Source organism: Dysidea avara, chromosome 2 (assembly GCF_963678975.1).
Source record: "Dysidea avara chromosome 2, odDysAvar1.4, whole genome shotgun sequence".
NCBI classification, from domain to species: Eukaryota; Metazoa; Porifera; class Demospongiae; order Dictyoceratida; family Dysideidae; genus Dysidea; species Dysidea avara.
Window position 1 is genome coordinate 48302815 of NC_089273.1, and position 288358 is coordinate 48591172.

General features: G+C 37.4%; 12 protein-coding genes and 1 long non-coding RNA gene across 38 annotated transcripts; 7 read left to right on the plus strand and 6 right to left on the minus strand.

Moving 5' to 3' along the window:
• Positions 1-4277: 4277 nt before the first annotated feature.
• On the minus strand, positions 4278-68595 carry LOC136247517 (uncharacterized). 17 transcript variants are annotated; one of them, XM_066039250.1, is made up of 12 exons: positions 68433-68595; positions 62993-63061; positions 55396-55463; positions 45173-45240; positions 40550-40644; positions 25619-25698; positions 14718-14853; positions 12241-12290; positions 11639-11710; positions 11418-11586; positions 10849-11218; positions 4278-5747 (listed from the first exon to the last, which is right to left on the minus strand). In XM_066039250.1, exon 12 carries the CDS (start codon positions 5725-5727, stop codon positions 5104-5106), a length of 624 nt encoding a protein of 207 aa, XP_065895322.1. In that variant the 5' UTR covers positions 5728-5747; positions 10849-11218; positions 11418-11586; positions 11639-11710; positions 12241-12290; positions 14718-14853; positions 25619-25698; positions 40550-40644; positions 45173-45240; positions 55396-55463; positions 62993-63061; positions 68433-68595; the 3' UTR covers positions 4278-5103. The 17 variants fall into 17 exon arrangements, with proteins under 17 accessions (XP_065895322.1, XP_065895327.1, XP_065895321.1 ...); XM_066039255.1 differs by lacking the exon at positions 14718-14853 and adding exons at positions 36826-36955; positions 44882-44992 and having other exon boundaries at positions 11639-12290; XM_066039249.1 differs by lacking the exon at positions 14718-14853.
• Positions 4472-5093, minus strand: LOC136248175 (D-inositol 3-phosphate glycosyltransferase-like). The gene is made up of 2 exons (XM_066039989.1): positions 4988-5093; positions 4472-4938 (listed from the first exon to the last, which is right to left on the minus strand). The coding sequence occupies exons 1-2, from the start codon at positions 5091-5093 to the stop codon at positions 4472-4474; spliced, it is 573 nt and encodes a 190-aa protein (XP_065896061.1).
• Positions 42363-50769, plus strand: LOC136248176 (uncharacterized). Its single transcript, XM_066039990.1, has 4 exons — positions 42363-42495; positions 48920-49108; positions 49225-49668; positions 49730-50769. Exons 1-4 carry the CDS (start codon positions 42363-42365, stop codon positions 50767-50769), a joined length of 1806 nt encoding a protein of 601 aa, XP_065896062.1.
• A 95-nt stretch (positions 68596-68690) lies between the features above and the next one.
• Positions 68691-88369, minus strand: LOC136247516 (stonin-2-like). The gene is made up of 2 exons (XM_066039244.1): positions 87228-88369; positions 68691-70051 (listed from the first exon to the last, which is right to left on the minus strand). The coding sequence occupies exons 1-2, from the start codon at positions 88242-88244 to the stop codon at positions 68966-68968; spliced, it is 2103 nt and encodes a 700-aa protein (XP_065895316.1). The 5' UTR covers positions 88245-88369; the 3' UTR covers positions 68691-68965.
• Positions 88370-88381: 12 nt separating this feature from the next.
• On the plus strand, positions 88382-111855 carry LOC136247519 (cilia- and flagella-associated protein 90-like). 2 transcript variants are annotated; one of them, XM_066039263.1, is made up of 2 exons: positions 88382-88516; positions 111082-111855. In XM_066039263.1, the coding sequence occupies exon 2, from the start codon at positions 111223-111225 to the stop codon at positions 111691-111693; it is 471 nt and encodes a 156-aa protein (XP_065895335.1). In that variant the 5' UTR covers positions 88382-88516; positions 111082-111222; the 3' UTR covers positions 111694-111855. The 2 variants fall into 2 exon arrangements, with proteins under 2 accessions (XP_065895335.1, XP_065895336.1); XM_066039264.1 differs by lacking the exon at positions 88382-88516 and adding an exon at positions 108544-108678.
• Positions 99661-101905, plus strand: LOC136246152 (uncharacterized). The gene is made up of 2 exons (XM_066037611.1): positions 99661-99949; positions 100430-101905. Exon 2 carries the CDS (start codon positions 100444-100446, stop codon positions 101665-101667), a length of 1224 nt encoding a protein of 407 aa, XP_065893683.1. The 5' UTR covers positions 99661-99949; positions 100430-100443; the 3' UTR covers positions 101668-101905.
• Positions 111856-127478: 15623 nt separating the features above from the next.
• LOC136247521 (uncharacterized) lies at positions 127479-132527 on the minus strand. Its single transcript, XM_066039265.1, has 2 exons — positions 132340-132527; positions 127479-132286 (listed from the first exon to the last, which is right to left on the minus strand). Exons 1-2 carry the CDS (start codon positions 132379-132381, stop codon positions 127649-127651), a joined length of 4680 nt encoding a protein of 1559 aa, XP_065895337.1. The 5' UTR covers positions 132382-132527; the 3' UTR covers positions 127479-127648.
• Positions 132385-133474, minus strand: LOC136248177 (uncharacterized). Its single transcript, XM_066039991.1, has 2 exons — positions 132572-133474; positions 132385-132444 (listed from the first exon to the last, which is right to left on the minus strand). The coding sequence occupies exons 1-2, from the start codon at positions 133472-133474 to the stop codon at positions 132385-132387; spliced, it is 963 nt and encodes a 320-aa protein (XP_065896063.1).
• Positions 133475-145438: 11964 nt separating this feature from the next.
• LOC136247522 (uncharacterized) lies at positions 145439-169619 on the minus strand. The gene is made up of 2 exons (XM_066039266.1): positions 169530-169619; positions 145439-146768 (listed from the first exon to the last, which is right to left on the minus strand). Exon 2 carries the CDS (start codon positions 146734-146736, stop codon positions 145531-145533), a length of 1206 nt encoding a protein of 401 aa, XP_065895338.1. The 5' UTR covers positions 146737-146768; positions 169530-169619; the 3' UTR covers positions 145439-145530.
• Positions 169620-195953: 26334 nt separating this feature from the next.
• On the plus strand, positions 195954-212177 carry LOC136247523 (fibromodulin-like). Of its 5 annotated transcripts, none has more exons than XR_010697620.1 (8): positions 195954-196337; positions 199305-199376; positions 200184-200255; positions 204567-204632; positions 206157-206222; positions 209219-209290; positions 211199-211583; positions 212076-212177. XR_010697620.1 is itself a non-coding variant. In XM_066039271.1 (8 exons), the coding sequence occupies exons 1-8, from the start codon at positions 195997-195999 to the stop codon at positions 211230-211232; spliced, it is 663 nt and encodes a 220-aa protein (XP_065895343.1). In that variant the 5' UTR covers positions 195954-195996; the 3' UTR covers positions 211233-212177. The 5 variants fall into 5 exon arrangements, 4 of the variants coding, with proteins under 4 accessions (XP_065895343.1, XP_065895340.1, XP_065895341.1 ...); XM_066039271.1 differs by having other exon boundaries at positions 195954-196108; positions 196169-196337; positions 211199-212177; XM_066039268.1 differs by having other exon boundaries at positions 211199-212177.
• Positions 212178-232614: 20437 nt separating this feature from the next.
• Positions 232615-234845, plus strand: LOC136246165 (uncharacterized). Its single transcript, XR_010696278.1, has 3 exons — positions 232615-232698; positions 234005-234076; positions 234587-234845. It is a non-coding gene; the product is annotated as an uncharacterized lncRNA (long non-coding RNA).
• Positions 234846-245644: 10799 nt separating this feature from the next.
• On the plus strand, positions 245645-250237 carry LOC136248179 (uncharacterized). The gene is made up of 7 exons (XM_066039992.1): positions 245645-245663; positions 245716-245904; positions 245947-246036; positions 246320-247122; positions 247190-247302; positions 247365-247684; positions 250065-250237. The coding sequence occupies exons 1-7, from the start codon at positions 245645-245647 to the stop codon at positions 250235-250237; spliced, it is 1707 nt and encodes a 568-aa protein (XP_065896064.1).
• Positions 250238-255824: 5587 nt separating this feature from the next.
• Positions 255825-258160, plus strand: LOC136247524 (uncharacterized). Of its 5 annotated transcripts, none has more exons than XM_066039273.1 (10): positions 255825-256172; positions 256227-256407; positions 256456-256618; positions 256745-256871; positions 256922-257077; positions 257124-257188; positions 257249-257277; positions 257329-257461; positions 257883-257947; positions 258007-258160. In XM_066039273.1, the coding sequence occupies exons 5-10, from the start codon at positions 256993-256995 to the stop codon at positions 258080-258082; spliced, it is 453 nt and encodes a 150-aa protein (XP_065895345.1). In that variant the 5' UTR covers positions 255825-256172; positions 256227-256407; positions 256456-256618; positions 256745-256871; positions 256922-256992; the 3' UTR covers positions 258083-258160. The 5 variants fall into 5 exon arrangements, with proteins under 5 accessions (XP_065895345.1, XP_065895346.1, XP_065895344.1 ...); XM_066039274.1 differs by having other exon boundaries at positions 255825-256101; XM_066039272.1 differs by having other exon boundaries at positions 255825-256407; positions 256456-256554.
• Positions 258161-288358: the final 30198 nt, after the last annotated feature.

Consider the following 288358-nt stretch of genomic DNA (forward strand, 5'->3'; position numbering starts at 1 on the left):
CAACTTCAAAATGTCATATCTGATATCTCATGACTTATTTTTAAAACTTGGAGAAGTGACTTAAGACATTGACACCTACAAATAATGGTTGCTAGGGGCAACTGTTGAATTTTTCATTATTATGAAATTTGTCTATTATGTATATTGAATGTAAATACAATTTGGAGAAATCCCAAGAGCAATAAAATAAACTAGTTTAAATAACTTACAAAAAGAACTACATAATTCTTATTGGGACAGCACTTAATCCTGGATATATGTACTAGTCTTGTTATAGTTACAATGACTGATTGCTAAACCATGACAATGGCTTGTTGTAAGCTCGGTTTTTTTCTTATCCGGTATCTGGATTGCAAAATAGTTTGGGACATTTTCCATGTTGGTCCTAGCAAAAATGGCTCTTGAATATTGTTCAATTTTATGTGAGTTAATTTCAAACAGAAGGTCTATTGACAGTGTAGCTGATGTGAGCAGTTAAGTCATGTTTCTATTTTGTTAGTCATCTGTTGATCATGAGCTGTCACAAACTACCCTGGTGTTTATGGCTGCTGTAAAACAGCAAACATTGTTACAATCTATACCACACATACAACATAAAGGATGTAATAAATAGTTCTTCCATTCTTGATCAGGTACTTCAAGAAAAAAAAAATCATTTTTGTAAATTCCAAACAGTAAAAATGAGTAGTGAATAGCTATGTATACCGTGCATGGCAAATAGTAGCAATCTGTAAGGAAGTTCACTATAATCATTATGCCACAGTATTCAACATGCACTCATTTTTTTTGTGCATACATCCCTTTTCAGTTATAGGCTCATCAGGGGCGTAGCCAGCCAATATTTGATGGTTGGGCATAACAACTTAATTACACACAACACGCTCACTTTCATGTGAGACATTATCAAAGGAAAATATGAAAAGTGTATGCACACAAGGCCTACAGCTACCTATGCTATAGTGTAAACAAATGTTGCTTGCATGCATGCAAACATTTACTAGCTATAGCTATACTATTCTTTTAAACTTGTAGGGCATGCATTCATCGACGATCTTCGTAACAGAGCATCACGTGACATCAAACTGCTGAACCTACAAGAACCAATAATGTAAACAGTTCATCACATATTTACTACAATCAACTGGCAGTATAGCTTACAGACCAACCACCACAGTGATATGCGATGCTTTTTCAAGTAAACGCCACGTGGCCCCAAATGAAGGCCGGGGGTGCTAATTTATGAACTATAATGAGTCAGCATGCCAAGAAAGCTTCGTCCCAGACTTATAGCACCCAATGTACATTTTGCATGAATCTGGTGTAAACCACAACTCGATCGGTTAATCAGTACAAATTGTGCACGTGACACTTTATAATGACTTCACCTTTTCTCCATTTCCAGCTCCATTTGCATATGCCATTATTGTTATCTAGAAGAGTACGATTTCCCGTTTTCTTTCATTAGCAGTAAGTTAGGCTATACGGTATTTTCCTTATCAAAAAAATACGCTTGACGTGACAAGTCCACTGAAACGAAATCTTTTGCTGTCAGCAACATCGACACTGAATCCTACTGACGATTATCACTCGGCACTGTGACTTAGAGATACAGTACCACGACTATAGTGTACCACGCTTCGACTCCATTTTAAACTTCGAATTTAAATCGCGCCAATGAGCGTGGCACGTGCGTCTATTAATTATACATGGAGTGTAATTATGGGGACTTCCCAAGAGATTTTCGCTTAATGGATCACGTGATACACCATCTATCTCGATCCCTTCTTCGAAGTCATGGTTCAACAAATGAGGCGCACGTTTACGCTTTACAGTATTAAGGTGGGTTTTTTTGTGTGCTGCTGTGAATTCTCGCATGAATCTTAAGCTACTTGTGATGGTTGGGCAAAAGCTTGTGATGGTTGGGCAAGAAACTGTGATGGTTGGGCAAATGCCCGCCCATGCCCACCCTTGGCTACGCCACTGAGGCTCATAGGTCATTTTTTTCTTTTGTAGCTAAAATATAAGGCACTGGATATAATTATTTATCTATATATATCCAGGCCTGCCAACTCTCACGGTTTCACTACCCTGCTCAAGGGCAGCAGATCGAATCTCACGGTTTTTGAGAAAAGTCGAGACCTTTTTTTTTTTTTTTTTTTTTTTTTTTTTTTTTTTTTTTTTTTGGTCTCAGCATAGCATCTACCAGTTTTTTTTTACTACACACTGCAATACTACAATAAAGGTACAGAAATCTCAAGATTTTTTTACTTTCCAGGTTGGCAGGCCTGATATATCTTGTGTTAAATATTAACTTGATATCCAGAGATATGGCCAATGTATATAGACAATGACACGTGTTAATTTAACTATCAGAAATCTCTTTTATATAATTATTAGATGGTATAGGAATGGAATTCAAAGTCACGGTAGCTACACCAAGCCAAGATACATCATTTTCAGTCATCGGTATTACCATAGATACTAGACTTATTATTAGTCTAGTATCTATGGTATTACAGAGCAAGAATTGTCCACAAAAACTTCTTATATGTAGTCATGTGTTAATAACATAATTGGTAGAATTAATACCATAAAAGCAGCATTGAATAATTCACTTACTTCAGACTCTCTTAATAAACATTTTCAAATTGTAGCAGCCACTTCATCACATCAATCTGCTGACAAGTTTGCAATGCCTGCAACTTCATGTGACACTAATCCATTCACTTTTGCTGAGATTTTTGAATCTTTGGTCCAGTCTCATCTGAACTCTCTGGATCCTATAGGAAGTCCACAGGTCCAGATGGCTTATCTGCTAGGTTCCTGAAAGAGATGGGCTGCTCCATTGCACCTTATACTGTTAACGTTCATTGCAGAGTAGAGTTGTACCTTCAGACAGGAAGTGTTCACATAATTATTATTTTTATACTCCAGCTCATAAAGGTGCATGGTGCTTTGGACAATCCTGGCAACTTCAGACCAATCTCTAGTTGTGTCTCTTCTTGCTGTCTGTTTGTTTTCATATAATTTAATCGATCATCTTTATAATTTTCCCTAAGTTAATTATTGCATTCGTGTATATTTGTTTTGTATCCGTGTGTTAAGTTTTGTACTTGTTAGCTAGCTATGTTCATTAATTTTGTCTGTATTTATATTCTGCTCTGGCAAGGAAGAATGGTAGTTGCCACTGAATTGTCAGAGGGTAAATTTATAAATCAATCAATCAAATCAGTCTGATAATTTAAGAAACTTTTATTGCTAACAGACAAAGAAAATTTCTTGCTGTACAAACTTGCAATATTTATTGAATTTATAAACTGACATGCAATAGCTAACTGTGGAAAATGCACACACTCTGGATCTAGCAACTGTCTACACAACCAGAGCAACAATAACTTGGTGGAATAAAATCAGTGGAAGTGCAGCAGATCAAAGTGTCTGGGTAAACTAACTAAACTTATAGTAATGGTTGTCATAGCTACATGGAATGAAGCATACAATTACAAAAGGAAGACAATACTGATATAGGTGACATCCGATTCTGCATGATTCCCACCCTGCATGATTTTTTTTTTTAATTTGAAAGCTCTAAGGCTATACTTTTAGACTTTTCACTTTGTTATTACAAATAAATAATTATTAACAAGCTACCGGCAGTTAAGAGACAGAATATGAGACTGTTCTATTATGACTGCTCTATTAGAGTATCTCGATCTTTTGTATAAAAGTATAATTCCCGAGCTTATAGTTCGTATAATATCTCATGTTTGGAAGGAGGGAAGACTAGCTACTTGCATGAGTCTTTTTCTGCATCAACAAACCAGTCACCTTTTAATAGTGCAAAAATAACAGTTGCTTGCAGTATTGTGCACGTAATCTCCCAGCTCCCGGTTTTACCAAGAAATCTCCTGCTCCCCTCCCGGTTTCGTATGGTGACCTCAAGTGGTTGGAGGCGTGTAAAATGTCGTCTGTCTATGGTATATAATATATAAACAATTATAACCACGACCCTTTATTTGGGTGGCCTGTGGTCAATATACATAAGCTATCAGAGCACATCTTAGTTTTACTCAACTCACGATTCTGCATGCATTTGGGTACGGTGGGCCCGTATTTGCCATAATTATTTCCCGCGCCACAGAATGACCTTTTCAATTTTACATGCTGCTAGAGCATTGCAGTAGCTATGCTATTCACATGTGGCACTTCACTCTCATGTGTCACTTTGAGAACATTTAGCTACCATGCAAAAAAATTCACCTTGTATGATGATCAAAATTACCAATCACAAATTAATTGCTGGTCACTGTAAAGCATTAATACAATAATACAATACAATTTCTGTCAATAATCAAAGTTTATAGTAGTATGATACTAGAATTATAGAAATCTGAACTAATCTATAAACACACAATTCAATTCTTGTTGAACACAGTTGTGACTCAAATTTTTAGCTGTTTACGTGTTTCGTCTAACAAATCACCGACTTGCTTCTTGATGGAATAAAGACTGTCAACCAGATTATACAAGCTTTAGAATGAGTCACTTTCCAGTTCTCTTTAATGGCCTTCTGTACAGCATCATTAACACTTTTACTAAGAGACTTTATATCATCTGTTTTGGGTACGAGGATACCAACAGTGTCATCAACAAAATCTATTGGTCCTCCCGAGTTAGCCCCAATGACAGGTGTACAACAAGCCATGCACTCAACAAACGCCATACCAAACGCTTCATTGTGAAATGGGAAAGCACCAATGGAAGCAACTGTGTATAGCTTAGCTAGCACAGGTTGTGGCTGGGGACCAAGGAAATAAGCGTATTCCAATTTCAACTCATCGTAAGCAAGGTCTTGTAGCTGTTTTTGAATAGCTAGAGGTCCTGTTCCAACAATTAAAGTAGCAACTTTACCGGAGAGATCTTTCTCGTATGTGCTAGCTGCATATATATAGCAAAGATGGTATCCTTTTGGAGTCAGCAAACCTACAAACTAATACAACAACGTGGTCATACTTTGATCCATCAATCTGGACAAACGCTCGTGGACTTCCTTCATAGTGAACAGACTTGAATTCTTTTAGCACATTAGCCATGGTACATCCTTCAAGTCGGTGAAAAACCTGTTGATTTACACCGATGGGTGATAACACAATGCGGTCTGGAGAAACCAATGACTAATATCCCCAGAAATGTATCAACCTGTTGTTGTGAGACAACGTAGCATATCTCAACTGCCGTCTTGTCTGACGGATCAAATATCTTAGACTCCTTGACCATGGGTAGGAAGCGCATTGGGAATTCCTCTAGTAGCTTTTCATCAATTTCATGCAAGTACATCCTCAAGCCAGTACCATGTGAAAAACAAGCCAAAGCAGCTGGGGGTTTCCCCTCCTTTATGCGATGCTTGATTACATTTCTCATTACCAATGGGTTTAGGAAAGCGTGGTGGGCAATAGCAAGTTTAAAATGAGTACCTTCTTTCTTCTCCGCTTCATCCATTTGCTTGTACACAGCATCTTCCAGATTTTTCCTATATGTTTCAAACTCGTCATCACTGAAGGAGTGCCACCTGTAGGTACTGACTGGAGAGGCTGACTCACATATTGGGACTTGGTGGTTTAGTTTGAACACTTTCACTTGAGGATCAGGATGTAGTGTCTGCTTCTCACTAGGGTAGATAGAGTAACACTTCACTCCTTCAATGAGGTTGTACACATTAAGATGCATCTCATGAAGTATTCCACTACCTGTGGGTGGAAACAGAGTTATGTTACATTATTAAGCATTGTATGTACAGCATTAGTGACAGTAGTGACAGCAGTAACAGTAGTGACAAAATTTTGAGCATAATAGGCTTAATTTTTGAGCAATGCTCAAAAGCATAATAGGTAAAATTTTGGGCATAATAGGCCGGGGCCTACATACACATGTACACACCCTCAAACCAATTATCACCAGCAATGTATTACACTACATACTAGTACCACAATCATGTCACTATTCAGATAAAATTATTCATAGAGATGTGTAGGGAATGTATTGGAACTAATAATGCCACTGGCCAACTATGTACAAGACAGTTCTGAGATGTTTTTATTAGTGTGTTCCTGTTCAATTGTGTTATTGCATTCTGGAACTAAGGACATGTAATCTTCTACACCAGTGAGGAATGAGTGGTCTACAGTTTGCATAACAGTACAGTATGTTAAGCATTCCAGACCCTTTTCAGAGTACGCATTTATTGCTTATTGTGTAAAGTTCCCCCTGGAACTCTGACAACACTGAGGTAATTTGTTAATTGACCTGTTATTTACACCAATAATTGAGACACCAATGACATCACCTATACAATATTATAGGATTGTAACCTCTAAGATGTCAATAGATTAGAGAGAAGGTAGTGGTTACAAATCAACTGATAAACAGCATGTATACATGGAGTAGCTATACATGATGTGGTATGTATACAAAGCTTCAACAATACAGTAAGAGCAACGTAAAACCATTTCCTTAAACCAGTTTGCAGTAAGCAGATGCTTAATGTGGCCCTTATATAGTTACGTGCTGACAGTGTTTCCTGCATATCTGAAATAGGTCAATTCCTTGATCATAAGGTGATAACTAGTTAATTTTGTTCTGGAACTGGTTTGATCACTTTCTTTGCAAACAGGATAATCCTGAATGTGTAAATTTAGTGCTAAACAATCTAATGCGTGATTGGCAAGGCTGGCCGAGGGGTCCGCAACTCCCTTGAAATCTCGTACAGCCCCCTTTGATATTTTGTTGAAACCTCTGATTTTGAAATCTGAAATCTCTGAAAATTGTTGCAAAGTTCCCGTATATTTCTTGTGATGAAAACCTAAACTAGAGGAAAGTGTGGTGGTACATTTCCGTATACTACGTATCTCGTGATGCCACTATTCCGGATATCTAAGGTTTTACTAGTCTTGCACCGTCTGCCCCTATACCAAAAATAGGGTCCGGTGAAACTGTGTACAAAAAATTTGAATGCTAGAATTTTAATTGCATGATGTTAACATTGCTGAGTCACTGCTCATTGTTTAGCATGGATCGATATCAAAGAGCAGCTTGCCGGCTCTAGCTAATAGTCCATTCTCAATAAGCAACCAAGGTATGTAATTAAGTTATGGCTTCTGTGGGGTACCTGCTTTTAACCGCGAAACCATGTTTTCCAATGGCTACAATGTATTTTAGCCTTTTCTTTCTGGGTATGGTACTCAGGCATACTGGAATGTGTTGGGAGGCTGCTATGAAGCTTTTTAAACTTTTACACTGCTCTTTAAAACAGTCCATGTTGGTAGTTCATACCATGAAACATGACAAAAATATGCAGCAGTAGAAATAATTGCTCATATGTGACATCATTTGTGCACATAATCTAGAAAGCACAGAAGATAAAGGCTAGAACAGTAAGGAACCCTACAAGAAACAATAGTACAAAGAAAACGTCAATTATAGCGATTTAACTTTAAGCCTTGCTGGTTAGATTAAGGGAAACACCACTATCAACACTACACACGTGAAAACTAGATAGTTAAGCAATACAGCACTTGCTAATGGCTACAAGGCCTGAAATCATTTTAACATTTCACCACAAAATGCCTACCACACAAAAGAGCTCTCATTTTAGCTGTTTTAACTCCTCAAGACAACTCTGCATAAATGATGTAATAATTAACAGATCATCAATATAGCTGCATATAGAGGTCACAGCGCTATTCAACAAGGATCAATCAATAGAGTGGTTCTAGAAGCTTCTGAAAATTCGTATCACTAATAGCCCATTTTCAATAAGGCTAAAGTATGCACTGCACTTTTTGGCTTCTTGTATGGCTTTACTGGAGTACTTAAAGTTAACCACGAAAGCCTGTTTTCCATAGGCTCCAATGTATTTTAACATCACTTTTGATTAGCTGTTAATCCCGTATACTTTGGTGTGGCAATTAGTGATATGGGTTTTCAGAAGCTTCTAGAGCCACTCTATTAATTGATTCTTGTTGAATAGCGCTGTGACCTCTAATGAAGTTAATATGCAGCGATACTGGTGACCTATTAATTATGACATCATTTGTGTTAGGGATGCGCCGATTTTGCCGGCAAAATTTTTGGAAAATGTTAGTAAAAGCAAAGAGCAAAATGCTGGAAAAATAGGTGGAAAATTGGAAAAATGGGCACCAAGGAATGGCAACTTGGCACATTTTGTATGATAAAGATCGAGATACTCTAATAGAACAGTCACACATAGTATTAGGACAACATATGCTCATAGACAACGGAGGGAAACGGTGACTAAAGATCAAGATACTCTAATAGAGCAGTCACCATGTACGAAATATTCTAATAGAGCAGTCACACATGCTTGTAAACTAGAGATACTGCAATTAATTTTTACTGATGCTCAGCAAATTAAAATAGAAAATTTTTGAGCAAACTATTGAGCAAAATAGGTAAAAAGTTAAAGACTTGCTGGAAAGAAAAATAGGCAGGAAAAAAAGCAAAATAGGCTCATCCCTAATTTGTGCATGAGCTGTCTTTAGCAGCTAAAACAGGTGAGAGAGAGCTCTTTTGTGAGGTAGGCACTTAGGGGTGAAGAGTTTGAATAATTTCTGGTCTTGTAGCCATTAAAGTGATGTATTGCTTTGCCAACTGCGTAAATGTTGTTTTCACATGTGATAGTGTTGATAGTGGTGTTTGCCTTTATCTAACCACAAAGTCTTACAGTTTAGAGATTGTAATTGATGTTTACTTTGTACTATTGTTTCTATAGTAACCTTCCTTACTGGTCTAGCCTTTGTCTTCCCTGTTTTCTAGATTATGGGCGCAAATGAAGTCATATGTGAGCGATAATTTATACTGCTGCATATTAATGTCATGATTCATGGTATGAATCACCAACATGGACTGGCTTAAAGAGTACTCCTTAAAGTTTATAAAGTTTCATAGCAGTCACCAATACTGTGAATTATGCCCAAGTAACATACGTAGAAAGAGAAGGCTAAAATACATTGGAGCCATTGAAAAACATGGTTTTGCGGTTAAAATAAAGTACTCCACTGATCTGAAGCCATAAATTTAATTAGATTCCTTGGTTGCTTATTGAAATGCCGGATTATTGCTACACCAAAGTATATGAGATTAACAGCTAATCAAGTGATGTCAAAATACATGGGAGCCTATTGAAAACAGACTTTTGTAGTTAATTTTAAGGCATCCCAGTAAAGCCAGACAGGAAGCCAAAAAGTGCGCTGCATACTTTTGCCTTGGACTCATGTAGACTGGCTTCAGTTGACACAGTTTAGTGACTTCTGGTCATAGAGAATAATAATGTGTGAAGTAATCCTACAAGTTTACTAATTAGAAATGGAGTGATCTGATTGGTTGCTGCCAAAATTTTTGTACATAGTTTCACCAGACCCATAGTTGTTAACCCATAGTTTCACTATAGGAGCAGGCAGCACGAGACCAAGGTTTAAATGCTCTGAATTATTATATTGCTTGAAATCTTTCCACCAAACCACAAAGATTTGAAAATCACATATAGTTGCGGACCCCCGAGGCTGGCTGGTGAATCCAACTTCTCAATATTCCTTTGGTTCTGGCCATTCAAGGCTTCCCTACTTGATGTGACCTTTTTATCAAGTTTAGTGAGGCACATGGTTGCATATAGCCACTCAGAATATAGCCTACACGGCAGGACCGAGTCAGCTAGTTCAGCGCAAGGCTAATTGAGTCAGGCATCTAGCTTGTCTCGTCTATGTCGATTGTTTTCAGTTTCTCAGAATTAGGACAGAAAAACGTGGTAGAAAGTGTCAACTGTACACTCAGTTCATTCCGGTAACAAGCTATAGCTAGCTAGTACGCGTACAAAACAGACTAACTCAGTCAACTATACTGTACGTACCTGACGCGAACTCTCCCTCTCGTTGCCAATTGTTGGTGCCCAGTTGATAGACCAGAAATGGTTTGTTGCCACTTGAACTAGCCATCGCGCTAATGACAAACAACAGCGACTGTATCTCTAAGCAAGTGCGGTTCGGCTGGCGTAGTAGCAATGTTAGGTTCACGTGACATTCGCTAATATCATGCTCCGCGAAAGTAAAACCAATGTCGTCATAACAAACTGTGTGATTTCCCCATCCCTACTCTCTGGCATGCGAACTAGGAAAGCATTATGCACTGCAGTGTACTAGGTGGCCTTAAAACTAAACTTGCTAAGATCTCATGGTAGCTCAGGATAGTGTATACATCTGTAACACAACAAATAATATGTTGATGATCTAGAAACCTGGAAAGTCTAAAAGCTGGAATAGTTTGTAAGCATTTTTGAGTTAGTTTTACTATAGATAAACGGTACTGTGCCATGCAGGTGAATATAGAGGTACAAGGCAACTCAAGAAGAAAAGATTATGCAGAAATATTATATTATCTCAGCAAACTATAGCATGTTATTCTTCACAGCTTATGATCCTCCATGCAAAGTACTGACCTTTGCATCAAGACCATCTACTCTAAAAGGTGGTGGCTCTTCAGTAATTGATATATCACACAGTAATAATACAGCTGATGTGTATATGATCCCAGTGTAGCATTAACAGTATATTATAATAATTATGAACTGATAGCTCTTGACTTTACTAAATACTGTTAATAGTGAGAAGGCTAGAAGGTGGTGTTATGGCACTTCTACATCTGCTGTTGTACTGGTGCCAGATATTGCATATCATACTGCTAAAATGAATGTTAACTTCACAATTATGTATATTGAATGTAAATACAACTTGGGGAAATCCCAACAACTCAAGAGCAATAGTTTAAATAACAACTTACGAAAAGAAATACGTAATTCTTATTGGGACAGCACTTAATCCCTGGATATATGTAAATCTTGTTACAGTTATGATGACCGATTGTTAGATCATGACAATGCCTTGTTTACATGTTGTAATCTCTGTTTTTTCTTATCCCATATCTGGATTGCAATATAGTTTGTGACATTTTCCATTTTGGTTCTAGCAAAGATGGCTCTTGAGTATTGTTCAGCTTCATGTGAGTTAATTTCAAACAGAAGGTCTATTGAAATGATAGCTGATGTGAGCAGAGGAGCACTTGTTTAAGTCATGTTTCCTTTATGTTGGTGATCGAGTTGCCATGTACTACCAAGGTGATAGCGTTTACTGGGAAGTGATGTATATGGCTGCTGTGAAATAACAAACATTGTTACAATTCTAATCGCCCATACCACACATACAACCACAGACACATTATAAATTTATTCAATAAATAGTTCTTCCTTCTTAAGATCTGGTACTTAAAGAAAAAAAATCATTTTCCTAAATTCCTCCACATATGCAGTTACATTATTTACAAAATACCATGTTTGTATGTTATTCACGTACCTACAATGGTAATGAGACAGCGTTCTTTGTCATGAAGGAGTCATTGTTTATTGATATATGTGCAAATATGAACCACTAAAACAACTTATTTTAGTAGTGGGTTGTCTTTGTAGTGTCTAGTTCATGTCACTTTAGTACGCAATGGAAAAGTGGCTTGCATATTTGTAACCTAGAGGGAAAAAGATACTGAACGCGGCAATCAAGACAATACAATAGCTTACTATCTTCCAGTGACGAAGCATATAAAGCAGTCTTGGTTGGCTCTTTAGCCATCTACAGTCTTTACAACGATGCTAGCAAGTACAGGTAAACATTTGTGATGCACCAATACCACTTTTTCACTACCGATCCGATACCGATACACTTAAGGCTGGAAATGGCCGATACCAATCCGATACCAATACTTTGCCCCACAGGCATTTCTCACAAGAAACAGCTAGTGATTTAGCTTACTAAACTCATTTGCTAATCCCATCAACTACAGTTTGCTGGTTTTGTGGCTATCGATTACATGCAGATAATAGTTTATGACTTCAATGAATCTTATTTCGTGGCTTACTTCAGTTTCTACTGTACTAATAATGCTAGTGGCTGGCTTCTTTTTAAGGAATTCATAGTTTATATCAGCTTTTGCTCAACTCCGTTCGATGCGCTATGTATGCCGCCATCTTGATAAGTAATTAAATGACGACATTTAAAGTATTGGTTGGTATCAGGCATTAATAGCTTTACCAATACAAGTCCGATACCGCCAAAATAGGGCCGATACCGATACTAGCATCGGTATCGGTGCATCACTAGTAAACATGTTACAATGTGGTACCTTAGTTGTCACATCTTCATCAAAAGAGATTTCCACTATTCATTCATTATCTAATGTGAAATATTAATAATAAATTACATGCATGTGAGACACGTAATTAATAGCAATGAAAAGGAGACAATAAACATTATTTTGAAGTACTGATTTGTTCATTCCATTGTAATTTGTAACACAATAAATATTAACACTTTTATCAACACTGTGTCTCCTACATATGTGAACGTCTCTGCCTAGCTTATACAACTTCTAATTTCCTTTTTATTTTATCAGTAGTGTCCAAGAAATGGATCACCAAAGTTTCGATTGGCTATGTTGAGTAGTTTAGGAATTATGGTGCTAGCAATCAATTTGCAAAGCAACTATACTAAAAATAAACAACAGGCACTCTTATATTCGCAGTCATAACTTCTATTTGCGTTAGTCAACAACATTGGGTTTAGCTTAAAATGTTCACCGTGAATCGGCAAATCAATAAAGGTACATACAGTGTATAGTAATAGTCCTGTAGTCACCTGTACGTACGTACCTACACGTATGAAAACAGTTTTATTCAAGAGATGATGGTAATCTTGTCTATGTGTACAGCATTGTAAATATATGCATGTGACATGCATGCAATTGGGACTACAAAACAAAACAAAGACTTTCAAACTCTCCATGAACAGGTGAATAAGATGGTATATAGGTGTTATAGTAATTGATTTTACACTGACTTCCTGGAGTAATAGCTCAATTAAAACTTGTATATTTCTTTGCACTGTAGCATACGTAATTCCACCAATATCATTTACATGAATTATTTTCATTTTCACAAAACGTCACATGCTTGTGTGAACTAATTGTTTATTTAATTTATTTTTTATTTTTTATAATTTTTTTTTTACTGAGGCCGTCTCAAAGTAGTTTCACAAGTTTCTATGAGTGAGCTGCAAGAAACCACAAGTTCTGCAATATTGGATAGGCAAGTGTACGTATGTTAACAAACATGTACATATACCACCAATATATATTCTTTATAAACAATCAAAAGTTATTTGATTTCTACTCATTTACAATCGGTATCAAGGATGCATCCCTTTCAATAGAAACGAAAAATCCCTGTTCAACGCCTTTTCAACTTTTCAATACATAACTATTTATATGAATGTTCTATTAGAGTATTTCACTTCCAAGAGTGCTTATATCCCTTCTCTACATTCTTTGTCAGAAATGAATGTACGTTTCACATTATTATAAGTTGCTGTGCTGTACTGCACGATGTCAATCACTGCTTTTTATGCTGCCAATCTAACTGGTACTTAAGGCCTGCTGTTAACTCAAAATCCAAATTTTAAAGTTAAGTTTCCCAAACTGTGGGAAATTCCCTCCCTATCCAACTTCTGCAAAAGGCTTTAGATAACAGCACTCATTGTTATTAACAGAAGTCACTCCCTTGTTGAGGAAGACTTCTTCCAAAAAATATGATTATTGAAGACAGAAGTTTAGTATTGTATTAGTACTTCTACATTCCCTCATTATATTTATACAACTCCTTATTAGAAGTGATTGTGGGTTTTGGTTTATTAAGTGTACCCAATTTAATGCCTCACACAAAATGTACTAAATCATTACAATATTGTAGAAGATTTCTTGTGACTATTAAAAACTACACAGTACTACTCATATGGAGCATACAAAAAGGTACGTGATATGCACATAAAATTTTTCATGACTTGAAATTCCTATATTTTTACGTTGATTTAGCTCTCATTAATCCTTCAAAATTAACAAAAAATTGGTAAATTTCATCTACCATATGACAACATTTAGGTTTCTGTGCATGCCTCTGAATACAGTTTCACAACTCTACTACCATACAAGATAGAAAGATATCACTACCGATTAGCCATGATATGAAAATTTTAATATCACGATAATCATGATATCATGGGACTTGCATAAAGATACGTAGTCACGATATATTAAATGAAATTGATTACATTAATGTTTTCACTAGACAAGTTTTATTCAGTCAATCCATTATACAAATAACACATAGATTTGATGAAGTTGAAACTTGTTTTTTATGTATCACCACATGTAACCAAAGAAACATCCTTATATTTTGAAAAAACACTTTTCACGACATACTTTGTGTTTTTCTATCATGATATAGCTTTTTTCTCTATCATGTTATCATGAAATGTTTCTATCACGATACGGTACTGCCCAAGCGCAACGTTGCACTCACTCGCACACACAACTTTGCTTGAGATTTAAAAAATTGCTAATTAAGGGGCATGGTAACTGTTTCGCTTGCGAGACAACGTGGCAGCTGTTTCATTCACAAGAATTGCAAGCGAAACAGTTGCCACGCCCCTTAATTAGTGTTTTTAAAATCTCCAGCAAAGTTATGTGTGCGAGCGAGCGCAATGTTGCACTTGGGCGGTACCGTATATGATATATTGTGACATCACTACTACCAGTACATGATTCACCATGAAATTCCTGATAGAAGGTATCAAGCATTATCACATCTGGCAATACTGAGTATCCTCCATAGAATCATAAGATGTTATGCAATCACCTGGTATCGTTTTACACCTTTGTCTAATATCTTCAATTTTGATGGCGCTATAATAATAAAAATAAAACAATGTCTTTCGGTAAAATAATGTCTTCCATATTGACTGTCATTCTGTGATGGTTCACTATACCAAATCAAAAACCATTACAACACACACACACACACACACACACACACACACACACACACACACACACACACACACACACACACACACACACACACACACACACACACACACACACACACACACACACACACATCTGTATGAGACATGGACAGTTGGGCATTTACTTCCCCAGTTAATACCAGGTACCCATTGATGTTACAGCTGGTTGGGCTGCTTCCTCAGTCGACACCAGGCTGTTTAAACAGCTGGGTAGACTGGAGCAATGTGAGCAAAGTTTCTTACTCTTGGAAACAAAAACACTAATTTGACAAAATTGAGCATTGAAACTTTCGACTACCAGGCCAATGCAGCCACTTGGCTATGCTGCTTCACCACACCTCACACGCACGCACACACACGCAGACACACACACCCATGCATGCAGACACATACACACTTCTGCTTGTATGGAGACCACCACAGTGTACAATATAAGGGAAAATTATTGCTTGGACCGAATGGCCAATCAAAAGTAAATTTGATTGGCCATTTCTGAAATTGTATGGCCATAAGATAGAGGTGTACCATCCTGATGTGCAAAGCACACCCCGCAGTGCGAAGCACAAGCCTTCTAGGGGGGTCTGGGGGCATGCCCCCTCCCCAAGGAAATTTTGAAAACGGATCACTCTGAGATTAAATCTGAGACCACTTTCAGCTACTTATCACTGAACTTTATGCACATGCATTTTACAGACAATTAATTGTGTTTAATAGTAATACATGTACAAAATTTGTATTGCTGCATACATATTTTACAAAAACAACTATGAATCAATGTATTGTACAGCCAGTTTGTAGACTTATAGCTGGGCTAAATGGTTTGTTACAAGTGGCATTGAGTCAGCACAGATTGAATTATAACTATCCAACTAGCTATGCTAAAGTTTCTCTTGTGAATAGCAATAGATCAACACTTACTCTCTGACTTGCCATGTGCAGAACACTTTTATCACCTAACTTTCATTCCACTCTCTCCAGCCAGTACATTCTCTACACATTCTAACCACGAAATGGCCATGTTATACTTAATATCGTACCTCCACTTCACAAACATTACTTTCTTTTCTTCTCCTGGAAAGCACCACTCGTGTAGTCAGTGTAGTGATCCATAGGCAGTGGTGATGGAGGGGCCGTGGCCCCCCCACTTTTATGGGACAATGTTTGCAAGCAAAGATTGAGATACTCTAATAGAAGTCAGGATCTAGATACTCTAATAGAGCAGTCACAGTATTCAGAAAAGCAGTGTAGCTAGCTACATATGTGTAGTTATAAATAAGGAGATATAGTTGGTGGAGGGCAGCTATTGTCGTCAGCAGGTAGTTACCTTCTTTTTTTTTCTTATCTTTTTTTTTTTGGTCTTCAGCTTACAGCTAGCCTGGCCCCCTCACTCTTTGGCCTGCTCCACCACCCCTGTAGTGATCGCTTCTTCACAACATCGACTGTAACCCACAATCGATAATTGTGGTAAACACCAGGTGCAGTGCTCTAGCTTACACATGTGTATCGAGTCGATGCTTCAATGGGATCAAGACTTCACGCAGCAATTAAATAGCTTCGGTAAGGAAAGGTAACGATATGACAATAATGATAGCTGTAATAATACATGTTATAAAGACTAATAATAAATAATTACTGTTGTGAAAAATTTGATCGGCACAAATGACCGACCAATGGCTACATTGATCGGTCAACAGCATCACTTGGTCGGAAAATGGCCGATGGCCAACCGTTATATTGTACTCTGCCACCATCTCTTCGAGATCATCATCTCCACCCCTACCCTCCATGGAAGGTACACTCACCCAGCCAGGGAGTGCTAAATAATTCATTTACAAGCCATTGGAATTAGGCTAGAAGAGAGAACTCACCTAACCATAAATTATTTTATATGAGATAATGAATTATGAGGTTTTCCATTTAGTGAAATGCCTGTCTGCCTGTTTGTCCAACAACCATCAGAGAACAACAGAACCCTACTCCATATGTTTCTGTGTTGAACACACACTCCTGCACTTTAATTCATAGTTTCTTTTCCCAGTATTGTTTATTAAAAAAAAAAAAAACTTTTATAGAGACGTGATAAGGAGTGCCATCATGTTTGGAAAAGTATATCAAAGATTGATATACAATGATTGTACGTGTCATTTACAAAGATGAAGCTATATATGTCCATGGTGGGACTATATGGTCTATCAAACTCACCCTGCCTTTAGTACCAAGTTTACAAGTTAATGGCAAAGTAACTTATTACTAAGGTCTTCACTAAACATGTGAAAACCTCTCAAAAATTAACATCATTCTGACCATCTAACAATGTTATTACAATCTATGGATCAAACCTGCATCCTAGATTTATAGTGGCAAGTTGAGTAACTGATTGTGGTATTTAATTTTAGCTACATCATTGTGTGCTTTTTATAAGCCAAATCCCAAATGATATCAAGAAATGCAAATGGACGCTCTATTTGAGGGACTCTAATATTTTCGTAGAATGGTTTGTATGGCGAGTCTAATGTGATTGTCCTTGATAGCTGAATAGAATCGATTCACTGCTAAGGTAAGCAAAAAGATGTTTTGGCACTTGTTTCCGAATATAGCGATGCTACTTTTAGCCGATTCTGATTAATTTTTGCTGGTTCTTCACAGAGACCGTGCAATGGCATCTGGAGACGGCAGAATTGAGGGAGATATCGACGAATTACTTGCGAGTACTTCAGCTATTTCATCGCAAACTGACAAAGGTAGTTCAAGAAAGTCGTGTAGTGATGAATTGTGGCGGGGTCAGTATTGCTGTGTGCTTTTGTGCTGCCATTCATCTGCTCATATGAAGAAATTTGCGGACACTTGCTATAGTTTTGTCAATGGCAAAAATGCCAGCTGGAACAGGCATGTCTAATACATTTCGATTGAAAACCCATTAAAATTTTTAATCAATTACGTATCATGTACCGCTTACCTTGAGTCTGTTTAGTAACTTTCCGAATTTGATACGTGTAGAGCAACTCTCTGCGTGCACAATGATACCAAAAAAGTCCAATTCAAGGAAATTTAGGCGTGTCAAAATGGCCTACACCGACCAGGTGTAGCAAATTTCCCAATACATTTTATATTGGGCGTTTCGGGGGCGTGCAACAAAAGGCGTAATAACCCGCGACATGTGATAGATACCTCAGATTCCGAACCAGATTTGGAAAGAGCAGTGAATAGCAATTAAGATGAGCTATAGCAGAAGGAAATCAGAGGAAATTTATGTGCGTCATTTTTAGGTTGAAAATCACCTACCTTTTCTATGGCGAATTGAATGAAGGATATTTGGAAGGGAACGCTATGAGGTATTTCGATGTCTTGACAGAAAATTAAACTTAACCACATTAGTGTTACAATGAAACAAAAGCACTGTGAATTAGTTCTGCAGGTTAGTTTGTAAAAATCACAGTGTTCTGTGATTATGTCCGTTTCATGTAAAAACTTCTTCATATGTGAAAACACAGAAAGAGCACATTTTGGATTACCTCGTATCTCATTTCATTCCTTCCCAAGTATTGTAACAGAAAAGGCAAGGGCACAGCACTGGATTTCAAATATTCGACGAGATCCTGGTACCAATTTTGTCATCAATGGGAACACAAATGTATGTTGAGAACATTTCATTGCTGATGACTATAACGGTAAAGATCCCCAAGCTGCCAGGCATGTATTGAAGAAAACTGCTGTCCCATCTTTGTTTCCATGGAACAGCGACAAAGTATTCAAACGTACAACACAGAATTCTAACAAAACAGATTCTACTCAACTAATGGAGACTAGCCAACAGTATTGCATGGAACTTGCGTCAACTGAAGATGTGGAAAAAACTCAAGACGCTGGGATAGAAGATGAAGGATTTTCTTGGGGTGATTTAATTGAATTTTTACAGGGAAAAGTAGTGGAAATGTCACTTCAGCTGGCAGAATTACAAACTAAGCACAAAAAAGCTTTGTTCCGCTTGGAAAATATCAAGGATGATAATTATCAAATCAACCTGTATACCAGCTTTCCAGACTACGACACTCTTTTCTACTTCTATAAAAAATATTTTAGAGTCTGATGCAAAGGTTATGAGGAGTGGCGAATCAAAGGATACTTATACTGAAGAAAAGACTGGGAGAAGCCACAAACTTCCCTTGCTAGAGCAGCTCTTTCTAACGCTGGTTAGGCTCTGTTTGGATCTTTTTGAATTCGATATAGCAAACAGATTTGGAATATCTCAATCATCTGTTCTAGAATCACTACTACATGGATTAACCTGCCGTTTCACAGTTTGAAAAGCTTGGAGCATTATCCACCCTAGATTATAGTTAAAAAGTATAAGCCAGAAGCTTTTAAGGAGCAGTATCCGAATACAAAATTTGGTATTGAGCGCCCATCATCACTAGTTTCCCAAGCTGCCACATTTTTGGCATATCAGAATACAGTGAAGGTCCTGATAGGAATCATTCCAAGTGGGGCAATTGTATTCGTATCTCCTACATACGAAGGATCAATATCAGATAAAAAGTTAGTCGAACGCAGCAAGTTATTAGACTTACTTGAAATTGGTGATGAGATCATGGCCGACAAAGGCTTTGATATACAAGACTTACTAGGAGTAAAGTTAAACATTCCTCCATTTTTAAATTCAGGAACTCAATTTTCAAGCGATAATATTTTACGTACAAAGAAGATTGCCCAGTTGAGAATTCATGTTGAGAGAGCCATAGGCCGTATAAAAGAATTCTGGATTTTTCAACCAACCATTCCAGCCTCAATGTGGGACTCTGTAAATGAACTTGTATATGTGTGTGCCACTCCTTGTAACTTCAGTCCACCACTTGTTTGTTAACTATAATGTACATAATAAAATTAATGTGGTATAGATGTTTTAAAATACTATACATGAACAAAGATGAATATATTATTACAAAATACGTTAAGTTGAGTCATGATGGTTACTGCCATTGTACACAATAACTGTGTTGATTGGTCACTGCTACAGAGTTCATCAGATGTTACTGGAATAAAAACTCCTCCCGTCATTTTAGGAACTGGTGGTAGTTGGTGTGGAAATTTACATGCAAACAGATTTCCAAGATTAGAGTCAGTGACCACCATAATGTCTCTCTTAAGGCCAACCACCATTAACCGAAGTTCAATATCACCACCCCACTCACAGGTGGTCAACACTTGCAGTTGTTTTGCCTGCCAGTCTTGGTCAGACAATGAGCACTCTAGCTGGTAATTCAGCATTGCCAAAAGGGTGAGTTGCCTGAGATGGTTACTCATCACCTCATCACCAGTAGAGGAGCTTGCAATTAGTCCTGCCTGGTGTGCAATTGCATGGTAAAGACAACTTCCGTCACCCTTAACTGTATGCCTCTTTATCTGCAAATGCTTTAAAACACTTTGTATAGTTCTATACTTTGATGGCTTGGCATATGCTGTCTCTAACTGCACATCAAAAGTTTCTTGGTCATGGGAAATCTGCGTATGGTCTGTCTTGATGATTGCTTTTGTATCTGAACATTGTTGTTTCTTTGTGGAGATGTTACCAGGCTTTTCTACACCAGCTTGTTGCTTGCTGACATGGTGTGTGTCCAAATTGAGTGCTTGCATATTGCTGTCTTTCCTGACTAAAGACTCTAAACAAAGACTCTCCTCAGCTTGGATTCCTTCACTAGTTTCTTGTTCATTGTTGCTGCCATTAGGGTCAAACTTCTCCAAAGCTTTTACTTTCACACTACAGTCTTGCCTGTCTGAACAAGGTGGATTCTTGTCCTGCGTGCCTCGCTGTCTTACACTGCCTTCTTGCTGATCAATAGGGTCACACTTCTTTACTTTAGTTTCCATTACATTCTTTCGTACTATTACTCTGGATACAGAATCTATAAAAGAGCACTGTTCATTCATGATTAGTCCAGGAAAACTAAGGTACAATCCAATGGAGATATTATCATGTGAGGCACAGCAGTAGGTAAAAACTTATTGAAATAGAAATCGCGTGCTTTAAACAGTACTTGGTCCATAAAGGCTGGTTCACATAGGCGGCGGAATGGGGGGGGCTAGGGGGCTAAAGCCCCCCCCCCCCCTAGGTCTGCTGAGGGGGGGCTTAGCCCCCCCTCAGAATGATATCACACCGAAATTATCTTTCTTGGAGTGGGGCTGAAAACCGTGATAAAGATCGAGATACTCTAATAGAGCAGTCACTCTAATAAAGTAGTCAGTGTGTAGCAAGCTATGTAAGGATTTTTATGTAGTTTATCAGCTAGAAATGGTAGCTGGTGAGGTGGAAAGCTCTTGTGAGTTGGTTGTGACTTTTTTTTTTTTTTTTGGTCTCACCTTACCAAACTATAGAAATAAGTCTGGGTCAGCTCAGCGGAGCCCCCCCTCATATCAACTACTTCCTCCGCCGCTGCTGGTTCATATTCAATTCTCTGAATGAAGGGTTCTCCCATTGGTGAGAAATCTCACCATTTAAGCCCTGTAACATGCATTTGAGTTTGTATATGTAAAAGTAAGCATGCAATTTTGATAACATCATTTGTCCTTTTGATTCCATCAAGCAAAACCCATTCACAGTTTTACAGGCATCATCTATGGTTTGTCTCTCACAAACATAAGGACACTTTATTTCTAAGATTCCCTTTGGGTGGCTTATTTCACTTAAGTCAGTTACAATCCCATCTGGGCTTGCTGCAAGCCAAGGCATAGAATGGTCAACAAAAAGACCACATGATTCTACCTTCACTATTTTTCCTTTAGCTCTTTGATGTTTTACGTAACTAGAAATTGCAACAGTTTCATGTTTTCTTCCATAATCAATTGCCGGTGTATTGATTGACTGCAATGAGAAGAGGTCATCTAATTTTTGTTGGTCTCTGATGACAAATTTCCTTCATTCCAGAAGCAGTCACACGAAGTTTGCATTCATGGTGCCACCTGTCTGATTGACGTTGTCCTCATGTGGACAACTCTAGTTCCCGTATTGCAGTAGCATTGATGCTTACATGATGGGTGTAGAGGTCATCTAATAACTTTCGCTGCACATTTTTTTGTCTCACCAACAAAAATTTGATATAGGGGAATTGATATAATTATGATCATGCTTAACAGATGATTGGTTAGCAGAAAGTTGCTGCATAAACAACTGCTTCTTCTATTCTGCCTGTGCAATTCTTTCCTTCTGCATTTCATCTTTCCTGTTGTCCAGTGGGGCAGAGTCATCATCCAAGATCTGTAAAAAGCATGATGTACCATAGTTAGTCATCATAGATACTTTTGCAAGTGCTTGTTCCCTCTCTCTCTCAGTACTGGCAGTGTTGATAGCAAAATTTGCAGCAATGATCTTATTTTGCTCAATGATACATAAACTTTCCCTCAGAGTACGTGCCTTATCTGGATCAATGATCCTCCTTGAGCTTGGACGACAGTCCCACTTATTAACATGTTGCAGCTTACACCTTTTCTACTTCCCATACACATCCTTATGTACTGTAACATCATCTGTTGGACGCGGCTCAACATTACGTTTTCCGGGCTGATTCCAGGTCTGCAATCTGCTAGTACAACCAAGTTCTTCCTCTTCTCTTAAACCCAACCCTACATAATCTTCAAGACAATAACATGATTACAACATCCTGCCAATCCAGCTGAGCAAGTACAGTAAGCTATAACAACACGGGCATTTGACTCTCGAATAATGACTATGACATTGTATATCTGATCTTTTCTCATAGATGGTAAAACCTTGGTTGATATGCATATAAAATCTGTTTGGCTTATCCAGGGATGATACTTTATATCCTGGATATGACCATCCTTGAAAAAACGATAAGCTTTATCTAAAGCACGGGTGTACTCGATTGCCTCGTACCAGGATTCATCACAACTGCTTTCTTTACTCAATAAGTTGTCCTCTTGGTCATCTACAATGATTTCAATGTCACTGACTCTCTTCAAGAAAACTTTACGACTAACAAGGAAGTCATATATTGTACCAAAAGTGATAGTTGGCAAATGATTCAACTTGGTGGTCCAATCTGGATCCTCCTTAGCAGGCATACACTGAAGGAGCTTATGTGATTGCGAGCCAGGCTATTACTTGATGTCAACTTTTGTAGGCACTGGCAGTTTATTCCTCCATCTGGATCGATAACATATTGATCCCACCCATATTCAATGTAGCATTCTACCCTATATACAGATAAAAGCTTTCAAGAATACACATTAAAGTAGTGCTGCCACCTTTCTAGTAGCTGAGGTTTATTTCCACCGGTTGGTGCTCCGCGGCAAGCAAGCCATCTCTTCAACTGCGTCACGTTTAGTTGGCTGGGCTTTTTGCCATTCAAGGAAGCTTCCGGAACATCGTCTTCACTCAATATATCAAAATCATTACCAATACCTCCCTTAGCTCCACCATCTCCGGATGTCACGAGCGATATCATTGCTAGAGTCGGCCCAGCACGTCAAGCCTCTGTAGAAAACAGCAAAAATTAATCAGAATTGGCAAAAAGTGGTTTCGCTATATTCGGAAACAAGTACCAGAACATCTTTTTGCTTACATTAGCAGTGAATCGATTATATTCAGCTATCAAGGATAATCACATTGGACTTGCCATACAAACCATTCTGCGAAAATATTAGAGTCCCCCAAATAGAGCGTCCATTTACATTTTGTGACGTCATTTGGAATTTGGCTTAATATGTAGTTTGGTGTTTGACAATTCACAAACTTGTGAGAAGTGTTAGAAGTGTTAAGAGGTAGATTAATGGAATTTTATGGGTTGTGCTCATGAAGTGTCAATGTTGAATTACATAGTTCAACATCAACACTTCTTTCAGGTCATGATATAAATGTAATGTCACATGCCAAACCTTTTACATTATACATATACACAAAAAACAACAATAACAAAAAAAAAACAATAACAAAAAAACAACAACAATGCCTTTAGCTACCATGCTCTAGCAAGTATTGGGAGACCTGTGTACTACTCAGGTCAGTGTTGGGCAAATCCTCCTGGAGCAGGAGTAGACGGCTGTACCATGTCTACGTATCGGTTAACACCAGATATCCACTGATGTTACAACTAGGTGGGCTGCTTCCTCACCCAGCACACTCAAATTGATTATTATAGCTGACAATATTCTTACCTTTGATCTGATATATGCTGGTTCACCAGCCATATGTAAATAAGAAAAGCAAAAAAGGATAAAGAAAAATGCATTTGAGTAGGAATCAAAGAAAAAAAAAAGGCAATAAAACAACAGAGGTCATCTATGTATACTTTCAGCTATGGAACTACTCTCAGTTTTGGGGGATACAATTATTTTATGATGGTGATGAGCAGTGTTGGGGATAACACGTTAAATGTTACGTGATAATTTTTACTTTTGTGGTAACGAAGTAATATAACGAAATTGCTATAAAAACATGTAATATAATTCAAGTTATTTACTTTCAAATGTAACGCATTACCTAAGCATTGAAGTTACTGTAACAAGTGTAATATTATGTAATATTATTACTTTAAGTAACCAAGTTACTAATCTTGTCAGTAATCCACTGAGTAATGCCTAGCCACTACAAAGTAACGAAGCCTACTGGATGAAGCTTATTCATCAGTTTCTTACTTATAACCAAGATTTGCACATTGTCCAACAACGCAATCATGTCACGTGATAAAGTGGTAGTTTCACACATGACAGCTTAAGGCTGTGGACACAAAGTAATATAATATGTAATATTATTATAGTTACTTTATTTATGGGTAATATGTAACTGTAACTAAATAGTTCATTACATTTAAAAAGTAACTGTCCCAACACTGGTGATGAGTTGTTGCCTATATTTTCCAAAGTAGTACAAAGACAAGGCACGGTTTCAAACAGACCACGCCCACATTACAGATAACACAAAATAAAAAAAATGCTCATGGTCCTTGGTAAAATTCATTAATAGTTTAGTTGAGGACAAAACATGTTTAAAAACATTCTAGAAAACAGATGGGCACTAAACAGAATATTCTGATACACATATTTCTTGACTTACGTATGTAGCTAATTATCTGTTCAGTGTAACAAGTGTAGCTAAATGTTACGTAGTGTAACCTCCCATAATCAATACACACAGGCTTGTTAATTAGTACATAAGGCCATTCTCACTTTTGAGGTAGACATCTTCCAAAAAAACAACAACAACAAAAAACAAACAATCAATTACGCATGTACACATTATCAAAAAATTTTTTTTTTTTTTGTAATTTTGAACACCATACTAGAAGTGATTGTGGGTTTGGTGTAACTCAAGTGAACATCTGTCTCTGGAGCTTTAAAAAACTACTGTACATCTCTTTAAACACCTGATGATATATGACCAGCTTGTTACTACCAGGAGCGCATTTGATCCTACGGACAAGGGAGCATGTAACTCCTTAAAGAGCGAAATTCAAACATGGCTGTCATAAGTAACTCAACCTACTCCCAATTAGGATATTATGCAGAGGCGCATGTTCAATTATGTCACATTTCTGTTGTGACAAAGTGAAGCTATATAAGATATCAAGGTAAGATAGGTATAAGATAGGTAAAATATAAAGGTAAGATATCACTACCAATACATTACTCACCATGAAATTCTTGATCAAGTTCAAGATGTTACCTGCTATACCACTTCAGATATTGTCTCATATCTTCATCTTTGATGGTGCTACAATGGTAAAATAAAACAATGTCTATTGGTAAATAGTGTCTTTTACAACGCACACATGTTACGTATGTACATACACAAAGCAAGAGTACACACACACTCCTACACTTTAATCCATAGTTTCTTTGCCCAGTATTGTTTATTAAAAAAAGAAGAAATAAAACTTTTATAGAGACGTGATAAGGAGTGCCATCAAGTAACTTATTACTAAGGTCTTCACTAAACATGTGAAAACCTCTCAAAAATTAACATATACTTCTAAAAAAGGATTAGTAACTGAAACCTGTGGATCAAGCCTTCATCCTAAATTTATAGTGGCAAGTTGAGCAACTGATTGTGGTATTTAATTTTAGCTACATTATTGTGTGTTGTTCATTATGCAGATTAGTGTTTGAAAATTCACTAACTTGTGAGAAGTGTTAAGGCTAGATTAATGCAACTTTATGGGTTGTACTCAGAAGCTAATGGAGTGCCAATGTTGAATTACGTAGGTCAACATTTTACACTATACATATACACAAAAAAAACAAAAAACAATGCCTTTAGCTACTGTGCTCTAGCAAATATTGAGAGACCCGTGCACTACTCAGGTGCTAAGAGTCAATGTGGGCAAATCCTCCTGGAGAGGGAGTAGATGGCTGTACCATGTCTACCAAGTAAAGGTATCAGATAACACCAGATATCCACTGATGTTACGACTACGTGGGATGCTTCCTCACCCAGCACACACAAACACATAAATTGATTTTTATAGCTGGCATCATTCTTTCCTGGTGTATAGCATAGTGTATGCATAACCTCCTGATGGCTTTCAAGGTCAATACAAAGGAGTCCTCCAGCACATGGTCACACGGCAGAGCCACGCACACACACACACAAGCACGCACACACACATACACAAAGCTTTTGTCAATAGAGTCAGTATTATATAAATGTATGTACATTACAATTAATAGAAATCTACCCCCAGTTTTGAGGCAGACTTCTTCCCAAAAAAACATTGTTTTGCAACTCTATACATTACAATACCCTACTTTTGTATTCTATTTATACAACACTATGTGAAGTGATTGTGGGTTTTGGTTTATTAAGTGTATACCAATTAGATATCCACTAATCACAAGAAAGTTTTTTACATTACACAATACAAACCACACTATCATCTTTCAAGACCACTATACTGTACACATTATAACACTCTTGTCAGTTAACTGAATACACAAACATTTGTGACCGGATCTGCTACAACCTGACACAATCATGCAAACTTAAATTTACAATATAAAACAATGAATACAATGGGTGAAATACTTGTGTATTATTAAAAAGTACGTAAACTTTTTGAATGCTTTGTTCTTAGAGAAGAAAGGGCTTAACAATGCAAACCAGGATATCATCTTATTCACCTACTCAAGAGTACGAAACTTGAAAATCTGTTTCACTGCAAAGTTATGGATGTTTCACTCTAAAATGATAGTACTCCATCAATCTCTCTTTACTGATTCCACCATTGTATGTAGTGAAGAAAGGTGATACAAGAAAAGCTCACACAACTATCAATTTCCCTATTCATGGTAAACACGATGATGTAAACTTCCACTCTATATGTCATTCTGTTTGTAAGTTACAACTGTTTAAGCACCTGTAATTTATTTTCCCTACACTTGCTGTACAAATCAATCTTTCTGTCGATGCTATTTTGTAGGCTGTATCTCCCAATGTTATTGCCATATCAGGCTGACAGCATACACTTGGCTAAGTAGATTAAATAAATGCGAATTTGAGAAATACGCGATTGTGTCAGGTTTTCATAGATCCAGTTACATTTTAACATTTATACATGTAGCTCAAAACCTTGTTAGCTATACTTTGTTATTGAAGTCAACTGTTTTATTCTTCATGAAAATAAATAATCGTGTGTTATTTTACACATTACAACACATCTTTGATAACTTGGTGATTATCATGATAAAGTTTGGATTATTGTGATATAACTTTTCCATTACCACACAGCATTACAGGTCTTAGGAATTCTGGTTATTTTACAGCACAAGTGTTGTTTGACCTTTACAGTACCTCTTAAAAGCAAGGTTGTCTTGTGAGAATGTGAGCAATTAAAAACTTATTAATAAAAGGCGTGGTACCTGTTTCACTCACAACTATTCATCCTGTTTTGTTTGAGATAATGTTTGCAAGTGAAATGAGTGCTATGCACTTTTAATTAGTGAGCTTTAATTGCTTGCACTCTTACGAGATGATGTCGCATTTAAGTGGTACCGTATATCATTGATACCGACACCTCTGCTTTGCTGAGTTAGTCCTACAGTTTGGGATGATTGAGAAGAAGCATTTTCACCAGAGGGTAGTTGAAGATCATCGAGTGCTCATTAGACTTCTTGTGATGTCAGTCGATGGGGTAATGAATTATGAGGTTTTCCATTTATTGAAATGCCTATCTGTCTGTTTGTCCAAAAATTGTCAGAGAATTACAGAACCCTACTCTATATGTTGCTGTATTGAGCACACACACACTCCTGCACTTTAATCCATAGTTTTTTGACAAGTATTGTTTATTTAAAAAAAGAAGTTTCATAGAGATGTGATAAGGAGTACCATCAAGTTTGCTAAATAAGGAAAATCAATCGAAGTATGTAAGCATTGCAGATGAATAAAAGGCTAATCAAAATTACCTCCAAACTTACTAAGGTTTCCACTAAACATGTGAAAACCACTCAAAAATTATATAATTGGAACCATTGCCTGAATCTATGGATTAAACCTTCATCCTATATTTATAGTGGCAAATTGAGTAACTGATTGTGGTATTCAATTTTAGCTACATCATTGTGTGTTGTTTATTATGTAGTTTGGTGTTTGACAATTCACAAACTTATAAGAAGTGTTAAGGGGTAGATTAATAGAACTTTATGGGTTGTGCTCAGAAGCTAATGAGAAGTTAATGAAGTGTCAAGGTTGAATTACGTAGTTCAACATCAACACTTCTTTCAGGTCATGATATAAATGTAATGTCACATGCCAAACCTTTTACATTATACATATACACAAAAAAAAACAAAAAAAAAAACAATGACTCTAGCTAACGTGCTCTAGCAAGTATTGGGAGACCTGTGTATTAAGTAGGTCAGTGCGGGTAAATCTGCCATGTCTACCAAGTAAAGGTATCAGTTAACACCAGATATCTATTGATGTTACAGCTAGGTGGGCTGCTTCCTCACCCAGCACACTCAAATTGATTATTATAGCTGACATCATTCTTTCCTTTGATCTGATATACGCTGGTTTACTTAAATAAAAAAAAAGTTAACAAATAAGTATAAAGTAAAATAATGTTTGAGTAGGAATCAAAGAAATAAAAGGCAAGGGAGATCATCTGTGTATACTTTCAGCTTTATTACTAGATGAATAATCTCTACTTCAGTCATAGCTACGAAGATTACTATACGTATGTAGCTCAGGTCTAATTTGTGTCATTATACTTACCCCACATAATACAGGTCTGTATATTCAAATGTAAAAATTTCTATAAAGCCTATCTCAGTTTTAGGAGACACAACTGTTTTGTGATGGTGATGAGTTGTTGCTTATGGTTCCAAGGCAGTAAGAAGACCAGGTACGATTTCAAACTGACCATATCCACATAAAGGAATATTATAAACATATTGTATACTCTATACAGATGTATACTACTTGTTGACTGTCACTATTACGTGGACTGGACTGACATATTTTTGATCAATGCACATTCCATGATTGGATTAACTAATTTACCGAATTAATTAAGGTCCCATTCGGAACCTACAGTTCGCTACTAAATGTTATATATAAGCTACTGGTATTTATCCTTCAAGATATCCTTAGAACAAATTCAAGGAGTGATTTAATCTTGTGCGGCCATCTTTTAATACACTAAAACATCTAAAGAGAATATTCAAAAACAAGGTGATTATGTATACAATGGAGAGGTTCCACTCCACTTCATATCAAGAATCATTTTAGTGATCTATCATTGTACACCAATTAGATATCCACACAAATTTACTAATCCCAAGAAAGCTATTTTACATTACACAATACAAACCACACCATCATCTTTCAAGACCACTATACTGTACACATTATAACACTATTGTCAGTTAACTGAATACACAAACATTTGTGACCAGATCTGCTACAACCTGACATAATCATGCAAACTTAAATTTTACAGTATAAAACAATGAATACAATGGGTGAAATACTTGTGAAAAAGTCCGTAAACTTTTTGAATGCTTTGTTCTTAGAGAAGAAAGGGCTTAACAATGCAAACCAGGATATCATCTTATTCACCTACTCAAGAGTACGAAACTTGAAAATCTGTTTCACTGCAAAGTTATGGATGTTTCACTCTAAAATGATAGTACTCAATCAATCTCTCTTTACTGATTCCACCATTGTATGTAGTGAAGAAAGGTGATACAAGAAAAATTTACACAGTTACCAATTTCCCTATTCATGGCAAACACGATGATGTAAACTTCCACTCTATATGTCATTCTGTTTGTAAGTTACAACTGTTTAAGCACCTGTAATTTATTTTCCCTACACTTGCTGTACAAATCAATCTTTCTGTTGATGCTATTTTGTAGGCTGTATCTTCCAAAGTTATTGCCATACCAGGCTGAGAGCATACACTTGGCTAAGTAGATTTCAAATGCGAATTTGAGAAATACGTGATTGTGTCAGGTTTTCACAGATCCAGTTACATTTTAACATTTCTACATGCAGCTCAAAACCTTGTTAGCTATACTTTGTTATTGAGGTCAACTGTTTTATTCTTCATGACAATAATAATCGTGTGTCATTTTACACATCACAACACATCTTTGGTAACTTTGTGATTATCATGATAAAGTTTGGATTATTGTGATATAACCTTTCCATTATCACACAGCATTACAGGTCTTAGGGATTCTGGTTATTTTACAGCACAAGTGTTGTTTGACCTTTACAGTACCTCTTAAATGCAAGGTTGTCTTGTGAGAGTGTGACCAATTAAAATCTTACCAACTGAAAGGCGTGATGCCTGTATCTCTCACAAGTATTCATACTGTTTTGTTTGAGATAATGTTTGAAAGTGAAATGAGTGTCATGTACTTTAATTAGTGAGTTTTAATTGCTCACACTCTCATGAGATCATGTCGTATTTGAGCAGTACCATATATCATTGATACCGACACTTCTGCTTTGCTGAGTTAGTCCTACAGTTTGGGATGATTGAGAAGAAACATTTTCACCAGAGGGTAGTTGAAGATCATCGAGTGCTCATTAGACTTCTTGTGATGTCAGTCGATGAGGTAATGAATTATGAGGTTTTCCATTTAGTGAAATGCCTATCTGCTTGTTTGTCCAACAATTGTCAGAGAATTACAGAACCCTACTCTATATGTTGCTGTATTGAGCACACACACACTCCTGCACTTTAATCCATAGTTTTTTGACAAGTATTGTTTATTTAAAAAAAGAAGTTTCATAGAGATGTGATAAGGAGTACCATCAAGTTTGCTAAATAAGGAAAATCAATCGAAGTATGTAAGCATTGCAGATGAATAAAAGGCTAATCAAAATTACCTCCAAACTTACTAAGGTTTCCACTAAACATGTGAAAACCACTCAAAAATTATATAATTGGAATCCTGGCTGGAATCATGGCTGGAATCTATGGATTAAACCTTCATCCTTTATTTATAGTGGCAAATTGAGTAACTGATTGTGGTATTTAATTTTAGCTACATCATTGTGTGCTGTTTATTATGTAGTTTGGTGTTTGACAATTCACAAACTTATGAGAAGTATTAAGGGGTAGATTAATGGAACTTTATGGGTTGTACTCAGAAGCTAATGAGAAGCTAATGAAGTGTCAATGTAGTTCAACATCAACACTTCTTTCAGGCCATGAGATAAATGTGATGTCATGTGACCAAACCATTACATTATACATATACACAAAAAAACAAAAAGCAATGACTTTAGCTACCGTGCTCTAGCAAGTATTGGGAGACCTGTGTATACTCAAGTCAATACAGGCAAATCCTCCTGGAGCAGGAGTAGACAGCTGTACCATGTCTACCAAGTAAAGGTATCGGTTAACACCAGATATCCACTGATGTCATGGCTATGTGGGCTGCTTCCTCACCCAGCATACTCAAATTGATTATTATAGCTGACATCATTCTTTCCTTTGATCTGATATACGCTGGTTTACTTAAATTAAAAAAAAAAGTTAACAAATAAGTACAAAGAAAAATAATGTTTGAGTAGGAATCAAAGAAATAAAATGCAAGGGAGATCATCTGTGTATACTTTCAGCTTTATTACTAGATGGATAATCTCTACTTCAGTCATAGCTATGAAGATTATTATACGTATGTAGCTCAGGTCTAATTTGTCTCATTATACTTACCCCATGTACTTGTTGACTGTCACTATTACGTGGACTGGACTGACATATTTTTGATCAATGCACATTCCATGATCAGATTAACTAATTTACTGAACTAGTTAAGGTCCCATTCGGAACCTATAGCTCGCTACTAAATACTAAATATAAGCTATTGGTATTTATCCTTCAATGTGCGGCCATCTTTTAATACACTAAAAATATCTAAAGAGAATATTTTAAAAAACAAGGTGACTTATGTATACAATGGAAAGGTTCCACTACACTTCATATCAACAATCATTTTAATGATCTATCATTGTACACCAATTGGATATCCACACAAATTTACTGATCGTAAGAAAGCTTTTACATTACACAATACAAACCACACTATCATCTTTCAAGACCACTATACTGTACACATTGTAACACTATTGTCAGTTAACTGAATACACAAACATTTGTGACCAGATCTGCTGCTACAACCTGACACAATCATGCAAACTTAAATTTAAACAATGAATACAATGGGTGAAATACTTGTGTATTATTAAAAAGTCTGTAAAGTTTCTGAATGCTTTGTTCTTTGAGAAGAAAGAGCCAAAAACCTGGATATCATCTTATTCATCTACTCAATTAAGAGTATGAAGTTTGAAAATCTGTTTCATAGACAAGTTATGAATGTTTCACTCTAAAATGATAGTACTTGCTCAATCTCTCTTTACTGATTTCACCATTGTATGTAGTGAAGAAAGGTGATACAAGAACAAGTTGATGCTGTGCTACTTCTAAAAACCAGGTGCCATGTAGCTAGCTAACTCATCTGGAATTATCTATAGACAGTATATGCTACTATGAATTAACCAACTATGTATTACTAATTTACAATAGGGTAGTTTTGGGTTGTGCAATAATATTATTAGCTAATTCTCGTATTTCGTAATTCATGAAATTTCCATAATTCGTTCAATTACATTACTATGCATTGTTAAGGAAGCGTTTGTTAAACAAACTGCTTTTACCAACATATTACGCACAGAACTATCTTCTAAACTGTTTTATAGTGTGACTAATGTGTTTTTCCAACAAATTCTCTCGACAAAGCCTCAAAGCTGTTCTTCATTTTCGTTCACGTACGTACGGGATACGCCCCCTTTCAACTTGAAGCGATAGACTATTCCTGGTAGTGTACGAGGCCTGCACCGTTGTATTTCAGTTGTTAAACACCCGAAAACCTCAAAGGAAAGGTAGTCTGAGGAAAGTCGCCACACCCGTATTTCAGTCCGCTGAAAAGAAACCACCTCAGAGAAACGTTCACCTGTGCAGAAGTTTAATACAGACTTCATTTCACTTTTACTTCTTACGTAAAAGCTGCTTTTACCATTATTAAACGATTTTGCTCACGTGGGTGCGTACGGACAAACATAGATAGGTAGATAGGTACACACACACACACACTTTTACGAAAATAATTTCAGTAAACCAGGCGCGCACTCACAGCCGGCCTTTGGCCGGCTGTGGGCATGCGCCTGGTTTAAAAACTTATAGTGCGTTTACATTAGCAGTTGGGCACGGTGCGGCACGGCACGGTACGCTTAATTTTGCTAGTGCAAACGGGTATCGATCCGAGCCAAACCGTTCCGTGCCGGGCTCGCCTGGCCCTGCTACTTCAACCATGCTGGCTCGGTACGGCACGGCACAGTAGACAAATTGAAACAAACTTTGCTATATCCTTGGCTGCCGTACGTAAATACAATGGCTTCTACCATGGCCAAACGTGAAACAAAGTCCAGTTACCACGTTCGACTTGAAATGAGCTGTCCATCGAGCGGTAACCGCTGATATTGTGCCTCAAACGGATTGCTGGTAACTTGTACAACAGCAACAGCTTGAAACAAGCTTGAAAACAGTGAGGGCATCTCGTAGGACGATACTTTAGCTGCCATGTACTTATGTATAAACTTGCTCAGCACAGTTATTTCCTTACCAATGTAAATGAGCACTTAAAACGTAGCATACCGTACCGAGCTGGAGCTACTAGTGTAAACGCACTATTACACAACTATCAATTTCCCTATTCATGGTAAACATGATGATGTAAACTTCCACTTTATACGTCATTCTGTTTGTAAGTTACAACTGTTTAAGCACCTGTAATTTAGTTTCCCTACACATGCTGCACAAATCAATCTTTCTGTTGACGCTATTTTGTAGGCTGTATCTCCCAATGTTATTGCCATACCAGGCTGACAGCATACACTTGGCCAAGTAGATTAAATAAATGCGAATTTGAGAAATACGTGATTGTGTCAGGTTTTCACAGATCCAGTTACATTTTAACATTTCTACATGTAGCTCAAAACCTTGTTAGCTATACTTTGTTATTGAGGTCAACTGTTTTATTCTTCATGAAAATAATAATTGTGTGCCAATTTGCACATCCCAACACATCTTTGGTAACTTTGTGATTATCATGATAAAGTTTGGATTATTGTGATAATAACTTATCCATTATCACACAAAATTACAAGCCTTAGGAATTCTGGTTATTTTACAGCACAAGTGTTGTTCGTTCTTTATAGTACTTCTTGATTGCAAGGTTGTCTCATGAGAGTGTGAGCAATTTAAAATCTTACTAATTGAAAGGTGTGGTACCTGTATCACTCACAACTATTCATACTGTTTTGTTTGAGATAATGTTTGAAAGTGAAATGAGTACCATGCACTTTAATTAGTGAGCTTTGATTGCTCGCACTCTTGCGAGTCATGTTGCATTTGAGCAATACCGTATATCATATGACACTGACACTTCTGCTTTACTGAGTCATTCCTACAGTCTGGGATGATTGAAAAGTACCAGAAGGCAGTTGATGATTGAGCTAATCAAAACTACTTTCGTATATGTTAAAGTATAGCCGCGAGTGCTATATGAAAAATAAAGTACGAGGCGCGCGGCCGAGTACTTTATTTTTCATATAGCACGAGCAAGGCTATGCTTTAAATGATTTATGGAACTTTCTAGTCGTGTAGCTTCACCATACACTAGGACTCGTAATTAACAAGCGTTGCACGAACTATTAGCAGCCTGAACGCACACAAACTAGTTTAACAAAGTAACTCACGCGTATTTCACCATAGTTTGGCATAGTAGACGTTCATCGCGTCTTTTGGCAGGTTTTGCTCACAACCCACAATCGATTTTATTGCGAGTCACATGGTGAAGTATTTCCGTGATATCTCCAGGACTTGTCCGTTTACATTAACAAACGTAACAGCAACGTTATCTTCTCTCACCCATCATCGAAGCATTTAGGTATGTCTATAAAAGCAATCCAGTGGTGGAACTCGTATCAGCTGGGGTGATTGATCACTCAGCGCGGCGAGGCTATCAGCCTTCACCGGCTTGGGTGATTAGTCGTACTGGCGCGAGCCCCTTAGGCTATTAGCCTACACTAAGGCACGTGGGCAACTGTGCTTTATTGCCCAGAAAGAGTGCTTTATTGCACCGCAAAAAGTGCTTTATTGAACGAATAAAGTACTCTTTGTGGTCGATGAAGCAGTTGGCCGGCTGAGAGTGTACTTTATGAAACTTAAAGTACACTTTTTCCTTTGATCTCGCCCACGCAAAGTTCTATAACATAAGTTAATGACATAGTAACTTATTAAGGTTTCCACTGAATATGTGAAAACCTTTCAAAAATTAATGAGATAATTGATGGTATTCCGATTAAAGCATTGAAGTCTACAGATCAAACCTTCATCCTACATTTATAGTGGCAAGTTGAGTAACTGATTGTGGTATTTAATTTTAGCTACATCATTGTGTGTTGTATATTATGTAGTTTGGTGTTTGAACTTGTGAGAAGTGTTAAGTGGTAGATTAATGGAACTTTATGGCTTGTACTCAGAAGCTAACAACTGCATGTTAACGTTGAACATCAACACTTCTTTTAGATCATGAGATAAATGTGATGTCATGTGACCAAACCTTTTACACGTACGCACAAAAAAAAGAAAGAAAAAAGCAAAAGAAGAAGGAAAGAAAAAAAAGCCAATTGATGCTTTTAGTTACCATGCCCTAGCAAGTATTGGGAGACCTGTTAACTACGTAATCAGGTCAGGTTGGGAAAATTCTCCTGGAGCAGGAGTACATGGCTCTGAACCATGTCTACCAAGTAAACATATGGCATTATTCTTTCCTTTGATGTGATATGCACTGGTTCACAAGTCATATGTACGTAAATCAAAAAAAATGTGTCTGAATTTTGGAAAACTGTCGATATACGCACAACAGTACTTTTGTAATAAAATACACTTAAAAACTATGGGTAAAAAACGCAAGCTCCAGAAAAAAAATTATGCAAGCTTTTATCGCCTCACTGGTGGGTGAATTAAGCCTCCAATGGATAAATCCTGGACATCATCGTGTTTGCCTGTTCATAGTGAGTACAAAATCTTTGTTTCATCTCCCTACACGAATGGATTTCAAAGTTACAGACGTTTGTTTACATTGCGGTGACGAAAACATTTACCGACAATCATTTTCAGTGAATTTTCCTTCCTTCTCGAACACAGAAACATGCCTAGGGCAAAAACTATACCTTGGTGGATGCACACATTCATGGCAAACACAACATTCAATTCCATATGCCGTTTTATCAGTAAGTTATGATGGTTTATGTAAGCACCTGTAGATTCTTTTCTCGATAGCTTCTGTACATACTTATCAATTTATTTGCTCGTCCGGCTGTCTAGTGCTGTATTTCCAACGTTGCTTAACTTATGAAGCTGAAACTTAGCTAGTCCATTCCTCTGTCACTGTAGAAAACAAAGAACAAACAAAATGCATTTTGAAAATTGCGCAGATATCAACGGTTTTCTAAAATTAGGTCACAAATAATAATAAACAAATGTAAAGAAAATGAGGTTACAGGGATCATAGAAATAACAAATTGTGTTATGCTACTTCTGAAAACCTGGCGGCCATGCAGTTACTAGGGAGTCCATCGTACACTACTGTGAATTGACACCTTGAGCTGTCAGCTTACTTCAGCAAGATAATTGAATTTGTAAACACTATACGTTAGTGTTTTCGTTATTCATGAATTATTTTGTAATTCTGTAATTATGTTGCTACGTATGTGCTGCTAACAAAGCGTAACTATAACAAACCACTTTAAACAGAAAATTATGCACAAAAGTATCTTCTCATTTGTGTTATAATGTGTCCATCGTGTTTTTTTCATGCAAATTGTTTAGATAAAGCCTTGGGGCTGCCCTTCATTTTTGTTCACATAATGTCCCCCTTTTAACTTGAAGTATACGCTATCTCTGGTAACCTAATAGGCCTTCAAAGTTGTTAGATGTCTAAAAAACCGAAAGGGAAGACCATTCACAAAGAGTCACCATACCCATATCTCAGACCACTGAGAAGAAACCACCACAGAGCAAAGTTTAAGTGTGGAATTTTAATAAATTATTCTAGCTTTCAGTTCTTATGTACAGTACATACATTCTGGGTACTTTTTACCATTTAGCAAATTTGCTCACGTGGGTGTGTATGGAGGAACACACAGATACAGCAGGTACACACACACACACACACACACACACACTTTTACAAAAACAATCTCAGTAAACTGCGTGTGCCTGGTTTTAAAAGCTCTGAAACAAGGGAGGTCATCTGTGTACAGTGTATACCTGTAGTTATCATACAGTACGATAGTAACTGTATAGTAGGGACCACAAAGGAGTAGGCGTGGCCCACGAAATAATATCACCCAAAAACCAGCCTCGATTTTCCCTTACGATGATGAGGCAGTATTGGTAAGGTAAAACTAAGCCCAAACAAGCTTTCAGATCGACCCGAAACGCTTTCAACAAGTTGCTACAGAATTTTAAAATTATTTTATTCAACAAAATTTTCTACTGACTGACTGACTGACTGACTGAAGCCTTCAGACAAGCGTACCTCGATAACGGCTAAGGCTACGGGCTTGATTTTTTCACTGTTCGACATCGCTTCAGCCCGACAGGTGCCTTTTGGCATACCGCAGTACGTGCAATGCATTCTTCATGGACTTATAGTGTCCTCCTTTGTGTCCCATTCATCTTTGCTGACAGGGAAAGGTGTCGATTTGGCGAGAGCATGTGATGGCTTCCCTTCGAAATGGAAATCGTCCGTATTTTTCATCGTGGCTATTTCAATTGCAGAGGTACTTTTCGAACAGTTCTTGATTCGAAATGCTGTGTAACGGGTTGAACATAACTGACAACAAAGCGTAATGAATACTTCACCTTCAGACGATAATTGATATAGCTGGGGCACGCGGTGCCTTTTCAGATGCGGTATGCGTGGGTTTACCAATCATAATAAAATTATTTACAAAAAAAAGTTAACAAACAAGTACATGAAAAAATTAGGAATTTTCAACTAGAGTAGGGACCATAGCACATTGATAAAAAGTACTGAAACAAGTTGGAGTAGTCCATGATATTAAATCAATAAGAAGTGTTATATCCCTACTGTGCATTTCCGCTATGATATCTTGAGCACAGTAGGGATATAACTTCTTATTGTTTTACTGTGATTTAATATCATGGACTACTCCAACTTGTTTCAGTACTTTTTATCGATGTGCTATGGTCCCTACTGTAGTTGAAATTCCTAATTTTTTTGTGTACTTGTATTATTAGACACTTACATCATTGTATATCATACGTAGCTACTGTACAGGTATAGATGAACTAACTTGTTTCATTACTTACCCTACAGTATGTACTGTACATGTATATGTAGATTCAAATGTAAAAAATTAAAAATTCTAGAAGCCTATCTCAGTTTTAGGGGGCACAACTATGTATTTTATGATGGTGAAGAGTTGTTACTTATGGTATCAAAGTAGTACAAAGACAAGGCACGATTTCAAACAGACTACACCCATATTGCAGATAACATAAAATAACTACTCTATAAGGATGCTCATGTATTTACAGTAAGTACGTAGGTCCTTGGTAAAGTTCATCTAAAGTTTAGCCAAGGACAAAACATGCTTGAAACATTCTGGAAAACAGATGGACGATAAACAGAATTATTTAACAAGTGTAGTTAAATGTTAGGGCAACCCCAATAATCAATAATTACACACAGACTTGCAATTAGTACATAAGGGTAGAGCTGTACAGATATCTGATATGGATATCACCAAAGAAGCCGATAACCGATAGTCAATCCGATATTTGTATTACAACCAAAAGTCACAGATACTCTATGCAAAAGTGTGTACATTTACACTGTACCTACTCTACAACAACATGTGTATATATTCATTACTCACTCTATACCTGTGGTGACAGTGGCTTGCATTTCTATTGTGCAATCCAGACAATTAGGCACCCACAAACATTTTTATGCATACTCCCATGAAGCCTTAAAGGGATATTTCTGCATTACTCCGTATTTTATTGGCTTGTATGAAGACTGGTACAGTATGTAGGTTTCCTTGGATATCCTGTGACTGTCTTTATATTACAAAGGTACAGTACTATATATATAAGATAAGGTTTCCAGCAGAATCTTGTGTGTTTGTATGGCTTCACGTAGTGTAGTGCTTGCTGTTGAGTGAACAATAAGCCACTACCACTAAACAACCACATGGATAACACAGAAAACCAATATTATGATCTATTATGTACAAACTATTGCTATAGAAATATCAGTAGCGATATCAGTCCTCCCTGCTGTTCTGTACCGATACCGATATTGGTAAAACATGCCATATTGGTGGCCGATATTTTGGCTGATCCAATTATCGGTACAGCACTACATAAGGTCATCCCCACTTTTGAGGTAGACTTCTTCCAAAAAAAAACAAGGGTTGGATATATCCCACAAATGAACTGACCATCTTAAAAGAATATTATAAATGTACACTCTACACATTGTATACTACTTGTTGACCATCACTATTCCGTGGACTGGACTGACATATTTTTGGTTGTTGCACATTCCATGATCAGATTAACTAATTTACTGAACTAGTTAAGGTCCCATTCGGAACCTACAGCTCACTACTAATGCTAAATATAAGCTACTAGCATTTATCCTTTAGAACAAGTTCAAGGAGTGATTTAGTCTTGTGTGGCCATCTTTAATACACTAAAAACATCTAGAGAACAGTAAAATACACAAGGTGACTTATATACATACACAATGGAGAGGTTCCACTTTACTTCATATCAAGAATCATTTAGTGAACTATTATTACATCATACAGAGGATTATTATGCCAAGAGTATTAGGTATAACAGAAGGTTCAGAAGTCTCCAGTTTGAGGGAGACGACTGCCAAAAAATAACAAAATACAGTTATTATATAACAATGTATTTTTGTAATTTTGCTACATTACTCACCATGAAAGTCCTGATAATAAGTATCAAGTTCGAGATGTTACACAATCACCTGCTATCACTTCAGACCTTGTCTCATATCTTCATCTTTGAAGGTGCTACAATAATAAAATATAAAACAATGCCTTTTGGTAAAATAATGCCTTTTTCTTCCTAGGATATTTTATGTGGGTTCACTATACCATATCAAGAATTATCACATATCATTACAACACACACATGTACATGCACAAAGCAAGAGCAGAGCCTTCAGATACACAGTCACGCCTACCCAGTGAACAAGCACTGGCGATGAGTTATGGATGATTTTCTAAAGGTGTGTAGGGATTTGCGTGCTTATAAACTGAAATGTATTTTCACAATGTGTTTTGGTTTTCATACTTTCATTGTAGGGTAAATCCCTAGGTATCCTTATTACATCACGAGTAAAGTGATGCTAATTGCGTAGTCATGGGACCAACACTATGAAAATTACAGCGCTTTGTTTATATCCATGCATAGCGGTCAACCAGATTATATAACGCATTACGTTTTTGGAAAGTTATGATGTCTTGCACTATACATATAGGTGACCAGATCTGCGAAAACCCGACAGAGTTGCACAAGCCTAAATTTACAGTAGAAAGTATTGAATACATTGGGTGAAATATTTGCATATTATTGAAAAAATTCTGTAAAATTTTGGAACGCCTCTTTCATTGTGAAGAAAAGGACAATAAAACCCTGGATATCATCTTATTCTCCTGCCCAAGAGGAGTTGGAAAATCTTTGTTTTGCTGCAGTAGACCCAAAGATACCGAGGATATGAGCGTTTGTTTACGTCACGTCGAAGAGGTCGTACATGATCAATTTTTCTCCACGAATTTCACCTTTGTATGCAGTGAGGAAGGATTAGTAAAGGAAAAACTTGCCCAGTAATTTATTCCCATGTTCATGGCGAACACGATGGTGAAAATTGTAGCTCTGTACCTCAATCCATTGGTAAATTACAGCCACTTTTGTAAGTGCCAGTAATTTATTTTCTCAATACTTTCTGTACAAATCAATGTTTTGTTGTCACGGTTACTACTTTGTAGGGCTGTAACTCATAAAATTATTGGTATATGAGGCTGAAACTCAGCCAGAGGGTACACTTGGCTAAGTAGATTATAAATATCTAATAAACAGGAATTTGAAAAATGCATGATTGTGTCGGGTTTTTGCAGATCCGGTCACATATAATGGAGAGGTTCCATATCAAGAATTATTTAGTGAACTATGTACGTATCATTACAACACACAGAGAATTAATATACTGATAATGTTAGTTACAATAATAGAATGGTTCAGAAGTTCCCAGATTTTAAGGGAGACGACTGCCAAAAAATAACGAAATACAGTTATGTATATAGCATTGTTTATTGTAATTTGTCATTTAAATTATACAACACCAAGTGATTGTGGGTTTTGGTTTATTAAGTGTACCACAGTTGGAAACTAACACAAAATGTACTAAATTGCCACAAAAAATTTCAAGATGAAATGCTTAAATATTGATTGGCTGCTTACTGGTGCTTACATAAATAGAACCATTCAATAGACCCCTATCTGTGAAACTTTACAAAACATGGTAGTTCTATACCAGATAGTAAAAGCCTGATAGTAAAAGCCACCAAGGGAGGTATAATCAGTTTGTTTTTACTATATTCAGACTGTATTACAAGCAGCTGTGGAAATATTATGAGCTGTGCTGTATTACACTTTCAAACAGAGGGTTCTAAAGAGCTTGCAAACCCTAAGGCCCTGCAGCTATATTTTAAACACTATACCTGTTAAGATGAGTCAACTGACGTTAAATGACCTTGATATAAATATATCAAATGATGAGAAGGACATATCCAATGTCTTAGCATTTAAAGGATCAAAGGAACACCACATACGTAAGGAAACATCAAGAGACAACCACTCAGGTGAGAAAAGGGATCACGTAGGTGAGCTACGAATCAACTACAGTTTAATACTTGCAAAATTTAAAAAAGAATGTCTCAAGGATAATGTATGGACAATACAGTACTCATCAGCATTTTGATCCTCCCACACAAAGTACAATATATAGATGTGACATTTTCTCTAATGTTAAACCATGGTGAAGGTGATATCACACTTTATACTAACAGAATCAGTTGCGTAGGAAGTGAAGATCAAAGTAAAATATTATCCAGAGTAAAGTCAATTGTTTCACCGAAGGCTTGCTTGATGAGTCTCAAATAGCTTCGTGCATGTTTTACTAGAACTCCAGCTCGAAAGTTGAAAGTTCTTCAAATCATGTTAAAGCATTGCTGTGAGTGTTTTACAAAAATTATAGCACTCAAAGAGTGGGGGAGAGACAAATATAGCATGAGGCAGACAAAAGTCCATCCCAATTTTGAGGTAGACTTCTTCCAAATATTATACTATGATATGCATAGTATGCTTTGAAATTTAGTCATTAATGAGGTATTTAAGTAATAGTTAGACTTCAGACCACAGGGGTCTAAGTAATTTAGTAACCTGATGGCCCTGTGTCGTGGCGCCTGAGCGAAGCAAAGGTGCTACTACAGGGCCTGAGGGTTACTAAATTACTTAGACCCCTGTGGTCTGAAGTCTAAGTTATTTAGACCCTTTATGTAGTTCTTGTACCTTAACATTGTTGACAGCTGCTTGTAACAGAGAAATGTAGCGTTCATTAGTAGAAACAAGCCATTACTCCACCTGTAACAACAGTTACTGGTTTAAAATTAATTTTCAGGTGGTGATGCGTTGCCAACGCTACCAGTGCAGGTGCATGTAATAAACATGAATAGGGTCTAAGTAAACATGAAAGGGTCTAAGTAAACATGAAAAGGGTCTAAGTAACTTAGACACCTCCAAAATCCACCAAGTCCACAACAAAGAGGGTCTAAAATCCATTAGACCCTTTTTGTGGTGAATTTTGGAGGTGTCTAAGTTACTTAGACCCTTTTCATGTTTACTTAGACCCTTTCATGTTTAGTTAGACCCTTTTCATGTTTATTACGCGCACCCGGACTGGTAGCGTTGGCAACGCATCGCCACCTGAAAATTAATTTTAAACCCGTAACTGTTGTTACGGGTGGAGTAATGGCTTGTTTCTACTAATGAACGCTACATTTCTCTGTCACAAGCAGCTGTCAACAATGTTAAGGTACAACAACTACATAAAGGGTCTAAATAACTTAGACTTCAGACCACAGGGGTCTAAGTAATTTAGTAACCCTCAGGCCCTGTAGTAGCGCCTTCGCTTCGCTCAGGCGCCACGACACAGGGCCATCGGTTACTAAATTACTTAGACCCCTGTGGTCTGAAGTCTAACTATTACATAGATACTCAGGGTAGGTATCTAAACTGGTTAGATACCTGTGACAATTTTTTTGTCACGTACTTTGCTTGATTCCAGTCATAATAGCCATCAGAAATCATCGCTAGAGTGTAAAAAAAGCATCACTGGATCATAAAGATGATCATAATCATCTAGGAAGCCTATCAGTGAGTTATTTTAGTACTACGTAATTCGATCAGGAAGCAGCTATTGTAGCAGTGACCAGAGCCAGAGTCGTATGAGCCATAGTCTAAATCGGTTATTGCCAAATCCACGGTATCTTCGCTATTTTAGAGACCTTTGGAATGGCACATAATCACCTCGGGCTTCGCTTTTGGTTACTATTGTGCCATTCCTCAGGTTTTTAATATAGTGAAGACTCCTGGATTTGTGCAATAACCAATACTTATAACAGTGATATAGTTTTGTATTTTGTTTATACAACATCGCATTAGAAGTGATTGCGGGTCTAAGTGTACCACAATTGGATACTCACACAAAATGTACCAAATGTCACCATTTTCACACATTTTCATTCTATTTTTATTATTTCTCTGTTATCTATAGCAACAATGGACTGGCTGTCAGTCAGAACAGCAATAAATTCCACTTAATATAGCAACTACGTACACCAAAGAAATTAATAAATCAACTATAATTCACAACTAAAACAAGCTACAGTACGTAGACAGGACTTGGTTTAATTAGCAAATGTATAGTGCTTATTCTGTACTCCATATGAAAGTGGGAGGACATTTTATTAAAGATAACAGTACCATAAAGGAGAAAAATTTCTTAGGGCAAAAGTTTCTTATTTCGTTGTTTCAAAACAAACCGCTAAAGTTTCCCCGCTAAATTAAAATAATTTACTACCTACACCCTAAATTTAGCTTTACTGTGAATCTTACTGATAAGCCTTAACTACAAAACTTTTGCCCAGCAAATTTTGTATGTACTTCTACTCCATCATAAATACTCACCCATTACTCATGTTCTCCTTATTTTCTTACTCTCCATGAACAGGGGAATCCGATGGTATGTATATTTTATTGATTCAAGCTTTGTATCACTGTGTACATACTGTGTACATACTGAAACAATTAAAATGTGTGTAAAATTATTGTGCAGCATGCAAGTCTATTTTTGCAAAAATGACAGATTTTCAATCAGTCGTAACAAAAGATTTCATAGTCATTTAACAATACATAGACCATAGCAATTATTAAATAAGAGAAATTATTTAATTTCAATGGCTACTTACAACTACATACCTTAATCCTACAGGTGTCTTGTTTTCATCTCACTGTCTCTCTGAGCTTGGAGTGGTGAAATTATCCACCTGTAACATGCAAACAAGTGCTTAACTGGATAATAAAAGCTGTACTTATTATTAACACTGCAATCAAATATTTCTCACTGTGTGCACATGTTCATATATATAATGTTTAAGCAGCTACAATATGTGACCCACTGAGTGAAAACCAGACTTGTTTGCATAATTCTGTTTGAGATAAATACCATTGAAATTAAGGCTCAAACGATTAGCTGAATATTCGGATTAATATTCGTTTGCTTTGTAGCCGAATAATAAAAGTAACAAACGATTATTCGCACGTGATCATTTACATGGTGACACGTGATTAGTTGTCAGTAGTTAATGAAGTGGAAGATGATGCTAATGAAAGTAACAACAAGGAAAGGACTATGGTGATAATGTGAAGAGTAGTAATAGAATTAGGCAGCCACTAATTGGTGAAGATGTACTAATTCCACAGTGAATCGCCATAAGAGCAAGATTTTGTATGGGATTCGTGGCTTACTCCAGGTACTTCTATTTTGTTACAATCACTTTTTTTCTATCACAGTATCGCTGTGATAATCCTTTCAGAAAGGGCATTATGGCATCTCTTTCATAAAGTTATTCATACAAAGCCATAAAGCTGTTTGTGGTTATTTGTAGGCTTCTTGGTAGTGGCTGCTTTAGTTACTGAATTGCAATGAAACCTTACACAGATTATTTGACTAATTTCGTTAAAGCTGAGCAAATATTCAAATACAGTAAACCGCTATTCATTTCAGCCCTAATTGTGATCATTGCATAAAAATATGTGCTACATAAATAATTTTATGCACGTTTTAACTAGAGTATAAACGAATACTCTGAAATTCGAATGTTCGTTCGCTTGGGAGCATTCGAATACAAATTCATAACATTCGAATCTTTACGTGGGCGCCCACCAATGTATATAATTAGGCCACGTGCAGCTGAAATAGTACAGGACATGACACGCGCCAGGTGTCAAGTTGTTAACATGTACTTCAGGTGCATGTGAAGCCAAAAACGCTACAAGCGACAGCTAGCGCACCAGGTGTGAGATTGATTACAGCGATAAAACTACTACTTCGTTACTGTTTACACTCACTTTACTGTCTATATCAAAGAGCATTTCAACAAGTAAGTGCATAGACTCCTCACAACAATAAGTCTTACTCCTTAGATTCAATAAATTAAAAATATGGATTGTGGGTTTTAAATATTATAAACATTCAAATAATCCGTAGTTTTTCATTCAAACATTCGAATGCTCAATTCTAGCATTCGTTTATGCACTAGTTTTAATTGCTTCAGTAGACAGTAAAGGAAGAGTCGAATCGAAATATTTACTATACCAACGGATTTGCCTCTTCATGGAGAGTAATAAGAATATCTTTGTTTCGTTTCTGTACCAAGAAGCAAACACGAGTTACCCTTGTTTACGTGTATTTATTTATGTTGCAGCAAAACATTACTTTATTGCTGCCATTTTTAAGCTTGAACAGCCTTCTTGCTTGATAGCATTGGTGTGTATTTAGGCCAAAACTATAACTTGATGAATGCCCCAGTTCATGGTGAATAGAATGACACAAGTCACAACTCTGTATTTTTGGAATGACACTGTATTTATATGGCTTCCCCATAGGAAATGTATTGTGAAAATTTTGATTGGCCATAAATGTTATGTCAAACATTTGAACAAAAAGATTTTGAAATATTTTTAGCGGGTCAAGCAGTACTACAAATGAGCCAAATTTCAGGATCGTGTGTAATTGCATCCATGAGTTATTAAATGTTTTTGAGGGTTCAGCTCAACGTGAACATACTATAGACATTTGATATTTCATTCTCATCATTTACCATATCAAGGTTGTTTAACCTCTTTTTATGGGTGAAGGTCATCTTAACAGGGAGTTTTTGAAATAGAGCTGCAGGGCCTTAGGGTTTGCAAGTTCGGTAGAGCTTTCTGTTTCAAAATGTAATACACCACAATTCATTGTATTTCCACAGCTGCTTGTAATATAGAAATAGTGAGAAATGTCTGAATATAGTAAGATCATACCTCCCTTGGTGACTTTTACTATCCAGAACGAAGTTATCATATTTTGTAAAGTTTCACAGATAGGGATCTATTGAACGGTTCTATTTACACACCAGTAAGCAGCCAATCAAATTTAAGTATTTCATCTTGCAGTTTTCAAGCCTTTGCGACAATTTAGACAAATGAGCCATTTATTTGTCTAAATAAATGCCGCAAATGAACCAGTTGCGGCATTTATTAGGATTAAAATCAATGTGCTGACTGTCAAATTTGACCACCGCTCAATGCTCGAAAACGATGTTGAAGTCCTTATTATCAAAAGTAATGATTGAAGCACTTGAGTGTGGCTAATATTGAAGATGCGGCATTTAACCAAGTACAGGGTGTATGTAAACATAAAATGACAGGAAACAACTTGTTTTGTTTGAAAACCACCAAGAAAACAATCTCCTGGCCTGAAAACTACACAACATTAGTTTTGAACACACACACACACACACACGCGCGCGCGCACACGCACACACTGGTTTGTAGCTAACATATGTTCATACTGTAAACCTGTTTTATAATGTTCTAGCCAGATTCCAAACCCACTACAGGATACTGACTGGGTAAATTACCTTTTGACCCAAAATTCCACTATAGTGGCTTTGCATTATTGAAATGAATCAATCTCTGCAATTTCCACATATCAGAGCATTTAACAGAATCCTTGTTAGAGTGATGAATAAGTTTCAGTATTGGAGTGAAAGGCCGTCAATTTCAAGAAGACAAGAATGCATAATTCTTTTTCAAAAAGTAAATGGCCATAACTTCTATATACGTACTTTAATGTACAGACACGTAATAAAAATTAGCCACATCATGCCCCAGTAAAATGACAGCTGGTTTTTGCTGAAAGGAACAACTGTTTCAAAGCTATGAATGCGTAAAGAGAAGTTGTGAAAATTGTGAAGTGCAAATGCTTGGGGTGTCGAGGTTTCTCAATAGACATGGTAGTCTTCAAGGAGATCAATTCTATAGTGGGACTTTGTAACAAAGGTAAGCGAATCAGGCAATACAAGGTTGAAGCAGCTACAAACGTGTTTTGCAAACTGTTTCAGGGACAAAAGGGTTTACTACTTAAATTATTAATTAAAGAACAACTTGGCGACTCTGTATGTAACAAGAACGCGTCCCAGTGTGTAAAGATAAGATATAAGAACAGTCTACTTTAAAAAAAAAAACCAAAAAAAAACCTAAATTACACAATACCAGACCTCATACGTACATATTTTCAATGTGTAAGCAAAATACCAGTACACAAACAAACACATTGGCATTATGATATCCAATTACATAAATTCAATACCACTAAACCAGTGAAGCTACAAACTTATGAATACATACTGTACTTGTTAAGTGTCCATTTGGTGGTGTGAGTTAAGTTCACTATCAATATTATGACAATATAGTACAATTAGAGTGGGTGTCCAATGGGCCTTATCCGAAATTACGTCACAAATAAAAATGGAGCCTTTAGTAGGGGGGACACGTGAACTGATTCAATGGAAGATTCGAGCGATTTGGAGAATATCTCCGTAGTAGTGGAAGATATTAAGAGTTTTTCTACAGGTATAACAGCACCATGGTATAGCGAATTAATTTATTCCTACTTTACAGTGCGAGAGGCACGAGGCTGCTCAGCTGATGTTGGCGATTATGACGGTGCCAAAGACAATGACGGCGAATTCGATTACAATGAAGAAGTGAAGCATAGACCGCCCACCAAGAAGACACCAAATGATTGTAATAAGCCTCCAAGTCCAAATGGCAATAACGTTGGTGAGCGCACTACACTAGTGCCGCAAGGTGAGTAGTTGAAGTTGGATGTACAGTTTCTGTATGGCTTAGCTTGAACGATATGCGGATTAAGCCATTACATCTACTACTGCTGCTGCAATTAATTTTGCCTTGTATTTTTATAGGAGATGTAAATGCCGCACAGAACCATTTGGTACACCTCTCTAGAAGTAAGGAGGAATGGCGTGGAGATTATTGTTGTGTGCCACTTTGCCGAAATTCTAGTGCCCAAAATGCATGCAGAGAGGAGCTAGGATTGCCTAGAGTTTCTTTTCATAGCTTTCCAGATGTGAACACAGAAAAAGGGAAACAATGGATAGCAAAAATACGCCGAGACCCAGGTTTAGCTTTTACTATTAACAAGTACACTAAAATTTGTTCACAACACTTCACTACTGATGACTTTGTAACCTCACCTGTGCCTGGATACTCTCCAGTGAGATCCCGTTTGAAAGCATCTGCTGTTCCAACAGTTTTTTCGTGGAATGCAAAGAAACAATGTGAAACTGTGACATCTAAAATAGCCTCCTTAGCCATTCAGCGTAAAGACTATCAGTTGTTAGATACAGGTGGAAGTTCAGATGTCCTGAGCATCAATGAGGATGTTGATTCCTTTCATACATGTGGAAGATTCTTTTGAACCAGTTAATCTTTTGGATGAAGTTGACCATTTGAGGGAAAAAATTTCTCAGTTACAAGCTGAACTTGAATTGGCAAAGGATGCCGCCACAAGGTCACTTTTTTGCCTACAGAACATCAAAGATAATGATGAAGATGTGAAATACTATACAGGATTTCCAGATTACGCTACTCTCTTAGCTTTCTTTGAAGTGCTTTTAGAATCAGATGCAACTGTTATGCGTCAGTGGGATGGCAAGAACTGTAAGAGTAACTATGATGATGAAAGCAAACGTGGATGGCATTGCAAGTTGCCATTACTTGAACAATTTTTTCTGACTTTAGTGAGACTACGTCTTGGGCTTTTTGAATATGATTTATCTAAAAGATTTGATATATCACAGGCCACAGTCTCAAGAATAACAGCCACATGGATCAATTTGTTGTACCGTACTCTGAAAGGGATTGAAACATTCCCTCTTTGGCACATAGTCAAGAAGTACATGCCAGAGTTGTTCAAGAAACAATATCCAGATACTAGAGTGATTATAGATGCGACTGAGTTTTATGTTGAGCGTCCATCATCACTACTATCACAGTGCAGTACATTTTCTGCTTACAAAAACAATAACACAGTTAAAGTTCTTATAGGGATCACTCCAAGTGGTGTCATTTCTTTCGTCTCCAAATGCTATGAAGGATCTATTTCTGATAGAAAGTTGGTTGAAGTTAGTGGTCTTTTGGAAAAACTGGAACCAGGGGACCAAATTATGGCTGATAAGGGTTTTCAGATCCAAGACCTGCTTGCACCACTTGGAGTACAATTAACTATACCTCCTTTTCTGGCAAGTAAAGCACAAATGGCAGCTAGTGATGTGATTGTAACTAAGAAAATTGCCAATCTACGAGTACACGTGGAAAGGGCAATTGGACGTGTAAAAGAGTTTCGAATTTTAAAGAACACAATTCCAGCCACCATGTGGGATTCAATCAATGAAGTTGTTTATGTTTGCTGCATGATAACCAACTTCAGCCCTCCCTTAGTTAGTTAACATTGCTTTTACTTGTTACGTTTTAAAAGAAATTGTACACAATATGTCCAGTGAATCATAAATTATTACATTGTAACTTTAACACAGAAATATTTACATTATTATTAATCAGACACTGTAGAATTGTAATGATTCTGTCCATTGTATATAATTAAAAGTGGTCGTGGGTTCACAGTGCTCCATTGGTTACACAATTCATCTGTTGTCAGTGGAATGAAAATTCCTCCCCTCATTTTGGGCATTACTGGTGGAGGTGTACAGACAAACTTCCGTGCAAAGGTACAAGTCTGGTCACTTGTAGCAGTTAAAACAACTATGTCTCTTTGCATGCCAATGGCAAGTAAGCGAAGCTCAATATCACCTCCCCAAGTCGTAGTTAGAGGAATCTCTTGACATTTTTGTAACCACTGAACAACAGTTAGTCCGCTTTCTTTGCAAACACCAGGATACTTCCACATAATAGACTGAGCCACCTTTCTAAGGCGTTGGCAAATACCTCCATCACCATCATTAACTCGGGATATCAGCCCAGCCTGGTGAGCAATTTAATGGTACAGGCAGTTTCCGTCGCCTTTTACCACATGTTGTTTGACATCCATGCACTGCAAAGCAGCCTGTAATGAAAGCGAGTTGGTCTTGGTTGATCCTACAATTTGCACGTACTACACTTTCCAGGGTCCGATGAGGAATTCTGTGATGAAAGTTTACTGGGACAAGGTAAGAGTTTACATGGTGGCAACACAATTTTGCTAGGTGCAGGTTTATCCATATTTATTGCATCTTGTACCACCACTTGACAAGCTTGCTTTACTGAAGGCTTGATGATCATATAAGGTATAGCAGCTGGCAGAAACTTTTCAAAGTAGAATAGTTTAGCAATCTGTAAAGCTTTTATCATAAAAGCAGCATTGTACCAAATCCGCTGAACAAAAACCTGCTTAGGGCACCAGACAACAAAATCACTCAACTTAAAGTTTCCAACATGCATCTGTGTTTGGATTTGGTAAAAATAAGTATGCAATTCAGATAAGCACATCACTCCTTTCTGTTCCACCAAGCAAAATGCTGAAACTTTTCTGCAAGCATCTGTTATTGTCATCTTGCCACAAACATAGGGGCATTTGACTTCTAAACAGCCTGTTTTGTGTTCATTCTGACTGGGATCAGTCACTATGCCATCTGGGCTTGCTGCAAGCCAAGATTCAAACTCATCTACTATCAAGCCACACTTGGTTACCAGGACATTTACTCCTTGACTACGCTGATACTGCACATATGAAGAGATAGCATCTTTTTCATGTTGTTTTCCATAAGAAATTGCTGCAGTGTTAATTTGTGATGGGTAAAGCTTTTTTCGTATAAATGCTTCACATGTGGTGGTGCTTTTTCTATGGCACACTTCTTCCATGATTGAAGCAGTGATTCGTAATTTTCTTGCGTTAAACCAGAGTTCTGAATCTGACTGCAATCTAGTAGCAGCTTCAAGGTCTTTTCTTTGCTCTAAATTTAAAACAACATGGCTTCTGTATAGCACATCGGTGAGATGTGGTGGAACCACTGATTCTTTCTCTTCTATATCATTTGCATCACTCCTTTTATGGGTATAACAGTGATCATGCTTCACATGAACCACTTGAGCTGCTAAATCATCTTGAAACTTCTTCTTCTGTGCAGCAGCAAGTGCAACTCTTTCTTTTTTTTACTTGATCAAAATGACTTTCCAGTGGTGGTGGTTCATCATCAAAAAGTTGTAAGAAACAAGAAGACCCATATTTCATTAGGAGAGACCTTGCTTGAGTTGCCTTTTTTCTTTCAGCTGGTGTCTTTGCCACTTGAACTGCATTATTAACAGATAAAATCTTATTTTGCTCAATGGCAAATAACCGTTCCTTTAGAATCCTTACTTTATTTGGGTCAATAATCCTTCTAAACAGGGGTCGACAATCTCATTTATTTACGTGATGTATCTTGAGTCGCTTTTGTACTCCATATTCTTCTTTTGAAAGACACACATCATCTATTGGCCTGGGTTCAACGTTCCTTTTTCTTGGCTGGTTCCACACTTGTAGCCGCTCTGTACAACCTCTTTGTTCATCCTCTTGGAGACCACAGTGTATATAGTCTTCTAAACAGTACAGAGTGGTTGTCACATGATTGCAACATCCTGAGAGACCAGCTGGGCAAGCACAGCAAGCAGTAACAACACAAGCAGAGGACTCATCGATAACAATAGCCACATGATATATCCGGTCTTTCCTCATTGATGGCAATACTGTTGCTGAAATACAAACATAACCAAAAGCACTTGGCATTGGGTGGTACTTGATGTTCTGTACATGGCCATCTTTGTAAAATCGATAAGCCTTGTCCAGTGTTCTGGTATACTCCACAGGAACGTAAACATAATCAGATTGCACTGCTGGTTGCTCATCAGGACTTGGAATTAATTTTGATTTGTCCTGTTTACAGTTTGTTGATATAATTTCTGCCCGTTTGTCTGCAATTCCCTCTAAACAGCTGACTCATCTAAGCAACACCATACGATCAACTAAGAAATCATAAATTGTGCTAAAGGTAATTTTTGGAATCTTGTATAATCTACTTGTCCACAATGTATCATCTGCAGCTGGTACAGAATGAAGCAACCTTGACGGCAAGGACTGAGGATCATCAACAGCAGCAGCCAGCTTTTTTCGACTGTTTGCCCCTTTGTCAGGATCAACCAGGTGCTGGTCCCATCCATAATTGATATAGCATTGCACCCTTGTAAAATAGAAAAGAGATTTATAATACAATATTTGTAAAGGAAACATTGGATACTTTAGCCATTACTTGTCTGAAATATATTTCGTACAAGAACTGGCCTGAGGTTGCATATACACAGTCTAGACACTGATTCTGGAAAAAGCATGCTATTTACTACTGACCTCTCAATAAGATCTGATTTCTTCCCTGAAATTGCAGCACCACGGCAAACCAGCCACCTTTTCAGCTGCACCACAGTCAGTTGGTTCGGTGACTTTCCATTAAGTGAGGCACCAGTAATATCAGTCTCAGCAAGAGTTCATAATATAAAGAGGGAGGGAGAGTGTCCAACACTGTATTACCTGGTCAAAACACACTGTGTTCAAAGATTGCGCAATGACTATCAGCACCAAAAGTTATTAAATGACTACTGAAAATGTGTTAATTCTATTAAAGCAAAGCACTAAGAATGCTTCCCTTTGATAAATCAACGCCTATCAACGCTCTTCAGTAGGTGAAGCCAGGTGACGAATTTGTATGGAATTATACTGAAGTATACTGAAATATTCAGGATATGATGCAATCTTTGAACACAGTGTGTTTTGACCAGGTAATACAGCGTTGGACACTCTCCCTCCCTCTTTATATTATAAACTCTTGATCTCAGTCAACATCAAAATATCGCCATTCGGAGGCTTGTTACAATCATTTGGTGCCTTCTTGGTGGGCGGTCTATGCTTCACTTCTTCATTGCAACCGAATTCGCTGTCATAGTCTTCGGCACCGTCATAATCGCCAACATCAGCTGAGCAGCCTCGTGCCTCTCGCACTGTACAGTAGGAATAAATTAATTCGCTATACCATGGTGCTGTTTTACCTGTAGAAAGACTCTTAATATCTTCCACTACTACGGAGATATTCTCCAAATCGCTCGAATCTTCCATTGAATCAGTTCACGTGTCCCCCTACTAAAGACGCCATTCTTATTTGTGACGTAATTTCGGATAAGGCCCATTGTGATACACGTACTAAACCAAAACCCACAATCACTTCTAATATGGTGTTGTATAAATACAATGCAGAATTACTACAGTCATATGATTATCTTTCATTATTTTTTGGAAGAAGCCTACCTCTAAACTGAGAATGGGCTTTCTAGTACATATACACTGTACACCTTACTTAGGGATCATCCATAATTTCCCACATTCTCACAGGAGCGCTTTTTCTTTCATTAGCCCCCCCCCCCCCCCCCCCCCCAACTTAAAAAGCATACTGTCAAATAATTATATTGATATCAATTATGATTTTTTTCTATGTACGTACGTCACATATGAAATTGGTTTGATATTATTTCATTATTGTTGATGTTTAAGATACTCTAAGAAATGCAGAGACAGGTGTGAATTTGTGCGACTGTCACATACTCAAGGATTATTTCTTTTTAGGAATTTGACATCAACTTGAGATTTCTTTGACTATGAAGTAGATTTTAAATCCCCTCACACCCTAGTTACTCTGTGTATTTGCCATGTGTGGTGCTCCTTGTCAGCTTCACTTGTGTACTTCTACTCCATCATAAATACTCACCCATTACTCATGTTCTCCTTATTTTCTTACTCTCCATGAACAGGGGAATCCGATGGTATGTATATTTTATTGATTCAAGCTTTGTATCACTGTGTACATACTGTGTACATACTGAAACAATTAAAATGTGTGTAAAATTATTGTGCAGCATGCAAGTCTATTTTTGCAGAAATGACAGATTTTCAATCAGTCGAAACAAAAGATTTCATAGTCATTTAACAATACATAGACCACAGCAATTATTAAATAAGAGAAATTATTTAATTTCAATGGCTACGTACAACTACATACCTTAATCCTACAGGTGTCTTGTTTTCATCTCACTGTCTCTCTGAGCTTGGAGTGGTGAAATTATCCACCTGTAACATACAAACAAATGCTTAACTGGATAATAAAAGCTGTACTTATTATTAACACTGCAATCAAATATTTCTCACTGTGTGCACATGTTCATATATATACTGAGTGAAAACCAGACTTGTTTGCATAATTCTGTTTGAGATAAATGCCACTGAAATACATTGCATAAAACATGTGCTACATAAATAATTTATGTACGTTTTAATTGCTTAAGAAGACAGTGAAGGAAGAGTCGAATCAAAATATTTACTATACCAACGAATTTGCCTTTTGAATGAGAATAAGAATATCTTTGCTTCGTTTCTGTTCCATGAAGCAAACACAAGTTACATGTATTTATTTACAGTACAGTAAAACATTACTTTATTGTTGCCATTTTTAAACTATACCTTGAAGAATGCTCCATTTCATGGTGAATAGAATGACACAAGTCACAACTCTGTAGCCTGTTGTACTCAAGACTTATGATTTATTGAACAAGCACTGTATTTATTCCGCACAGGCATTGTACAAATTGATTGTTTTGCTCTTCTTGTTGTCTATCACTATAACCCCAAAACTACTTACAAGATGAGGCTGAAACTTTAACAGTACATTGGTTTCCCCTCTCAACAACAAAAATTCATAAATGAAGTCCAAGGAAAATGGAAACAAAAATGTGTTTTTGGTCAGTGGGTCATATACATACCTGATACTGTATACGTAGCAGAAAATTTTGGCGGGAGAAAAGTTTGGTGAATTTGGCGAGTATGCATGGATTCGCCAAAATTTTACTTGCCATTTTTCTAAACACTGAAAGTGTAGTAGACGCTGCTCATCAGTGAGTGAATATTGCTACAGCGGTGAGTGGTTAGTCTTCCGCAAGTATATCCCATTGAATACAGTATGGTTTTAGACTAATAGCTCAAGCAGATGGGCAATTCAGCTCACCGGAGCTTGCGCCAGAGTGATTCAGCTCAGTTCCCATGTCCATGCCTTGCCTCGCTTGCCACGTGCGTTCCAGTCTTGATTACTGACTTAGTGAGCTAGTGAATGTTGTTTTTATTATAGCTAGCTCTCAAGCTAGCTATTTGCATAAGAGCACGTCAATTCGAATGAGAGACATTGAACTGTAGTACTTCGTCCGTAGGCATCACAAAGCTTCGTCGCCAATGCTGTCAGAGTAAAATTGCGTGGGCAAAGTAATGTAATGCATTCGCCAAAATATTATTCGCCAATTTCTGCCAATGATCAATTTGCCAAAATTTTCTCCCGCCAATATTTTTTGCTATACGGTATATAATATATCATTCATTGCCAGTTAATCCCATTCACTACAGATGACTATTAACTAATTTACCATTTAATAATTAATGACAAACCAAGTCAAACCTTAAAAGTCAATTCTTTGAGGCATGATTTTGCATAGAACCAGTGGCCAATTCTGTTGTAAAGCTACTTACTTTAGCAGGAAAACTTTACCAAGCAGCAAAAAAAACCAACAACAAAAAAAACCACAATCACTTCTAAACTGTTGTTGTATAAATACAGTACAGCATACTTGATACTGTTACGTGTTACGTACACTTAGAAAAGCTATAGGGACAAATTTTGGAAGAAGTCTACCTCAAAACTGTGGACTTCTGTTATAATGTACTTACGTTGCTGGCATAAAATGTGTTAACATTTTCACCATGGTCTATTACATTATATAGTTATACAATGGGCACGAGTGCTCTGCCTGATATAAACGCACAAGCCTGATGGCCGTCAGACCCGAAAGCAAGTGCGTTTATACAGGCAGAGCACGAGTGCACGTTGTATAACTGTTATGTACCACTCCCTAATAGGTGGGGACAGTCTCACAAGACAGCTGTAACACTTATAAAGGCCAGGTTTCTAACATCGATTGTGTCGAACGTTGCGATGGCGTTCCCTATACAGTACTGCAGCCACCTTAGATATTGAAAGCTAGTACACTACGCTATGGGATAAAACACTAACCTGCATTCGCTGTTCAACTCTCATCATGTAGTGCTCATCATGTAGTGCTCAGCATGTAGTGCTCAGCATGCCAGCGTGATCACTCAATCGCCATATAGACTAAGCACCAGACTAATTGCCATAGCGATTCTCTCGAGTGAAAAAAAGCAGCTAATAGACGGTTTAAGTAAACAAAGTCTAACTACTAAACGATACTAGTCTAATTCTTACTATTCACACTGGCTAAACTCAAATCTGGTGGCATGACAAAAACTGGTTACCACAATCGAACATAAAGGTGAGCATTATTTAGAATATAATAATTTTATTGAGTCATTGTCGAAGTGGACTACAGTTTAATCTGAGCTCAGATGGCACCAGACTAGTAAGGTGTACAAGTACATTTGTATATATGTAGACTAGAGTTGTGTCCACTGTGTTGGCTTTTCGATCGCCATTGGCTGCTTGGTAAACATTATACATATTGGTGACGTTATGGCCCACAATCAACCTTTACATGTCAGGCTATAAAAGAATTCGAGTGATCTGTGAGATGTCTTTCCACCTATTAGGTGAGGTGTCATAGTGGTCGCACTTGTGCATTGCTGCACAAAACCGCAGCCAGTGCAATATCTGTATATTGCACTGCGGTCGGTACATTATAACTTATAGTGCACTTGTTGCGGTCTACAAAACCGCAACCAGTGTGTTATAAGTTATAATGCACTCGCTGCGGTCAGCAAGAGTGCCACATACAAATTATGGCACTGAGTGGTACATAACATTAGAGAAAATTTTACATCTATATATTGTAGGACTGTATTATCCATACTGTATCCTCGAGACATTTCATTTTTTATTTGCATATTTTTTACAAGCAGTAGTTGACTCGTAGCTCACTTATGTGATCCTTCCTCACCTGATTGATGTTTCCATATGTATGTGCCTATGATCCTTTACATATTAGACATTTCATTCTCATCATTTGCCATATCAAGGTTGTTTAAACTGTTTTTATGGGTGGCGGTCATCTTAACAGGGAGTTTTTGAAATAGAGCTGTAGGGCCTTAGGGTTTGTAAGTTCGGTAGAGCTTTCTGTTTCAAGAGTAATATTGTACTTCCACAGCTGTTTGTAATATAGAAATAGTGAGAAATGTCTGAATATAGTAAGATTATACCTCCCTTGATGGTTTTTACCATCAAGCACGAAATTATCATGTTTTGTAAAGTTTCACATATAGGGATCTATTGAATGGTTCTATTTACACCCCAGTAAGCAACCAATCAAATTTAAGCATTTCATCTCGCAGTTTTCAAAACCTTTGCGACAATTTAGACAAATGAGTCTGTATTGTTAAGTGATTATTAGCCTTCTCACAATAGCTAAACTATCTGTAACTACATATACCATAATACACTAGATTCAACACTGCTTCAAAATTGATCGTTGCACCACCTGGGTGCAGCTGTGCGGCATTTAACCAAGTAAATAGAAAATGACAAGAAACAACTTGTTTTGTTTGAAAGCAACAATCTCCTGGCCTGAAAACTACAAACTACAGCAATAGTTTTGAACACACACACACACACACGCACACACACACACACACACACACACACACACACACACACAGAGGTTTGTAGTTAACACATGTTCAGCCGTAAGCCTGTTTTATGATGTTCTAGTCAGATTCCAAACCCATTACTGGGTAAGTTACCTTTTTACCCTAAATGCCACCATAGACATTACGGAAACGAACCAATCTCTGCAATTTCCACATACTAGAACATCAATGTTCAAATAAGTTTTAGTATTGGAGTGAAAGGCCGTCAATTTCAAGAAGACAAGAAAGCGTAATTCTTTTTCAAAAAGTAAATGGCCATAACTTCTACACACGTTAATGTACAGACTCATAATAAAGTTGAATGGATTCGCCACATCATGCCCCAGTAAAATGACAGTTGGTTTTTGTTGAAAAGAACAACTACACCTGTATTTCGAAGCTATGAATGCGTAAAGAGAAGTTGTGAAAATCGTGAAGTGGAAATGCTTGAGGTGTTGAGGTTTCCTGATGGACATGGTAGTCTTCAAGGAGATCAATTCTATAATAGGACCTTGTAACAAAGGTAAGCGAATCAGGCGATACAAGGTTGAAACTAACAATGAACACACATGTTTCACAAAAATATTTCAGGGACCAAAGGGTTTATTAATTAATTATTAATTAAAGAGCGACTCTGTATGTAACAAGGTGTCCCAGTGTGTAAAGAAAAGAACAGTCTGCTTAAAAAACAACCCTAAATTACACAATACCAGACCTCATACATATACGTATGCAGATATATTCATTGTGCAAGCAAAATACCAGTATACAAACAAGCTTATTGGCATTACGCTATCCAATTACATAATTTCAACACACTAAACCAGTGAAGCTACATACATATGAATGCATACTTGTTAAGTGTCCATTTGGTGGTGTGGTTTAAGTTCTCTATCAATATTATGACAATTTAGTAGTGGGTGTCCAATTGTGATACACTTAATAAACCAAAACCCACAATCACTTTTAATGTGGCGTTGTATAAATACAATGCAGAATTACCAAAAGCATGTGATATCATTCAGTATTTTTTTGAAGAAGCCTACCTCTAAACTGAGGATGGGCTTTCTAGTACATACATACATACCTTATTTAGAGGTTATTCATAATTTCCAGCATTTCCACAAGAGTACTTTTTTTCATTAGCCCCCCACTTAAAAGCGTACTATTAAAAATGTTGATATCAATTATGACTTTTTTTGCATGTATGTATGTCACATTATGTAATTGGTTTTATATTATTTCATTACTGGTAATGTTAATATACTGTAAAAAATGCAGAGACAGGTGTGAATTTGTGTAACTGTCATACACTCAAGAAGTGGACTATACTACTGGACTATACTACTGGACTATACTACTGGACTGACATATTTTTGGTTGTTGCATATTCCATGATTGGATTAACTAATGTACTGAACTAGTTAACAACTCTTTGGGAACCTACAGTCCACTACTAAATGCTAAATATGAGTTCTTGGTATTTATCTTCCAAGATATCTTCAGAACAAGTGATTTAGTCTTGTGTGGCCATCTTTTGATACACTAAAAACATCTAAAGAGAATACCGCATTTACCCGCATAAAAGCCAGGACATCTATTTCCTATAACTGATTTTGGACCCAGCATTTAAACAAGCCTGGCATCTATTCAGGCCCAGGTGTTTATTTCTTAGAGCACAAGGCAAAGGGTGATTATAAACAAAGTGTTGCTGAGAGTGATTATATAATCGACTCACAGTTGGAATCTTCACCTGTAAGGTGAAGTGTGTTTATCAGTATATACACTCTTGTACAGCACACAACTCCAGAATTATAGCCTAATTTTTGGCACCCCGGCATCTATACGGACCCAGGCATTTATTCTGTAGTTTGGGAAGAAGCACTCGGTATGTATTTGAGCCCAGCTTTAATAGAGATAAATACAGTATTCAAAAAACGAGGTGACTTACGTATACAATGGAGAGGTTCCACTACACTTCATATCAAGAATCATTTAGTGAGCTACGTACGTATCTTTACAACACACACAGGATTACTATGCCAATAGTTAGGGGACCACGTGAATGCGTAACAATGTTGTGTAAGTACTGAAAGTATTTCACGTGGGTTAATAGACCATGTACAAAAAGTAGATGAAGGGGCTCAATACATATTTTAGTTCTAATTAGTTTGTGTTTGCAATGGTGTGATTCATGATTGGAGGGGCACTGCTGCTGTGGGGCGGTTGGCCTTGGGATGATGACGATGTGTGGCTGTCACGACTTGCCCCCCCCCAATAGTGTTAGTTATAAGGTTCAGAAGTCCCCAGTATTACTTATGGGGGACAACTGCCAAAAAATATAATTAGTTCACAATTACATACACAGCTAGCTTTTTATTGCTGTACATTTGTCATTCTATTTATACAACACCATATTAGAAGTGATTGTGGGTTTTGGTTTATTAGTGTATCACAATTGGACACCCACACTAAATTTACTCCAAAAAGTGTTACAAAAGTTTGGATGAAAATAATTGATTGGGTACATAATAGAACCATCCAATAGATTCCTATATCTAAAGTATTACAAAACATGGTAATTCCATGTCTGGATAGTACAAGCAACTAAGGGAGGTAGCCGAAGTACCATATAAACATCTTGATTTAATAATTAATGTTACACTCCAGACATTTCTCAATGTTTCTATATTATGAAGAGCTGTGGAGTATAGTACACTTTGAAACAGAGAGCTCTACTGAGCTTGCAAACCCCAGGGCCCTGTAGCTGCACAGTATTTCAAAGATTACCCATTAAGATGAGCTAAAATTACTATTTCCTATACAGTAAATATGGGTCTGATCTGATTCAAATGACAAGAAAAAAAAGATCAAATATTTAGTATTTAAAGGATCAAAGGACTACCATATAGATGACACATAGGGAAGCTACGAGCAAATCCTACCATACAGTACATGTTGACACTTTGATTCTCCTATGCAAAGTACAATATAAAGTGTTCTCTAATGTTAATCAGACTATGGTACGCATAGTGTGCTTTGAAATTTAGTCATCAATGAGGTATTTAAAATCCAATAAATACCTGGGGTAGGTATCTAAACTGGTTAGATACCCGTGACAAAATTTTGGTCACATGCTTTGCTGGATTCCAGTCACAACAGCCATCAGAAATCATCACTAGATTCTAAAGAAAGCATCGCTGGATCATAAAGATGATCATATTCATCTAGTAAGTCTACCAGTGAGTTGTTTTAACACTAATTCGATTAGAAAGCCGCCATTACGGCAGTGACTAGAGCTGTACGAACCATAGTCTAAATTGGTTATCACCCAAATCCACGGTTTCGTATTGTGCCATTCCTCAGGTCTCTAAAATAGCGAGGATACCTTGATTTATGCAATAACCAATACATAATTCATAACTGAAACAAACTATGAAGATGGGACTTTGTTTAATTTGTGTAACTGGCAAATGCATAGTGCATACACCTTGACATCTTCATAACCCGTACACCGATCACAATTGGCATTATTGTAATAAGAACAACAGGTGCGGGTGTTGGAATGAAGTTAAACAAACACACAGATTAACTAACTGTATCTAGATGTACTGGCAGGTGAAATAGAGCAGAGATTTGTAGTAGGTTAGTGTGAAGCATCCCGTTATACCCTGTACTCCTAAATATGAAAAGTAGAAGGACATTTTAACGAAGACAAGACGTAAACAATATTTTTACCCCATCACAAACATTCCCCTAAAACTCAAGCTCCCTTTATGCTTACTCTCCATAAATATAGGAATCCGATGGTGTGTAGGTTTTATATACTGAAACAATCAAAACGTATTATGTGGCATGCAAGTTTATTTTAATCTCAAAAATATTTCGCTCAGCTGGTCACAAATTATAACAGGAGATTAAACACAATCAAACAACAAGAAATTATTAAATCCATTGGCTACAAGATCAAAATCCTGCAGATGCTTTGTTTCATCTCGCTCGTTTCCTGGCTCTGAGCTTGGAGTGACCACCTGTAACATGTAGATGAGTGCAGTACCTTTTTGAATGGGTACACTTAATAAACCAAAACCCACAATCACTTCTAATATTATGTTGTATAAATACAATGCAGAATTTACCAAAACACATGATAATCATTTTATTCAGTGATTTTTTGGAAGAAGCCTACCACTAAACTGAGGATAGGTTTTTGGTATGTACAGTATATAATTTACTTGGTGAAATATGCATGTAGCCGGACTTGGAGTGGTACCACAATTGATTTTTAAACTATGGGCTTCAAGATGGTTTTTTACCATCAAATGGCGGTAGAATTTGAACAGCCGTCATGTTGATTTTATGAACCACGTACATAAAATGCTACTTGATAAATGCCATACTATTATACACAAATACCATATGCGTACAACTTTTTGAGGGGTCCACGTAATTTTCACAGAATTTGCAGTTGCTTGGCTGTCTAAGAAACTTTCATTCTCAAAATTTAATTATCATTAGGATTGGGTCGTTGCTATATAATAGATGATCTAAGTGAAAAACAAGTGATCAGTGAAAATAAAAAACCCAAAAATAACGTACCTCAAAAATTGTACATATATGGTAGGGCTGGGTGATACTGCCATTTTAGTGCACGATCAATACTAAAGCCACTATTCACGATGCTGAATAGCTCACAATACTAAGTCTGGTGCTACATAGTGTATTGCTCAGCATTCCTGCAGGAAGTCTTTAAAGGTAGTACTAAACTAGCCACTATCATCCTTGTTTACAGTAACAGTTATTGTAACATATATGCTTTGAGGTTATGTTATGGTGTTTGGGGTAACCAGGTGGATAGGCTTTATCACTTACAAGGATTCTTAGCCAAGTACTGCATAACAGATTGATTTTTAATGACAGTAATGTACAGATATGGTATCACGATAGTTAATAACAAATTATCGCAATATCGATACTCTCAAAATATTGTGATATATCGTTAAAAACGATAATATCGCTCGGCTCTAGTATACAGTAGGTGATACTACACCTAATTGTACAGTATATGAGTGGAGTAAGTGTCAATCCAGTTTGAAGACTGGAGAGGTTGTGTCCACCTTACTTTTTCCACCTTACTTTTTCCATTCAAGATCGAGATACTCTGATAGAGCAGTCACCTAACTACTCTAATAGAACACTCGAAAAGCATAATATGATTCTGTGGAATTTACACAAACATCTCTAGTTTCTACAATAAGGAGACGAGTCTGTACATAATCAAGTACATGCATCTACTTTAAAGAAACAGTCCCAGATAACATTTTGTCAGGAAAGTACTATAGAAGCCACACAACCAACATTGGACCTACGTACATGTATATTTACACATCATGGCTTCTCAAGCAATGTTTATTCATCTTATTATATTCCAGGTGCTTTATCAATAAAACACAGCAAACTACACAAATTATTTGTGGATTTAGAAGTCTTCGCTTAGTACAGTGTAGAAAGTTGTCAAATGCAATTCTTCAAAAATACCTATAGCTTACTAGTACAGGTACGTATCTGCCAATGTACTGGTAGCATTTGTACATTTACTATCCATTGTGTGAAAATTAGTTACTTAGCGTCAACCATTAGTGAATTACAACACTCTGAATAATGGCACTATTCAACACTTGGGAATTAGCAATAATCATACTTTTCTGAGACACTTACATATATGACAACCAGACAAATGACAACAATTAGATTACTGAATTGAGCCTTGAAATGTACCCAGAAACAAGGCAATTATGTACAAGCAAGAAGACTATGTTTACAGTTTTATCAAGGAAGTCACATGAAGGGAAGTCACATGAAGGGAAGTCACATTATGTCACATGGCACAGTTGTTATAAACAAGTTGATACTGTGCTACTTGCCAGGTGCCCAGTAAATATTATCCCTTGCTATAGTTTTGCTTTTCACCTTGTTTTGTAACAATACATGTAGTACATTAAAATTAAACGTATTCACCAATTATTTCATAATTCATCAATTACATTGCTATGCATTGCTAAGGAGGCGTAACTCAAGCAAACCAGTGAAACCACTTCAAACCACAAATTACGCACAGACGTATCTTCTTGACTGTTTTATAGTTTGTCTATCGTGTTATCATACACAAATTCTCTACACAAAGCCTTGTGGCTATTCTTAATTTTTGTTTGTGTACAAAGGAGATATGCCCCCTTTCAACTTAAGAAGATACGCCATTCATGGTAGCTGTTACACTGCTTTTCAGCCTGTTACAGGATGAAGGCTAGCTCCTACTAAACTGTTTCAACTGGTTTCAGTTACTGGCCACACACCATTAAGTAAACACAATGAAAACAGGAAGTTGAGCTTTAAAGCAGTATGTTTTCTGTAGCTCAAGGCCTGTTTGCTCATGTGGGTGTTGGACAAACATGGAGACACACAGCTTATGCCAGTCTCGTCATCATGACAACAGGGTTGAATGTTCATCCCAAACATATATAAACTACAAGAATACACTACTAATTTCATTGTCGAAAACAGTCAGTGTTACATTAGTCAGCCGTTGCTGGCTGCTTTTCTCCCGGCCCAGTGATAAGCTTGACAATCACTCTAAGACATTAATGGAGTGTTGGTCTGACTGGGCCTAGTTGTAGAGCTCTGTAAAACCCACTGATGTAAAAGTCCTTACATGAAATCTTCTGGACACAAAACCAGAATGTTTTGATAGTTGCAACATGAATAACTGATTTCTACCCTGAAGCCTAAACAAACCATTCATGTTTACATACAACATTCCATTTATATTGCTAATAACAAAAGTCACTTCCAGCACTATGGATTAGATTTCTTGCAAAAAAACCTTGAATAATAAATATACTATAAATGACCTTTACATATTCCCTTATAAAATGATTTTGGTTTACTAAGTGGGCCCCAACTGGACACACAGGTTTTGGCAATTAAATTCGCCGCTTTGGCAATTGAAGTCGTCGCTTTGGCGATTGAATTCGTCGCTTTGGCAAATGAATTCGTCACTTTGGCAATTGAATTCATCCCTTTGGCAATTGAATTCGTCCCTTTGGTAATTGAATACATCACTCTGGCATTAGAATTCATCCATAACAAGATTAACAACTGGAGAAACACAAAAACATGATGTAGCAGCTGCTACAAGATCTTGTTCAGGTACAACTGTCCTAAACAACTCTTTACAAGGTGATAATTCTTCCACTACAACTTCTTCAGCAACATTCACAACCAGCATCAATTACCATCTAGTGTCTCAAGCGTAACTCTCCATGGCAAAAATGATTCACTTCGTGATAAGCGGTTGCTTTCTTGAAGACAATTTAATTATGACGAATTCTTGTACCAACGCGACAGATTCAATTGCCAAAACCTGTAACTTTGTAAATTTTAGGATTGCAGACGGTCATTTTGTGTACAGCATGTACTATGAACAAGTGAAAAATTGTTAAGGTTACTCTGGTGAACATGAAAAACATATTATTTTAATCCCCTATATTGATGCAGTATGCACCATATTTCTGATCCATCGGATGATCAGTTAGTTACCCTGAGGCAAAAGTCTCTATGTAGCGACATCATGTCATCAAGCTCTAGCAAAAGCACATTGGCTAATTATTTAATAGACAAATCATTTTTAAAAGAATATGGATCCTGAAAATCTGTCAAATGGCAGATAAAACAAAATCTTCTGTGAAGCAAAGTTGTGGATTTTCCAGCAAAGAATCCTTCACCATTAGCCAACATACTACAGTATTCCAAAAGGCACCAGACTAGTAACCGTGGATTATGATAATAGTAGAGGGACACAAAGGGAACTTCATAATTTGTAAGTAGTTTAGTGTGGTACCTAGGAGGGTAGGACAAGCCCATATGAATTTGTAATACTATTGCACAAACACTGAAAGAATTTCATGTGAGCCAATAGTCTCTGTGCAAAAAGTAGAGGAATACCTTCTATTTTGTTGTTTGCAACAATGTGGTTCTTGAGTGAACTCGGCCGTTATGGTAAAATGGGGCTTATAGTGATGGTGATGCATGGCAGCCATGGTATTCATGCAACAATAATAGTGATTATAATAGGATCACTGAGATGTACGATGTGGTACTTCCAATAGGTACTATCACTGTGTTTAGTAAAATATATTTCAATTGTGCTTGAAGGTGCCATAACCCTCCACCCAGTGTGGCACTCCGAAAACCCACTACGTGGCCTCTTCACTGTACACATACAAGGGATTGACACAATCTGCGACTGTACACAAACGTCAACGAAGGTCACAAAAGTACCGTTAAGTCTGTAAGTCCATAGATTATAGAGGGGCGCGTAAGCTCCCTTTCTCTATAATCTATGGTAATTCAACAAGTCAAGCATACCTCTCAACTGTCACGCCTCCGGTGTGATTCTCACAATTTGAGGTGCAATCTCACGCTCACACGCCTAAGGAATTGAATCTCACGCCTACAAGCAATGTAGCTTAAGTTCCACAAAAAACGTTCAGTATTAGACCAAAAATGTCTGTAAAACTTTGGATAGTTATGTAGTTGTAAATAGTTTGTGTCACGTGATCATTCTCACGTGATCATTCTCACGTGATTCATGGTATTCAAACGAGGAAACGGCACTGGATCAAATGTGTGTGGGATAATAATCTATGGATCAGAGCAGTGGATTAGGGAACAACAGAGTGAGATGTAAAATAAAAGAGTAAAAGAATGTTTCAACTGCCAGGCACCTACAAGTGTTATTTAGTTGTGTTGTACCATGTGTCATAAAAATGATCTCGGGATGCCATGGATACACCGCAAGGCGAAAATAGAGAACAAGCCACTAAGTGTGGCAAACAATAAAAAAGATAGTGACATTCCAGTGCCTTCAAAGGATAAAAGTACACTACCAGAATTCAATGGATACACCAATGTGTTCAACTAATCCTAGTGTGTGGCATAGCAGATGGTGATTACAATTAATAGCAACTAAGCCTGCATAGACAAGTAGCATAGGTGCACATCACACATTTTCAGCCTAAGGGCACATTTTATGTATGTTGTGCTTGTTCTCTCCATCAGGTTGTATGGGATGGATGGCAGTTTGTTGATCTCACTCCTGGCAAAGGCTACAGGTTGAGAGCTCTGGTCAAGGACGGAAGGATTACAAACCCACAATCGGTAAGTACTTGATATAAACAGGTGCAAAACAAGTTAGTGAAATACTTTGACGACAGTAGCAGATGTACCTTACACAGTTTTTGTCTTCGTGATACCTCACTGGTGAATTATACGTAGAATACATTGTGTACGCATAGATAATATTATTATCTATGGTGCACGAAACTCAACAAACCAGCTACCTACCTGGAGACAGATAGTCGCCTATGCCGGGTCGAAACATCCCTCTATAGTTTTCCGGTCGTACTTGGTAGACCAAATTACTTGCCAGCTACCTTGATAGTATCAATATATACGAGAATATAAATTATTTCGGCCACCTCAATTCTCGAAATCTTATAGGCGTGGTGCCTACATCACGTGAGAATCAAAAGTATTCCCTGCGAAATTTTACCCCGCTAAACTATTCCCCCAAGATTTTATACCACGCTAATCACCACATCATTCTTTTTATAATTAAAATTTCTGATCAAAAACTAATACTACAATGAACAATCTGCATGAAAAAATACTTGAGTGCACATTAATTGTTCACTGACACCTTCTGCAATTGATTACAACTAGTTGTTCTACATAAAATGATAATAAGTAACAATAAAATAATTATTAGCTAATACAATGAATTATTATACTGCATGTATGTACAATATGGGATATCCAATAGTTGATCTGCAATAAAATAAACTAGTTGACATTATTAATAGGGGGCAATGTCTTAATCAGTCAATAGAGAGATCTTGGAACATCTGTACTCGGTAGTGATAGAGGATTTCGTATTTCACCCATTTCTCTGGAACTTGGGTTTGTACTTTGAAAGCTCTAACAGCCAAGCCTGTACTGCTGCCTGGAATGGTGTAAGAGACCTCGGCATGTTCTGAGTTAGGGTCTGGTCGATGCATTCCCGATTTGAGGTTGACATCGCATGTGAATGTATGTGGTTGACTTGATCGATTGTAGTGACCAATCCGCCACATTATGGCGTTGTGTTCTGGCTCGTAACGGGCACTGCCAATGTGTACTTCAATTTGACAACTCTGGCTACGAACTTTGTGACGGAAACTACCTCTCAGAGCTGATGTGGAACGAACAGACTGTCTGCGACCAAATCGACCTTCTGCCATAAACAACGAACTCCAGCTAGCCGGAATGGGGAACTTGATCACAAATTCTTTAATCGGCCTCAGTCGTAGGTTGAGCTTCTTCCGTACAATAAAGCTAGCCTTTATGTGAACGTGATTCTGAAACTCATTGTATTCCATTAAGGCACATACATTGACTGGTGGAGACACATAAGGCTCAATGGTTGATCGTAGTAGTTCAAATGGTGAACCATCAACTGGATGAAAACGGATCTCTCTTGTAGTTTTAAAGGCGTTCTCATCAACACAAGGATGAAGCACTGCATTAGTCAGACGAACTTGTCTGGCAGTACTAGCACTCAGTGATCCTTGGCCTTGCCTCAAAATGGCCTCCAAATCATTGACAACAAGTTTACACTCTGGTTGACCAGTAAGAAATGCTTGGACATAAATTTTGTTACATGACGAACGATCAAGAACGGCACCATTACAGTTCATCAAAATATCGGAGGAATCTTTGACATCAATGAAAACCTCGTTCATCCGGTAAGCAACACCTTGTTGACGAGTTATAGGCAGTTGGCGTATGGCTTCATTGAGGCTGTCAGACAGGGACTGCAATATGGCCAGGTCAGTGAAGCCAATCTTGATGATGGAGTTGTGGTGGGTGACATGTTCCACAAACAGAAATCTCTTCAGAGTACGTTTCTCAGTATGAGTGGTCTCCTGTGGAGAACAAGACACAATATATTATTGTTGACTACAATATATAGCATTGCATACAATACAGGGGGAGTACAACTTCAAACTTTGTAGCCAAATTTGGTAAAAGAATGATGAAGGAATGAATGAAACCTGTCCACACCCAGCCCAATATTTCTGGCCAGTTGGCTAACAAGTAGATTAATGTATAAACTTGTCCCTGAAGAAATTTATAAACGGTTGATCTTTTTAGAGAGGTGGCCTTTCTATACACTAAGACAGGCAGGCTCCAATGCGACAATAAAACAAATTAAGCACCACACACAAGTTTTATTACATGAAAGAGATCAGGTATTTCTTTTTTCAACCCATACATGTTTAACAAGCTTTTACAAATTACATTTAATCAACAGAAGCCTGCTTCTGTTTGAGGCAAGCTTCTTCCAAAAAATGATTTTACGGAATGTATGAAATTACACCATACATGAAAGTGGTTCCTTCATTGTATTTATACAGCATCATATTAGAAGTGATTGTGGGTTTTGGTTTATAAACATTAAATGCACAAAAATTATCACGAGATTGTAGTAACACTATTTAATGATGTGCACACTCAAAAATTTCATATTTCAGTGACACAGGGTGGTTGTGACAACCTGTAACTTTTTCATAATTGCACATAAACAAATACATTGGAATTTTGCTTGTTTGTAACACAAAACCTCTATAATAGGAACCTCATGCTTCAGTGAGAGTAGTCTACTTGTAAAGGAACCATCTTAATATATTAGGGGTGTAACAATAGGTTACATGTAAAAACAACACAATAACAATACAGTAATACCACTACATTTAAGATCAGTTACCAAAGTACAACTCTACAGTAGTGACAACAATGCCAAGTGATACTGTTCTATTATACAAGCGCATTAAAAAATAAGAACACTTATTCACCACATTTTTGTATGCATTCAACATAAGAAGAAATGTTCTTTATCAAAGCTTCTTTGCGTTTTTGCTCATTTGCTACAATCTGTTGAAAGCAATGATATAGTACAAAAAAAAAAAAATACAAAAAACAAAAACAAAAAAAAAAAACAGGTTAAGCAAGTCATCAAATAAGTTTTAAAACATTTTCGTTTTGAACATACGCACATACAGACATTGTGTTTGATAACTCATTACAGCACAAATCAGTTCTATTACAAGTTAAGGGTATACTAGTGTTAAAAAAATATTGGAAATGCCTAATACTTTGGTTTCAATATAGAATTGAGAATAGAAATTGTCATGATCACATGATTTTCAGCTTAAATTGCCTACACACAGTATATTGCTACAGTCCCCTTTAAGTGGTAATATTTTGTTAGCTGTCTCACTACCGCAACCTCCACATGGAGGTTTCATAAAACATGCATAACATCATATTCTGAGCACTTTGTAACTTTCAAGTTTATTAGTAGCCCCTGTGCTTATCCTGTAGCAGGCACGCCATTAAGTGAATGGGAACAGGGATGACCGGTCTCTCGTGTACTATCGCACAGTTAGATGATGTCATCACCTACTTTTGGGATGTCAATAACAAACATTATAGACGATTCTTTGAAGTGATAATGGCATTACTAATAGGGGAAACAGTAAGGAGAAGGATTGTATATGTTGGAGTGGTGTGTTGCTACTTTTGTACACCAAGTGACCTTGTGCCTGTACGCGCAAGTGTCCTTGCTCAAATGCCAGACAACCAGACTTGGAGATGATAACTTGTAAAGTTGTGAAATTTCACATTTACTTTAAAGACTTTTACACTTCAAAATTATATAATGGCTTTACAGTTGTTCTTGTGTAAACAGCAACTCAATAATTGAGTTCATTGGGTCTATAGCAAGAAAAAAATTATAATTATATGGTATGGTGTGTAAGTTATAACAGTTCAGAAGATTGCAAGCCTCTACAAATTTGGTAGTGAGGGGATATCAAGCGATTACTTATGGCACATTAAAGCCCATCCTCAATTTGAGGCAGACTTTTTCCAAAAAATGACTATTTGTTAATTATTATTGTAATACTCTAATTTACTGTCTGTTTGCACTGTATTTAAAGGATGCCAAATTAGAATTGATTGTGGGTTTTGGTTTATTACCAACTTTCATGAAATTTTGCAGCTTATGATGAAGTAGTTGAAATTATATTAGATCAGTTCAAAATTTCTACACCTTTAATAATATTATGAAGTCCATTCTCTGCTTGAGGTAGACTTCATCCAAAAAATGTACTATTTTGAAATTAATTTTTGTATTATTGTCTTACTGTCTGAATGCACTGAATTTATATAACACAAACTTAGAATTGATTGTGGGTTTTACTAAGGAGTTTCTTACCTAATCACCATAATACCGTAACATTATACTTGTTTTGAGTATATATAACCAGATCAAACGAAGATAATGGCTAACTTTTAAATTATTATTTGACTTTGCTTCCATAGCTTCGTTTCGGTAACATGACGTACTTGAAAATACATCTCCGTATACTTGTCCTAATAAGGAATTTTATAAGTTACTTATTATAGCACACAGCAGCCATGTTTGAATTTTGCTGTTTATGGTTAAATGCTCCTGCAGATATACTAATAGACATTAAATCTTTCTAAATTTTTGTTGTAAATAAATCGTCTTTACTTCTTTTTCGCTACTCCCTTGTTTCACTACTTTTTAATTCCTTGATCCCAAATCCAGCTTAAAATTTGTAATTTTTCCTTCGACTTGTCCATTAACTTTTTACTAACATAATTATGACTAATGAACCAGCACAAACCACATCAAAAGAAAGAATTATGCCAGGCATGCCATAACATTAATTTTCCAACTGAACGCTCTCCCAAAAATCAATTATTGAAAAGTACAGTGGCTATCAAGCTTCGTCTTCAGCTAGAACAGTACGAGGAGTGTCTTTACAGAAAATATAAGTAATAATGTAATGAAGCCATACCGTGCTACCACAAAATGACACCTTATGTTATCAGCGAATATAACTGGGACAAAAAGACAAGGATGAGTCTGTGAATGTACGTCCTGTGGTTGGTGAAAAGCAATTCTAGGGACAAAGCAACATTGAACAGAGAAAAAAATCAAGCCATATCTTTATACATTATCAAGCCATCAGATAGATACAGTACTATAAATCAGATAATCCAACAACTGAATGTGTTACTGTATAATACTCTCAATAGCAGCTTGACGTATTATATTGAAATACGTCAAGCGATTAGCCAATAGAATTAGTATTACACTTGTTTGTCAAGGTCCTATGACAAAAATCTATAATACTAATTTGATTGGCTAGAATAGTGTGGTGTGTTTCTATTAGAAGTGAATGTTCGATTTGACAACTATTGTTACCATAGTGATAGATGCCCCAAGGTATAACACAATATGGTTGCTTAGCAACGGTTGCTAGGTAACCATTGCTAAGCCAAACTCATTGAGACCATAGCAATGGTTGCCAGGCAACGTTTGCTGAGTGTGCTTGGTCTTTTGCAGTGGTTATTTTTGAATTTCTGTTGCCTAGTAACAGTTGCTATGGTTGTCGGATTAATTTGCAATAGGACAGATGGCTGTGGTATTCGGGATTAATAGTTCTCGTATTGTAAACAGGAAGGAAATAGTGCTCGGCTTCGCCTCACACTATTTTACTCCTTCCTGTTTACAATGCTCGCACTATTAATCCCGAATACCACAGCCATCCAACCTATTACATATATTAATACTCATATTTGTTGTTAAAATTTTCAATGCAAAATATTTTTGTTGTTTTAGTAAATAATGAAAATTATCACGGCAGATTTAAAGCACTGTATGACTAGAAGAAAATACGAAGTGATGTTAAAGGTCATGTACGATCAAAGAGATAACCACTACTGTATGATAAGTGATGCTAAAGGTCATGTACGATCAAAGAGATAACCACTACTGTATGATAAGAACTTGTGGAGTTATTATTACAAAGTAGCAACAACAGAAAAATCAATTTGTACTTCTTTTAACTCTGCTCCCTAGGGAGTAGCTACTCTGCAATTCCTAATGGCAAATTTTAGCCAGCTCTACTAAGTTCAGTAAAGACTGATAACTGAAACTTCCCTGCTTAGACTAAATGTTAATACTTTGTTAAAACTGATCAATACCAGTATTTTGTTAGATTCAAATTACTTCATCGGTATACTTCTTAATAAAACACATCAATATTCTAATACAAGTGCTTGAAATTATTAGGAACCAACAACCATAAGTTATCATTTAGCTCTAACAGAAATCCATCCTCTTTAGAGGCAGACTCCTTCCAAAAAAATGTTTAAATGTTTGTAACTGTGCGTTACAGTGAACAACCAGCTGATGTGAACAATAAGTTACATGTATCATATTTATACAACACTATATTATGATTGATTGTGGGTTTTGGTTTAGTACTAATTTTCATGGAATTTTCTTACCTATACACTACAACACTAACATTGCACTTGTTTTGGTTGTACATAACCACATCAAACATTAAAAAAATGACAAATAAAAATTTTTTTATAGAGTATCTGATCCACTCAAATCTGCTAAAAAGTTTAGTACAGCCCTAACAGTAAGTGCATTATCATCTAATGGTTAATATTACAGCCGGCATTTCGGCATGGCTATAAAAGCAATCCAGTGGTAGAACTCGTATTGGCTGGGGTGATTGATCACTCTGCATGGCGAGGGCTCAGCTTGGTTGATTAGTCATACTGGCGTGAGCGCCACAGGCTATTAGCAAATTTAAAGTACACCTTTCCTTTGATCTCGCCTACGCAAAGACTATTTGTACTTTGCGTGGGAGGATCAAAGCGATGCCGTGTAGTGTATCGTTGTACAGTACTAATTAGCTGCATAACTGTACTGTATGATCATACAGAACAGTTATGCAGCTAATTGGGCAAATACAGTACAGTTATGTGGAGAATTTATTTGTGGAATGTTACAAAAACAACACCACTGTGAATCACTAAAATAAACCAAACTAATCCTACCCCAGTTTGTTCTATGGCTAGAAACAGATTGTATAAACACTACTGATCTTCTGATCACGAAGCTATTTACAAGCACGATTGATCACGTGTGTGACATTGTAAATCGCTACTAGCTAAACTAATCGTATTAGTTCATTCTACAACTAGAAATAGATTATATAAACACTTACTAATGTCCTCATCACTGAAAAAAATCGTAGCGGTTTGAGCACTAGAGAAAATGGTTCCAAGCCAAACGACCAGGAAGTACAATATAACACTTAAAGCACCGCCTATGCTTGAGTGTACGAAAAATACAGCACTCAGGAGGTGGGGGTGAGGCAAATATAGCACTCAGCTTCATCTCGTACTATAATAGCCTCTCGACACGCCCCCTGGTGCTGTATTTCCATACACACGCATGGAAATGTTTTAACCATAACATAAATACCACACACCCCTTCACAAGCCTAAACAGAAGTTAATCCTCAGTTATGGAAAACTTCTTCCAAAAAAATCTCCTTTAGAACAATAATGTAATATACAAAGTCATCTGCGTTACATTTATACTGTACTTTATTAGAAGTGATTGTGGGTTTCGGTAAATAAGGCTTTAATTGTACTTCACATTTTTGTAATAACACAAAATACACATAGTGCTTGGAACGGTTTCCTCTAGTACTATTGCTATAAGGTAAATTCCCTAGGTACCACAGATACAATCTAGATACATAGACAAAGTTAAGAAAAAAATAGTGATTTTAACTTCAATTAGGGATTATAGAGAAAAAAAGTAGGGAAACAAGGGAGGTCGCCTACACCTGCAGATATATTAATGGATATTTGTAATCCCTAGTTCAGTCTACAGACGAAACACTCCCTGTTCACTTATTCATAACATTATTATGACTGGTGAACCCACGAGTACTGTAGATGAAATAGGTACATTTGTATTGTAAGTATGTTTCACCAGGGGTGGGTGACACAAGTAATAAAATATCGATTCCAATACCAGAATGTCTGATATTTTGGTATCAAGTACTTTTTACAAAGAATCGGAAATTTTTATACTTGGTGATCATGTGATTTTTTTTGCTTACATTGTATTGTGCGTGTGTTACAGATGCAAACACTAAAAAATGAAATGTTTAAGCCACTACTGTACTATAATGCACCTATCAATACTACCCCCCCTTTCCCTCAGGCATATATGACGCTACAACAGTGGGGATATGACACACCTGAATGTCAAATGTCCCATAGTAGGACAAACCTATTGTGTCAAATCTCCACTGTTGGCTCCAGTTGCAACCAATTCCCCCCTGTAAAGCCCCACTTACGCCCAAGGAGGGGGAGGGGTATGTGTGGCATAATGCAAACTTTATTCAACCCACCAGTCATCACTGAGAAATGTGAGGTTCACTAATTGGCTACTAAACACAGAAATCACAAGTACTCAGTATCGGTATTGATACTCCTTAATACCATGACAAAAGTACTTGGAATTGTACTGAAGCAAAATTTTCTGGTATTGCCCAGCCCTACTGTTAGAATATATAAATACCACCCCTACACATATCAGGAACAAGGCTTAAGAGAAGTTCATCCTCAGTCAAGGAAAACTTCTTCCAAAAAATCCAATAATGCATTGCTACATATACAATAATGTGCAAGACACTAAACCTGTGTTATATTTATACTGTATTGTGTTAGAAGTGATTGTGGGTTTCGGTAAATGGGGCTTTAAGACACTAAACCCGTGTTATATTTATACTGTATTGTGTTAGAAGTGATTGTGGGTTTCGGTAAATGGGGCTAGAAGTGATTGTGGTTTCGATTTCGGTAAATTGTACTTCGTGCTTCTGTACTAACAAAAAAACACACAGTGCTTGGAAAAGGTACTTTTGCTGTAAGGTAAATTCCCTAGGTACCACAGGAAAATTAGCAATTTTAAGTTCAGTTAGGGAACATAAAAATAACTGCTAAGACACCATTGAGGCATTGTGAAGCTGGTTTTTGAGGTGATAGCTTTGGCCAGAAAAGCCCAAACATTCTAATGTGCAATACTGTAATAATGATTAAAGTGATCTCTCCTATCTTATAGTGTACTAAGTATTAATATTTGTGGTTTGTGTTTCTAACCTATTAACAGAGATACTTACAGTTGGTAAACCATGGTGACGAAATAACAGTGTAACTTTCCCATTTCATGCCATTGAAAACCAGTCTCATAAATGGTAGACTAGCGACATGATATTTTCATAGCTCACACCACAATACTTTACATGTGCAAACCCTGTATACATTGTTTCAAAGGCACCTATTGCATATGAAGATGCTGGGGTAGCAGTTTTGACAGTAAAGAGAGTGAAGATGAGAGTTTTGCTACCACGACTGTTTATAATAAGTATTTCAGGTAAACTGATTTTTGCTTAATGAAAAACTTGTCAGTAGTTCGACAAATAAATATACTTTCAAAACAGGTATTATCCCAACTGGATCTGAATGTCTCCCACTTGGCATATTTCCTGCACTCTTGCAAAATGCTAGATTATCTCTTAACAGAAGTAAACCCTCGGTTTAGAGGCAACTTCTTCCAAAAAAACTACAGAAACAATGATGATGTGTAAACTTCTCCATGTATTGCATTTATACAACACCATAATAGAAGTGATTGTGGGTTATATTTATAAAATTATCTCAAATGGAGATGCCATAGATTGCACTTATAACATGAGAATTCTAGGAGGTCTGCTCCCACCCCCTCCCACTTCTTTCCCAGGAAAAAAATTATGCATAAATATGGTGAAATGTTACCATTAGATTATACGAACATTATCAATTAATCCCCATCCCTGGGATTAGCACTTAAAGTAGCTGTTTTAAAAACACAAGCACTGAAAATGCATTATCCAGTAAACTGAATTTTATACATGCCTCAAAATGCAAAGACTTCTTTCTTCACAGCAAAATTTCAGTATATATGGTCTCACTCTTTGTTGCATTCGATGAAGCCAGAACACCATGTGGAAGCTTGAAACTATAAAAGATCTCTTCACATAACAATGAATAAGCTGTGTGTGTTTATATAAAACAGGTTAACATGGTTACTTGGCCAGATATCAACAGTATAACCACTGTAACAATAGAAGCTTACTTGTTATGAAACAATGAAAAACATTGCCTGATTTTATCACATGTAAAAATTCAAGTTCCAAGAAAATAGCTACACCAAAACCCACAATTAAGTGGTATATAAACAATACAATACAACTACCATATTGCAAAAACTTGGTGGTAAAAAAGTTTGACAAAAACCCACTGCTACGAAATTGACGAAAACCCTCTATTGCAAAATTGATGGGAAAAAATAAACTTAGGTGAATGGGGCTTTACTAGAATTTTTTTAGGCTACCACGTACTATACTGCCCGAATGCAACATCGCTCAGTACACACAAGAGTGAGTGGTTGTCAACTTGCCAATTAAGGGGTGTGGCAGCCGTTTCGATTGTGAGCCCCCGCATTGAGGTATGATGACTCACGATGGGAAAAGCTGCCACACCCCTTAATTAGCAAGTCTTTTACTTGCTTGTGTGTAGCAACATTGCATTCAAGTGGTAGCTACCATACAAGTGTAAGCATCATTCACTGGTTCTGTAATGTCAAGAGCACTGTTTGGATTTTCATGAACTCTTGTGGGACAATGAACTTCGCAACAATCAAAGGGAACACTTGGAGGGAACTGCCTGACAATCGAAGGGAACACGCACGATACCAGTCACGATACTTCGATACCCATCCTTACAAAATGGCTGATCTGTTCATGTGATCACTACAAAAACGAGTCCACAATACAAAGCTTTATGTCGCTCAATATAACAAGTCAAAGTGTATCATTTTTTTGAACTGGCTGCACATCAAAGTCACTAGCAAACCGATTTCCATGATATTGCCCGGGAAATATACAAGTTAAACCCTGAGCTGCACCTTTGAACACCCACGCTAAAGTGGTATATTATCCCCACCCCTGGAATTAACCTTTGATGTGTAGCACTTTTAATAGCTGTTTTAAAACACAAGCACTGAGAACACATTATCCAGTAAACCAAATTTTATATGTGCATTTCAAACAAAACAATAAGACTTCTAAAAACTACAACTACTGTTTTCTTCACTGCAAAATTTCAGTATAAATGGTCTCACCCTTTGTTGCATTTGATGAACCCAGAACTCTTCACGTAGCAATGAATAAGCTGTACGTCTTTATACAAAACAAGTTAATATGATTACTTGGCCAGATATAAATAGGAAGTTTATTCATTGGTAGTCTAAATAACCACTGTAACAATAGAAGCTTACTTGTTGTGAAGCAATAAAAAATTGGCTGATTTTATCATATGCAAAATTTAAGTTCCAAGTACTAAACCAAAATCCACAATTTAGGCCACAAAAATTAAGTTATCCTACCTAATATTGTCATGCACGTCTGTATTGTGTAAACATGCATTTCCTGAAAGTTCTTTGCAGGTTTAAGGGTTAATTAACAGAAGTCATTGCTCTGTTTTGGGGGTGACTTCTTCCAAAACAAACTACAGGAATAAGAATTATGAGGGAGAATGAATTACTTGAACACATCTTTGCATATATACAACACCATATGTGACCGAATTTTGGAAAACCATCGACATACGCACAATAGTACTTTTGTAATAAAACGCATTTAAAAACTATATGGGTAAAAAACGCAAGCTCCAGACCATATGTGACCGAATTTTAGAAAACCATCGACATACGCACAATAGTACTTTTGTAATAAAACACATTTAAAAACTATATGGGTAAAAAACGCAAGCTCCAGAAAAAAAATTATGCAAGTTTTTATCGCCTCATTGGTGGGCGAACTAAGCCTCCCATGGATAAATCCTGGGCATCATCTTGTTTGCCTGTTCATGGAGAGTACAAAAATCTTTGTTTCATCTCCATACATGAAAGGATTTCAAAGTTACTGACGTTTGTTTACGTTGTAGTGACGAAAGAATTTACCGATGATCGTTTTTCAATTAATTTGCCTTCCTTCTCAAACACAGAATCATGCCTGGGACAAAAACTCTACCTTGGTGGATGCATAAATTCATGGTAAACACAATGAGCGAAGAGTCAATTCCGTACGTTGTTGTATCAGTAAGTTATGATGGTTGATGTAAGCGCCTGTAGATTCTTTTCTCGGTAGCTTCTGTACATATCAATTTATTTGCTCATCCGGCTGTCTAGTGCTGTGTTTCCAATGCTGCTTAACTTATGAAGCTGAAACCTAGCTAGTCCATTCCTCTGTCCCGGTAGACAACAAAGAACAAATAAAATGTATTTTGAAAATTGTGCGGATATCGACGGTTTTCTAAAATTAGGTCACATATTATAAGTGATTATGGGTTTGGTTTAGTAAGTGTACCCCAAGCTGATAAAAACTAGTAAATTAACATTATACGTCTTGTCCTTAAGTACCTCCAGTTGCACATATACCTAACAATAGACATTAATGTTTCAATTTTACACTTATACTGTGTTTGCACTTAGCGCCAATTAACCCGGTTTATGAAATTTATGAAACCGCGACATCCCATTTATACGCACATGTTTAGACCACTATAATGAAGAATGCTAGCATGGAAAATAGCATAAGGTAGGGCTCTGTTAATGGGTGGTTGGAAAGAAAGGCAATGGTGAATTAGCATAGTTGTGCTCTAGGGATGGTTAATGGCTTATACCAGCCATTAATATTCTTATTACGATGTGGTCGATACCCGTAAGTGTGTTCTTCCTGCTATGAAGTGTTGAATTGTTCTGTTCGCTGTAGTGTTTCTTTTATTCATTTAAACTTTATTTTGATATAATATCTATAGTGAACAAATTAAATATAGAAAACTGAACCAAGTCATGCAGGCATGGTAGTTTTTATGCGGGCTGGTCCGGTTTGGTTCAGCTCAGTTCAGTGGGCGTTCATACCATAGTGAAAACCGAGACGAGTCGTGCCCAACCAAGCCAGCACACGATATGAGGCAAGTGTAAACGCAGTATTAAAAACAAACCATTGAAATTCAGTACATGAAATATTTATTCCCCGAGTCTAACAACTTTTTTACAAACATTATAATGAAAAATTTACAGATACCGTTACTCAGTTGTACTTTTCCCTATTGACATTTTTTTGCCATCATATTTGTTCATAACAATCTGATAATTTAGCTGGTATAATTCATTAAATGGCCTAACAGGAATGGACTATTTCAAGCATGTTAAGAAATGTTCAGTAGCAGGTAGGCACTTTGCTGTACATTAAAATCATCAGATAACTTGTTTCATGATGATCAATATGTTTCTAAGAGATTGGCTGTGAGTTAAATGACATGTACATTTGTAAAACTTTTATATCCAGTTTTCAGCTATAATGAAATGTAACAGAAGTCATTTCTACTTATGAGGTGACTTCTTCCAAAAAAAAATTGTAGAACAAAAGAAGAAATTATGTGTGAATCCATCAGACTACCAGCATTGTATTTATACAACACCATATTAGAAGTGATTGTGGGTTTTGGTTTAGTAAGTGTATTTCACAAAGAGAAAAATCTTTGATAAGAGCAAGTCAGCCATTACATGTAAGTTTTGTGTGTTTATATTTTCAGGTATAATGAAAGTTAACAGAAGTCATTTCTACTTATGAGGTGACTTCTTCCAAAAAATAGTAGAACAAAATAAGTAATTGTGTGAATCCATCAGACTACCAGCATTCCATTTATACAACACCATATTAGAAGTGATTGTGGGTTTTGGCTTACTAAGTGCATTTCACGAAGAGAAAAATCTTTGATAACAGCAAGTCAGCCATTGCGGCCATATGGTTACATGACATCTTAACTCACCTGTGGAATAAAATTTATCCTCACTATATAACTTGTTTCATAACAAGTTGTGCTAGTACTGAAGCAGACACGCCTGTAGATGTCCTGTTTCTGGGACAACCCGGACTAGTGTGTGTTTGTTGTGTAACAGAATGAAGTGCCAACTTTCATAGTAGGCGAGTTAAATCATTCTTTGAGTTGAAAAGTATTATTAGATAATAAAGAATCAATGGAGAAGTCAACAGTTGGCTGCTTTATCCCGAGACACATGTATGCACAATATACGCATGCACAATATACGCATGCACAATATACGCATGCACAACCATATGTAACTCACGATTCCTAGGAACATTGTGAATAGAAGAGGCTCACTAGGTTATTCAATTGGGATAGCCATGATCAGAACCTTACTATACTATGAAAGGTTGTTCTTCGTGCTATTAAACACCACACACACACAGGAAAGCAAGTATGAATGGGATATATATATTTTGTGAATTTATAATCATGAATATGGTCAAAAATATTTAGAATATTTTAATACACTGCAGACAGTGCCATTTGTGAAAATAAAATTGCAAAAGTGATGGATAGCGAGCACTCGTGAAAGTTACATGCCTCAACATGTACGGTATGTAGAAGTTTTATACATTTTTAATTCAAATCCAGTTTGCAAGCTTAAGAGTCAACAGTAAAGAAATACTGACAGAAGCCATCCCTAGATTTAAGGTGACTTCTTCCAAAAGAAGAAATAAAAATAGACTATTGCTGTGTGAATATTAGAACGTACACAAGTATTGTATATATACAACACCACATTAGAAGTGATTGTGGGTTTTGGTTTATTTGTCACATTACTAAAGACAATGAATAGGAAAATCAAGAGCAAGAAAGAAGTGTAGCTAATAGAGGGGTATCCCATTTCTTAGCACTTTGCAAAGGTATGAAAATTAGAGATGTACCGATAGATACAAGCAATCTAATATTCCGTCTGTTTTCAAAAACAGTCTACCGCAAAACTGAGCTGACACTGAATTGTAATCTTAACAAAGTTGTTTGAGAATGTTTACATTAGGATAGGTTGTACACAACTTAAATAAGGACACGTTTCTCCTAAGATATTTTTATTTTAAAATCTAGCTTAATACTTGCTTTCCTCGTCACCATGTGTTCTCAATTTTGTATACACTTAAGTTATTAAAAGCATGTGAACATATACTGAACGGTAACACGGACTTATATAAACCATTATAAGGTTACATCTGAACATTTAGACCACTGAAATCAGGACACCTCACAAATAAGGACACCTTGATGATAAGGACACTTGTCCCATTAGTATTATTGTACACACATCTACACACATTCCAACACTAGATCACTACCTACCACTAATCACTATGGTATTTGAGAAGCCACCTAACCACAACACCAGATGTTGTCACCAGCTGACAACTGACTGTGATGGAAATATTTCACAGGTTTGCATCAAGTGGAACCTGTTAAAGTTGACACTTCAAAGTGAAGATTCCTTGTGATCTGTAGCACAGCTAAGGTGTTAAATTCTTTTCTGTGCATAAACTAAAACAGCTATACACTATGTCATCCTGATTATAAAAGCATTCTTATTAGTGAGGTGTCCTGATTTCAGGGGTCCAAATACGTGTACACTAGTACAAATGTGACCACGGACAAGTGTCCTGATTATCAAGATGACCTTATTAGTGAGGTGTCAGAGACCTAAGTGATGTGGACACTAATACTCAGGACACTTCTCCATGATTCCCAGTTACTAGCTGCATACTACAAGCACATCAAAACCTTACTTAAACGGACCTTATCTGCATCGACATCACAACATAAAAACAGCAGCAGTGATAGTATGGGGATTTTGTACAGTGGGTTTATACAGCAGTAAGGGACAAGGTGAGGCATACATACTTACTTACAAAACAAATGTGTGTAGTTTTCTGTATCAAAACTTAGGTTGGTTTTGCCTGGTGGGACTACTTCGCACTACCACACGCTATCTAGTCTCACACCTTCATTATCCAATGATTCCACGTTGAGAAAGCCGTAAACAATGCTCATTTTGGTTGCTACGGATGAATACGTGACGAAGTCCCACACTAACATGGCCATTTTATTAATTATGAAATTAGCAGATAAGATTAACATTCAACTCTTTAGCAAGACCACCTCTTTAGAGTGACTAAGTCACACAGGACACAAACATACAAATTTACCAATACAACACTTTGCTGGAGGTATTAGTGGTACAGTGATAAATGGAGACTATTAGACAGTAACAAGTTGTCATTTTACTCATAAATATTGTAGGATAGGCCTTGTTATGTGTGCACGATACTGCAAAATATCCTTTAAAACTGGCAAATAGAAAATAGCGACAGTGTCCTATTCAGCACAGAAGTGGCTACATAGGTAGTGACTGAATGGTATTCTGTACAAAGAAAACCAGGGTGGGCTTTAATTAGAACAAGACAGAATTATCCTGATTTATGGGCCTTCAACATACTTGGGAAGTTGGTCTTTTGTTTGTAATTCAATCACATGTTGCTTAGATGACAAAATTGAAATGCTGACACCATGATAACCACATGCTAGCCTCAAGGGAAACTGTACTATTTGACCCAAAAACCTATTTGAAGCAATTATTAACCAAGTAACATTTGGAGGGAAATGTTTGGCAAGCAATCTAAACTCTGCCAATTTATTTCTTCTGGTTATATTTGCACAATGAAATATTTAGCCTGTTGAGCAGTGTCGAATACCAACCTGGTATTAGAGAAATAATGAACTAGTTATTGTATAGCAAGACACACAGTTCTATTTCCTGAAAGGCCCAGCAGTGATACCACCAAGTCATCAGAAAAGTGGACAGCTAATTATAGCCAGGTGGGGCACTAACAATAACAATTTTATTGCAAATGGCTACTTATTGGGAACTTTCCACTCTCAATGTTCCCTTCATGTGGTACTGAAGAATTCCAGAATCCCTGAAGGTCCACAATTACAATTCATGTATGGAATAGTAAAAGTGGAAAATAATTTTAATGTCTACTTCAGTGTACAATAATTGTGAGTAAGAACTATTCAACAACAGTGATGCTGGGTGCAACATTACCAAATTGGCCAGAAAATTTGGTCCCATGGGCATCGATCCTTATTAGTACAAGGCATTATCATGGTATAGTAACCGTGATACTACAGCAGAACAAGTCAATAAATCAACTCAATATTAGAAGATTATATTCTACAACTTTAGCCAGGAAAGTCTTGCTACAGATGTACGCTCTGATATACAACGCACAACATAGAACATCTAATTATGGTTATACAGTAGACACATGATACAAAACACTTCATCAGAACTAGGGCTGAGCTACCAGAGGGTTAGGCTACCAGAGGGCTTGGCAACTTGGGTTGCCCCAGTGGGAAATTATGGACTACCAGTTAATCCAGGAGACGGTATACATACACCAGTTGTAACACATCAGGATTTACCGAATAACAAGAGTATATAATTTTTTTTAAAATTGCTTAATATTATGTACTCTTGCAAATAGGAATGATACTTAGTTTCAGCATCAGTCAATTCTAAGAGACTACACGCTTTTCTTTGAGCATCTGTATTGAAGGGAGTAAAGCATTAACTAAAACATATCCATGTGTATTAAAGTAATTTGTTCAGCAATTTGTAAAGCTCAATACCACAATCTATTGCTAAAACAAAAACTATAAAACTATCTGGAGATGGATCCTAACTTCCCAAATTGACTAATCACTGTAATGTACTAAACTGGTAACAGAATTCGCTTTAGAAAAATAAAAGTTATAGCATTTTATGGACGGAGTAGCTACATAGCTAAAAAACTTGGAACAGAATGCTTTTTAGGAAATAAACCATAAAGTTCGGATGGACCAACATTGACCACATAACCTAGAAAACTATATATTGTACTTTGCGTGGGAGGATCAAAGCGATGCCGCATAGTGTATTGTCCATACAATACTAATCAACTGCATAACTCTACTGTATGAGTCATACCAAGAGTTCATAATATTATAGGGGGGAGAGTATCCTACTTCAGTATAGCCTGTATAAAGGTATACTGTGAAGTTATGACGCAATACCTTGAAGAATTTCAGTAGAACACTGGTTTCTCTAGGATATCACTTGAACACTTCGAGTGTTGATAATGTACAAAGGTAGCTATTCACTGAGCAAAAGCCTGACCAACTAACACATTTGAAGGTGATTATAGTGTTGCATTCTAACTTCACAGTACGTGTTTATACAGGCTATACTGAAGTAGGATACTCTCCCCCCTATAATATTATGAACTCTTGGTCATACAGTACAGTTATGCAGCTAATTGGGCAAATACAGTACAGAATTTATTTACAGAATGTTACGAAAACAATACACCATAAATTGCTAAAACCAGCCAAACTAACCATACCAGTTCGTTCTACGGCTAGAAAGAGACTGTATTAGAACTTACTGATCGTCTGATCACGAAGCTCTTAAACACGACTCCACTAAAACTGCATGATTGATCACGTGCGTGACATTGCATATCGCTAAAACTAGCCTAACTAATCCTATTAGTTCGCTCTACGACTAGAAATAGATTATATAAGCACTCACTGATATCTTGATCACCAAATATTGCAGCAGTTTGAGTGCAAGAGAAAATCGCTCTGAGTCAGACAACCAGGAAGTACAATATAACACTTAAAGCACTGCCTATGCTTGTGTGTACGAAAGGTACAGCATTCGGGGGGTGTCTCAAGGTAAATACAGCACTCTGCTTCGCCTCGTGCTGTATTAAGTCTCTCAACACACACCCTCATGCTGTATTTTCCGTACACACACGCAGCAGTGCTTTAACTCAGTGCTTTTATTAGTTGAAATATGGAGATTGGATATTTTCAACAACATTGAGGATTCAAGGTCACAATATTAGGGTTTTCCCTCGGCACACATAACATACACTACCAGTATAAACTTGAGCAAAAGATCTTGCTAATGCAAAATTTAATCAGAGCACACTATATCATTTATATTAGTACAATTTCAACAATGCCACTGGCATTATACCTTTATTACAAACTAGCACAGGTTAAACACCAACAGAGACAATAGAATAGCTTTTAACATTAATTAGTTTAGTTATTCAAGCACACAATACAGACAGAGACAATAGTATGTCATCTACAACATACAATACACCCATATTATCTTACCTGTAACTTAATTTGATGGATCTTAGTATTACGATCATAGTGCTTCAACTTTGGCTTAGAGACGGTGTTGTTATGATGCAAGTATACCTCTTTAACTAGTTCGTTATCCTCCAGTTTGCCTGAGGCTATTTCGGGGGCGGTAGACCTCTTAATAATCACGGCAGAATCTTTTACAGAGATACTCACGGGTAGCCATTTCGTTCTTGTTCCAGGGATCCTTCTGTCAAACTTCAAGTAGACATCCCAAGCTCTGCCAGCATTGAGTGGAGCTAATAAACCCTCTGCACCTTGCTGTGATGTGCCCGTAGCATTTGCCGAACGTGACTCTAAATCAAGACTAGTATTGCTTAGACGACGAGTGTTCAGTGTTTCAATGATACGTGCAGCTCTGTGCTTCTCAACACGCTCACTTTTAAACCGACGGAACGGTACATCTCCACTTTCCGATTGCTGCAATTCATCATCATCATCAGGTCGCCCTGAGTCATCCAAGGCTGTCCACTGGCCAGTAGTAGTAGGATCATCAGCACACACAACGCCTGGATCAGAGTCCAAAGACTTCAACCTACTCTTGGCGGGCTTAGCAGACGGTGTAAACTCTTCCCACGTGTTCTTGCTTTTCTCACCACTTCTGCGTAACGTGCCGTCCTTAGTTTTCTTAGTACCGTCAGATAATAGCTTATCTTTCTCCCCATCAACGTCTGGAACATCCACAGCTCTTTCTTTAACCACTGTTATTTCTTCCTCGTCTTGTTTTTCGTCCGCTGCATCTGTCACGTCCAATGGAGGGCTCGTAAAAGAATCAGAAAAGCGGTTTGTTTTGGCGGGATCATCAGCCTTCAACTCCATATTGCTATCAGCTACTTCTTCGCTACTATTCTCCTTTTGTTCGGTGGTTTCTGTTTCAACTTTCACGTCCAATTCAGCTTGAGCGCTTTGATCCGCAGCGTGAGGCTCAACGTCAACTGTTAATTCTACCCCGACACTCGGGGGCTGTTCAGTGTCAATTTCACTCATCGCTATTCCGACAATCTCAGCTTAGTATTACACAGTTCAATAAGGAATGCCAAACAATTTTCAGACTAGAACTCCTGGCACCTTCTCTAACAGTTTGCGGTATAAAATATGAAATTTGTAGCCACTTCCGCTCGCACTTCCGGTCACCTTTGATAAATTATTACGCTCTCGGCTCACCATTTTTTTAGTCCGTTACCTGGTTACAGCCTAGCAACCGGACACTTCGAATCCCTGCCGTGATGAAATCAGCCTAGAGGAAGCTTTATCATAAGGTATGGCGTATCTCAGTAACATTGGGTTAATGTGTATTGTTGGCGTCTAGCTATTGTATGGTTTTGAAATGTAACGCCACCTAATCCGATTGGGCATTTATTAGAATCACATCAATTTACTTTCTACTGTGTTGTTCCTTCAAAAGGAATTCGGTTGCGTTCACTCTGTAGTGTTCCCAGTAGCTCGTAGTAAGGGCGTACACTCCTACATGTAGACTGCACCTTATAACTCTTGGGTAATGTTTACTTTTGTATTGCTTTGAAGTGGTTAAAAGGTTTACAATACATTGATTTATGTGGCCTGTTAAATGTTGATAGTTGACTACCTTACCTGCAATGACATCACTGGTATAGAGTGGAACAATACTTGAACTTGTGTAATTTCATCTTGAGTATTTTGAGCTGACGTGTACATATTATCATAGATAATATAGTACAGGGATTCGCAACAGTGACGTCATTTCCATAGGAACTATTAGTTTTAGGTATGACAATCCTTGTTACGGGTTTGATGGGTCTTGGTTACGGGCTCAGAATCAGCCTAGCTTCGCAAAATATAACCTTTGTACAAATCTTTAGTCATTGGGGACTTAGTTGCTGCTTAAAAAATTCTCGTACCTTGTCACAATCTTTAGTAATAGCGCCACAAAAATGATTGGTGCCACTCCTGAGCAACCATAGCGAAGAAGTTCCGGCTGCTAATTGCTGTGATTTGATAACACTCATAGTGAACAGGAAACTGTCGAGGTAAATTCAAGAAGAAATAAGTATGGTTGGTGAGATATGGACACTCAAAGTCCCTACCCGTAACAAGGAATGTCTGTAGTGACATCACTATTACAAATCCCTACTTGTACTATATTATCTATCATATTATAGTCCTGGGATTAAATATGCGTCCATTTTGTGCTATCCGGTAGTAACACAGGCCCACATGGCAGCATACAAATATTTTATATGGACAACTATTGAAGTAAAATTTTGAAAGGTCACATGTCAACCTAGAAAAGTAACCTACATACGTTACAGTAATAGTATGTCAATATATCAGTCGGCTAGAGCTTGATACCTTGCCAGTTAAAATGCAAGTCCCCGCACTATTATAGCTATATCATCATTACAGGTAAGGTCTGTATTGTTAAGTATGCATCATAAACAAAGGTCATTATTACTATAGACAAAAGTCTTATAAGTTGTGGTGATATCTCTTATGATCACATAGTGATCAGTATAACTAACAAGTTACCATGATAGGATGTGACCTACATATAGTTCTGATTAGCAGCTAACCTGTTAATATCATGGGTAGTTGATAAAACAATATAACACTCCATTAGCCCATTATGAATGCAAAAGAGGCTCCCACACACCACTACTCCACTCTTCTCAGTTCAGTTTTGTAGTTTATTTGTATGCCTCCATGGTCAAATTTACTTGTGGAGCAATGGACATCCAGTTTGAGTCAGAGTATGATAGGATATTATGTAAATATTAGTGTAAAAATGAGTTTTGTTTTGTAGCAAAGTGAACATTTTTTGATAATTCTATTCCATCTCATGTGTAATACATATTTGACCAGATCTGCGAAAACCTGACACAATTGTGCAAGCCTAAATTTACAGCATAAAACATTGAATATAATGGGTGAAATACTTTTTTAAATCCACAATTTTTTTGAATGCTTTGTTCTTAGTGAAGAAAGGGTCTGACAATGAAAACCTGGATATCTTATTTGACTACTGAAGAGGAGTATGAAAATTTTCTCTTTTTTTCGTTGCAGTAGACACAAGGATACAGAAGTTATGGGCATTTATTTACAACGATAGTATGTGATTGATTTTTCTTCACTAATTTTGCCATTGTATATAATGAACAATGGTGATAAAAGGAAAAACTTGCCGCCCAGTAATTAATTCATCTACTCATGACGGACAGGGTGGTGTAAATTTCAGCTCCCAAATTTGCAATTGTGTCAGGTTTTTGCAGATCTGGAGTATATGCATTAAAGCGAATCTTCTAAATTACATAAGTGACTAGGTGGTTTATGCATAGTTTGATAGTGTACATATGTACTAGTTTACTAGTTCTACTTTATGGTTTTTCACTGTTTTTAAATGATTATGCAACTCCTTGAGTCTGACTGGCCAGCCAATATTTTGGCTGGATCGCACTCCAGGCCCAAGAAATCCGAGCATTGCCACCAGACGGTGTTTGTGCATTAGCGCGAACCCGGCTGGGCACAAGACTACGTATATACGTGCATGTACACTGAGTTTTACAAAACTCGCTGCATTAAATATCATCAAGAGTGTCATGTATGTACAGTGCTATGTGTGACTGTTATATATCTTACCATCATACTGAATACTATAGTATGTTCATAACCTTCCATTATTAAGTTCTAGTGAGGTGACACTGAGGTGCTTATGTCGTTGAGGTGAAAATTCCTTGTAAACGGCATAATGCTTCTATACTCATGTATATTTTCAATATTTTACATACATCTGTCTGTTTATTTAATCAAAATGTGGTTACTTATCCTTATTTTCTGTAAAGTAATGAACGTTGTGTTGAAAATAAACTGAAATCTTGAAACTAGTATCAGCTTCACATTGTTTGTTATTTCTTAGTGTTTGTTCTCATAACATGTTTTTATGCTGATTCGCATTTTGAGCTACATAGCTGTTTTCTGCTACTACTGTACAATAATAAGGTTGTGTTCTTATCTTGTTTGTGTTGTACATGTTATGTATGAATGTACTGTCACTAACCGTTGCTATGATACAATGTCTGGATTTTTATTTCTTGCTCATTCAGCCTTTACCTGCTAACATAATTTCATGAACAAATAGTATATGTGCTTCATGATGTCAAAGTGCATAGATCTAAGAGGACATTCATATGTATGTATGTACATATGGGTGCTGCAAGATTCCATGCATGCCTGACAACTGATCAGTCTTTGTCCTTATTGTGGAAGTTGTTAATTGTAAAAATACGTACGGTACCGCCCAAGCGCAACGTCGCACTCATTCACACATGTAACTTTGCTTGAGATTTTAAAAATTGCTAATTAAGGGGCGTGGCAACTGTTTTGCTTGTGAGACAACATGGCAGCTGTTTTGTTCACAAGAATCGCGAGCGAAACAGTTGTCACGCCCCTTAATCAGCGATTTAAAAAATCTCGAACAAAGTTGCGTGTGCGACGTTGTGCTTGGGCGATACCGTATGTAAGCATATACACCTTAATGATCACACCTACATGTATTGTAGTAAACAAGTTCATACTAGCTGGAACAAATATTGAACGTATGTAGAGCACTGAAATCACAGTACCTCTTTAATAAACATACATTAGCAGAAATCAGGGGTCCTGTTGACCTATGCTTGTATGTACACTACCTTCTAACCCAGGCACAGCACATACGTAAACGGCAGTGTGAATTGTTTGAGTGATGCCAAACAAGGCCCAGCCTGACATGACAAAGCAAGATGGGGTGTCATGGTTGGCTCAGGGTAGGATGCAATGTGAACACATTTATACCTCAAGATGGTAGCATACTGGTTAGCTGGGATAGTGTGAATATGTGCAAAAGTATTAGATGAAAATTTATTGTAACATCATTGATATCATGATGATTACATGTTAATGACATGACATATTCCCAGTGATCTACATCATGTTGTTATGTGATCAACACCATCTGGACTATTATTTCATGTGGTGTTGTGTGGTGATGTCATCAGTGGACAGCTTATTATCTTATATATAGACCAGGAAATTGGTAACCATATTAGGAAAACAGTGCATTTTTTATGCAGTCTATAATCCAAATGCTATGCCTTTTAACAACAATTTTTCTGACCAGTTTGTGAGCACCTTTTACTTACCTGATTGGCTCCAGAAATAACATGTCCTATCAAATAAGTTGAAATAGTGCATCTGTACAGATCATATGTAACAACCAAAAATACTGTGTAACAGTCTTTGTTGGCTAATGTGGGTGTCGTACATGTATGAAGATTGCCAATTCAGTAAGTCCTGTAAGAAGTTTTGGTTGATTTGTCATTCAGGAACAAGTCAGGCCATCTAAAGCTTACAGGGTTAAAACATCAAAAGGATGTAGCTTCACTAGCTTGGGCATTATGCGCCATTTCATAAAAGCCAGTCACTGTTCTTCATTAGTATAGTATTTGTGAAAATTTGGTGTGCCAAATTGGGATACACTTAATAAACCTAAGCCCACAGTCCCTTCTAGTTGTATATATACACTTGTGCATGCAATAGATTTGTTAAATTTGACCCACTACAAATGAGATATCTTCACTCTTTTTCATTCCTGTATTTTTTTGGAAGAAATCTCCTTGAACTGAGAAATAGGCTTTAACCCTTAAACCCACATGTAATTTTTAGTAACAATGCACTGAAAATGCATACGCCGATAAATCGGCTTTTACACATGGCCTCAAACAAAACACTGTAGCTGTTGAACTAATAACTCTACGGCTATGCAATTTGTGCTGCTATATTTGTGATGTAAAAAGGAATAATATGATACTAAGGGATTAACCCTTTGACAAACGTATGTGGCCAAAACTCGCCAAGAAACAACATGTACGCAATTAAAACACGCATTCCAATGCATACCTCCAGAAAATGGATCATAACTCCATCCCAGTTCACTGTATCTAGCTGAAACAATTGCTAGTAGATTTGCCACGCATTGGAGAATCACGGCATATAAAGGTCACGTGAGTCAGACATTCATAAAAACGGCTTCCAGACCATGCGTTCACGAGGTAACAGAAACCAGACATCAATCTTCAGCTCGTCATAACAAGTGAGTGAATGTTGTTACAATGGTTATTCATCGCTGTCTAAGTAACCCAATGAATGTACTTTCCAGTGATAGGTGGTTTTTGGACTAATGTAATTAGACAAGCTTGCTATTTAGAAGCCATCATAGATTCATTCATTAGTAATAATAATTGTGCATATTTTGAGCTTTATAAAAAAAACATGGCATATATCAGTGCGTGCGGGTTTAAGGGTTAGTGCTTAAAGGTGTATGATGGATTTACTTTAAGAAACGTGTTTACACGAAATATAGCTACACAATGAATCTAAAACATATAATATTTCATTGGGCTTTAGGCAATACTGAATAACCACTGGAAAATCATAAAATTATGTATGGAATTACTGATACCTAGTGTACTATTGATGTCACAACTTGATGTGCTAGATAACACATTTTTATTTTGTTTCATCGCTTTGTTCCGGGTTTTATAACTTTACTAAACACTGTAATTACAGAATCTGACTTGCTATAAAGTGGTGAAGATACGTATATATAATCCCAAGAAGTCAGCTATAAGACACAATATTGTACTTGTGTGGGAGGATAAAAGTGCTGACGAGTACTGCATGAGTCATACAGTAGGGCTGAGCGATACTGCCTTTTAGTATCACGATCAATACTAAGGCCACTATTCACAATACTGAATAGCTCATGCTACTTACAAATAAGTCAATCATAGCTGGTGCTACATAGTGTATCCTGCAGGAAGTAACATCAAACTAGCCACTGTCATCCTTGTTTACAGTAACAGTTATTGTAACACATGCTTTGAAGTTATGTTATGGTGTTCACACCTCTCTGCAGGGGTATCCAGGTTATGACTTACAAGGATTCTTAGCCTAGTATTGCATAACAATGAATTTTAATGTACAGGCATGGTATCACGATAGTTGTGTAAAATACATTAAAGGACACTAAAATCATGTGTGTGTCAGTCGATTGGAGAACAATCTTAAAAACTATCCACAGATTTTATGCCTATCCGGCACAACTAGGCAGGTTGTAAGAGCAATGTTATCAAAGTGCTTCATCTCCAACAAGATAATCACACCCTCCACCATCGTGTATTGGCTTTGTTACAATGTTACGACAGCCCAGGGGGCATTCTAAGCTACTGTAGCTTACCTGGCTTACAATCGTCATACAAGGACAGGTGTATGAAGTAGGGCTGGGGGGATAGTATGTGCATATCCGAACATCGGGATAGTATCACTATATAGTATCACTATCGGTATCGCCTATATTGCTTGAAAACTTACTATCGGACAGTAATTAGCAAGTAAAATTTGGAGAAATATCTGCAAAATACTTTAAAATGATAACTTTTTGGAACAAGAATCAGCCTAAAAGGCTGTTTAATATCTTATGCAAAATACATGCATGGGTACATCCCCCCTTACAACTCTCTTTGAAGGTAACTAATAGGAAATAGGTGAATTATCACTATCGTTTTACTATCGTCTATCGTGAACGGTGTCTTGATATCGTTTGGACAGTGAAAATTTCACTATCACTCAGCCCTAATATAAAGACTGCCACTTTAATGACACATGTGATCCATAACAATGACTTGATTTGTTTACGCTTACATCATAAACTTGAATGGCTTCACGTATAGACAATTCATGACGCATTGCCCCTTTAACTATTCTGACATTGCTTATTACTCTTGGTGAAGCATAGTCTAGTCCTGCTGCAGCCGGCTTCTTTTGTCTGTAGAGCCACGCCCATTTATTAGTAGTCTGTAGTTGTGCACAAATCTACATATGCTCTGCAGGCTTATGTGGAGCTATACTCACTGTTCAATTGTTTTTGTACAGGTTGCAAATCAACTACAGAGATTTTGCAGGAGGCATTCCCGAGTCACGTATACACATACAAATTCAGGGTTATCTTCCAGAGTTTTTCGTGTAATAAGTGGGTAAAGAGTAAAGTGCTCGACAATGATTTACTAAGCAATGTAGAGATATGTATGTTTAACAGGAAACACGAGGCCTTCTATAGCAATATTAATATTGAGCCTGTAGTGCAAGTTTTCTAATATATTGTGGGTATTGGCATTTTGTTGTATCTTTACTTGATTGTGAACACCCCTTGCATAACCAAATACAGCAACACTGCACAATAGTGCTGGGCGGTATTGAAAAATAGCAAACGGTATACCTTCCATAAAAAGTATCACGGTATTACTAAATATCACAGTATTACTAAATATCACAATATTACTAAATATCACAGTATTACTAAATATCACAGTATTAATGTAAAAGCCATTAGTATTAAAGTAACTGCCATTTACCTCAACAAAACCACCAAATACCCATCAAGCCTCAGGTACAAATTACCACAAACAAACTTGTTTACATAGTTTGGTTAGCTGACTACACCAGCACCTGCATACAAACATTGTCACATGTCTGGTTACCTTCTAAATATGGGATGAAACAAGCCCACAGGGAGGCCATAGTGCCCAGATGGTATGGTGGTATTTAAATAAAAAACAGGCGGTATCAAAACTGGTATGACTTAAATATCACAGATTACTAACAATACTGGTATATCGCCCAGCTCTACTGTACAAGTCAATGATACAGGACCAATGTTATCAGCTCCTGCAGTCACCAGTTACTTTTAATTGAATATGCCTTTTGTACAGCCTAGCTGTTTTTACGTACATAAAACTATTGTATACTGTACCATATGTATCAGATATCACTCTGACTTTCTGGGCATGTTGCACACAATTAGATCAATAAAAATTATCCATTTGACGTCACACTAAATACTTTCCATGTAATTATACTTTCCATGTAATTATAGGTTATCTTTGTGAATGCACAAAGGAAGTTACAAGCCGAAGAATGCTAGTGAAAATAATGTGGTACATTTGTTATTTATTCATTGCTTAGTAACATCGCTTTGCATCTGGAAGAAACAGGGCCATTAAACTCAGCTGCTCACTGGCTTGTACCACTGAATTAACCCAGTCCCCTTTATTCCCATTCTTCAATTGGCTATTAATATAAGTAACTCACTCAGTGTAGCGATTTCCCCCCTGTCTTTCTTCGATTGTGCAAAAAAGCAAAAGGTGTCGCATGGATCCCATTGATTTTTGCCTCAAAAACATGATATCTAGTAACCGTTACTAACTTAAAATGACGTACACGGATATCTCCTATAAGACCATTCTATGGGGATAAGATAGCAGCATTAAAGTTATCATACAAGGCAGCCTTTACAAAGAGGTGATCACTAGGTGAAATTATCAAATCATCATTCCGTTCGACTGAATCCAGATACAGTGCTCAGGGAGTTAACGTAGTAGATCCTCAATTATCCAATCGTCATTTCATCCGTACCCCCTTGTTTATCTAAAATTGGAAATGACTATTCTATTAGAGTATTTTGTGTACAATGGATATGTTCTGTTAGAGCATTTCAACAGAGCTCTGTATATAAATGTATGGGCTTCAGTTATCCAAACAACTCACTTACTTATCTGAACAATTTTACCATTGCTTGAGACACATTGGGCTTCAGATAACTTTGAGTCTACTGTACAACACTTTGCTTTACCTCATGCTGTATTATACCCTCACATGCTGTATCTTCATGACGGTGCTTTGACAATATAATATCCCTGACTTTTAGTATATTCCAATACCTATGAATAGTAGTACAATTGTGGTCATTCGTAAGGCATGATATGTATTTTTGTGAAATGCCATCATACCAATTTTGTGGGAGTTTTCTACCCAAAATTTAACTATTTTACTTCCTATGTTCAAGTTGTGTTGAAAGATACTGTCTAAACTGTAGCACAAAACTTTAAAATTTACCGCTTTTTTGTGACTGGATCTACAAGAGGAGTCTTCAAACCTGAGAGAGCCCCACACTAATGAGAATCTCGTAGGTGCAACCCACTACTTTAAAAAATCTGTGTCAGTATCAGATTCTAAAATATGATATATTGGTAATTTCCACCTCTAACGTTTAGTACAATTAGTGCGGATGTCTACTTGGAGGTACACTTATTAAACCAAAACCCACAACCACTTCTAAAATGTAATTATATAAATGCAAGGCAGTGATTTCTCTCTGTGTTAAAATGTTTGAATATAAATAATCATTTTTTGGGAAGAAGTCTTCCTAACCCGGATGGTCTTCTAGTATAATTTATTGTAAAGATCATTAGCGTACAAGGACAAGTAATGTTGCTACTCGAGTTCCATAACCATTCAAATACTCTTTTACAACATTCATCTATATTACACAATCATTTCATTCAGTATCAGATATGTATACGTAAGTGAGGGTGGTATAACCCTTTCATTAAGTTATAAAATATTCATTTAATAGGTTAGCACTCTAGCCTGTTATACTTTTTATTATGCTGGCATATTTGATGTAGTGAAGCATTTGGTGTAAGAATGATAATAGCACACATTACGGTCTACTGTAACACGGACAGAAGATCGTCATTAAATTTAAGTAGCCATCATAGCATATACATACATACGGTAGACAGCCTTCCAACACTGGCCAGTAGCAAGATGCAAACATGCATCTAACTGGTACGTAGCAAGTGTTAGGTAATACCCTATTGATTAACCAAACCAGCAATAGATACATGTATACGTATGTATGATGCAATCATGGGAATAGGCACTAGTGTAGTCATTCTTGTATACTAATGTATTGGATGGAAATCAGCAATCATGTATGTGTGTAATGTTAGTTTTTATTTTATTTATTTTTTATGCAGTCAGGTTAGTCCAGTAAGTCTAATAGTACTATGTGTTGCTGCACTACTAAGGAAAAAGTAGTCCTCACAGAAGCATAATCTCAACTGCTTTACAGTTTGTCCATCATGTTTCTCTTACACAGATTTTGTAGGGAAGGCTGCTCTTTGTTCATACATGCCACCTTCAACAAAGTAGTTTATGATCCTGATGGCCCTTGTGGCCAGTTATAACAGTTGGTATGGTCATTTGATATCCACAGAATCCACAAAACCACTTCAAATCAAAATGATTTGCCCACAAATACAGCATAGGTATGTGAGTATTAGTGGTGTGCGATATATCGAAAAAATATCAATATCGCGATAATTTGTCAATATCATATCAATTTCTATACCACTTTAGTAGAACCCAATATTATTGAAAAGTTACAATAATTGTTGAAATATCGAAGAGTGTGTCGATAAATCTACAACATTTAGTTTGTGATTGCACAATCGTGCTAGAAATGAAGGTTGGTTCTGTACAATCTAGCCACTTTACAAGTTTGTCTACCAGTTTTCTAGGCTTAATATTAGTTCTATGCAATAGTTTTGCAGTGTAAATTGTATTTGAAGCATATTTATAAATATCGGCCGCCCACGCAATTACTCCACCCACACAATTAAAATTTATCAAAAAAATGAATCAAAATTTGGACATTTACCCTACTATCGTATTGATATCATATCAAAATGAAAATCCTGATATCGCACACCACTAGTAAGGTGGTGGATACCTGACAACTTTCAGTTTGAAATAAAATTCAGCACGTTTGGAGAACTGGACTACAGCAGTCAAAAACATTACTTTGTAGACCAGACCAGCTCTTCCTCTTCATATCTACATACATGTTGATTTGTATAGCCATCAGATATTGAACAATGATGCCATAAAACCAATAGAAACAGGATGCAAAAATGCACTTGGCATCAAAGCTCGTTGCACAGTAAATCATAAATTAGCAGCATAAATGGAGCACAGCAATCGCAACTTTGGGATTTAACTGATTTTGGCCACCATGAAGTTACCTAAGACCTGCTGTACAGCCACAGTACAATAAAGTATTTCTTCTCGGCATGCGGCCCTACTACAAATACCACTCGCTTATAGTACAGAGATCGTCCCCACCAGTATACAAGAAAAACTGATGCAGAAAGTTACAGTAACACTACAACACACCTTACTAAACCACAAATGACGCATGCCACCGAACTTTCATCGTGCGAAGCACCCGAATCCAAAGGATCTACTTACTATAGAGTATATCTTCTTTAACCCTTAAACCCGCATAATCCAAAAAACTGGATTTAATAAAAAAACAAATTGAAAATGCACAATACTTTAGCCAATTTACATAGGTGGATACAAACAGGCATATCTCATGATGCGTCCATCAAAATCGCTTAGAAAAGCAGATTTATTAATTGGCAAAGAGTAAGCTACCTACGTACCTGTGTATAAACTTTCAACATACAAACAAGGAACTCACCCACTATGACGCGCTGAATCCTTTTGCGTCCTTCCGCATTCATATTGTCATTGTGTTCATCCAACATAGACGTTATCACATGATATCTATATATCAACTGAATCGCCATCAGGTGAGGAGTAACATGACACCAAGCAAATGTCAATACGACGAATGAGTAATGGCCTTTTGTACATCATTATGTGAAGAAGGAAGATGGAGGGATAGTTCTTTTATTCATTCAAAGTGGAGCAGGTATCTCTTGAGTTGGATGGATGCGATGAAGTATGGGACCATTCAAACCAAAATTTAACGTTGAGTAAGATGGTGTTTGTCATTTTTAGATAGCTTTAGCAGTTTTTGTGTTATTGAATTTAGTTTTATAAGGCATGTATGCGATCCAGTTTACTGGATTATGTGTTTTCAATGCTTGAGTTTTATAAAACAGCTGCGGGTTTAAGGGTTAATATTATTCACAAAACTGTAACAAATTCTTCTTATTGTAAGGCCATGAGGTAAGCACTCACAACAGCCATATCAATTATACACTAATTACATGATGTAATTAATGAATTTTTGTAATAAGACATATGGCTTGTTTTGCAATGGCTTCAAAAAAAAATCAGCAATATCAAGTGTTAATTAGATAGCATATGCTACACCTTAAACCACTTAATAGGATTTGATCAGGTATGTATGTGCACTTATCCTTGTAAGGAAGTCATACGTACATATATAATAGTAATAGCTAGTGTGCCAGCTGTTCTAATAGCACAACTTGTGAATCCTTCATATTTAGAAAACAGTTAAGGAATGAGTTCTACAAACAGAGGAGTTTCTTCAGACAGCAGCAGTGAATCAGATGAATCAGACAGTTGGAATGACTATCACATCACACAACAGGAGGTACTATATGATTACATCCAGTCTCTACCCAATGATGTTGAGCTAGTCAATGAGTACAAAATGGTTAGGTTTAAGAAGAGCCAACCCCATACTGGCTATCATGAATTACCAGTCAATGACCTGCATGATCTTATAGTTGAAGCGGTAAACTGTAGTGATTATGATGGCGGAATGTTTCACTACCGTGGTGATGCGTATGATTTTCTGAATAGACTTATTAAAGAAAATGTTTGGAAAATGCTACTTGTTAATGGAAAGCAAATCCCAGATCTTTCTGATGGCCTTTCTTTTGTACAAGACAGGGTGGAAGTGATAGTACATCTCTGTGACTCAATAATAAAGCTACTTCAGGTTACAGTGGATGATGATTCACTAATACAATTAATTGAGATTGGGAGTGGTGAACGAAAGAACTTTAGTGGTCATATCAAAATGTCAATAAGTAGCACAGACAAGTACGAGGCTGATGGAGTGTCACAGTTTAATCAGTTAAGCACAGTGCTGCCATTCCATCTTTCTTCTTTCAGTTGTGAGGTCTCTTTGCTTCAGGCAATAATCGCTTTAGTGGTTACTATAAGATGTTACCCAGCAGGATGGAAACGATATTTCTTCTGGGATGCCTGGCTTGCAGTTACCATCCAGTTGGGTTTGCTAAAGAAATCACCTAAGGGTGAAGTGTTTCCTTGTGTATGGATGGCAAAAGTGTTTGATGCCGAACGTTTCATTGGTTTTCCTGAGCAAGTTAACTTCTTAATAATGGGACAAGATCCAATCAGTAAAGACAGCAGATCTCAAGACATCAATTTATCAACTTTGCGATCTGCCACAGGAATTGCTTTTCACAACGTTGACCTTAGATCTGCTGTACGAATGACCACCAAATATGGACTAGACTGTAAGGATGACAAGCCTATACAACATTGCAAAGATGGTACACTTATGGTGAACATGATAAGATGTATTCCCAGGAACAGCCAATCGATGGCTAGCTATCCTTTCTATGATGCCTGGTATGTGTATAGCTTGAAGATGGCAAAATATTTCGGTGAACACCAAAAACCTGTTGCCGTGATGTGCAATAAGAAGTGTGAGTCTGACTTAGTGAAACACATACTCAACGTCAATGACTAAGCAAGAAGAGTTGAACACCCTTCAGCACGTTCCATTAGCCAGAAAGATGAAAGCATGTTTCGCAGTTTGATACACAACAGTTTAAAATGAGAAGGAAAAACCAATTTATAGCTAGTAAATGCAGTATAGCTGTACTTTAGAACACTTAATCAATGTTCATACAATCTACATTTAACATGTATGTACATAAACTGTAGTGCATATACAATGCAGTTTAGAAAACAGTAATTTTCAGAAGTTCAGCTATTTTATATTCCTATTCTTTTTTTTTTGCGATGAATGCATTGGATGCATCTGATAAGTGTTCATTCCACTTGTTTGCATAAATTACAAAAGATACCTAGTCTATGTGTGTACGTATGTAGTGTATAGAAAGTTTCAATTGTTTAGACAGACAATGCTGTAATGGTATTACAGTATCAAACAGTATTATCTTCAATCAGGCTGCTTATCTTCTTCATCCTGGCAATGAAACCATATCGAGGCATTCATTTTTTGTATCAACACTTTCAGCAGCATATTTAGATGCCACAGAATTATTTCACGGCTGGATTTCAGCAGCGCTTCAGTCCCTGCGCTACTATAAGAGGTATACTAGCTAGTTATCTGCAACTTCACAATTGAGATCCCATTCGCGATAGGTTCGCGACCACACCCATCAAATAAGGACTAATGGCAATAGAGTGCAGAGACCACACCTCTTAACAATCTAGCTATTTGACTTTACAGTAAACAAGATGACCTCACCCCTTATTGGTCTACAAAGTGGCTATACACCCCCCCTGTATTTACAGACCCGTAATGTAGGATTTTTTTTGCTATATTTACAGCATTCCTAAGTGCGCATGTGCAAGCATCTTGTGACTTAGTTGGTCGGTAAGTTTTTGGGTGAGTTCAAGGCGAGCTAGGGTTGAATTGGTTTCTTCACTGGTATGGGTCAGTACTTTATATTTGTAACATTAAATAGTACAAATACAAGACAAGTAGCCACCAAGCACTGGTGGTAGAGTGTGAGTACTGCAAACCTGGATGTGTGGGTTCGAACCTCAGTCACATCACACTTTTTTCTTCGTTTCTTATACCTTTTTGTGTCACAATTTTTTCTAAGTTTTTTTTTTAAATAGCAATGATCGGCTAAATATCAACAGCCAAAAAAAATGTAACAAACTAAGTCATGATATGCTTGCACATGCGCACTTGGGAATGCCGTAAATATAGCAAAAAATCCTACGTTACAGGCCCGTAAACATAGCCACTTCGATTGGTCTAACCTAGCTGCACACCCGTTTGCATCATTCATCATTTTTCAATGCCAAAGTAGGAACTTTCCCACCGAGCTATGCCGTACTGTAGGTCCGTAACACCTATACATACTAAAATTTCTGCAGCAGTAGATACGGCATAAATTTTGTGTCACTTTATATTATACAAAAATATACTTCCAATAAGGTACAACTATTTACCATAAAGATTGTGATTCTAGTTAAAGAGCAGTTAGTACTGGTGTTACGGATGTACAGCTTGTTTATATGTCCGCAACATGAATGGGAAACCCACCAGTATACTGCTTCTGAATGTTGTACAACAGCTTTGTGATAAACTTTGTTTCTTCCTGTCAACAATAAAGTACAAAACTGAGTTCAGCTCTCTTTAACACGTGGTCATATAGAAGGCAATTATACTGGAATGACCATAAAAATTTTCCAGATCTACTAGAATCAGTTGGTAGCAGCCTTGTTCTCAGTCACCTTACCACACTCTTTTAAGTTGGTGCCTGAGCAAAGGTGCTACTACAGGGCCTGAGGGTTACTAAATTACTTAGACCCCTGTGGTCTGAAGTCTAAATTATTTAGATCCTTTTTGTAGTTGTAGTACCTTAACCTTGTTGACAGCTGCTTATAACAGAGAAATGTAGCATTCATTAGTAGAAATAAGCGTTGCCAAAGCTACCAGTGCAGGTGCGCGTAGTAAACATGAAAAGGGTCTAAGTTACTTAGACACCTCCAAAATCCACCAAAAATCCACCACAAAAAGGGTCTAATGGCAAATGGAAAGTACTAAGCAGCAAATAAACGTACTATTCAGGTGACCTTGATTGTAGTAGATATTTCTATGCGTTATCTGCTGTTTGGCAGAGACTGGAATCACTGGATGTACAGGGTGTATCTCCAGGTTGTGGTAGTACGTATCTGATCATGATTTGCTTTGAGAATTTAGGTTACAGTACCAACAGCTATACAACATGCATTAGGACACTGTCATTGGATCTGGTATTTTCAGAGAGGAGATGGGCTCTCTAATAGGGAATGAACCCCTAGCCTAGCTTAACCTGAGTAATCTCCCAACCCACTTTTGAGATTTCCTATTACACTAAATGCAGTAATGACCCTTTCTTGGCCAAGTAAAACGTTTAAAAACTTTTACAACATCCTGTTGTAAAATTATATCAGAAATATTTACAGCGTAATTATACAACGATGTGTACAAACTGTGAATGTATGTTCATAATAATGGAATAGACCATACATATTATGTATATGTACATGCCTCACTATGCTGTAATGTGCTTCAAACATTACTCACAAGTTAAAATAAGTTATTCTGTGAAACATCTAATCAATCCCCCTCCCCCTCCAAAAAATAGTAGGATCAAGGATACAGAATGATACTGTTGTTGTTAGTACTGTATGGAGCTGTATGTATATAGCCTGTATTTGTCTAAGTACAACTATACGTACGTACCATCTGTTTCATGTCTACACACTGTTCATGCATAGTAGCTGTACAACATGGACTGTACAAGTCCTCACTAAGCATTGAGCATATAAATCTATCTTGTAAGCAAACTGAAATCAGAGCTGTGCGTCCGTAATATAAGATTAACACCATGCTAATTTCTATGAAGTAAGAAACGTAGTTCTCTTGCATTAATTATAAAAGCCATCTCTATGGTGAAAAATATCATCAATAAACATTGTTGAATATACCCCCATAGATCACAGAATTTAATAGTTTTGGTCTATGTATCAGAATTTGAGCAAGTTTCCACGTACGTCTGTGGCGCTTAATATTATCCTTTCCTTGTCCAATTAAAGCAAGCAAAATATTTTTACACTATGCTATAGTAAAGGTATGGCAGGTATATATGTCCTTGTAATATTAGTATAGCGAAACAATACTGTGTGCTAATAGAGTAAGCAGAGAAAGTGTGTGATTGTATGTCCGTAACAATGGAATTGACTTGGATATTATATTTCTCTTATTTTGTGTGATAATTAAGAGTTATCTTACCAAAAATGTGATAGAATTTTTTTTGAAATAATGATAGGGATCATGAACATGGTACGTTCGGACGAAAGTGTAGACTACTGTTTTCGTCAGGTGGTATAGGTTGTTCTATTTTTTTTCACATCAGTTACTTTTCCACTTTGAGATTATACTGCTACAATGATTGATTTTCGACCTGTGTGAACCCAGTGTCCGCAACCCAGTGTCCGCAACCCAGTGTCCGCAACCCAGTGTCCGCAACCCAGTGTCCGCAATCATCACTTTTATTGTCATCTGGATCATCTAATGATGGTAAGTTCACTAAAAACATGTAGTTATTCTCCACAAGAATTGGTTGCTGATGACATACTAGACTCTTGTCTCCATTTAACTAAACCTTCAGAGCTTCACTATAAGTGCAACCATTGTTGCGAATGTCATATTTAGGGAGATTTGGATCATTGTGCAAATACTTCCTCCCATCTTCGTTCCTACAGAATAATATACAGGAAGCGTTCAGCAAACCTAGGTACTTATATTGTAGAATCATCACCCTCAACACCACTGGACTCATGCTGTAAGATATATCTAAAAGTAAACCTACAGGTGTATGCAATACAATCTTGATACCTCTTTAATCGGATTACAAACCACAGGGTCTTCATTATCTTCATACAAGACTTTATCGTTGGAATGACTAACTACATCCTCATCAGTCGCTTGACCAATTATGTCCTCTTCATCTCAGTGGGATATATGTATACTTGTAACTGAAAAATCAACTACTTACAGTATTACAGTACAAGAACCTTCCTGATTCTGTTCTATCTTAATAAACTTGTCACATCCTGTCCCTGCAATATAAAAAAGAGGATGGATTAAATGGTAATTCTAATAAATGCACGCATGGTAGCTACGTTTATAAAAGTCGAGTGGTTAGGCAAAACATTTAAAATAAACATTATCCTTTCTGCATTACCTTTGATATTGTTATCCATCATCAATCTTCTCTTTGCTTCTACCAAGTCTCTCTCAAAGTCTGAGTCACTTTCTGAATCTGAGCTTATAACGATTGACATTTTGTTGACTCCTACTCAGTGTCACTCTAGCTATAGCACTTGTGTGGGTGAACGTGAGCACAAAACACTTCCAGTTATCTAGCGTGTCCAGGCACCAAGCAAGCTAGCTCAGCACATTTTGACACGTCTCTCAAGTGTGTATAACTCAATTAGAAGCACAAGGTGCTTATCCTGTAATTTGTGTACTAAAATATAAGAGTGGTATGCCAGTTGTTCTATTCAACTATACCAGGAAGAACACGTACCTTTGTAGCGATTGTGTAGTAAAACATATTGGCCAAACACATTAGAAAGTGTTTTAACGTTGTTGCATTGTTCTAAAACAGATATTTTGTGTTACTTAACCATCGCGATTGTGTTCTTGGCAGAGTTGCTGCAAGATGAGTACCCCAGTGAATAGTGTATAGGTACTATACTAGTGCTATAGAGGGTATAAATAGCTGTAAATACTTAGAAAATGGCTAATCTTGTATTCCTGTATAATTGACCTTTAGTCTGGTCTGGTCTGGGTTTTAACCATCCCCATAATATTACTAGTTACAGCCCTCAAAGTAGTGTATAATATGTAACTTGTTACTATTTTTCTGGGAGTAATGTGTAACTGTAATGTGTTACATTGTATAGAAGTAACTAGTAATATGTAACGAGTTATATTTTAGAGTAGTGACCTCAACTCTGTGAATGCACTGGATGCATTTGTTCTATGTGGAAACATTCTTAATTGTTCATTCCACTTGTTTGCATAAATTACAAACTTGACACAAGATACCTTAACAGTCCTCCAGTGGATTACCAGTCCTCCTCCAAAAACTCCAAAAGGATTTGCCTGCACAAGATTCAGTGCTTGAGTAGGACGTGTACAGGTATCCCAGTGGTGGTTTATTTCACAGATACTTGTGGCTTCGTTCATTTGTGGCTTGTGGCAATTACCAAGCATGGCTGTGGCTACTATTTGCCATGAGTAGCTGAAATTCCCTACTCAGAAAAAATACTTGGCAACATGCACAAAATGCTACACAAGTGTGTATGTATACACTCATATGTATATGTATGTATAGTCGTGTGCATATGTATGTACATGTGTACGTATCAAATATAACGTTTTGCAGTAGACTGGTCATAGTGTCCTGTTATGTGCAGGCTTGATTGGTCATGGTGGGACATTTCAACTAAGAGTTAGATTGTACGTGGTTATTAATTCTGGTATCTAGTGTTCACATCATTCATTGCTCTTGAGTTACTGTAACATTGCTAATTGAATTGGAGTAAGTCTAGTACATTCATTGCCACCCCCTTGGGTTGTAAGAATGTAGTGTCTCCTAGCAACCAAGTGGTAGTTATGATTAGCAGTACAAGCCATAAACCAAACAGATAAACTGTATTCCTTAGGCTCCATCTCTTTTCTTTTTCTAGTTAGGACATTATGTCTGAGCAAACTAAGTTATGATCAGACACAGGACAGCAAATGTCTGGTGACTGACTGCTATATTTGTCTCTAATGTATGTATGGGTATACGTATATATACATACACATGTGTACTTACGTATACACACATACGTGTACTTACGTATACACACATACGTGTACACATACCAAATTACCAATACATATACATGTCAGGGTTGAGACGAAGCTTCGAATGTTTCGTGGGTTCGAAGGTTAAGTGAACTTTGAATTGTAAAAGTTCCTTCGAAGTTTCGTGATGCACTCTTAGTCTAAGAAAGAATTGCGAGTAAATGTCATTGTCTTTATTGCTGCTTATTGATCTTGTGCGATCGATGTTCGTCTCTTTACAAGTGCCACACCCACTTTTAAAACATCACAGTTTAGTTTCCTACGATAGTTGTAGCCTTAAAACACCTTATAAAGTGATAGATATTGCAGCAAAACGTCCTTTTAGCCATTAGTCGGTGTTTATGTATGCATGATTGCAGTATAGCAGACACGCCCATTTGTAATTGATAGATCAATCAAATCATTCAGTACTGCTGCTATGCACTTTCCAAATGCTTACAAACTTTGTAAATAGGATTAGAAAGACAAAACTTAAGCAGGATGCTAGTACGTAAATACAACAAAACCTGTAACTAGAAAACTAACACCGAAGCTTCGAATGTGCAAACATTTTATTAGCAAATTCGATGGTAATTTCAGTATTCATCCCTGCCATAATACATGTATACGTACATATGTACATATTACGTAATATCAAAATGTAAACATTTAGTGTGTGCTTGGTTGCTTGATTTATCATTTTTCGTACACACTGCATGTAGCCATGGCCAAAACCTATCTAGCGAACAAAGTAGGTAGCTGTAAGCACTTTATACTCTATACTGTTGGTTGATCATGTCAGTATTGTTCCAAACAATGTGAAGATTTGTTACATGTATACCATTCATGCCATCCCTCTATGACTTAAGGATCAAGGTTAGCACTGTGGCTTGTGCAGTAATGAAAAATTCCATTTAAATGTACCATGGCCTTGATATCTGATGAGGTAACGTTGTTTGTTTTTATAAGAATCCTGGCAGTATTCGATTGTGGGAGTTTATTACTACTCACGTGATGAAAACCATGAACCCGATTTTGCATTCTACAGCACTCATACGAAGGCGATTCGACACCCTTACCACCCTATGAGTTGACAAACAGAAGTTTAAGGTGAGAACTAGTGTCATAGTTAATTTACAATCGCGTGTTTGATTACGTACCACGCCCACTTTTCGTATATCACGAGGTAACCACTCTACAGCGAAGCTTACCGCTCTGGGTGTTTAGAAAACATTGTAAACAGTGGTTAAACGATGTAGCAACTTTGAAACACTTGTTAAATCGCAAAATTGAGTATTTCCGTGATATTCATAGGATTTTCCTGTTTATGTTAACAAACGTAACTGCAACGTTACTTGCTGCTGAGCCATAATCGAATTTTACAAGACTCTCTATATAATAAATCCAGTGGGTTGCCTCATATTGGCTTGGGTGGTTAGTCGCCCACCACAGTAGGCTATTAGCCTACATGGTACATATCAGTTGTATCACGTGCCCTCGTGATACAACTATTACATAAGGTTGTGCCATAAGATGACCATGTCTTTAGTACGTCTGTACGTATATTTACATTGAAACTGCATGTTAAATTCATACATGTCTTAAATATATGAATACCATACACTGACATAACACATATATGTACATACTGTATATATTGGACCAGTTCAGTTCTTTCTTTCTTGCAAACCATTTTAATCTTTGCAGAAACGTGCAAACCATTGTTTTGGAGTGACAATGAATGCAATCACACCATACTGTATGGTGGATAAGAGGGTTGCAAACTGCTGCACAGATATTGCAAATGTTGTGCTGTTGAAGACCAGTTGGCCTATCAAACTAATGAAATAAAAGAACTGGGCAACTCCAACGGTTGATCCCATGACAATAGCAATCCTGATAATATACTGGTCTATAATCTTATGAGCCTCCTGTACTTCAGTAATGCCATTTTTGTACTTGTAGTAATAGGCTAGGAATCTGCCAAAGACCATGATTTGAATCACAATTAACATGTAAGTTACCCCATGTAATAGCCAGAGTATCATAGTTTATGAAATCAGCCAGTGAAGTGCAGTAGCCATTCAATTCTAACACGCGGGAACAATTGCTGGAAGCCATGTCATATAATATTATGAAGGTAGAAAACATGATTTGCATGCCGCCTACAAATGCAGTGTAATACTTCATTAATTTGGTGTTTGGCATGTCTGTTCGTAGTTTGTTGCTATAGTACATGATAAATGTGGCGTGAGCCAAGATGCAAACAGCAACAGACTCGTGGAGCATAATTCCTTACTTGAAGTAAAGCATGTGAACATAGCACACCAGTAACGGGTCAAGTTGTATGGTACTCCGTAGTAGTAGTATCCCACCAAATATGTTCATGGGTAGAAAGAAGAATATACTTCCATTGTAAAGCATGAGCAACAATCCAAACGAAGTGCGCTTTTCCTTGATCAAGAGGTGAACAAAGAAAATATAACCATGCGACTATTAGAATAAGCAGAGTGACTGCATAGTTGATAACCTGACAGGGTGGCTTGTCTCCATCCTTCACAATGGCTAAAGCAGTTTGTTCATCTGTAAGAGTGACAACAGTGTCATCTATACAGTATGTGTATTAGACAACATCTGGGTTAGTTACCTTTTGGGGTGACAACAAGGAGGCTATCAGTGGTATAGACAATGTCCAGCTCCTTGATGAAAATCACCTTAATGGATTAATATTGGTCCATCTAACATCAAATACAGCATTAAAAAGAAAATTGTTATTAGTCTAACTGCCAGCCTGCCTGCTGATCTCACACTCTGATCACAGTCGCAAGCCTATAAGACAAATGAAGTAGCACACATCTTTTTCACTTTTGCAGAAAAGTGTATTGTTTTCTGGAATAAAACAAATATGAGTCCCTTGAAACTTTCCTTACTACCATATTAAAAAAGGATGGATCCATTTTCACATGCTTTGCCATCTATTTATCTTTTATATCCCTATTTGAATGCTCTTCATTGCTAACAAAAGCGTTTTTATCAAAATAAGTAAAGTTTATAAATTAAACTAAATACCACAATCACTTTTATTAACTAATACTATAAATACAACCTTGTTACATTGCCTCTGTGTCATCGAAACATTTCGCATTTGTTATAGAAATTTAAATAAGAATTTTTTCCAAGACTTCTCTAAACAGATGAGGTCTTGATAGTCTAAAGGTGAGAAATGCCTTGTCTCTGAGAACTTGTATCATGGTATTGTGTTCAGTACTGAACACTTGTGATTATTGTGTTTGCTGTAGTTGAGTAGTAAACCTTGCAGTATGTTTGTGGTTGAAAATAAAAGATAAAGCATGCCATGCATCAAGAAAGTTATTTTTAACCACAAAGTTGAGAGATTTTACAGGAATTAAAAATATCAATTCTACATATCACCAATTGTATAAACTTTCAGATACGAATATTGTATATCATATACCAATACCATTTGATGTACTATTTATTTCCGTTCCACAGTTCTACTGAGCTACACTGGTTTGTAAAGACAACCTGATCACTTATGTACTTACCTGCTGAATAGCTGTGTGACTAGTGATTCAATAAGTAGGTTTAATTTCTTACTTGACAAACAAATATCACTGAGTAGTAGCTACCATTATGGCTTATCCTGGGGAAGGATATAACATGTCCAATTATAAGAAGAAATGGTACACCCCTGAACAACGTAAGTTACAATGGGAAGAAGCTGTTCGACATGAGAATGAAGTTACTAAAACACATCCTGTAAACAAGGACAAGTCGGCTGAAGAATTCTTACATTCTCCGGCAGGTGAAAGTGCCCAGACATACTTCAACAACAAAAAGTCACATGATGTCTCTTATACTTATGATCAATCTTTTCACATTGAAGAAGGATACAATTCTAAACTGAAACGAGATGATCGTTTACACAATGTTGGATTGAAGGTCAATGAGGAAGAGAGATCCAAACCTGTCCCAATTCTGTCTTCATCTGTTTATGGCCAGCGTAGCCCTCTTGAGCAAACTAGCAATGAACATTTCAGAGTTGCATATGTCCGCAGGGATTTCTATCGATCATCAGGAACAAAAATCCCTTACACTACTTGAAAAATGTTTAGTAAACCTTCTGTTGTTGTATGTGTGTTTATCTAACTAGTTTGTGTACATGGAGTGTAATGTATAATGATTATTGCTCAATGTTTATACTAAATAAAGGAAAGGAACTATCTTGCATGTATATAAATTCAGGTAGCTATACATAATAAAGCTGTGTTAATGATAAAGTTGAGAGTCTTCATGTATCAAAAGTGACTACTACTATGTTATACTGAATACATGAAGTGTGGCATAATATTTATAAATGTATAAACATAACAGGTTCTGTCACACAAGAATGTTATACATACTGCATGTATTTGTGTTTGCTGTATATACAAACAGGTATATATGTATGTATAATGTGTCAACACATACAGTATATACACACAGTGCACAATAGAGTCACTCAGTACAATTGAGTATATAGTAGTGTGATGGTGCACAGTTTTCATTAAAAAAAATTTCCAAAGAAAGCAAAATGCCACATCATATTGTCAATGAACTATTTTGTGTATGTATCAATATTCTCTGTTGTTTGTTTACTATAATACCAGATCAATGAATGTTTTTTGGTCTTTGGGGCTAACATTCATTGCAGGGTGTTCAACTCTCTTTGCTTTGTCATTAACAATTTGTATACACTTCACCAAGTTTGGTTCATATTTTCTATTACACATCACAACAACAGGTTTATTGTGTTCCCCACAGTATTTAGCTAACTTCAAACTGTATACAAACCAAGCATCATAGTATGGATTACCAGTCATTGATTTGCTGTCCTTAGGAATACATCTTATCATGTTGACTAACACTTTACCATCTTTGCAGTGTTGCATAGGCTCTTTACCTTTGCAGTCTAAGCGGTAGTTCTTTCTCATCCCTGCAATAGATGGATGTTCATCTCCAATATTGTGGAAGGCAATACCAGTAGCACTACGTAAGTTTGATAGATGAATGCCTTGGTATGATTTCACCCTGCATACTGGATCTTGGCCCATTATTAAACATTTTATTCTGTCAGGAATGCCAACTAACCGTTCTGCTAAGAAGACTTGTTTCATCCACAGACCTGGAAACACTTCTTTATCATTGTCACTGTCAACTTTCCTTAACAGACCAAACTGGATGGTAACTGCAAGCCAGGCATCCCAGAAGAAATACCGTTTCCATCCTGCTGGGTAACATTTTATGGCAACAACTAAAGCCAACAATGCCTGAATATCACTGACATTATGGCTGAAAGAAGCAACATCATGTGGTACATCAGTGCTTAACTGGTTAACTTGTGATTGGTCAACTTTGCCGTCTTGTTTGTGAGATATCGTAATAGTAATCTTTCTATTGTTTTGTTTTGCATTATATTTCTCATCAACAGCTTCCTGGAGTAGTTGAATTAGTGATGGGGAGATGTTTATTGTAACTTCCAAGCCATTTCTTGTAAATGAAAGATTATCAGAAAGGTTGACAATTTCCTTCAAATTGATGTTTAAAATTTGCCAAATGTTCTCTTCAATGATTTTTTTCAGAAATTCACAGGCTTTGCTTTGCAAAGGATCACACCTGACTGCTCTAATGACAAGATTATGTAGTTCATATACTTTATGATAGCTTCTACTGTTGTAATTCCTCTCTATTTCAACACTTTCGCAATCATTAGTTAATGTTACTCTAGTTGGTAGTGATCTTAAATAATCATGTAGTAATTCCCATTTTATAGGATCCTCACTCACTGCTCTACTATCCTCTGACTCAGAATCATCCTGGAGCAAATTATCTTCTGACATATCTAGCTACCGTGCTGTACTGTTTTTAAAATGCTGATGCTTGCTATTTTATATACACATTGTAAGACAACAAAGGAATTGTGTAGGTTAAGGAAATACCTACACACATACCAAAATCACATGATGAAGTGGTACATGGCTACAGGACAAAAATGGTCAAAGCAAATTATTAAGAAGCCAATATGCCAGCTAGAGAATACATAAAGATATATTTGACTCACATTTTCTCACATCACATGTAAAGTAATAGTCGTATTATGTTGTATACATGCAATAAGGAATTTTTAACAATTACTTTTGTGATAAAAGACAGCCGCATAAATTTCACTGTTTACAGAGCTCCTTTGTACATAGAATCTAATGTGATGCTGCTGGAACATACAGTGTGCTGCTACGGAGGTACATGCTCATGTATGTCATGTTACCAACATGACAAAACAAAGCTATTAAATGAGGTTGAATGGCACAACAGAAAAATTTTACAAGCATAACATGACAGCCTGGAATTTTTACAGGAATAACATGACTGTTCCAAGCATTTCATTTGATTCAACAACCTTCCTATGTATATAGCTTTCACATACGTACGTAGTATGATGGAGTAGCATTAACTAACTTGTTAAGTTGGAACATTTTAACTTCATTCTTAGCTTTGGATTTGGTGATAACTGCATCCTCATTGTGTTCACTCCCAGAATAACATAATATCCACCATGTTCTGAATTGTGTTGTATAAGGTATATGCTTCATATTATTAGGTACTTAGGAGCAACAACTTTTGCTGGCTCCTTCATTGTCAAATATTGTGATTGTTTTACCTGCTGTAGTTATGCGGCTACTGGCCTTATTAATGAGTTGGTCCATTATATCAATGGAACAGTATGTGGAAGATGCATCTGGGTTTGCTGGACGTGGCCACTATAACAAGGTGGCCCTACTACTGAGGTGGCTGCTTCACTGTATAATTGGTATAATATTGATTTTGACTCATTCCATGATTTTTAAAGACAACCTTATCACTTACGTACATTATACTCTAGTACCTGCTGAATAACTATGTGACTAGTGATTCAATAGGTAATGTGAAACTAGAAACTGTTGTGTCTTACTTGACAAACAAATTAACAACATAAGTTACAATGGGAAGAAGCTTAGAATGACATTACTAAAACACATCCTGTAAGCAATTGCAAGGACAAGCCAACTGATCCTTAAATTCTCTGGTATATAGCTGATAGTTCCCAGACATACTTCAACAACAAAAAGTCACTCAATGTTTCTTAGACTTATGATAAATCTTTTCACATTGAAGAAGAATACAATTCTAAATTGAAATGAGATAATCGTTTGCAATGTTGGATTAAGAGTGAATGAGGAAGAGACATCCAAAGCTGTCCCAATTCTGTTTTCATCTATTTATCGCCATCTTGAGCTTACAGCATAGAATATTTCAGAGCTGCATATGTCTGCAGAGATTTCTATTGATCTGTTCGATTATCAGGAACAAAAGTCCCTTTCACTACGTTTAATAAACATTCTGTAGTTATATGTGTGTTTATCTAAAGTTTAAACTAGTTTGTGTACATGGACTAGTGTAATGTAATAATTGCTGGCTAGTAGGCAGTTCCTTTGAGCTGCACTTATAGTCTCTATACAGATTCAAAGCTACAACAGATGCAGTTTTAGGGACAAAAAGTTAAGAGTGTGATGTAGGGCTGGGCGGTATTGGAGTTTCGCTTCACGATATATCGTGCAGAAATATATCACGATATTACTATTTATCGCGGTTATTAAAGATGACTGCTATATTAGAGTAGCTGACTGCTTTATTAGGGTATCTCGATCCTAGCTGACTGTTCTATTAGAGTATCTCGATCTTTGTAAAAAAAAATTGACTAGCTAGTTATTATTATGATTATTATTATTACTGAGCAGTCAGCCCTGCTGGTGTGCTCAGATTTGCCCGAATACATGTAACACAATTACAATAATGATTGTAGTCCAGTTCTAAAAATGTCAGCATCTGCAACTTCAACAAGATCTACTGGTAAGGAGTTCCAATCATTAATTGTTCTTGAAAAATAACTATTTTGGTGTGCAGTGGTAGATACATGTGGTAAGATGTAGTGCAGTGGATGGTACTGTCTCGTAGTACTAGGTCCTTGTTTGCAGTAGTATCACGTGATTATTTGAGGTGCATTATAACAACCTTAAGGGCTTAATAAGCTGTCACAAACACTAAAAATCGTAATAATATCGATATCGTGATATTATCGTTTCACCGAAATCTACGCGATACAGATATCGTTTCATTGCAATACCGCGGTATTACTATAATACCGAGAAACCGCCCAGCCCTAGTGTGATGTGTATAAAATGTGACCACAAAATGTATCTTAAGTGCTAAGTAAATATGGTTCATGTATATATAAACTTTACAAGATTCTGTTGTTACACAAGAATGGTACATAATGTGTTTGTGTTCACAAACATACATGCATAAAAATTACATATGTATGTGTAAACACATACAGTATCGCTATATGTACATACATGTACAGTGCACAATGCAGTTATTATTCAGTATCATCCACTAGTTCTGTACGTGAATACCAGTTTTTACATAGCTAGATTTCCTTAGAAAAGTAAAATGCCACACTACATTAATGTGCATATTATTGTCTGTTATCTCTTTACTAAATTTTGTCAAGTATCAACTAAAAATATGTACTATGAACTCTTGGTAACAAGTCTACGAAATGTTTGTTTGTCCTTCACGTTTACATTATTGCTTGGGTGTTGGACTCTCTCTGCTTTGTCATTAACGGTTTTTATGCTACTAAGCAAGTCAGGTTTAAAGTCCATATTGCACATCACAACAACAGGTTTATTGTGTTCCCCACAGTATTTAGCTAACTTCAAACTGTACACATACCAAGCATCATAGTATGGATTACCAGTCATTGATTTGCTGTCCTTAGGAATACATCGTATCATGTTGACCAATATAGTAAACCATCTCTGCAGTATTGTATGGGCTTATCACATGTACAGTCTAGGTCATACTTCTCATCCATTCGTACAATAGATGGATGGTCATCTCCAATATTGTGGAAGGCAACACCAGTAGCACTACGCAGGTTTGATAGGTTGTTTGAACTCTCTTTACATGCTGGATCTTGGCCATTATTAAGCATTGTACTCTCTGAGGAAGTCAACTAACTGTTCTGCTAAGAAGACTTGTTTCATCCACAGACTTGGAAACACTTCACTCTCATTGCCACTGTTTAACTGCATGGTAACAGCAAGCCAAGCATCCCAGAAGAAATACCGTTTTCATCCTGCTGGGTAATGCAACCACTAAAGCTAATAGTGCCTGAATATCAGTGACGTCACTTCTGAAAGGTGATTCATCAGTGCTTGGTCAGCCTTTCCCTCCTGTTTGTGGTCTATCTTAATAATAATAATTTGTCAATTGTTTTGCTGTGCATTGTATTTCTCATCAACAACTGCTTCCTGGAGTAGTTGAATTAGTGATAGGGAGACTTCTACTGTTACTTGTAAGCCATTTCTTGTAAATGAAAGGTGATCAGAAAGGTTGGAAATTTGCTTTAAATTGACATGCAACATTAGTTGAATGCTCTCTTTAATGATCTTGTTCAGAAATTCAAGGGCTTTACTAATATGCGAAGGATCACACCTGACTGCTGTAACTATGAGATTATGTAGTTTATTTGCTAATACTTCATGATAGTTTTTGCTGTTGTAATTCTTCTCTATTTTAACACTAGTACTTTCACAATCCTTACTCTAGTTGGTAGTGATCTTAAATAATCATGTAGTAATTCCCATTTTATAGGATCCTCACTTACTGCTAGTTTACTATCCTCTGGCTCACTGATATCAAAATCATCCTGTCTTCTGACATATCTAGCTACCATGCCATATAGTTTTTAAAAAGGGCTGATGCTTGCTATTTTGTAACACACATATATAAGACAACAAAGGAAAGGAATTGTGTAGGTTAAGGAAATACCTACACACATACCAAAATCACATGATGAAGTGGTACATACAGTAGCTGCAGGCCAGATATGGTAAAAACTAATCATGCTATGCTGTATTTACTATTTATAGACATGCACAGTCAGTGTCATACATACATCATACAATGCATAAATTACCGTATAGCCTAAATATTTATAGGGGGAAATTTTTCACTGATTTTGCGGCTTTGGGAGTTATCGGCAAAATTTTTATCCCTGAAATATTTAGACTTCCATAATATAGTCTAATAGCTACATTTTGCAAATCTGCAAATTTTTTATTTTTTGCAACATTGTTCAACCTCTAAATATTTAGGCTATACAGTAATAGCTGTGTGTTTTTATGCATGTATGTATGTAATGGGGAAATTAAAAAGTATACTAAACACTAGCCAAATTTAAATTTCATTGTGTTTAAAGTGTTACATACTCCCTTGTCTATAAGATTTAATGTGGACATTATACAGAGGTACATAATTAATGTATGTCATGTTACCAACATGATGAATTTCGAAGTGAAGCTATGGAAACTAAGTTAAATGGTTTGACAGGAGCATTGTAGCACAGGCATATCAGGATGAATAGGTTTTTTTTCAGTTTACTGTTTCAAGCTTTTCATTTGATTCGACATCCACTCTTCATAAGTAGCTTGTTACTTTCACATGGTATGATGGAATATTACTGAGATTGACTTTAAATTCTCGTAATCACTGCTGGAAGAATGCTTTTGAACTAACTGTATTCTTAGCTTTGCATTTGGTGACGACTGAGTGTAATTTGCAATCCTCATTCTGTTCACTCTCAGAATAGTATAATACACAATGTTCTGAGCTGTATTGACTCATTGTATAACTGTAAAGTTGTACAACAATGACTATCAATCCAGACATATTCTAGCGTATATTGTGCAAAGTAAAGCAGTTAATGTAAATACTCTCAGAATATTATGCATATCAAACAAATACCCTGATCACCTTATAAAGTAAACCATGATTGACAAAAAAGGATATTTGAGGCAACCAACAGGGATACTTTTGTTAAGTATAATAAGAAGTGATGTAACTAGCATTACTCGTACCACAAAAGCTATCCTTCAACACACCTGTGAGAAGGGTCAAACCTACAAAATCCCTTGACTATATTATATTGTAGTATGCATGCATACTCCCATTACATGCATGTATGTTACTGTTACTATAGGGTACGAACATTGTGTTCGTATGACGCTTAGGATGAGGACCTATTCAGTGAATTATGTATGCATATTTATATCTAATCCAAAACAGCCAAGCTATAAAAAAAGTGTGCGGCCCTCAAAAAGGCTATGGTGAAAAAAGATGTGAAATCCAAGGTGGCGGCCAAGAAATGGCTGTGATGGTAGGTTAATAGTAAAAATTTTAATAACGAGAATTCAGGTGAATTTTGGTGCCGCTTGGTCTTGGCACAAAATTCACCTGAATTGTCATTATTAAAAACCTATCTTTTTTTTACCACAGGAAGAAGAAAAGATGAAGCAGATGTACTTTAAATATTTTATCAGTAAATGTACAAATTATATATAATTTTATATAATACATATCAAGACACACGATAGTGTGTCGTGCGGCCCAGGAAGCCGGCGCGCCACACCGTGAGTATATTAGGCCACTCCAATTTGTTTTTATGTTTCTGGTCATCTGAAGTTTAGTTTTAGATGCGGGCGGGCGGAATTCAGCAACAAAGCAATAATGAAGTGACTGCTCAATTAGAGTATTTTTGTGATTTTCTGACTGTTTTATTAGAGTATATCGATCCGTACTAAGCACTATATGCTCATTTCTTGCAGGTTTTCACTGACAAAAGACATATAGTGACACGTAAGCAGTTAGATTTAGCATATTTGTAGCAGCCCAATATTTGTTTCTGAAATCCAGCTTTTTCAAAAATCTGATGCGGGCATATTCCCCATGTATTTCTGAAATTTCACTTTCTGTAAAGAAGGATGCGGGCGGTGGACCAGAAACATAATTACCAATTGGAGTGGCCTTAACAGGAAGAAAGAAAACGCAATTTTCACATCTATGTAGCTCTGTGATCCCTTATCCGATTGGAACCAAATTTGCTGGAGACGTGCCGCCCAGTTAGAGTAGTCTACATATCAAATTTGAAGAAAATCGCTCCAGCCATTTCCGAGATACGAGCGAACAAAATTTCGTTTTAATTTCTTCGTTTTTTTCTTCTTCTTCATCTTCTTCATTTCGCACACTTCGCAAAATTCGCCATAAAACACGAATGCGTGCTCGGATTTGGCTGAAATTTGGCACACTTAAAGGGCTCATTAAGGCGGATCTCCGTACCAACTTTGGTAGGAATCCGATGAACATTCACGGAGTTATGACCGATTATTTGCGTAAAATAAGGTCGAAGGTCTGTCACGCCTACAGGGTAAACGCCTTGGAGGAATCAGTTGAAAATTGATATGTAGATGGAGCAACCATCGTAGGAGTGCCTTTTTGTGGTTTGAAACGAATCGGGATAAAGACCACGGAGATATGACACGAAACCCAACCTGTGTCAAAATTACGCGATCGATTTTTATGAATAAAAAAACTATTAGTTTTCGTGTCTACCAGGCAAACCGCTTAGAACAACGAGCTGAAAATCAGTATGTAGCTGGAATAATCATCATAGAAAGTACTTGCAGTAGTACAGAAGAATCAGATTTCAAATCACTGAGTTATGATTCGAAAGGCAACTAGGTGCAGCAAATGCGAGATCGAGATACTCTAATAGAACAGTCACCCTAATAAAGCATTCAGCTGCATTTATAATTTACTCAGTTATATTACATTGTAAGTTATTCTGTAGGGAATTCAGCTACAAACAAGTCACCCTGTAGTCAGATCAGCTAGAAGAAGGTACCTAATAGAGAGTTCAGCTACAAATAAGCCATCATGTAGAGAGTTCAGCTCAAATAAATCACCCTGTAGAGAATTCAGCTACAAACAAATTGCCCTGTAGAGAGATCAGCTAGAAGAAGTCACCTTGTAGAGAGTTCAGTTACAAAGAAACAATCATGCAAAGAGTTTAGCTGCAAACAAATCACCCAGCAGAAAGTTCCGCTATTAACAGATCACACTGTAGAGAGTTCAGTTAGAAACAAGTCATCCTGTAGATAGATCAGCTAGAAGAAGTCACTTTGTAGAGAGTTCAGCTACAAAGAAACCACCATGTAAAAGAGTTCAGCTGCAAACAAATCACCTGTAGAGAATTCAACTACAAACAAATCACCCTGTAAAAAGATCAGCTAGAAGAAGTTCCCTTGTAGAGAGTTCAGCTACAAACAAATCACCCTGTAGAAAGTTCAGCTACAAACAAGTCACCCTGTAGAGAGATCAGCTAGAAACAAGTCATCCTGTAGAGAGTTCAGCTAGAAGAAGTTACGTTGTACAGAGTTCAGCTACAAAGAAACTACCATGTAGAGAGTTCAGCTGCAAATAAATCGCCCTGTAGAGAATTCAGCTACAAACAAATCACCCTGTAGAAAGATCAGCTCGAAGAAGTTACCTTGTAGGGATTTCAGCTACAAACAAATCACCCTGTAGAGAGTTCAGCTACAAAGAAACTACCATATAGAGAGTTCAGCTGCAAACAAATCGCCCTGTAGAGAATTCAGCTACAAACAAATCACCCTGTAGAAAAATAGATCAGCTAGAAGAAGTTACCTTGTAGAGAGTTCAGCTACAAACAAATCACCCTGTAGAGAGTTCAGCTACAAACAAGTCATCATGTAGAGAGTTCAGCTAGAAGAAGTTACATTGTAGAGAGTTCAGCTACAAAGAAACTACCATGTAGAGAGTTCAGCTGCAAACAAATCGCCCTGTAGAGAATTCAGCTACAAACAAATTGCCCTGTAAAAAGATCAGCTAGAAGAAGTTACCTTATAGAGAGTTCAGCTACAAACAAATCACCCTGTAGAGAGTTCAGCTAGAAACAAGCCACCCGTAGAGAGTTCAGCTAGAATAAGTTACACTGTAGAGAGTTCGGCTACAAAGAAACTACCATGTAGAGAGTTCAGCTGCAAACAAATCGCCTGTAGAGAAGTCAGCTACAAACAAATCACCCTGTAGAAAGATCAGCTAGAAGAAGTTACCTTGTAGAGAGTTCAGCTACAAACAAATCACCCTTAGGAGAGTTCAGCTACAAACAAGTCACCCTGTAGAGAGATCAGCTAGAAACAAGTCATCCTGTAGAGAGTTCAGCTAGAAGAAGTTACATTGTAGAGAGTTCAGCTACACAGACACTACCATGTAGAGAGTTCAGCTGCAAGCAAATCGCCCTGTAAAGAATTCAGCTACAAACAAATCACCCTGTAAAAAGATCAGCTAGAAGAAGTTACCTTGTAGAGAGTTCAGCTACAAACAAATCACCCTGTAGAGAGTTCAGCTAGAAACAAGTCACCCTGTAGAGAGATCAGCTAGAAACAAGTCATCCTGTAGAGAGTTCAGCTAGAAGAAGTTACATTGTAGAGAATTCAGCTACAAAGAAACTACCATGTAGAGAGTTCAGCTGCAAACAAATCGCCCTGTAGAGAATTCAGCTACAAACAAATCACCCTGTAGAAAGTTCAGCTACAAACAAGTCACCCTGTAGAGAGATCAGCTAGAAACAAGTCATCCTGTAAAGAGTTCAGCTAGAAGAAGTTACGTTGTAGAGAGTTCAGCTACAAAGAAACTACCATGTAGAGAGTTCAGCTGCAAATAAATCACCCTGTGGAGAATTCAGCTGCAAACAAATCACCCTGTAGAAAGATCAGCTAGAAGACGTTACCTTGTAGAGAGTTCAGCTACAAACAAATCACCCTGTAGAGAGTTCAGCTACAAAGAAACTACCATATAGAGAGTTCAGCTGCAAACAAATCGCCTGTAGAGAAGTCAGCTACAAACAAATCACCCTGTAGAAAGATCAGCTAGAAGAAGTTACCTTGTAGAGAGTTCAGCTACAAACAAATCACCCTTAGGAGAGTTCAGCTACAAACAAGTCACCCTGTAGAGAGATCAGCTAGAAACAAGTCATCCTGTAGAGAGTTCAGCTAGAAGAAGTTACATTGTAGAGAGTTCAGCTACACAGACACTACCATGTAGAGAGTTCAGCTGCAAGCAAATCGCCCTGTAAAGAATTCAGCTACAAACAAATCACCCTGTAAAAAGATCAGCTAGAAGAAGTTACCTTGTAGAGAGTTCAGCTACAAACAAATCACCCTTAGGAGAGTTCAGCTACAAACAAGTCACCCTGTAGAGAGATCAGCTAGAAACAAGTCATCCTGTAGAGAGTTCAGCTAGAAGAAGTTACATTGTAGAGAATTCAGCTACAAAGAAACTACCATGTAGAGAGTTCAGCTGCAAACAAATCGCCCTGTAGAGAATTCAGCTACAAACAAATCACCCTGTAGAAAGTTCAGCTACAAACAAGTCACCCTGTAGAGAGATCAGCTAGAAACAAGTCATCCTGTAAAGAGTTCAGCTAGAAGAAGTTATGTTGTAGAGAGTTCAGCTACAAAGAAACTACCATGTAGAGAGTTCAGCTGCAAATAAATCACCCTGTGGAGAATTCAGCTGCAAACAAATCACCCTGTAGAAAGATCAGCTAGAAGACGTTACCTTGTAGAGAGTTCAGCTACAAACAAATCACCCTGTAGAGAGTTCAGCTACAAAGAAACTACCATATAGAGAGTTCAGCTGCAAACAAATTACCCTGTAGAAAGGTCAGCTAGAAGAAGTTACCTTGTAGAGAGTTCAGCTACAAACAAATCACCCTTTAGAGAGTTCAGCTAGAAACATGTCACCCTGTAGAGAGATCAGCTAGAAACAAGCCACCCATAGAGAGTTCAGCTAGAAGAAGTTACATTGTAGAGAGTTCAGCTACAAAGAAGCTACCATGTAGAGAGTTCAGCTGCAAACAAATCGCCCTGTAGAGAATTCAGCTACAAACAAATCACCCTGTAGAAAGGTCAGCTAGAAGAAGTTACCTTATAGAGAGTTCAGCTACAAACAAATCACCCTGTAGAGAGTTCAGCTACAAACAAGTCACCATGTAGACAGTTCAGCTAGAAGAAGTTACATTGTAGAGAGTTCAGCTACAAAGAAACTACCATGTAGAGAGTTCAGCTGCAAACAAATCGCCCTGTAGAGAATTCAGCTACAAACAAATCACCCTGTAGAAAGATCAGCTAGAAGAAGTTACCTTGTAGAGAGTTCAGCTACAAACAAATCACCCTGTAGAGAGTTCAGTTACAAACAAGTCATCGAGTAGAGGGATCAGCTAGAAGGATCACTTTGCAGAGAGGTCAGCTACAAAGAAATCACCCTGCTTCATCTTTTCTTCTTCCTGTAGTAAAGAAAAAAATGACAGGTTAAAAAGCCCTAAAGCCGGCCATAGGCCGGCTTTGGGGTATACAAATACAAAAAGAAGTGAAATCTAATCCAAAACAGCCAAGCTGTAAAAAAAGAGTGCGGCCCTGAGAAAGGCTATGGTGAAAAAAGATGTGAAATCCAAGGTGGCGGCCAAGAAATGGCTGTGATGGTAGGTTAATGGTAAAAATTTTAATAACAACAATTCAGTGAATTTGGTGCCGCTTGGTCTTGGCACAAAATTCACTTGAATTGTCGTTGTTAAAATTTTTACCATTAACCTACCATCACAGCCATTTCTTGGCCGCCACCTTGGATTTCACATCTTTTTTCACCATAGCCTTTCTCAGGGCCGCACTCTTTTTTTACAGCTTGGCTGTTTTGGATTAGATATTGATTACAGAAATCTCCATGGTGGTTTCTTTGTAACTGAACACTCTAATAGGTGACTTCTTCTAGATGCTCTCTCTACAGGGTGAATTGTTTGTAGCTGAACGATCTACAAGGTAACTTCTTCTAGCTGATCTCTCTACAGGGTGATTTGTTTGTAGCTGAATTCTGTACAGGCGATTTGTTTGCAGCTGAGCTCTTTACAGAATGGTTTCTTTGTAGCTGAACTCTCTACAAGGTAACTTCTTCTAACTGATCTTTCTACAGGGCAATTTGTTTGTGGCAGAATTTTATACAAGGTGATTTCTTTGCAGCTGAACTCTCTACATGGTGGTTTCTTTGTAGCTGAACTCTCTACAAGGTAACTTCTTCTAGCTGATCTCTCTACAGGGTGATTTGTTTGTAGCTGAACGATCTACAAGGTAACTTCTTCTAGCTGATCTCTCTACAGGGTGGTTTGTTTGTAGCTGAATTCTGTACAGGTGATTTGTTTGCAGCTGAGCTCTTTACAGAATGGTTTCTTTGTAGCTGAACTCTCTAAAAGCTTCTTCTAACTGATCTTTCTACAAGGCAATTTGTTTGTGGCTGAATTTTCTACAGGGTGATTTCTTTGCAGCTGAACTCTCTACATGGTGGTTTCTTTGTAGCTGAACTCTCCAGTGGCGGATCCAGGGGGGGGGGGGCTTTGGGGGCTGAAGCCCCTCCCTTCACTATTAGGCTTTACTTGATCAATATGCTGAGTATTATAATGAAATCTTGTCTTAGCATAATTATATGATCACTAGTAATACAAATACTCATAAATCCATCTTATAAACATCTTTCCAAGATATTATCAGTGGATTTATGCTAAAGTTTATGCAACAAGGACCCGGATCAGCATTGGAGGTGTACAAGATCGAGATACTCTAATAGAGCAGTCAGCTAACTACTCTAATAGAACATTCACTGGAAGCATATAGTTGGTTCTGTTATGGAATTTTTCCAAATCTGCCTGCACCTATACATACAATGAAGTGCATTAGTCTGTTTAAAGGGCTTCCTTCATCTACTTGTGTAGTTAATATGTATGGCAATACTTAATTCAGCTACGCAATTTCCACTGAAAATGCTCTCAGATTCAATCTTGTATTGTTAAATTTCAAAATTTTCCACTTTCGACATCATTATTCTAACATGTACCTATTCAGTGTTGTACAATTGTGAGAGGGTGAATCATGTACTTGGTTGCTACCCAAACTTTTCCATTAACAAAATGCTTCAGAGAGCCATACCTATAATCTAAAGGCAGTATATAAAATATCTACAGGCAGAAAATATGAATTTTATGTGGAAATGTCTCAAAATTGCAGTATTTTAGCATCTATTTTTCAAAAATTTCCTGGGGGGGGGGGGGGGGGCATGCCCCTAGACCCCCTAGTTCCAGCATGCAAAGCATGCTGGGAAGTGTGCTTTGCACACCTCTACCCAAGAGATTAGTTGCTTGAGTTAGCCCCCCCCCCCCCCTTTATAAATCCTAGATCCGCCCCTGCTCTCTACAAGGTATTTTCTTCTAGCTGATCTCTCTACAGGGAGATCTGTTTGTAGCTGAACTATCTACAAGGTAACTTCTTCTAGCTGATCTCTCTACAGGGTGATTTGCTCGTAGCTGACTTCTGTACAGGTGATTTGTTTGCAGCTGAGCTCTTTACAGAATGGTTTCTTTGTAGCTGAACTCTCTACAAGGTAACTTCTTCTAACTGATCTTTCTACAGGATGATTTGTTTGTAGCTGATCTCTATACAGGTTCTTGTTTCTAGCTGATCTCTTGAATTCTCTTCAGGGTGACTGCTCTATTAGGATGACTGCTCTATTAGAGTATCTCGATCTCGCACTTGCTGCACCAAGTTGGATTTCGTGTTATAACTCCGTAGCTTTAAGTCTTATTCTTCTACACCATTGATGAGCCTTTCTAAGATGATTACTCCATCTGTACAACGATTTTCAAAGCATTACCCCAAGTGGTTTATCTGGTAGGCGTGGCAAGCTGTGGTTTTTTTTATTAGCTAATCTCGATTGCGTAATTGTTACACACTGTTGGTTTTTTCGTTGTATCTTCCTGTTTTTTAACTCGATTTCTTTCAAACCACAAAAGGTTTGAGGTTCAATAGTTAACCTATTCACCCACCGATTTTCAGCTTCTTCCCATACGAGGTTTACCCTGTAGGCGTGACAACATATTGGTGTTATTTTTCATGAATAATCGCTCATAACTCTTTGCCTGTTTATCGTATTCCAGCCAAAGTTGGTACCGAGATGCGCCTTTATATCCCCCTTCTGTGTGCCAAATTTCAAGGTAATCGGATGTGGCGTTCGCAGTTTTTGTAAGTGTGCGACAAGAAAAAGAAAAAGAAGAAAAAAACCGAAGAAACTGAGCCAATTTTTGAAGTCGCATATCTCGGGAACGCGCAAAGCGATTTCGCTCAAATTTGGAATGTGGAGTGCTGCAGTTGGAAGGCATGTCCACAGCAAAAATCGTCTTGTTTCATCAAGGAAGCACAGAGCTACGGAGGTGCGAAAATTACGTTTTCTTTCTTCCTGTCAATATACTCACGGGTGTTACGCGCCGGCTTCTTGGGCCGCACGACACACTACCGTGTGTCTTGATTTAAAAAATAAATTAGAATTAATGCTCTTACCACAAGGTCCACAGCACAACTCCTGTGTGTGTATCAGCAGCAGATATGTATTATGTCTCTTAACCAACAATTGTACATACCACATACATACATACACTGTAGGAGCTTTAACCCTTGACCACATCAAGTGTGTTCTTATGAAAAAATAATGGTATGAGTAAAACTTCAAGACCATAAAATACAGTGTAACTATGATTGGGATTGTTTGAGGTAGCTAGTGTACTAAAAAATAACATTAAGGATAGAAAAATAAATACATAAGTAGAAATACAGTAAACATGCACAAATATAATATGCATTTAGTACCAAAATTACAGCAATCCTATGTTGCATATGAACTATAACATGTGTACAAGTGTTGCAATTCTGGTGACATAATCCTCCTTGGATGTACATTGAGCTGGCTGAAAGAAGCATATTGGATGCATTGGTGCAACACTTAACTGGTAGTGCTAAGAACCAACATACTGCATGTAACGAAGACAGAAGGACGCCAAGGCTCAATCGTTTCGGAGGGATAACTCGCTTCGTTTTAGCTCACATAAGACTGGTAATAATTTAAACAGAGTGTACACTTTTATACATTATATCACGTGCACATAATGATGACATCATAATAATAACACACATTACAAATGTTCAAGTCCTGCTTGCAATATAATTTAGACAATCACTCCTCAGTCTCGACATCCTCCCGGGAGAGCAAATAAAATAGAAGTTGGGTTATCCCTCAAACATTTATGTATTCGTTGTCGGGCGATCAAATGAGCCTTCCTTTTCTTATCATGTTTAGTAGAGTATTGTTCCTGGTTATTGATATCATCATATTCAGTAACATCATCCTCAGATCTTCTATTGTCCATCATAGTTATCTGTTCATCTGTTTTACTAGGCAATTCCAGTGGATAAAGGTGACATATAGCTCTAGCAATCACACCACCACTTGGTAAAAGAACCTCTGCTGATCTAATTTGACCATCACGTCCAGTTATCAACTTCTGAATTTTACCTAGTTTCCAACTACATCTAGGGATGTTATCATCTTTCACCAATACTATGTCATCTATTTTAGGAACTCTTAATGTTGAGTGTCTTGAATTTTTGTGATAGATAGGTAAACTTTCTCGGAGACTCAATAAATACTCCTCCCTCCAAACCTTCCAAAACAAATCCAGATACTTCTGGCCTTTCTTCCAAGTCGTAAACAATTGTGTTGCAGTATCTCTCTTAGGTTGATAATCCTCATCTGTATGATAACTATCTTCTGTGGATGGAAGACCCAGTTTCCTGTTAGTAACCAAAAAATGTGACGGTGTCAACGTAAAGCCCGACTGAAAGTCTTCATACACATATGTTAGTGGCCTCGAATTAAGTACTGCCTCAATCTCTGTCAGCAAGGTAGCTAGTTGATCCAAAGTAAAATGTTTTCTTCCCAAAGCTTTCCGTAAACATCGCTTAACCATCCCAACTAACCGTTCATAAAGGCCACCCTGCCAAGGGGCCAAAGCTGTAGTAAAGCTCCATCTGATACCCTCACTAGAAACATAACTTAACAAATCCTTGTCTGTAAAAACTCTCCTCCACTGTTGATTTATCACCGTATTTGTAAGTTTGAATTGAGGAGCATTATCTGAAATTATGGAATCAGGCTTTCCTCGTCGTGAAATGAATCTTCTCAAACAATTTAGAAACTGCTCAGCCGTCAAACCCAATACCCACTCCAAATGTACAGCTCTAACAGTTAGGCATGTGAATAAACACACCCAAACCTCATGTAACTGACTTCCCTCCTTAACATACACTGGCCCCAAGTAATCAAGTCCAGTAAATTGAAAAGGATCAGATCTAGCCACTCTCTCACGGGGCCAAGGGGGCATCAGTGGCAATGGGAAAGGGGCACCTTCGTGTCTACGACAGATCATACAACATGATAATACACTTCTTACTGCTACTCGACCCTGAGGTATCCAATACTCCTCACGGATTTGTGAAAGCGTATGTGCAACTCCAGCATGAATCAAGCGTTCATGCACTTCTTTAATCAGTAACCGTGTAAGTATTTCATGCCGTGGTAGCAACTTTGGACATTTGGAACTGTCAGTAGTTTCAGCATTTAGAAATCGTCCATAACATCGTAACACTCCATAGACATCTAACTTCAAACCAAGCTGGTGTATCAAACAGTGTTTTCTATCTTTCTCAATAGCAGTCAGTACATCAGCAAACCTTCGTTTCTGAACAACAGACACCCACAACAATGTTGCTACCTGTAAATCACTTGCACAAACTGACTGTCCATCAGACAATGAACTCAACACAAAGTACAATAACTTACACCTCCTTTCAATTGATTCCCTAATCGACTGTGTCAAAGTAAGCCAGATTCTTCTCCTAATAAACTTTAAACAATAAACAGTAACTCTCAAAAGTCTTCTCAAGGAGGAAAACTTCTTTTCATCAATTCCACAAATTGAGTTAACATTGTCAACATCATGACTAATGACTGAAGTCGTTTCATACAAAGCCCTTGGAACCCCACATTCCAATCCTTGTAAAATCTCGGGTGTCAATTGAGGTATACACCATTCTGGCCAGATGTTCTCTGCATCTTTAAGCCACGTAGGCCCATTCCACCATAATTTGGCTTCCTTAACTTCAGACACTAGCAATCCTCTAGTAGGAAAATCAGCAGGGTTCTGGTCAGATGGTACATATCGAAAAATAACATCAGATTCCTTTAACACTTCTTTCACTCTATTCTCAACAAAGGTGGGCAACGGCTTGTTGGTTTTTAACCAATGTAAAACACATGTTGAATCTGTCCACAAAATCCGTCTCAATGATGGTAATTTCAACTCCCTAGCAACAAAATTTGCTGCTCGTATTCCAATGTTAACAGCAAGTAACTCCAGTCTAGGAAGTGTAATATTTCCTTTCATCTTATGGGTACCCTTTGAAACCAATCTCATCTTTGAAAAGATAAGGTTTACCTTGACAGAACTATGTTTCTCTACACGAAGATACACTGCAGCTGCATAAGATTTCATTGATGCATCACAAAACACAAGCAGCTTATACTGTTCAGTAGTGTCCACATTGGCAACACGTCTATTTATCTTAAGAGTAGACAACAGTCTCAATTCAGTCAATATTTCATTCCATCTCTTACATAACTCTTCTGACAAAGGCTCATCCCATGACACACTCTCCATCCACAGTACTTGAAGAAACACCTTCCCATAAAATGTCACCGGAGTAACAAGACCCAGTGGATCAAAAACCTTAGCCACTACTTTCAATACCTCCCTTTTTGTAGGGATAACATCCGAGTTACTAAAATTAACTCCTCCAACTTGTAGGTTATCTTCTTTGTAATTCCATGGCATGCCAAAGGTCTTAACAACACTTCCTTTGACAACTTCAGTCTCCGGTAACAAACCAAGGAATTCAGATGAATTGGAGATCCACTCCCTTAGATTCATAGATGCCTTTCCAAAAATGTTCTTTGACTCAAAATAAATCTTGTGAGCTTCTTTCACAGTACCAGCTCCAAGTAGGACATTATCAACATAGATGTTCTCACTAATCTGTGAAGCAACAGGTGTGCCAATCTTCTTCAAATGATACTTGATTGTTCCTCCCAACAAAAAGGGACTACAAATAATTCCAAATGGAACTCGACAAAATCGGTAAACATCCAGATTTTCTTCAACCACTTCTAAGCTTTGTAAGTTCTTAAACCAGAGGAACCTTGTTACATCTCTGTCCATCTCCTGGATACCAACCTGCAAAAAGGCTTTCTCGATGTCAGCAAGCATGACAATTGGCTGGATCCTAAAACGAAGTAGGATACCACACAAGTCTGGTAATAACACAGGGCCTCTGTGAAGACACTCATTTAAACTCTTCTCTCCCCTCTTTGCTTTGGTTGAAGCATCATACACAATACGCAGTTTGGTTGTACTCTTAGCTGGTGTGATCACTGGATGATGAGGAAGATAATGGCATCGTTGACTTGTCCTTGTATCAGTAGTGACCTTCTCCACTATTCCTTGCTTAACTTGACTAGAAATAACTTCATCATATTTCTCAAGTAGATTTCTATCCTTCTGAAAACGTCTTGCCAAAGATCTAAGTCTACCAACTGCAATATCCAAGTTTTCAGGAATATCCAAGTTCTCATATTTCCATGGCCACTGTATCTGATACCTACCATCCTCAAAACAAATCGAGGAATTAAATCTTTCAAGAGCTTTATCATCATCAGTTATGTCCAATGGATCGCTGATTCCAATTGTTTCCAATCTCCAAAAGTCTTCAATACAAGTAAGTGAATCATCAGAACATGAAACCATACTCATTTCAGGTAACATCTTATTAACCTCTGTCATCACAAGACAACTTGAAACATGTTGTTGACAACTTCTGATACTGTACTTTCCTGTAAGAATGTATCCTATCTTTGAGGATATCAAAAACAATCCTGATGGAAGTGTCAACTTCTCAGTACCCAAGATGGTCCAAAAATAATCAGATCCTATTAAGAGGTCAACATTCACCGGCTCTACATCCTTGGGAACAGTGTCAGCCATTTTCTCTGGAGAAATTGATAGCAAAAACTCTAGATCTGATGGTTGTATTGGGCCCCTTTGTATTGGGCCTGTAATTTTATTTATCACATTAGCATGAAGTGGTAAACAAGAATTGTTTTTAGTTATCACATTAAAGTGGACAACAAAGGTGTTTACCTGCTGAGGTGTCCTTGCAGCAAAGGTCGATATAGACAGTAACTCCTCACGATCACAAGTTAACTTCAACTTCTTAGCCAGCTGGTCAGTTATGAAGGTACGATGACTTGCACTATCCAACAAAACTTTTGCCATAATGGTTGCTGATCCATCTGCTGTCTGAATAGGAACAACTGCTGTCTGTAACAAGACCTTTTCTCCAGAAGCAATTAAAGCATGATCAGTGCCTACACTTGCATTAAGAGTTTCAGTAGGTTTATCTTGACTCCCCTCTGTTACTACATTACCAACATCATGGTCAGGAACAACATTCTTTCTCACTTCACCATCACCAAATCTTTGTGGGCATATAGCTCGATTATGGTGTTGTTTTTTCCCACAATAATAACAACCATATCTCTGAGGTGATGAACAATCAGTAAATGTGTGTCCAACCTTAAAACAAAGAAAACAACGACCCTGAGTTATCAGTTTCCGCTTACGTTCAGCAAGTGTTTTAACTCTGTCACATTCATCATTAAAGTGGTCACCTCTGCAGAACACACAACTAGGACTTCTACCTCTTCTCTGTACATTAGTAGTAAAAGTGTCAACAGATGCCTGATTCAATAACTGCTTACCACCTCCGGACAAGGATTGACTCTCCTTTTGTCCTCCTTCATGTCTTACAGGTCGATAGTCATAATTCCTTCCTTTGGCATTAGCCACTCTTCGATAAGCATTCTCTTGAACAATCACATATCGACTCAATAACTGTCTCAATAATTCCATTGTCCATTCTTCATCACATTGTTTTGTGCTTTCCAACTTTAAAATGACTTCCAAAGGGAACTTGCTCAAAATCTGGTAAACCAGCATCCTCTGATTGTCAACTGTCTCACCTTGTGACTCCAACTGTCTCAATATTCTCTCAATATTATTGTGAGTGTACTGAATGTCACTGAACTTGCACGAAGAGGTTGGAAGATTCTGTAATTTGGCATAAAGCACTTCAACTATTGATTCCTTTCTTCCAAATCTCTCCTTTAAAAGTTTGAGTGCTACGTCATAGTTCTCCTCAGTTACAGAGATGCCTGAAATTGCAACAGAGGCAACACCTCGGAGAGTTCCCTTGAGATAACTGAACTTTGACACATTTGGTATCTTCTGCTTATGAACGGATGAATGAAAAATATCCCAAAATTCTGGCCACTTTAACAAATTTCCATCAAATATCGGTAAATGCAACTTCGGAAGATGTACTGACAACTGTGGATTGTTTACTGTAAAGGTATCACCTGATGAAGAAGAGGTCAAGGTCGCAGCTTGTACTTCCCGTGTAGCTTGTACAGTTGCATGGTCAATTATAGGTTGAAGGTTAGTTTGTGTTGAGGTTAGCATTTTCTGGTAGTTGGCTTGTTCTCTCTTCCTTGAGATTAATGTTACTCTTGCTTTCAATCTGGATATCACTTCATTGGCGGCAAACATAAGTTCAATAAATCCAGTTTCGCCATCTGTCGCTCGAGAATACTCTTTCTCTTCAGTAGCCTTGGCGTCACCTTTTGCTTCCTTAAGAACGTTCGACCAGTCTTTGTTGCATTTTTCTAGCAACGAAACGTTAGTCGTGAGCCTGTTCAGAAAATCTTCTACTTCACTCTCGTATTCGTCCAGTTCCTGTTCCTTGGGTTTATTCTCCAACAAACCGTTCGCTGACTCAATGTACTGCTGTAGACGGGCCTTAGCGGGTCCTATTATCTTCCTTATTGGTCCGGACATCGCCCAGAATCCTGGTCACAGCACCAACTGTAACGAAGACAGAAGGACGCCAAGGCTCAATCGTTTCGGAGGGATAACTCGCTTCGTTTTGGCTCACATAAGACTGGTAATAATTTAAACAGAGTGTACACTTTTATACATTATATCACGTGCACATAATGATGACATCATAATAATAACACACATTACAAATGTTCAAGTCCTGCTTGCAATATAATTTAGACAATCACTCCTCAGTCTCGACACTGCATGTTAATTTTATGCATTCAAGTATAATTTGTAGCTTTCATTTTAGATAATATGAATGTGCTAATGAAACATACGTACTAACAGTATACATGTGTTCATCATTATACAAATATACATATAAATGATGTGTACGCATATTATGTGTATATATGTATGTATGCATTGTGTATAACTTGAATTAAAGTAGCAATCGTATACAGTGTGACTGTAAAGTTAATAATGTTCATAGTACATACAGTGTAATTACTCATGTACCTATACGTATATAGCTACCATCCCACTGGGGACTCACAAAGAAGGTTACTAAAAGCCTATGAAACAGAAATACGTATCAGAAACTTGACCTTAATTCTGTTGAATGCAAAATCTCCATGAGCAAAGGGATAGTCATTTTTGCACTGTCTGTTGAAACATGATGGGGAGCTAGATTCAATCAATCAAATGACAAGGCTCTATTTTACAGACCATGCCACTACACCAGTAGCTAATTTACCCATGAAAGTACCCTATAAAGTACCCATGGTTTCTCTACTAATGTAAATTCCTATGAATCAATTGTGTATTCATATGATCTATGAAGTTCATTAATTTTATTTTCTCTGATATACCATGGAGGTACCATTGGTAATTTATGGGGGCATTTATCCTTCATTTCATTGTCAATTCATACTGATCCCTATGAAACAAACCTATAAATGCTTCATAGATATAATCACTGTAAACTCATAGCAAAATAAATTACCAGTGGTATATAGACCATATACTATTACAGCATGCAGCTACTTGTTGTGACAAAGTATGCATGCAGAAGGTATACAGTTATTATCTAATTATCATTCATGGCTTTATAAGTTCTCTGAAAGTTGTGTGATACGGTACCTTATTGTGAGCCATAAATCCACTCAATGCAAAATTGTTTGATGACATGTTGACAGTTTCTTCTTAAGTAATGCCTTAATGACTAACTACATTTTTAATTTCCATTTATTAATACAGTTCTTTGAAGTAAAGAGCTATGGATGATAATTCAAGTGAACTTAACACCGAACTTAACACTGAAGAGCTAGTAGCGGTATCGAAAGAAGAAGAAGCTCATCTTGCATTGAAGGAGTTGTCCGATTATGTAGCTGATAGTTTTATGACTACTGGATATGACACATTACAAGTAAGTTCCAGAATGGATACCAGTGGCGTAGCCAGAAAATTTTTTTTACCGAGGCAAAGTTTATACATTGACGTGATTGAGAGGGTCTGCTTGTGACTCAACTGAGTTGATTCATTGGAACACTTTTGAAAAGTAATTTAAAGACAATTAACAATGTAAATGATGTAGACCAAGCGAGCACTGGCTATAATTTACACTGAATGCTCTATTAGAATATATTACGATAACTGCTCTATTAGAGTATCTCGATCTTTTTCTGCATACAAATTCAAGTAGCTGAAAAGTGGTCCAGGATTGTGTCACCATGGACTCCGACCTGCTTAGTACTACAGCCATAGATTCTATTATGTGTGGTACAGTATTGCTACATAGTAACGTTTGAGTAGAGTGCCAAAACTCAGGCCTGCTCAGCCTGAGTTGTTGAGTATTTTTTACCGAGGCAGCTGCCTCGGTTGCCTCAATGGTAGCTACGCCACTGGATACTAGTAGAAACCCTGGAAATGCCTTGGAGGAAGTTGAACAATACATTTCAACAGAATTCACTGAAGAAGACCCTCGCTTTCGACGCTGTGTTGCACACTGTGGCACTTCAAGTTTTTGCCAGGTCACCGACAAAGGATTATTGATTTTGTGGACAAAGTTAGAAATGGCCTAGATCAAGAGGAAAAGGCTAAGCGGTTAAGTCTCAAACGGTCGGTGAGTAATGAATCTTCTTTTAAACAAAAGAAGACTAAACTCAGTATGAATTTGATGGATAGCAGTACAAAACCTGATGATCTCCTAACTGAGGCCAAAGCAGTGGCAGCAGATTTACAAGTGGCAAAAAAATGAAAAAATCTTCATCATTCAATAAAAAAGGATTTAAAAGAAACTAAAGATTTTGAGGCCAAATCTGAGGCTTTGGAAGGTAGTACTAGTTCCGGTCATCAATTCTGTGTGTATATTTACTGCAAGCTATGTCTAAAAAAACATACGTTTGGATTCAAAGTTGGAAGTGCAATTTTATCCAATTACAGTTGACATGTTCCAAAATGTACTGAAAAAACAAATCGATGTCCAGAGATAGTAAATTACAGTACATAACTTTTTTGCACCAAAGGCTATCACTAAAGCTAATTCTACAAAAACAAAGGCGACCAGTAGTAGTCCTTTATCCAGTATCCTCCTAGATCAACAATGAATACTGTAAGTCAAATAAATACAAATAATATCAAACTACTAACATCAGAAGAGTTCTCTTTTAATTCAAGCACCCTTTTAACCATCCAAAATATTTTCCGGGATGAAGTAAAGGATACATGTACTAACAGTAAAAACAATCCAATACTTGTTAATGATGATAACAGATTGGAGGCTGAAACACAACTCCAGTGGACAACATGTGGTAGAATTATATTGACTAGCAAAGACAAGCAATTGATACTCAATGGTAGTAAACTATATAAAGGATAACCACATTAACGCATTTCACAACATAGCAAAGGTGCAATTTCCTCACATTGGAGAGCTTCACAATAGTTTGTTACGCAATAAAAATTTTGAACTTGGAAGATTATGAGCAATCTTTGCAAATGCTGTTTATTCCTGATAGATCACACTGGGCAGTGTTACAAGTGGTGAAATGTGATGTTTACCTATATGTTTACATCACCTAGTTAGGATACTCAAAGAATTATTGCACAACTAGTGCAGTCAAAAGACAAATATTTTAACATCACAGTTATGAATGTACAAAGGCAGACAAATTCTGTGGATTGTGGTCTTTATGCTACAGCTATACTTGCCAGTTTGCTGTTAGGGCAAGATCCAACAACGATAGTATATAATCAAGAAGAGCTACGCCTACATTTAAGAAAGTCCTAGAAGAAAAAAAGATAACCGACTTTGTTTCTAACAAGAAAAACTCGAAAGCATGCATGCCACAAGGATTGCTCGTGTTGAGAAATGTAATGTTTATTGTATATGTAGATTACCAGATAGTGGTGGCGAGGATATGATCTGTTGTGATAACTTGGTTCCATTCTACATGTTTAAACATTAGTGTTTCTTTAGTTGGTGATAAGTGGTATTGTAATGATTGTGAAACAAAAACTAGAAAATGCTGATTAATTATCTTTTGTTTTTTTGAAATTGTGTCATTCACATGCACCTGTATCAAGAGTTCATATATACCATATTAACATGTGTAAATATATACTTAGCATGCATGTGTAAATTATCTGAATTCAGTACAAGTAGATGTATACTTATTATATGAGTATGTCACAAGTAATCTGGTAATAAGCAGCTATCAGTCTCTTTGATATTACACAGCTGGGTGGGCCGCTTCTCCAGTTGACACCAGGTCCCCATTTAACAGCTGGGTAGAATGGAGCAACATGCACACACATAGTATGTACACATGAACAATGAGGTGAGATTAAATGGAGTAGCCAGTTCAGTAGCTACATATACAGAGCTAGCTATGAATTTCTCAAAGTAACTAAATCACATGAGTCAAGGTTGTATGAAAGCTAAGGGAAAAAAATATTGTAGCTCAGTATACTTCCAGCATAATAGTAGCTAACAAGTTCCTGTCAGAACCTCAGTGCTAGTCACTGTAAAGTGTTAATAATAATAACACCCACCCATGTACCCATGTATGCATGGGCTGAATTAGATAGTAACAACCGGGCATGATAATTATATTATAAGGGTAAAGGTGACAGCCACGCCTGCATGGTATAGTATAGCTGAGATAGTAGTAATTCATGTAGTCAGGATGCATGCAGCAGGTGCAGTAGCTAGCCCTGTACACAAAGACTAAATTGCGAGCTGAATCTCGGAAACACTCGTTCATGAGCTGGAGATCACCTCATAGCGTCACAATAAAACAAAACTAGCAAGCTATCAGTATAGTATCGAACTGCATCAGTAGCTACGTCAGATAAAACGAGAGTAAGTAGTTTGGATGCCTATTTCGACAGCTACTGTAGCAAAACCATGCTTGAGTAACTCTGAACTTTATTTTCATGAAGATTTCACTTTAGATTTCAGTGACATGACCGTGATTTCAAGACAATTGTGTGATTTCTGATTTCGTTCAGTGATTTCTGATTTCGTTCAGTGATTTCTGATTTCGTTCAGTGATTTCTGATTTCATGCAGTGATTTCAGTTAATTTCAGCTGTGGGTGTGCGTGATTTCAGCATGTGTCGGACCCCTCGTGTGTGGGTGACAACATCACAAAGAGTTATACATAGAGTGTTACATTAGAGTTTTTTCTACTGGCCAAATTTCATACTTTATATTATTATTATTGGGGGTAGCTACAGGTGAAAAGGAAAAGCCTGTAAAAACCTGTCTAAACGTATCAAACTATATGTATACAAAAATAGTTATCATAATGGTACTTTTGCCTTTGAAATCAGCATTACATCATTCAATAGCAGTTAATTACCTTTTTTTATTGTTTGTTTTCTTTGGTATTTGACTTAAAGCTAAGACTGAAGTTGCAATTCCATAGTGAAACTCCCCTTTCAAAATGTCTGGATCCGCCCATGACAGTTATTGAAAACTTCCTCAACCTGAAACCCCCTATGAAATTTCTAGCATTGCATGCTTACTATTCATAAGGTTGGTTGGTGTTAGAACTGATTGTTGATTGTTTCTGCTGATTTTATTAGTGGTGGACATGGTGGTAAGTAAATCTCTTACCTTTAGCAAACAGTGAACTTTCTCAGAGTTTTCAAGCAGTTGTTCTGCATAGTATATTTCTTTAATGACCAAATGTGGTATTAACAGTTCTGCAACTGTCAGCTCAGACTCAACTTGATGGTAACGACAAGCCAGAGATCCCAGAAAAACTGCTCTCTCCATCCTGTTGGATAGCATTTTCATGGTAGCCACTAGGGCCAGTAGTACCTGTACCAGTAGATCAGTAAATTCATGGGTAAATACTTCATCCCTGACAGTGATAGGGATTGCATAAAGTTTACCTCTCTGTGGCATGTATAGTTTTTTTATCAATGACATTTCTAAGAAACTTCACTTGATCTATTTCAAAAAATGATATTTTCTGCAGATCTTTTGAATCACACTATATTATTAACACATTCGGTGGCACATTGATGTGAAATACCCTAAAAGAGCATTCACTGATTAAATTGTTCCAAGATAATTGTCACAAATTTTGCTAACTTAGGAGCATAATGCAAGCACAATAGGAACACTGAGAGAGTATAATGGGTACAAATTTTGGGAAATTTCTGAAAGTATTTTAGGCAAAATTTCAAGCATATTTGACTTGGGCCTAAATATCAGGCACATGAATTTTATGTGTAAAAGTACCACAGGAAATGGCCTGGTGTAAAGATATTTTGTACAGATTATGCTGTTCACACCTGCAGTTCCTTATTGTATGCTATACGGAAGGTCTTCCTATTGCTGTATGATTAGATAAAGTTTCATACAGCATTGCATACAGTGTGTAGGGAAGGTCATTATGTAGCTAATAGTTATACCACGGTTGTGTGGGCATCAGCAAAATCCTGATACAGCCATGGTATAAGTGATATTATACCTCCCTGTATCACTCAGGGCACACTTACCTGATAGATGAAAGAACTACAGATCACTTAACCCATACTTTGTTTTATACACAAGCATCCGATGATTGATCGTTGGTTTCAATAGCATGGGCAAATAGCTCTTAGAATGTTATTCCTAAGGCCAGGCAAACTTGATTAATTGTTTCTCATCCCAGCCCGCAACCCTTTTTACCCCACCGCCTCTAATTTCATTATTGCTGTTATCAATCACGTACACACTTGTTTTGATGCTAAGAAGGTTAGCTATCATTTTACAGCACAGCAAATGTCACTTGCTCCTCAGAAACAGTGGTAAAATGTATATGTGACCAAATTTTGGAAAATCATCCATATGGGCGCATTTGACACCTAAAATATTTAATGATCAAATCACAAACTTTATAGTGCAAATCTACTTGTTGATGGTTTTAAACCATTCTCAATACCTTAAATTACAAGAAAATTCTTGAAATATTTTCAAAACTGTGCCCTGCTCTTATTAGCAATCCACTAAACATGAAAATTCTAATTATTTCACGCGCGCCCATATGGGTGATTTTCCAAGATTCAGTCACATATAAGGTGTAGTCCTTAAAAGGCATCAACTAACCTTTATAGTAACATACAGCTTGATTTGGAGTATTTTCTTTAATAATGAATGATGAAAAATGACCTCCTGCCCACATGGAAGTCCAAATTTTTGTGGATGAGAATCGAGTAATCAAGTTTGCCTGACCTAATGGCCACTGCACTTTCGAAGCAGTATTTGATAGCTAGGGTGCGCATTCAGACAAAAACATTAATTCTGACACCATCCTTTTTTTGATGTGGTATGTGTGTGTTGACCAGTCATAATAATGTTCCAAAAACAGTAAACAAACAAGTTTAAGGAAAATTAGGAATTTTAAGTTTGATTAGGGATTATAGAAAAAAAAGTAGGGAAACAAGGGAGGTCACGTACACCTGCAGGTATACTAGCAAACAATTACCCTAATTCAGTATTTGTAGACTGGATTAGGGATTAAATGTTCACTAGTGTATCGGCAGGTGTAGGCAACCTCCCCTGTTTCCCTACTTTTTTCTATGATCCCTAATTGAACTTAAAATTCTTAAAACCAATTAAGTAGGGATCATGGTGAAAATTCCTTCGCGCGCCACCCAAAATTCCACCTTTAAAATCATCCTAGAGACATTTCACATGATGAAAATCACCTTTACAGATTAGCACTCGTCCATATAACAGCATTGAATATAACAAAACACTTACAGATGGCTGGATACAAATTTTTTTTAAATTACCATAACTTGAACTTTAGTCTCACTGCCTCACTCCCTGGCCACAGTCGCAAAGCTAGATGCCAAACAAAGCAGTGCACGGCCACCATTTTACGCCACAATAACAAACTCTCCAGTGGGATGTGCCTTTTGGGGTTCAGACGAGTGTAGACTTCTTCTTCTTCTTCATCATCATCCAACGAAGCCATATCAATGCATTAATTTTCTGTATCGGCACTTTCTTTCAGCAACATAATCAAGACACACGGTAGTGTGTCGTGCGGCCCAAGAAGCCGGCGCGTAACACCCGTGAGTATATTGACAGGAAGAAAGAAAACGCAATTTTCGCACCTCCGTAGCTCTGTGCTTCCTTGATGAAACAAGACGATTTTTGCTGTGGACATGCCCTCCAACTGCAGCACTCCACATTCCAAATTTGAGCGAAATCGCTTTGCGCGTTCCCGAGATATGCGACTTCAACAATTGGCTCAGTTTCTTCGGTTTTTTTTCCTTCTTATTTTTCTTATTCTTGTCGCACACTTACAAAAACTGCTATAAAACTCGAACGCCATTTCCGATTGCCTTGAAATTTGGCACACAGAAGGGGGATATAAAGGCGCATCTCGGTACCAACTTTGGCTGGAATACGATAAACAGGCAAAGAGTTATGAGCGATTATTCACGAAAAATAACACCAATATGTTGTCACGCCTACAGGGTAAACCGCGTAAGGGAAGAAACTGAACATCGGTGGGTGAATAGGTTAACTATTGAACCTCAAACCTTTTGGGGTTTGAAAGAAATCGAGCTAAAATCCAGGAAGATACAACGAAAAAACCAACAGTGTGTAATAATTACGCAATCGAGATCAGCTAATAAAAAACCACAGCTTGCCACGTCTACCAGATAAACAGCTTGGGGTAATGCTTTGAAAATCGTTGTACAGATGGAGTAATCATCTTAGAAAGGCTCATCAATGGTGTAGAAGAATCAGACTTACAGCCACGGAGTTATAACACGAAATCCAACTTGGTGCGGCAAGTGCGAGATCGAGATACTCTAATAGAGCAGTCACCCTGAAGAGAATTCAAGAGATCAGCTAGAAATAAGAAACCTGTATAGAGATCAGCTACACACAAGTCACCCTTTAGAGAGATCAGCTAGAAGAAGTTACCTTGTAGGGAGTTCATGCAACTATGGAAAGAGATAGTTCAGCTAGAAAAAATCACCTTGTAGAGTTCAGCTACAAAGAAACCACCATGTCGAGAGTTCAGCTACAAATAGGGACCCGCCGATTATGCTGGCATAATTTTGAGCATAATAGGTACCTAAAAGCATTGAGCATAATGCCAGCATAATAGGTTAAATATTTGTACGATAGTATAAATTCTTGCTGGAAAAATGACAATTGCAAATAAGATCGATATACTCTAATAGAGCAGTCAGTAACTCTAATAGAACAATCATCAAACTGACTGTTTTATTAGAGTATATCGATCTTTTCTCTTATATGCAGCAAGAATTTATTATTTATGCTCCAGCCACTCCTTTTTTTTCTATACAGTATTAAACTAGTAGCAAAGCATATGAACTAAGGCATGAACATTGAGCATAATCGAGCATAATAGGTAAATATTGAGCATTAATTTAAGCATAATAGGTGAATTTTTGAGCAGTGCAGCATAGCATAATAGGTAAAATTATGAGCATAATCGGCGGGTCCCTAGCTACAAACAAATCGCCCTGTGGAGAGATCAATAGAAGAAGTTACCTTGCAGAGAGTTCAGCTACAAAGAAACCATCATGTAGAGAGTTCAGCTACAAACAAATCTCCCTGTAGAGAGATTAGCTAGAAGAAGTTACCTTGTAGAGAGTTCAGCTACAAAGAAACCATCATGTAGAGAGTTCAGCTACAAACAAATCTCCCTGTAGAGAGATCAACTAGAAGAAGTTACCTTGTAGAGAGTTCAGCTTCAAACAAATCACCCTGTAGAAAGATCAGCTAGAAGAGGTCACCTTGTAGAGAGTTCAGATACAAAAAAACCACCATGTAGAGAGCTCAGCTACAAACTAGTGACCTTGTAGAGACATCAGCTAGAAGAAGTTACCTTTTAGAGAGTTCAGCTACAAAGAAACCACCCTGTAGAGAGATCAGCTAGAAGAAGTTACCTTGTAGATAGTTCAGCTACAAACAAATCTCCCTGTAGAGAGATCAGCTAGAAGAAATTACCTTGTAGAGAGTTCAACTACAAAGAAACCACCATGTAGAGAGTTCAGCTGCAAAGAAATCACCCTGTAGAAAATTCTGCCAGAAACAAATTGCCCTGTAGAAAGATAAGTTAGAAGAAGTTACCTTTTAGAGAGTTCAGCTACAAAGAAACCATTCTGTAAAGAGCTCAGCTGCAAACAAATCACCTGTACAGAATTCAGCTACAAACAAATCACCCTGTAGAGAGATCAGCTAGAAGAAATTACCTTGTAGATAGTTCAACTACAAACAAATTACCCTGTAGAAAGATCAGTTAGAAGAAGTTACTTTGTAGAGAGTTCAGCTACAAAGAAACCATTTTGTAAAGAGCTCAGCTGCAAACAAATCACCTGTACAGAATTCAGCTACGAACAAATCACCCTGTAGAGAGATCAGCTGGAAGAAGTTACCTTGTAGATAGTTCAGCTACAAACAAATCTCCCTGTAGAGAGATCAGCTAGAAGAAATTACCTTGTAGAGAGTTCAGCTACAAAGAAATCACCACTGCCCAAATTTCAAGGCAATAGCTCTTTCCAATCTGAAGTTATCAATTGTCAAAGTTGGCAAATTGGATGTGTGTGGAAGGCCCCTTTTCGCAAATCCGGTCACATATGTATTATATATATAATTTGTACATTTACTGATAAAATATTTAAAGTACATCTACTTCATCTTTTCTTCTTCCTGTAGTAAAGAAAAAAAACATAGGTTAGAAAAGTCCCAAAGCTGGCCATAGACCGGATTTGGGGTATACAAATACAAAAAGAAATGAAATCTAATCCAAAACAGCCAAGCTGTAAAAAAAGTGTGCGGCCCTCAGAAAGGCTATGGTGAAAAAAGATGTGAAATCCAAGGTGGCGGCCAAGAAATGGCTGTGATGGTAGGTTAATGGTAAAAATTTTAATAATGACAATTCAGGTGAATTTTTATGCCGCTTCACAAAATTTACCTGAATTGTCATTATTAAAATTTTTACCATTAACCTACCATCACAGCCATTTCTTGGCCGCCACCTTGGATTTCACATCTTTTTTCACCATAGCCTTTCTGAGGGCCGCACACTTTTTTTACAGCTTGGCTGTTTTGGATTAGATTATATAAACACCATGGAATTGTTTCCAAGAGATAAATTTCAGAAGCGCTTCAGTTCTGGCACTACTATATATATAAGACTAGATACACTGTATGTGCGAGTTTGTGATTGGGATCCCATTCACGATAGGTTCGTGACCCGCCCATCAATTACAGACTGATTGATTTGATTTTTATTGGCTATAGTTTGTGAAAATTTACAGGAGAAAGTAACAGGCTAAAGGGCCTATAAGAACACCCCCAAACAAATAATACAATATTTACACGACACACAACACAAACTACAAAAATATTTATGTAACACAGTTAACAAAAATAGATCTAGGTGGACTACTAGTGATAGAGTACGAAGACCACACCTCTTAACAATCTATAGTTGTTCACTTAACAGTAAACAAAATGATCTCACCCCTTATTGGTCTAGCTAGCTGCACATCTCTTGGCTGACTCGAGATGTACTCTAATACAACAGTCATGTATGATATTCTAATAGAACAGTTACAAGTTACAGCTGTATATACTGCAACACAAACTAAACAAACTAGTATTGTAAAGTGTAACTTAATGAAGTAGGGATCTATGCAACAAAAAGTGGTGAATCAAGAGATGAATGATGGTATTGCAGCATAGCTCAGTGGGAAAGTCCCTACTTTGCATTGAGCAAACTATAGCTAATGTGCCGAAGTAGGGACTTTCCCACTGAGCTATGCTGTAATACCATCATTCATCTCTTGTTTCACTACTTGTTGTTGCATAGATCCCTACTTCATTTTTAAAAAGAATAATTATAAGAAATGCTACATCAAATGGTCATTTAAGTTGTTGCAATCAAACCATATTGAGGTGTTAATAATTAATTTAAAATGAAGTAGGGATCCAAGCAATTAAAAGTAGTGAAACAAGAGATGAATGATGGTATCACAGCATAGTTCAAAGGGAAATCCCTACTTTGGCAGTAAACAAAATGATTACTACATGCCAATGTAAGGATTTTTCCACTGAGCTATGCTGTATACCCATTCATTTCTTGTTTCACTACTTATTATCGCTTGGATCCCTAATTTTTAATATACTATAGTTATGTATATATGAGCTACACATGTTATGTGTTAGTCTGACATATCCTATACCTGTCCTGCATTGTGATACATAGGTGACATATATGCAGTATGGCTTATTACAGTAGTTTTTACATATGTAGTACTATGAAAAAGGACATAATTATTCTACATGTCACACAGAAGGACCTCTAATCTGACCTGTCCTAGCGGTACGATATGAAACATATCATATAGTACGACATATCACATTTCTGTTTTTATGTTGAACAAGTGAACAGACCAGTTGGGCTGTTCTACACCTCTGCAAGTGTGGGGTAGACGGATATTTGTCCAGTAAGCATACATAATAATATGTATATTTACACTAATAATATTATGCCCAAATGAGTGTATTATTTATTAATAGAATTCGTCCCAAAACTTCTTAAACTCTTCTTTGTCCTTTACATCAACTTTTGCTGAAGAAGGATGTCTTACTTGGTAACAGTTTTCATTGACTGCCTTTATGTATTTCACCAACTCACTATCATCTTTACTTGCTATTAATAAATATCTACTAACAGGGTATTCTGCAATATACTTTGCTATTTTTACTGTGTAGATAACCCAAGCATCATAGCAAGAATTTTTTCTCATTGTTTCATCATTTATTTGAATGCAGCGTATCATATTTACTAGAAGTGTACCACCTATACAATAGTCTACAGGCATATTCCATGTGCAATCTACTTTGTACTTTTCTGTCATTCCTCTAATAGATGCATTGCCATTTCCAATACGATGAAAAGCAACACCAGTGGCTCCACGCAATCTCCACAACTTCTTTTCATGCGCTTGGCTGACTGGATTTTGTCCCATTATTACGCTTACAAGTTCTGAAGGATCCTTAATTAACCTTTCTGCATAGAACACTTCTTTTAACCATTGACAAGGAAACACCTCATTATCTCTTTTTAATAGACCCAACTGGATGGTAACAGCAAGCCAGGCATCCCAGAAAAACTCTTCTTGCCACTTGACTGGATAACATTTTATAATTACCACTAAAGCCAACAGTGCTTGAATATCAGTGACTTTGTGATCTGATGTGGCAATTTTAACATTAGTGCCGAGTTGGTTTATTCTATTTTGTTGTTGACCTCTTTCATTGTAGTTGATAAATATTTTAATATTTCCACCACCTTGCAATTCGTATCTTTCATTGGCAACTGCTTGGTGAAGAAGATTCCGTAGTTCCCTTGAAATTACGACTGTAACATCCAGTTCATTTTTCTTAAATGACAGATGATCTGAAAGGTGAAGAATTTCTGCCTGCAGCTCGTCTCTGGGTATGTCTAATAATGGAATGTTTTGTTGCATTATGTCATTTACAAATTGATTAGCAGCCACATTAGTTGAATCACATTTTATTGCATCAACTATCAGATTGTGAAGTTTAAGGAATGATACAAAACGATTTCGAATTATAACTATCCCCAAAGAAGAAATAAATTCGACATCATCTGGTAAAGCTTGGATATAGCCTTGCAACATTTTCCAATTTATAGGATCTGCAACTTCTTGATCAATTCTTACATTTTGTACTCCTTCATTCATCTGGTCCATTGCCAGTCACTGCAGTATTGCAATATAATTGCCTATACATAAAGTACATGGATGTTGTTAAACACTGCACACTTGTGTAACTACCAAATGTCAAAACAAAATTTCTAATTAGTTCACATCATACACAGGAAACACCCCAGTAGTAACATGATTGCCATATCATACAATACAATAGTACTGTATAGTAGGGACCACAAAGGAGTAGGCATGGCCCACAAAATAACATCACCCAAAAACCAGCCTCAACTTTCCCTGACAACGATGAAGCAGTATTAGTTAGGTAAAACTTTTTAGATAAAAATGGATCCTAGATAGTTTAATCATGTGAACTTATAGTGTTTTTCTTCAATTAAATCATATATATTATGGACTAAAGAGAAAAAAATGTTTGGTTTTATAAATGAACAAATCACTCAATTTGTAAGTTAATTGTTGTCCCACGCAATGTGAGATTGCTACATAGTCTGATATAATTGAGTATATCTCATTGATAAAAGAAGCTATGGGTGTGAAACTTCACAGCAAGAAGGCTTAATAGTTGCTTCATCAGAATGTGTAAAAAAATAATATTTTAAAAAACTCTCTGAAATTTTCAATTGAGTTTTCTCACAAACTTTGCTTGTGCCCAAATGTATGGTTTTCCAAAACATGGTCACAAATTGTGTTTACCGCAAAAGAACATTCTTTATGAAAGATATGGGTTTTGGATCCTGCAACAAGACGATGACGAAGCAATCGATGTGTACCTGACATGATTAAAGCTCAAGGTTGGTTATTGTGAGTATAACAAGGAAGGATGGCCTCCAGCTGTCAAGGCAGAGCTGACAAGAGAAGTTTATTTGGTTGATGATTCATTAAAGGAGCGCCTCCTCCGTATGTCAGACTTCACATTGTAGGAATAGAAATCTATGTCAACAAAGTGATTTGTCATCATTTGTCCCACCTGATCACTATCAAACAGTACAGTAGTACTGTTTAAGTAGGGATCCTTGAATAGGACGTTCGCCACCCAAAATCCTGCCTTCAAAAATCATCTTAGAGACATCTTACGCCACAAAAAATCGCCTTTACAGAATAATATTAGTCCATCTAACACGAAATACAGCATTAAAAGCAAGAAAACTTACCAGTGACCGGATATAGAATTTTTAAAGTGTCCAAAACTTGAAATTTCGTCTCACTCACTGTCTCACTCACTGACCACAGTCACAAGCCTAGAGCCCAAACGAAGCAGCGCACGGTCACCATTTTACGCCACAACAACAAACTCAGTGGTTGGATGTGCCTTTTGGGGTTCCGACAAGTGTATGCCCTGTGAACCTTGTCTTTCCTTTTATCTTCAATCGGGTTGGTTGTCTTCTTCTTCAAGCACCAAAACCATACTGAGGCATTAATTTTCTGTATCAATACTTCTCTGAAGGCTCCACAAAATTATTTCAGAAAGCACTTATGCAGCTGAGAGAGCAGAGTGCTTATAATTTCAAGTGTTGCACGTGTGAAACATTAAGGCTGCTGAGTTGTCACTTCAACTTTTGCCAACGCCTAGACTGCAATTGACGAAGAGATTTGTTATGTTACTTAACAGACGGACTGATACTTGACAGCTTGTTCCTCTGAACACACTGACTCAGCCACTCAATGCCAGACAGCGAGATCAGCAAGTGATCAGATAATACTCGAGTGGAAATTGTACTACTTTCATCCTGTTAGTCGAGATTAAGCTCCTGACAACTGAAAGGGTCTATCCGTTCGAACAACTTCCGGCCCAGGTGTATAGAACGTGGACCATCATACTGAGACAGGTCATAGAACTTAGCGGCACTACTGCTACTACAAGGTAAGCTATGCATGTTACTGCAGGCCTATGTGCTTCCACAGTATGTACTTTAATAAGTTGTACAGGAACTTAATACTGTAGTTAGTTCACAAGTTATACTGTAACTAGCTGTGCTAGCTACAACAAAAACTAAAAATTGTTAATTTAAAATGAAGTAGGGATTTATGCAATAAAAAATAGTGAAACAAGAGATGGTATTACAGCGTAGCTCAATGGGGAAGTCCCTACTTTGGCACAATAGCTATAATTTCGCTCAATGCCAAAATTGGGGCTTCCCCATCGAGCTATGCTGTAATACCATCTCTTGTTTCACTACTTTTTATTGCATAGATCCCTACTTCATTTTAAAATTAACATTATAGGTTTGCGTTCACCTGAGCCCTCGTTTCTTGTTAATAACTCTTGTTACATGGGCCAGCTGCCCAAACATTTAGTAGTGCTGTGAAGACCTCTAAACACCGGAACTGGTAATCAAAAAAGCGCTTTGATACTGGTAAGAACAAGTGAGTTATGAGGCTTCAAAAATATCCCATACATTTAGTATGGACGATTCAGTTGCGCAAACATGTTTACAACATGAAAACATGCATGTTCCTGTACAAAACCATTCAGAGTGAACACATGTCCACCTCTTTGATATTACTATATTTGGCAGGGATTCAGGTGAACGCGTACCGACTATAGTACAGTACTATACACTGATATTGGAAAGTTAGTTTTTTATGTATTAGACAGTAAATTAGCCATATCTTTGGAATGCTTCAGTGTATCATTGCAAAATTTTCACACAAGGTAGATAACCACTCGGTGCATCATTTTAGCAATAAAACAGAAATTTGACCAATGTGCCAAAATGTATGGTTTTCCAAAATAGGGTACATTTGTCGGATGCCTCGAGAACTTTATTGAATTTCTTATTGTCACCATCAGCGGCCCATGGGAGAGTTTTAAACACTTCTCTTGCTTCTCTGCCAGCATATGATACCATTAGTGGTGTGCGATATATCATGATATAAAATTGCACGATACAATATAACAATGCATGACTGCATATCGACTTGCTGTCGCGGGCCACGTATATAATTCTTCGTTAGCACTTGCAGGGGTGCTCGAGCTCATCTTCTCTCATACTGTAGTTGTCATGCGGTTACGAAGAAATGTGGGTTACAGAATTCAATGACGTCATATCTAGCATGCATGAGCAATAGGTATTCAACGAGGTATTCAATGCTGGTACACCTTGTAGTATTGTTTACCAGTAAGGTATACGTAACAATTGTAACAGAAGAAAGATGATTTGTCTGAGGACGTTATTATTGAAGAAATGGAAGCTGAGTCCAGTGTAAGTGGGGAACAGCGGAACTTGTTGACTCACCCAAGGGCGAAGAGTAGAAGTTGGCAGTTTTTTGGATTCCGCACAGATAGTGATGGAATGATACTTGATAAAAAGAAAGTATTTTGTCGATTGTGCTCAACAAGTCTCCCGTACTATGGAAATACAACAAATTTAGAGTATCATATTAAAAAATTCCACCCAGACCACGTAAAAGACATAGAAGACAGCGCTGGAAAAGAGAAAGACACAGCAGATACAGGTAAAGCCAAAAAGCAATTGACATTACAAGGTTCTCTTAACAAGGTAAAGCCATATCCAAAGAGTAGCAAAAGACATCACAAACTTGTGAATGCAGTAGGGGGGTTTATTTGTTTTGGCTTATAGCCTATTAGTGTTGCTGATGACCCTAGCTTTCGGAAGCTAATGGCAACAGCAGATCCAGAATTTAGCTTACCTTCTAGAAAGATCTTTTCTCAACAAGTGATCCCAAGCAAGTATGATACTATGAAATGTAAAATAAAAAATGAGTTATTGAATCAAAATATTGTGCATTAACGACAGATCTTTGGACTAGTCAACATCAACACCGTTCTTACATTAACCTTACTGCTCATTATGTTACTCCTGATTTTAGTTGAAGACAAGATGTTTACAAATGAAGGAAATATTAACAGATCATACTGCACAAACAATTGCAACCCTGCTACAGGGTTTTGAAAAGGAGTGGAAGATTGATGGTAAAGTGTTTGGGGCCACAACTGACAACGTTAGCAATGTTGTGAATGCTATTGTTGATCATCTTAACTTGACTCACATGCCTTGTATGGGCATACCCTTCAACTTTCTATCAGAAAGGCATTAGATTTACCAGCTGTCAAAAAAGTAATTGCACGTTGCAAAAAATGCATAGCACATTTTAACAAATCAACCAAGGAGATATACAAACTTCGTGAAAAACAGAAGCTTCTCAAGCTACCGGAACATGAACTAATCCAAGACTGTATTACAAGGTGGGGAAGTACTCTACATATGTTAGAGAGGATTCAGGAGCAGCAAGCTGCAATAGCAGCAGTTTTAATGGAAGGCCGGAATACACATCTTATTCCAGATGGTGAAGAATGGGTTACTATTGATGGGCTTATTAGTGTTCATAAACCATTTCAAAAAGCTACCGAAGCAATGTCAGGCGAAAAATATTCTACTATTAGCACAGTGAAGCCACTATTGTTTAAGCTGCTTATGGTAACTCTCCAAGTATGTGATGCTGATTCATCCACAACCAAGAGGATCCAGGAAGCTGTGAGTTCTGATTTGAGTACACGTTATGACGATGTCAGTATCAAAGAATTACTAAATGTTGTTACTTACCTTGACCCTCGGTACAAATCCTTGCCTTTTTTAAATGCAGCTGAAAAAACCAAGATACTGCAAGATGTTGAATCGATGGTCATGAACCATGTGAGCGAAGCTGAAGAGAGTACTGAATTAACATCAGCTACATCGTCATTAGAAACTGAGCCAAGTGGCAGTGAAGGCCCACCTACAAAGAAGACAGCACAACTAAAAATTCTTTCCGATAGCACACTGGTGGCAGGAAGTAGGCCTGAGCCTATTATGCTTTTAAAATTGCCTATTATGCTTTTGAGCATTGCTCCAAATTTTCCCCTATTATGCTCCAATTATGCCCAGTTGTGTCCCATTATGCTCCAAATATTCTCACATAAATTGTGCCTTGACTGCTCTATTAGAGTATTTAACACATCCGTGATTGTTCTATTAGGATATTTCAATATGCGGTGACTGTTCTATTAGAGTATATTGATTTTTAACTAATCTTTTCTTCACAATGTAGCTGTAAATCTGATTTTTACCATGTTTGCACACTATCTCGTTCTGAATCATACAAAATAAGCAGAGTTTCAGCCTATCTGATAACCAATTCAAAAAAATTGTGCCTATTATGCCAATGCTTTTGGCTACCTATTATGCCCCAAATTATGCTGGCATAATCAGCGCAGGCCTAGCAGGAAGTGAAAAATGTTTACTGGAAAGGTCAGGCGATATAGGGAAGAGTTTTCGTCTTTCTTTCCACCATTTTAGAGGATTGCTATCAAGATCAAGAACTTCTGCTTCGTATTGTACCAGTTCATTCCTGGCATGATCAGTGGGATCGTTACATGATTTTTCTTGGGTGAAAATGTCTCCCAGGAGTTTAGTTAATGGACCAGGTTTTCGGAACATCATTACTGAAAAGCGAAATAGATTACTGTCTAGTAATGTGGATAAGCTTGTGTTCTTGTTCGAAAATCAAGATAATTGAAGACATGCACTTACAATAATACTAGTACTGTAATTAGTGTATTTCATGTCTGGTTGATTGAAGTAGTACCTACATGGAGAAATATTACATGGTTTTATATACAATAAACATCGTGATAATATTATATATATCGTATCGTGATAACATGCATTATAATATCGTGATACACTTTTTGTGTATTGCACACCACTAGATACTATTATGCCGATTTTTACCATTTCAGACTTTTCTGTCAATTCTGTTCCACTGAGAAACTGTTCTTTAAAGTCGTGCCAGTTCTTGGCATTTTCGGTAAACGAAAGAGGATCAGCAGTTTAAAAATGTTCATTCTGAACACAATTCTGTCATCATGTGGTATCTTTATTATTCTAATTGATACACACTGATTACATAACATAATATTACATCATCAATATGCTAGACAGGGTTGTATCGGGAGAGGTGGTGTTTCACTATGATAACATTAACATACAGCAACAAGGGGCAAGATAAGGCATACATACTTACTTGCAAGACAAATGCGAACAGTTTTATATACATATCAAAACTGCCATGGATTGATTGTGAACGTGAACTTTAGTAACATTGTGTATATTGGTAGACTTATATTGCGTTTGATTGTGGGTCTTTATTATTAATGTCACATGATAATCCAAGTGTGGTGTGTATATGTGAACCATCATAACTTTAATCTGGTTTTGGCCAAGCATCATCGAGAATCCGCTATCACTATACTCATTACATTGGTGCTGTGACCCTTTCGTTAGCCTTATCATCACTCCTTGATTATTCTAACCAGTCACCTAGAAGCTGTAGTACCGTGGCATGTAGAATTTATAATGGTACAAGCGAATCATCGTTGATGACCAGTTGTTTTTGTGTTTTGTCTTCCTAGAGTAAGCACCGCCACAATTTAAGAGCTACAACACAAGAAGACCTTATGGAAGGGGTACAGATCCCCGTTTAATGAGCCTCTTTAACAAAGTGGGCTCCATTATCGACTCAGAAGAGAGACTCAGTAAGAAACAAATTGCTACTCTTGCTAGTTCAGTCAAACAATTCAACGAACGTGGAGTGTTATTGTGAGATATGGACAAGGAGATTATGGCCACTATTTAAGGTGAAGATGATCTAGAGGCTGAGATTATGGAGAATGCGGCAATACAGGAAGCCATTAGTGACAAGATAAGTCAAATCAAGTGTGTTCTCAATGCAATGACTACACCAACCCTACCCCAGCATTTGTACCAAGTAAGCAACCACCTCTGCTTGAACCCTGGTAACAGACATAGAGAAGGCTGGAACATTTTGCATTGTGGTACGCTGGAACATCTGGTACACTGGAATATCTGGATACAACATTGTCCATATGTAAGTTGGCTAGTATGTTACTAGAACTGGTAGAGTGCTCATTGTTGAGGTGACAATGCAATGCTGCGTGCAGCATGAAAGGTGAGCTCACACAATCAAACAAGATGACACAAAACCTATAAATCTCACATGAGCTTTCTGGATTGCCGTGTCAAAAGCTCATTTCAATTTAAGAAGTTGGGCTTCTAATAATCCAGAAGTCATAACTAGAGCTCAACAAGATGGCATTGCAGATACAGCAGTGACAGTGAATGTTCTTGGCTTGATGTGGGATACATCACAAGACACTTTAAGACTTGCAGACAGAGCATTTTCATTTCTTGATGTAGTACAGCCAACCAAGAAAGGAGTTTTACAAGTTTTATCAAGAGTATTTGACCCTCTGGGTATGCTAACTCCAGTTACCATATTGGTGGAATTGTTTATGCAACAGCTGTGGCAAAGTAAGTTGAAGTGAGATGAACCATTGACCACTGAATTAACCACTGAATTAACCACTGAATGGAAACGTGTCACTGTAGGTTAGAAGCAGACTTCAAGTCTTTATGTACCAAGGTAGTACTTGAAGCTTGATACTAATGACCGGTTAGTATTCCATACTTTTGTCGATGCCAGTCTTAAGGCCTACTGAGCAGTGGTTTTTATCTGTACAAGCACCAGCTCTTCATTTGTCATGGCCAAGGTTCGAGTTGCACCACTCAAGAACCTTACTCTTCCAAGACTGGAATTGATGGCAGCCCTTGTTGGTGTACGGTTGGGTAGGTTTGTAATATCTTCTTTAAGCCATCTCCAGTTTCAACAAATCTTCATGTGGTCAGACAGCCAACCTGTTTACACTGGATATTCAGTGATAAAAAGCTACCGATGTTTGTTTTTAATCATGTGCGGGAGGTACATAAGCCTTTTCCTGATCCTACCTGGCAATACTGCCCTACTCAAAGCAATCCAGCAGATTTAATCACTTGAGGCATCTCATTTCATTCATTGAACAGTTCTGATCTGTGGAGACAAGGTCCTCCTGGATAACTAACAAGGCACAATGCCTAAGTGGGACTATGGAGAAGTACTACACCTCCATACAGCTGAAGAAAGTTCAGAAGACTTGCCCACTGAGGATAATTCACTGTCCCTGGCAAACATTAGTCAGGTTTTTGCTACAGTAATTGGTCAAAGTTGCTTCGAGTAACAGCTTATGTGCTTTGACTCATTTATAACTGCAAGCAGAAGGCACCAAACCTTAAAACATCTCAGCTACTCACTTCCAGTGAAGTTGCTGAGGCAGATTCAACATGTACAACAGTTACGCTTCCTGAAAGAGTTTCTGGCACTTAAGTCAAGCAATGCAGCAAAGCAGCACCTCCCCTTGATTCGTCAGTTGAAGCTTTTTTTAAACAGCTGACATCTCATTTGCTGTGGTGGGAGGATTCACAAGGCACTTATTGATGATGAAGCTAAGTTTCCATACCTTCTTCCAAAGAAGCACCCTATTACATCCTTGATAGTATAATCGTGTACACAATACCTATATACACTCTAGAGTTAATGCCACAGTGACAGCTATTAGACAGATATGCTGGATTCCTTCTACCAGGCAGGTAGCAAAAGCTTTGCTATGTAAGTGTGTACCTTGCAAACGAGTAGCCAGAGGGCCCTATCCTAAACCTGAATTACCACCTCTGCCTAGTATAAGAGTGAAGGATGCAAGACCCTTTGAGATCATGGGAGTTGACTTCACGGGAGCCCTTCATGTAAAGAAAGTGAGTGAAATTACTAAAGTGTATATGTGTTTGTTCACATGTGGAGTAACGAGAGGAATACATCTAGAAATAGTATATGATTTATCTGTTCAGACCTCCTTACAGGCTTTCTGAAGGTTTGTGGCCCGGTGATCCTTAGCAGATGAGTGATTCATTGTGTACATTAGGAGTACACTGGAAATTCATTCCAAAGGGAGCCCCTGGTATAGGGGTTTTGGGAGCACTTGATTGGCCTCACAAAGACAACACTCAAGAAAGTATTAGGAAAGGAACTTGTTACTTTCCCTCTTGTAGAAATAGAGGCAGTACTCAATGACAGGCCCCTCATGTATGTTTCAGCTGATATAATTGATGCGGAGTCTCTTACACCTTCTCACCTCATTTGTGGATGACGTATCACCTCACTACCTCATCAGACAGTAGAAGGCATAGTTTACCTTACATATGGAGTACCTCAAGTTAAGGAATTTGCAAAGAGACAGAGTCAGTTGCTTCAGTCTAGATGGAAGAAGGAGTACTTGACTTCTCTTCATGAATACCATCAATCTAGTGGAAATAACAGACAAGAAATTAAGGCTGGTGAGGTTGTAGTCATTCATGATGATGCAACAAGAATGGAGTGGAAACTTGCTGTTGTAGAAAAACTGATAGTTGGTTTAGATGGTCATGTCAGAGCAGCAGACGTCCGTACTGCAAGTTGAAGGATGAATAGGCCCATCACCCACTTGATACCGATGCAATTGATGACAATGTGAGCAACTTGAGTGATTGTCCAGCAGAGAGACCCACAAGGCATGCCACTATCAGGGCTCAGAACAGACTCAAGCAGTGGGCAGCAATGATTTGTGCAGCCCCGGACCGGAGGATGTCATGGATTGATTGTGAACTTTAGTAACATTGTGTATATAGGTAGACTTATATTGAATTTGATTGTGGGTATTTATTATTAATGTCACGTGATAATACAAGTGTGGTGTGTGTACGCGAACCGTCATGGCTTTAATCCAGTTGTGGCTCAAGCATTGTCAAGAATCCACTACCTCTATACTCATTACAAAATTAGGTCTGGTTTCGCTTGGTGGAATTATTTTGTATCACCCCTGACATCACACTAAGTAGCCTCTTACCTTCATTATCCAATGTTTCCATGTTGTGAAAGCTGCAAACAAGGCTAATTTTTGTTAATATTATAGCTGATGGTAAGCCTTATCTAGGAGCTGCTATTGGGTCTCAATCTTATGCTGCTAATTATGTCTCTGGTAAAGTTTCCTATTGGGTGGATGAGCTAGAAGTCTTAGCTTTGTTTGCAAATGCACAGCCTCATGCTGTCTTTACTGCTTTTCTCGTGGTCTCATTAGTAAGTGGTTATTTATTACCAGAACTGTTCCAAATGTTAGTCATCTTTGTCAGCCTCTAGAGAATTGTGGGAATTTCTAATCCCATCTTTTTGTCATCTACTGAGTTCCCTGCTTCTGATGAAATAACTCGGCTCCTACAATCATTGATACTTTCTCAAGCTTCTACCTATGTTGATGGTGGTAGGAATGCTCAGATCTCAATTAAGTCAAAGATCAAGTGTTTAAAGTCTTCTTGAGCTGTATCTACATGGTCTGATCTACTTGACCTGGCACCCTCTGGTTTGAAGAGATCTGTTGAGTTGACTTCTGAGAAGAGAGCATCTAGCTGGCTCACAGTTCTTCCTTGGCAGGAGCATGGTTTTACCTTACATAAGACCAGTTTTCATGATGCTATCACACTTAGATATGGGTGGGATCCTGCCAGGGTCCCCCAGCATTGCTCCTGTGGTACCAAGTGTAGTACTATAAAACACTCTTTTTCCTGTCCTAAAGGAGGCTTTCCTTCAATAAGACACAATGAGATTCATGACCTCACCGCTAATCTTCTGACTGAGGTGGGCCATGAGGTACAAGTGGAACCTCACCTCCAGCCTATTACTGGTAGTAGAACGCCACAGTCCGATAGTTGTGCAATTTTTGATACAATTATGAAACTTTCCATATAAGTTGTACTCCTTGTGACATAATTTTTAGATATAGAGCCATCACATATTTGACCTTTGGTGACCTTTACAGCCATTTTTGTATTGAGAATTCATCGTTTATGTATTTATCTCCCTGAGGTATCATTTTGCATAGTTTCAAATTAAAGGTGCTGCTAAAACGAACTACTCGGCTTTTATTTGAAGTTGATAGGTGATTGCATTCCAAAGTTATGATCATTTTACTAACCATGAAATTCTTCAAATGTGACCCGGTCTGCGAAAAGGGCTCTTATAGCCTTTCCAATTGCATATATATGGTAACCCATAACTTGACTGGTGAATATGGTACAAGCCTACAATTTGGTCACTCAACAACCCTAACCTGGCAGTAGCTGTGGGTGTAATTACATGGTGATAGCTTTAGTAGATTAGGAGTTATGATTAGCCAAACATGGATAATTGGAAAGGCTATAAGAGCCCTTTTCGCAGACCGGGTCACAAATTATTTGCCCATTATAATTCTACAAATTATTTGCCTATTAGTAATTTACACCCCAACGGCAAAGAATTTTATGCCTTACATAACTTTGTAGTGGAATGAGACACAAACTTCAAACAAAAGTTAATATAGTTCTTAGATCAACACCTTTAATTTGATACCATGTTTTAACAGTGTAAAATAATGCCTCAGGGAGGTAATGACAAAAATGATTAATTTTCAGTGAAAAATGGCTCTAAAGGTCACCAAAGGTCAAATTTCTGATGGCTCTATAACATATGTCACAAGGAGCACAGTTTGTGTGGAAAGTTTCATAATTGTATCACAGAGTGCACGAAATGCCCATTTTTTGGTGCTATGCTGCTCTACCATGGAGAGCAATTTCCTCTAGCTCCATCTAATCTGGAAGATGGTGCATGGTTAGACATTTCTGTTAATGGCTTCTAAGGAGGCAGCTGTGAGAGAACATTTCTTGATGTCAAGGTTTTCAACCCCTATGCCCCCAGTAATCGTTCTGCAACTCCTAAGGGAATATACAGGCAACATAAAAACATCAAGAAACAAACCTATGAAGTAGAGATAGACCATGCCACATTCACACCTTTAGTTTTTTCTGCCACAGGAGGGATGGCCGATGAATCTTGTGCATTCTACAAACACTTGGCATTCTACAAATTTTTGGCATCCTTGCTATGTGAGAAGTGGTCCAACACATATGCCACTGTATTGGGGTGGCTTTGTTGCTGCCTGTTTGTTACGTTCTGCCATCAGATGTGTAAGAGGTTCTCACTCTTCTGCTGGAAGTTTTTGTCGACCAGTCTTGACAAGCTCAGTTGGGTCGGTTCAAGCAGAAACTGGACTGACTTCCTTAGTTTTGTAACTGTCTGTGTAAATTTCATATTATAAAGTTGATTTAAAAATTTAGTTACTACGAACAAAAACGTGAAGTCTCCACACTAATATGACCATTTTTTCAGTTATGATGCCAATGCCCTGGTCAATGTGGATAAGTAGCTAATTGAAAAAATGGCAGCGGTTTGAGGACTAGCTAGCCAGAGAAAATTGCTCCGAGCCAGACAACCAGACCGAAGTACAATGTAACCATAGATTATGTATTTGTTATCCAAGATACTGTATGAAACATAGCGGCACACTCCAATAGCAACCGTACATTCCAAAACTCCAATCCGTGTTGTTAATTATTTCTATGCGTTCCACATTCTAGTTCAGTGATAAGGTGAAACTGTTAACTCTACTTCGTTGTTTGCTTGGTTAAAAGTGAGTTTAAGTAAGAAAAACACTGTGTTGCTGAAAAGAAGCAGTCAATTTGGCCTTGTTTTGACGGTTCTACGCAATTTGCAAGAAACTGCCATGCAGTGGCTACAACGTATTTTTTGTGTACCAATTTCATTACGTTAGTGTCTCTGTTTAAACTGTTTAACGCTTTTCTACAGTAAAAGACTCACATAAGATTTGTATTACCTGGTTAGTTTATCAATTTCAAGCTGGGATGTCAGATTGTAGTTAGTTGTTTGCAAGAGTTGCTATTAGCAACAAGAAATTTTTGTGTACCTGCCAAGCTAAACTACTGGTACTATTTCAGTACTTTTGTTTTGCAAAGTAGTCTACTGTTATTAAAGTTTTGCATGAGTGATATAATGAAGTGCCACATAATTTGTGATGGTTTCAATGACTCACAGAATTCACTTTTTAGGGCCTATTCACTGGTACTACACATTACCTACAAGTACTGTATGCTGGTTAAACAGATAGAATTTTATTGGAAAGCAACTGCCGTACTGCATTCCAACACAGGAAGGAAAGTTATTTACTAATATCCAGTGACAGATTACAATGATATATGAAACAGCGAGATCAACCGCATATTTGGAACACCGTAGAAGCACACGAGGCAGATGATTTAACAAAAAGACAGTCAACACACATTGTTGAGGAATTTGTAGCAGAACCTGAATAAATCAAGTGACCTAAAATATATTGAAGCTGTAAAAATATTTCTGGTAAAAGGGAGTGTGCTGGTGCGAATGAAACCATGGACAAGTTTCCTGGTTATTAAGGGTGTTTGCAGTATCCTAGTACAGTTGTGTTGTATAGCACAATCTTGTCAAACAATAATGGCGATAATACTGTACAGGTCATTTACAAATGGTGGTCTCCACTGCCTCCACCAGTATGGAGAATTACTGATGATAGTTTCAAAATCTATATCATACCTAGCCACTATACCGACTTGTATTGTTTCATTTAGCTGTAAACCATGCAGCATTGAAAATATTGAAGTTGTAGTACATCAATACATCATAAAATCTTGTACAGTAATATTAATAACTTATGCTGTAGTATTACAGGTATGTGCTACAAATTTATGTTGCTACCTGGGTCATATTGTGCAGCTGCATTCATGATTGGTCAGACTCAGCTACAAGACATGCCAAACTGTCTGTGTAGTGCATACATACAATTATTCTGTAATTCACATCTGTGATGTGGAGAATGAAATTTAAAAAATAAAATTTGCATCTCGTGAGATACAAAAATCGATATTTCTGTGAAGACAAAAATCATGCATCCGGTTTTATGGTGGATCTAGCAATGGTATACAACGATGAACATCTCACATTGATAGTGGGAGTAATTTGTAAACATTGATTTTTGGGTTTGCGGACCCTAAGTTAAATTGTGTATTTGCAGCCTAACGGGAGTTAAGTGTCCTCTTTGGTGATTCAGAAGGCTGGGGTGCCAGTAGTCACTGGCAAGGCCTCTCAACCAGGCGATCCGATTGATCTGCTGTTAATTGATGACACTGCTAAGTACAAAGGACCAGATGAAACTTGCTACTTAGCCAGATCTTATCTAGAGTTGTTGTAGTTAATAATTATATAATTATCCCTTTCACCGCTGGATTTTCCGGTGGACCATACAGTCTGCTACAAATTGCGCTATACAAACTTAACTGCACACTATATAGTACTTAGTTACCATACCTCTAAGTAATCACTATAGACTAAGGACCTCAACTAGGTTGTTTTTGTTTACATAAATAAAACCGCTAAGTAATTTACAAGACAACAAAACTGAAAAATACGGTAAAAACGGCTTAAATAAGTAGTCAGTTGCAAATACAATTGCTACAGGTAAGTATTACAGTCCATACAACTATTCTAAACAGTCTCCTTGCTAAGTGATTGGTTCTTCAGCTGGTTTCTTTAAGATTTATCCCAAATCTTGTATCACACATGCATATACGCACACGAGCAAATCACGCCACACTTCTGAAAAACAACCAACGATGATCCTTGGCTGTCTTAACCTATCAATAACACTCCAGTGGACTTCAAAACGTGACTATCAACTCGAGGATGCATAACACTCATCTTTTCAAACAAGAAAAATTTTGCAGTATTATGTAACAAACCTGCAATAGTGCGCGAAGGATCCGGTTATTCCAGAAACGGGACCTCTGTGCATGGGCGTTCACATTTCACCCTAAGCGCATCATACTATAAAACGCATGATAGAAGTGGTAGCACATTAGAATTGTAGTTGAACCGCCTTTTATAGTGTCAAACCAGATAAATCCGGTTGAAGCAGTGAAAGGGTTAATTAAAAAGTACACACAGCAGTAAGCAAATGATTTGTTACATTCACTGCACAGGGCTGCTTTCTTAAAAATTACAAAACAAAACACGAACTTTTGACTTTTCCCTACCAGCCAAGACAAGAAAAGCCAAATATTCTTCACAGTATTGTGATAAGTTTAGTTGCATAGTCTGTCTATGCTGTAAGTCTGGAAAGGATCTGAGACTTCTCACCATTTAGGTGACAAGCGTCAAAATTTTCTGCAACATTTGGGAATTATATTGTGTCTTCTAGCCATTTCCAGCCACAATACCCATCAGTACAATAACACCCATCAATACAATAATAGCCACAATACCCACCCTTCTGCAGCCACACAATACCCATCAATTACGGACTAGAGCAATCGCAAAAGATGTCCCTGGACAGTTGATATCAGTGGTTGTCAGTTATTCTTTCATCGATACCCTCTATGTGTCGTTCGAAGCTCTAGACCACTGGAGGCAGCTAAATCCTCCAAAACTGAGTTCACCTCTCTTGTTCCACAGTGGCTTCAAATCTTTACTAGATCACTTTACAGCACCATCACATTGCAAAGTATTAACCGAAAAAAAGCACAAAATATTTCATTTTTGAATTGAGCTAGGTGGGGCTCCTAGCAAGCTGCTGGAATATTACATCACATGGAATCACAGAAACAATGACTGCTACTACTGCCAAACATTTTGGTCCATCTTTTATCATCATTCTAAACAAAACTAGGTGATCAATGCAGCATCAGAAGTGCTGAAAGATACTTCAGTGTGATTGAGAGAATCCTGTGAATGAAGCACAAAAATTTTGACGCTCGTCACTCAGATGGTGAGAAGTCTCAGATCCTTTCCAGACTAGCAGCATAGATAGACTATATACCCAACCTTATCAGAATACTGTGAAGGATATTTAGCTTTACTTGTCTTGGCTGGTAGAGTAAACAGGGGGTATCCGGACAAACTTTTAGGCTCTACAGGATTTATCGCCTGTATTGAAAAAGTGTAGGGCTTTTTCCAAATACTGAATAAATCTTATTATAGAGGGATAACTAAGGTTACTTTGTATCTACTTGGTTTTTCTTGAACGCTCTTAGAATCTACGCAGATCCAAATCAATTTTCAACTTCGCGCGTGTAAGTATTATTTATGATGTGGGGGTTTCTGGAAAGAATTGTTATGCTTCGATACTGATGTTTGCTGTGTTGTTTTCTGTCCCTACACCAGTTTTGCGATGTCCTGATTTCATTTCTGATGTTTATTTTGTGATTTGGTTTGCAGTTTAACCATTGTGGATGGTGAAAGGTACAGGCTCGTTGGATCACAAAGCTCAGTATGATTGCGGTTGGCATTTAGAAATGTTATAAAAACCAGTGAATGTATTGTTTCTGCTTTTACTGCTATAATAAGTAACTATTTCTTCCTTTTACAGTGACTACAAACAAATCTCTTGGATGATGCCGGCATCTTAGGGAATCCTGCACACCAATAATGGTACCACCTATCACATCCCCTTTTGTCACATCCAATCCATGCCTGTTGGTCATCGTCTTCATCATCATCAAAGTATGCATTGCAGAATTGGCAAATATTTTCATCCACTGTTTAAATATACATAGCAATTTTAATAACTATCTGTATGCATCGTTATGCACTAACCTTCACAATCAGTAGTGCTAGCCTTCTTTCCTTTCTCTTTCTTTGCTGCCTGTTGATCTTCTAAGATTCCAACAAATTCATCTGATATTATGGCTTCTCCTTCAAGGAATATCTTCATTTTATTCTGTGATCCTTTCTCCTTTTGGATATGCAGTACATCAAGAAAGTACTGGGTAACTCAAGTCTGCACGATAGGAGTTATTGGCATTTGAGTGCCACAACTACTGCAGGTAACATGCTTTAGGTCCTTTCCCTCGCTTGACTTTTCTTGTGAAGATGATAGTGGAAAGCCTTTTAATGATATGTTCCCTAGACAACGGGAATAACCCTGCTCCTTTAAACCCTCCTTTGTAATACTCGGGCTTTAAGCTTTCCCAAAGGGTGGCTATGTGAGATGGGAAGGTCTCCTTTGTTGCTTTTTGACCATGTGTTTGAAGTCTGTGCGGTTTCAAGATTTTCCTCCAGATACTCTTTAGCGGAGAAAACAGCCCAACATCTAATGGTTGCAGGATATGCATGGTGTTGGGTGGCAAGCAAAGAAGGTGAACATTCATTTTGTGTTCTTGTGCTTCCCTGATAATTCCAGGATGATGTGGGAATAGTGCCCATCAAAGAGGATAACAGGTCCACTCTTGGTAAGGTGAGACACTGTTGGTAAAAATAAATTTGTAAACCGGGAAAGGAAATTTGAAGAATCCATCAATCCGGATTCACTGATGCCGTATAAAGCTTCTGCGGGACCATTCACCATCCACTTCTGATAAAGGTTTTTATCTTTGTACAGAATAAAAGGTGGTAACAGATCTCCTGTTGCAGATCCAGCACAATGAACAGTGATATATTCTCGATCAGAACCACTGTAGACATCACTTACTTGCTTGGTCCCTTTCTTCACAATTATTTGCTTTGCTGAGGCAGCAGTGCATAGCCCAGTTTCATCACTGTTACACAGACGTTGTGCAGTTGTGGCATCATCAAAATTGAAGGAGACTTTCTTAGCTTGCTCTTCTACCAAGTCGAACCACCCATTTATTACATCTGGGAAAGAGGCATCTACTCTCTTCTTGCTCAAGTGCTGTGGTCTGCACTTGGCTAGATCAGGCCATCGCTTAAAGAATCGCTCCCACCAATCTCTCCCTGGAACTCCAGCAGTAAATGGGTTGGCTATGTCGTGATCTCGTATGAATTCAAGTAAAGCATTTTCAATTAATTCTTGGTCAGCCCAAAACCCATCTCACCCAATGTGATGCATGTTGTGGTTATTTCTCTCTCTACATCCCTAGATAGCACTGTTGGACCTCCTCTTCCAATATATCTTGCTGGTCTTGCCACTGACATGATCATGTAGAGTGCTTGGAGCCACTCTGTATTTCAAAGCAACAGCTCTAACACTGCTGTCGGTGCTGCCCTGGTGCTCTTCTATAGCTCGAAGCAAATTCTCTTTATTGTAAGCCATAGTAATTCAAACTTTGTACATGCGCATAAAGCCATGGCATTTCCATAATGATGATGTAAAATACTTGGCCTGTCAAGGAGAAGCTGTGCTAGTATTCTGTTTCCCACTATTTATCAGACATGGTGGCTCCTTAACTCTGAATTGGGCATGCTAGAAATTTGAACGAACTTCAGCTAAAAGTTTGAGAGTGAAATTTGTGTGCACCGGGTAGAAAGGAGCGAGCTGCCACTTGAATGGAGCTCGCTTTATTACTTTTAAATGGTACCAAAGAAAGCTTGAAGATGAATGTTGTAAACAATCAAATGACCGAGAAATATATTTTAATGTTGTTGACATCATACACAGAATTTAAAAAATAGTATCCGGATAGCCCCCCTGTCCAGACACCACCCCCCTCCGTTTACTCTACGACAGCTTGAATTTGAAAAATCATGCTTCATTTTGTGACTTTTGAAAGAAAGCAGCCCTGTACTGGGAATCAAACAAATCATTTGCTTATTACTGTGTGTACATTTTAACTATGTACAATAGCTCTATATAAGATCTGGCTAAGTAGCAGGTTTCATCCGGTCAGCTGTGTGGAGCACGAAATTTAAAAAATAAATTATACGTCTTGTGAGATATAAAATGTGATATTTCTGTGAAGACAACAACAATCGTGCTTCCAGTTTCATGGTGGATCTAGTAATGGTATGCTCCGATGAACATCCCACAATGGTAGGGAAATCTATTTGTAAGATTTTTCGTTTTGCGGATCCTATTTAACTTAATGATTGTATACACTAGCAGGGCCTCCCAGAGAAATTAAGGGGCCCAAGGCAAAGAGTTAAGTGGGGCCCCAGGGGCAAGGAGGTTTCCATTTTGAATCATAAATTCATCCAAGCTGTAAGTTGAAGACAAAAAAAAGGTTATTACATGCTCACAATGACAATAGCTACCCCTCACCAACCATATTTCCTTATTTATTAGCTGCTACACTGCTCCTCTGAAGAATACGTGACTGCTCTATTAGAGTATATCAATCTTTTAAACAGGTATTCAAGGGGCTCTTTGTGGGACCTCCTGGGGGCCCTTTCAGGCTGGGGTCCAGGGAAAAACTCCCCAGTTTCCCCCCCCCCCCCCTCCTCCGGTAGTCCTGCACACTAGCTCACCTTCAGATACTTCTTTTAGCCAGTCTTTTACATCCTTCCCATTACATGCGCATTACTATAGTACATTCTAAGTAAGCACGTTAACAACGCAGAGTATCAAAACCGAAGTACTCTGTTTCATATCCAGGGTAATGAATATATAAACATTTAAAGCACCACCTATGCTTGTGTGTGCCGAGTGGTGTGTGCGAAAAATACAGCACTAGGGGTGTGCAGAGGCAAATACTCTATGGCTAGTAGCCTCTCAATACGCTTCCTCGTGCGGTATTTTCTGCCGGTACACACACACGGCAGTCCTCAACTTTAACTTGTACAACATTTAGTACGTACATACCTCTGCTGCTTCTTAACACAAGTAACTACACCAGCTATTACTGACTTTCTCAGATTTGTTATATAGATGTGTGCAGTGAACAACTCTTCTTGCTGTTTTTGTACTCGAGTCACATGATATTCATGTATAGCCACAATGACTTAATATGGTAAACCACATCATCTGATGATGCTAAATGTGTGAGTCATGTGATTTACATTTTAGCACTAATATAGACATGAATTTAAGATGGCAGTTAGGCCACTTCAACTTAGTTTCATGTTTCTCGGGCCCGACTGACTGTCGAGAATGATGACTGACTTACTCTATTCATAGCTAAACTTTATGTTCATGTATTAGGTAGGGTCCGCAATGAAAAAAATCGATGCTCAAGAAATTACTCCCTACTATTTCAACCTGTAGGGCATACCAAAGTATTTTTTCTACATACCAACAAAACTTATTTATCTTTCTCCATACAACGGGAATTGCGATTGTTTTGTACTGGAAATCATGAAAAATTGCACGCTCTCCGGATGAAGCATGGGTTTCTTCCCATACTTGGCATATATAGTCCAGGTCTATACCTGATCATAACCCACAGTAGAAAAAATCAATTTGCTACTGTGGATTTAGTACGGAGCTACTCTTAGCCATATATTTTTGGATTCGAATCCACATATTTTTGGATTCGAAGCAACCCAGCAATCAACAAAAGGAAAGTCACAAACCTTCACTATACAGCAATATAGTTTAGTTATCATTTCATGCACAGTGCAAGTTTCATATGGATCTGAGCTGTCCTTCCATCAAACAAAGTGGCATGAAATTTCTTCCAGCGCATCTGAGATTAAAATGGGAGGCGTGGCTGCAATAACTCCAACTTTTAGTTTCTGCAGAAAGTAATTTAGGTTTCACTCTTATGTTGTAACCATCTAGTTTCCAATCAGAAATGGATCACGTGATTATGGATTGATTTTTTGTGTGCATTATAGCTATACATGGTTAGCTATGTAGTGGTATAATCCAGGCAAATTTCACTAGTATTTTATCAACATTTGACTTTGACACCACTGGCTAAGCATAGAGTTAGGCATAGTAAACTCGCATTCTACCAAAAATTGCAGGGTTGTTTGAATGTAAGATCGAGATACTCTAATAGAGCAGTCATGCAAACAGTCTCCAGTTACTCTACTATTCTGTTCTCTTTAGTAAGAAAGAGGAATCCAAGAACTAAATATCAGGGTAAAAGTGCAATTGGAAAGAAACCTAAACAGTATCAGTTTACTGGTTGAGGTACACCGTAAATGAATCCACATTATGAGTACATGGCTATATACCCAGAGGCAATAATTATAGAGACAAGATTAGCTAACAAGAATAATTATGCTGCTAGAGTTTAAATTCACCACAACAATGATTCTATATAGTTATAGGGGCATTTCAGAAAAAAATATTGGTATGAATTGGCCACCTTGCACTACTAAATGGCACAACACACGCTTTTGTTTATTTAGCTATATTTACCTTCATACTAACTGTAACTGTCAGTTTTGTACATTCAATCATTTTAATTATGTGTATAGGTCCTTCTAGCATACTACTAGATAAAAATTCATCACACAAACTGGCTGTCAAATTTTAATGGTACAAATTTCAATCTGTTGTGCAAAATTGTAATTTTCCTGTGCCTTATATTCCCTGGTGGAGGCTCTGCACAGTAATAAATACAATACAATACAATATATAATTATAATTTTAATGGTACAAATGCATAACTGTATAATTATATTTTAACTAATTTAAGTACATGTAATTCTAACTACTGTCACTTATGTTACCTATGTAATGTATCTAAACTGTGTGTGTTTTAGTCACATTTGACTTACATGCATGTGTGATCAAGATGATTTCCAACAAAACAACTCAAATATTCTTACGTAAGTGGATGATGCCAGTGAGTCACCAACAAAGTTAATTGGTATGCATAAAATAGAATATTCGAATATTCAGTAGTTTTGGTTAAAGGATATTCGAATAGTAAAAATCACTATTCGTTTGAGCCCTAGTCATGACGAATGATGGATCACTTGTTCATAGCACCATATTTCCTCGCAGAAGTGGCACCAAAAGTGAACCTTGTGCAAGTGCGAGTGAAGTTGGTCTTCCTGAACAAGTTGAAGAACTACTGAAGTAGCTAACTCCTGTGTCACTTTGTAATTCATACTGTCGAGTGCGGGGACCAGCATTCTGTGTCTTCTGGGTGAGGTCTCAAAGAACAGCCGAGTGATATCACGTGCCTATATTGACCAAAGGCGGAGTCAGGTGTATTACCACAAAAGAAAAGTACCGGCAGTAAAACACTCTTTATATACAATTCAGACGTACCTTTACAACAATATCAGTGATTACAAATGCCATTGTTCCCTTGCAGCTGCCAGCTCTTCTACGTACAGTAAGCGTGTATCTTCCACCATTTGTTGAACTTTAAACAATCCATATCACGTGAGCTATCATCACGTGATGCTATATCAAACAGTTAGGGACTGCTCTACCGTATTTTTCAGGTTTCTGGCGAAAATCAAAGCATTAACGTGATCAAACACGTGGTCCGTGCTTCGAACTAGCAAGGCTTACATAACTTGCAACATACTAGCAATACTTGAACGTGTACAATGATCGGCAAAAGGTACGAATATTCACTTTAATGCCTTGCAAGTTCGAGATGTTTGAATTACAGATCACGTGTTTGATCACGTTTATGCTTTGATTTTCGCAAGAAACCTGAAAAACACGTTACTAGAGTATATCGATCTTTCCCGATCTGTTGCTTTCCTCCGTGCACTTTCTGTCTTAGATTTCCTGTTCGAGGTTACCTGAAGGGGGGGTCTCGAGACCCCAAAGATACCCCTCCCCCTGGATCCGCCTGTTATAGAAGGACTCTCTACTGGCGAAAAACTTCATACTTTAGCCTTTGAGATCACAATTATGGCTTTCTACAGCTGGTTTTTTTTGGTCTTTGACCTACAGCTAAGCTGAAGTTAAGTGGAATCTGAAACCCCCTCTGAAAATTTCTAGATCCGCCACTGAACAACGCACCTTGTCGTCGCCTCACTGTCGGTTTACGGAGAGAGGTGTCCACTATTGATGGGGCATTAACACACAGAGGCATTGGAAGTTGCATTTGGGACTTTATTAATTGTCCGTTAAAGAGGCCGTCCAGTCCGCCATCAAGGAATCAGTACAGTGGTGTCCGTTAAGAGGGGTTCCACTGTACTGTCCCTGAGGAGCAAGGATATCAAATCTTTGGTCTAGCCTAAACTAAAGCAGTGACATGACGACATGATCATGGGTTATCAGTGCAGGAGGGCTCAGCTACTTGCTAGTTGCTAATATTATGAAACATTTGCATAACCTCTATGTAGCTATGAAACTTTATCTATAACAGTTAGTGTATACGTACCTCTCAGCTGTTGTTGTTTTGCACGGTATAACTACAGTATCATCGACTTTCTTGATAAGCAAAAACACAGTAAACACCTTAGAGTCACATGATATACCACAATGACCTTGCATAGTAAACCACATCCATTTGTTGATGGTAATCAGATGGCATGTGATTTAGCTATAGACATATGAAGAGGAAGTATGTATCTTTTAAACTAATATCTACTTTTTTAGCTAATGGTGCACTTTTTATTACAATTTCCTATCCTCTTATATTGTCACCATTTGTTTCATATGGTAAGCTCTTCATCACATAATGACATAATTTATCGGCATATCCAATCACCATGTAGACTAATACCACCAGCTCACTGCACAACTAAACTATGTATAAAATCTAGAAAAGCTTTTGATTGACACTTAGTTTCTATTGATATCTCCATCACACCTCTTCTGTGTAGCATATAGCTACACTGAAGAGGTGTTTCCATGAGGTCTTAAGAAACAAGTATCTACTCGAATCGGGTTGTAGCTTTACGTGAATAAATGAAGAAAAGTAGCATCTAGCTTTCTAAAAGGATTGTTTGTGATTTTTAAATGTGTGTGCACAACATGTACAGTATAACCAAATAGAAATACCTGTGGTATAAGCCACAAATCCATGCATATAACGTACTTGTTACACTGAATTCACTGTGGTACTTGTATATCTTCCTCAATTAGCAGGTGTCCATTGCTATCAACTTTAGTACCAAATAACTCTTCTATACAACATGCTAGGCAATCCAATGGCAGGTAAAAATGTCACCATATCCTAATGGATCGATTTTTCGGAGATCAAAAATATAATTAACAAGTTTAAAATGCATCCAGTCCTGTTTCATGATAGATTCCAGAAACAATCTAACTACATGCATAATAAGTCAAAAGTGTTCTGTTCATTAATTAATGGTGCTATCAAAAAACATCTGTGAGAAGCATGCAGCTGATCAACAGAACTCCAAATATGAATTACTGATTCAACCACTGTGGAATGTAGTCTATGTACACTCATAAAACTCCATTGCCACCAAATGGCAGTACGCTGATTCTAATATGACCCGCTCTGTAAAATGCAATTTTAATTGTATTAATAATCTTTTGAGATATCCAAATTTGATAATTCATATTTAACGTCTATGCCTTACATGTATCTACTTGAAACTTTGTTACATAAATATCATTGTACTATGCAACAGTTGTAAGGTGACTACCTTTTCTACAAGGCAAGTTATGAGTTGTCAATTGAAAAGGCTGGACCAGATTACATAGCTATTTGTTAGTGTAATCAAACATAATAATGTATGTATGCATTATTTCAGGATGATTCTTCAAGTCAGATCACTGAATAATTAATTATATATAAGTATAATATATACCACTGTGACACCTCGGATCAAAGGTAACCCATAGGTGGCTCCAGGATTTTTGGTGACTGGTTTTTGATCAAGAGCATAGCTCAATCTTTTCATATTGAAGAAGGATATAATTTTAAACTGAAACAAGATGATCGTTTACATTGTACATATATACAGACATAGGAGCCTTCAACTATTGACCAAAATCTGAATACATTGTATCAAATGAGTGTTTTAGCTATGAAAAATGATACCAGTAAAGCTTCGAGACAATAAAGTACATTTTAGCTATGTTTGGGATCATTTGAGGTAGCTATATAGCTAAACAAGGTGGGTGGAAAAATAGCATTAAGGACAGAAAAATAAATAAGTAGGAGTAAGTATTACTAAACACACGCAATGCATTTAGTATCAAAATTATGGCAATCCTGCATTGCTTATGTACTATAACACATGTACAAATTCTGAGTACAAATAGTTCTCCTTGGATGTACATTAAGTTGGCTGAATGAAAATGTATTGGATCCATTGGTGCAATACTTAACTGATAGTGTTAAGAACCAAGACACTAATAGTTATTCAACGATTCATTCATTTGTAGCTTTCATCTTAGATGTATGCATATTCCAAATGCCCAAAATAGACATACGTACTAACAGCATACATGTGTTCATCAATGTACACGCATAATGATATCCATGTACGTATATAATGTGTTGCGTATGTACCGTGCACAACTTGCACCAGTTATCACATTAAAGTAGCAATTGTATATATTTAACTGGATTTGCGAAAAGGTACCTTTTTCACACACAAAATGTGACCCATTTAATAAACTTTGATGCTTCATAATGTCTTTACCATTGCATATAGTTGCCTGAAAATTTTCATGAGTGCAGCTAAAGTATCTGGCTACATTATGAAAGTTAAAGCAAGTTAATCAGTGTAAGGAGTCAAGCGTTACATCATTTTGTTTGCTTACATGTAAAATGTGTGGAAAAGGTACCTTTAAATCCGGTCACTTATGTGACTGTATAGTTACAGTGTAATCATTTATGTACTACTGTATTGTACAGATAATTAATTAAAGATACACACACACACACACACACACACACACACACACACACACACACACACACACACACACACACACACACACACATTTTTACGAAAACAATTTCAGTATACCAGGAGTGCGCCCACAGCCAGTCAGCTGTGGGTGCATGCCTGATGCATGCCTGATTTAATAACATTAAGGACAAAAAAGTAAATATGCATGCAGGAGTAAAACATTACAGTAGTAATACAATTGCAGCAATTGCATATGCATATAAACTATAACATTCATTCTATAACATTCTTTCTTCCTTTGCTTATTGCATATGTACTATAACATTAATTTGTACAAATGTTGTAATTCTGGGGACAAATAGTCCTCCTTGTATGTACGTTGAGCTGGTTGAATGAGGTATATTGGATGCTTTGGTGTATTACTTAACTCGTAGTGCTAATTAGAACCAAAATAATAGTACTGCATGTTAATTTCATACATTCAAGTTTGTACATTTGTAGTTTTCATCTTAGATATAATGTGCAAAAGAGACATACGTGCTAACAGTATACATGTGTTCAGCAATGTACATGCATTTACAAATATGCATAATAAATAATGTATGTACGTATGCACTGTGTTACTTATGTATACCTTGTACCAGTTATTACACTAAAGTAGCAATATACATGTGACTGTAATTTAAGTTAATAATGTGTACACATATTTACAGTGTAATTAATTATGTATCTACATATGTACAGATAATCAAAGATCATGTTAGTGATACGTTAATTTAATATGATAGTAGTAGTAAAGTTATAGTAATAGTAACGGCGTTTTATCTCCTAGAAATAGTTATATTTTCTGGTCTACCTTTTACGGTTATTGGTTCTCGCTGTGGACGAATAACTTGTGTAATGTTTTGTATACATTGTTCCAAGATGTTATCATTAACAGTTGGTTTACATAGGTACAACTGGTATTTTATTGTCAGCACAGTATTTAACCAGTTATAACAGAACCAGGTATGGCACTGTTTTCCATTGTGTCATTATCTATGCAAGTACAGCAATCCATGTTGACTAGAAGTACACCAGCTTTGCTACAGTATTCAATGCCATGATTTCTATCCATGTAGTCGGTTGGTATTGGAATAGGTTGTTGATTATTTCTGCTAATTTCAATGTAAGAGAATTCTCCATTGGTTGTAGGTAAATCTCTTACCATTAGTAAACAGTGAACTTTCTCAGGACTTTCAACTAGCTGTTCTGCATAGAAGACCTCACTGGTGAGGTAACATCTTAACAGTATAACAGCTGTCAACTTTTATTAAAAGGCCCAACCAAATAGTAGTTACAAGCCAGGCACTCAAGAAAAACTGGTCTGTTCACCCAACTGGATAGCATTTTATGGTGGCCACTAGGGCCAGCAACACAGTAATTTCATAGGTAAACTCGGTACATGTCTCCCTGACAGTGATGTTGATTGTATAACGTTCACCAGACAGTGGTAAGCATAATTCTCTACTAGTGGCTTTTATAAGGAGGAGTTCCAATGACCTAGGTATGCTGATTTTCACTTCTTCTGTTTTACAAAATGATATCCCCTGCGGATATACACGCTGACAATATGTTATTAATATATTTGGTGGCACATTGGTGTGGCTGTTTACAGTGTACTGCATCGACTATTATGTTGTGTAAAAGATTGGGCTGTACTTCACACGTGTATAAATCTGTCTGTATTGTTGCAACAGTACTACTATCCTCAATTTTATCAGGTGAATTAGTGATGTAGTCTTGCCCAAATTATAGGAGAGCTTAACTTAAATACACACTGACGAAACACATTCCTATCATTACTTTTTATGCCTTTACCATAATAAGGATCCGTTACTATTGTTTACTTCAGAAAATATTCTTGTCAGAGGTTCTCCTATATCACTACCACCCAAGACAATAATAGGAATTTTTCTATCATATAAATACTTTGTTCGCTTTAAGGTTGTGTACATACCAGGCATCAAAGTCACTGTTGTCAGCTTTGTGTAGATAGTGAATTGAATTAGTTAGTATTAAACCTCGTCTACAGTAGTGTCTAGGCCAGTTGCCACTGCAGTCTAACCCATAGTTGGTGACAGTCCTATCCTGAATATACTTATTAAATTTGTCTTTAGCCATTAAAAGGTAGTATATTTTCTCTGGGCTGTCAGCTAACCTTTCTACATAAAATAATTCTTTCATTCAATATATTTTTTTTCTGTTAACAGACTGAACTGGATGGTAAGTGCAATTAAGCCAAACATCCCACCGTCTCCATCCTGGTGGGTAACAATTTAGTACAATTACCAAAGCTAGTATCGCTTGAGCACCAGTGACTGAAATGTGGTTCTCAAGTTCTTTATTTCTTATTTTCCGTTTTATTGTAATTTTTTTCTTCATACTTTAAATTATCTTTTTTATTGGCAACAACATTCTTAAGTAGTTTCACCAGTTTCCTAGGTATATGTGAAGTGTTATTGTGAGCTGATCTATTTTACATGACAAGTTCTCAGAAAAGTTATCAATGTTAATTTGCTGTGCATTTACACTCAGCATTTGCCAGATGTTTTCTTGAATGACCCTCTTGGATAGAAATTCATTCACCTTAGCATTTGTAGGGCCACTATTTACTGCAATACGTAGTAGGTAATAAATTGGTACCATATGTATCTTTCCAGATATGCTACTAATCTTGACTACTTCTTTGAAGCTGTATTCATTGAGGTATTTCCCAAAATTTATGTTATCTGGTAATGCATTAATGTAGTCTCTAGTTGCAATATGTCCCATAATATGGGCAGCTCTGGGTTGTATACAAGTGTGTAAAATGTGTCTACATCATTTTTATTTATTTTATCTTCATATGCGGGATGCCATATGCCCACTGTTGTATCTGGTAGGTGATTCTGTAGTCCCGTCTGTGGATTACGATAAATGTTTAGTATATACTGCACCAGGTTAGCACAGGACAGAAAATTAAAATTGTACATTACAAGGACTGATATGCTACTTTCACTGAAGTATTTTGATTATTTTAAAGTGTATAAAAACCAGGCACCATAATAATCATTTTTATTCATTGATTTGTCAGTTTTTTCTATGAATGCATCTTATTATGTTCACTAAGAGTAAACCTTGTTTACAATAAATTATGTTTCAGGCCAGTCACCTGTACAGTCTAGCCCATAATGGGTGGTCATTCCTTCAATTGATTTATTCCTATCTCCAATATTGTGGAAGGCAATACCAGTAGCAGCTCTCAAATGAGATAGATAAATATCTTTTCTTGTGTTTTCTTCATAGACTGGATCTTGTCCCATTAGTAAACAATACACTTTCTTAGGACTCCCAACTAACCGTTCTGTGAGGAAAACCTGCTTCATCCATAGACAGGGGAAAACCTCATTGCCAGGATTATTATTACCATCTATTTTTCTTAACAAACCCAACTGGATGGTAACCGCTAGCCAGGCATCCCATAAAAATTCATCCCACCATTCTTCAGGGTAACATGTCAGTACGATTACTAGAGCCAGAATAGCCTGAACATTTGTGGTATTATTTTGTTGAGTAATTTCTCCATCACAGTCTGTCACGCGTACTTCAACATCTCCTTTTTCCTGCTGTATGTATTTCCCATTAGTTGCATCCAGAAGGAGCTGTATTAGGGAATAAGACACAGTGGTAGCTTCTACGCTTACATCATGTTTAGTGAATGAAAATGTTGAGAAAGGTTAACAATGTCATCTTCTTCTATGATTCCACATACCTCTCAATGATATTTTGTTAAAATTTGCAAGCAGAAGGGTGTGTAAGTTTTCAGTATACTGCCTTAAACATAAGATCGTGTAGTTCATTGACTGGTACCGTATGATATCTTATGTTTCCACCTCCTACATAGTATTGAACTTTTGAGTTGTTTTCAATTAGCGCAATGTCATCAGGACATTCAAATGCCTCAATGTAATCATGTAACATGTTCCACTGTAAATCAGTAAGTTCAAAGCCAGTGTCATCATTACTCTGGTCTTCTCCAGATGACATAGTGCCTTAACTTATTCTAAACAATATGTATACACAATAATAATGGATAAAGTCTTTGTATGTATACAACTGACAGTGCATAGATGCATACCTCTATACTGCTGCTGCTGTTTATAAATTATATGCACTGATAGCAGCTAGTTGTCTCACATTTGCTAAATGTGTGTGCTGAACTTTCTTATTACTGATGCACATCATACAATCACAGTAAACAAGTCAGAGTCACATGATATTACCATATCACCACAATGACCTAATATAGTAAACCACATCACATGATCATCATAATGATGATAACCAAAACTGGATGTGGTGAAATAGTTGTGTGTACTGATGTGTGGTTTGCACTTTAGCACCATATATAGACATGTTTTTTACTATACTGATCATAATACCTTCTTGCACCACAAAAGGCAAAATTCAAAACATTATAGTTGTATACACACACACACACATATGTAGAGCATCACATGTCTTCTTAATTTACCAAAGAATGTTATTCTATACTCCATATTAGGAATGGTAACAGTAAAGGGTAAGTGAATTATACATGTTTTTGGTTAGTTAACATGCAAGAAACTATGCATCTGTCAGTGCATGTCTTCAGTAATTATCGATGTTAGTGCTATTGACCTGTGTGCATAATACATACTACAATCAACAGTGTAATTCTTGTTTACAATACAATCTGTATAATTAATAATATTTGAAGTGAACTGAAGGTGTTGTGATAATTCAGGTGAGATTCAGAATAAGTGATTCCCACAACAGTGGATCTTTTGGTGCCATCAAATATGTATGAAAAAACATAGAATTGGTCAACTAAAGACCAAACAGTAGACTACCATGTACAGTACAATAGTAAACCCATCACCTGACCATCTGCAACAATGAAAACCAAGGATGAGTTATCATCACCCATCCTACAACATTCTTGTTTTATTGTTCTATAGCCACAACAACCTAATATAGTAAACAACATCACGTGATCATCATCTGATGATGGTAACCAAAACTGGGTGTGGTGGTATGACAGTTGGGTGTGTACTATTGATCAAATGTGTGGCTTGTACTTCAGTTTGCACTATACATTATACATAGACATGTATTAACATAATTATGTATATACATACCTTGATTGCCATTTCTTGTTTTCCATCTTCCATATTATTGTTTTGGCAAATTTCAAAGTCAAAATTTTTCAGGTATTTCAGCATTGCCAACACCACACCTCGTACCTGCATAATACATACGATCACAAGTTTAACTTTAGGTAACTATACATGGTACATGCATAATGTGGAACTAGTTCACATCGATTATGATGATCATTAATTTCAATCCTGGTTAAAGTAATGATGAAGTGATTGCTCTATGAGAATTGTCAAGAGAGCTGGTATTGTACTACATAACACAAAAGTTTAATGAGAGGTGAGGTTGATAATTAGCTTACATTTTGTCAAAAATTTCCACCTCAAATTTTACATACTATATTGTGTAATACTAATAAAGAGTTTTGTCAGGTTTGTCACATTCTTTGGTGGTCACATTCTTTGGTTGTCACATTCTTTGGTTGTCACATTCTTTGGTTGTCACATTCTTTGGTTGTCACATTCTTTGGTTGTCACATTCTTTGGTTGTCACATTCTTTGGTGGTCACATTCTTTGGTTGTCCAATTCATCAAAAATTTCCCTTGCTAATCTTTTTTGTGCTTTACAGTGTAGATTATTACAGTATGTGGTAAAGTCAAATACTGAATTTATTAATAGTGCATTAGTCTCAAGTGAGTGCAAAATTAGGCACCGGCCTATTATGCTGGCATAATTTTGAGCATAATAAGTGCCTGAATGCATCAAGCATAATGCTAACATAATAGGTAGAATAATTGTCATACTGTAAGCAAAAATGCATGCCACAGAAAAAGGTTGACTTACAATAACAGAACAGTTGATGCCACTCATATGGCATTAAGTAGTTATTTGACTGTTATTATAGTTTACAATGTAGCCAAATTCTTAATGCATAACGAGTACATTTCAGTTGTTCATAAGCCAAAGTTTATCATTATCCATTAGAAAGTAACAAAACATGGGAACTGTAACAAAAAGTTTGAGCACAATTATGAACATAATAGGCAAAATTTTTGAGCACTGCAGCATAGCATAATGGGCAAAATTAAAAGTATAATAGGCTGGTGCCTAGCCAAAGTATTTATACACACATTCGTAGGACTATTGTCATAGCACTAGTGTAGTTTCTTTGGAATGAGTATTCAAACTGCTTCACATCATGCAGAATTTAATCCAATGAAATTATAGATAAAATAATTATCCTAAGGAATCATGACATCCATAATTTTTCAGCATGTTCACAAGTGTACAGAGAGTACTCTTTATACTTTGCTTTATGTACGTACCCTTTCTCTCCTACCCAAAGTGTACTATAAATCAGATACTTTACTGCTAATGAATTTCCATGGTTAATTTTTTGGTTTTCTCACCGCATGTCTTTGATTTATCACAATGTAGAGACACTGACAAAATATTGATTTTTTGGAACTTGCTTAACAATGTAACACATTCCTGAAATAGTCATAAAGACTCCAGCTGCAACTCAGCTTCTATCATCTTTACAATTCTAGCAAACATAATGGGATAGCATTCACAGAACAAAATAGTGCTAAACTTTTTTATGGTGCTACTGAGACCAACATTTCTAAAAAGTGTACAGGTAAAGTTACTCGCTCCCCTAGCATACTCTCTGTACTCTTGTGAAAATGTCGAAAATAATGGAAGATCCTTAACTACAATAATTTATTACTGTAGATTCAAAACTTATTACTGGCGTCTGTCTAGGTGGTCTTGAAATGACATGTGACAAGCATTTGGGATAGGCCTGTGTCAAATTTGCCATATATAATAATAATAGGCTGGAGTGCTATGCCAACATAATGCTAGCATATTAGATGGATAGTTCAAACTACAAAGCTTACGTAATTCCATGAAAATAGTCTGACACTCTCTACTGGAGCAGTCAGTGGAAACTGTAATAGATCACTCAAATGTATTGTACTATGTAGATACTTTAATTAACTGTCACTTTGTGGTGAAATACTCTAATAGAGCATGCAACGATTAAAAATGTTCCAAGACAATTGTACCATATTCGACACAGGCCTAATTTGGGCATAATTATATCTATTATTAAATCACACCAATTATTTTAGTTTCCATCATATGCTTCTGTCCACTACATGGTAAAGAAGGTGCACACGTGTACATGTCAACTACATCTTGCAACTCTTTGTTGTTATTTTTATATGATTCTACAGGGTTTCACATGAACTGTTTAGGGTGGTGTAGCTTTACTTGTCAAAGTTATTTCATTGCAATTAGTGTACATCTGGTATACAACTAGCACAATAATGTGCATGATGAAATGATAAACCTTTTTGTCCAGGTTGACTATATACTAGCTTGGACCCCAGCTACTGTGCACTTTGGGCGCATGACTACTGAGATTAGCAAGGGATTGAGTCACTACTAGGAGTATGGGATTGTTCTGTATTCAGTTTTAGGTTCAATAAAAGTCTAACTTTTTGCGATAGCTATAGTACACAAAATGATTACTGGTCATTGAACTTTCTTTCTTTGGTATACATCTTACCATGTTTACCAGAAGTATACCATTTTTGCACTGTTGTATAGGCTTCTCCCCACTACAGTCTAGCCCATACATGATGTTCATTCCTGCAATAAATGGATTATTATCTCCAATTTTGTGGAAAGCAACACCAGTAGCTGTTTGCAAGTCCAACAGATTTCCTCTACACTGACTGGATCTGGTCCCATAATTAGGTAACACACTTTCTCAGGTCTGTCTATCATTTTTTCTGCAAGGAAGATTTCTTTCAATCACTGACAGGGAAATTGCTCATAATGTTTTGGCAACAGACACAATTGAATTGTAACAGCCAGCAAAGTATCCCAGGAAAAGTCACTCCCACTGTCCATCTGGGTAGCATTTTAGTATAGCCAATAGAACCAACAGAGCTAGTTTGTATATGAGTGATGTCCTCAACATTAATTTTCTTAGTGTGATTAAAATTATTGTGAGGTAGCTGTGTATTTGTGATTCTTATTGCTATGTTATACTTTTCCTGCAGCAGCTTCCTTATTTAATGCTCCTTAAAGGAAGTTATGTGCTGCATCAGGACCACTGTTACACCATTTTTATCAAACAATAGTTGTTTGGTAAGATTGCATGTCAGTGTTATTTTTTTGGCTTTTTTGCACTTGTGATTGTATAATTATTGTAAAACAGTAGGATGTGTTTTTCCATATGTTACTACATCACAAATAAGTTTATGTAATTCATCGACTGATAACTTATGATCACTGCTGAGTTTCTGTATTGAACTTTTACGTTGTTTTCAATCAGGTCAACACCATCAGGTAATGCTTCAATGTAGTCTTATAGCATCTTCCATTTTGAGTCATAAAGTACAGAACCAGAAATTTCAGGTATAGCCTCCTTCAAAGTTGTGGTAGCAAACTTTGAATCATTATGCTGATTGACCCAGAATCTTTAGTAGTATTTTCTTCTGCATCACACATTTCTACATGATGTACACAACCAATGGATGTTTATGAAAAATCTAATGCTGCATTTTGCATGAACAGGTATCACTGACTGCAGCTGGTCACTGGGGGTACACTGGATGTATGTGTTAACTGTTGCATATGTGACCCGGTCTGCGAAAAGGGCTCTTATAGCCTTTCCAATTGCATATATATGGTAACCCATAACTTGACTAGTGAATATGGTACAAGCCTACAATTTGGTCACTCAACAACCCTAACCTGGCAGTAGCTGTGGGTGTAATTACATGGTGATAGCTTTAGTAGATTAGGAGTTATGATTAGCCAAACATGGATAATTGGAAAGGCTATAAGAGCCCTTTTCGCAGACCGGGTCACATATGTTTTTATACTTGTTCAACATGTAATATACTTCATGTGAACACAGTAAACATGTCAGCTTCAAGCATAATAGGCTAGCAAAAGCATCATGCATAATGCCAGCATAATAGGATAATTTTTAAGATTTATAATTAAATGCGAATTGTGCCCACAAAACGTACAGCTAAGAATGAACACTATACACCTTAATGCTGTATTTCATATCATAGACAAGAAAAATTTGCAATGTTATTGTTTCTTGGTTGACTATTTGTACTTCACGGAAAAAGATCAAGATACTCTAATAGAACAATTTTAATACAACAGACTGCATGATATGTTCTAATAAAACAGTCAACTCTAGAGCATAATAGGCCTCAGGGAATTATGCTCCAAATTTTCATCATTCTATTCCAAATTTCTCCAAAAAAGTTATCATTATGCTCTTATTATTCCCAAAATGAACTTATTATTCTCAAAAGTATTCCCAGTGATTATAAAAGTTATTCGACTTTTGCAATTTGAAAGATATTGGAGTAGTAGTCATCCTGTTCTATTAGACAGAAAAGCTATCTTTTAGCTGGTAAGATGCTTAGTTACTATTGCAATAGAGTAAAGATTATTCTGCTGACTGTCCTATTAGAGTAGTTGGCTGCTCTATTAGAGTATCTTGATCTTAACTTACATGAAATTGTGTAATTTATATGCAAATTATGCTCTTAAATCACTTCAAAATGCTAGAATAATTCCTAACCATCATTATACTCAAAATTATGCAGGCATAATTCCCTGAGGTGTTGAAACTTTGATGACCTGTAATGCATTAATTTGATGCTACTAAGTGAGAAGCTTCTGTAGGTGCATGAGACTGTATGGCTAGACATGCAATATTCAAGCTGTGGCATTGATGGTATTCACCAGTGAAAAATTAAAGATGTATTTGTGACTGGGCCTGCAAAAGCAGGGTATGTGGGCACATGCAATCTGCCTACTTTTTCAAACTTTCATGACTCATAACGTTTTATATCATCATGCTACTTCATTTCTTATTAAATATTCAATTGGCTTTAAGATGCAGGTTACAAAATGTATATATTCTACCCCAGTGCTGAGAATGTAGTTTGTGCACACACGCTCTGTTTTTGCAGGCCTGGTCACATATAAAGAGTGAATAATGTATCAACAGTAGAATTAGTGCTATCCACTACTTTCATAAAAGAGTGGAAAACTGTCATCCATTATTTGTGTGCTTATAGATATATTATGTGCTACATACTTTATGTGGTGCTTGGTAAAACTAGACTTGCATACAACTCTTAATTCTTCCAATGCTGTTTGTGTATTCATATAATTTTCATGTATTTGTAAATAGCTAGATATTTGCTTTGTATGTATGTACAGGTGTATGTGCAGTACAATGTATATACATTTGTGTACATATATGGTCATACGAATAGCTCACAATATCATGTAAAAGAAATACAACATGATAATATAACTATATTCATGGTGCATCTGAGTGCTGGTAGGAGATACAAGTCCATGAAATAGTCATTTTGTATTTCAGATACAGAGGATTCTGAAGTATGTTTCAACATTGCTACTTCATTGTCAATTAGTTGTATATGTTCTACCAAGCTTGCATATTCTCCCATGTAGCTATCAGTTACACAATATCACAACAGGTTTGTGGTGGTCACCAAATTATTTGCCAATTCAAGCTGTACACAAACCAGGCATAATATTATAGAAAGGGTTACTAGTCAATGACTTTCTTTTCCTAGGAATATGCATTGCATCATGTTGACTGATAGTGTACCACTACAATGATGTATAGGCTGGCCACCTGTACGGTCTATTCCATACATCGTATATTCCATTGATAGCTCGATGTTATGGAAAGCAACATCAGTAGCTTTACAAACTGTATCAATGGGTTTGTTATAATACCTACTGTCCAGATCTTGTCCCATTAGTAAACAATTTCACTGTGTCATGATATCTGACTAACATTTCAGCTGTAGGTGGAAAGAATTTATTGACTTTTGTAATATTCACTGGTGTCAGAGAATCAACCATAGAGAATAAGATAATAACTTCTATGCTGGCTGCACTTTCCACTTTGCAAAATCATTAGTAGCTAGACATTTAATTTTATGGTTGCAACAACAACTGTATAATTAAAATTTTCATGCTCTAACGTGTTTCTATTTTATCTTATGCAATAGGCAATGCAAAGCCATATCAACACCTTAATAAACTGCCAACAATAAAAATAAGTCCACATTAACTTAATATTATTGAATTCTCATCTTCCAATACTCAAAAATAATAGCAATGCAGGAGGGCAGATTTGATTGAAATTGCAGTATACGTAGCTACCATTGACTAGTTCAACACTCAGACAAAATCTCTCAGCAAATGTAAAAAAAATCATGCACTTTGAAGTAGATATTTATGTAATTGGCACTCCAAAATCTCTCAGTAGCTATTATGAAATGCTAATCTCTCAGTGGCTGAGGACAGGAAATCTCTCATGCACTAGATAGCTAACGGTGGAATATAACACCCTGTTGTAGTAGCTAGGTGCACTCAAGCCCAGATTATAGCTAGCTTTAATAGCAAGATGGACCAACATGTTAGATTGTTAAGTGAACAGCCTCTGTACACTTTAGTGTCTCTACCAATTGAGTTGCTGGTGTACGTATTCTCTTTTGTGAGTAGCGTCCGTGACAGAGTGAAACTGCGCTATGTTTCACAACGAATACGAGCAGCAGTGGAAACCCCATCATTATGGAGGGTCATTTTCTGGCCACATTTAGATTTTCGTGAGGAACATTTAATCAACGGTGTGCTCAAGTCGTGTGGCAGATACATGAAACAATTATCATTTCCGGATCTCATGGTACAAGTCAACATGTTAGGACATTGTAGAAACCTTGTACGACTTAGTTTACCATCAGCTCAACCGAGTCTTAATCAATTAATGGTAGTAGTACAATCTATGAGAAATCTACAATATCTAGACATCTTGTGGTCAAAAAAGAATGACATCGAGCAACTGCTTCTGATTGCAGGGCATAATCAACAGGCTGTCAATGGTAATACTGTCAAAGAACTTACAATCAGAGAACAGGTACAGGAAGGTTTATTGTTTACTGAAGCAATCCATCGTTTGTTAAATCAGTGGATGGCATGTAACTTAATACCACACACATTAAACATTGTTTCTAAATACCTTAAAGTCATAGATGAAGCAGTTGACACATGGATACCATTAAGATCACAAGCAGTTAATCACACTGGCTATTTTAAAGTGTACTACAATTTTAAAAATATTATTGGTTTAGCTCCTACATTTCCTGACATCCAATTACATTTTATTGGTCACAATTATATCGAATCAAATGTAACCGCTAGTAATTATGGATTGTTAGGACTAGACCATTATATACTAGCATTAACTGACCGTACTATGAGTGATGATAATGTAGTTCACAGGGCTATGATGCTAAAGAGCTGTAATTGTGATACTTTGAATGGTACAATAACTAATATTGGATTTTTGACACATTTCAGTGCTTTACTGTGTGGTTTGATTCACCCTGGTCACCTAGAACAGCTTGCCATTGCTTGTCCTAACTTGCAACGACTAAACTTGTCCCAAAATGTTAACTGTTTGAAAAGGTTGCAAGGTTTACGTGCAATTGCTACTGGATGTAAAAGGCTATCAGGCCTAAACATATTAGGAATTTCAGTAGAAAATGTGGAGTGTTGTGTACAATTGTGGGAAATATTAATTGATTTACAACTAACTATTTTGGCTATTGATTTATGCTGTTTGCAATGTTTTGAAGATGATCAAACTAAACAGATCATAATTAGTCTACACAAGAAGTGTTTCAAGATAAAGGCACTGGAATCATACTCTCGTTCGTATTGCCCCAAGTGTGTTGAAAATAATCAACCACTGCAGCTATCCAACTTTCCATCGCTCATCCATTGTGTTACAAACGGTATTGACCTTATCAACATTTGTGAGAAACTGAGGTATCTGTGGTATAGAGGTGACAGTATATCATGTTCTTGGTCAAAAGCAAATTGCAACTTGCAACAATTGTACATTGAATCAGAACAATTAAATCTTGATGAGATGCTAATGGACACAATATCCGCTCATGGTGGACTGGTACATGTCATTTTGAGTACATGCTTTATACCTCTAGTTGGTATATATGCTTTTATAGAAAACTCTCCAAACCTCATAACTTGCCACATTAATGTAATAACTGGTGTTTCTGCTAGTAATAGGTTCTGTCCAAGATATTTTAGATCAAGGCTAGAGGAGAAATTTTCACATAGGAAATTAATCTTGTGTGGAAGTTACCATATACTAAGAGGATATATACATGAAGATGATATTGATAACTTATTTAGAATGGATAGCATGGACTTTTTTCCATTGTGGTGTTACTGTAGCATGGTGTGACTGAGCACTGGAATTACAGTATTTTAATTTTGCATGTTTACTTGCGTATGTCATTTTAGTATTTGTGTAATTGTTTGCACATATATAGCATCAATTTTAAAGTCAAGTTAAACTGCTCTATACCACATTTGAAAATATTATATGTATATATACCACTTTAGCGTGGGCATTCAAAGGCGCCGCTCAAGTTTGTTTTTTTATCTGGCATATTGCCCAGGCAATATCTATCATGGGAACACAGTTTGCTCATGGCTTTGATGCCCAACCAGTTCAAAGATACGATACGCTTTGACTTGTTGCATTGAACACTGACATGGAGATTTTGATTACGGGTTTTGGTTTAAAGGCTAGGCTCAGTATAGTTGCTAAGTTTAGATTGTTTGATAGTAACTAATCTAAGACAAATGATCTGTAAAACAAGCACTTGGGTGATGCATGGATGTGTATTCTACCCACTGCATGAGGGGCATGTCATCCATTGAGCAGACCACGAAACAAGAAGAATATGACAACTATAGGTGAGTAGCTTATAGTCCTAAGTGCTTAACTTAATCTCACCACCACAATAGCATAGGTTTAATGTAGTATTAAAAACTTTACATCTCAAAAATCAATCCAACAATCGAAAGTTTCTGTCATGAGTTGAAACATAACAACATATAGTAATAACATTGTGAGGGTTATTTGCCCACACAATTGAAACCACAATAGATCATCAGATGCTAGTGAATAAAACAAATGAGGTGAGTGCTCTGTAGTTCTTCCACCTATCAGGTGAGTGTACCCTTAGTAAAATATATTACTTATACCACGGCTGCTTGGGATTTTGCTGATATATACACCTGCAGCCCTCGGGCTTTGGATGTATATAATTATCAGTAAAAACCCTCACAGCCATGGTATAACTATTAAATAATTTATACTACAGATATCATGGTATTCGAAATATATACCGAAAGATATACAAACTTAAAATAGATGCTATAGTGCGAGACACTATGGCACCCTTTCCTAAATATGTACCAGCATATCTTTTGGTATAATATTACCAAGAGTTAATAATAGTAGGGATTATTAACTCTTGATATTACGAATACCATGATATCTGTCATATGTTAATACAACATCTCGTCTCCCACATGGAAGCAGAAAGATTTTTAAATTCTAATGTTTTTCTACCATCACTACTGCTGGTTAGTAATTCTTTGTGATTAAGGCGAGGGGTAGCTAACATCTTGGGACTCTCATACACCTATCTGAGAAATCCTATTATAAGTACATGAAATATTTATTGAAATAATACAGAAATACATTTTGAAATACTTAACTATTGAGACTCTCGTACACCATGTTGGGTTTTTGCGTGGGTGCTGGCTATCCCTCGGATTAAGGAGTATGCACATGTGTTGCAGCATAAAATCTTTTCGAAAATTGATCCAACAATCCATAGCAACTGATGCTAGGCAACAAAATTTAATCCTGACCTAGTTACAAGCTTTATTGTGCTTACTTGGATAATTTATGTATGTGCAAATATTTGTTATACTCATACATACATGCACAGCTATATGTGAATAATACTACATTATTTTGTACAGTAAATTAATTAGCACCAGTGCATGTATATAATAAAAATTTTAAAAATTAAAACATGGGAAACGAGATTTCCGGGAAAAGTAAAGAAACAAGGGTCAAACAAGCCAGCATGTTACAATCTCTATTACAAATAATTCCTCCCTTGCCAGATAATATGACATTAATATTGATACAATACATTTAGAGTGAAAGTCTCTCAACCACTGATACAACTAAAGCTGCGGCTGCAGCTAACAATGAATCAAATGCACCACAAAATCACTTTTTTGGAAATACTAATCATCCTAATGATACACCACAATGTAGTGATTACTTCACCATGTTATCCTGTAGGATGGTGGGAACATTTCTTCTGGATTACTATTACCAGAAGAAATAGTAATCCATTTCTTCTGGATTACTATTAGTTGGGTCTGTTAAAAAAATAGATGGTAATAATCCCAACAATTAGGTGTTCCCATGTCATATGGATGAAGGAAGTCTTTCAGCTAGCGGAAAGGTTAGTTGGTGGTCTTGAGAATATTTGTGTACTTACTTTCTTATGAGACAAGATCCAAAACAAAGAAATCAAGATCCCTCTATTTGATTTTGTGTAAAGAAAAATTAATAGCATCAGCATCAGAGAAAACAAAAGAGTTACCAAGGTAATATAAGTAATAACCTCAAACCAAATAAAGAACCTGAAGATCACTACAGAGTTAGTGTACTTTTAGCCAGCATGATCCATTGCAGTCACAGGGATGGGAGTCACTGGACAACAATGACTATTACCATAGGCGGTGGAAAGGGGGGGGGGGGGGGGGGCTAGGGGGCTAAAGCCCCCCCTCAGAATGATATCACACCGAAATTATCTTTCTTGGAGTGGAGCTGAAAACCGTGATAAAGATCGAGATACTCTAATAGAGCAGTCACTCTAATAAAGTATTCAGTGTGTAGCGAGCTATGTAAGGATTTTTATGTAGTTTATCAGCTAGAAATGGTAGCTGGTGAGGTGGAAAGCTCTTGTCAGTTGGTTGTGACCTTTTTTTTTTTTTTTTTTTTTTTTTTTGGTCTCACCTTACCAAACTATAGAAATAAGTCTGGGTCAGCCCAGCCCCCCCTCATATCAACTACTTCCTCCGCCGCTGACTATTACTATGCCTGGTTGTGTTATACTTTGAAACTAGTAAAATAATTATTATTGTGGTGACTATAAAAGCCAGTTGTACTATGCTGTTCAGTAATAGATCGTGATATACCCAATTAGTAGTGAAGACGATGGAAACAACAATGATGACTATGATAAGAAATGTCAAATATGCCAATCCAAATGTGAAATTACTTGTAGTCAATGAGAGAGAGGAGAGCATTATAGTGGAAGGAGTAACAGTGTCTAGAAAACAAATTTAACATTGACCTTCCATTGGTCACTCATTTATATTTTCTTTTATTCTATGCATGCAAACTATACATATATAGAAACATCGTAAGTTTTGCAGGCCTTTAAAATACATGTGTAGCTATGCACACACTTTATAGTAGCTACTATGTACAACATGATCATTTTTTCTGCAATAACATTATTAGCTACCAAACAGTCACACACTATTTGTGACTGGAAAAAAGGTACCTTTTCACACACAAAATTTGACCAGTTTTTTGAACTTCAAAGCTTCATAACTTTTTGATCATGGCATATAATTGCTTGAAATGTTCAATGAATGTAGCTACAGTATCTGGCTACATTATGATACAAAGAGCAATTAAGTTAATCAGTATTATCAAGAGTTAATAATAGTGGAGTCCCCTCCACTATTATTAACTCTTGGTATTATGGAGTCCAGTGTTACATTCTTTTTGCTGGTATGTATAATGTGTGAAAAAGATCCCAACGAAACCTAAATGATCCAGTTCAGTAACAATCTGTAGGTATTCTTATTTTTGTGCTTTACAATTGTGTGCAGCAGTAAGGTCAGCATTGGAATTAAAAGGACAGGTAAGTTCAAGAACTGTAGGCACCAGCCTATTATGCCAGCATAATTAATTTTCGAGCATAATAGGTACTGAGAGCATGAAGCATAATGCCAGCATAATAGGCAGGATAATATTGTCATATTGTAAATTCTTGTTTGTGATAATGCATGCCACAGAAAAAGGTTGACTTACAGTAATGAACTGGTCAATATCTCAGTCAGGTAGCCATTTAACATGACTGCTTTATTAGAATGTGTCAATTAAAGAGTTCACAAAGCAGCCAAATTCAATTATTTTTGACAGGCAATAACACTTTTTACATTTAACCAGTTTCCATAACCCAAACTTTATAAACTTTTAGTATTATCTACTTGAAAGTGCAAGTTTTTGTTAGCAAAACATGAGAACTGTAACAAAAAATGGAGCATAACAATGAGCATAATAGGCTGAAGTTTTGAGCACTACAGCATATGTAGCATAATAGGCTGGTGCTTATCAAGAAGGTAAATAGTTTTTAATTCCTCATTGCAAACAACAATATCCGGTCGGTATGATGATACTAGTATCAAGAGTTCATAACGCAAAAAGAGAGGAGAGTGCCTTGCTGCAGTATAACCTGTACAAACTCGAATCTCAAAGTTATGATGCAATACCTATAGTCACTTGCAATTTGTTAGCTAGTTGGTCAGGGATGCACTCAACATTAAGTTTTAATGACTGCTGTAGTTATGGCTTCAATAAGCAGCCTACTGATGACATTGTCAATGCTCCTTAACACTATTATGTGTTGACATGATATCCTAAAATAATACAAGTTTTACTGTATTACTTTAAGATACACATTTATTCTGCATGCTATACTGAAGTAGGACACTCTCCTCTTTTTTTATAATATGAACTTTTGTTGTTGTTGACTTTGGTGGTACAGGAGCACCAGTGACAACAATATTTTCTGGAGTAAAACAAGTAGCAAAGCCTTATTGGGGTAATGGCATACAAAGTAATGATAAGAATGTGTTTCATCAGTACTAGTGTGTATTTAAGCTAAGCTCTCCTATAATTTAGTAAATTTTGCGAGATTACATCACTACTTCACCTGATAAAATTAAGTAGCTATCATTACAAATGTGAAGTACAGCCCAATCTTTTACACAACATTATAGTTGATGTAGTACGCTGTAAACAGCCACACCAATGTGCCGAGACTACTGTCTCCTAGTGTGTAATACACAGAGGATTTTATTTTGTGAAACAGATGAAGTGAAAATCAACACACCTAAGTTATTGGAACATAGCTAAATTCTGCTAGTAGAGAATTATACTTACCACTGTCTGGTGAACTTTATGTGATGGACTGTAGAATTCACAGTTTTGGTGTAATAATACAATTTGTGCATGCGCGCATGCTTCTAATAATTCACTAGAGACTTTCCAGTACGCAACACGAGGAAGGAGAACAAAGCGAGCTGTTAATTTATTATTATTACTGTACAACTTCAATTTGAAGGATATGTACAGATCAAAAAGCAATTACAAAAAATCAATAAATTACATACATAACAATCAAAATAATTATATTATTTAATAAATGTAACTTGAACTGACCAATAGATGCTGAATTTACAATGTGTTCTGGTATTTGTTCCATTTGGGTACAGTGTTGGGAAAAAGGAGCTCTGAAATGTGTTTTTGTGGCAATGAAATTGAGTAAATTTGTAACTGTTAGTTCCTCTGGTAATTTATTTTAGAATATTGGAGATAAGAATTATATGGTATTATGATTTGTTGATTAATCATTTTATTAAATTATAGAACATTGACAATCTAGCATTGGTAAGGCAAGATTCTAAGGTTTCCCAGCTAAGTGATTGCAGCAGGTGTGAGACACTGATATATGGGCTTGCTGAATGCAATGCACGGCATTAAGCTTTCTTAATATTAATATCAGATAGGACTGTACTGCCATGGTGACCAGACTGTCGCTGCATATTCAAGTTGTGATCTACGTAACTAATGACTGGTATGCAAGGGTCTTGGTATCAGTTGAAGCTATCTTGATATTCCATTGTAGCTTTTTGTATAATTTGTTGAACAGGTTTGTTCCATTTAAGGTCGGACTGAATTGTAACACCCAGCTAAGTGTTTACAGTGCGAAACAGTGGACAGTGGAGAATTGGACATATGATAAACATGATGGTAATTGCATGGTGATATACCCATAGAACAACATTTTTCAATATTTAGCTAATTTCATTTGCTAGTTATGCACCATTCCATTAGCGAGTTAATGTCCATTAGCAGCAGTCCAGAATCTAGTTCAGATTGAATTGCTCAGTATGATATAGCTACAAACAGTTGTATATGGCAGGGAGATCACCAGTGCTCCCAATGATTCACACTTTGAAGTGATCAGCACTAATGACATGTTGACGAAGAGTCTAGGCAACAGAGACATTTGTTGAGTCAATTTATTACTAGACAGTGGCACTGAGAGTATTTGATGAGTTTGAGAGAAAATCACCACAGGTCAATAGGGAATGGAGGATCTAAAATTACACTTGGAGAAGTTGTGGTGATCAAAGATGACCAAACCAAGAGGTCCTTTTGTTCATGCTGCCAAAGTGAGAATTGGTTACTCTGACCAATGGCTACAAACTATTCACCATATGCTGCATAATATCAAAGAGTAGTCACTTCACATTTGTGTGACTGCTTTATTAGGGTAGATGATTATTTTATTCAAGGTACAAGTGCCTGTGCCTTATACTAAAAACTGTGAGCTCCTGGATCTGGCCTGTGAGTTCATTTTATTTATTATACTGGGCAGTCAGCACAGCTAGTATATGCCCAGGAAAGAGAAAGAACAGAAGTCAGAAGTAAGTAAACATAATAGTTAACTATTAATTTAGAGTACACCCTGTAGCTGTAAATTTGTTGAGAAAATGTCATAGTCAGTTGTGTTGAGGATAAATTAGTTCCACTCACTAACTTGAAAAATGATTGTACGTATAGTGTGATGTGGTCAAGACTAGTGGAAGACTAAAATGAAAAGGATGATGTTGACGTGTTTCTCTTGTAACAGGAAAAATAGTAAGATGGAACTGATGTAGGGAATAGTATTTTAAAAATTGTTAATTTAAAAATAAAGTAGCAATGAAAGTAGTGAAACAAGAGATGAATGATGGTATTACAGCATAGCTCAGTGGGAAAATCCCTACTTTGGCATTGAACAAAGTATGTGGAAAAGTAGGGACTAGGTAGTGTAGGACTGGGCACTTCTGAAATCCAACTCTGAACTATTCTGTGATATTTCACCTACTTCACATTTGGTGATACCCATATAGGCAAGTGACTATCTCAAGTAAGTAAAAAGATTACTGAAAATTGGCAACCTAATTAACAACTGAAGAGGAGTTTTTCAGCAATTATGGAATTGTTATGCTGACTTTATAGCTACTTGACAACACAACCATCAGAAAAATTGTTATGTAACTGAAAATCTCTAACTTGAGCAGCAAAACAACCATACACTTTAACAGTGAATAGTTTCCATCTGACAGTGCGTTTTAAAGTATTCTACATAATTTTATACATACCTTACAAAATCTGCTGTATCTTAAAAGGTTACAAATTTGAACAATGTTTCAAATTGGTACATATTGCTCAAGTTGTGCTCCTGTTTATCAATCCCATTCATACAGTAATTATGTATGCTGCATATTTGTGGACAGGTAGTGATGAGAGTAACCACTTAACCATAATGAGAACCAGCTAGCTGCATACTGAAAGGAGCTTATCATCATAAAGTGCTAATAATAAATACTTTAGGTTTAAGGAAGAAAATCCATCCCTCCTGGAGGAAGACTGAGTGTGGTCCCGACTAGACATTGGGTGACCTGCAGTTCGAATCCTGGGGTTGGAGGGATTTTTTTTCCTTACTTTGGCCCCTTTTCTGTTACACCTTTTCAGTCAGTCAGTAAGTCAAGTCATTAGGTCTAAGTCCCTGAAATTAGGTTAGGTAATCCTAAGGCTGCAGCACATATTGCTGTCAGACCTTCAGTGCTGGTCACTGTAAAGTGCTAATAATAATAAAAAAATCATGATGCAATGCTATAAGACTTACATGTGTGTATGCACTGATTGTGTATATTGGCAAAACTGACAAATTATCTGTGGAGTATAGATTAACTAATAATAATATAACCAATAGCTAGCAATACTTAAATGAATTCACGGGCAGCTGCAGGTATATAGGATGAATACTGCTTGCACAATTTATTGTATGCATACAATTTGGAGTAGGGATGCCACGACATAGAAATTTTTATGTCACATGTCATAGAGGTTTATGTCACGACATGTCATATGTCAAGACATAATTACTGTTTTGCAACTGAAACTGTTATTTATGAAACTGTATAGTTATTTTGATTTAAACATGCAAAAATATCAACTTAAACATCAGTAATATTAATTATGACATTGACAACCAACACTGCTCATACTTATTTGTCAATTTTTCTCATATTTATTGTATCAAATTTGATCAAAATGAATGGAAAGGTGTGCATTATTAGGAAATATTTATGTCACGACATAAAGAAGCCTATGTCATATCATATCATGAAGCTTTATGTCACGACATGTCGTATGTCATGACTATCGTGGCATCCCTAATTTGGAGAAGTATAAAAGCTATATATTATGAGCAATGTATACAGTATGGTGATTATATTCACATTATGATGCACATGTGTGACCAGGCCTGCGAAAAGGGGTCCTATAGCCTTTCCAAATGATTGTCACGTTTGACTAAACATAACTCCTCATGCTTTCAACCTATCACCTTCATATTAATTCAAGCCATAGTGTTTTGTTAGGGGTACAAGGAGACCTAATGTCAGGGTGATACCACATTCACAAGTCAAGTTACAGGTTGCCAAGTACATGCAATTGAAAAGCTATAAGACCCCTTAAGCTTTTCGCAGACTGGGTCACATATACGTACGACTTGTAGCCATTGACTGTACATATAGTCAGTCCATGCATGACTCTGCATAAGTTATTACATTATACTGTTGTCGTCATTGCATGCAAATGTTATGTGCATGAGTATAGTGTCCTTACACCTTTTGAGACAATGATGTCAATCTGATTAAAATGTTGTTTCTTCCCTTACAGTATAATTGTAACTCTGCAACTTAGGGTTAATAGCTAATGGCCAAAAGGTTAGTTATAAGAACTAATTGTGCTGGAGCTACATAAGTTATAAAAGCATATGTGACCGGGCCTGCGAAACTAGGGCTTATGGGCTCATAAAAAATGCCTACATTCTCAAACTTTGATGTGTCATAACTTTGTATTCCATTACTCTGTGGCCATGCAATGTTTAGCACTTATTACAAAAATTAGTTAGCTGTACAATACAAGTTACAGAATGAAAATATTCTATTCCAGTACTGAGACATGACATATTATGTGATGGGGTGTAGTTTGTGCCCACATGCCCTATTTTCATAGGCGTAGTCACTTATAGCAAGCTCCACCAGATATACTGACAGAATAAAGTCAAAGTTACAGTAATGTATGTACTGTATAGCAAATTAAAAAGCAGGCTGCAAAAAGTGCAACGTGTATTGCTTCCAGATTCACTATTTTTCAAAAATTTCCTAGGGGAGTATGTATGCCACAGACCCCCTAGTTGATTCAAGTTTTTCCAGCCTCTACCAGAACTTTTCTCTATTTTAACTATTTGGACAATTGTGACAATATGGAGTGCAAAATAGCTACATATGTACATTATACTTTCAACTGTACCCACCCCCTTTTACCCTCAGTCTCATGTTTGAGCTAGTCTAGGAGCTAGCTGTACAAATAAAATATTTCTTTCACTTGTAACGAGAGACTGACAAGTTTATTTTTGAAACTATCAGCTATATAGTACCTGATCCAAGGACCTATCAATATCAATCACCTTTATTGGATTCATTTTACAACACTTGTTAGGCCAGGCAAACTTGATTAATTGTTTCTCATCCCCGCCCACATCAGTTTTCACCCCACCCCCTCTAATTTCATTACTGCTATTATTAATCACGTGCATGTGTATTTGGAGGCTGACAAGACTAGCTATCATTATAGCACAGGAAAGGTGAATTGGAGGTCAGCAAAGGAAATAAAATGCAAGTATCAGAAGCTTTAGCTAACCTTTATAGTGATATATAGAGAAATAAAGTTAGCCTAATTCAGCAGTGATTTGGAGCATTTTCTTCAATAATGAATAATGAAAAATGACCTCCCTCCCGCATGAAAATCCCAAATTTGGTGGATGAGAAACAAGTAATTAAGTTTGCCTGGCCTTGTACTTCATAACAAAATATAATGCCATAGAGAATACTGATCCACAGGGAGAATAAAACATGTCTAATTATCTAACATTGCATGTGTAAAGTTAATCATCTCATTCATACATCATTCCATAGTCAGTAGTGTCAATTGAAAGCACTACTTATCTAGTAAGTGCCTAACTGGTAACGTGACAATTACAGGATTACGAGTCATGTAGCTAACTGTTTGTTGAAGTATGTCTGGGCACTTTCTGAGCTGGCAGAGAATGATTTTTCGGATGTGCTTCAGGGTCAAGAGTGTCAAAACTATACTAGCTAAATACAGCAGCTCTGTCTTCATTTTTTATATGGTCAATTAGCTACATATCCAGCCAACGTATATAAGCACTGGCCACGGATCAAACGAAAACAATGGATATTTTCAGTCTCTCTGCAGAGGCGTTCATTTTCTAGTGTTCTATAAATTATAGCTGCAACTAAAATTAAGAAGGGCGCGTGTAATGTTTGTCCGCATTTATTTATTTAAATTTTATGAAGCACGTGATATGAAATAATATTCCCCCTTGTAGCCTCGCCCTAAACCTAGGGCACTTCATCATGGGGAAGTTACTATTCCTTGTTCTGTTTGTCATCCGGTTTGCGATAGTTCGTGGGGTTATCTGTAACGACGATCCGAGCTTGGACCGCGACGTGTTTGAGGAGCATGGGTGTACGTGTGAGACGAATTCTAGCATCATTGTTGGTCAACTGTTTGCTTTATACCGTCAAGCGTACGACGATTGCTACGAAGACGATGTAGGAGACAGCTATACGATCGATTGTGCCTTCAGCAATGATGAAAACTTCAGTAATAATACGACATTATTAAACAGAACCATGTTGGATAGGCTACCGGTTAATGTGTCTGGAGATGCGGCGTATGAAAACATCACATGTTTGTAAGTGTAATCATATCGTAGTGTAGTAGCTACGACAGTGTGAGGTGAACCAGCTACATCATTCAGTGTGCCTACATGTAGTCATAGTAGTGGTGTAGCTACTGCCAGACCTTCACAAATGGGCTGTGGGCAGAGTTGAGCAACTCTTGAAATCTCGTACAAATAGAATTTCCGGGTACTTAACATCATGTGACAGTGTGAGTCGGCATATTGTACTAGCCATAAAATCTGAAATCTTGTACGGGACTTTTGGAATTGCTAGCCCCAGGCATAGTCACACTATTGATACTACGCAATGACAAAGTAGGTACATCTATCATACAATTAACTAGATATATAGCACAAAATGTGAGTTCATCTTTAAGTCTTTTGTAGTGGGCGATATAACGCCACATTGGTGTTCAAATATTATATACTACACTGTTTTCATTCCATAAAGAGTACGTACGTCCATGGTGTAATGTATGGCTTAGCAATGTAGTCTACACTACATTATGAACAAAAATTAATAGTTACAAGACTTTATTATTAATTTGATCACAACACAAACATGTCATAACGTGCACAAGCATAGGGTAGCTGTACAATAAGTAAATGTGTTTAGGTAGATAAGTAGCTGTGTACCCAGTGCCAAGGGTAGAAAAGATATGCCCACCCCAATTTCCTCTGGATGGTGTAACCCACTCGCAATTGCGGTAGTAAACAAGAGACGGAATGTTGCAAACTGTGATAGTAATTTATCATTGACAAAAGTTCAAGTAGGCACTGAAGTTCTCTAAGAAATGTTGAATAGCTCCGTAATCTCTGTTTAATAACACACAGCATCACATGATCAAAATTTTAAAATAGCGAAGGCAGGGATGGAAGCAGTTTTGAGAAGAGTATGCATTTGAGAATCTGTCATTCTGCAGAATTACTAAGTTGTGAACAATAGCCACGGAGTCTTTTGTTGCTGTATACTAAAACCTTTCAATTCTGATGGTTAGTACAACGTAAGTAGCTTACAGTAGATCACTTGAATTATACTGTATAAATGATATGACTATACAAAACAGTAAACAAAAAAATTAATGCCGTATTTCCTGTAGCTGCAGCTGAAGCACATGTACTACTGTAAATGCCACATGTATATTGTATATCTAACCAGTGGTATAATTATATGGGAAGAATATAATTATGATGTTTTCATACAATATTCCATTTGGTACCATATGTTATAGTTAAAGCACTGCCATGCGTGTATATGGAAAATACAGCACAAGGAGGCATGTCGAGAAGCTAATACAACACAAGGCGAAGTCGAGTGCTGTATTTGCTTCTAGACACCCCCTGAGTGCTGTATTTTCAAGCATAGGCGGTGCTTTAACTGTTATATTGTACTTCCTGGTCGTCTGGCTCAGAACGATTTTCTCTAGTACTCAAACCACTGTGATTTCCAGTGATCAGATCTGATCAGTAAGTGTTTATTCAATCTATTTCTAGCCATAGAATAAACTCGTAGGATTAGTTTGGCTGGTTAGTGTGTTGTCTACGTAACATTCCACAAATAAATTCTCCACACAACTGTACTGTATTTGCCCAATTAGCTACATAACTGTACTGTATGACTCATACAGTACAGTTATGCAGTTGTTTAATACTGTATGAATAATATGATACGCAGCATTGCTTTGTTCCTCCAATGCAAAGTACAATATTGACTATTACATCATCCAGTGGTGATATGTGAGAACATTATTTGATGTTAAACACTATGTAAGCTAGGGATAATATTGTTCATATACCTAAAGTAGATTTCTTTGTAAAACCACAGAAAATTATTTCGATGGTAATTTTATTGGTAAATATGTTAATTTGATTACCACTACATCATCAACCACATTATTACATTTTCCTGTGTACTAATAATAGTTAGCTGTTCATATTTTTGTGTTCACTGAAATGCATGACATCTTGTGTGCAGTTATGGGTGGTATTGAGAATTCTAAGAATCAATACAGTATTAATGAAATAATTAAAGTTATTCAATAATTTTTGTATTTGGAATTTGTGATTATGTACATCTAAATGGACATTAAACTGAAGCAAGGAGGTATGTAGAATCTAGGATATCAACATTCACTGAAAAATTGTAGTGTTTTGAAATTACAAATCAGTTTGATTGCTTTAGAATGGCTCACTTGCAAGGTTTATTCCAATGGTATCGTGCAATTACTTTCGGTATTTGCAATATATTGCGGTATTTCAGTTATACCAATACCACAAAGACCATTCGGTGTGTATTAATACCTTAGTCATATTGAAATATTGATTTATTGCCCTGTGTGCCTTTATATAATATAATTGAACTTCGAAACACAGGGTTGTATATTAATTTAGTAGCCCTCAGGCCCTGTGCTATGGCATCCTCAGTAGTGGTACCCTCACTTTGCTTGGTCGCCACAACACAAGAGCTATAGAATATAGTGTTTTGAAGTCTAACTAATTTACTAATAAGCTACAACTTGTTGTATAGTAGGTTGACAATTGTTTGTAAACCAGAATTGTAGTAGTAATTAGTAGAAACAAGCCCAATACACCTTCCCCTGTTCCTATCCACCCATGTGTTATCAATGTTACAGACATGTGTTATCAATGTTACAGACATATGATTGTCATGTTTTGTGTTGCCTCATGGCATGACCCTTATAAGACATGAACATGGCACTAGCTATGAGAATTATTTACCATATTTTCATAATTATTTTTCTGTATTAAACCTAAATATTTGGTATGAGGACATGTGTGGCATGAGATGACAAACATACTGTAGTACTTTTTTAGAAGAACAGACATGTGGTATTTTTAACAGGCAGCCTCCTTTATGATAAAATTTGGAGACTAAAATTTAATATGTAGGTGTACCATGTACTCTCTAATCAGTACTGGCATTGGAATGTTATGTACAATGTGTTTTGATTATCTCAGAATCCTCAATGGAAACAACATCACAAATATCACTAATGAGCACATGAAGCAGTTCCCCAAGCTAAGACGACTGTAAGTGATGTGTGTGTGTGTGTGTGTGTGTGTGCGTAGTGTGTGTGTGTGCGTAGTGTGCGTGTGCGTAGTGTGTGTATGTGTACGTAGTGTGTGTGTGTGCGTGTGCGTAGTGTGTGTGTGTGGTGTAGTGTGTGTGTGTATATGTAGTGTGTGTGCGCGTGTGTGTGATGTGTAGTGTATGCGTGTGTGTAGTGTGTGTGTGTGTGTGTGCGCGTAGTGTGTGTGCGTAGTGCGTGCGTGTGTGTGTGTGTGTAGTGCGTGTGTGTGTGGTGTGTAGTGTGTGCATAATGTGTAGTGTGTAGTGTGTGCATAATGTGTAGTGTGTAGTGTGTGTGTGTGTGTGTGTGTGTGTATGTACGTAGTCTGTGTAGTGTGCGTGTGTGTGATGTGTGTAGTGTGTGTGTAGTGTGTGCGTAGTGTGTGCGTAATGTGTGTGTGTGTGTACATATGTGCATGTGTGTGTATGCGTGTGTGTACATGCGTGCGTGAGTGTGTGTACGTGTGCATGTGTGTGTGCGTAGTCTGTGTAGTGTGCGTGTGTGTGATGTGTGTACATGCGCACGCGCGTGTGTGTAGTGTGATGTGTGCGCGTGTGTGTGTGTGTGTGCGTAGTCTGTGTAGTGTGCGCGTGTGTGCGTATGCATGCGTGCGTAGTGTGTGTGATGTGTGTGTGTGTGTGTGTGTGTGTGTGTGTGTGTGCATAGTGCATGTTTGCATGTGCATGTGTCATAACTACCTTGAGTGATCCAAGTGCACTATACCATTAGTAACCATCCATACTATACAGTGCATAAATTTCTGTAGGTACTTAGATACCAATCAACTAAAGAAAATTGATGACAATGCCCTGATGAACAACACTGAGCTAATAACATTGTAAGGAGACTACAGTAGTGTGTTGTTAGTGAATCAGTGAATGACATATGTGCAGCAAGTTGAACGTTAATCCTATAATGAAAACTTGTATTTAGTACGTAAATACCGTATTTGACCAATTAACAGCTGCGGCTCATACAATAGCCACCCTCGGATAGTAGCCGCTCTATAGCCTGGAATTATTGTGATAAGAGCCACGGCTTATATCTGAATATACAGATGCAAGTGTTGATAAGACACGTTTGAAGCAGAAACCAGGAAAAGGAGTTGTTGTAAACCAGGAAATGATGTTTTTGAGAGACGTTTACTATAAATGAGTGATACTATTAAAGAATGATTAAACAATGTCAGTCACTCGTGAATCTGTATAAACGCTGCGGGCTGCTGCCACATAAGCCCATAGTAGTCGCCCTCAGATAGTAGCCACCTTTACATAGTAGCCACCTTCATATAGTAGCCACCTTTACATAGTAGCCACCTTCACATAGTAGCCACCTTCACATAGTAGCCACCTTCATATAGTAGCCACCTTCACATAGTAGCCACCTTCACATAGTAGCCACCTTCACATAGTAGCCACCTTCACATAGTAGCCACCTTCACATAGTAGTCACCTTCACATAGTAGCCACCTTCACATAGTAGCCACCTTCACATAGTAGCCACCTTCACATAGTAGCCACCTTCACATAGTAGCCACCTTCACATAGTAGCCACCTTCACATAGTAACAATCTTCACATATAGTACGTTCGCGTTGAGCTGAATCCTGAGTTGTTGATTAAGAAGCCATACAAGATCAAAGGCTTTAAACATAATGTTTATGACGCATTTATTCGTAAGCCCATGTTACGGGCGCGCACTTAATTGTTGAGAATATGGCGTCCAGTGTACCGTCAGCGAGTGCGGAGCGAAACCCTTTTGGGAAGACGTTAAACAGCCAAACGAAGTATCTACTTATGAAACTATGGGAGTACTTTAAGCAAGAAGTGAAGAAATGTAAAATTTCTATCAACATCACGGAGAGAATCTCGAAGGCCACCGGTACTGTATCATGCCTTCTTTGCTGGGTTTTGGCATACATTACGCCACGCAGGGATTTCAAGGACATCCATTAGAATGGAGTACCGCAAGAAAGGCGATTTATTTACGCCAAGAAAAAGGAACAAAATGCACTTTGCACAAGCCCTCTTAATTCTGTAATCGTCAGGTACAAATGTTCACGAGTCCTTGTTGATACAGACAGTTTTAACCCAGATACTATCAGACAAGATCCATTCATTGTACGGAAGGGAGGAAATCTATCGCTCTCAAAGATTTTGGTAAGTTAAATTTTGAAACCTGGAACTTTGTCACTTACTCCGTCTTAGGCCAAACTTAAGAATGATGGTGTTTTCTCTGGGGGTAGAACATTGCTTTAAAGAGTGTTGAGTGATATAGGATTTAAGTACAAGACGATTAATGACAAGAGGTTAGCATTGAAACTGTTTGTGCTTTAATTTCACTACACGTATGTGCAGGGTATGCTATGAGCAGCCCTGCACAGTCCATCAGTATCATAAATATTAAAGACGAACGAGGTGCAACAGAACTGAAGGAAGACCAGTTGTGTATTTGGATGAGACTTGAGTAATGAAGAACTTCTAGAGCAATTCCTCATCCAAATCGGCAGTGATAGTGAAGATGGTGATGGTGGTATTAATGAATTGTCCACTAGCAGCAGCGGGTCCAAGTCTTCTTCTGGGCTTACTTCATCTGATGTAAGATTGTTTGATATTTGCAGCATTGGTGTTACAACTTGATTTTGTTTCCCAGGAGTCATCAGGTAGCTGAGATTAAACTCTGTGAAGTACATAAAAATACAGATGAAGTACGTGTAAGTGTGTGCACTTTAATAAAAAATATCATTGCTTTATTGTGCTATCAGAAGTTGAACATACCATCCCTTGTATATTTAATCAGTGCAGGAGTGTTTGGAAGTCACTACAGGTACTATCACCCCAAATTCATACAAACAGTATTATTTCATTTGTTGAAACTTTTAGAGTTTTTTGGGAATGTAACTTCAAAAACAAAATGCTGGCTGGAAAAACTGTGTACATGTGTGGCGAAGTGATGAGAAAAGTATTAAAATGACAAATTGACTAAATGGGAACAGAAGATGATAGTCAGCTGTGATGAATGTGAAGTAAAATACATGTTGTTTGGCTCACTTGCAGGAACACCAATGCTACATAACGGATTTTGAGCTGTTATATGGTTTTTTTCTCTTTTGAGGCTGAAGAAGTTTTTACCTGAATATAAGCAGGCCACTTATCTTCTAATTACAGTGCAACAGTGGCCCCAGCTCTTCTACTTATGCAACTCTGTTTTACACACACAATCTGTTTTATTTTTCTTGTAAAAGTGTATTACAGCCTCTTACATAAGGGATGGTGAAATCATGCGTGTTGAGGGCGGGTATGTGACGTCTGGCTTCGCCACAAACATGTGTCAACATGACCATCAAAGGGCCGCGCTTTAGAGGCTTCCCCATTGAAAATGTATGGCGAAACTTTACAGTGCCATAACGGGAGTGTCTTACATTCGAATGAAGCGCTTTTAATATATTTTTAGCGGATCGAGAAGTGCTACGTATCGAGCTATACAGGAGCCCCATGCGATGTAGCAATCGTAAGTTATTAATCGTTTTTGAGGGTTCAGCTCAACGCGAACGTACTATAGTAGCCACCTTCATATAGTAGCCACCTTCACATAGTAGTCACCTTCACATAGTAGCCACCTTCACATAGTAGCCACCTTCACATAGTAGCCACCTTCACATAGTAGTCACCTTCACATAGTAGCCACCTTCATATAGTAGCCACCTTCACATAGTAGTCACCTTCACATAGTAGTCACCTTCACATAGTAGCCACCTTCACATAGTAGCCACCTTCACATAGTAGCCACCTTCACATAGTAGCCACCTTCACATAGTAGCCACCTTCACATAGTAGCCACCTTCACATAGTAGCCACCTTCACATAGTAGCCACCTTCACATAGTAGCCACCTTCACATAGTAGCCACCTTCACATAGTAGCCACCTTCACATAGTAGCCACCTTCACATAGTAGCCACCTTCACATAGTAGCCACCTTCACATAGTAGCCACCTTCACATAGTAGCCACCTTCACATAGTAGCCACCTTCAGATAGTAGCCACCTTCACATAGTAGTCACCTTCACATAGTAGCCACCTTCACATAGTAGCCACCTTCACATAGTAGCCACCTTCACATAGTAGCCACCTTCACATAGTAGCCACCTTCACATAGTAGCCACCTTCACATAGTAGCCACCTTCACATAGTAGCCACCTTCACATAGTAGCCACCTTCACATAGTAGCCACCTTCACATAGTAGCCACCTTCACATAGTAGCCACCTTCACATAGTAGCCACCTTCACATAGTAGCCACCTTCACATAGTAGCCACCTTCACATAGTAGCCACCTTCACATAGTAGCCACCTTCACATAGTAGTCACCTTCACATAGTAGTCACCTTCACATAGTAGCCACCTTCACATAGTAGCCACCTTCACATAGTAGTCACCTTCACATAGTAGCCACCTTCACATAGTAGGCACCTTCACATAGTAGCCACCTTCACATAGTAGCCACCTTCACATAGTAGCCACCTTCACATAGTAGCCACCTTCACATAGTAGCCACCTTCACATAGTAGCCACCTTCACATAGTAGCCACCTTCACATAGTAGCCACCTTCACATAGTAGTCACCTTCACATAGTAGTCACCTTCACATAGTAGCCACCTTCACATAGTAGCCACCTTCACATAGTAGCCACCTTCACATAGTAGCCACCTTCACATAGTAGCCACCTTCACATAGTAGCCACCTTCACATAGTAGCCACCTTCACATAGTAGTCACCTTCACATAGTAGCCACCTTCACATAGTAGCCACCTTCACATAGTAGCCACCTTCACATAGTAGCCACCTTCACATAGTAGCCACCTTCACATAGTAGTCACCTTCACATAGTAGCCACCTTCACATAGTAGCCACCTTCACATAGTAGCCACCTTCACATAGTAGCCACCTTCACATAGTAGCCACCTTCACATAGTAGCCACAGGGTTTTATTTACTGAAAGTTATAGTAGCCGCAGCTATTAACCAGTCAAATACGGTATAACAAATCCATCAGTTTCAATTTAAAACAAAATTTTGGTGTAGTGTATCAGCATTTGAGTGTTCTAATTCAATTCTTATAAATAATGTTGTTGTTTATCTTATAAAATAAAGAAACATTGCTAACAATGATCTAGAAGAGGTTCCATACCTTGGATATCTACAGAAACTGGAAACATTGTGAGTTTGGGTATGCAGTGTATATTTTGTCAATGTTGAACGATACAAGTATTTACATTGCAATAAGCTTGTACACTTGAGTGCATTAATTGTGTTACTTATTGATGTCTAAATTCTAGTAAACTTTGATAGCATATACATACAAATTTTTGAGGTACGAAATTTTCGCGGACTTTCATGGTTTTATTTTTGAAGATCACTCTTTTTTCACTGAGGTTACCTATTGGAGAGCATAGAGCTAACCCTGATAGTCATTAATTTTGAGAACAAAAATTTCAAGGACAACCAAGTAACAACAAAATCTGTGAAGATTACATCCCTCAAAAATTTGTACACAAAATTATATGGTATTTAAATATTTCATATTGATAGACACTCTAACATTTTAAACCTAATATTGTGACCTGGTCACCTGATCTGTGAATAGCGATCATATAACCTTTCCAATTGCATGTACCATAACATTACTTGTCAATCTAGTTTTGTAGGAAACAAGGCATTGTGCCACGCCCACTAGCTTGATCTACTGTGTAGCTGAGTGACAAGATCGAGATACTCTGATACCTGATCTGTGAAAAGGGATCATATAGCCTTTTAATTGTATGTACCTGAAAGTCCATAGTTTTACCTGTAAATAAGGTACTGTACCATTATAACTCTAACTTGGAAATTTGGAGAGGCCACAAGACTCTTTTTGCAGATCTGGTCACATCCATACAATAAGCATCTTCAATAACTCTTCTGCTATAGTGCATTATATGGCTTCTTCAAAACATTGTACCTTCAAGATTTTGTCAAGTGCTTTATAAGTGCTGATAAAATTTGAAAAAGTCTTAACATTGTTGTTCATAGAGCGGTTCCATGTGGCGTAACAGGTGCGGCGTTCAACTGAAACGTGTGGCACTTGTACAGCCAGGTGCTGGGAAAATTGCGTGTTTCATTTAATTTCCTGTTATTGTAGAGTGCCTAACAGCCATACTACGTCGGTGTTGATAATCGTCTGTTATCAGTTACTAACATACTAGAGCAGTGAGAGCAAAGCCAGTCTGCTTTGTAACTACATGGCGAAAATAGTGTATATTAGCCCACGCATTTTCGAAACAGGTCCACCCGTAAGTTGAAATGGCGAGGCTAAACTGCTTTCTTTCTTCATAATTGTTTCAGAAAAGCTCTTTTAACACATTGGTAAACGTGAATAGGCATCTGGCTTCGTGAGCATGCTAGTGAAAAGCGGAATTTTATCGTAATGTCAGAAACCAGACCAGCTACGCTCTCGTCCGTCTAGTATATAAATACCTTATAATGGGTGAATGTAACACTGTAGTATCTAAGCTATCCGTACTTGCGTTGTGGCAGTAGAATCGATTACACAATTTTTATGCATTGTGGCAATGTATTCTTGCCACATGTTTTTTAAAGCGCGTCTTATGTAATTATTTGTGCAACCGTTCTATACGGTGCGTATGTGTGTACATATAATCTTAGTGGTGTTATCATCATTGATTTGTTTCACTACACAATTAGGAATATGGCACACAATCAGTTGAAAGTGATGCCTAACATTAGTCATCTTGTGGAGCTAGGGAGAGTGTAAGTGTTATTAATTGTACTACTATATGATAAAACTCTGTAATGACCAGTTTGTTTTAATTATACTAGCTTTATAGCGATACTGTATACATACATATGTAAGTACACACATGCACACAAAATTTTTAGTGTTTAATGCACACACGGTACCGCCTAAACACAGTGTCATGAGCACTGATTGTGCATGGTTTGCTAATAAAAGGGCGTGACAGCTGTTTCATTCACAATGGATGCCACACCCCTTTATAAGAAAGTTTGTTTTTTAATCATGTGCAATTAGTGCTCACAACATTTTGTTTGGGTTTTCATGCATATATGACATGATTACTCTTTTCCAATAAGATAGATTTGGAAAGTTCTACCAGGTAGGAAAGTTGTTGAATAAGGAGACACACACATTTGGCAGGGTATATTCGTAGCTTAATTCTTGGAGCCTAAAAAGTACGAATTGATTCAAAGCCTGTTTGTTCACTGTGCTACTTGGAGAAGGCTACAGCAGCTTACTTGTTCTGAAGTGATGAACAACAGCGAGTTGCATCTCCATGTTTCAAATTCATGCTACATGTTTAATTTTGATTGTGGGTTTGCCCATAATTATGGCCTGATTGAAAATGTATGGGAGACTGCATAATGTTTCTGCGGTGTTCTTTTTTCCTATTCATACTTCACAAGAGCTGCCATAATTTGCATTATCCAGTTCCTTGGGAATAGAATATGTGTAGAGTGTATTCAAAGTTGAATATTGATACCAACTCTAGTTGAATCTATGTAATAAACATTCACAGACTTATTATACATGTGGTCAACCTGGGAATGACTGTTTGTGGCTGTATAGCTGTATGGTACATATATTGAATAAAGTCCGGCCCTTTCATTTAAGCCAGTTTTGAGACCTTATTAGCCCATAATTTGGCCTAATTCATCCCTACACCTTCCTGTTCAATTTTTTAAACAGTCTCTTTCCCTCCTTCGGGACCCGCCACCTACCCCTTTTGGAGCTCACCTAATACAGTCAACCTCAGTTTAAAAACTATCTAAAATGGCGGGAAACTTAGCTGCTGGCTACTTGTAGAGTGTATACTCTGGAAGGTAAGGAATTGGTATAATCCGTGTGAAAATTTTGGTGCACCTAGCTTCAACCATTGGCAAGCTACAGCACACTAAATACACCATTTCTCGATACTTTTAAAGATCAGTTTTCCCAGACTGGGTCACGTAATTATATGAAAACACAGTTTGTAAATCATTGCACACGGGAGCACATGGCCTAGCCTCCACATGTTGGTGCAACCTACACCCCATCGCATACAGTAATGGGTCATATTTCAGAAATTTGTTAGAATATCTACATTCTGTAATTTGTATTACAAAGCCAATTAAATGTTTAATAAGGTCTGAAAATCGCATGGCTATGCCATAATGGTATGAAGAGTTATGCGTCATTATGGTGGTGGTCAAGCAGATAACTGGGTGCGTTTGTTATTAGAAACTTTATGTAACATACGTATGAAGCCAGCGGTTGTGAAATAAAAGCCTACAAACATGCATAGTTATGCTGGCATGCTTTAAACTAATGGTGCTACAACCCCTCGATACAAGATGTCTTAGAATATATAATTCTACAGAATGCTGTGTACACCTGGTAAGCAGGTTTTTGCACAGCAGCTCATCATTACAGCCCTAAAATGGTGAATGCCGGTTGTAACAGATGTCACAGTGACTGTATATAACCATCACACTGCATCTAAGCATTTTAGCAGTGATCTGCTTTTAAGAGCTTGGTGTGAGTTTTGTGCATTTTGTAGTGTTAAATATTGACAATAATGCTTGAGAACATGAACTCTGTTAAGCCTTACCAAAAGTGGAGAGATTAATTGCTCCACACTTGTAATTCAAGTAATATTCTAAAACCACCTACAGTATGATTTATGTAGAACAGAAGATGAAGTAGTCTCTTCACACAACAGGAGTTAACGTATATAGGTCCATGCCTTCTTGTTAGCTCTGATACATACAGTGGAGTGCACAAACAACTTTGTGGCATGGATGAAATTTTTCAAGAACATTCATGAAGACTTTCTTGTCATGAACAGTTGTTGAATTCAAGAACTGTTCATCAAGTAAACTAGCACAACTCACTGTATGTTTGTGACTTTTGTGAAAATGAAGCCATTGCATGCCTGGGTGTGTCTATTGCTTTGTGAAGATGGTCAAAATGAATTTCATTGCAATGAAAGCTTCATGAAAACATGATTTAGTTGGTGCAATGAATCTCATTTAATGTAAGATTCATGAAAGCAAGCCTGTCTTCATTATCACAATGAATCTTATTATATGTGACCTTGCCTTCATTCCTTTGGTCACACATAAGCAGTATTCTGCAGTCATTGTTTAGCAAGAGCAACCGCAGGCAGTAGCAAGAACAACAGTGAGACCAACATCACATCTGTAGCAAGAACAAAGCAGCAGCAAAGGTCAGTAGCAGCCAGCAATACCAGTTGTTCATGACATTATATGCACCAGTTGATGAAAGTACGTAAGCAGGCACTGTTGTATTGGTACCGGAGAATTTTAAGGACGATTCATGAATGTAGTCTCTATATATGAATTTCAGAGAAGAAGCAACAGAACACTAAACAGCTGTGAGGTCAATTAACCAGTTCATTAATGTTCATGACAAGATCATGAAACATATTAATTTTCATGAATGGTTCATGACATACGTACCCTTGGAGCAGTGCTTATGGAAATTCATCTCTTAATTGCAATATTTTTTGTGCATCCTACCATATAAAGTTCCCCTGAACTCTGTGTTGAGAGAGAAATACATCTTTACAAAACTTAATCACAATTGTGGGCAACCACATGACCACCACCTAAAAATATCTAAGGTTTTATGTACCTACACGTCCAATTTTTGCTATGTACGTATTTGCATAAATGTCTACATTTAAGTTTAATGTGTTCATCACTGTTTATTTGACATGTACTTGTAGACATTTGGAACATAACAATATTCAGGAACTTCCACCCCAAAACTTTTATGGACTTTATAAGCTACATGAATTGTAAGTTAAGTCATATGGCAGTTGTGTACTGTTGCACATAAATGTACATAGTTCAAATGTGACAGAATTTAGGAAAACCGTTGATCTAAGTATGCACAATAGAACTTTTGTAATAAAATTCATTTTTTTTAAATGCAAGCTCCAGAAAAATTTACACAAGTTTTTATCACCTCACTGGTTGGTGAATTAGCACTCCAATAAAAAATTCTGGGTATCATCATGTTCACCTGTTCTTAGGGAGTTTAAAATTCTCCATACGCAGGAGATACAGATGCTTGTTTATGTTGTAGTGATGAAAGAATTTACTGACGATCTTTCTTCAGTGAATTTGCCTTCTCAAACACACAAGCATACCTTGGGCATAAATTATACCTTGGTAAAGTCACGGTTTATGTAAGCACGTGTAGATTATTTTCTCAATGCTTTCTCTGTAAATATTGATTCATTTGCTCGTCTGTGCTGTATTTCCCACACTGCTTAACTTATGAAACTGAAACTTAGCCAGTCCATTCCCCTGTCCCTATAGACAACAAATTCCCAATAAAACACATTTGAAAAAATGTTTTTCAAAAATTAGGTCACATATACAAGATCTTCATAAATCTTTTACTTGATAGCAGTGCCCTTTGCTGCTGCTCTTGGGTTTGTTTATGTTACAGCAAAGTTGTAAAGAATGGAAAAGGGTATGCCATGGTTTGCTGCACAATTGCAAACCTTATGTTTCTGTGTGGTGTACAACTACGTTTGTAGTATGGTGAGTGGGAAGATCAAAGGCTGCCGCTAATGTTACACCAGTGTTACAAATCAGTTGTAAACTAGTTTACAATTAATTGTAGCATGGCTAAGTACCTCCTTTTGGCCACACAGCCTGGCCACTAATTAGTTCAAAGACTTCAAATGAAATCATACACCAGACCAACACAGGAAGTCACAATACAAGGCTAATAATATCAAGGACTGACAAGGAAGTAAATCGCTCTGGACCGAATGAATGGGAAGCAGTACAACCGCTGGGCTAAGTCAGTATCTATACTATACCCTCCTTCGCCAATAAATTAAACTAACCAAGGCTATTATAGTGCTGCACCACTCTCGACAACAGTGAATATCAGACACTTCAGCTACACCCGTCTAAATGATGTGAAGCAGTACAATGGCCAGAGTGATTGGCATCATGATGGTATCTCTTGCTACCAATGAATAAACTAGCTAACAATGAATTAACTAACCATCAATACAGTAATTAGTATAGGTAATCACACACATTTGAGTGCAATTAGGGAATAATTGTACGAGTAACAGTCAAAATTGCACGAGGCGAAGCCGAGTGCAATTCGCCTCGTGCAATTTTGGCTGTTACGAATACAATTATTCCATAATTGCACGAAAATGCGTGTGATTGCCTACTAATCACATAGTGACCACCCTTCGTGGTTTGTAGTACACATCTATCCAGTTCTATGTGGCCATTAACTTCTACCAGGTGATTGCATCATCCTTCTTTGTATTGCATCATTTGTTGTTGCACTTAAAAGGCTTCATGTGTCAGCAATTCTGATTGGCTACTCAAAATGCCTACATATGTTGCACTTAAAAGGCTTCTATTGTCAGCTTCTTTGATTGGCTATTCATTATATCACTTTCTTGTTGCACTTAAAAGGCTTCTGTTATTCCGCTATTTTATTGGCTACTTTACAGTGCAATTACAGAAACAAGGCCATGCAATTTGGGATTAATTGCACTCCTACTATTGAGACTAATGTATGGCAAATTAAATCACTATGTGATTAGTGAGTAAAATTATTCGTTGCCAATATTAGCCTTGCATTCCTGTTCCTGGTTGTGAGGTAAGAAGATGTGGCTAATTCATGCTTCGCTATTAATTTGCTATCTATCATTGCATGGCAGTGGGATCCACCATCAACATCACCTAGCTCCGTAAAGTTGCTGAAGGAAATCACTAAAGTAGTTACTGATGCTTTCAAAACTTGGATTGCTGATGATGTCTTGTGGTAGTACTGTAGATGCAAGAAATCACATAATAAGTTCTGCTATAGTTCTTGGAAATGAGTATTTTGTGGTCTATTGAAGTTCGGCAGTAGAGAAACTTGTGATCATGGCTGGATCTTGTAAAAGCTATGAATGACACTGTATCAGGAATAGCATACATTAATTCAACAGAAAAAAATTGCCATAGCAATATTTTATTGTAACAAAATTTTTTACAGATGCTACCTATAAGGACTAGTGATGAAACAGATTATGAGAAGAAAGCTGCACTCAACGGACAGAAGTAGGCTTGTGGGAATTATGCTCAAAATTTTCATCATTATTCTATTCCGAATTTCTTTTAAAAACTTATCATTATGCCTTTTATTATTCCCAAAAATACTCATTATTCCCAAAATTATTCCTACTTTTTATAACTTGTTCTTCTCTTTAGTAAGTAAATTGTACAGCAAGACTTTAAAGTACTAAATCTAGCTGTGTCAATTCGTCAGAAAAGCTTTTTTGCTAGCAAGATGCTCAGTTACTAGTATAATGGGTAATGAAATATTCCACGCCGATTGTTCTATTAGAGTAAGTGACTGCTCTATTATAGTATCTCGATCTTAATTTATTTTTATGCCAATTATGCTCTAAAAATGCATCAAAATGCTGGAATAGTGCTCAATTCTTTTACCCCATCATTATTCCCGAAATTATTCGGGCATAATTCCCGCATCCCTAGACAGAAGTAAAAGAGCCAATCTACATTAATTTTAAGTGATGTAACATCCCTCAGAAAAAAAGAATCCTGAAGGTGTCAAGAACCTCAATTTGTGAACTGAAAATTATAGTTGATGTACAAATGATGTGCTTTTTTTACTTATAATGAAATACGTATTGTGGGTAGTAAATACAACACAGGAGCCAGACATTGCTAGCTATATTACTAGCGCAGTATAAAGCAGATGCACAGTATAGAAAATGTTGATTTCAGTTACAGGATTTTTTACATCCTGTATGCATTTCACAGTGTTAATTTAATGTACATTTCTTCACTGCCTCATTTCCAGCACCATTCTAGATGAAGTAAATCTTTCTCTCTATATATATATATATCCTCTGTATGAAACTTTACTGAAGTCTACTAATTTTCTAAGTATGAAATGTGGCTGAAATGACAAATTCCATGCACATTTTATTTATACTCATTACCTACAAGCTGAAATGGAACTTTTCACCCAGTGGAAGCTGCTGAAATCACATCAATGGATTTCATAAACATTACATACAGTTTACAGTTTTTCACCCAGTGTATTTATCAACAGTTGTGTCAATACAGCAAATAAGTAAATGCTTATACATAACAAATAAATAAATATATATATATATATATACAACAAAAGTAAATATATAGTAAAAAATCACAAAATACCTACAAAATATATATATATATATATATATAACTGTGTACTGTAGCTACTATTGTTTATATGTAAATTATGTACTTCACAGTTTTTATTAACTTGGCTATTGGCTTGTACTACATATGTAGCCTAGCATCATTGTCACCTATTATTGTGAGAGCATGAAAATTACTCCACATGTAATAAACGATATGCACACTCTATTACTCGAACGAAAAATGGTCAATTAAGCGTAGACGGCACAAAACTGCACGGAAAGAAGTGTATGGCAAGCGAGATGGCCTGTCCTTAGCTCGAGTGGTGAGTTATTGCTCGAGCCGCATTTGCTTCCCATACTTTTGTATGGGACTTCCGCTTTTAAGTTACCGTCGAGTTTTGCGCCGTCTATGCTTAATTGATCATTTTTCGTTCGAGTAATAGAGTGTGCATATCGTCTATTACATAAATTTAAAAAGTCCAGTCCATGTTTATTTTGAAGATCTGTGCACACCTGCTCGGCTTGCACCACAGCTTGAGCAATTGTTCTTCTATTTATTATTAATTCTTGCAAAATGGTGCAGTCTGGCTTCCCCATCCATATACGGTCACAAGATAAAGTAATCCTCTCACTGTAACTGATACATGCTATTGCTCCATTATTAACTAGAGTCTGCCCAAGAGTTTTTGCAGTGCAGCAAGCCAAAAGGTGAAAGATTTTTCCATTTGCTAGATTTCTTTGTACATCATTTGTATTTAAAAGGATCTCTGCGTGTGGATATTGAATAACAGGTGGTGGAATGTATCCACAAATACTGTTAGCATTGCCATGGCCAGCTACAGATACTAATTTTATAGTAGGTTCGGTGACACTGGTTCTAAACTTTTGCCTAGTTGCTTCATGTTCCCCAACCAGTTTAGAGCAGTTCTGTTAAATCTGGTAGAGATAGTCTTTCCTGCTCTGGTACATTGTCATTGTAGTAGTATGAGTGCCATTGGCATCAACTAGCAAGATGCCAGGGAGATCTGATGGAGGTGGTGCAGCTGCATCGTACATTGTCTTTGTAGCCTTCTTGATGTCCCCTTCACCATTCTGAATGTCACCGTTTACTGAGGTCCATGGCTGAGTTGCAACAAACGCCTTTCCGGTTGCACCAACAGCAGCAGGAATTTGTACAGCATCAGGTTTCTTTTTGCCACCAAACGTTTGGGTATTGGCAATATTTGTGAAGCCAGCATAGGCAATATCTTTCCAATTTTTTCCAAGAACACTATGTGGAGAAAGAGTGGTTTGCATTGTAGCATATGTGTCTTTTGTAGGTACTGTTTGAAACTGGAAATACACTGGTGTATTGGTCATTGCTTTGATTTTAATTGTCCATGTGTCAGCTTCAGGGTTTCTGACACATAGCTTTTGAAGACTTTGGCCATCTTTGGTCATCTGAATGTATAAGCTTTCTGTGTCAGTTTTGTGTTTATAGCTTGTTTTACCATCTTGGCTATCAATGATGACTGTAACATTTTGTGGTGCTGCAAAATATGCATTAGAGGAGTCAAAGAGACTGGCATAAAGAAATTTCACTCCAGAAGGAATTTGAATTTGCTTTCTAAAATCTATAGGTGTTGGTTTTGCCGTGTCATCCTGTGCTTTGCGAACTTGATAGAAAATGTAGTTGTTGTCTCCTGTTTTGTAGATTTCATCACCGCCAGGAGGTGTGTCAATATCTATTGACCAAATGATACATTCTTTGCTGTCAGCAAAAACTTACTAATGACAGTGCCACCTTGAGTAGCAACAAGGGATGTGCCAATGTAACAATGATCAGCTGCAATGGAGGAACATATTGGCATAACATTCATTAAATGTAGGGTACCATTGGGCAGCACCTGCCATATACATATATAGGTCTTGAGATAATTGGTGATATCAACCTTCCATGGAGTCTTATCCAGCTTCCAAACCGATGGAAGAAAACTGTCTGTTGGGAGAGTAGCAATATTCCACGTTGTACTCCACGGATGAACTACATAGGAACTTACTATGTTAGAAAGAGGATCCCATCCATCCTTTGCCACCAACAGTGCTTCATCATGATCTGAAACCCTGATATGAAATATTCTTTCCTGCCCAGGTGAGATATCACCAATACATCCAAAGCGAAATACAAAGTACGCATGGACATAAACCGTAAACGAGAGATTGTTGTATACCGTGACTAGCTTTCGCCGAGCGACCCGCGCCGGGGATATCCACAAAGCGGGCCTCAGAGTTTCCATAAGTGGATACTTCTCTTTATCATGCGGCAAAAGGCTTTTGTAAATTTGGGCATATCCATTCATCATTAGGTCCACTAGCTCTTTTCCAAGTTCAGAGCCATTTTCGACTGCAGCTATTGCTTTGTCCTTAGTTATGTGTTCAATGCCGATAAAAAAGTCGTCCCATAACCCATGATTCCAACAGCTAATAGCCAGAGTTTGTTTTTGGTCGGGAGTCAGTTTTTCGATAGGAGTAATGTTGGCGTCCTGTGCCAAATTGATGATGGTGGTGTCCTGGTCCAAATCAATCGTGAAAGGAGCAAGGAAACGAATGCTGAACTGTTTTACTAACCGGGCTTCTACAAGGGCAGAAACTATGAGAGATTTTACTTCCTTGAAAGTTAACATGTCGCCAGTGTCTGCAGCAAAACCGCAAGGCATCTTGGGTATAAGTTCTTTACGATCCGACATCTTTGACGTAGTTAGCCTATGAACCTTTACCCGGTTTTCGTCACGAAACTTTCAACTTTAATATCAGACGATAACAGTAACTAGCCTAGAAGAAAGTGGTCAGCAAAACAAAGAAACCGCATAGTTATTATAAGAACTGAGTGGTTTGGGTGTGGACCTGCGGTAGCTAGCTAGCTACTGGGGATATTCACATCTTTGCATAAGAACTTTCTGCAACAACTGTCAGTGTCACTTTGGTCCAACAACGCCAGAATGATTTTAAGATACTGGGCATTGCAGTGTGGTGACACTTATTTCCCTGCTCTCAATGTCTAGTCAGTTTTGTAATTATAATAGCTATAAGTGAGCTTGTAGTCTAGTTTAGTTTGGTAACTATAGTTGCTATTTTCATATCAAAACTAATGTCAAATTTACCGGATTCCGCAAGTGACATCTGATAAAAATGCAGATCTACTGCTTATGTTCAGTCCCATTATAGGGTCCAAAAGAGCAGTTTAAGTAGCTGTGAATAATTAAGTTTCACTAACCCATGTAAGTAAATGCAATTGTATGCATGTTCTACGTAAAGCAACTGACTACATAGCTGTTTATTCCACTAAGTATGTTTAATTGTTGTTTATGGACTTGCTGAGAACAAAATAAACATGCAACAAGTGTCATTCTTGGAATAGCAAATCTGCTAAATTGAGCACCAGAGTTCTATACCCAAATTTGTAGCTAAGAAGTGGCCAAAATCTGAACATCAATCAATAACAATATTGCCAAGGTGATATATTTATTGTTATGCTATCAATTTTGACATCATAGTGAAATACATGTCTATATATGGTGCTAAAGTGCAAACCACACATCAGTACAACAGTACATACCCAACCCAGAACAATTCATACTATTCCACCACACCCAGTTTTGGTTATCATCATCAGATGATGATCATGTGATGTGGTTTACTATATTAGGTCATTGTGGTGATATGGTAACATCATGTGACTCTGACCTGTTTACTGTGCATGTTTGCACCAAGTATAAAAACAGTGAGAAAGTTTACTGCACACATTTAGCAAATGTCAGATGAGTAACTGTTTTATACTACTGTTGTAACAGCAACAGTAGAGGTATGCTACACACTGCAATGTACAATATAAGAGGAAATTATTGCTTGGACAGAATGGCCAATCAAAAGTAAATTTGATTGGCCATTTCTGAAATTGCATGGCCATAAGATAGAGGTGTACTATCCTAGTGTGCAAAGTACAAGCCTTCTAGGGGGTCTGCCCCCCAGGAAATTTTTGAAAAAGGATCACTCCAGGGCCGGAGGAGGGAAAATTGAGTTGGTCAGGCCATTGACTATAATGTTGAAATTGCTACTATATACATGCCAATGAGAGAGGAGCTGTTACAGAGTGTGCGAAGCACGAGCATTCTAGGGGGGTCTGGGGGCATGCTCCCACAGGAAATTTTTGAAAATTAGACACTCAGATATGCAATTTTAGTGATATTTTACTGCTAGCTAGCTATATAAATATGTTCAAGCCTATCTGTTGTTCTTCAGACTTTCTATATACTATGTATAATTGTAGACCTGACATACAGGGGACACAGCATGAAACTTGCTGTATATGGTTCATTTAGTTATAGCTAGCAATTAGAAGTTCAAGGGAGGTCTGGGGGTGCAACCCCCAGGAGCTGCAGAATTTTTGCAATTTAAAGGCTTGAAAATGCCTTAAAATTTAAAACTGATGCTAAACTTTAAAGTAAAACTAGCTAGCAACTTGCAATTTTTCCCCCAAATTTCACAGGGAACTCATGCAGCATGACCCCCTTTAGCTAGGATATAATTGCTATACAGTGAATTCACACAGCTACAATAAAAAGCTACACAGCTACAACAATACAGTATACTACTATACTGGTTTGTATGAAGTGAACGGATCATCACGTAAATATACTGGTGGACAGTCACGAGACCAATCAGTATTCGAAAATGGCGCGATGTGGGTGAGACTGAGAGTTTGCTCAGTATCTCGACAGGACGAGTGGGTAGTTGAAGAGGAGTGATTTCTACTCAACATCTCATCCAGATGGCCACCATGTAAAGTATGGGTGTACAGCTTCTTGCCGCGGAATGAGTCATCTGGTTTGTCACTGTCAGCCCTTCGCTAGGGTCCGCAATCCGAAAAATCAACTTGTACAAATCAATCCCTCTACCATTGTAGGATGTTCATTGTAGTATCCCATTGCTTGATCCACCATGAAACCGGAGGCACGATTGTTGTCTTCACAGAAATATCATTTCAGTTCAGAATCTCACAAGATGCAAGATTTATTTTAAAATTTCGTGCTCCACTCAAAGGACCGGATGAAACTTGCTACTTAGCCATATCGTATCCAGAGTTGTTGTAGTTGAAAACTACGCACAGAAATAAGTAAATGATTTGCTGGGTGCCCGGCACAGGGTTGCTTTCTTTGAAAAAACAGACAAAGAAATACGAAGTTTCGAATTCAAACTGCCCTATCACCAGGGCAAGAGAAGCCAACTCTTCCTCATAGTGTTTCGATATGGTTGGCAGCATAGTCTGTCTATGCTGTTAGTTTGGAAAAGATCGGATACTTCTCACCATCTGGGTGACGAGCGTCAATATTTTCTGCAGCATCAAAGAATTGTGTTTCGCTTTCTAGCCATTTCCAGCGCTTCTGCAGCCACAAGAATCATCAATTATAGACTAAAACTATGGCAAAAGATGTCCCTGAACGTTTGGTAATAGCGGTTGTCAATTATTATTTCATCCACAGCTTCCACGCCTCGCTCTAAGCTATGCATCAAGGGAGGCAGCAAATTTGACTTCACCTCTCACGCTCCACAGCAGCTTCAAATCTTCACTAGATCACCCCACATCACCATTATGCTGCAAAACATCCCAAAACAAACCGAAAAATGCACAAAATCTTTCATTTTTGATTCGAGCTGGGTGGAGCTCTTGGTGAACTGCTGGTATACTGCATCATATGAAATTACAGAAATACCAACTACTACTACTACCAAACGTTTTGAACCATATTTTATTATCATTCTAAACAAAATTAAGTGACCAGTGTGGCATCAGAAGTACTGGAAAGCACTTTGGTACCATTGAGAGAATCCCTTGAAATGACGCACGAAAATTTTGACGTTCTTCACCCAGATGGTGAGAAGTCTCAGATCCTTTCCAGACTAACAGCTTAGACAGACTATGCATCCAACCTTATCACATCACTATGAGGAAGAGTTGACTTTTCTTATCTTGGCTGGTAGGGCAGTTTGAATTTGAAAATTCGTGTTTTGTTTTCTGCTTTTTGAGAGAAAGCAACCCTGTGCCGGGAACCCAGTGAATCATTTGCTTATTACTGTGCGTACTTTTAAACTACATTAACTCTAGATAATACCTAGCTAAGCAGCAAGTTCTATCCTGTTCTTTGTGTGGTGCACGAAATTTTAAAAATAATTTTTGCATATCACGAAATACTAAAATTGATATTTCTGTGAAGACAACAATCGTGCCTCCGGTTTCATGGTGGATCTAGCAATGGGATACTACAATGAACATCCCACAATGGTATGGGGATTGATTTGTGAAAGTTGATTTTTCGGATTGCGGACCCTACCTTCGCCCAGTAAAAAAAGCCCAGAGAGACAAGCCTAGGAATGCTAAAGATTATTTTATGAAGATTGAATTGTGATATAGGTGTGCTGGTTTAGAATCAAATAAAGCACCTGCCTTACACGTGATAAATGCCAACTGTAAGCACACGTGATACTGTACGTAGAACCCACAATCATTTCTGTACAAAACGATACGAATGCTATGCTGTACTGTAAGTAGAGATTTCCAAGTAAATTAAATAATTAACATTCCATGTATTCATTGGTATGACAAATATTGTGTTATTTTTCAGGGTCATTTTAGTACAAACCCCACCTCAATTGGTGGTTCCTATCAAAAGATATAAGCAAAAGAAGTTGACAGTGTGATGATTTTTGTGTACAGTATTTTCAATGCTTTTTACATACATCACATGGCACCAAACACAATATTCAAAGTTTCATAAATCTAGATAGGAAACTAATAATGGCATGAAATTTTCACCACATAACTATTTTATGGAGAACAGCATATGAGCTAGGTAAAACCTCTCAAGAGTGACCACTTCTTTGTAGACTGACTACTCAGAATAATACATGAATAAAGCAAGTGATTCACAAATAAAACTGTGTAATGTGTAACACTAAGTATACACAGGTACCCAATGCATTTTCAAGGATAACTAACTAGAAAAATCAGTAACATTATATAACATGGTAAGTAATGGCATCAGAAATCACAATTAACAAATACTTCAGAAACATGACAATCAGGTAACAAAATGTAAGAGAAATATTATTATTAAAATAGATTTGTTTGGACACTGCTCAGCTTTATTTGTCACATTGTAAGCACTAAGGATGATAATTATTATATAACACAATGACATCACTATATACTACAAAGAGAAATTATAAATAGTTTCTGACCAAAATTACAATCACTGAAGCTGCCATAAAATGGATCAAAACAGTAGTAAATACACCGGAATATAACATCAGGTAAGTGTGGAGCCATGTAAGGCTGGTATCACATGCCAGTATCCACTTTTGAAAAGATTATGCTCAACCTTTTGCAATTCCGCGCAAGACAACAAACTGCTCACCTTCAAACTATACTTGCATCGATGCAGAGGGATGCCTTGAAGTCCAGGGTGATTGTAATGCTGAATTCTGAACAGTGTTAGATGGCGATTTACCTTTAAAAGGGCCATATTTTCGCCGTAATCCAACGTCAATCGTCCTCCAATCAAAAAACACACGGCATAATCGAAATCAGCATATACGGTTTGCCCAGGACCACTTTCTTCGTCCTCATCTGCCACAGATTCACGCGGAAACACTCGGAAACTTTGGCTATCACCGGTGCCGTATTCTTCCAATTAAAATTACGTACGCAATTATTTGTATGGGATTCCTATGGGGATATTTATTTCTCAAACTTTGATTTGACATATTTCAATAAATACCGCATGGATTTTAATCCAGTAAAGTGCATTACGAAGTACGAAGCACTGACTACCATTAACTGGAACGGCAGCTTGTGAAACATTTATTGAAGGTGTGTAATTTAAGTAGCAAAAATATGTGTGAAAAATTGGTTGGTTGGAAATCGCTACTGTAAGGTAATTGGAGGTACTATGCGTGTAGTTCTGTGCTTTAGTTAGGCTGAGAAACTGGGTAACTACTCGTGTCTTGCATTTCAATAACATCTGTAAATGTACGTAGCTACATGTAGATGTGATCGTCCAAAGATTGCATGAGAGTAATGTAGTTCGAGCTGGTCAGCTAGTTGGTTCAACTCCAGATTATTGGTCCGGCTCAGGCCTGACCAACCGAACCGTCTCCTCCGGCCTTGCACTCTGAGATTGAATCTGAGACCACTTTCAGCTACTTATCTCTGAATTGTATGCACATACATTTTACAGAGAATTAATTGTTTACATGTACAAAATTTGTGCTGCTGCATACATATTTTACAAAAAAAAACAACTATGAATCAATGTATTGTACAGCCAGTTTGTTGACTTAGCTAGGCTAAATGCTTTGTTACAAGTGGTGTTGAGTCAACACATATTGAATTATCAACTAGCTATTGCTAAAGTTTTTCTTGTAAATAGCAATAGATCAAAACTTACTCTCGAACTTTCCGTGTGCAGAACACCTTTATCACGTGACTTTCATTCCACTTTCTCCAGCCACTGCATCTCTACAGATTATAACCACGAAATAGCCGTCTTATACTTAATATCGTACCTCCACTTCGCAAACATTACTTTCTTTTCTTCTCTTGGAAGGCGCCACTCGGGTAGTCAGTGTAGGCTTCTTCACAACATCGACAGTAACCTACAATCGATAATTTGGGTAAATACTAGGTGCAGTGCTCTAGCTTACGCATGCGCATCGAGTCGATGCTTCGACGGGATCGAGACTTCACGTAGTGATTAAATAGCTTCGGTAAGGAAAGTTAACGATACGACAATAATAATAACTATAATATTACATGTATAAAGACTAGTAATAAAGAATTACAGTTGTAAAAAATTTGATCGGCACAAATGGCCGACCAACAGCTACATTGATCGGTCAACAGCATCGCTTGGTCGCAAAATGGCCTAGGGCCGACCGTTATATTGTACTCTACACTGTCAGTTTTAGATAAAGTTATCATAATAAAATATTGGTCAGCAGTTGTGAAAATATAGCTTTAGAGTGAGCAAAGACACTATGTCAACTGAAGGAGACCAGAGAGATGAATCAGATGCTGATGACAATAGTTTTGAACTTAATGATGTACAATGAAAGATGTTGCACAAAGCTAAGTACAAAAAAAACTTACTAGATGAGAGAAGTTATCATAAGGTACCAGTCAATGAACTACATAATGTTACTTATAATGTAATGAAATGTGAGCAAAAACGTGCTGAAGCTTGTACATATTTGCTACAGACTATTAAGAGGTATCAGAAACACTTTGATAATGTACAAAATATAAATACACTTAGGGACCATCCATAATTTTCAGTCTTTATGCAAGCGTACAAAGAGTGCTCTTTTTTCTAACTCCCTCCCTCCTTCACAAAGCATACTGTATAAATTTTTGATACTATGTACAGTATATACACAATGATTATTCATCATTTTATAAGCGTACGTGTGATTTAACCCCCTCCCCCTAGCATACTCTTTGTACTCTTGCGTAAAGGCTGAAAATAATGGATGACCCCTTACTCGAATGTGGTCAAAAAATGATGTAATGGTTGCAGTCGTCTTCCCTGAACTTCTACAACAATTTCTAAAGAGAGCATTAAATGGTCAAGATTCTCAAGAATACCAACAACAGCAAGCACTCAATAGCATACATGTATATATAAAATAACAGACAGCAACAATAAAATACCTTTTCAAAACATACCAGTTGAGAACATCACTGATGTTCAAGCTCTACTAGTTCTAGTGGTTGTCTTAAAATGTTGCCCACCAGCATGGTACCAAACATTTTTCTGGGATGCCTGGCTTGCTGTCACCATCCAGTTGAGTATGCTAACTAAAATAGATGACAAAATCTACAATGAGGTGTTCCCTTGTCTATGGATGAAGCAGGTCTTTGTAGCAGAGAGGCTAGTTAAGAATCCTGATGGAGTGCACTGTTTACTAATGGGACAAGATCCAGTCTATAAGGATAATTGAGACTATGGTATTTGTCTGAGAGCTGCTACTGGTATTGCCTTCCACAATATTGGAGATGGGAATGAATCAATTGAAAAAATGACCACCCATAATGGGCTAGACTGTACAGGTGACTGGCCTATAGAATACTGTAAACAAGGTTTATTGTTAGTCAACATGATATGATGTGTTCCTAAAAAATGTTTATCAATGTCTGGTAATCCTTACTATGGTGCCTGGTTTGTGTACACTTTGAAACTATCAGAGTATTTTAGTAAAAACAACATTCCTGTAGCTGTGATGTACAATAAAAATTTTCACCCTACTGCAAACTTGGTGAAATATATACTAAAAATTATTTCTGAGGACAATAGTGTGTTGCATCCTGCATACATACATCAAACCTTCCCATACTATGGGATATTTTGGAAGAGTATATTAATGTATTACCAGACAACATAACTATTGGAAAATACCATGATGAATACAGCAAATATGTGGTCATGATTAGTAGCATGTCTGGCATGGTACGAAGGGTACCAATTGATAATATATTTATCATTGTTAACAGCGACCATACCAATGCTAAGGTGGATGAATTTCTACATCAGATCATACAGGAAAACATTTGGCAAATGTTATCCATTAATGTGCAGCAAATTGATGAATACTTTTCTGACACCGTGTCATTTGCAAATGAAAACAGTCAACTGAGAATAACAGTTGTTATCCCTGGCCTACTGATACAACTACTTAAAAGAGCTGTTTGCAATGAGGAATATAATGTACAAAACAATGGAGATATTAACATAACACACAGAAGAAGAGAAGAAATAACACATGAGAACACTGTTCCTGTCACAGGTTTTCAGGCAATACTGGCATTGGTGATTGTATTAAAATGCTACCCACCAGGATGGAGACGACATTTCTTTTGGGATGCTTGGCTTGCGGTTACCATTCAGTTGAGACTGTTAACAACTTTTAGATGCTACTGAAAACACTGAAGGCCAAGAAGCAATATTTTGTGAAAGTACCTGTAACTCCTGGATACACCGCCAGTGTGCTGGCCTATCTCAAGTTCTATTCAAAATATTTGAGGAAAGTGATGAGCCTTTGTACTGTCCCCATTGTCGCTTGGCCTCACAGGACAAGCAACTGCAGGAGTTGAAGAGTATGGTGGATGTTTTATCCAAGGAGGTGGTCTCACTCAAATCTATGGCATCCGATCAACAAGTCCCAAAGTCACCATCTTCAACTCCTCAACAACGACCACTACAAGAATCTCAGACAATTTCAACTGCAGCTGGTAAGCAAACTCAACCGCCTACTATCACAAAGACAAGTCCATCCAGCAGAGGAGATCGTAAGTTTAATGTGGTAGTATATGGCATTGATGAGTGTGATAAGGGAATACCTAGGCATGAGAGACTAAATCATGACTTACACAAAGTTATCACTATTGTTACTGAGGCTAAGACTAACATAAATCCTTTATCTATACGTGACCTTCTGCGACTGGGAAAGTACCGTGACAATTCCAAGAAACCTCGACCAATACTAGTTAGATTCAATCGAGCTGTTGACTCTTCACTTTTGTTATCTAAGGCCAGTGCATTGCCTAAAGACATAAGAGTTAAGCCTGACATGTCCAAGGAAGAAAGACTTGTAGAGTCACTCCTTCTTAAAGTAAGACGGCAACAAATTGACAAGGGAATTGAACGCAAACATATCAAAATGCATAACAACAAGATCTACATATGAAATAAGTTACATGGTCAAGTTATCGATTCAGTATTTGTCCCGTCTCGGTCTCAACAAGATAGAGATGAAATAGATGCTACCCACAACAAAGTTACTGCTGACCATGATTCTCCCACTCAAATGGATTCATCATCAAACTGACTACCTAACAGACAAGCTCATGATTCTACAAATTACACACATGATCACACAATCAATTTCAATGAATCAGATACTAGAAGTGGCAGCAGTAATCTCAAAGTTCTCCTATGGAACGCACGTAGTTTAAATAAACAAATTAATGCTTTTCAATCGTATGTGTACTCTCAATCTTTTGACATAATTGGAGTAACTGAAACTTGGCTCTCAACTAACATTTTTACTAATGAAATATTTCCCTCTTGCTACACTGTTTAAAGAAAATATCGAGATAGTAGAGGTGGTGGTGTATTATTAGCTTTCAAATCCTTCCTCACAGTAATGCAGTTGTCCTCTCCAAATGATTTAGAAATAGTCTCTGCTGAGATAGACCCAAATTTGCTCGTGTGTCTGATATATCGTCCACCTAACTGTTCTGATCAATATAATACCTCACTCATGGCATACCTCAATTCATTCGATAGTACCCAAAACATTGTATTATTGGGAGATTTAAATTTTCCTGACATAGACTGGAGTATCTACAGTGGCAGTTCCCCCACAGCTGATGATTTTGCAGAAGTAGTATTTGGACTCAATTTGATTCAAGCATAACTGGCCCCACGCATCGTGCTGGGAACACGCTAAACATAGCCTTGTCTAATATTAGTGGCCTTCAACATATTGAAACCTGCACAAATCTACCACCCAACCTCTCATCTGACCATTATTTGATAAAACTTCTCATTAACCATGTCCTCAGCAAACCTACAAAAATACGTATACAAAGATTAGATTACAATAAAGTTAACTGGGAGGACATGAACCAATTCCTTACAGAATATGACTTTACCTTAGCATTGAATTCTAAAAATGTCGAGTTTATCTGGCTATACCTGAAAACTGCCATAAATAGTGCTTTAAATCTATATGTTCCTAAGATCTCTATTAAAGAATCCAATCATTCCAAGTGGTTTAACCCAACAATCCGTCACAAAATCAAGTGCCTCCGCACTGCTAAGAGACAACTTGTGAGACATCCTACAGAAAGGAAAAGACTTAAAGTGGAGGATCTACAAAGGGAATTACAACAGATGATAACTGAAGCAAAGCATGATTATGAAACAAATCTAGCTTTAAATTATGCTCACAGTAATAGTAACAAAATTTTTAAATATATATCAAGTATCAAAGGGCGAGAAAGCTTTCCTGCTAAAATGTACCACATAAATGAATCAGCATCCACTGACTTGGAAAAAGCTCAACTATTTAACAATTATTTCCACTCAGTTTTTTCTACATTTACAGGTTCAACATCATCTGTATCTGACTTACAATCAAGCAGTGTCACTCCTCATGTTCAAGATATTCTGTTTTCTGATTCTGACGTCCTTGACTTACTTATATCTCTTGACGAAACCAAAGCTTGTGGCATTGACAGCTTTAGCCCAAAAATCTTCAAACACTGTGCAGGGCCACTACTTCATATAATTTGCCATCTTTTTCACACGAGTATATCATGCAGTTTTATTCCTCTTGACTGGCGCACTCATTGTGTGGTTCCTGTGTACAAATCTGGGGACAAAAGTTCTGTGAGCAACTACAGACCCATCTCACTGTTATGTATTTTATCAAAGGTTCTAGAAAGAATTGTGTATAATAATATAATTAATCGTGTCAGAGAACAATCCACCAAACATCAGTTTGGTTTCCTTCCTAGAAGATCTACGTTACAGCAGCTACTAGTATTTGCAGAAAAAGTCTTTGAACCTAACAAATGTGAAGTGGATGTAGTATACATGGATTTCAAGAAAGCTTTTGACTCTGTCTCTCACCACCACTTACTTGGCAAATTACAAACCTTTGGAATAACTGGTAAAGCAAGACAGTGGTTTGAAGCATATCTACACAATCGCTATCAATGTGTCAAGATAGGAGATTCACTGTCAGAATTATGTTATGTACATTCAGGGGTGCCCCAAGGAAGTGTCTTAGGACCTTTGTTATTCGTCATTTTCATTAACAACCTACCCGAATTCATTCAATTTGCAACTCCTTTTATATACACTGATGACACCAAACTTCTATATGCAATTAGATCTCGTGAAGATACTGCAAAGTTACAAACTGATATCAACAGAGCTTCTAATTGGAGCACCCTGACTGACTTACCTTTCTACGAATCCAAATTTATTCATTTACGTTTCTTCTCGACTACAACAGTCCCTCCTACATACACCATCAATGGAAATCCTATTAAATATCTAGCACAGCATAAAGATCTTGGAGTAACATTCACATCTGACTTCAGCTGGTCAGCACACTATAACAACATATGTACGAAAGCTTACCAAACCTTAGGACTTATCAGAAGAACATTCCAGGTTAACAGTGCTGAGGCAAAGAAACGTCTATACCTAGCACTAGTCAGATCACAACTATTATATTGTTCACAACTATTGAGGCCTCAACTAATAAGAGACATTACTGCACTAGAACGCATTCAACGAAGAGCCACTAAATATATTCTTAACGATTATACATCCTCATACAAACTCAGACTGGAACAACTGCATCTCCTGCCTCTCATGTATCACTACGAACTCCAAGATATACTGTTTCTAATAAAATCACTAAAGTCACCCACTGATAATTTTAACATCTACAACTACATTACTTTTGCAAGAGGCAACACCAGATCTGGGACTAACCAAAAACTGAATCATCCAAGGACATCATCAGTAACACAACATCATTTTTACTTTAACAGGATAGCCAGACTATACAATTACTTACCAGTCATTGATCTTTCACTATCTACCAACACAATTAAATATCGTTTAACTAACTACTTATGGTCGCATTTTACTAATAACTTCAACCCTGAGAGAGCTTGTACATTTCACCTTTTGTGCCCTTGCCACCGCTGCTCTAGAGCGCCAATTTCTACCAATTTTAACAAACTCTAGCTATCTATTGTAATTATAAGTAACTAACAGCTGTAATTATTAGTTATTTCTCTGTATTGTATGTATGTTTCTTTGGCAGTGGGTATCTATTACCCACTGACCTTTAATGCAGTCCTGAACTGTATTAAAAAGTATTAAAATAAATAAATAAATAAACAGTTAATGATAATAACTCTGAAGGTAAATGTGTTTGGATGAAAGAATTGTTTAATGCAGAGTGGTTAGCTAAAAGCCCAGAGAAAACACATACCCTAGTAATGGCTGAAGACATATTTCATGAGGATATTAAGTATAAAACTGTCAATAGGGACCCGCCGATTATGCTCATAATTTTACCTATTATGCTATGCTGCACTGCTCAAAAATTCACCTATTATGCTTAAATTAATGCTCAATATTTACCTATTATGCTCGATTATGCTCAATGTTCATGCCTTAGTTCATATGCTTTGCTACTAGTTTAACACTGTATAGAAAGAAAACAAATGAGTAGCTGGAACACAAATAATAAATTCTTGCTGCATGTAAGAGAAAAGATCGATATACTCTAATAGAACAGTCAGTTATATAATTGTTCTATTAGAGTTACTGACTGCTCTATTAGAGTATATCGATCTTATTTTGCAATTGTCATTTTTCCAGCAAGAATTTACACTATCGTACAAATATTTAACCTATTATGCTGGAATTATGCTCAATGATTTTAGGTACCTATTATGCTCAAAATTATGCCAGCATAATCATTACTAAACAATCACATAAAGATCTCGGAGTTACATTAAGTGATAATCTTGAATGGAAAACTCATCATGACATTATTTTAAGTAAAGCTTATAAGACATTGGGTCTTGTACGAAGAACCTTCAGTTCATCTATACCACCACTGACTAAAGTTAAGCTATACGTATCTCTCATCAGGTCTCAGCTCATGTACTGCTCCCCTATCTGGCGTCCATATTTAGTGAAAGACATCAGTAACCTAGAACATCTTCAGAGACGAGCCACAAAGTATATTTTGAACGATTACATTTCCGACTATAAAACTAGACTTCTCAAACTAGAGCTTCTCCCATTAATGTACACCTTTGAACTTTCAGACATCATGTTTTTCATCAAATCTATCAAAAATCCAACCAGTAGTTTCAATATTCACCATTTCATTTCCTTCTCTACCAGTGCCAGATCAGGAGGCTTCAAATTACATCACAATCCCTCCACCACTAACAAGCAACGACACTTTTACTTTGTAAGGATCTGTCGCTTATGGAATGTGCTTCCATTAATTGACATTAATCTGTCTATTGATACTATCAGAAACAGAGTCAAGTCCCACTTCTGGAATCATTTCATTCATAACTTTGACCCCCTCAATCCCCATACACTGCACTACCACTGTCCCTGTAGTCGGTGTGTTACTGATCATTTCTCGATTAACTACACACTGTTTTAGACAATTTATCATGTGTTGTTTTATTATTATTTTATAATTACTACTTTTGGCTGTAGGCACAAGCCTACAGACCTTTAGTACACCATGTGTATTGTCAATTCTTGTATCTGTGTGTGTACCTAAGCTCATGCTTGTATGTGTGTACTATAAAGCATAAATAAATAAATAAAATAAAAAATTATCGGCGGGTCCCTAACTGTCAAAAACTATGGGTTAGATTGCAGTGGTGACTGGCCTAGACAATACTGCAGACAAGGTTTACTACTAGCCAGTATAATTCGTAACAATAGACACTTTTACCATGATGCCTGGTGTATCTATACCTTAAAATTAACAAAATATTTTAGTGACAAGGATATTCCTATTATTGTCTTGGGTGATACATTGGTGCCTATGACAGACATCAGTCCTAAAGTACAGTAGACTGCAGAAAAAAGTTAACGTTTCGTAATTTTAATTACGCTGTAGTAGCGTAATTACAAAGCGTAATTACGAATTATGCTCTATTGGTAACTATGAGTATATTGTATATATGGCTGGTGAAAAACTACCTTTTTGCATAATTACAGATTACGGTCAAAACGTAATTACAGTACAAACATGGTAATTACTTAGTAATCACACCGTAATTACAATTACAAAACGTTAACTTTATTTTGCAACCTACTGTAAATGTAGTAGGGCATCCTTTTCAAGATAGTGGTGTAAAAAGCAGTGATAGGGATTTGTTTCGTGAACATGTATTTAACCCAAACCTTCCCATATTTTGGGAGATTTTGCAAGACTATGTCACTGCATTACCTGATAAAACTGAGGATGAAAAAAAGTGTTTTGTAATACAGAAGGATATATGCACACAAAGTATCACTCAATCTTTTACACAACATCATATATGATGCAGTACACTGTAAACAGCCACATCAATGTGCCACCAAATTTCTCAGTAACATGCTGTCAGCATGTGAAATTAAAAAAATACAGAAAATATTATTTTGTGAAACAGATCAAGACATACCTGAATCACTGGAAGATCTTCTTATAAATGTCATGCACAAAAAGTATACATACCACAGAGTGGTGGACTTCATACAATCAATATCACTGTCAGGGATGAAGCATTTACCCATGAAGCTACTGATCTACAGGTACTGCTGGCCCTAGTGACCACAATGAAATGCTATCCAACAGGATGGAGAGACCACTTTTTCTGGGATGTCTGGCTTGCCATACCATCCAGTTAGGTCTTTTTAAAAAAGTTGACAGTTGTAGTACAGTTAAAACTTTACGTCGCTTGTGGATTTACAAAGTTTTTTATGCAGAACAACTAATTGAAAACCCTGAGAAAGTTCACTATTTACTAATAGTAGATGATTTACGTAAAACCAATAGAGAAATCTCTTACATTGAGATCAGCAGAAATAGTCAACAATCAATTCTAATACCAACCACATTGATGAATACTGATGACGGCATCAAATACTGCAGCAAAGCCGGTGTAATTCTAGTCAACATGGATTGCCGTACTCATGATCACATAGATGATGAACTTATGGAAAACAGTGCATGCCATGCTTGGTACTGCTATATTTTAAGACTGGTTAAATACTGTACCGTCAATAAAATACCAGTTATATTATGTAAACCAACTGCTGGTGATAACATCTTGGAACAATGTATACAAAACATTACAAAAGTTATCCATCCAAAGCAAAATCCGATAACTGTAGAAGGCAGACCAGAAAATATAACAATTTCTATGAGATAAAGTGCTGTTACTAGTATTTTACCTTTACCACAATAAATTAATGCAACACTAACACAATCCATTAACTGGTACCTTATGATAACTTCTCTCATCTGGTAAGTTTTTTTGTACTTAGCTTTTGAGTTGTTTTCAATTAGTTCAACATCATCAGGCAATGCTTCTATATAATCTTGCAACATCTTCCATTGTAAATCATTAAGTTCAAAACTATTGTCATCAGCATCTGACTCATCTCTCTGGTCTCCTTCAGTTGATATAGTGTCTTCGCTCACTCTAAAGCTCTATAATATATATTCACAACTGCTGATCTATATTTTATTATGATAACTTTATCTAAAACTGATAGTGCAGAGTACAATATAACGGTCGGGCCTAGACCATTTTGCGACCAAACGATGCTGTTGACCGATCAATGTAGCTGTTGGTTGGCCATTTGTGCCGATCAAATTTTTACAACTGTAATTCTTTATCCCATCCAAAAACAGCTTATAGCTGTAAAAAAAGTGCGCGTCCAAGTAAAGCAGAGTTAACTGCGACAAAAAGTAATGATATCATAATGCAGCCATGTGCGAGGTGTGCAAGTTGTAAAATTAATATTAGCTAATCAGATAATACAATGTTATTGTTAAAGTGTTAATGAGAACTATGTGATGCTGCTATTTTTAAGTGTGTGAGAATCTTCATAAATGCCACACAAATTTAATTCTCAATAAAGCAATGTGTATAGATTCTCTGATAGCAATAAATAGTTTGAGTTTGGCCACCTTTCCTTTGTTCGTAGCATTGCCGTATACAGGAAAGACGGCCAAACTCAAACTATTTATTGCTATCAGAGAATCTATACACATTGCTTTATTGAGAATTAAATTTGTGTGGCATTTATGAAGATGCTCACACACTTAAAAATAGCAGCATCACATAGTTCTCATTAACACTTTAACAATAACATTGTATTATCTGATTAGCTAATATTAATTTTACAACTTGCACACCTCGCACATGGCCGCATTATGATATCATTACTTTTTGTCGCAGTTAACTCTGCTTTACTTGGACGCACACTTTTTTTACAGCTATAAGCTGTTTTTGGATGGGATTTCAATACTTTTTGTTAGAATAAGCAATGCACTGTTGATAACAGTAGGTGAGTTTCCATGGTTTTGACAGAAACCCCAGATTACAGTGAAAATATAACTGTAATTTTAGTGGCCAGGGCCGCCCACATGGGGGTGGGGGGGTAACTGGGGTATTTTTCCCCCTGCCCCAACCCGAAAGGGGCCCCTTGAATACCTGTTTAAAGAAAGATCGATATACTATAATAGAGCAGTCAGGATCTAGACCCTTCCTTGCCACTGGGCCCCTCTTTAACTCTTTTCCCTGGGCTCTCTAATTTCTCTGGACGGCCCTGTTAGTGGCATGCAACTGCAATCAGCTACCACCCATTTTAACTAGTAAACCCTTAATAACACTTTGCCTTTCATCTTGTACTGCATTAAAACGATCAAGATACTCTATTAGAGCAATCACAAAACAGCTGTAACACAGCAATCAATATTTAGCATAGTTAAAACTTCTGCTTAGCATCGGATTGTACAGTTTAAATTACTAGCTACTTACAGACTTACAATATAAAAATATGGCACTTGTAGAAATGTGACTGTTCTATTAGAGTATCTCGATCTACTTCAAGCATTGACTAGTTCAAGTGAAGAAGCTACGCCCCTGCCAAGAGATCTTGTGAAATGAAATGAGAATAGTAAAGAAAAGGCAAGTATGTACAGAGACAATAGAAGGGCGCGTAATTATGTCCTGTTGTAAATAAACGCCTTTAAAATTTATATTACTACTAAATAAGCGCACCGGAATAGGCTTGAGGCTGTTGTCTCCAAGGTTGTCTCATTACTTGTCTTTTCGTGTTGAAGGGATTTAGTCACAATTGGTGAGTTTAACTATACATGTATTTGTGTTGTAAAACTTAATTGTAAAAAGGCGATTAGCACATATCATGAAAACATGTATTTGTCACAGTAGAGTCTCTCACGATTATTACGAGACATTGGACCAGGGTAAAAAAATTACTGCTATATTTAGAGGTTGTAGCGTTTGTATATCTTAGTATCTTAATAAATAGTTTTCCATGATCACTAATCACTAATAGTACAGTGAAAACTGGTCATTATTCAGGCCGTAGGGACAAAAAATTTCTGACCAAGCTTTTTAAAGAGGTAGCTGCATTTTGTGGCCTTAAAAAAGGTAAGAAGCATGCTGTTCTAACTGGCTATAGAGATGGATTTAGTGTGTGACAGCGTATGAGACAGTGAGTGCTGGCAGCAAGGGGGCAGCCAATCTGTTAGAGCACCAAAGGCACTGCTTCAGACTTAGGCAGTTGGCTGTCAGCCCAAAGTGTAAAAGTTTCACTATTGGTCCTTATAAGCTCCTGATGAAGAAAGTGATGAAGTCATTATCCATAGGATATATTTTTCAGAGTATCTATTTCAGTTCTACAATATAGTAGCCAAGCATACGATGAACATAACACAGCATTCCGGTGGTTTAGTGGTGACCACAACACTGCCTGGGGTAAACTGTGGTGAGATTTGAGACTACTGGAAGCCCTGGAATGCCTTCAACACATGAAATACCAAATATCTAATGCCTGGCTTTCATCCACAGTGGACCTGTCTTGGTGGCCACTTGTACAGAAGGAAAACAGCTGCCACACAGTCTTTCGAGCGAACAGCTAGTTTCCACACCTCTTAATTATCAATTTGTAAAATCTTGAGCAAAATTGTGTGTGCGAGCAAGTGTGATGTTGTGCATCGGCAGTGCCGTGTATATGGTTGCTGCCTAGCATTGACACATCACAAGCATTGAAGTCACAATGTGTCACTGTATCATCCATCTAAATATAATCTCTGAATGTGTCATTTAGTGTAGAGAGCAATCTTCCACAAGAAGTGACCTGCAGGTTTCAGTGTATATTGTTAACCATTAATATTGTTCACCATTGTGATTGTGAACTGTATGTACAGTGAAACCTCACTTAGTGGCCACCTCTTTAATAAGACCACCTCATTATATTGGCCACCTCTAGTAGATTCCAAATATAGCTAAGCAGTACTTTATGACCTCATTAATAAGGCCACCTTGTTATTCAGGCCAAATTTTGTGGTTCCACAGCTGGCCATATTAATGAGGTTTCATTGTACTTATGTGAATTTTTATTTTTCGTAACTTTTCTTCAGGTTTACTGATGGGCACTATGAAGCATTGTTGGCTGGTCCGTACATAATGTGGTGACTTGAAATGCTAAAACAGTACGTAGCATGTCTTGTATGTACATGTAATGTATTGTAATGTGTCCACACATCCACACATCTTAGAAATAAATATAGTTGTATTCTCTATACTCAGTTCCATTGTGCCACTGGGTCATAAGTGAGTTGAGTATGGATCATCTAGGACATTTGAGTCACATTTTATCCTGGCCAAGTGGATCTCATCCACTGACAGAATATACAGGATTAGATCACGTGTATAAATTACGGTGGAACTTGTTTATTGCCACCTTCACTCAATAAGCAGGTAATAGTGTATAAATTCTCAATTGGAATTGGCTTTTCAAGAAAGGTTGTCTTTCTATACTGGTGGCCATTAAGACAGGTTGTACTGATAGAATGTACATACTAGAGATGCAACAATATCCTCCACTTAGTGTCGTTTGATAGTGATGCAATGGAGAATATGTATTGTTGCATTTAAATACTATACTATTATATTGCAACTCTAGCACGTATTTATAACAGGAATGTTTGTTAACTGTTTAGACATACTGGAGCAACACCCACTCATCTGGATTCTACAAATGGAGTCATATTAACTTGTCATCGTACTTACTTGTTACTCCCATTGTGCTTGGATGAATATACATGCCGTCATGTGAGACTTGTTACCATGGCGGGCCACTGGAAAACATTTTCATAGCAGTTATATTACAGTCATTATTGTACAATTCTTACATTATTGTTGTGAAAAGTGTTTGGTATTCATGTGCCCTCTGTATGTTGTAATTACATGTGTAATTTTTGTGTAGGGGTGTTATAAAATGCAATAATGCGTGGTGACAATTGGCCAGCTACATGTGCTAATTACTCGCAGCTTGTGTCAACAACTGGTAACCGCAGTTGTACTCTGTGTCATTCCTTAAGCCGCGCCCTTAGAGGACAAATTACGTCATGGTGGGGGCGACTAAATTTAAAAACGAACGATGGTATGCAGCACCATAGATTATATCTGTGGACTATAATCTATGGCAGCACACTTCTTTGTGGCTATATGCACTAATTAACTACATAGAGCGCCAGTTCATCAATACCCAGTGACCGCAGTTGTGCTCTGCGTCATTCTTTAAATTCCGTGTAAAATTCTTAGATAGCAAATTACGTGGGGGCGACTAAATTCAAATTTCAAACTAGTCATTCTCGAAAGCATATGTTTCAATCTGAACGAAACTTTTAGAACAGTTTAAAGATACATTGCCCTACATGCCAAGCGAGTATTGCGGAAAACAACAATCTGGGATTTGTATTTGGCCTCTAGGTCAACTGAGGACGACTGAAACTTCGTTTGGTGCTGAAATTACGACTGTAGGGTAATCATGTATGGTGAAATCGATGATGTGAATCTTGAGGCTATTGAGTGAATACTGAAGCGATAGCAGGGCAATCAATGTTTGGAATGCAGAAAGGAACGCAAGGCATACACCTGCGGTTGCGTCTAACCGCATGCGATAAAAAAAAAATGAAACTTCCCCTTTGATGTCGGCAATCTCGATCACGAAACAATCGGCATGGATTTGCTTCACTGCTTGTGTGGTAGTTACTAGTGACACGATGAGTTCAACTCTAGAGTTTCAGAGGGATAGCGTAAGTGGCGGGTGAGTTACAGGAAGGCCGAATTTGACAACGTTCGTTCCTGTAAAATCCTCACGTAGTGGTCACGTCATTTATTGTCTGCGGCGCGCGTTTCTGCTTTACTGGCCGCGCGACTCACTACCGTGAGTCTTGATTATTAGTCTTTATACATGTAATATTATAGTTATTATTATTGTCGTATCGTTAACTTTCCTTACCGAAGCTATTTAATCACTACGTGAAGTCTCGATCCCGTCGAAGCATCGACTCGATGCGCATGCGTAAGCTAGAGCACTGCACCTAGTATTTACCCAAATTATCGATTGTAGGTTACTGTCGATGTTGTGAAGAAGCCTACACTGACTACCCGAGTGGCGCCTTCCAAGAGAAGAAAAGAAAGTAATGTTTGCGAAGTGGAGGTACGATATTAAGTATAAGATGGCTATTTCGTGGTTATAATCTGTAGAGATGCAGTGGCTGGAGAAAGTGGAATGAAAGTCACGTGATAAAGGTGTTCTGCACACGGAAAGTTCGAGAGTAAGTTTTGATCTATTGCTATTTACAAGAAAAACTTTAGCAATAGCTAGTTGATAATTCAATATGTGTTGACTCAACACCACTTGTAACAAAGCATTTAGCCTAGCTAAGTCAACAAACTGGCTGTACAATACATTGATTCATAGTTTTTTTTTTGTAAAATATGTATGCAGCAGCACAAATTTTGTACATGTAAACAATTAATTCTCTGTAGAATGTATGTGCATACAATTCAGTGATAAGTAGCTGAAAGTGGTCTCAGATTCAATCTCAGAGTGATCCTTTTTCAAAAATTTCCTGGGGGGACAGACCCCCTAGAAGGCTTGTACTTCGCACACTAGGATAGTACACCTCTATCTTATGGCCATGCAATTTCAGAAATGGCCAATCAAATTTACTTTTGATTGGCCATTCTGTCCAAGCAATAATTTCCTCTTATATTGTACATTGCAGTGTGTAGCATACCTCTACTGTTGCTGTTACAACAGTAGTATAAAACAGTTACTCATCTGACATTTGCTAAATGTGTGCAGTAAACTTTCTCACTGTTTTTGTACTTGTATGCACATCGTGCAAACATGCACAGTAAACAAGTCAGAGTCACATGATGTTACCATATCACCACAATGACCTAATATAGTAAACCACATCACATGATCATCATCTGATGATGGTAACCAAAACTGGGTGTGGTGGAATAGTATGAATTGTTGTGGGTTGGGTGTGTACTGTTGTACTGATGTGTGGTTTGCACTTTAGCACCATATATAGACATGTATTTAACTATTATGTCAAAATTGATAGCATAACAATAAATATAACACCTATAAATTTTAGAAAGCAAATTCAAATTCCTTCTGGAGTGAAATTTCTTTATGCCAGTCTCTTTGACTCCTCTAATGCATATTTTGCAGCACCACAAAATGTTACACTCATCATTGATAGCCAAGATGGTAAAACAAACTATAAACACAAAACTGATATAGAAAGCTTGTACATTCAGATGACCAAAGATGGCCAAAGTCTTCAAAAGCTATGTGTCAGAAACCCTGAAGCTGGCACATGGACAATTATAATCAAAGCAATGACCAATACACCAGTGTATTTCCAGTTTCAAACAGTATCTACAAAAGACACATATGCTACAATGCAAGCCACTCTTTCTCCACATAGTGTTCTTGGAAAAATTGGAAAGATATTGCCTATGCTGACTTCACAAATATTGCCAATACCCAAACATTTGGTGGCAAAAAGAATCCTGATGTTGTACAAATTCCTGCCGCAGTTGGTGCAACCGGAGAGGCGCTTGGTGCAACTCAGTCATGGACCTCAATAAACAGTGACATTCAGAATGGTGAAGGGGACATTGAGAAGGCTACAAAGACAATGTCCGATGCAGCTGAACAACCTCCATCAGATCACCCTGGCATCTTGCTAGTTGATGCCAATGGCGCTCATACTGTTACAATAACAATGTACAAGGGCAGGTATGACTATCTCTACCAGATTCCACAGAACTGCTCTAAACTGGTTGGGGAACATGAAGCAACTAATCAAAATTTTATAACAAGTGTCACCACACCTACTTTAAAATTAGTATCTGTAGCTGGCCATGGCAATGATAACAGTGTTTATGGATACGTTCCACCACCTGTTATTAGATATCCACATGCAGATATCATTTTAAGTACAAATGATGTACAAGGAGGTCTAGCAAATGGAAAAATCTTTCACCTTTTGGTTTGCTGCACTGCAAATGTCCTTGGGAAGCAACTAGTTAATAATGGAGCAATAGCATGTATCAGTTACAGTAAGGAGTTTTGTTTAGCTTTTGGCCATATGTGGATGGTGAAGCCAGACTGCACCATTTTGCAAGAATTAATAATAAATGGAAAAACAATTGCTCAAGCTAAGGTGCCAGCCGAGCAGAAGTGCGCAGATCTTCAAAATAAACTTGGATCGGAGTTTACGTTGTTATGTAGTTTGATGTGGAGCAATTTTTGTGCTCTCAGAATAATAGGTGATGATAATGCCAGTCTACATTTGTAGTGCAAGCCAATAGCCAAGTTAATAAAAACTGTCAAGTACATAATTTACATAATAAATAATAGTAGCTACAGTACACAGTTATATATATATTTTTTGTAGGTATTTTGTGATTTTTTACTATATATTTACTTTTGTTATATATATATATATATTTATGGGGAAGCATTATTTAAATTTTTTGTTATAAGCATTTACTTATTTGCTGTATTGACACAACTGTTGATAAATGCACTGGGTGTAAAACTGTACATTGTATGTAATGTTTATGAAATCCATTGGTGTGATTTCAGCAGCTTCACTTCTTTACTCATGTCATTTTCTTTTGATAACCTTGGTGCAGTGTTTATAGAATACTGCTGCATGTTAAAAGTATCAGTAAATGAATGTCATGTGTGACTATACCTAAATTTGCTACTATAGGGTAAAGTGTTTTAGAATGGCTCAGGGCATGTATAATGCATGATTATACATGCTACTAGAAATTGCATGAAGAAGGTGAAGTTGAAATATCAAGCTCTTTGCAGATTGTATGATATGGCTTATCTAAATCTGTCAATGCGTTGACCTATGCATATAATAAGAGTGTTCATTCCATTTTAATTACCTTATAATCTAATCTATAAAACAATAGTTTATTTTTAAAAATACATTCAACTCCTCTGCAACCAAATTCTTCTGTTTTTCATCTCATCCTCCACTGGGCAAAAATGAAATGTCAGCTTTTAGCACATGAGTATAAAATGAGCATGAAATTTGTCATTTCAGCAACATTAATTTTCATATTTAGAAAATTAGTGGATTTTGGTGGAGTTTCCTGCAGAGTATAGAGAAAGATTTACTGCATCTAGAATGTTGCTGGAAATGAGGCAGTGAAGAAATGTACATTTCAGCACTGTGAAATGCATACAGCATGTAAAAAAATCATGTAGTTGAAATCAACATTTTCTATATTGCAGTGCATCTGCTTTATAGTGTACTAGTAGTTTAGCTAGCAATGCCTTGCTTCCGTGTTGTATTTACTACCCACAATACAGTATTATACTACATTTGTGACTGAATTTGACAAAACAAGGCTTCGACGCACAAAACTTCGTTAGGAGATATGGCGATTTCAAGTAATCATTGTGTAATAACTTCCCAGTGCCTACAGCTGGGTAAACAAAATTTGCACCAATTATTCATCTATTTACTAGCTATCAGTGAATGGGTGTATTAATTTCTGGTACCCAAAATTTGCTCTGTTTTAGGCAGCTTTTTCGAGCGAATTATAATATCACAGGTGGCAGTAATAGGGTGGGAGAGTGGGGGATGGTGGGTGGGCTTAATATAGGGGAATAAAATGAAATAAGAAGACGAATGGAATCAAGTTTTGGCCCTCCATGGCCCCCCATGGCCCTCAAATCTCTCCAAATTGACAGAACACTATTGGCGAGCTCTCTGTGAAGTCCCAGCTCGCCACACACCATTATCACAAAGCCATGGCCATTTAATGGCGCCAATCTCCCACTCGTGGCTTTGACAGGGTCGGAAGAAAGCTGCTACAGAAACCAGACTTGCCAGTCCTGAAGGAAGTACAGTGTGGAATATGATAGTGTGTTAGACCAGCAATCCATTTCTGGTAAAAACGTAAGTTTGATTTTGTGTGTGTGGAAGCTTTGTTATATGAAATCCGGTCACATTTTATTAATGAGCAATAGCTAATAGCACATTGTTTTTACTACAACTATAATACAAAATGATTGGCTATGTTTCAGTTTACAAAAGTTCCTGATCTTGATTAAAATTGACCAGTAACCGTGCCATCAGGATTCAGAGGAATGTTGTATTCTCAACACCACTAATTCCTACTGTAGGTACATACTTGCTGTTCTACTTGAGTCAGTTGAGTAATCATGATGCTTTCTTCTCATATTCTGCTTCATCACTATAGCTAGTTCCTGACAGCATGTTAAACCTAGCACCTGCAAAAATTTCGTTACAATAAACTGTTGCTATGGCAATTCTTTCTGTGACAAACCTTAAATTAATGTATAGGGTAGCTACAGTGTCACTCATAACTTTCACAAGATCCAGCCATGATCACAAGTTTCTCCACTACTAAACTTTGATAGGCATCCACAAAATACTCTTGTTTCAAGAACAATACCAGAATTTTATACACGATTTAATGAAATATCAATAAATCCATCACCTGCATAATTATGGTGAAAAGTTAACTTCACTGGAGATCGACAATTTTCAAAAATTGGGTCACATATAAAGATTTAATTAAAGCCTTGGTATTGCATCATGGTTACATCCTTAATGTGCAGCCCCCTTAAAAAGTTGCTTCCTCTGCCCCTGATTTAATCTACTACAAGACATCATCAACGGTACAAGTTTTTAAAGAACCAGTAGCTAACTATATACTTTTGTCACTTCCTTTGACAACTTTAGTTAGTAATGTGTTGATAGAATCCCGCTGCCATGCAATGATATATACGTAATAATAGTGAATCATGAATTAGCTACATCTGCTTACCTCACAGTTGCTACAAATGCAGCTCTTCCTATGTCTTTCTGCAAAGTTCCCTACGTTAGGCTAGCTTGCATTTGCAGTCATCTATAAAGTATACTTAACGAATTCACTGTGAGGTAGTGTAATAGAGATGATGAGTGCTTTTGGTATGTAATTAGCTGACTCTCAATTGGGGTGCTATCCACCGGTATCCTTTTGCCAGCAAACAACTTTGATCCATTTTATTACTATTTTGTAGCTGCCAATTTCATGTAGCACTGTTGCTAGGTGTAGCACTGTTGCTAGGTGTAACACTGTTGCTAGGTGTAGCACTGTTGCTAGGTGTAGCAATGTAGCAAGGTGTAGCACTGTAGCTAGGTGTAGCATTGTAGCTAGCTACATATAGATACTGTAGCTCAAGGTTATAAGTAGCGTAATATATGTGACCGTCTCAGCAAAAACCCGACTTGTTCGCACAAGCATGCGTATTGAGAAAAACGAAATTTAAAAATAATTGGTATAATTACGCATGCCACAAAGAAAAACACGCAAGTTTTTATCGGGCCAGTATTCGAAGAAGGAAGCCTCAAATCGATTAAACCTATATACCATCTTATTCGCCTACTCATGGAGAGTTCGAAAATCTTCGTTTCGTTTCTGTAGCTTCAACGGTATGCGTGTCACGTGCGTTTGTTTACGATTCGGTAAACATAAGCAAGATCGTCATCGTTTTTCTACCAAACCGCTTTCACATCCATATGCGCAAGTGTCTACAGGGATAACACTATACCTTGGCTGATGTGCTGATCCATGGTGAACATTTTAAGCCAAATTGCACCGTTGTAGACTAATCAAAACGGAAGTTGTGGCTGCGAATGTAAGCGCCTGTAGTTTATTTTCAGTACAGCCGCTGTACAAATCGATTATCTTACTCTTCCTACTGGCTGGTGCTATAATTTCAAAACTACACACCACAGAAGGCTGAAACTTTGGTGATCCATTCCTTGGACACTGCTAATAATGCTGAGTGAATAAAAGTATTTTTTTTTAATTGTGCGAACAAGTCGGGTTTTTGCTGAGACGGTCACACATAGCATCCGAGATCGAGCGACGCTGGTTGGGTCAGCAAACCGAAAAAAAACTTTTACAAATTGATCCCTCTACCAATGTTGGATGTTCATCGTAGTATATTATTATTAGATCCACCATGAAACCGGATGCACGATTGTTGCTTTCACAGAAATGTCGCTTTTTGTATATCACGAGATGCAAAATTGGCGTGCAGCAGGTGATCCCCTAGACCATTACTGTTTTCCCTTGTCCTTATTGATTTCTTATCCAGTGTTACTTTCCCAGCTGGACTGGCTTTTCAGTTGTGGTACTCGGATGATGGAACCTTGGTGGGTACGCGCTCCAGCCTTGCCCCTTTTGCAAAGGTTCGTGCTAGATACAGTGTGTAAGTCGCACTACAAATCACCCACACAAGAGTGAAGTGGGAAGTTATACCAAGATAACTTCCGAGGCATCACGTGACTAAGACGTGCGCCCAAGAGCAATGCACTGAGGATTTGCTCCGCGGCAGAATCGCCGCATAACATGAGAGCTGTCAGCTTTTTATAAAGGAAACTTGGCTCAAATCGATTGTGGGTATACTGGATGTTCGTTTTCATAACGTTTAGGAGAGAGTATTTATGAGGATTGTGGTTGTGAGTTTTGTGTAGCGTAAACGTAATAGTGTCGAATTCCGCAAGTGTAAATTACGCAAAAAGTTTTGATTAAGAAGAAATAAGAATCAATAGATTATAGGCAGCTGATGAATGGAAGGAAAGGATAAAAATGGAGATAGGGACCCGCCGATTATGCTCATTATTTTACCTATTATGCTATGCTGCACTGCTCAAAATTTTGCCTATTATGCTTAAATTTATGCTCAACATTTACCTATTATGCTCAAATTATGCTCAATATTTATACCTTAGTTCCATGTTTTTTTTAGTAAATTTGCACTTTATGGGAAAACAGTAAGTTGCTGAAGCACAGATTCTAAATCCTTGCTTGTCAAACTGCATGTCACAGAAAAGATCGATATAATCTAATAGAACAGTCAGTTGTCTGATTATTTTCTGAGTGTTATATTAGGGTATATCGATCTTTTTCTGTGATATGTATTTTGATAAGCAAGAATTTACGGTAATGCACAAGTGTTCTGCCTATTATGCTAACATTATGCTCAATGCTTTCAGGCACCTATTATGCTCATTATTATGCCAGCATAATCGGCGGGTCCCTAGACGGAGATGAAAGAGTCTTCAAGTAAGTGCCGCTGGTAGTGCGCACTAATTTAAGCCTTGAAAACTTAGTAGAAACATAGATAGTACATTCTCCGTACGGAGAATATACTATCTATGTTTGTGTTTGTGGTTGTATGTGTTTTTATCTATTTTGTGTGTGTTTTGTTTAGTGGTTGTATGTGTTTTGTATTAGGACAGTACCTTGTACAGGCTTGCCTTTTACACCGTTCCTTCCCTTGTGGTAAATTGATAATAAATAAATAAAAATAAATCTATGGTAGAAGGTACACTGGTACACGCTGTGTGTTGTTAAAGAACGTACTCGTTAGGGGTGCAGATATGTAGCTATGTCTACTTTTATTCAGGAACAATATGAAGATTTTTGTTCTTGGAAGATGTGGGAAGTGCGTAGTTGGAAAAAGAACGATCACTTACTGTCAAACTACAATGCTACACACAGAATGCAAAGCTGAGTGCTGTTCACGATGTCTTGAAGCAGGTTACAACATGACTAATGTCGATTGGAATTCCACCATCTGGAACTCAATGGCAGTAAAGCAATGCCAATTGGGATTACCTGTAGTGAACAAGAAGTGTCTTATTCAGTGTTAAGTCTTCCTCAATGTTGTTTGAAATTAGAAGGCTTAAACATTACTGTGCCAGTGGATGTATCTATGCAAGATTTGTCTAGTTGTACAAATCTAAACCATGCTACAGGATTTATGTTGGAATACAGTGAAACTAAATGGAGCAACTGGTTTAGTAGTTATTGTCAGCACTCCAGTACAAGATACTGTATTCATACAGGAAAGCAGGTCAACAGAAGGCAAGAACATGGTACAATGCAATTATATGAGGAAACCTTTACATATAAAATTGAGTGGTCTCGCATATATAATTGTTTCCGAGCTGGAAAAGGGCAACTGAAGTCAGAAAATAGTAATCCATTTAAAAGAAGGAATGCAACAGGTAATCATTGTCATGACTGTCCTGCAGTAGTTTATTGTCGTATCCTCATTTTAAGCAACCATCGTCAAATCCTTGAGGCACAATTACCCCTTCACAGAGCTCACAAGAATCATGACACGTTATTAAGGCTCAAACGAATAGTAGCTTTCTGTATTCGAATATTTACTCAACTATTGTCCGAATACTCGAATATTCGGTGTAAGGTTTCATTGCTATGAATGCAACCCAGTAATTAAGGTGGCCACTACCAAGAAACCTATAAAGAACCACAAACAAGTTTGTGGCTTCGTATGAATAACTTACTGAGAAGAAAAGGGTAGCATAGTGCCCTTTCTGAAAGGATTACCGCAGCGATATTGTGATGGAAAGTGTTTATAACAAAGTAGAAGTATCTGGAGTAAACCATGAATCCATATGAAGTTTTGTGCTTACGGCGATCTGCCACAGCATTAGTACATCTTCACCAATTAGTGGCTGCCTAATGCTATTTCTACTGTTCGCTTCTTCAACAACATTCTTTCCATTCAATGGCATCGTCTCCGCTTCCTTAATTGCTTACAGCTAATCACGTGCCATTGTATAACGATCATGTGCGAATATTCGGGGGTTAATTTTATTATTCGAATACTATGCCAACGAATATTAATACGAATAATCGGTTATTCGTTTGAGCCTTACACGTTATCCATTGCCGATCAACTGTGTTATAAGCCTCACCCTGAAATAGAAAAAAAGGTTGAAGAGTTAGTGAGTGATACTAGGTTAACAGCTTTAAGTCTATATCTATTATATCTGTTTTTATAGCACTACATTATGTCATTGTTTATTGTTTAATTAGTATTCAGTCTGGTAAGTTCTAGAACATTCTTCTCACATAATACCACACCGATAGTGAGTTCTCAACTGTACAACACAAGTCGTCTGCCCAAACTAGAGCAGCCAACATTTTCAGGAGACCCTCTTAGTTGGCAATCATTCTGGGACTCCTTTGATGCTACAGTTAATACCAACCCCACCCTGAGCCCAATCCACAAATTCAATTATCTCAAAGCTCAGCTACATATACAAGAGAATATGCTGCACAAACTATAGCCAGCCTTCCATTAACAGAGTTGAATTACACACAGTCAATTACTCTTTTGAAACAATGCTTTGGCCAGCCAGAGAAACTTATCAACGCTCATACCCATGCCCTCATTAAACTCCCAGGACCAACAAATGATTTATCTAGTTTACAGCTGTTTCTAGGCACCGGCCGATTATACCAGCATAATTTAAAGCATAATAGGTGACCAAAAGCATCAAGCATAATGCCAGCATAATAGGGACGATGTTTGAAAAATTAATTAAATGCGCAATACGTGCGCCTGAAAGAAAACAAATATTCACTGCCAATAGTATTATTAGTGCATTTCATATTTAAAAACACCTATACAACTTATTAAACCGTTTCTTTGTTGGTTATTCACACTTTGCAGACATAAGATCGAGATACTCTAATAGAGCAGTCACTTACTCTAATAGAGCAGTCAGGAAAAGCTGATATACTCTAATAAAACAGTCAGTTCTAGAGCATAATCTTGATTTTTAAAGCATAATTTTGAGCATAATAGGCTTAATTTTTGAGCAATGCTCAAAAGCATAATAGGTAAAATTTTGGGCATAATAGGCCGGAGCCTAGCTGTTTCATGACATTACAGAAAATCATATTAGAGGCCTTGCATCACTTGGAGTATCCAAGGAATCATACAGCACAATCCTTGTACCAATAATTCTTGGAAAGTTCCCTGTGCCCACATGCAGAAACTTAGCCGGAGATCACGACCAATTGAGCTGGACACTAGATGATTTACAAGCTGCTGTGGCAAAAGAAATAAGGGTATTAGAGAGTGGGTTATATACCAATGACTCCACATCTAATTTACCAACAGCTAGGTCACATGCAACCACATCCTTTCATGCTGCCATCAAAGGTGGACGTCACACAACTGCTGTTAAGAAGAAACCACAGTGCATTTATTGTAAGAGTGAACACTCCCCATTACTTGTTCAGAAGTCACAAACCACCAAAAATGACTAGAGATAGTCCGTAAGGCCAATCTATGTTTTAACTGTCTGGGGAATCACAAGGTCTCACAGTGCAACTCAAAGTTTCGGCACAAACACTGCAGACACAGGCACCATACCGGTCTGTGTAAACCCAATGATAGTCACACACCCAAATCTAGTACACAAGGGACTGATACATAAGTACAACAATCGACACAAGAAACTAAGCTACACAGCAAGTAGGTGCCCACACAGCTCCAGTTCTACATGGTGTACACAATAACAAGGAGACTCTGCTGACTGCTACCATACTGAAGACAGCTATCGACCCTGTTGTTGGTGAAGGATTACGAATACAAGGGAATATCCTTTTTGATGAAGGCTTGCAACGGTCATTCATTACTGAGGAGACAGCAGCCAAACTGAAGTTGACACCAGTCAACACTGAGAACATTGCCATAGCACCCTATGAAGCTGAGTACTCATCTCCCCAACCGACATCAGTGGGACAAGTCAAGGTAGAAACTACAGCTGGGGACAGAGTACCTATATCTGTGCTTATAGTACCGTTTATTGCTGCACCACTGAAGAATTCAGTACATACGAGCCTCCATCGAGAACTTTCCTCACTGGGATGGATTAAGCTGGCACACCCTTTTACCAGCGAGCACAATTTTCAGATATCCATTTTGATTGGAGCTGACCACTATTGGACCTTTGTGGAAGATAAGATTATTCGGGGTGAAGGGCCAACTGCTCAGCAGTCCAAACTGGGATTCCTCCTGTCTGGACCCATGTCTTCTCCAATGTTGCAGTTGAATGTTGCCACCATGTCCACAGCCACCAGTGAAGAACCCAACCTTGAAAGGTTCTGGTCAATAGAAGCAGCCGGCACTTCTCCAATGAAACCTGTACAGACAGATAAGTTTATTGATCAATATCAGACCAACTGTATCAGCCAATCCACCAAAGGTGCTTACACAGCTCAGTTTCCATGGAAACCAGTTCACCTTCCACTTCCATCAAATTTCACGACCTGTGAGAAACAAAAAATGGCAGTTAATATCTCGTCTGACAGATTCACCATCTCTTTTACATATGTATAATACTATCATTACTGATCAGGAAGCACGTGGCTTCATAGAGAAGGTTAATTCTACCGACTACCCAGCTAAGGTTCACTGTCTACCACATCACCCTGTTAAAAAGGAGTCAGCAACTACACCAATAAGAATAGTGTACGACTGTAGCTCTTGTTAAAGTAAGGAACATACCAGTCTGAATGACTGCTTACTAGTAGGTCCACCATTCAGAATGATTTGTGTTCAATCTTACTACAATTTCATAAACACACCTTTGCCTTTGCCACCGATATTGAGAAGGCATTCTTACATGTCAAGCTCCATGAATCAGACAGAGATTCAACTCGATTCTTATGGGTTTCGGACATCAATAATCCATTTGGAACTCTTACAACTTATCGCTTCAAGGTGGCACCTTTTGGAACGTCCAGCTCACCATTTATGTTGAATGCAACACTTGACTTTCACCTTAAGAAATTCCCCTTATCAGTGGCTAAGGATATGAAGTCCAACCTTTACGTTGACAATCTTATTTCAGGTTGTGACTAAGAACAGCAATTCATGGACTACTACATTCAATCCAGATCTATAATGAAACAAGCAAATTTCAACTTGCACTCATGGTCATCAAACAGCCTCAAACTTTGAGCCAAAACTGAAAGTGACCAAACAAACGACTCCAGTACATGTGTCAGCCTACTGGATTTATTTTGGAACATGCTAGATGACACTCTAGGATTTATACCTAAACTGTTCCCTTCACTTACATTCTCACCATTGACAACCAAAAGGGAGATACTATGTGACTTAGCACAGATATATGATTCATTAGGTTTGTTAACTCCAATTACTATCAAAGTTAAGTTGTTGCTACAAGCTCTGTGGAGATAGAAGGTGGACTGGGATGAACCAATTGATCAAGAGACTCGTGACCACTGGCAGTTGATTGCCTCTGACATCCAAGAAGTGACAACTTATGTTTATCCAAGATGTTACTTCACACAACAGTTCCACCTCACTGCCTCCAAACTAGTTCATGTTTTTGCAGATGCTAGTCTAAGTGCATATGGTGCAGTAGCATACCTCAAGCAGAATGACCAAGCTACATTGGTGGTGTCAAGATCCAGGGTTGCACCAGTAAGGTCCATTACACTTTCTAAATTTGAACTAATGGCAACAGTCATTGCCACTCGATTAGCCAAGTTTGTCATCCAATCTCTACACCTGACATCTGATGATACCAATGTACATATGTAGAGTGATAGCCAGATCGCGCTTCACTGGATTTATGACATAAAAAAACAGACAACCACAACAAAGCCATTCATTGCTAACAGAGTAGCAGAAATCACACAGTCACTCCCTGCTTCTGCTTGGACCTATGTGCTAACTGATGAGAACTCAGCTGATCTATTGACAAGGCAGGATTTCTACCGAGCAATTGAAGTCCTCCCAACTCTGGCTTCATAGTCCTTCCTAGTTAACTTATACAGAACAGTGGCCCACATGGTCACCAGTTGTTGTAGTTCACTTACAGAACATTGCTATAGAAGATGCTCAAGAAACCAACAACAGATAGGGACCCGCCGATTATGCTGGCATAATTTTGAGCATAATAGGTACCTAAAAGCATTGAGCATAATGCCAGCATAATAGGTTAAATATTTGTACAATAGTATAAATTCTTGCTGGAAAAATGATAATTGCAAAATAAGATCGATATACTCTAATAGAGCAGTCAGTAACTCTAATAGAACAATCATCAAACTGACTGTTCTATTAGAGTATATCGATCTTTTCTCTTACATGCAGCAAGAATTTATTATTTATGTTCCAGTCACTCATTTTTTTCTTTCTATACAGTGTTAAACTAGTAGCAAAGCATATGAACTAAGGCATGAACATGGAGCATAATCGAGCATAATAGGTAAATATTGAGCATTAATTTAAGCATAATAGGTGAATTTTTGAGTAGTGCAGCATAGCATAATAGGTAAAATTATGAGCATAATCGGCGGGTCCCTAACAACAGACCTCCCATCAACCCTGGCCTGCTGAGACCTGTGGTATCCATGCTGTCACCGATGTCTCCTGTTACAGCAGACTCACTAAATTACTCACTGTTACTATTTATGTACATCGTATTGGCCACAATTTGAAGCACCCCAGTGATAAGGTAATTGGTCCGATCACTGCTAAGGAACTTTCAGATGCCACAATGCCCTGGATTAAAGCCTCCCAATAACTGGAATACTTTGAAGAGATCACAAACCTAACATCAAAGTCACCCAAGCGTACTCTTCTCATACGTCAGCTCAGACTGTTCCTGGATAGCAGAGGATTTCTATGCTGTGGGGGAGGATTCATAATGCGCCCATTAGCAAGCTGGCAAAGTTCCCTTATCTGCTGTCACCCAAGCACCACATCACTAGGCTTATTGTGTATGCCACTCATGAGAGAATTCGTCATTCAGGAGTTAGCAGTACAGTAACAGCAATTCGTCAATTGTACTGGATTCCAGCCATTAGAGTATATGTGACCGAATTTAGGAAAATTACCCATATGGGCACATTTGACACCTAAAATATTTAATGATCAAATCACAAACAATAAAGAGCAAATCTGCTTGTTGATGGTTTTAAGCCATTCTTAATACCTTGAATTACAATAAATTTCTTGAAATATTTTTAAATCTGTTCCCTGCTCTTATTAGCAACACACTAAACAAGAAAATTCTAATTATTTTATGCACTCCGATATGGGTGATTTTCCAAAATTCAGTCACATATGTGAAGAAACTATTGAGGAGATGCGTGACATGTGTAAGTTTGACAGGGAAACCCTACAGGCTGCCTGATCCACCACCACTTCAGAAGACTCGAACTGAAGACCTAACCCATTCTCTGTTTGTGGTGTAGATTTCACTGGAGCCATATACGCTCATGAAGGAGAGGGTGAGAGGAAAGTGTATATTTGCTTCTTTACGTGTGCCACCACAAGAGCGGTACATCTTGAAGTGGTGCTGAATATGACAGTGGAAAGTTTCATGCTGGTCTTTCAAAAGTTTGTTGGTAGAAGGTTGTTACTGTAATGTAATTAGATACGCACGTGATATTTGTATAACATGGCACGTGATTGAACATGTGATGATCCTAGAATAATCCAACATTTTATTACATGGTGTCAGAAGTTCTTCAAAGAAGATGGACCAGCTTTCACCGCCAGAAGTGTTGGGTCTAGACGGCAATATCGCTGAAAAGTGGAGGAGATGGAAACAATGTTTTGAAATATTTTCTCTAGCCAGTAGCCTGTCAGGAAAAGATGCAAAAGTTCAAGCCGCTACATTTCTTCATGTGGTTGGACCAGAAGCACTGGAAATTTATAACACTTTCACATGGGACAACGCTGATGACAAAAACAAGGTAGATAAAATCGTCGAAACGTTTGATCAGTATTGCAATCCTCGCAAGAATGTCGCGTGGGAATGCCACAAATTTAACATGCGGAACCAGCAACCTGGAGAATCTATCAATCAATATGTTACTGACTTGAAAACAAAAGCCCAGATGTGTGAATTCGCTCAGTTGAAGGACCGCCTTATTCATGACCGAATTGTGTGCGGCATTATTTGCGACAAGACTCGTGCCCGCCTATTCAAAGAAAGTGAGTTAACACTACAGAACGCCTTAAATATATGTAGAGCAAACGAAGCAACTTCATCCAAGTTAAAAACCCTCAGTGCCACTGCTGCTAGTAAAGAACCACATCAAGAAGTCCTTGCCATTTAGAAACGATGTCAAAGTCAAGGTGATAACCCCAAACCTCAATGTGACAAATGTGAAAATCAACACTACCGTCACCAACCTTGTCCGGTACAAGGTGTTGAATGTTACAACTGTGGTCGAAAAAACCATTTTGCTAAAGTTTGTCGAAGTCGTACTGTTACAAAATACCTCAAGAAAGTTCACAATGTTACACAACATGACAGTTCTGACCCCTCTGATGATTTCTTCATTGGTATGGTACAATGTGACACCAATAAAATGCCTGATTGGAAAGTAACAATCCTTGTGAATCAACAGAAAACATGTTTCAAGATTGATACAGGTGCACTATGTAATGTCATTGCCAGGCTGAAGTACCACAAATTATGCTCAAAGCCATTACAAGTAGGGGTGAAACGAATATTAAATTTTAGGTATTCGAATATTCTTCAAATTAACGAACGAATTAACGAATTATTCTTTAAGAATTTTTTGAATAATTAGGTGCTTGAAAGGGACAAAATCACTTTGATTACTACTAAAACTTTAAATGTTGAAAACGAAAAGTCCTTTACATGTATTATTAAGATGAAAATTATATTTTAAAATGACAATTTTCAGTTGTCAAAATGTTTTCAAGGTTAAATGTGTACATTATCCGATTAACGAATATTTAACGAATAACAAATATTTCTTAACGAATATTTCTTAATGAACGAATATTCGTACTATTCGTTTCAGCCTTAATTACAAGAATCTCATGCCAGACTAGTTGCTTTCGGTGGCCAGCGACTCAATGCTTGTGGTAAAGTTACAATCAAATGCCAACACAAAGAAAAAATCTATCCTGTGGTTTTTGAAGTGATTGACCAAGACGTTCCTAACATATTGGGCTTGGCTACTTGTGTAGAGCTAAAATTAGTACAACGGTTGGACACTATCAACACTCAAACTGCTGATATCCTTGACTCATACAGTGATGTTTTTGAAAGGCTAGGGTGCATAACTGATGCTTCATACCACATCAAAGTTGATGAAAATGCTCAGCCAATTGTACACACACCCAGAAAAGTTGCTGTCACTCTTCGTCCTAAGGTACAGCAGGAACTAAAGCATATGGAAGAACTGGATGTGATCGAGAAAGTAGAAGAACCCACTGATTGGGTAAATAGTATGGTAACTATAGTCAAGCCAAATGGAAAGCTGAGGATCTGTATTGATCCACAAGATTTGAACAAGGCAGTTAAGCGCGATTACTATCCAATGAGTACAATTGACGAAATTGTTGCAAGAATGCCTAATGCTAAGATTTTTTCTGTTCTGGATGGTTTCTGGCAAATCAAGTTAGACAGACCAAGTGCCAAACTCTGTACTTTCAACACCCTATTTGGGCGATATATGTTTAAACGCCTCCCATTTGGGCTCTCATCGTCCCAAGACATTTTCCAAAATACTATGTCAGAGATGTTTCGTGATATAGAGGGAGTTGAAGTTGTCGTTGACGACCTGCTGATTTGGGGTGAAAGTGATGAACAACATGACAGCCGTTTGATGCAAGTTTTAGAGAGAGCACGAAACAGAAACCTCAAGCTCAATAAAAGCAAGTGCCAAATCAAAAAAGATTCTATCACATACATTGGACATGTTCTGAGTAAAGACGGCCTAAAACCAGACCCCAAGAAGATAGAAGCGATCATGAACATGCCTTGTCCAGAAAATAGAGAAGAACTGCAGAGATTTCTAGGTATGCTAACATAATTGGGTAAATTTATACCTAATTTATCTCATATAGCTTCACCGCTATGAACTCTCTTAGAAAAGAACGTGGAATGGCACTGGCAAGCTGAACAGGCAAACAGTTTTACATCCTTGAAGGAACTGATCACCAAAGCTCCCGTTCTAAAGTACTTCAACCCTAGTAAGCCTACGAAGTTGTCCGTTGATGCTAGTTCTAAAGGTTTGGGAGCAGTCTTCATGCAGGATAATCACCCCATTGTTTACGCTTCCAGAGCCCTCACTACATGACAGCAACATTATGCCCAAATTGAAAAATAAATGCTCGCTGTAGCATTTGGGTGTACCAGATTTCATGGATACATATTTGGCATGTCTACTATTGAAGTGGAGACTGACCACAAGCCTTTAGAAGCCATTTTCAAGAAGCCACTCAATCAAGCACCAGCTATATAGACTCCAAAAGATGATCATGTCCAATACAAAAGTACTCAGTTGACCTTGTGTACCGCCCTGGAAAACAGCTGGTTATTGCAGACACTCTATCAAGAGCTTATTTGACAGATCAGTCTGACTGCTGCACATTGTTTAAGTTTGAAGTAAATGTAACACCCCAAAAACACCTTCGCTGTAAAAAAGGCGCGCCCAAGAAACTACAAGTACCTGGAACCCAATGTAAAAAACAAAAAGAAAAATCCTGAAGTGAAAAGTAACTGGTAACTTAAAGAGCTGATATCTGAAGCAGCCAAGAATACAATTACTAAAGTTTAATCCATGCAAGAACACCTTGGCTATAAAACAGGTGTATACATGAAAGTAATAGGCAACTGAAATGGCTGATATCTGAAGCGGCCAAGAATGAATGGTCATATGTGACCAGATTTTACAGAACCGAACCAAATCGCACATCAGACAAAATCAAACTAACACCACCAGTGGATAGCTACACTATCGTACTACAAGTTTTGACCCTCAGCACTACTCAAACTACACGAGGCTGGTTTTAATAGACGTCTTTTCTGGGTGGTGTGGGGTGCCCAAATGGCGGTTTCAGGCCTTGTGAAGGACCTGGCTTGGCAAGAATCAGTGGTTTACTGGTGGACAGCCTTATAATGATGGCCAGACGTGTTCTCTGTAGACTTTGATACATATCAGCCATTAAGGATCCAGCACAGCCCTGTAATCTCGTGTCTGGACTCCAATCGTGGTCTGCCTCCATTTTGAGGCCTATCTTTTGCCCTCCCCGCCACCCCCCAGCCTCCACTCCTTTGTGAGCACTCGTGATACTACTTCGCTCGTCCAACTGCTCAGATTTTCTATCTTATTTGGCGGGAAACTGTACAAGCAGCTACAAGTACTGGAAGTGGCTTGAAAAGTAACAGATTGATGCATCTTTTGTGTAAATTTCATACGCGTGCTTGCTATCCTTGGAGAGTTATGCTGGCTTCAATTCTTTAAAATCGTTTATCTCGAAACTTCTAATGTGCGATTTGGATCGTTTTTCCAAAATCCAGTCACATATACAACTAATTCAAAATTTTAACACTGAACCTTTATAATTCAGCTGTGTTCTATATTCACTCTTGCTGCATCGTAAAGTAATTTCTTTTAACTCTAATTGGCTGGTAATTTGGCCGCCTTTTTTAATAGTCAGTATAATAGAGCAAAAAAAGGCGGCCAAATTACCAGCCAATTAGAGTTAAAAGAAATTACTTTACGATGCAGCAAGAGTGAATATAGAACACAGCTGAATTATAAAGGTTCAGTGTTAAATTTTTGAATTAGTTGCATATGACCATTCATTCTTGGCCGCTTCAGATATCAGCCATTTCAGTTGCCAGTTACTTTCATGTATACACCTGTTTTATAGCCAAGGTGTTCTTGCATGGATTAAACTTTAGTAATTGTATCCTTGGCTGCTTCAGATATCAGCTCTTTAAGTTACCAGTTACTTTTCACTTCAGGATTTTTCTTTTTGTTTTTTACATTGGGTCCCAGGTACTTGTAGTTTCTTGGGCACGCCTTTTTTACAGCGAAGGTGTTTTTGGGGTGGATATCACTCATTTTTGTCAGTGATAGACTCTACATTTGGTTTAAAAGGTAATTTTTTTGGAAATGAGCAATTAACATTAATGCAGAATATTATCTTGGAGAGTCAGTAAAATCCATACATAATAATGATTGTTTCATAACACCGTAAATTCGGAAGTATGAATTTACGGTGTAGTATGACTGTTCTATTAGAGTAAATTTATCTTTACTGCCTGCACGTGATGAATATATCTCATATCTGTGTATGTTAAATGCTTCAGACACCTAATTAAACTTGCAAGTGCCTAATTAGTTCACAGTTGCTACACAGCTATAAATACATTTGTAATTGTTATCATCATAATCATTTAACCAATTTTTAATATTTTGGTCACAACTTCAGGATTAGAGCAGCAGAGAAAGGAATAGAGGACTCAACCATCAAGACTTGTATATGGGAGATGGAACAGTATTGCGATGGACAATGCCGGTACTAACCCCTCAAGGGTGTTTCAGTACAGTATAGATGCAAGACCAGAGTCTCGATCGTCACGTTTTGACTGTGGTCACAACTTCAGGATTGGAGCAGCAGAGAAAGGAATGAAGGACTCAATCATCAAGACTTGGGGAGATGGAATAGTATTGCCATGGACAATGCCAGCACTAACCCCTCAAGGATGTCACAGTGCAGTATCGATACAACCACTCCAACCAGTGCATAAGACCAGAGCTCGATCATCACCTTTTGACTGAAATTTTTATACTTGATGAAGCAATTAAAACAAAAAAGTTGTAGTACTTATACTTTCCTGAGGGAACATGTCCCCAGAGTCCCAAACTCCCTTGCCTGTTCAGCAGAATAATAGGATTGAGCCTTACTACCACTTTCACCTTTATTCTGGGCCTGAATGTACATATCAGCAACATAATACAGTAGTTGTAGATAATGCTAGTTAATGCCCCTAGGCAGAGCTATAGGGGTGGGAATTTTCCCTACTATCATACTATAATAGTAGTTCTTCTCGCAGTTCTTTGCCTGGCCATCATCAACTGCTGTCCATCAACTGCTGTCAAAACATTAGTCTCGTCCCCCAGACCTTTCCTCAAGCATGCTTATCGCACAAAAATAAATTAGTTTAGCAGTGTACAAACAATTATTCATTGACAGCTTATACTACACTTACCGCATTGTTGAACCATGTATACCACCAGAATCCACCAGATTGACAACTAACACGTGATCTATTTAGGGGAAATCTCGTGGAAAGTCCCTAATTACCTTAAGCGGACACTCATGATACGTGGTTTTAAATTGAATGGTTTAAGAATGTAACTGGATGGTGAGGCGTACTTTAATCGGCTCGACTTTACTGAGAAACTCGAGCCCCTCGTGAGAAACTACATCGCTTGAGCAACGCTTGAAAAAGTAAGAGTCAAGAATACTGAGGGACTCTATGATATATGCCGGTCTTGAATGCTAACGAAATGAGGAGTGAAGTTTGTGCAACGTGTCACATCGCCACACACTGATTCACCGTGTTTGTGCGATAGGGTTTTTGGACCTGTCCACCAGATGTTGAAAGGAAATTCATTCCAACTTGTGAAGTTGTTGGTATACTCATTGTTGGGGTCCATGGGGACATCGATGATCATTTACCAGTCAGCTGTAAGTAATGTCACAACAGAAGGAAAGGAACCATTTCCATACCCCTATGGCATACTGATTTTCCAGGTCAGTTTATGTACACCCAACCACAGAAATGTAGAACTTTGGTTGAAGGTGGAAAATAAACACCTTTTTACTCAGTTACAAGAGATTCACCCAGCTGGGATAAAATGTTGAAGTGAATGTCATTAGTACCTACTTGCGGTTCATCAGGTATTGGACAATTCCAAGTATCCAGATTATGCGGTTGTCCTCATGTTTAAGTTTACACGTTTAGGCAAGTTCCACAACATCCTATAATCTATTACTATATCAGTGTGGAATAATGCTTATATAATATTTTTCATATTCCAGGCTTTAGGTATGTGTATTGTATTTAACACCTGCTTGTTGGTTTTTGCAGGCCATCTGGTCATACTGGTTTATCCACTAGCAGTTGAATGTGATCATGGTACATATGTAAGTTGAGACCATGCAGGAACAAAGATGAGACCATGCAGGAACAAAGATACAGGTGTCATGAATTTCAGGTCAGTTGACATTCAGAGGAATTGTATTATTGCAATTGTTCTTTTTGTAGTTATCAATTATCAGTAACCAGTTTGTGATAGCGTACTTTTGTTTGACTAATGACCAAATGTTCTGGTTTACATGCTTACCCAACAGTTATGTTACTCACTTAACCTGCATATGGGATATATATTTTTAGTTCATTTTGATTATTCATCCTTTATTGGTACAGCCTGCATATTGATTTTTTGCACATTCTCTTTTTAATTCAGTGCCTGCTGGATTGTTTCGTCAGATATCGAAACAGATGTCTTTGGTGTTGCGACCGATGTTCCAGGTCAGTTTGCATGTGTGTTTAATTTAAGGTTAACTTCAGTGCCTGCTTATTCTTTTACAGGTCTCGGTATCGAGTGTCATGAATTTCAGGTCAGTTGACGTGCAGAAGAATTGTATTATTGCAATTGTTGTTTTTTGCAGTTATCAATTATCACTGTATACTAGTGATGTGAATTTGCAGGTCAATCTACTCAGATGTATCAGGCATAGTGTTGATGGGTTCGAACAAGTATCCAGTGTAGACTGTAGTGGCATCAAGGGTGTTAATTTCCAGGTCAGTTTACATGTTGTGATGTTAGTGATTTTTTCCTAGTACCCAGATATTAAGTGTATTGTATTTAATGCCCACCTGTTATGTTTTTTAAATTATGGTATATCAGTGTAGACAGTGCAACAGTAAACCTTCTGTGTTGTAGTAACTATTTGTTTCATAATATTATGCTGTTGTCCCAGAATGGCACAATTTTTGGGCAACCAGTGTGAAGTCCAGTGGTACAAACATTGTATTATGACCAAGTTGTGATAGCGTACTTTTGTTTGACTAATGTCCTAATGTTATGGTTTAACATGCTTACCCTACAGTTATGTTATTCATTCACTTAGCCTGGGATATAATTTTTGTTCATTTTGATTATCCATGCTATTATTGACACAGCCCGGCATATTGATTTTTTGTACATTCTCTTTTAATTCAGTGCCTGCTAGATTGTGTCATCAGATATCGAAACAAGTGTTTTTGGTGTTGCGACCGATGTTCCAGGTCAGTTGCATGAGTGTTTAATTTAAGGTTAACTTCAGTGCCTGCTTATTCTTTTACAGGTCTCAGTATCGTCATGCTGACATACAAGAAATCATCACTATTGTTGGAACTATTTTTAGTCAAGTCTTGATGTGATGTTAATTAACGTTGTTACACATTGTTGTATGTTTAACCATATGGCAAGAAATTATCATGGCCATCATGAAATTTGAATATTGTGTAAGTTGTGTGGACCAACCCCAACTCATACATGGTCACTGGCAAACCACGAACCACATTCGAGCCACAACACCACCAACCACATTCGAGCAATCCATTACAAAATTTTGTTGCACCATTTGTGTGTGCATAATACTTAATGAAAGCCACAACACAAGCTACATGGTACACACTACATAGAGGTGGTAACCCCTAAAGGCTTGTTACCTTTTGTATTCACCTTACCGGCCTTTGTGATTAATCTATTAAAAATTACATGTAAATAGAGAATTGAAGAGTATGCTTAAAGCACCTTCGCTAGTGATTTTGTTCTTCAAACCATAAGACAACTGGCGATTTATAAACGCTCCGCATGGGGTGTGGTACTAAATGGAATTTAAAAGATTTCTGCTTAAAACGCCATCCCTAGGGAACTTACGGTTCAGCACGCTGTCACAACTTGTTTATCAGGCATTAGAGTTTGTGTCCACGTCGTCTCTTTAAAAGTTATTGTAGGGATTAGAGGTTGATTGAAGAAAATACGCGTATAGGCAAACCAGGATTGGATAATGTCAGTGCTAGATGGACTATACAAACACGACTATGTTGACTGGTATAACGTGACAGTAATTGTAACATAAGGTAGAGAAATAAAGTGAAATACGCCTATTTTTTATTTTGCGATGGTTACTTTTTTATTTTAGCGAGGTCGCAAGAAAACTATAACGACTCCTAAAGATTTTTTATCACGTAACGCAATACAAATCTATTGAGAGATGTTGCGTAATTTAGGAATAATATTGCGAAACCGGCCCTACACGTAAATAACTCACAGTAGTGGCCGCGCGTCTTTTAATTGGGCGTGCGCTTTGTAGTTTCTTGGCCGCGCGACTCACTACCGTGAGTCTTGATATCAACACTACCAATATCAAAATCTAAACTAAATCAACTCCAGTCACTGACTCAATCTGACTCTCATTTACAGCAGCTAATGCAGCTAACTGAGAAAGGTTGGCCAGATCACAAGTCAAAGGTGCCAAGTCAATGCCTACCATACTGGTCATTCCGAGAAGAGATATCATTCAGTGATGGAATTCTTTTCAAAGGTGAAAAAATCATAACCCCTAAGGCTATGCAATCTGAAATGTTGAAGTTGATTCATGGCTCCCACTTGGGCATCGCCAGAAATTTAAGCTGAGCAAGAGACATTTTGTACTGGCCAGGAATGTCATCTCAAATTCAAGATGTCGTTTCAGCTTGTGGAATCTGTAACACCTATCAAAGAAAAAACCAGAAAGAACCATTGATCCCACATTCAGTCCGTAGCACTCCACGGTCAGATTCCATTGGCTCTCCAGCCCTGCGTCTCATGGGCAGAAGAACAAAAACTCTTTTACCCACTTCCAGTGCTTTGCTAAAACCAAAAACAATCAACCCAAAAGCAGTGCAAGAAGAGCTTCAGAAACAGTGAAGCAAGCAAAAACTGTACTATGACAGAAATGCTAAACCAATGAAAACCCTCACTCAGGGAGACTCAGTGATGATGGCAACAAAAGATGGTAAATGGAGGCCAGCCAAAGTGACCAGTGTCAGCCAATCCGGTCCTCGTTCCTATGATATTGTGACACCACAAGGGCAACACTATTGTAGAAACAGAAAGCATCTGCGAAAGATGACAGGTGGTACAGGTGATAACCAAAGTGTTGAGGACTTTCTAGATGATGAATCATATGATGATAATTCAAATGAGCCGATCAGAGACAATAGTGATAATCGTGAATCTGCTCCACTTGTTACACCAGTTCCGACCATCAGACATTCCCAACGAACTATCAGAGTACCAGTTCGGTATGCTGATGAATACTCATAACTGTGACTTGTACACATTACACACACTGCACAGCTTCACTTAAATTTGATCAGAGCGCTGTAACAGATTTAAATTATATCCCATAGCATGCTTCTTTTTGTAATAATAGGAGATGTAATGTAATTAGATACACACGTGATCTTTGTATAATATGGTACGTGATTGAACATGTGATCATTCTAGAATAATCCAACACGTTGTTACAGTTATATACCTAGAACAATGATGTATGACAACTAGGGACCCGCCGATTATGCTGGCATAATTATGAGCATAATAGGTGTCTGAAAGCATTGAGTATAATGCTAGCATAATAGGTAGAATATTTGTGTAATAGAACGAATTCTTGCTTATCAAAATAGCTATCACAAAAAGATCGATATACTCTAATAGAACAGTCAGTAACTCTAATAGAACAGTCAGTAACTCTAATAGAACAATCATATAACTGACTGTTCTATTAGAGTATATCAATCTTTTTGTGATAGCTAGTTTGATAAGTAAGTTGTGCTTCAGCCACTTATTATTTTCCCATAAATTGGAAATTATTACTAGAGCATGGAAACTGAAGCATAAATAATTGGGCATAATTTGAGCATAATGGGTAAGTATTGAGCATATATTTAAGCATAATAGGTAAATTTTTGAGCAGTGCAGCATAGCATAATAGGTAAAATTATGAGCATAATCGGCGGGTCCCTACTGACAACGCTTCAACATACTTGGCAGCAGCTGATGAATTACAATAGCTTCTCACTTCCACCTTTCTCAAGCAAGCTCTAGAAGGCCACGGTGGTACATGGCAGTATATTCCTAAAAGAGCACCCTGGATTGGTGGATTTTGGGAACGATTAGTTGGGTTAATTAAACAGGCACTTAAGAAGACCTTAGGCAGAAGTTTTGTCACCTTGCAGATTCTTGAGACCATTGTTGTGGAAGTTGAGGCCACTCTTAACAATCGTCCCTTAACTTATGTAACCTCTGATGCTGCCGATGTTGAGCCTCTAACCCCAGTATGGCAAATGTATGGAGTCTTTGCCTCACTCCTATGATGATGATCCAGAGGACCCAGACTATGTTGTATCAGAGTCACAAATAAGGAAACGACTTACCAACCACGCTAGATTGCTACAACATTTCCAGACAAGGTGGAAGAAGGAATACCTTACTAGTTTGAGATAGTTCCACAAGACATGGGGCCTGAAAATACAGAATGTGAAAGTTGGAGATGTAGTTTTGATTCATGATGATGGTCCTAGACTACATGGAGACTTGATATTATATACAGCCTGATACAAGGAAATGATGGTTTGGTTAGAGCAGTGAATGTACGGACTAGCAACCATGTAACATCCATACCAATCAGCAGACTGCAGCTGTATCCTCTGGAGGTCTCACTCCCACCTGATCATCTGTCAGAACACAGCAGTCCAACAGAACCAATAACCCAAAATGTTGAAGATATGGCAAGAAATCATCCATAGCGAGCAGCAGCAAAGAAGGCAAGAACCCATCTGTTGGAATGGACAGCTAGATTAAGGTGCTCCCCGGAGGATGTCGAGAACTAGACACTATAGCATAATTGTGTTTGGGTTATTATTTAAGCTACTTTGTGTGTATTTAGTTTTTTGTCATGTGCATGTGTGTATGTTGATGTAATAATCCAATATGGCGAGCATGTGGTGCCATGAGGCGAGTTATTAGTCAGTTATTAGTCCATTGCTCTGACGTTGTGGACCCTACAAACCCCGCTGATACCCTACATTACTGTTCTGTTAGAGTATTTTGAATACAGGTGTATGTTCTATTAGAATATTTCAACCAAGCTTAGTGTAATGCAAGAGCTTTAGTTATTCAAACAATTCACTTATCTAATTGTTATTATATACCATTACCAGAAACTAATGGAATTCAGATAACCAAGGGCCCACTGTGTATCAGATGACAGTACACCATTAATTAAATTGTAATTGTACTAAGCCCAGCTGTGTGACAAATAAGTACTAATCAAGTTTGGTACTACAAGTTACATAATGTGTAAACCGTAGAGTCGGGTTGTTAAGCGCATACTATTTGTTAAGCGCATACACATTTCCTGTAATTAACCATGGATGATAAGCGCACATGGCAAAATGCGACGATAGAACTACACACAGCAAGAAACGCTGGAAGTGCTGAAAAATTAATTTCTCCTCAAGCGCTTACGCCTCCCTTGAGGTCTCTCTTCGCTATGTATACAGCAAATCAGCCATCTGGATAGTGATAATCTCGTTCATCACGAAGGATTTCACCCAAAAATGGAGTCAATTACTTGCGTGGTGATAAATTAAAAAATGAATTTTTTTTAAAAAAAGAATAAATAAATAAAATGCGTGGTGACCAGCACAAACTAGTAACTACTCCATTATAACGTAGTGATTCCGCGTTACACTCACCATAATTATTTATTAGGCGTATGCGCCTAACAGATAATGTGATTTTTTACAAAAAGTTTCTCCGAAAAATATAAATGCATGCGCTTAACAACCCGACTTTACGGTATGTGACTGGATTTTGGAAAAACGATCCAAATCGCATATTAGAAGTTTCAAGATAAACGGTTTAAAGAATTCAAGCCAGCATAACTCACCAAGGATAGCAAACACGCAAATGAAACTTACACTAAAGTTGCATCAATCTGTTACCTTTCAGACCACTTTCAGTGCTTGTAGCTGCTTGTAGTTTCTCACTAAATAACATAGAAAATCTGAGCTGTTGGACGAGCGAAGTAGTATCACGAGTGCTCACAAAGGGGTAGAGGGTGGCGGGGTGGGCAAGGGTTAGACCTCAAAATGGTGGCAGACCACGATTGGAGTCCAGAGACGAGATTACAGGGCCGTGCTGGCTCCTTAGTAGTTGATATGCCACCTACATGACAAGCTACTTTCCAAGAACCATCCGGGAGTGGAATTCACTGCCACCGCATCTAATTGAACTGAACACTCTAGCAACATTTTCAAACTTAATTGAACAGCACTTATAATTTGTAATTGTTTGGGCTTAATCAGTTTTGCTGTCTGCCCTTTCCCCCCAAATAAATAAATAAATAGATATGTAGCAGAATCCACAGAAAAAATTGTTTGGCCTACATTATTAGGCTGTCCACCAGTAAACCACTCATTCTTACAAAGCCAGGTCCTTCACAAGGCCTAAAACTGCCATTCGCCCTCTACACACACCCCAGAAAAGACTTCTGTTGAAACCAGCCTCGAGTAGTTTGAGTGGTACTGAGTGTCATAACTACTAGTACGATAGTGTAGCTATCCACTGGTGGTGTTAGTTTGATTTTGCCTGATGTGGGATTTGGATCGGTTTTGTAAAATCTGGTCACAATTTGTGTGGCATTTATGAAGATGCTCACACACTTAAAAACTAGCAGTGTTGGGAGTAACGCGTTAAGTAACGCGTTACGTAATATTATTACTTTTGTGGTAACAAAGTAATATAACGAAATACGCTATGAAAACAGGTAATATAACGCAAGATACTTAACTTACAAACGTAACGCGTTACCTAAGTAATATAATTATTGTAACGAGTCTAATATTACGTAATATTATTACTAAAAGTAACGAAGTTACTAATCTCATTAGTAATCCTCTGAGTATCGCCTAACCACAACGAAGTAATGAGGCCTACTGAATGAAGCTTATTCACTAGCTTCTTACTTATAACCAAGATTTGCACATTGTCCAACACCGAAATCATTTCACGTGATAAGGTGGTAGTTTCACACGTGACAGCTTATGGCTGTGGACACAAAGTAATAATTACAGTTACTTTATTTTATGGGTAATATGTAACTGTAACTAAATAGTTCAGTTGCAAGTAATTTGTACTATGTAACTAGTTACTTTTACAAAGTAATTTGCCCAACACTGAAAACTAGCAGCATTACATAGTTTTCATTAACACTTTAACAATAACATTGTATTACCTGATTAGCTAATATTAAGTTTACAACTTGCATACCTTGCACATGGCCTTATTATGATATCATCATTACTTTTGTCGTAGTTAAATCTGCTTTACTTGGATGTGCACTTTTTTACAGCTATAAGCTGTTTTTGGTTGGGATACAAATTACAGAAACCACCAGTAACATTCGAAACAAGCCTATTTCTGGCTTGTAATGCTGTTTCCAATCCCTATTAAGAGTTGTATATTTATGCATGCATGTGTATTACAAACTCACACTACACACACACACACAAGCAAGTGCAATCACACCTACTCAGTAAACCACCACCTGTGTGTCATGAGGGAGGAACAAAGGTAAATCCTCCTAGAGCAGGATACTCTTGGTATGAATTTCTGATTTAAATTTCTACTCTTAGACCACTCCAAATAAATTCTCTGTTTCCCGTCCACCGCCCGCATCTAGTTACTGTCAGTTCTAAATATTCCATTATTCCGTATTCTTCCTTTATTTTCCAGTTATTCTTGCATACTGACAGGCTCAGTAAAGCCATCTCGAAACAGGGTCAGCTCACGTGTCAGCAGTGCTATCAAGTCGGCACAAACTTCACGTTTGTGTTATTTTTGCTACTTAAAAGGGAAGGAACTAGCTTAAGCATGCTTTTATACAGCTTTTTATGGTTATGCCAGCCATTGCCAGGCAAATAATGGCTTGAAAAACTGTCAATCTTATAATGAAATAATGGAAATGGACCGCCCGCCCGCATGCAAATATGCTTGAATCCAGGACGGGAAACAGAGAATTTATTTGGAGTGGCCTTAGGTTACAAATCTCCAACCACTACCTGACCTAGTTTGGGGTCGGTGGGTGTGACATTGATAGGTACACAGCAACTAGTACCCAGCCTACACACAGTTTCATGATGTGTAACAATTTAGTAGGTTACATGCTACACACTCCACAGATAAAAAAACAACTGGCTCTACCAGCAGTTATTCTAAATAATGACCTTCTTAAAAAATTACCTAACAAATATTGATCTTTTCTATCCTAACATAGATAGCTAATATACAACAGGCATTGTATTTATGGTATTTAATAATTGCAAGGCACTTTTTATTTACAAACACTTAAAAATAGGAAGTGGTTTTTATTTTCGCGTCTAGTAGTTTCCCCGAGCATTCGACTTTAGAGGACGCGTCTAGTAGTTTCCCCCCCGAGCATTCGACTTTAGGGGACGCGAAAAGTAACATTAGCATAGGATAGGCTTGGGTTCAGCTTTGGTTAGGTTACCGTTAGGTTACTTACGTTCTTCTCACTGTGTTATAGTGTATATAGAGTGAGACTACTATTTGAGTAGCGTTTATAAGGTAGAAAAGTATGATTACTGGGTAGCTAGCAGCGGTAGAACAGTGGTAAGCCCACTGATTACAGTTGCAGTAGTCCAGGGTTCGAGTCCAGGTTGAGTTTTGTGTTTTTTTTTCGTTTAGTGGCCCTTTTTTTGTCTAAGGTTTACTGTCGGTTCAATAGCGAGCCCGGCTTATTGAACCGACTTTAGGTTCAGTAACCACCAAGGGGCCACTCACGCTATGAGATTTCGTACAACCACACAGAAATTAATTTCGAAATTTGAAATTTTGAGTCTGCTGTCATATCTTCTGCTTCTTCTCAGGCTGGGGTGGCCGCTGCTGTTGGTGAGATAGCTAAGGACAACCAATACCAGGACATTGTGAATGATAATGGAGGAGATTTTATCCCTCTTGTATGTGAGACCTTTGGTGTTTGGTCACCATATGCCCTATCAATTTTAGGATCCATAGCTGACAGAACAACTGTTAGAAACGGTTTACCTCGAAAGTTTGCTAGGCGCCAACTTCTCCAGCAACTGTCTATGACTTTGTGGAGGTACAATGCAAAAATGATACTCCGCCAGTATTCGCTTACTGCTGAGGACGAATTTCCTGACTTTGACATTGGTTAAGTTAAGTACGTATAGGTAGTAATAAGTATATAGGTAGGTAATAAGTAGTAGTATGTTGTAGTTTTCAGTATGTACGTGTGTTATGTTCCATATCATTAAATACATTTTAGTAAAATCATAATTTTTCGGCACGGACTTTTCATTAGCGCGCGCCCCGTTATCGTAACACCATCTGTATTCCCTATGTCTATGTCTATGCAAGCTATTACATAATAGAAATCATTTAAGTGTACATATAAGGCATCTCAGAAACCACAATTCTGTAATGTCTTCATTTTTTTTACTTCTTCAGTGAAATTTACAGCTCAGATTTCAGTCTTTATAGGCATAGTAGATTTCAGTGGACCTCACAAGGAGCAACTGATTTGTTTTCAGCTTTAGTAGCTAATATTCATTCAAGAGGTATGCAAGCTATATAAATTTAGCTATACTGGATTTTGTATCTGTGTATGGTAGCTTTCACTTAGGGAAGTGCATGGGCTGTTAGCTTAAATTGGTTATTTATAAATGTGAAATTGAAAAAAACCTGAAGTTATATAGCTATGTAGAATTCTTTTTATTTTACATCCAGCACTAAGCATGCACTTGTGACAGTCATATCAATCATGACATTTTGTGCTAAGCCATTCCACACAGACAGTTCAGATCAATGCACAAAGCTGGTATAATATGTGTTTGTATCAACAAAATTAATTTCCATTAGCTCATAGCTTAATAAAATACATTCATTTATGTCATCAGACATCAGAATGTAAGCAACAGTAAAGGAATAATAATACTGTACACTAATGATCAGTGGGGCCAGTACATATTGTACTGTAGAACATGTAAGCCTTGGTTGAGTCCCACAACCAAACTCCATGCTTGGTGATATAGGTCTTAAATACATTATGAAAACAATGCTAAGAGTGTGACGATAAGTTTACAACTGAAAAAAAGCACTTAATACATTTAGGAATGGGAGGCAAGTCATGACATGCTATTATCAAAGTCAACCACTAATCTCATTATTATTGTGAAATGCTGCATCATCTACACACTACTGGAGATTTTGTCCATGAAAATCAAATGAAAAAAAATGTTCACCCTGTGAAAAGTGAAGTTTTCATTGGGTGGCCCCAATGAAATTTTATTTTCATAGCATTTTCATAGGAAAATTTAATGAAAAACCAATGAAAAATTACCACTGAAAACTCTGTGAAACTGCTTTTCATGGTATTTTCATTGGTAATTTTTCATTGGGTTTTCATTAAATTTCCTACGAAAATAAAATTTCATTGGGACCACCAAGTGAAAACTTCACTTTTCACAGGGTCAACATTTTTTCATTGGATTTTCATGGACAAAATCTCCAGGAGTGTACAGTTTTGCATTTGGTGTTAAATCCTGGAATGTCAGTAATCTACAAACAGCACACAACACTATGTGTCAGTCAGCAACTTACCTTATTAGTGTGATTGGTGTAGTGTGCATACTACACTTGTAAAGATGTGCCAGTTTGGACAGCAATATCACACCTGTGCTGGTGTGTTATCACCACTTCTATATTAACAGTGTAGTGTATAAATATTAGTTTTAGTCCTGCAGTAATTAACTCTGGGTGATCTAAAAGTACAAGGGGATGACCAGGATGTACACTTGTATCCATTAGGTACTAGGAGACAATACACACTTACAGTGTGCCTGCCTGCTGAACCTTAGCTGGCAAAACTCAAAGGTTAGACAACACATTTGTGGTCAAATATGGCAGAATAAAAAACTGAAGCTATATAGCTATGTAAACTTCTTCTATTTTACATCCAGCAGCACTTGTAGTAACAGGCATTCCACTCTGTGCTGCCATGAGTGACATGTCTTTAATATAATTATATGGGAAGTGGTTTAGTTTTGTGGCTATTATAATAATTATAATAAACTCATCAATAGCTACAATATACATTAATATTATTTTGTACATATGTACTATACTGCATGCTGCATGTACCTACTGAAGTACCTATAGCTATACTGTAACTAGGGTATATTGTTGTGGTGTTTGGATCAGCTTATATATACTGAGATACCTTTGTGTATGCATATCTTGTATAATAACTCTGGCCTGTATAGTAACTAACTCTGTATGGGTGGTCTAAAAGTACAAGGGAATGACTAGGGTGTACACTTGTATCCATTAGTTGTTAGGATACAATACACATATTACAATGTACCTGCCTACTTGGCCTCAGCTAGCAAAATTCAAAAAGTTTCGTGTTAGATAACACACTTGTGCACTGTTAAAAATAGGGTGTAATCCAATCACCATTAGAGGAGTTCTAACTGCTGTGTAAATTAAAGTCCTTTGAAGGGAGTTGTAGTACTCCCCAGGGGTGCTCTAGGAGCAACTAAAAGGTGTTACAAAGGCGTTACAATACTCCCTAAGGGTGTTCTAGGAATAGCTATAAAGGCGTCACAGTACACTTTAAAGGTGTTCTAGTGCTCTCCATGGTGGCATTTTGTTGAAAAGAAATGTAGGCTTGCTATAACATTCCGGTAACCTTCATGTTGATTTCAATTTATACGCAATGATTAATAACAACAAACCACATTAGCAGTACACAATTATATTTTTGCAACACTTTTATACTTATCAGATGGTTGTTTCCAAGTCACTCTTATAAAAGTTAACAAAATGTATTTATAACCTAATTTTTAATAGAAGCATCCGATTGTGGGTTTCAATATACCAAGGTGTAGGCAAACACCCTTACAGTGGCTTAGCTATTATGGGGAATAAAGTGATATTTGTGGTGTTCAATAACACCCCTAGTGCTACAGTACTCCCTTAGGGTGTTGTAAATACCATGGGTGTACATGAACACCTTTACGATGGGTGCACCTGTAACACCTCATTTTAACAGTGTGGTCAATAACAGAATGCTATAGTGTTATACTGTAAAATGAGAAATTATAAGAAATACAGCAGTTGAACTTGTGATACGTGCACTATGATGTTTATAAGTTAGCTATGTACCAGCTACATAAATGCCTGGAAAATATTTTCTGTTGCGCTATATTCCAAATACATTTTGTATGTCAGTCAGTTACGTATCATACTATATTATACATAATATTCACACAATATAATTGTATAGGACTTTCATTCTCTTTGATCATGGATGATGAAGAATATGTGACTTATATGAGGGAGTCTTTGCCAAAGTATGTAGTCCAGTGTTTCTTGTATTCTGGATATGATACAGCTCGGGTAGTTGCTCAGATGACTACAGAAAGAGGTCCTACTAATACCATTGATGAAATAGAAGCATTCATTTTACAAAACTTCCCATTAGATTAAACTTGTTATCACATGTCTTTGCCATCTAAGTCATTTGTCTTTACACCTGGTCATCGGACCAGGATCTGCAATTTTATACAAGATGTCAAACAAAAAGTTGTTTTATCCAAACTACAACCTCCATCAAAGAAAATGAAAATTGCAGATAGTGATGATGCTGGTGGGTCCAGTGCTTCTCAGTATGATTTGAAAGCAATCTATGAGGACTCGCGAGACAGAATTATTAACTGGATCAGAAAAAAACCTGAAGAGTTCCACATATTAAAAGAGCACACACATTATAAAATCATTGTGCGTTTCCAAGAATCAGGCTATCCAACTGTTGACGTGCTGTGCTTATTGAGCGATTGCAATGCAATGATCCGACTTGGAGTAAAAAACTCCATAATTGATGTGATATAGTAGCTGTAAAAGAAACAACAGTAAAAATAGTGTAGTGTGGTTGATTTTAATGAATTCATGCGAGTGGCATTAACCACACATGAAATGCATATTCATTTTAAATGGATATATTTATATTACAGAACCAGACATGAGACATGTGGCTCCAGGCCACCTGTGGTGTGTACACACATCATTGTTATTTGGCATGGATATTTTAAAACAGACATCGTTCCGCCTGGGAAAAAGCCAAGAATCCTAACCACTAGACCAAATGGGGTAACCATGATGGGAAGAGTAAATCTCAATATTTTATACAAATACAAGAATGGTGGTTATCCCAGAGGAGTTGGATATGTACATGTGTACTATAGCTATATCAGAAAACATGTCACGTGAGCTCAATCTGAAATTATGCTTCTTGTATATATTAAAAATTATTAATTTAACAATGAAATAAGGATCCAAGCGATAAAAAGTAGTAAAACAAGAGATGAATGATGGTATTAGCTACAGCATAGTTCAGTGGGAAATCCCTATATTGGAATGTTATAACATGTCAATAATAATGAGGCGTGTCATTGTGATCGAGTAAATACATTGTTAAAAATACATTGAAAACATTCATTTAAAATAAATATGCATTGCATGTGTGGTTAATGCCACTCACATGAATTCATTAAAATCAACCACACTACACTATTTTTACTGTTGTTTCTTTTACAGCTACTATATCACATCAATTATGGAGTTTTTTACTCCAAGTCGGATCATTGCATTGCAATCGCTCAATAAGCACAGCACGTCAACAGTTGGATAGCCTGATTCTTGGAAACGCACAATGATTTCAGTTATAGCTCCTTTTTGTGGCTGCATATCCATGATCTGTGCATTCATGGACTTGCAAGGCTTCAACAATTTAACAATCGTTTGAATTGTTTGAATAGAAATATCTTTGAATAGAGAATCATAATATTTAATTGTGTTGTTATCACAGTTAACTGTAGAAATTACAGCCCAATGCTTTCTATCAGGTAAAAGTATGACTTGGATTGCATTGTTGCATTGGGAGAGTGTTCTACTACTTTGTTGTAATAAGGTTGTCTGCAATCCTCCAAAATCAGGAAACTGCTTCTTTAGAAGGGAACATGCTGCATATATTATCCTGTCTGTTAACTCTCCACCACTTTCTAATAACTGTTTTTCCTTCATTGTGAGACGAAACCCATTGCATATCACCCATAACTTTTCTGTGCTCTCAGATTGTGCACTGCATAAGTCACAAGTCAAATCTATCAAATCTGTTCTTGTTTTTGTCTTCTGTGTTTTACTAGGATTTAGGTTCTGCTTCTGCTTTCTCTCAGCAATACAAATATCTATAAATTGTAATACATCATGATCAAGGCAAAACTCACTGGCCATGTTTAGTGTTGATATTGATGGTACTTGACAAATAGAGCTAGATTGTATTTCAGAGCTCTTTACATTCTTCATGCATCCTAGTGAAAGTGTACATATATAAGACTGCTGCAGAGGAAGGTAATCTGGACTTTTTCTGCATAGTTCAGCCAACAATAAAAACTTGTTCCCACATTGTTTAAACTATGAGCATGACACTCCTACAGGAGATTCAACTGCTGCATCAGAGTTTTTGTATTGCTGATCTCACTTTGATTTTTGCTTGTAAAATGCAAATTGTGTAATTTTCCTGCTGCCCAGGGTACACAGATTGCCTCTGCTGGTTTAGCATGGTAAAATATGCATATATCTCCTAAACACACAGAATCCTTTACTGTAGGTAATTTTGAAATATCACATTGTGACATAATGATTATACCACTGCTATTAAATGGCTGGATTCCATTATATGAAGAAAGTGGTACTTCAAAGTGTACCAAAGTAGACAGAAAGTTTGTGTAAGTAATTCATAACAGTGAACAACTCTTCATAAGAAAAACAACATTAGTATGGCTCTTTCAGGAAAATGAAAGAATATCAAGTGATCATTTGTTTAGAGTCCGAGCACACCGGAAGCATCCTGTGATTTGAGTAGCTTTTGTTTCACACCTTGTTTGATTATTTTCTTCTCTTCAAGTATTGCAAAATTTTGCACAGTTTCAGAGAGTTCCTCTGGTGGAATTGTAGGAAAGACATCATCGCTAGGCTCTGCTGCAGTAGGTGCGGAGATAGGCTCACCCTCTCCTTCATGAGCGTATATGGCTCCAGTGAAGTCTACACCACAAACAGAGAACGAGTTAGGTCTTCAGTTCGAGTCTTCAGAAGTGGTGGTGGATCAGGCAGCCTGTAGGGTTTCCCTGTCAATCCTACACATGTCACGCATCTCCTCAATAGTTTCTTCACATATGTGACTGAATTTTGGAAAATCACCTATATTGGAGTGCATGAAATAATTAGAATGTTCATGTTTAGTGTGTTGCTAATAAGAGCAGGGAACAGATTTAAAAATATTACAAGAATGTTATTGTAATTCAAGGTATTGAGAATGGCTTAAAACCATCAACAAGCAGATTTGCTCTTTATTGTTTGTGATTTGATCATTAAATATTTTAGGTGTCAAATGTGCCCATATGGGTAATTTTCCAAAATTCGGTCACATATACTCTAATTAATGGCTGTAATCCAGTACAATTGACTGATTGCTGTTACTGTACTGCTAACTCCTGAATGATGAATTCTCTCATGAGTGGCATACACAATAAGCCTAGTGATGTGGTGCTTGGGTGACAGCAGATAGGGGAACTTTGCCAGCTTGCTAATGGGCACATTATGAATCCTCCCCCACAGCATAGAAATCCTCTGCTATCCAGGAACAGTCTGAGCTGATGTATGAGAAGAGTACGCTTGGGTGACTTTGATGTTAGGTTTGTGATCTCTTCAAAGTATTCCAGTTGTTGGGAGGCTTAAATCAGAGCATTGTGGCATCTGAAAGTTCCTTAGCAGTGATCGGACCAATTACCTTATCACTGGGGTGCTTCAAATTGTGGCCAATACGATGTACATAAATAGTAACAGTGAGTAATTTAGTGAGTCTGCTGTAACAGGAGACACTGATGACAGTATGGATACCACAGGTCTCAGCAGGGTTGATGGGAGGTCTGTTGTTGGTTTCTTGAGCATCTTCTATAGCAATGTTCTGTAAGTGAACTACAACAACTGGTGACCATGTGGGCCACTGTTCTGTATAAGTTAACTAGGAAGGACTATGAAGCCAGAGTTGGGAGGACTTCAATTGCTCGGTAGAAATCCCCCCTTGTCAATAGATTGGCTGGGTTCTCATCAGTTAGCACATAGGTCCAAGCAGAAGCAGGGAGTGACTGTGTGATTTCTGCTACTCGGTTAGCAATGAATGGCTTTGTTGTGGTTGTCTGTTTGATACCATAAATCCAGTGAAGCGCGATCTGGCTATCACTCTACATATGTACATTGGTATCATCAGATGTCAGGTGTAGAGATTGGATGACAAACTTAGCTAATCAAGTGGCAATGACTGTTGCCATTAGTTCAAATTTAGAAAGTGTAATGGACCTTACTGGTGCAACCCTGGATCTTGACACCACCAATGTAGCTTGGTCATTCTGCTTGAGGTATGCTACTGCACCATTTGTACTTAGACTAGCATCTGCAAAAACATGAACTTGTTTGGTGGCAGTGAGGTGGAACTGTTGTGTGAAGTAACATATTGGATAAACATAAGTTGTCACTTCTTGGATGTCAGAAGCAATCAACTGCCAGTGGTTACGAGTCTCTTGATCAATTGGTTCATCCCAGTCCACCTTCTATCTCCACAGAGCTTGTAGCAACAACTTAACTTTGATAGTAATTGGAGTTAACAAACCTAATGGATCATATATCTGTGCTAAGTCACATAGTATCTCCCTTTTGGTTGTCAATGGTGAGAATGTAAGTGAAGGGAACAGTTTAGGTATAAATCCTAGAGTGTCATCTAGTATGTTCCAACATAAACCCAGTAGGCTGACACATGTACTGGAGTCATTTGTTTGGTCACTTTCAGTTTTGGCTCAAAGTTTGAGGCTGTTTGATGACCATGAGTGCAAGTTGAAATTTGCTTGTTTCATTATAGATCTGGATTGAATGTAGTAGTCCATGAATTGCTGTTCTTAGTCACAACCTGAAATGAGATTGTCAACGTAAAGGTTGGACTTCATATCCTTAGCCACTGATAAGGGGAATTTCTTGAGGTGTAAGTAAAGTGTCGCATTCAACATAAATGGTGAGCTGGACGTTCCAAAGGGTGCCACCTTGAAGTGATAAGTTGTAAGAGTTCCAAATGGATTATTGATGTCCAAAACCTTAAGAATCGAGTTGAATCTCTGTCTGATTCATGGAGCTTGACATGTAAGAATGCCTTCACAATATCGGTGGCAAAGGCAAAGGTGTGTTTATGAAATTGTAGTAAGATTGAACACAAATCATTCTGAATGGTGGACCTACTAGTAAGCAGTCATTCAGACTGGCATGTTCCTTACTTTGACAAGAGCTACAGTCGTACACTATTCTTATTGGTGTAGTTGCTGACTCCTTTTTAACAGGGTGATGTGGTAGACAGTGAACCTTAGCTGGGTAGTCGGTAGAATTAACCTTCTCTATGAAGCCACGTGCTTCCTGGTCAGTAATGATAGTATGATACATATGTAAAAGAGATGGTGAATCTGTCAGACGAGATATTAACTGCCATTTTTTGTTTCTCACAGGTCGTGAAATTTGATGGAAGTGGAAGGTGAACTGGTTTCCATGGAAACTGAGCTGTATAAGCGCCTTTGGTGGATTGGCTGATACAGTTGGTCTGATGTTGATCAATAAACTTATCTGTCTCTACAGGTTTCATTGGAGAAGTGCCGGCTGCTTCTATTGACCAGAACCTTTCAAGGTTGGGCTCTTCACTGGTGGCTGTGGACATGGTGGCAATATTCAACTGCAACATTGGAGAAGACATGGGTCCAGACAGGAGGAATCCCAGTTTGGACTGCTGAGTAGTTGGCCCTTCACCCCAAATAATCTTATCTTCCACAAAGGTCCAATAGTGGTCAGCTCCAATCAAAATGGATATCTGAAAATTGTGCTCGCTGGTAACAGGGTGTGCCAGCTTAATCCATCCCAGTGAGGAAAGTTCTCGATGGAGGCTCGTATGTACTGAATTCTTCAGTGGTGCAGCAATAAACGGTACTATAAGTACAGATATAGGTACTCTGTCCCCAGCTGTAGTTTCTACCTTGACTTGTCCCACTGATGTCAGTTGGGGAGATGAGTACTCAGCTTCATAGGGTGCTATGGCAATGTTCTCAGTGTTGACTGGTGTCAACTTCAGTTTGGCTGCTGTCTCCTCAGTAATGAATGACCGTTGCGAGCCTTCATCAAAAAGGATATTCCCTTGTATTCGTAATCCTTCACCAACAACAGGGGCGATAGCTGTCTTCAGTATGGTAACAGTCAGCAGAGTCTCCTTGTTACAGTGTACACCATGTAGAACTGGAGCTGTGTGGGCACCTACTTGCTGTGTAGTTTAGCTTCTTGTGTCGATTGTTGTACTTATGTATCAGTCCCTTGTGTACTAGATTTGGGTGTGTGACTATCATTGGGTTTACACAGACTGGTATGGTGCTTGTGTCTGCAGTGTTTGCACCGAAACTTTGAGTTGCACTGTGAGACTTTGTGATTCCCCAGACAGTTAAAACATAGATTGGCCTTACGGACTATCTCTAGTAATTTTTGGTGGTTGGTGACTTCTGAACAAGTAATGGGGAGTGTTCACTCTTACAATAAATGCACTGTGGTTTCTTCTTAACAGCAGTTGTGTGACGTCCACCTTTGATGGCAGCATGAAAGGATGTGGTTACATGTGACCTAGCTATTGATAAATTTGATGTGGAGTCATTGGTATATAACCCACTCTCTAATACCCTTATTTCTTTTGCCACAGCAGCTTGTAAATCATCTAGTGTCCAGCTCAATTGGTCGTGATCTCCGGCTAAGTTTCTGCATGTGGGCCAGGGAACTTTCCAAGAATTATTGGTACAAGGATTGTGCTGTATGATTCCTTGGATACTCCAAGTGATGCAAGGCCTCTAATATGATTTTCTGTAAAGTCATGAAACAGCTGTAAACTAGATAAATCATTTGTTGGTCCTGGGAGTTTAATGAGGGCATGGGTATGAGTGTTGATAAGTTTCTCTGGCTGGCCAAAGCATTGTTTCAAAAGAGTAATTGACTGTGTGTAATTCAACTCTGTTAATGGAAGGCTGGCTATAGTTTGTGCAGCATATTCCCTTGTATATGTAGCTGAGCTTTGAGATAATTGAATTTGTGGATTGGGCTCAGGGTGGGGTTGGTATTAACTGCAGCATCAAAGGAGTCCCAGAATGATTGCCAACTAAGAGGGTCTCCTGAAAATGTTGGCAGCTCTAGTTTGGGCAGACGACTTGTGTTGTACAGTTGAGAACTCACTATCGGTGTGGTATTATGTGAGAAGAATGTTCTAGAACTTACCAGACTGAATACTAATTAAACAATAAACAATGACATAATGTAGTGCTATAAAAACAGATATAATAGATATAGACTTAAAGCTGTCAACCTAGTATCACTCACTAACTCTTCAACCTTTTTTTCTATTTCAGGGTGAGGCTTATAACACAGTTGATCGGCAATGGATAACGTGTCATGATTTTTGTGAGCTCTGTGAAGGGGTAATTGTACCTCAAGGATTTGACGATGGTTGCTTAAAATGAGGAGACGACAATAAACTGCTGCAGGACAGTCATGACACTACCTGGCACATTCCTTCTTTTGAATGGATTACTATTTTCTGACTTCAGTCGCCCTTTTCCAGCTCGGAAACAATTATATATGCGAGACCACTCAATTTTATATGTAAAGGTTTCCTCATATAATTGCACTGTATCATGTTCTTGCCTTTTGTTGACCTGCTTTCCTGTATGAATACAGTATCACTGTGAAAAAGGGATATAAGATGGTATTTCCAGTGGCTTATTGAATACAAATAAGATTTAATATAAGCCCTGTATTATACCCATGTTATACTTTAGTATAATGCATACTATACTATTACATATATGGTTTCAGTTTATTTACCACAATACCTAAAATAGCTTATATCAAATATAATGCCCACACTATACCATCACATATATGGTTTCAGTATGTTTAACACATTAACTAAAGTCTTACATGTGATTGTTAGTATACTACAGGTTATATCAAGCTTTTTTGTATTCAATAAGCCACTGGAAATACCATTCTTTTTTCATATTGTATCTTGTACTGGACTGCTGACAATAACTACTAAACCAGTCGCTCCATTTAGTTTCACTGTAATCCAACATAAATCCTGTAACATGGTTTAGATTTGTACAACCAGACAAATCTTGCATAGATACATCCACTGGCACAGTAATGTTTAAGCCTTCTAATTTCAAACAACATTGAGGAAGACTTAACACTGAATAAGACACTTCTTGTTCACTACAGGTAATCCCAATTGGCATTGCTTTACTGCCATTGAGTTCCAGATGGTGGAATTCCAATCAACATTTAGTCATGTTGTAACCTGCTTCAAGACATCATGAACAGTACTCAGCTTTGCATTCTGTGTGTAGCATTGTAGTTCGACAATAAGTGATCTTTCTTTTTCCAACTACGCACTTCCCACATCTTCCAAGAACAAAAATCTTCACATTGTTCCTGAATAAAAGTAGACATAACTACATATCTGCACCCCTAACGAGTACGTTCTTTAACAACACACGGTGTGTACCAGTGTACCTTCTATCATAGATTTATTTTTATTTATTTATTATCAATTTACCACAAGGGAAGGAACGGTGCAAAAGGCAAGCCTGTACAAGGTACTGTCCTAATACAAAACACATACAACCACTAAACAAAACACACACAAAATAGATAAAAACACATACAACCACAGACACAAACATAGATAGTATATTCTCCGTATGGAGAATATACTATCTATGCTTTTACTAAGTTTTCCAGGCTTAAATTAGTGTGCACTATCAGCGGCACTTACTTGAAGACTCTTTCATCTCCATCTTTATCCTTTCCTTCCATTCATCAGCTGCCTATAATCTATTTGGCTCTTAATTCTTCTTAATCAAAACTTTTCGCGTAATTTACACTGGCGGAATTCGACACTATTACGTTTACGCTACACAAAACTCACAACCACAATCCTCATAAATACTCTCTCCTAAACGTTATGAAAACGAACATCCAGTATACCCACAATCGATTTGAGCCAAGTTTCCTTTATAAAAAGCTGACAGCTCTCATGTTATGCGGCGATTCTGCCGCGGAGCAAATCCTCAGTGCATTGCTCTTGGGCGCACGTCTTAGTCACGTGATGCCTCGGAAGTTATCTTGGTATAACTTCCCACTTCACTCTTGCGTGGGTGATTTGTAGTGCGACTTACACCCTGTATCTAGCACGAACCTTTGCAAAAGGGGCAAGGCTGGAGCGCGTACCCACCAAGGTTCCATCATCCGAGTACCACAACTGAAAAGCCAGTCCAGCAGGGAAAGAAACACTGGATAAGAAATCAATAAGGACAAGGGAAAACAGTAATGGTCCAGGGAGATCACCCTGCTGCACGCCAATTTTGCATCTTGTGATATACAAAAAGCGACATTTCTGTGAAAGCAACAATCGTGCATCCGGTTTCATGGTGAATCTAATAATAGTATACTACGATGAATATCCAACATTGGTAGAGCGATCAATTTGTAAATTTTTTTTTCGGTTTTGGGACCCAACCAGCGTCGCTCGATCTCGGATGCTATGCATATATGTGACCGTCTCAGCAAAAACCCGACTTGTTCGCACAATTAAAAAAAACTTTTATACACTCAGCATTATTACCAGTGTCCAAGGAATGGATCACCAAAGTTTCAGCATTCTGTGGTGTGTAGTTTTGAAATTATAGCACCAGCCAGTAGGAAGAGTAAGATAATCGATTTGTACAGCGACTGTACTGAAAATAAACTACAGGCGCTTACATTCGCAGCCACAACTTCCGTTTTGATTAGTCTACAACGGTGCAATTTGGCTTAAAATGTTCACCATGGATCAGCACATCAACCAAGTTATAGTGTTATCCCTGTAGATACTTGCGCATATGGATGTGAAAGCGGTTTGGTAGAAAAACGATGACGATCTTGCTTATGTTACCGCATCGTAAACAAACGCACGTGACACGCATACCGTTGAAGCTACAGAAATGAAACGATAATTTTCGAACTCTCCATGAGTAGGCGAATAAGATGGTATATAGGTTTAATCGATTTGAGGCTTCCTTCTTCGAATACTGGCCCGATAAAAACTTGCGTGTTTTTCTTTGTAGCATGCGTATTTTTACGAATTATTTTTAAATTTCGTTTTTCTCAATACGCATGCTTGTGCGAACAAGTCGGGTTTTTGCTGAGACGGTCACATATATTACGCTACTTATAACCTTAAGCTACAGTATCTATATGTAGCTAGCTACAATGCTACACCTAGCTACAGTGCTACACCTTGCTACAGTGCTACACCTAGCAACAGTGCTACACCTAGCAACAGTGCTACACCTAGCAACAGTGCTACACCTAGCAACAGTGCTATATGAAATTGGCAGCTACAAAATAGTATTTCAATGGATCAAAGCTGTTTGCTGGCAAAAGGATACCGGTGGATAGCACCCCAATTGAGAGTCAGCTAATTACATACCAAAAGCACTCATCATCTCTATTACACTACCTCACAGTGAATTCGTTAAGTATACTTTATAGATGACTGCAAATGCAAGCTAGCCTAACGTAGGGAACTTTGCAGAAAGACATAGGAAGAGCTGCATTTGTAGCAACTGTGAGGTAAGCAGATGCAGCTAATTCATGATTCACTATTATTATGTATCATAGGCGGCGGAAAGGGGGGGCTAGGGGGCTAAAGCCCCCCTCGGTCTGCTGAGGGGGGGCTTAGCCCCCCTCAGAATGATATCACACCGAAATTATCTTTCTTGGAGTGGGCTGAAAACCGTGATAAAGATCGAGATACTCTAATAGAGCAGTCACTCTAATAAAGTAGTCAGTGTGTAGCGAGCTATGAAAGGATTTTTATGTAGTTTATCAGCTAGGAATGGTAGCTGGTGAGGTGGAAAGCTCTTGTCAGTTGGTTGCGACCTTTTTTTTCTTTTTTTTTTTTTTTTTTTTTGGTCTTACCTTACCAAACTATAGAAATAAGTCTGGGTCAGCCCAGCCCCCCCTCATATCAACTACTTCCGCCGCCGCTGTTATGTATAGATCATTGCATGGCAGCGGGATTCTATCAACACATTACTAACTAAAGTTGTCAAAGGAAGTGACAAAAGTATATAGTTAGCTACTGGTTCTTTAAAAACTTGTACCGTTGATGATGTCTTGTAGTAGATTAAATCAGGGGCAGAGGAAGCAACTTTATTAGGGGGCTGCACATTAAGGATGTAACCATGATGCAATACCAAGGCTTTAATTAAATCTTTATATGTGACCCAATTTTTGAAAATTGTCGATCTACAGTGTAGTTCACTTTTCACCATAATTATGCAGGTGATGGATTTATTGATATTCCATTAAGTCGTGGATAAAATTCTGGTATTGTTCTTGAAACAAGAGTATTTTGTGGATGCCTATCAAAGTTTAGTAGTGGAGAAACTTGTGATCATGGCTGGATCTTGTGAAAGTTATGAGTGACACTGTAGCTACCCTATACATTAATTTAAGGTTTGTCAGAGAAGGAATTGCCATAGCAACAGTTTATTGTAACGAAATTTTTGCAGGTGCTAGGTTTAACATGCTGTCAGGAACTAGCTATAGTGATGAAGCAGATTATGAGAAGAAAGCTTCATGATCACTCAACTGACTCAAGTAGAACAGCAAGTATGTACCTACAGTAGGAATTAGTGGTGTTGAGAATACAACATTCCTCTGAATCCTGATGGCACGGTTACTGGTCAATTTTAATCAAGATCAGGAACTTTTGTAAACTGAAACATAGCCAATCATTTTGTATTATAGTTGTTGTATAAACAATGTGCTATTAGCTATTGCTCATTAATAAAATGTGACCGGATTTCATATAACAAGGCTTCCACACACACAAAATCAAACTTACGTTTTTACCAGAAATGGATTGCTGGTCTAACACACTATCATATTCCACACTGTACTTCCTTCAGGACTGGCAAGTCTGGTTTCTGTAGCAGCTTTCTTCCGACCCTGTCAAAGCCACGAGTGGGAGATTGGCGCCATTAAATGGCCATGGCTTTGTGATAATGGTGTGTGGCGAGCTGGGACTTCACAGAGAGCTCGCCAATAGTGTTCTGTCAATTTGGAGAGATTTGAGGGCCATGGGGGACCATGGAGGGCCAAAACTTGATTCCATTCGTCTTCTTATTTCATTTTATACCCCTATATTAAGCCCACCCACCAACCCCCACTCTCCCACCCTATTACTGCCACCTGTGATATTATAACCCGCTCGAAAAAGCTTCCCAAAACAGAGCAAATTTTGGGTATCAGAAATTAATACACCCATTCGCTGATAGCTAGTAAATAGATGAATAATTGGTGCAAATTTTGTTTACCCAGCTGTAGGCACTGGGAAGTTATTACACAATGATTACTTAAAATCGTCATATCTCCTAACGAAGTTTTGTGCGTCGAAGCCTTGTTTTGTCAAATTCAGTCACAAATGTAGTATAATACTGTATTGTGGGTAGTAAATACAACACGGAAGCAAAGCATTGCTAGCTAAACTACTAGTGCACTATAAAGCAGATGCACTGCAATATAGAAAATGTTTATTTCAACTACATGATTTTTTTACATGCTGTATGCATTTCACAGTGCTGAAATGTACATTTCTTCACTGCCTCATTTCCAGCAACATTCTAGATGCAGTAAATCTTTCTCTATACTCTGCAGGAAACTCCACCGAAATCCACTAATTTTCTAAATATGAAAATTAATGTTGCTGAAATGACAAATTTCATGCACATTTTATACTCATGTGCTAAAAGCTGACATTTCAATTTTGCCCAGTGGAGGATGAGATGAAAAACAGAAGAATTTGGTTGCAGGGGAGTTGAATGTATTTTTAAAAATAAACTATTGTTTTATAGATTAGATTATAAGGTGATTAAAATGGAATGAACACTCTTATTATATGCATAGGTCAACGCATTGACAGATTTAGATAAGCCATATCATACAATCTGCAAAGAGCTTGATATTTCAACTTCACCTTCTTCATGCAATTTCTAGTAGCATGTATAATCATGCATTATACATGCCCTGAGCCATTCTAAAACTCTTTACCCTATAGTAGCTAATTTAGGTATAGTCACACGTGACATCCATTTACTGATACTTTTAACATGCAGCAGTATTCTATAAACACTGCACCAAGGTTATCAAAAGAAAATGACATGAGTAAAGAAGTGAAGCTGCTGAAATCACACCAATGGATTTCATAAACATTACATACAATGTACAGTTTTTCATCCAGTGTATTTATCAACAGTTGTGTCAATACAGCAAATAAGTAAATGCTTATAACAAAAAAATTAAATAATAATGCTTCCCCATGAATATATATATATAACAAAAGTAAATATATAGTAAAAAATAGGGACCCGCGGATTATGCTGGCATAATTATGAGCATAATAGGTGTCTGAAAGCATTGAGCATAATGCTAGCATAATAGGTAGAATATTTGTGTAATAGTATGAATTCGTGCTTATCATCACAAAAAGATCGATATACTCTAATAAAACAGTCAGTAACTCTAATAGAACAATCATATAACTGACTGTTCTATTAGAGTATATCGATCTTTTCTGTGATATACATTTTGACAAGTAAGTTTGTGCTTCAGCCACTTATTATTTATCATAAATTGGAAATTATTACTAGAGCATGGGAACTGAAGCATAAATAATTGGGCATAATTTGAGCATAATGGGTAAGTATTGAGCATATATTTAAGCATAATAGGTAAATTTTTTAGCAGTGCAGTATAGCATAATAAGTAAAATTATGAGCATAATCGGTGGGTCCCTAGTAAAAAATCACAAAATACCTACAAAAAATATATATATAACTGTGTACTGTAGCTACTATTGTTTATTATGTAAATTATGTACTTGACAGTTTTTATTAACTTGGCTATTGGCTTGCACTACATATGTAGACTGGCATTATCATCACCTATTATTCTGAGAGCACAAAAATTGCTCCACATCAAACTACATAACAACGTAAACTCCGATCCAAGTTTATTTTGAAGATCTGCGCACTTCTGCTCGGCTCGCACCTTAGCTTGAGCAATTGTTTTTCCATTTATTATTAATTCTTGCAAAATGGTGCAGTCTGGCTTCACCATCCACATATGGCCAAAAGCTAAACAAAACTCCTTACTGTAACTGATACATGCTATTGCTCCATTATTAACTAGTTGCTTCCCAAGGACATTTGCAGTGCAGCAAACCAAAAGGTGAAAGATTTTTCCATTTGCTAGACCTCCTTGTACATCATTTGTACTTAAAATGATATCTGCATGTGGATATCTAATAACAGGTGGTGGAACGTATCCATAAACACTGTTATCATTGCCATGGCCAGCTACAGATACTAATTTTAAAGTAGGTGTGGTGACACTTGTTATAAAATTTTGATTAGTTGCTTCATGTTCCCCAACCAGTTTAGAGCAGTTCTGTGGAATCTGGTAGAGATAGTCATACCTGCCCTTGTACATTGTTATTGTAACAGTATGAGCGCCATTGGCATCAACTAGCAAGATGCCAGGGTGATCTGATGGAGGTTGTTCAGCTGCATCGGACATTGTCTTTGTAGCCTTCTCAATGTCCCCTTCACCATTCTGAATGTCACTGTTTATTGAGGTCCATGACTGAGTTGCAACAAGCACCTCTCCGGTTGCACCAACTGCGGCAGGAATTTGTACAACATCAGGATTCTTTTTGCCACCAAATGTTTGGGTATTGGCAATATTTGTGAAGCCAGCATAGGCAATATCTTTCCAATTTTTTCCAAGAACACTATGTGGAGAAAGAGTGGCATGCATTGTAGCATATGTGTCTTTTGTAGGTACTGTTTGAAACTGGAAATACACTGGTGTATTGGTCATTGCTTTGATTATAATTGTCCATGTGCCAGCTTCAGGGTTTCTGACACATAGCTTTTGAAGACTTTGGCCATCTTTGGTCATCTGAATGTACAAGCTTTCTATGTCAGTTTTGTGTTTATAGTTTGTTTTACCATCTTGGCTATCAATGATGAATCCATGTCATGTATCAGGCTTCAAGTAGCTAGAGTAGTAAATGGTGGTGTGTAAACTATCTCACAACAGTCCGTGGTAATGTATCATCAAACATCAAGTAACCAGGTGGCATGTAAACATTTGCTATTCTAACTACTTGATGCTTGATGCATCACCATAGATTGTTGTGAGATGGTTTAACACCACTGGACAATTCACCATTCTAGCTACTTGATCTCTGACACTTCCCTGACTATTATGAGGTGGTTTACACAACACTTTTGACTATTCTAGCTGCTTGATCCTTGAAAGATAACCATGGACTGCTGTAAGTGAGATTGTTTACACGCTGTGTGTAAACCATCTCACAACAGTCAATGTGATGTGTCAAACATCAAGTAGCTAGAATTGTAAATGGTGGTATGTAAACCATCTCACAACAGTCAATGAAATTTCAAGTAACTCAAGTAGCTTTAATAGCCAATGGTGGTGTGTAGCATCCCACCGTTCACCATTCTAGATACTTGATGTATGACATGTCACATAGCAATCGACTGTTGTGAGATGGTTTACACACCACCGGACCATTGACTATTCTAGTTACTTGATGTTTGACACATCATTTACCATTGTGAAATAGTTAACACACCTGCATTGACTATTCTAGCTATTCAAGCATCAATATAGACTGCTCTGAGAAGGGTTACACACCACCATTGACTATTAATTACATCTACTTGATATTTGACACATCATTGACTATTGAGAGATGGTTTACACATCACCATTGACTAGTAAAGCTTCTTGATGTTTGATACACCACCTTTGTCTGTTGTAGCTACTGATGTTTGATGGATCACCATTTACTATTATGAGATGGTTTACATGACACTATTGACTAGTCTAGCTACTTGATGCTTGATACATCATTGACTATAGTGAGATACCGCTTCAAGTGATTGAAGCACCAACACTGAATACTCTACCTATTGTACATGCAGAACATACAGTAATCATGCAGACATCAAGCCAGTAGTCCTATGATTGTGTTCTGCTGCAAATTTTGAATGTACTATGATTGAGAAGTGAGGAAATTAAGAAGTTAATGCAGTGGAAACTATAGTCTGTTCTTTGGTGCCAACATATTATACTGTATGTTTTCTGTAATGATGTTCCTAAATAGTACTTCTGCATTGTATTCCTCATGCAGGTTTTTTGGCAGAATAGTTTAAAATTTAACATTAAATTTTACCTATCTGAAAGAAATAAAGTAACTGAGCAATTATTGGTAGTTAATTCAGTTTTACTGGTGGTGCACACTATGATGAGCTGCATACTATGTGTTTACTTTCTACTCTTGCTTCTCCAAACCAAGTACAAGTTTGTATACTGGAGTATTAACTAGGTCCCTGAATCACCTGTGTTAAAATTACCAAGTTAAAAAATATTTCTTGGTCTGTGGGGCTAACATTCATTACAGGATGTTCGACACTCACTGCTTTGTCATTAACAATTTGTATACACTTCACCAAGTTTGGTTCATATTTTCTATTACATATCACAACAACAGGTTTATGATGTTCCCCACAGTATTTTGCTAACTTCAAACTGTACACATACCAAGCATCATAGAATGGATTACCAGTCATTGATTTGCTGTCCTTAGGAATACAATGTATCATGTTGACCAATAGTAAACCATCTCTGCAGTATTGCTCGGGCTCATTACCTGTGCAGTCTAAGTAGTACTTATCGAGCATTACTACAATAGATGGATGTTCATCTGCAATATTGTGGAAGGCAATACCAGTAGCACTATGCAAATTTGATAGGTTAATGCCTTGGTATACCTTGCATGCTGGATCTTGGTCCATTAATAAACATTTTATTCTCTCAGGAATGCCAACTAACCGTTCTGCTAAGAAGACTTGTTTCATCTACAGACCTGGAAATACTTCATCATGATTGTCACTGTCAGTTTTTCTTAACAGACCAAGCTGGATGGTAACAGCAAGCCAGACATCCCAGAAGAAATACTGTTTCCATCCTGCTGGGTAACATTTTATGGCATCTACTAAAGCCAACAGTGCCTGAATATCAGTGACATTACAGCTGAAAGAAGCAACATCATGTGGTACATCAGTGCTTAACTGGGGTTTAACTTGTGATTGGTCAGGTTTCTCCTGTTTGCAATCTACTTTAATACTGATCTGTCCATTGTGTTTCTGTGCCTTATATTTCTCATCAACAGCTTTCTGGAGTAGTTGAATTAGTGATGGGGAAACTTGTACTGTTACTTGTATGCTTTTTTTGCAAATGAAAGGTGATCAGAAAGGTTGGGAATTTGCTTTAAATTGACGTGCAACATTAGCCAAATATTCTCTTTAATGATCTTGTTCAGAAATTCACAGGCAGTCTTGTTATGTGAAGGATCACAACTGACTGCTCTAACTATGAGATTATGTAGTTCATTTACTAACACTTTATGATGGCTGTTACTGTTGTAATTCTTCTCTATTTCAACACTTTCATGATCCTTAGTCAACTCTATTCTGGTTGGTAGTGATCTTAAATAATCATGTAGTAATTTCCATTTTATAGGATTCTCACTCACTGCTCTACTATCCTCTGACTTATTGATATCAGAATCATCCTGGGTTAACTTATCTTCTGACATATCTGGCTACCATGCCGTACTGTTTTTAAAAAAGCTGATGCTTGCGATTTTATATGCACACATAAGACAACAAAGAAAAGGGAAAGTGTAGGTTAAAGAAATACCTACACACATGCCAAAATCACATGATGAAGTGGTACATAGTTGCAGGCCAGATATGGTAAAAAACTAAACATGCTATGCTGCATTTACTATTTATAGACATACACAGTCAGTGTCATACATTCGTACATCATACAACGCATAAACTAATAGTGTTTTGTATGTATGGGAAATTTTAAAACTACTAAATGCTAGCCACATTTAAATTTCATTGTGTTTGCAGTTTATATGCTCCCTTGTCTATAAGATTCAATGTGGACATTATACAGAGGTACATAATTAATGTATGTCACAATACCAGCATGATGAATTTCGAAGTGAAGTTAGGCCATACCTATTTGATCTTATGTTGCGCGGGCCCGACCGAATGTATTTTTCTTCAAATGAAATTTTTTTGAAAATCACGTGTACGGTCATTGTTCTTAATTAAAGACAACACCCTCATGATATAGTCCAAAAGGGATCATTGAAGGTCGTCCAATGCTCTAAAATTGTAGAATACGATGGGAAAGCTCTTTTGGAGGTATCTGATGCTACTAGAAGAGTATGAAACCTAGATTTTTAACTGTGTATGTACTATTATAGCTAAATTCATTATTTGCATTTTGTATGCTTGCATGCGTTTAAAATTTTTATCATTTTCATTTTCAAACCGACCTACCTACCCAAATTTAAAATAATTTTTCCTGCTCAACATAATATCAAATAGGTATGGCCTTATATATGGAAACTAAGTTAAGTGACTCGACAGAAGAATGTAGCACGGGCATAGCAGGATGAACATAGCACTTTGCTTTCTTTTTCAGTTGACTGTTCCAAGCTTTTCATTTGATTCGACATGCACTCTTCATACATAGATTGTTACTTTCACATATTTATAGTACAATGGAATATTACTAAGATTGACTTTAAAATTAATTCTACTTCATGATAATCACTACTGGGGAGTGGAACAATGCTTTTGAATCATCATCATCAGGCAATGCTTCTATATAATTTTGCAACATCTTTCATTGTAAATCATTAAGTTCAAAACTATTGTCATCAGCATCTGACTCATCTCTCTGGTCTCCTTCAGTTGACATAGTGTCTTCGCTCACTCTAAAGCTATATATTCACAACTGATGACCTATATTTTATTATGATAACTTTATCTAAAACTGACAGTGCAGAGTACAATATAACGGTCGGCCCTAGGCCATTTTGCGACCAAGCGATACTGTTGACCGATCAATGTAGCTGTTGGTTGGCCATTTGTGCCGATCAATTTTTTTACAACTGTAATTCTTTATTACTAGTCTTTATACATGTAATATTATAGTTATTATTATTGTCGTATCATTAACTTTCCTTACCGAAGCTATTTAATCACTACGTGAAGTCTCGATCCCGTCGAAGCATCGACTCGATGCGCATGCGTAAGCTAGAGTACTGCACCTAGTATTTACCCAAATTATCGATTGTAGGTTACTGTAGATGTTGTGAAGAAGCGTACACTGACTACCCGAGTGGCACCTTCCAAGAGAAGAAAAGAAGGTTTTTT

Bases quoted from the DNA above. Each gene is read 5' to 3' on its own strand.
- LOC136248175 (XM_066039989.1), bottom strand. From the start codon at position 5,093: ATGGCTAATGTGCTAAAAGAATTCAAGTCTGTTCACTATGAAGGAAGT. The intron at 4,939-4,987 runs GTAGGTTTGCTG...ATATATATGCAG, and splicing joins CCACGTTGTTGTATTAGTTT to CTAGCACATACGAGAAAGAT.
- LOC136247517 (XM_066039245.1), bottom strand. From the start codon at position 10,007: ATGGCTAGTTCAAGTGGCAACAAACCATTTCTGGTCTATCAACTGGGC. The intron at 5,748-9,922 runs GTACGTACAGTA...TTCCACCCACAG, and splicing joins AGAGGGAGAGTTCGCGTCAG to GTAGTGGAATACTTCATGAG.
- LOC136248176 (XM_066039990.1), top strand. From the start codon at position 42,363: ATGAGTCAACTGACGTTAAATGACCTTGATATAAATATATCAAATGAT. The intron at 49,109-49,224 runs GTGAGTAGTTGA...GTATTTTTATAG, and splicing joins CACTACACTAGTGCCGCAAG to GAGATGTAAATGCCGCACAG. The intron at 49,669-49,729 runs GTGGAAGTTCAG...TACATGTGGAAG, and splicing joins CTATCAGTTGTTAGATACAG to ATTCTTTTGAACCAGTTAAT.
- LOC136247516 (XM_066039244.1), bottom strand. From the start codon at position 88,244: ATGAGTGAAATTGACACTGAACAGCCCCCGAGTGTCGGGGTAGAATTA. The intron at 70,052-87,227 runs GTAAGATAATAT...TGTTCTCCACAG, and splicing joins TCCATCAAATTAAGTTACAG to GAGACCACTCATACTGAGAA.
- LOC136246152 (XM_066037611.1), top strand. From the start codon at position 100,444: ATGAGTTCTACAAACAGAGGAGTTTCTTCAGACAGCAGCAGTGAATCA.
- LOC136247519 (XM_066039263.1), top strand. From the start codon at position 111,223: ATGGCTTATCCTGGGGAAGGATATAACATGTCCAATTATAAGAAGAAA.
- LOC136247521 (XM_066039265.1), bottom strand. From the start codon at position 132,381: ATGAAGGAGGACAAAAGGAGAGTCAATCCTTGTCCGGAGGTG. The intron at 132,287-132,339 runs GTAAGCAGTTAT...ACTAATGTACAG, and splicing joins TCAATCCTTGTCCGGAGGTG to AGAAGAGGTAGAAGTCCTAG.
- LOC136248177 (XM_066039991.1), bottom strand. From the start codon at position 133,474: ATGTCCGGACCAATAAGGAAGATAATAGGACCCGCTAAGGCCCGTCTA. The intron at 132,445-132,571 runs GTTTACCAGATT...TGATTGTTCAAG, and splicing joins TTGACAATCAGAGGATGCTG to AGAATGCTTATCGAAGAGTG.
- LOC136247522 (XM_066039266.1), bottom strand. From the start codon at position 146,736: ATGGACCAGATGAATGAAGGAGTACAAAATGTAAGAATTGATCAAGAA.
- LOC136247523 (XM_066039268.1), top strand. From the start codon at position 195,997: ATGGGGAAGTTACTATTCCTTGTTCTGTTTGTCATCCGGTTTGCGATA. The intron at 196,338-199,304 runs GTAAGTGTAATC...TGATTATCTCAG, and splicing joins TATGAAAACATCACATGTTT to AATCCTCAATGGAAACAACA. The intron at 209,291-211,198 runs GTAAGTTAAGTC...ATTGCATGGCAG, and splicing joins CTTTATAAGCTACATGAATT to TGGGATCCACCATCAACATC.
- LOC136248179 (XM_066039992.1), top strand. The intron at 245,905-245,946 runs GTGGGTTATATA...ATTTACCAACAG, and splicing joins AGAAATAAGGGTATTAGAGA to CTAGGTCACATGCAACCACA. The intron at 247,123-247,189 runs GTTAATATCTCG...ATTACTGATCAG, and splicing joins GTGAGAAACAAAAAATGGCA to GAAGCACGTGGCTTCATAGA.
- LOC136247524 (XM_066039272.1), top strand. From the start codon at position 256,993: ATGCTTACCCAACAGTTATGTTACTCACTTAACCTGCATATGGGATAT. The intron at 257,189-257,248 runs GTCAGTTTGCAT...ATTCTTTTACAG, and splicing joins TGTTGCGACCGATGTTCCAG to GTCTCGGTATCGAGTGTCAT. The intron at 257,948-258,006 runs GTCAGTTGCATG...ATTCTTTTACAG, and splicing joins TGTTGCGACCGATGTTCCAG to GTCTCAGTATCGTCATGCTG.